A 288,358-nucleotide genomic window follows, 5' to 3' on the forward strand; every position below is an offset into this window, starting at 1 on the left:
TATTTGTGATTTAGGTCATAATAATGAATCCTTCTTAATTTCCTGATTTGATAATGTTACTGTGGTTATACAGAAAACTACTTATTTGTATAAAATACTTACTAAGGTATTTGAAGTTGTGGGGCTTCCTATTAACAGCTTAGCTCAAATAGTTCAGAATCAAAAAGCTCTCAACTCTAGCTTTGCTAATTCTTTGTAGGTTTTTTATTATTTTAAAATAAAAGGAAAAAAGAAACACATGACGAATGTGAAAATTACAGCGCTCATTTGGCAGAGAACATAAAGGCGGAGAACACAAAGACACATAATGCTAAATAGAAAAAATACACAGAAAAGGCATGCATAGCAGACATCATATACCCATAAAGTGCCAACAACAACAGCAACAATAAAAGACAAAGTAGGAACATGGAGAGTAGATCCAAACAGAGACATCCACTGAATTACCATCCCAAGAGAAAACAGATGGTGTAGTTCAAAATAGAATAATTTCATGAGGGTTTATTTACAAGGAGACTATTTGCAAATATGTGGATTATGGGAACCATACATCTAAGGATTAGTAATGGCCTAATAGCTAAGCTATTAAGAGGGGCAGACATGGTACGGGAATCCACAGTCATGCGTGCTGTCTTACGGGAATCAATATTCTTTTGGAGAGACACAGCCAGCAGGAAGAGACCTTGCAGCAGGGGTGCCAGGGCCTCACTCCCCTTCCCTCCAATCTACTGCCAGGGCTCCCCACTGGCAAACTGGCCAAACTCAGTAGGAAAGAAAAGGGTGTGGGAACCTGTGATGTGGTCCATGTGAGTCAGCCTGTCTGGCAGAAAACAAGATATAGAAGAATTGAGAATGATTGAGGAGGCAAAAGAAGTGATCTGACCTATCCGCCTTGAATTATATGAAATTAAGAACAGCAATGCTTAGTTCTTTAAAAATAACCATACACAAGAACTCTATTTAACATGTTTGAGAAAATTTTGTAAAGACCGAAAATTCCTTGAAATTGCCAAAAAAAAAAAAAAAAAAAAAAAAGAAAGAAAAGCAAACCAAATCAAAACAACAAAAACCCATTTGGTACACTGGTGGGTCATCAACAGCAAGGATCACAAAACTCATTGGATGATTCAAAATGGTACAACAAAAGAGAAGAGAACCAGGAAAGCAATAAGAAGTAACTATTAGTCACAGTTCTTTCAAGCACACCTGTCTATAAGTTTTGCCAGTTCCCTAGTCAGAAGAATTGAAAGTAAATATCAAAATTATTGGTAAACATGATTTTGCTTGTTATCTGTTTAAACGGATTCAATCCTTTCCATTTTATCTTTTTGTTGCTCTATAAAGTTCAAAAGCTGAAATCTCTCTGGATTGAGTAAATTCTATATTTAAATTTCAGTCAATATGTTTTTTACCCCAAATTGGCAGGTAAAAGTCTGTTCTTAAAAAATGTTGCCTTAATCAACCGTCTTCCTAGATGATTGTGCTTAAACTCCTGTACAGAGCAGACAAGTGTAGAGAACCAACGCAGTTTGAAATCAGATAAGTCTGTCTCATGGGTTTCCTCAAATTCAAAAGCACTTAATAAAAACAAGCAGAAATTATAGAAAAAAAAAGTGTTCTATCGAACAGTACCTCTGGTGTTTATGGTGATATTAAAAGAGCCATTACAACCATCATATTTTATCTTCACTATATTTTTATTTTCATAACAACACTGTGAAAGATCCAGCATCTATTAGCCCCATTTTGCAGATGAATAAATTAACTAAATTTCCACAGCTAGTAAGTAGCAGAGATAGAATTTAAACCTAGATTTCCTGAATTCAAGCCTAGTGAATTTTCCATTATAATTCTATCTATAATTAAATCCAAATGTACAATCAAGCCACTTCATATTTCCTAAGAATAATATGCATTGTGCTGTTATCATAATGAAGAAATAATTTTCCTTCCAAAAAAATGAAGGAAGGATAATATTGAGGGAAGAAGGAGAGGAGATAGAAAATGAGAAAGAAAGAGAAGTAATGAATGGGTTTGTATTTGAAGGACATTCTGCTAAAATTCACTTGCAGACAGAAATGATGCTTTGAAAGTAAGGTTAAGAGGAGCCATGGGTGGCCCTGCTCATATTCTTCATTATAGCTCCAGGTTGTGCATGGCTACTGCCTTGAATTCTATCCAGGGAACTATTCGAAAATTTGTTTATATTGCTTGGGAACATCGTTGCTAATAAGAGATACCAAGGTACACAAGAGAAATAGTAAAGCAAGTAGAGGAGTCACTTAAAAATCCCTTCAACAGTCATTTGTTGAGTCCCTAGTATTAAAGAAACAAAGATGAAAACATGTAATATCAGTGACAGTGGAATTAAATCTATTTTGCTGATAAACAGCCATGTACATGCCAGAGACTTGAAACTGGAATTTATTTCACATTCTCACTACATGTCTGTGTGATTTGGCTGAGTTTCTGCTTCCTGTCATGCTCACTTATGTCCCCAGGCTAATGCAGCAACCTCTATGTGGAACACCACTGGTCATTGAGGCAGATGGAAAGATAGTACTCAACAAATTGCTTAGGGAGTCCACCTGGAAGAAATACATTTCATTCTGTTCACATTTCATTGCCCAAAGTAATGAATGACCTAAGCACACAACCAATCCATCTCCAGAAAATAGAGAAGTACAACATGCTGGGGAAAAGAGCTGGAAATGTTTGTTGAACATAACTAATTACTACCTGATACTTTTCTTCCAGGATATTCCTGGCTAATGCCTAGTCTTCCTCTTACATCTTTGTATTCCCACAGTAGGTTCCAGGGACAGAGACAGGACTTACCCACTATTTCATATGCTCCCTGTGTTTCCCAACCTCTCTAGTTAAGGCAAATAGTCCATGAATAGAAAAGATATTTATTTATAACTCCAGGAGTTGGAAATTAACGTGTAACCTCATCCTTCCCTTCCTGTGCCAGGGAGACCTCAAATGCCAAGTGTTCCCAGTGGTGTAGCTCCATTAGCCTGGTTTCCTGAGTAACTGCGTGGATCATCATGTCCACCAACTCCTCTGAGCATGCAATGTGAACGAGATCAAAGCTTTGTTGTATAAGCACTCAGATTTCAGAATGTCTGTTGTGGCAGATAGCATTAATTATCCTAATAAGAAAACTAGTACCTGAATGTGAGGTGTTGGTATAAAAACAACATAAAACATAAGAATTTGCTTAGTGGTTAACGAGCAGCAAGGAAACTGATATCAGCAGCTGAAATGACAATGAGATGTGTTTTGCAGGGGTGAAATATTTGACAAAACCATCACATGCAGTGACTTGGAAGTCAGCTCATATGGGTATTGAGCCAGGAGTTTAGAGACAAGGGTAGAAAATAGAACTTTAGTACTGTGCATTGGTGGCTCTTAAATAAACTCAGAAAGAACTGACCGTGGGAAAGCAGACTGGAAGAGAATTTGTAGGGAAAGACCAGAAATTCAGGGACTTTCAAGTTGGAAAGTCAACTGCTTTTATACCTCAAAAGTAAGAAACAGGACTAAAAAGGCTTTGAGTGACAAATACCCAAGAAAAACTTTTAGTTCATTCAAGTGCTTCTAGGCAAATTCAGATTAAGGGTATAATCCCGTTTAAGCTCAGTAGCCCCAAGATAGCCTCAAGAAAGCAAGGCACGTGTATGAAGAAGCACAGAAAAAGCAGATCTGAAAATCCTATTTTCAAAGGAGCTTTAGAGCTTTTACTGGTACATAAAATTTATTTGAGATATACAGATCAGAAAGCCTACTCTTGATAGATTGCATTGCCAAAGATACGGAACGTTGACCAGAAAAGCATTTGATTGAAAATAAGACTTGAACCTCCAAGCTGTTTTCATGTGAATGGTCCAAGAAAGTTATTCAGCACCCAAGGAAGGCATATACTTCCAATATCCACTTCAGATTCACTGAAGGAGAAAGAGAAAAATGATATATCCTGTAAATATCTATAGAAAAAGAGATGCCTACTATAAACAGAATCACAGCCTAAAGAATTAAGGAAGCTGTCTCATTCCAGAGTCTACTGCCAATGTCTACTCAGTTGGATTTCAAAACTTCCACAACCTAATGACCACTGGCTGTCTCCCTTCTCCCTCTCCCCCTCCCCAAATCAGAGTGGGTACTGCTGTTATCCTGTCCTTTTTGTTCATCATTGTCTATTGGGGAGTGGGGATACTGGGAGAAAACCTGTCTGGTTAAGTGTCTCAATAAGGGAAGCCACATCTGGACCTAATGGACAGACTACATTAGGATGTATGCACACTCTGGGTCACAGATGAGGTAATATAAAGGAAGAGAAAAAGTCTCTTCATATTTTAGATGATTTGAACTCTTTTGCTATTAGAATTTAAAGCTTTCATTTTTAGATTTTTAATAATTTTGCTGGATTTTGAGAGGAAATTTAGAGATGGTAGAGAACCAACGTGAATTATTCCTAACTTTGCATCACCAATGACTAGTGAGGGAAATTTTTGCATAGCATAAAAGCTGATATTTCAGATCCCAGACTACTGCTAGATGCCTGCTCCCCTGCATTATTATACCCTTAGGTAAGGAGTAATTCTATTAGTTAAGATTCCTTTGGTTGCATATGACCACAACCCAACAAAAATTAACGGAAAGGAAAAGAGAAATGAGTTGACTCATACGGTTAGGAAGCACACTGAGATAGATCATAAACTTGCAAGAGAAGCTGTCAGGGGCCTCAGGGATAACACAATGCTGTCATTCTCTGCTTCTCTTTGTATTTGGCTTCTTCATTTTCTACTCCATACAGTCTCACTCCATGCATGAAATGATGGCCACTGACAGTTCACATCCACATTCTTACAGGTTGCATGCTAAGCATGAGAAAGTCATTCCTATCTACCTCCCACTGTAAAGTTTGGGGGAATAATTCTGATTGGCCTTGTTTAGTTGATATGTACACCTCTGTCAATAATAACTATTCTAGTGGATGTGGTACCGCGATTGGCTCTGCCTGATTCATGTGTTCAACTATGTGCCTGGAAAGGTAGAGGATAGGAATGCAGTGATCAATATGTATACCAGGACCATGTAAAGAAGAGAGGAATCTGCCAAAGGGAAGGAAATATTGCAGCTATGAAAAGGAAGATGGCAAAGTTGAGTGGGGAGAAACAAGAGCTACCAGATTCTTCTAAGATAACCTAGATACAAATACAAATAGCAATGCCCACCATGGAAAGTACCAAAAAAAATGCATACCTGGGAGCAGAGGCACATACTCTTCAATCTAGGGCAGCCTGACTTTAATCAGTTCTAATGATTATCCAGACTCTTTGTCAGGGTTTCCCCATTTCTCCATTTTGAACTACTCCCACTCTTCAGTAGAATACATGGATCCCCTGGGACAAGTAGTATGATTATAATGATATTCTACTGCCTCCTTCTCATTCTCTTCCAGGCTTGGGAGTGACCCCAGACTGAGTTCACATGCTCTCTTCAGCACTAAAAACCACAATATTTATATAAGCCCATATACATTTTTATTAAATGACTAAATGCTTTGTAATTACCAAATACTTTCTAATACCTTCACCAGATTAATATTTCTACCATGTCACTTTATGTCACCTCTTAATAGGAAAGCACATTCTGTTTTCTCTAAATCCTCCTAAATAAACTACTAAGTCCAGGCTTTGAAAGCATTCAATAATCTAACTCACAAATATCTTTGCAGTCTGATCTTTTACTATTCTTTTATTCATGCCTTCTTTTTCATCCAAAACAGACTATTCCCTGTCTCTAGGATACATATCATTTTTTCATCCCTCCCCATTTATTTAATAAGTCAACATATATTGGTTGCTTATTTATGTGCCAGATACTATGATAATTAGTGGGGATGCAAAGATGAAAACATGAACCCTTTCTTCAAAGAGTTTGCTCTAACTATAGAAGAAACATACATCATAGATAATTACAATCCTGTGAATTATATTGTAGGTGAGGTATTAAGAAATGGTTAGACCAAGTGATTGCATAAACATTGGAGCAGGTTTCCCCTTGAATGTGATATTTAAACTGAGGCTTGAAAGATAAGCATAAGTTTGCCAGGTAGAAGAACAGCAAAAGGATATGCAAACGTCCAACAAATAGAAAGATAGGTAGTTTGTTCAGGAAAATACAAGTTTAGTAAAAGCTGCCTTAATTAACACCCACTAAAACAACACTCAAGGTTAAACAGGGCACTACATGCCTGTATAAATATATTAGCTAACATGTAGGACATGCTAAATGCTTATAGCTAATAGATTATTCTCCTGCCTACCCATGGGATTATATAGACACTAGTTAAATTTTATGTTTGTTAAGAATCAGTGATCTCTTCCAAAATCTGTTGTATTTGTTGTTATAATTACACAATTGAATTGTTATATAAACCAAGGTTTCTTAACCTTAGCACTATTGACATTTGGGCCAGATAATTCCTTGTTGTGAGGGGAGGCTATTCTGTGCTTTACAGAATATTTAACAGCATCCCTGACCTCTCCTGTTGGATTCAGGGAGCACCCTCCCCTGAGTTGTGACGATTGAAAATGTCTCCAGATGTTGCATTGTTAATGTTCTCTAGGGTACAAAATCACCACTGGTAGAATTGGGCCAAATTATGGAGGACCTTGTAAATGAACTTGATCAATACAATGAGAAGCTATTGAATGTGTTTTAGTAGTAGAATAACATTTGTGGCAATATATTTCCAAGGATAAATTAGAAGAGGCAAGACAATGAGACTTGTTAAGGAAGCAGTTGCCATAGAAGAGGTAAGAAGTAACTAGGGTATTGATGAATACAGTGGCAGTGATAGTCAAAAGCAAATCAAAGAGAGATTTTAGATGCAAACAAGTGTCATTCACTCTATTGAGATTTTCCCCCACTTTGTCTTCCTTTCTGTGTTCGCCTATTAAATCCAAACCAACCTCAAGGCACAACCAAAATCTCACGTCCCCAGATCAAGTCACTGGAAATGGCATGTTTTCCTGTGAATCTTGTAGCTCATTATTTGAGCTTCTCTTAGGGCACTTCGTGATATTATTAATTTAATGCCTACATTATAAACTAGATTTTGAGTCTAGATTATAATTTGAGTCTAGATTATTTACAGGGCCATATTTTGCTCATATTTGCTTTTAAACTCAGTGCCTAATAATATGCTTTTTACATAGCAGATGATGAATATTAGTTATTGAGCGTATTGTAGAATTCTAAGCCAAATTGCTTCAATACATTTATGTGTCCCTTGAATTCTTGTAGCTCTAAGCATTGGGGGTGGAGGAGAGTCTGGGCTCAATTTAACCAGCACTGCATTCTTTATAGGTCTGTTTCCCACAGTTTCTATCTGCTCACATCACTGGAGGAAGTTTATATTCATTAGTCTTATAGCTTTTCTTATAAACTGTTCCTTGGAGAAATTCACAAAACAACATCCAAATGCCCCCCACAAAAAAAAAAAAAAAAAAGTAACCGAGGCCTAGATGGTATCAAAGTAGTAAATGATGATATCAAACAATATTAACCACTATGTGAATTAATGTTAAGCAAAAACACCCATCTGGATTTTTCTCAAAGTCAGTGTTTTTCCTGCCCATATAAACCACCTATACCATCATTTGCTGTATTCTCTCAACTATATTTTTATTCATTTGCTCATAGCTATCCTATTAGTTTCTGCCAACCAGTGACAGGAAATACTAATTGTGAACAAAGCTTTAATTGCATACTTGAGATATATCTCTTGTGATAGAGGTTGGGACAAATATGTAAAATCAAACTGAACCTCTGTCACATTGTATACCTGAATTGTTTTTATCCATGAAAATGGCTAATTCTATTATGTGTTTCATAATTTATTGACAAAGCAGGAAGTGCAAAAAATGCCAAAGTCTCTGCTAATAAAGATCTTACAGGGGGAGACAAATGAAACAAATGTCACTCTTATCAGTGGCAGCAGGGGGAGATGGGTGGCAGGCTTTTCAGTTACATCTGGTTCCAGCTCCTTGTTCCATTTTAAATTATGGACCATCTTGAGGTTTTATGTATGCTGTCCGTATTCCACACCAGATAACTCAGACATAGTATCTGCGAGATTTTCACAAAATTAACCCCACACATTCAATGCCTTTGTGCATATTGCACAGTGTACCAATGGGTTAAGGTGACAGCAATGCTAAAAACAATTACAAATGAATACTAGATACACAGATTTAAGAGTCTCTTAGCCATTTCCATCAACTTAGCTCACATCTCCAACCTCTAGCATTCCCTTCAATCACCTGGGAGAAACTCTTATTAGAGTCAACCCTACCATGGGTAGGGAATCTATCTATTATTATTATTCATACTTAAGAAATAAGAGAAAGTGTGGCCAAGGAAGTTAAATGACTTGTCTGAGGTCACAATTGTGACAGACTAGCCTCAAACTCAGGAATTCTGACACCCTATACACCTCTCTCTACCACAACTTCATGTTCTCTAGTTTCATTACATGGTCCTAATGTCAGTTGATCCTCTGGTAAGATCTGCCACTTCTCAACAAAATCTCTTTTTCTTTTCTTGATTTTCTCTGAATGTTCCCAATACCACTGATTCTTCAAATGTCTGGTTTTTACATCTATTACACTAATAAACAGTTCTTCTACAGGCAGTAACTGTTCATCTTGTCAATGTAAATGATCAAATTGGAAATTTCAAAATAAAAATAAAACTTCTAACAAAATAAAATTAACTGGCAAGCTAATATGACTGTCTTCAAAACACCCCACAATTGATGTATTGAGTATGTAAGATCTTCTGGCAAAACAGCGCTCAAGCCAAAGGCTATTAAAGGACCAGGTCTGCGTAGCACTATACAGTATCGCTTATCTGAGCCCCACTCTGTTTACCTATGGAGAGAGAAGGCTCTGCATGGTACAAATTGTATCAGGAAAAAGCCTTCCCAGCATTTATGTGAACAACATGAAATGCTTCTTCATATTTTTGCAACATCCCTCTGATGGGAAGGACCCCAGATATCAACCCTAAGGAGGCTGTTGTATTCCCCAAAGTTACAATGATTATCTCTTCCAAGGGGTCTAAGCAAAAGCATTTTTGCTTTTCAAACTTTTAAGTCAAAAGTCTTTCAAAGACATAACACTAGGCAACTTTTGATAAGAAACCTACATACTTTGACTACAAATAGTATTTTGCAAACAACATAAGTAAAAGCAAGCTGGTCAACATTATAATCTAATCTTATTAACAAAAAATGAATATTTTCAGTATTTGACATCTTATTCATTATAAATTTTGGTGAGTTTGCCCTCTTACTCATTTTGGTCTGCTTTTTCAGAATTTGGCAAGAGTAGAGAAAACAAAAGCATGTTTTACTTTTAATTGACTTTCAAAAAGTATTTCTGCTTTGAACTGTCTTTAATGTGGAAAGTTAAAACATTAATATCAAAATAGTCATATTGTATAAACACAGTAATTATTTGTTTAGTGTAGGGATGAGCCATGCATTCCACCTGACCAAAGACATCCAGTGTTACCCACTCTGGTGTACTGTGGGTCTTTCCCAAACTTTTTCTATGCATTTATTTTAATTTACTTGTACAAAATAATATAAGAGTACACATACTGTTTGTCAATTTTTCATAATTAGTTTAATATTATCTGATTGCTCCCATTAATACCTCCTAGTTTATCAAATTAGCCCTCTAATTGCTAGATTAATTTTTTTTCATGATTTTACAGATGAAGAAATTGGAGGCTCAGAGAAGTTAAGCTATTTACTGCTTGTTTGACTTCTGGCAGCTTAACTTCTATAATTTGTTTCCAAGTTATGCTACCTTTTTATATGACTTGTTTCTTGTTGCAATGATGGTATTCACTACACTGTTCCAATCTTGTATCTGTGTTCCATTTAGGTCCTTGTGTGGTGTCCAGCTAAATTTAAACTAATTCCTACTTTGAAACAACATTTTTTTCCAATCGATAAGGTCAACTAGGACATATAAAAATTGATCAATAAGAAACACGTTCTCATTGTCAGAATAGTTCAAAAATGGAACTGACAGAACCAACAGGGAGAAATTTTCCTTTATGGGAAATAATCACTAGATGGGAACATTGTAAGAATTCAAACTTTAGAAAAATATTCACCTAAATGACTCTTGAACTCAAGAATGTTTAATGTTGATGAGGATAATGTCATGAGTGTGAGGAAGAGAAGAAGGAGGAAGGGAAGAAGGAAAGAGGTGCAATAAATGATTTTATTTATTTGTGTTTGTCGCCCAGGCTGGAGTGCAGTGGTACGATCACAGCTCACTGCAGCCCCCACCTACTGGGCTAAAGCAATCCTCCTGGTTCAAGCAATCCTCTTACCTCAGCCTCCCAAGTAGCTGGGACTGCAGGTGCAAGCCACCATGTCTGGCTAATTATTTTTTTCAATTTTTTGTAGAGATGGGGTCTCCCTATGTTGCACAGATTCCTCTCAAACTTCTGGGCTCAAGCAATCCTCCCACCTTGGCCTCCCAAAGTGTTGGGATTACAGGTGTGAGCCACTGTACCCAGCCATAATTCTTTTCTGTTTGTTTGTTTGTTTGTTTGAGACGGAGTCTCGCTCTGTCACCAGTCTGGAGTGCAGTGGTGTGATCTCCGCTCACTCCAGGGTTCAGGCGATTCTCCTGTCTCAGCCTCATGAGTAGCTGGGACTACACGCATGCACCACCACGTCCAGCTAATTTTTGTATTTTCAGTAGAGACGGGGTTTCCCCATGTTGGCCAGGATGGTCTCAACCTCCTGACCTCGTTATCCACCCATCTCGGCCTCCCAAAGTGCTGGAATTACAGGCGTGAGCCACCACACCCAGCCCATAATCCTTATAAATAACTAACTATATTCTGTGTTGAATGCGATTCCCAAAAATAGTGATGTTGAGCAGTGATACAGCAGCCTTGAACTGGAATCAAACTTTGCTTAGTTTGAATAAATTTTCTTAAAATATTTGTTTGCTTTAATAAATGAGGGATTTTATTGCTCCAATTTCTATAACATTGCATTATGCACATGCTTTGGAGCTAGTCACGTATAGTTGTAAATAATTACTGTATGACCTTGGGTAAGTCACTCTAACTTTTATAGTCTCAGTTTACTCACCTACAAAATGGGCATAGTAATAACTGCACCTACCTCATGATATCACTGTGATAATTAAATGAGCAGCATTTCCCACAGTGCCTGGTACATGGTATGTGGAATATTAGCACCATGTTTGTTACATAGAAAACACTTTATAAATGAGGTATATTATTACAATTTGTTACATTAATTAAAAGCTATCTGCCATACCTTGATTTCCCCCATGAGGCCATTTCTTTCTGATATTCTCTAACAATGAAATTATGCTTCATATAGAACTATTTTACTGTAATATTTCTACTGCAGGATATATTATTTATTCAGTGTTCTGTAGATCCATTAAGCGATGCCTGTCTTCCAGAGTTAGCTTCTGATCATTGATCCATTTTCAGATGGTTTATTAACTTTTTTATTTTAAAAAATACAGAATCATATTTCCCTCTAAGAAATCACCACATGATATTAGATCTAAAACAGAATTTTCATAAACTCCAAACTTTTGCATTTCTAGATAGTCTTTCACAGTTCATTATATGACTTAAACTATGGGCAATGCAGTATGATTTCCAGAACATTTACATTTGTAATTTAAAAGATTTTAGAAAAAATAATCACTGGAGAAAGTGCCATTGATTCTGATTTATATAGAAGTGTTTCAACTTTCCTTTTCCTTTTTCTCAATAATTTAAGTTGATATGTTTGTATTTCAGGCACCCATTCTCTCATTTTAGTTATTAAAATAAGATGGATGCACACGAGTTCAAAAATTTACTCCTGGGCAAGTGTGTGCACTACTGATGCCAACTAATTCACTCAGTCTTGTTGGAAGTGGGGAATAACTGATTTTCCAGCTTAATATATTTTCCTCATAGAGGTTGGATTTATGCTGGAGGCAACTAGTAACTTCCCTCTACCAGTTTTAAAAAGCACAAAGACAAGAAGACCAAATATCTCCCGTGGGCCTCTCATTCACCAGCAGACACCCTCCCTTGCATATTCCTTGATTCTCCACTAATTTTTTGCCTAGGTCATTTTTTCTCATTCCTATAAATCCAAATGGTCTACAGACACTTCCTATGAGATCTCATCTTGACTAATCACTATATATGACTCACCCCCAGGAGTCCAACACAAGCCTGGGTGTGTAGCTAAATTGTTCAATAAATAAGAATTTCTAACAAAGAAACTTTGTAGAGGCAAATGTTGCATTATAACTTGCAGCTCTCACTCTGGGCCAGCAAGGCACAAGTGTTTTCATTCATCCCATATAAAATCAGCCCTGAATGTTTGCAAGACTAGTGGGGCAAGCTCCACTTTTGTAGAAATTATTCACATACTTCTGTCATCTTGGACATGCATGTTACTCATCTGGCTTTCTTGGAGCCATTCCCGTAAATAGCTAATCCATCAAGAAAGGCACATCCAGATCAGGAGTTTTTTGTTTTGTTTTTTAAGAAAATTTCTTACACCAGCTTCACACCTTACTAACAAGTTGGTCAGTGAAATTAGCACAATTGAAATGTGTCATGCTGCTTTGCACACTGAGCAGACAATTCATAAATTTAATTTCATATTTTTATGTAAAACAAAGAATTCTATAAATTTATAACATATGAGGGTTTATGCTGAAAACTGATGTACATTTGAATGTACTCAAGAGTTCTAAAAGAGGACACAAATAATGACTTAATGGCATTAACGTTATAGTGGGATACCTCAAAGAAACCACAAGAATTAGGCTTTAAACAAGGAATGACAAACTGACATTTACTGCAGTGTGCTCCAAAGCTGTTTAGTATGAGGACAGGGTATACTGGCATATAACATTCTTTTCACAGTTCATTATATGACTTAAATTATAAGAAGAACAAGATGGAATGTATGGCTATTTTGTAAGCAGAAAATTTATCCTCCAGAGAAAACAGACTGGTTAGGATGTATTGATATTGTTTTGATCTTTTTTACATAGAGGAAAAAAGTATGATTTGATTTTACATTATATTTCTGTGATTGACTCTAAAATGGTTTTTAAAATATCCCTTGTGCTCAAATTAGTGAGAAAAAACAGAGATGCAAATGACTCAGGGGCTGCTCAACTTGCTGAAGTAAAGCCTGCTAACAATCCAATAGCTTTAACTCATAATCTCACATCTCTCAAAGTGTTAAAAGAATACTAAGATTATAATTTTATTAATTTATAAACATAAATACATATATCACAGACTAAAAATAATGTTGAATGTGTTTCCTTAGTCCTGATGTTAATGCCACTTCCTTGGTAGAGATTTGATTAAAAAGCTTAACCAAGTGTTGCTAAAGAAAATATTCTGATCCCTTATGGATCTCTTCATTTTATCATCTTAGTTTTTATGGTCATTCATTTACTCATGGTAAACTAAAAAAATCTAATAGCAGATTATCCCTCTCCTTCTCCTCACATGATCAATATTCAGCTTTGAAGGAAAAATTTTCTGAGGGGGAAGAAGATGGTGGATAGGTGACAGGGCTAATGTGTAGCTCCCACTTGGGAGGATGGAACAGCATGTGGAGACGCACATGTGAAATTTTGCTTCAAGAACCACCTCAGGAACATTCCAGGTATATTAGTCAGGGCTCTTTTAGAAGGACAGAACTAATAGGAGATAGATAGATAGATAGATAGATAGATAGATAGATAGATAGATAGATAGATAGATAGATAGATAGACAACATAGTGTAAGTTACACATGTAAAGGGGAGTTTATTAAGTATTAATTTACACAATCACAAGGTCACACAATAGGCTGTCTGCAAGCTGAAGAGCAAGGAGAGTCGGTCTGAGTCCCAAAACTGAAGAACTTGGAGTCTGATATTCAAGGGTAGGAAGCATTCAGCACAGGAGAAAGATGTAGGCTGGGAGGCTAGATCTGTCTCTCCTTTTCACTTTTTTCTGCCTGCTTTATATTCAATGGAAGCTGATTAGATTGTGCCCACCAGATTAAGGATGGAGCTGCCTTCCCTAGCCCACTGACTCAAATGTTAATCTCTTTTGGCAACACTCACACAGACACAGCCAGGATTAATACTTTGTATCCCTCAATCCAATCAAGTTGACATTTAGTATTAACCATTATACCAGGAAAACTGAAAAAAATTCACAAATCCTTGGAAGAAGTGGCACACTACAGCAAATTCTGCAAAACAGACCAAAAAAATTATAAGATCCCAAAGTCTGAGAGTTGGGAAGCTGCCTCCAAACACACATCGTCATTGGGGAATCTGAAAATCCAGATCATGGGAGAAGGATTTAACCTTACCTAGAGCTGAAACAGATCTAGAGAGCTGCATGAAATATAAAAGTAGAAGCACAATGGGAGGAGCCTCCAGACACTCCCAGTCTCCAGCTCCAGCCCAGGGAAGCCATCCCTGATGGTATCTCACAGGGGCCCTCAGGGAAGGCAGCCAGCAGAATTAGGGAGGGGTCACAGGGTGAAAGAAGCTTCTAACTGAACTTTGCAATAATTTCAACTGGGCACAAACTTTCTTGAGCAGAATCTGAGGAGTGAATGAGAACTGCTACAGATATGAGCAGAAGAGCCACCACCAACATTGTGGGCAGATGGGGAGCGGTGAGGCCTGAAAGCCATGCTTGCTTTCTCAGCAGGGAAGCCCACAGCCTGGGGTAGGCTGTCTGGATCTAAACTTGATGCTATTAGCACTATGGGAGTGAAACAAGCCTTGCCAACTGCATGGGAGCTGGGTAAGGCCTTTCACTACCAGCTATCCCCAACTTCCCTGGAAAACTATATGGCACAGCAGAGGTAGCCATGATCCCTTCTGGAACATAACCCCATTGACCTGAGAAACACCCTCGCATCCACAACAGTGGCTGCGGCAAGCCCTGCCCAAGGAGACTCTGAACTCAGACCCACCTAACCCTGCCCCACCTGAGGGTATTTCTCTACTCACCCTAATAGCTGAACACAAAAGACATAAACTCTTGGAAGCTTATGGCCTCACTCATCACCTGAGAAACCAGACGATTCACCCTGGCCAACACAGGGCAAGCTTATATCCCCCTACTATTACTGCGCTGGTGCTCTCTTGAAAGCACTAACTCCTGGCTGGAGGAAACCAACTCAAGCCACTATAACAACTCATTACAGAGTAACCTTGCTCCCAGAAAGGAGAAAAACAATAGGTAATATCACTGACTCCAGCATCCTGGCTAACCAGAGGTCCTGAGTCTGTCAATGTGACAAATTCACTGCTAGCATAACAAGAATTCAAGAAAGCCAGCACACTAAACGAATGTATAACCAAGGATTCTCACAGAGTCTGCTTCACTCCCCTGCTACCTCCACCAGAGCAGGTGCTAGTTTACACAGCTGGGAGACCTGAAGATGGATTACATCACAGGACTCTGCAGACATTCCCTAGCACCAGCTCAGATCCTGGTAGCCCCACTGGGTGGCTAGACCCAGAGGAGCATTAACAATCATTGCAGTCGGCTCTCAGGAAGCCCCATCTCTAGGGAAAGGAGGAGATACCACACTGAGGGATCACCCCATGGGACAAAAGAATCTGAACAGTAGGTCTTGAGTTCCAGACCTTTCCACTGAAATAGTCTACCCAAATGAGAAGGAACTAGAAAAGTAATTCTGGTAATAATGACAAAATAGGGTTCTGTAATACTCCCAAAAGATCAGGCTAGCTCCTCAGCAATGAATTCAAACTAAGAACAAATATCTGAATTGCCAAGTAAAGAATTCAGAAGGTTGATTATTAATCTACTCAAGGTGATACCAGAGAAAAGTGAAAAGCAACTTAAAGAAGTTTTTTAAATTATAGGTTATGGATGAAAAATTCTCCAGAAAAGTAGATATCTTTAAAAAAAACTCACAACTTCTGGAAATGAAAGACACACTTAGAAAAATACAAAATGCATTGGAAAGTTTCAACAATAGATGAGAACAAGTAGAAAGAAGTTCAGAGTTTGAAGACAAGGCTTTTATTATTATTATTATTACACTTTAAGTTCTGGGATATATGTGCAGAATGTGCAGGTTTGTTACATAGGTATACATGTGCCATGGTAGTTTGCTGAACACATCAACCCGTCATCTACGTCAGGTATTTCTCCTAATGCTATCCCTTTCCCTACCCCCAACCCCTGACAGGTGCTGGTGTGTAATGGTCCCCTCCCTGTGTCCATGTGTTCTCATTGTTCAACTCCCACTTATGAGTGAGAACATGTGGTGTTTAGTTTTCTGTTCCTGTGTTAGTGTGCTGAGAATGATCGTTTCTAGGTTTATCCATGTCCCTGCAAAGGTCATGAACTCATTATTTTTTTATGGCTGCATAGTATTTCATGGTGTGTATGTGCCACATTTTCTTTATCCAGTCTATCATTGATGGGCATTTGGGTTGGTTCCAGTTCTTTGCTATTATGAATAGTGCTGCAATAAACATACATGTGCATGTGTCTTTATAGGAGAATGATTCATAATCCTTTGGGTGTATACCCAGTAGGGGGATTGCTAGGTCAAATGGTATTTCTAGTTCTAGATCCTTGAGGAATTGCCACACTGTCTTTGACAATGGTTGACCTAATTTATACTCCCACCAACCGTGTAAAAGCATTCCTATTTCTCCACATCCTCCCCAGCATCTGTTGTTTCCTGACTTTTTAATGATTGTCATTCTAACTGGTGTGAGATGGTATCTCATTGTGGTTTTGATTTGCATTTCTCTAATGACCAGTGATGATAAGGTTTTTTTTCATATGTTTTTTGGCCGCATAAATGGAAGACAAGGGTTTTGAATTAATACAATCAGACAACGACAAAGAAAAAAAGAAAAAAAAAGAACAAAGCCTCCAAGAAATTTGGAATTATGTTAAATGGCCACAACTAAGAATAATTGATGTTCCTGAGAAAGAAGAGAAATCTAAAAGTTTGGAAAGCTTATTTGAGGGAATAATTGAGAAAAACTGCCCTGGCCTTTCTGGAGATCTAGATATCCAAATACAAGAAGCTCAAAGAACAACTGGAAAATTCATTGCAAAAATACCATCACCTAGGCACACAGTCATTGGGTTATCTAAAGTCAACATGAAGGAAAGAATCTTCAGAGCTGTGAGACAAAAGCATCAGGTAACCTACTAAGGAAAACCTATCAGGTTAACAGCGGGTTTCTCAGCACAAACCCTGCAAGCCAGAAGGAATTGAGGTCCTATCTTCAGCCTCCTGAAATAAAAAAAAAAAAAGTGTCAGCCAATAGTTTTGTATACAGCAAAACTAAACTTCATAAATGGAAGAGAGATAAAGTCTTTTTTCAGAAAAACAAATGCTGAGATAATTTGGCACTTAATATAATTCCAATTAAAATTCTGGCAGGATATTTGTAGATTTAGACAAGCTGATTTTAAAACTTACATGGAAAGGCAAAAGAACTGGAATGCTTCAAACAGTGACAAAGAAGAATAAAGTAGAAGACTCACACTACCCAATTTTAATCTCACTATAAAGTTACGGTAATCAGGAGACTGTTAGATTAACAAATAAATAAACACATAGATCAATGGAAAAGAATAGAGAGTCCAGGAATTTACTCACACAAATATGGCTTGACTTTTTACAAAGTTGTAAAGGCAGCCTCAATGGAGCAAGCAAAACCCTTTTAACAATTAGTGTTAAAACAATTGGACAACTATAGGCAAAGAATTGAACCTTGGCCTAAATCTCATACCTTATAAAAACAATTAACTCAAAATAGATCATATATATATGAATATAAAACAAAAACTATAAAACTTCTAGAATAAAACAGGAAAAACATCTTTATGGCTTTGACTTAGCCTAAGAATTCTTAGTTATGACACCAAAAGCATGATTTCAGCCACCCAGCACATGGTCCTGTGTTCACTGCTAGTTTCCTATGATCTGAGAAACCCCAAGATGCTTTGCCAGCCCTGTATCATAAAGGTAAGTGGGAGATCCACAGGGAGGATGTCCAGATACCCCAGAGTCTGGGAAATGGTGCCTACATATTAGGAATTTAAGATCAGGGGACAAGATGTCCCACTAGACACAGCCAAGAAAACTCCCACTGAGACAGACCAGAATATTGAGTAGATTAGCATAATCTGAACAGATCTTCTGAGAGAATGCACTGAACGCTGATAGATAACCCAGTTGCCAGAGTTAAAGGGGGTGGAAGCTAGGAACGCCACACCAGGTCCAGGAATGGCTGCAGTGGAACAAAGCCATAGAGCACATCATCCAAGGTTCTCCATATTCCTCTAGGTAGCTCTGACCTGAACAGTCAGCCAGACCTGGAGAGAGCAGGGCTATCTTTCTCATAGAACCACAGCTAGTCTGATCTGCTTGCTTCTGTCTGCCAGCATCTCCTATAGTCTCTGCTTGGCTGTGACAGCACACAGAGCCTACCTCTCGAATGAGCCTACCTCAGGTACCCTACTCGAATGCTTTTGCCAGCAGCCACTGCCATACTGCTTTCTCTAGAGGCCCCTGCCACTCTGTTGGAGCACCTTCTGCCTTCAGCTCTCCCGCCACCCCTGCGGGAGCACTTCGCACGTGTGCCCCCCATCCCACACTGCACCTGATGGAGCACTGTTGCCAGTGGTTTGGGAGCAGCCTGGCCCCTCCAGCTCAGCCAGGGCTTGACCTCAAGGGATCAGAGGACAAAGCCATGGGCCTGGTTCCAGCCACTCAAGGTTAGGGCACACAAACCAGGAATGTGGAACTGAGTCCTGACCCTCAGAAAGCATACAAAAATGAGGCCATTCAACTATACCCAACTTGCACCACACAGTCAAACTCTCAAGGGCAATAAAGAACACAAAAATAAAAAGGCCCATTCAAAGGACAGCAACTTCAAAGGATAAAGGAACATTAGCCCTCAAAGATGAGAAAGAACCAGCACAGGAACTGTGGTAAGTCAAAAAGCCAGAGTGTTTTCTTACTGCCAAACAATCACACTAGCTTCTGCTCCACAGTGGTGATTTTTAACCTCCCCAGTGGTGGTTCTTAACCTGATTGAAGTGGGTGAAATGTCAGACATAGAATTCAGAATCTGGATAGCAAGGAAGCTCATCAAAATACAGGAGAAAGTTGAACAAGTAACAAGTTCAAGGAAAACAGTAAAATTCTCCACGATTTGAAAGGTAATATAACCATTTTAAGAAAAAAATCAAACTGAACTTCTGAAAGTGAAAAATTTGCTACAAGAATTTCAAAATACAATTAGAAGCATTAACAACAGACCAAGCTGAAGAAAGAATTTCAGCATGTGAAGACTGCTTCTTTGAAACAACACAGGCAGATGAAAATAGAGAAAAAAAAAAAGAATAAAAAAAAAGAGAACAAAATATCTGAGGAACATGGGGTTATATAAAAAAAATCAAATCTATGACTCATTGGCATTCCTGAAAGAGGAGAAAGAGCGGGCAATATGGAAAACATACTTGAGGATATGAAAATTTTTTAATGAAAAAAATTTTTTTAATGAAAAATTTTTCATATTTTACTGGAGACATTGGCATGAAAATTTAAGAAATTCAGAACCCCTGTGAGATACTATACAAGACAGCCATCTCCAAGACACATAGTCATCAGATTCTCCAAGGTCACCATGAAAGAAAAAAATCTTGAAGGCAACTATGAAGAAGGGGCAGGTCACTTACAAAGGGAACCCCATCAGGTTAACAGTGGACCTTAGAAATTCCAACCAAGAATTTCATACCTGGCCAAACTAAGCTTCATAAGTAAAGGAGAAATGAAATCCTTTTCAGACAAGCAAATGTTAAGGGAATTCATTACCACTAGACCTGCCTGATAAGAAGTCCTAAAGGGAGTGCGAAACAGAAATTAAAGAACAACACCTGCCACCACAAAACACCCTTAAGTACATAGCCCATTGACACTACAAAGGAATTCGGCAATCAAGTCTACATAACAACCAGCTAACAGCATGATGACAGAATCAAATCCTCACGTATCAATATTGACCTTGACTGTAAAGTGGCTAAATATCTAATTTAAAAGGCATAGAGTGGCAAGTTGAGTAAAGAAGTAAGACCCAACTGTCTGCTGTATTCAAGAGGCTCATCTCACAAGTAATAACACCCATAGGCTCAAAGAAAAGGGATGGAGAAAGATCTATCAGGCAAACTGAAAACAAAATAGAGCAGGCCAAGCATTGCTATTCTTATATCAGATAAAACAGGTTTTAAACCAATAATGATCAAAAAGGACAAAGAAGAATATTGCAAAAATATAAAGGGTTCAATACAACAAGAAGATTTTACTAGCCTAAATATATAAACACCCAATATTAGAGCAATCAGATTTATAAAACAAGTTCTTAAAGATATACAAAAGGATTTAGACAAACACACAATAATAGTGGGGAATTTCAACACCCCACTGACAGTGTCAGATCATTGAGGCAGAAAACTAACAAAGATATTTGGAACTTAAACTCAACATTGACCAGTTGGACCTGGAAATTTACAGAATACTCCATCCAAAAAAAACAGAATATACATTATTCTCATCTGCACATGGCACATTACTTTAAGATTGACCATATGGTCAGCCATAAAGCAAGTGTCAACAAATTTTTAAAAAGCACTGAAATCATACCAACTACAGTCCTGGATCACAGCTGAAAAAAAAACAGAGATCAATACTAAGAAAATCTATTAAAACTATACAATTATTTGGAAGTTAAGCAACCTGCTTCTAAATGACTTTTGGGTAACAAACAAAATTAAGGAAGAAATCAAAACATTTCTGGAAACTAATGAAAATAGACACAATATATCAGACTATTTGAGACACAGCTGACACAAATAACACAGTGTTAAGAAGAAAGTTCATAGCTCTAAACATCTACATTAAGAAGTTACAAAGATCTCAGGAAAAGAAAACAAGAGCAAACCAACCCCAAAGTGAGCAGAATATATGAAATAACAAAAGTCAGAGCTGAACTCAATAAAACTGAAATGCAAAAATTTATATAAAAGATCAATACAACCAAAAGTTGGTTCTTCTAAACATTAAACACGATTGATAGACGGTTAGTTTGATTAATGAAGACAAAAAGAGAGAAGATCCCTTAGCAAAAACTCTACAAGCCAGAAGAGATTGGGGGCCAATATTCAACATTCTTAAAGAAAAGAATTTTCAACCAAGAATTTCATATCCCACCAAACTAAGCTTCATAAGTGAAGGAGAAATAAAATCCTTTACAGACAAGCAAATGCTGAGAGATTTCATCACCACCAGGCCTGCCCTACAAGAGCTCCTGAAGGAAGCACTAAACATGAAAAGGAACAACTGGTACCAGCCACTGCAAAAACATGCTGAATTGTAAAGACCACTGATTCTAGGAGGAAACTGCATCAACTAATGAGCAAAATAACCAGCTAACATAACAATGACAGTATCAAATTCACACATAACAATATTAACCTTAAATGTAAATGGGTTAAATGCTCCAATTAAAAGACAGACTGGCAAATTGGATAAAGAGTCAAGACCCATCAGTGTGCTGTATTCAGGAGAACCATCTCATGTGCGGAGACATATATAGGCTCAAAATAAAGGGACAGAGGAAGATCTACCAAGCAAATGGAAAACAAAAAAAGGCAGGGTTTGCAATCTTAGTCTCTGATAAAACAGACTTTAAACCAATAAAGATCAAAAGAGACAAAGAAGGCCATTACATAATGGTAAAGTGATCAATTCAACAAGAAGAGCTAACTATCCTAAATATATATGCACCCAATATGGGAGCACCCAGATTCATAAAGCAAGTCCTTAGAGACCTACAAAGAGACTTAGACTCCCACGCAATAATAATGAGAGACTTTAACACCCCACTGTCAACATTAGACAGATCAACGAGACAGAAAGTTAACAAGGATATCCAGGAATTGAACTCAGCTCTGCACCAAGTGGACTTAATAGACATCTACAGAACTCTCCACCCCAAATCAACAGAATATACATTCTTCCCAGCACCACATCGCACTTATTCTAAAATTGACCACATAGTTGGAAGTAAAGCACTCCTCAGCAAATATAAAAGAACAGAAATTATAACAAACTGTCTCTCAGACCACAGTGCAATCAAACTAGAACTCAGGACTAAGAAACTCACTCAAAACCACTCAACTACGTGGAAACCGAACAACCTGCTCCTGAATGACTACTGGGTACATAATGAAATGAAGGCAGAAATAAAGATGTTCTTTGAAACTAATGAGAACAAAGACACAACATACCAGAATCTCTGGGACACATTCAAAGCAATGTGTAGAGGGAAATTTATAGCACTAAATGCCCACAAGAGAAAGTAGGAAAGATCTAAAATTGGCACCCTAACATCACAATTAAAAGAACTAGAGAAGCAAGAGCAAACACATTCTAAAGCTAGCAGAAGGCAAGAAATAACTAAGATCACAGCAGAACTGATGGAGATAGAGACACAAAAAACCCTTCAAAAAATCAGTGAATCCAGGAGCTGGTTTTTTGAAAAGATCAACAAAATTGATAGACCACTAGCAAGACTAATAAAGAAGAAAAGAGAGAAGAATCAAAGAGACATGATAGAAAAAAATGATAAAGGGGATATCACCACCAATCCCACAGAAATACAAACTACCATCAGAGAATACTATAAACACCTCTATGCAAATAAACTCGAAAATCTAGAAGAAATGGATAAATCCCTGGACACATACACCCTCCCAAGACTAAACCAGGAAGAAGTTGAATCCCCGAATAGACCAATGACAGGCTCTGAAATTGAGGCAAAAACGAATAGCCTACCAACCAAAAAAAGTCCAGGACCAGACGAATTCACAGCTGAATTCTACCAGAGGTACAAGGAGGAGCATTCTTACACACTAATAACAGACAAACAGAGAGCCAAATCATGAGTAAACTCCCATTCACAATTGCTTCAAAGAGAATAAAATACCTAGGAATCCAACTTACAAGGGATGTGAAGGACTTTTTCAAGGAGAACTACAAATTACTGCTCAACGAAATAAAAGAGGACACAAACAAATGGAAGAACATTCCATGCTCATGGATAGGAAGAATCAATATCGTGAAAATGGCCATACTGCCCAAGGTAGTTTATAGATTCAATGCCATCCCCATCAAGCTACCAATGACTTTCTTCACAGAATTGGAAAAAACTACTTTAAAGTTCATATGGAACCAAAAAAGATCCTGCGTTGCCAAGACAATCGTAAGTCAAAAGAACAAAGCTGGATGCATCACGCTACCTGACTTCAAACTATACTACAAGGCTACAGTAACCAAAACAGCATGGTACTGGTACCAAAACAGATATACAGACCAATGGAACAGAACAGAGCCCTCAGAAATAATACCACACATCTAATACCACACATCTACAACCATCTGATCTTTGACAAACCTGAGAAAAACAAGAAATGGGGAAAGGATTCCCTATTTAATAAATGATGCTGGGAAAACTGGCTAGCAATACGTAGAAAGTTGAAACTGGATCCCTTCCTTACACCTTATACAAAAATTAATTCAAGATGGATTAAAGACTTAAATGTTAGACCTAAAACCATAAAAACCCTAGAAGAAAACCTAGGCAATACCATTTAGGACATAGGCATGGGCAAGGACTTCATGACTAAAACACCAAAAGCAATGGCAACAAAAGCCAAAGCTGACAAATAGGCTCTAATTAAACCAAAGAGCTTCTGCACAGCAAAAGAAACTACCATCAGAGTGAACAGGCAACCTACAGAACGGGAGAAAATTTTTGCAATCTACTCATCTGACAAAGGGTTAATATCCAGAATCTACAAATAACTTAAACAAATTTACAAGAAAAAAACAAACAACCCCATCAAAAAGTGGGCAAAGGATATGAACAGAAGCTTCTCAAAAGAAGACATTTATGCAGCCAACAGATACATAAAAAAATGCTTATCATCACTGGCCATCAGAGAAATGCAAATCAAAACCACAATGAGATACCATCTCACACCAGTTAGAATGACAATCATTAAAAAGTCAGGAAACAACAGGTCCTGGAGAGGATGTGGAGAAACAGGAACACTTCTATACTGTTGGTGGGACTGTAAACATGTTCTTACTTTTTTTTTCTGGAAAGCATTTCATCTTTCACAATTAAATATTAAATTAAGTTTGCCATTTTTATAGTCGCCTTTTATCAGGTTAAGTATATTCCCTTATAGTCTGAGTTTGCTGAGTTTTTATAAAACTCATAAATATTGAAAATTAATTTTTTAAAGTATAAAACTCATGAATGTGAATATTAAATTTTTCAAATGCTTTTGCTGTGTCAATTGTTATGATCATGTGGTTTTCCTTTTTAATCTCTAACATAATGAATTAAATTGATTTATTTTCAAACATTAAATCAACTTGGCACTCATGTAATTAACCTCACTCAGTAATTAACCTCACTCATGAAATTAACCTCACTATTTTACATATGGCTGAATTCAATTTACTAATATTTTATTGAGCATTGTGTATATGTTCATGTGGAATATTGCTCAATAGTTTACTTTCTTTCTTGTAATGTCTTTACCAGATTTTGGCATCAAATTAGTGCTGATCACATAAAATGAATTGGAAAGTGTTCTCTCTTCTATTTTCTGGAAGAGGTTTTATAGAATTAGTATTAGTTATCCTTTAAAAGCCTGGAAGAATTCACCAGTGCAGCTGTCTGTGCCTGGAGGTTTTTTTTGGGGGGGAAGGAGAAGGTTAAATTATAAGTACAAATTCTTTAATAGTTATGAAGCTATTCAGATTATATATTTCATATTGAGTGAGTTGTGGTAGTTTGTGCTTTTTGAGGTATTTATTCATTCCAACAAACTGTCAAGTTTACGTGTAGAATTGTTTGTAATATTTACTTACTACTCTTATGATGTCTGAAAGGTCTATAATCACATGCCCTGTTTCATTCCTAATGTGAGTAATTTAAATTTTTTTTTAAATGTTTTTAGTCGTTTAGAGGTATATTAATTTTGTTGACCTTTACAAATAACCAGTTCTTTGCTTCACTGATTTTCTCTATTGTTTTTCTGTTTTCTTTTTCTTTTCTTTTTTTTTTTTTGAGACAGAGTCTTGCTCTGTCACCCATGCTGGAGTGCAGTGGCCGGATCTCAGCTCACTGCAAGCTCCTCCTCTCGGGTTCACGCCATTCTCCTGCCTCAGCCTCCCGAGTAGCTGGGACTACAGGCGCCCACCACCTCACCCGGCTAGTTTTTTGTATTTTTTAGTAGAGACGGGGTTTCACCATGTTAGCCAGGATAGTCTCCATCTCCTGACCTCGTGATCCGCCCGTCTTGGCTTCCCAAAGTGCTGGGATTACAGGCTTGAGCCACCGTGCCCGGCCTGTTTTTCTGTTTACAAGATTGTTGATTCTGTTTTATTACTTCCATCTTCTGCTTGTCTGGGGAGTATCTCGCTATTGTTTTTCCAGTTTCTTTAGATAGAAAGTTCAGTTATTAATTTGAGACTTTTTATTTTCTAAAGTAAGCATTTAGTACTATAAATTTCCCTCTCAGCACTGATTTCACGCATTCCATAGATTTAGATATATTATAATTTTATTTTCATGGAACTCATTGTATTTTTTAAGTTTCCTTTACGATGTAGCAGCATGGCAGACACTAGCTGCCAGGGCTGTTTGATTCACACTTATGACTTATATAAGAAATAAAATTATGTAAAACATCCTGGTAATTTTTCCTTGATATTAAGATTATGTTTACCTTAAAAAGTTTATTCTCTATAATTATTTTTACATAAGTTGTGGAAATAAAAATGAGTATAAAACTTAAATGATGTTAACCCATATGAAATTATACTGTTTTACTTATTTAATATACAAAAGCATTAGTCTTCTGTGGTTCAATCTAATAATTCTTAGAATTTGATACATATGGTTCTCCTTTAATTATTGCTTCTCAATATCTCATTTTAGGAATTAGGGTAACAAAGAAAGACAAAAATTTGTGGTGTATATCAGAGTCAGGGCTAGATGAGGCCTTGTGACTCTTCTAAGACTTCTAGATTTAAAAAAAAAAAATTGAATTATTGGCTTAGCACAGTAGCTCACACCTACAATCTCAGCACTTTGGGAGGCCAAAGTGTGAGAATTGCTAGAGCTCAGGAGTTCAAGACCAGCCCGGCCAACATAGGGAGATGCCCAAATCTACGAAAAATATAAAAATTATCCAGGTATGGTGGTACACACCTGTAGCCCCAGCTACATGGGAGGCTGAGGTAGGAGGGTAGCTTGATCTTAGGAGGTCGAGGCTGCAGTGAGCCATGATCATACCAGTCCACTTCAGCCTAGATGATAGAATGAGATCCTGACTCACATAAATAAATAAATAAATAAATAAATAAATAAATCTTTTTTCTCTCTCTCTCTCTTTTTTTTTTTTTTTTTTTTTTGAGATGGAGTCTTGCCATGTTGCCCACATTTGTGCGATCTCCGCTCACTGTGACCTCTGCCTCCTGGGTTCAAGCAGTTCTGCCTCAGCCTCCAAAGTAACTGAGATTATAGATGTGCACCACCATTCCCAGCTAATTTTTGTATTTTTAATAGAGATGGGGTTTCCCCATGTTGGCCAGGCTGGTCTCAAACTCCTGACATTAGATGATCCGCCCACCTTGGCCTCCCAAAGTGCTGGCATTACCGGCATGAACCACCTTGGCCAGTCAATAAATTCTTAAGACCAGGTTAAAGGAGACAGATGCAGCCTCGACTAGCTAGTTCAAGTTTTCTAGAGTGTCCAAGAAGTTATTTAGACACAAATATCAGAATGAGCATGAAGACAATGCCAAAGATGAGGCCTCAGGCAAAGGCTACTTGTTGCATCTCTAGTTACAGGCCATACTCTAGTATGTTCTAAAGAGGGTAACTTACAGAATCAGCTACATGAAAATCTGTTTTTGTGGCTCACAGTTAAAAACATTGGACAATGTTTTTAACTGTGTTTGTAAAGCAGAGATAATAGTGCCTAACTTGTAGTATTGTTGCAGAGATCTAGCAATATAACACCTGGGAAGGCCTGGGGCAAATTAGGGAACCAGTATATGTTAATTTCTTTCTTCCTTAGTCTCTAAGGAAATTGCTGCTCTGGAAGACCCTAGAGTTAGAGGAGTGGTGCATATTAATGGTTCAGGCATGGACTTTCAATCACAGTGCTATGTTCAGACCTTGTATTAGTCCGTTCTCATGCTGCTATGAAGAAATACCTGAGACTGGGTAATTTATAAAGGAAAGAAGTTGAATTAACTCGCAGTGGCGCATGGCTGGGGAGGACTCAGGAAACTTACAATTATGGCAGAAGGCACCTCTTCACAAGGCAGCAGCAGAGAGAATGAGAGTGTAATGGAGGGGAAAGCCCCTTTTAAATCCATCAGATCTCATGAGAACTCACTCAGTATCATGAGAACAGCCTGGGGAAAACTGCCCCCATGATTCAATTGTCTCCAACTGATCCCACCCTTAAAACATGGAGATTATTACAATTCAAGGTGAGATTTGGGTAGGGACACGGAGCCAAATCATATCAGACCTCATTAGCCATGTGACCAATGGCAAATTATGTAACTACTTGATATTTCAGTTTTTCTTCTATGAAAGGATTTATCAGTACTGTGTATCTCCTAGGTTGTTGAGAAGATTAAATGAGTCAATATATGTAATGCGCTTAGAACACTGCTCTGCAAATAGCAAGCACTAGTGTACGTGCTATTTTATTAGTGGCATCGCAAAACTGATTCGGATCAAAAATTTCATTTTGAAGGTAATCATGGAGTTGGGAGAGGAAGGAGAAGGTGGATGAGAAAGAGAAGGAGGAGGGAAAAGGAGAAAGAAGAGGAGGGGCAAGTAGGAAGAGAAGAAGAAGAAAAGGAGAAGAGAAAAGAAGGAGGAAGAGGAGAGAGGCATGAGGAGAAGAGGAGGAGGAAGGGGGAGAGAGGAGATGTAAAAGAGAAGAGAGAGAAGATAAAATAAATACATATTTAAAACAGCCCCTTTCTTTGTCTAAGAAGCTGGGAAGAATAGTACTAACACTGTGGCAGACAGGACACTTGCTACATCAAATATTTCTAGTAATGAAATCTTAAAGCTTCTTTTTTGTTTGTTTTGTTTTTTGAGACAGGATCTTGCTCTGTCACCCAGACTGGAGTGCAGTGGTGCAATCTCAGCTCACTGCAGCCTCCACCTGCCAGACCTGGGTTATCCTCCCACCTCAGCTTCCTGAGTAGCTGGGACCACAGGCACATGCCACCACGCCCAGCTAATTTTTGTATTGTTTGCAGAGACAGGGTTTGGCCATGTTTCCCAGGCCGGTCTCAAACTCCTGGGCTCAAATCATCCTCTCACCGTGGCCTCCCAAAGTGCTAGGATTACAGGCATGAATCACACCTGGCCTCTGAGAATATTTTTATTGTTTGCTTTTGAAGAATAAAAGCAGGTAATAAGGAACATCCAGAGAAATTAACCAATGAGAATACAGGTAAAATGGTGAGAAAAAAGAGAGAGGGAAGTTGCTATGCAGCAATGCCACGGCCATTGTGGATTTCATTTCAGGGAGGATAAACTATGAGTGACAGATAATCACTTCATTTACTTTAGGTCTCTGAAGATAAGATAATCCTTCATGCAAAAGTATCTTTGAGGAGCTTAGTGATTTTTCCCCTTAATGGATTAATGTCTGCATAGTACACATTGTAATAATTGGTTTTGCTTTGTCTCCTAAATGTATGACCTTATGACTTTCTTTTTAATAATTGTTGGCAGCTAGCTCTGCATGACAGCATTGAACACAAATACCACTGATGATGATGAATGGATTGAGGAATGCGGAATGCATTGTACCAAAAGGGTAAGACATTATGTCTATGTAATTGCTTCATCTCCGTTAGGATATACAAAGTTCAAAGAAATGTGAACACAGATGACTCACAAGACATGTTCTTTAGGGTGACCCAGAATGCATTTCTCTGATTACATTAACCTTTTCTCCCTTCTGCACTTATCACAGGTGCACTTGCTGTACAGGGCATCTTGACAGGGTGCTCAGCCACTTAACTTTCCCACTTTTATTTATTACAATATTTTCCCAAAGACAGCACTCAAAAACACTAAAGTGGCAGGAAAACATTCATTCGAAATTGAGTTTCCAACATTTTTTCAAAATACATATTAAGCAGTTTATATGTTTCATCATAAATATTATTCTTTCATATTTTGTTTGCAATATTGCCCATCAGTTTGTACTAATAAGAGTTTTGAAAAGCCTATGCTAATTTGGTATTTTCTAGTTAACAACTGTGTGAGAGACATTTTGCGGGGCGGGGAGGGGGGTGGCTAACCTGTCTTTGTAAAGCCAGATTCTTAAAACGGTCTTGTTGGAATGGTATTCTAATTGATATAATTTTCCAACAAAAAGAGTGTTCAACAAATAGTGATTCAAATACTTGAAACTTCTATTGCCTGAGAGCTCACTACTTAATGACGTAGCCCTGACTATTGTCTTTGAACATTTTGAAGACTTTGAATATTTAGATGATTCTCTCTGGTCTTAAGATATTAACTCTGTAATCTCACAATCTATGCCTCTTCCTTGTGATGATTCTTGGAATATCTGAAAGCTGGCATTACAAGCCCTCTTTGCCAAGCTTTTGTCTCCCCTCATGAGAAGTGGTCACTGGACTGAAGAAAATGTTGGCAAATGTCCTAGACATCTTGAGCCTGACAAAATTCGTCATGAACTCTGACACCAGACTTAAAGTATTCCAGCATAGTCCTATGGGTCAAAGTAATTAGAATATGAAAAAATATTCATTTTCTGTCTCCTGAACCATAGGTTTTTTTTTTGTCAGAAGACTGCTTCCTTTTTAGAAGCAGCTTACTTATCTGCTGTTCAAATCCAGATTACGACCAACTAAAATGCCTTGTTCTTTTTTATATAGACCATTATATAGTCACAGCCTTCCCGCTGTCATTTTCTATCCCTTGTTTTAGCAAACTAAAGAATCCATTCTATTATATCATGCTAAAGGCCTTCAATACATAATGATTAAGAGCAAGTACTTTAGATCCAGTCTACTCAGGCTCAAAACTTAACTCTATCATTTCCTTGCTATGTGGCCTTTGGCAAGTGACTTGATGTCTCGATGCACCACTCCTCATCTGTGAAATAAGAATCAAATGAACTAATTTATGTAAATCACATAGAAGAGTGGATATAGTGAGCACTAGATAAGTGTTTCCGGCTATTATTTTGTGTTCCGCTATTTCCCCCAGCATTGTGTCTTCTGCAGACTAGAATACTATGCTCTCTATGCAGTAACCCAAGTGATTGATAAAAAGGCAAACAGTATAGTAGCAAGGACAGACTCACAGAATTCCTCTCAGGTTTCTCTTTGAGTTCCAAGAGTAGACATTTTCCTATCTTTCTGTCTGAAATGTTGGAAGAAGCACCTTCACATAGTCATAGCGGGGTCTATAGAGATAGCAGCACAGCAGATCTCGCCATGAGAGGGCTACAGATTATCCTCCTCATCCTCCCAAGTTGTTCATAACCTAAAGTGGTATAGAGAGCATTTGAAAGTACCTGTGGGTTCTGAGTGGGGTTTCAGGAGAGTCCTCTGGAGAGAAAGCAAGATGATATGCCTATTTAGGGCTGTGCAGTCTGGACAAAGAATGCATGTCAGTAAGAGCCAGGGTACATAGTGCACCACTAAAGTTTGGACTTGGATTTATTTGTGTCTTTGCAGGTTGTAGAGGCAGGGGTGGAGCATGAGTTGGGTTGTTGTCCACACACCGTACCATTGCCAATGCAGCTGGAGCACTATAGTCACCAATGCAAACACCAAAACAGAACGATCACTTCTAGATCAAAAGGCTAGCCAGTGGCACCATAGATCAAGACCTAAAAGCAGACATCTCCCTCCCTAGTGATGTCTTGAGACAGCTGCATTACAGACCTTCTCAATTACATTTTTTGTATGCTTCAGCTTTTCTGAACTATTGTGATTCCATAAAATGTATACACTGCGTAACTAAACACCTCACACATACACACTCTAGCTTTCCCACCCCTCCTTCTTTTTATATTGTAGTGCTCTTTTATTCTCTTACCACTATGGAAGGGTTTGGGGCACTCCTACAACTACCTCAAAGAGAAAAAGCTAGTTACTTAAGCACTATAGATGAGGTAAAGTACACAAATACATCATATTATCTAGTTATGCTGAAATACTTTTTAAACCCTAATTAGGTCATTAAGTATTCGCTAAGATGTCTCTTTTTTAATGCAGTGTAAACCACTGGCTTCCAAACTTTTGGAGCTATTTGGATATGTTTGGCTGCAAGTGACATAAAACCTTATTCAAGCTTATTTAAATAAGAACATTTATTAGCTCGCAGGAGAGGACGCCCAGACATAGTTCAGGCTTCAGAACATTGTTGAACCAGTGGTTCAACAATGTCATGAAGATTCTAGTTATTTTCCTCTCTTTGCTTTTCCATCTATAGTGTCAGATTCCTCACCTCATATTGTAGGTTGGTTTCCAGGCTGGGCTACATGCTTCCTCAGACACACGCATTTGGAGGAAGGGCAGCTTTTCTCTCTCAAGGGTGAGGGGGAAAAGCTGGGTGATGGGTACGTCAGGTTTATTCTTCTATTCTTTCTGAATTTGAAGCAATTTTTGCAAAAGAGCATGGAGTTACCCTTAGATCAAGTATGCTCCCCCAAAACTGATATCAATTCTCAAAACTATATTGCTGACATACGATGGGCAAGCCATGAAATGAGTACTGGAAAGTTAACTACCAGAACCAGAAGAATCAGACACTCTTGTTGAATCTGAAAAAATCAATGGAATCTGCTCCCAGAAAATACAAATATGTACCAAATTTTGCACTCAACTTCAGGAGGTTCACAAAGCCTCCTAAAGCACACTTAGAGCTCCCCCCAGAGTCTATGAACTTCAAGGCTATAAACCCAACAAGGCTATAAACTGACCCACGGGGCACAATAATTCTAACAGTATGCCTTTCTTTTCACTCTAGGTCCAGACATTGCCACAAGTCTCACTTTGAGTCTCAGAGGAGCAAGGCCATCATGTAGAAGCCAGGTTGCTCTTTGATCTCAACCTGATCAATGAAATCAGCTGCTGATATCTCTTCGCAGGCCCCAGCTTTATTCTTTCTGCTTCCTATATTGTGTACTCTTCTTTCAGCTCTCCACACACTCCACAGACCTCAACATATACAGACCCATCCAGTTTTCAGGTCACACTGACCCTTCCTTTCTCTTTGCCTTAGCTTACTTCTTAGTTTCTGCAGCTTGCATCAAAATATTCTAGATTCTAAAGTACAGATTTATTAAGTGTTTACTATGGAGTAGGGTTGCTAGTAGGTATTTTGCCTATATTAAATTGCTAAATGTTGACGACAACTTCATAGGGAAAGGAATATTTACATTGTTCTAAGATGAGGAAGTCATTCTACACAGACAGTAGTTACCAAAAGATAGAATTGGGATTTGAACCCAGGCCCTCCTGACTCTAGATTATAATGCTCTTTCCACAGTTTCACCACATCCCTAGACTTTCTGTCTTTCCCTTAGTTACTTCTGTGCATTACAAAAAAGATACCAACTTTCCAAAGAAGTTTTTGTCAACTGCCTCTTAGCATTTTAAAAATTTCAGATCTCACATTTATATAAAGCCATGAAAATATCAACTTTTGATATAGAGCTCATCCTTCAATTCACACTTGCCCTATGGGAGGGGAGTATTTCATACTTTTTTTAAATTAATGCTCCTAAAAACGGGAGTTTTTTGTTTCATCTCATTTTTTTTTCTTTTCCTCTCTTGCTTCTGGGAAGATCTTAATTTGACCCAATAACTGAAAATATTTTGGTATATGATTTTTAAGCAAAAGACACAATAGTTTTCTTTCTTCTTTTTAGTTATCTAAACATTATCTGTTTTAGTGCCTCTTTGAAACACTCCTCTAGTTTTTCTAATCTTATTTATATAACTAGTCATCTTCTCCACATTCCAGTCAGGGGAGTAGAATCACAGACAGAAACAATCTTCTACAATGCTGTGATTGTGACAAGAGACAGAGCTCTTTTTTCAAGGCTGCTAGCTTAAAGTAAATTTAATCATACTGCAGTTCTGTGATGTTGATAACAAAATCAAATACCTTCTCCTTGCATCAAAAAATAGCTTGGTATTTATTACATGTATACAAACAACACCTAGAAAATTGGATATGGCACACATGTGTGTAGGAATGAAACAGCAAACTAAAGCTTGAGTGTCTTCACAGTCCTGGGACTAGACCTTAATAGAATGACAAAGTTACAGAGAAAAGTGGGGCTTTGTAGACATATAGAAAATGGCTAGGGTAATATCAAAATTAGTTAGTAACTGGTATAGCACAGGTCCTTATCAGATGCCAACCTCAGTCCCTGTGCAGAGGCCTAGAATCCTCCAACCATGCTATAGGTTGCCAGATTAGATGCTAGACAGTAAGGAGATCTGTAGAGGAAGAGCCACAGTGGTGAGGGCACACTTGGGGAAAACAGAACAATGACTATTTACTTACTGAATGAAAATATTCCAAAACTCTAGTATCTGCCCTTTATGGTATAAATCTACTGCATATCAGTTGTAAGAAAAAGGGTCAGAGATTAGATGCCCCAAAGTCCCCAGAAAAGTCTCAGTTTATACTTGATATTCCAGTGTTATTAGCAAAAGCTCCTTTTTAGACAATCACGTTTGCTTTTTGTGCCTTTATATTAGGATGACCATATATCTCAAAGTGTCTCTGATTGGACAATATATTATATAGTCACCCTAATACAAGGACAAAAAGACAAAATATGATTCTCCCTGAATAAAAACACATAGACAGGGGAAGACCTTGACATCCAGAAGAATAAAAAAATGGCAACACAGGGAAACTTTCCCTACTAATTCTTAACAAAGACTGTGGGTATATGAATGCCAGTGTTCAGTGTAATCTAGGGAGTCAAGGACACAGTTGAAGACAGCCCAAGATAACAGAGCTGCCAAGGAACCCCACTGCCATGCTCCAGGAAAAGTAAGAGCCAGAGGAAAGACAGAAGACAAACACAGGGAAACTTGGCAAAGAGACTCTTCAGCCACAATAAGCAAAACAAAAGACAACCCAAAGAACGGACAGGACTGCCTTGTATGGCCATGGAAGTTGTGCACTACCCAGCAACAGAAATTTTATTTCCTCCATTAGACTATGACACGAATGCCATTCCCTAGAACTGAACAGTGCATTAGCATATGTGGCAGTCTCAAAACTAGCATTGTCTCAGCTCCCATGTGCCTGCACATTGACCTAATTTTTTATACAAATTTTCCATTAACTAAATTTCTTTTCTGAAACCCATCTATACAATAATTCAGATGATATATTCCGGATTGTTATTCAGAGTTATGTGCAAACAATTCCATGGTATTAATTACTTGGTAATTTTGAAGAAGAGTAATCCCTTTATCCCACAGTCAAAGAAAAAAGTAAGTCATAGACGGCATTTTCAAAATAAGGCAGATAAAGCAGTGAACAAAGATTCATTAAGGATTCTTCCACACTGTGGAGCTATTCACAAAGTTCCTACACTTACCAGTTCACTCTATCTCTATCACTACCTTTGTATAATACTTTTTTGCTTGACCAGGAGTGCAATTAAGGACCATTACATGTTATATGGTGGGCAAAGATAATCAAAGAGATTGCAGTTATTATGATCTTTATATCATTAAAACAGAGATCTTTTAAGTCACTATGGGAAATAAAGATGTCTTAGTATATTCCAAACTCTTTCACAGAAAGTAAGTACAAATAAAAAATTCACATTTACATTATACTCCCAAATTGCAATGTCTTCAAGTTTTACCTTCCTTGCTGGAACTAAATGGAGAAATAAAATGTTTCTCTGACAGAAAGGTCAGAGGTGGTTGAATTAAAATGCAAATGAGGAATCAAAGCAACCTCAATAATATTTTGACAGCTGTTGGAAGTTGAAAAAATTAATATAGTTTTCATGGTAGCTAGTGACTCCTAAGACAATACTTTGTATGTGTCTACCTTCATGCCTTTGTCCATGCCATTTGCTTCTTTGATAGTGTCCTAAACTTTCAACTTGCTAAAATCCTGTCCATTCTTCATGGCCTCCTCTGTGAAGATTTCCAGATCCTTCCAATAAAATGCAATTATCTCCATCCATTACATCTATACCTATTTCATGGTATGCACTGGACTCTACTTTGTATTATATATATTTGGATGCTTATCTAATCATCTCTAATAAGTTTCTTCAGGGAAGAGTCATTACTTATTCATGTTTATTTTCTACTACAGTATTGAAGACAATATGTTAGACATTTTAAAAATTGCTTAACATTTATTTAATTAAATTAGGGAATAGGGAATAACAGTCATACCATAACTCCATACTCAGTATCCATGAAAGAGACTATTGTACCAACTCATAACAAAGTCTTTTCAATAAAAAGTTCTTTTAAAGTCTCCTACCATCTTCCACAAGATGTTCTGGACCCTTGTGGTTTTCTCTGTGGCTCTGAGGGGTCTGGGGTTGGATTTTGTGTCCCTGAAGATGATGGTGTGCTGCCAGAGGGTAGTTGTGTGCTTCCAGAGCAGAGACAGTAGATTCACAAAAAGGTGAAGATGTTAGCTTGCCATATCCAAAGCAATCATCGAGCCTACTGCCTAGAGTGAACAAGATTTGGGTGATACTGTCTCCTCTAGAAGCTATCAATTACTGGGTGCTGTTGGAAGGTTTGGTCCAATTTTCATGGGGCGGCAGGGGAGGGAGAGCTGTAATTCCAGAGTCATCTATGTGGCTCCAAAAGCAAGGAAAATTAATACATCTCTGATCTTCGGAATTTAGCAACTGTCATGAAGTAAAAACTATGCTGCAGCCCCTAAAGTTGCCAGTAGTGAAAGGTTATACTAAGATCCACCAGTGGTTGAGAAGAAATGCCATCAGGACCCAGTTCACTTTGTTGTAACATTCTAGTATTATTACTCAGAAAACTGCATGTTTTTATGTGGACAAACTGGCTTAGTAAAAATGAGCCTGCTGTTTCTTGACTAGCTTGGCACCAAGTCAGTACATGCTCTTGCCCCACCAAGAAGGTAGCTGTTAAAAGGCAAATGGGGTCTTCAGACTACAGGGATGCAGGATGGAAGCATCCACTGATCAAGTCAGGCTCACTGAGACTCATGGCAGGCTCAAGACCAAAATTAAGCAGTGTGAATAGTATGGCATGCAGGATGTTCCAGAATCTCAGTGAAATTTCAGAACAGCCTATTATTTTTTAAGTACACACTATGCCCTGGTCTTTGAAATTGTGAAAGCAGGATGGAAAAAGTTTAATATATAGACATTCATTTATTTGCTTCCCAGTCTCATTTTCAGCTCTGATTCTCAAATTCTAGCTCTTCTGCCCGATGTTCCCTCAACTTATAAAACTGTAGCCCTTGTCCTTATTGACAGATACCATTTTAATTCTTCTAATGTCACTTTAACATCATTTTTAGGGAAGGAAGAGGGAATAAACATTTGTGGTTAATCCCCCATAATTAGCTAGAAATTAATGTCTCAGATTCTTTGAAGCTTGGGAGTCTACATTAGGCAAATTTGAGGAATGCTGATACATTCTCTACATATAAAATTCAACCCCAGCTAAACTCCGGGACCTGGGCTTGTATGTCTTTCAAAATATTCAGGACATTAATTTTTAAATGAAATATTAGAAAATACAAGAGATAAAATGAGTATTCACTAACATCGTTTTGAAAACAGCCATTTGTACCAAATGACAATTTTATGACCACAAAAATGCACTTGTATTAGGTATTTACCTTGTTACCTGTTGGTAGCAAGCTTTGGAAAGAACCTTGATTGATGCAAGCAAAATTTCCAAAACAACCCAGTTGAGACCCAGCCTAATCACTGAACCAGTGCCCATAGTTGTGAGTAATTATACTCGCCTCACTGAGATGCCATGAGACATCAATAATACATGTCGGGGAAATGTCCAGCAGAGGTTGATGCTCACTAATCATGAAGCCCCTTCTCCTTCTCTTCTGGCCAAGGTTGCTGAGCTTGGGAAGTGACCCAGTATTAGAGTATATGATTCTTCATTTGCTACAAGAGAATACCTCATCTAGGTCACCAACAGCCTTCTGAGGAATCCTGAGGAAACTGTGTGCAACTAATTCCTGCAACAAGAATCCCATACCCACTGTGACAGGCGATCTTTTTGCCCAAGACAGAGGAGCCCATTAAGCAAGCATCACGTTTGACCTGTTCCCGGGGTTTAGACACTATCTGCAGCCTGGCTTGCTGCCCGTTGCTCCTTCTGGCTGTGAATCAACATTGTGGCAGAGAGGGCACTGGGTCAGCTACATTCCATTAATGGATCAAAGTGTTTCATTTAGATTCCTACAGCAAAGGAGAAGGAATATGGATGATATGCAGCCTGGGATGGACAAAAGCTTTGTTGGTCAAAACAGACATATAGAATTTTTAAATGTAAATCTGACAAAGCCAAAGCCCCTGATGAATTTACACAATATGGTTGCCATAATTAAATCTTCCAACCAATTGGTTCTCAATATTTTTCCCCCCACTATTCAAGGAGGCCACAGGGGCTATCAGGGGCTATCAGGACTTATAAAATCCCCATCAGGTGATTCTGTTGGTACTTACCATCTCAGTAGAGCAGCTCATTTTACTCTACAGGCCAAAAACTTTACCATAATAATTTTAATGCAGCTTGTTTTTAATCAGTTTGGAAACCTGATTTTTAAAATTAACATTCATTGTTCAGGATGTAGAATTTTCAGCTGCTTTGCTTTTTTTCCAAAGACATTTTACATTATCAACATATCCATAGTGACATAGTGACAATTCATATTATATTCTCCAAAATACAGTTTCTTATTGTTTATTAACTACATCAAGTCCATAAAGGCAATTTTTAATAGAAGATATTTAGCAGCTACTCACTCTACCTTTCATTAATGTTATCTACCTCTGGTATCATCTGGGTTGGAAAAATAAAGGTGGGGTTTATTTTACACAATAGAATGAAATTAGACCCACAATTATGAAAATATAATTATAAGACCAGGAAAAAAATCTTGATAAAGAACAACTTACATTTTTTACATGCATAATATACATAATATATAAAAGTTGAGAAATAACTTTTAGAAGAGAAAATTTGATCACAGATGGGATTTGAGTGTAATATTTTAGCATATATTCAAACATGGCTTGTTCATTTCATTTTTTCTCCATTAGGCCACAGATGGTGATAAACGTTTCATTCTGGGCCATGTATAACTATAATTTGTCTAAATTGATGGCTGCCATAAGAATGCATGAATGATTGTTTGTTCACTTGGAGAGAATTTCAATTATATATAGTGTTGTAGTTATTATTAAAATAAAATCTGAGGGCTGATTCAGCATGGCTTTCTGGTGAGCATACTGTTTTGTAGGTGATTTAATTAATTGCATGCATATATGATTAACAGTATCTAGAATGAATATATTTATGGGTGAATATATGGATGTGGTGATAATGATGTACTTTCTTAATGTTAGTTATTAATATGAGAATAATAGTAAATGAAAAAAGACTAAAGTGAATCCTGAATTAACTTTTGTCTGGTAATTGATCTTAGGGGGGAAAAAATCTTAATATTTCAAATCAAACAGCTAAACAAATAGATTTTGTCATTAGATGGGGCTGTTAATAACTGAGTACCTTCCAAATAAGTCCCAAATAAGACGGAAATCCATGAATTTTGTTACTACATGCCTTTTTGTGACTCAGTAATTTATGATTTTTATGAAGGCCATGTTCTTACCCTCCACTTAGGTCAACTCAGTAGGATAAGCAATGAGCATCAAATATACTGATTATGTTCACAAAATGAATCTACATATCTTTGGAACCAAGCATTGATTTAGAGAGATTACCAATAAATAATGCCAGATATGTAGTTTAAAAAGCGTTCTTTTTAATTCAGAATTGTATAAGCACTAGACATGTACAGTTCTTTACAACTAAAAGAAAAAATAGCTAAGTCAGGGAAATTATATTCTCCTTTGTTTCTCTTCTAGGAATTATTTTGGTCTGCAATCAATCCTTCTGAAGAATCTCTCACATCTTCACTTTTGTGCAGTATGTTAAGTATGAATAAAATGATAGTGTATGTCAGTCAAATGTAATCCTTATATTAAAACCTGATTATTAATGCAGAAGCTCATGGGAAGTCAGGTTAATCTGAATAATATATTATTTATCTTAGTCCACAATCTATCATTTCACAAACCATGGTTAATAGAATGACAAAAATAAAAAGCTTTGTTTAAATGAAAATGCATAATATATTCTTCATCTGATTTATATCTTATTGTGTTAGTGGGCTAACATAGCTAGTCTGTGAATGTGATACAAAGAAGATGATACATTTCTTTGTTTTAAAAATCTTAAGTATTCCTGCTAAACAGTGAGTTTCCAAAGGCTTGCTATTATTTAAAATATTGCTTCCTATTCTATTAACTTATTAAACAAATATTTTAAAGTTTAAAGGATTCAAAAAAGGTGGTTAAAAAATCCCAATTTCTATTTTTTAATATTAAAAACATTCCTTTTAAATATTTTTTTTCCAATTTTTATTTTAAGTTCAGGGGTACCTGTGCAGGATATGCAGGTTTGTTACATAGGTAAATGTGTGCCACGGTGGTTTGCTGCACAGATAGTCTCATCACCTAGGTGTTAAGTGCAGCATCCATTAGCTGTTCTTCCTGACCCTCTCCCTCCTCCCACCGCCCACCCTCCGACAGGCCCCCAGTATGTGTTGTTCCCCACTATGTGTCCATGTGTTCTCATCATTCAGTTCCCACTTATAAGTGAGAACATGTGGTATTTGATTTTCTGTTCCTGCGTTAGTTTGCTGAGGATAATGGCTTCCAGCTCCATCCACGTCCCTGCAAAGAACATGATCTCATTCCTTTTTATGGCTGCACAGTATTCCATGGTATATATGTAACCACATTTTCTTTATCTAGTCTATCATTGATGAACATTTAGGTTGATTACAAGTCTTTGCTATTACGAATAAAGCTGCAATGAACATATACACACATGTATCTTTATAACAGAATGATCTATTCCTTTGGGTATATATACGCAGTAATGAGATTGCTGGGTGAAGTGATATTTCTGCCTCTAGGTCTTTGAGGAATCACCACACTGTCTTCCACAACAGTTGAACTAATTTACACTCCCACCAACAGTGTAAAAGTATTCCTTTTTCTCCACAACCTCGCCAGTATCTGTTGTTTCTTGACTTTTTAATGATAACCATTCAGACATGCATAAGATGGTATCTCATTATGGTTTTGATTTGCATTTCTCTAATGATCAGTAATGTTGAGCTTTTTTACATATGTTTATTGGGCACATGCATGTCTTTTTTTTTTTCTTTTCTTTTCTTTTCTTTTTGAGACGGAGTCTTGCTGTGTCGCCCAGGCTGGAGTGCAGTGGCGTGATCTCGGCTCACTGTAAGCTCCGCCTCCTGGGTTCACGCCATTCTCCTGCCTCAGCCTCCTGAGTAGCTGGGACTACAGGTGCCCACCCCCACACCAGCTAATTTTTTGTATTGTTAGTAGAGACAGGGTTTCACTGTGTTAGCCGGGATGGTCTCTATCTCCTGACCTCGTGATCCGCCTGCCACGGCCTCCCAAAGTGCTGGGAGTGAGCCATCGCACCCAGCTGCATGTCTTCTTTTGAGAAGGGTCTGTTCATGTCTTTTGCCCACTTTTTAATGAGCTTGTTTGTTTTTTTCTTGTAAATTTATTTAAGTACTTTGTCAATGCTGGATGTTAGATCTTTGTCAGATAGGTAGTTTGCAAAAATTTTCTCCCATTCTATAGGTTGTCTGTTCACTCTGATGATAGTTTTTTTTGCTGTGCATAAGCTCTTTAGTTTAATTAGATCCCATTTGTCAATCTTTGCTTTTGTTGCAATTGCTTTTGGCGTTTTCTTTATGAAATCTTTGCCCATGCCTATGTCCTAAATGGTATTGTCTAGTTTTTCTTCTAGGGTTTTTATAAATTTGGGTTTTACAATTAAGTCTTGAATCCATCTTGAGTTGATTCTTGTATATGGTGTAAGAAAAGGGTCCAGTTCCAATTTTCTCCATATGGTTAGCCAGTTAGTTCTCCTAGCATCATTTGTTAAACAGGAAATCCTTTCCCTATTGCTTGTTTTTGTCAAGTTTGTTGAAGATCGGCTGGTAGTAGGTCTGCAGTCTTATTTCTGGGTTCTCTATTCTCTTCCATTGGTCTGTGTGTCTGTTCTTGTACCAGTACCATGCTGTTTTGTTACTGTAGTCTTGTAGCATATTTTGCAGCCAGGTAGCATGATGCCTCCAGCATTGTTCTTTTTGTTTAGGATTGTCTTGGCTATTTGGTCTCTTTTTGGGTTCCATATGACCTTTAAAACATTTTTTTTTCTAATTCTGTGACAAATGTCAATGATAGTTTAATCGGAATAGCATTGAATCTATAAATTTCTTTGGGCAGTGTGGCCATTTTCATACTGATTCTTCCTATCCATAAGCATGAAATGTTTTTCCATTTGTTTGCGTCATTTCTGATTTCTTTGAGCAGTGGTGTGTAATTCTCCTTGAAGAGGTCTTTTGCATCCATTGTTAGCTGCATTCCTAGGTATTTTATTCTTTTTGTGGCAATTTTCAATGGGAATTCACTCATGATTTGGCTCTCTGCTTGCCTGCTGGTGCCTAAGAATGCTTGATTTTTGCACATTGATTTTGTATCCTGAGACTTTGCTGAAGTTGTTTATTAGCTTAAGAAGCTTTTGGGCTGAGACAATGGGGTTTTCTAAATATAGGATCATGTAACCTGCAAACAGAGAGAGTGTGACTTCCTCTCTTCCAATCGAATACCCTTTATTTTTTTCTCTTGTCTGATTGCCTGGTCAGAACTTCCAACACTATGTTGAACAGGCGTGGTGAAAGAGGGCATCCTTGTCTTACACTAGTTTTCAAGGGTAATGCTTCCAACTTTTACCCATTCGATAAACTGTGGGTTTGTCATACAAGGCTCTTATTATTTTGAGACATGTTCCTTCAATACCTAGTTTATTGAGATTTTTTTAACATGAGAGGAGGTTGAATTTTATTGAAGCTATTTTATGCATCTCTTGAGATGATCATGTAGTTTATGTGATGAATCACATTTACTGATTTGCATATGTTGAACCAACCTTGAATCCCTGGGATGAAGCCTGTTATTTGTTCTCAGAAAATAAAAATTTGATTTATTATATTATTATTTGCTTATCCTAGTGTGAAAGATGTCACTTGCCTAGACGATTCCAAATCTCTAGCTTGCTATGGTTCAAACATCCTGTTATATAGGGATGGGAACCTAGTTTCTTGTCAAGAGAGTGGGGAGTGGTGTGAAGATTTAAGTTTCTCAAAACCTCTGGTTTTTGATGTCTCCAGCTTTGTTCTTTTTGCTTAGGATTGTCTTGGCTATTTGGTCTCTTTTTGGGTTCCATATTTGATCATGGTGGATAAGCTTTTTTATGTGCTTCTGTATTCAGTTTGCCAGTATTTTATTGAGGGTTTTTGCATTGATGTTTATCAAGGATATTGGCCTGAAGATTTCTCTTTTTGTTGTATCACTGCCAGGTTTTGGTATCAGGATAATGCTGATGTCATAGAATGAGTTAGGGAGGAGTCCCTCCTTTTCAATTCTTTGGAATAGTTTCAGTACAAATGGTACCAATTCTTCTTTGTGCCTCTGGTAGAATTTGGTTGTGAATCCATCTGGTTCTGGACTTTTTTTTGGTTAGTAAGCTATTTATTACTGCCTCAATTTCAGGACTTATTATTGGTCTATTCAGGGATTCAAATTCTTCCTGGTTCAGTTATCAGGTTGGGGGTATGTGTTCAGAAGTTCATCAGTTTCTTCTAGATTTTCTAGTTTATGCGCATAGAGGTGTTGATAGTATTCTCTGATGGTTGTTTGTATTTCTGTGGGGCCATTGATGATAGCCCTCTTATCACTTCTGATTGTGTTTCTTTGAATCTTCTCTCTTTTTTCATTAGTCTTGCAGCAGTCTATTTTAATTTTTTCACAAAACCAGCTCCTGGATTTGATTTTTTTATGTGTTTTTCATGTCTCTAGCTCCTTCAGTTCAGTTCTGATCTTGTTTATTTCTTGTCTTCTGCTAGCTTTGGGGTTTGTTTGCTCTTGGTTCTCTAGTTCCTTCAGTTGAAATGTTAGGTTGTTAACTTGACATCTTTCTAGCTTTTTGATGTGGGCATTTAGTGCTGTAAATTTTCCTCTTAACACTGCTTTCACTGTATCTCAGAGATTCTGGTTCATTTTTCTTCATTCTCATTAGTTTCAAAGAACTTCTTGTTTTCTGCCTTAATTTCATTATTTACTGAAGAATCATTCAGGAGCAGGTTGTTCAATTTCCATGTAGATGTGTGGTTTTGAGTGAATTTCTTAATCTTGAGTTCCAATTTGATTGCATGGTGGTCTGAGAGACTGTTTATGATTTCAGTTCTTTTGCATTTGCTGAGGAGTGCTTTATTTCTGATTATGTGGTCAACTTTAGCATAAGTTCCATGTGGCAATGAGAAGAATACATATTCTGTTGTTTTTAGGTAAAGAGTTCTGTAGATATCTCTCAGGTCCACTTGACCCAGAACTGAATTCAGGTCCAGAATATCTGTTAATTTTCTATCTGAATGATCTAATATTGTCAGTGGGGTGGTAAAGTCTCCCACTATCATTGTGTGGGAGTCTAAGTCTCTTTGAAGGTCTCTAAGAACTTGCTTTATGAATCTGGGTGCTCCTGTATTGGGTACATACTCACGATAGTTAGCTCTTCTTGCTGAATTGAACACTTTACCATTATGTAACATCTTTATCTTTTTTTTAATCTTTGTTGGTTTAAAGTCTATCTTCTCAGAATCTAGGATTGCAACTCCTGCTTTTTTCTGTTTTCCATTTGCTTGGTAAATTTTCCTCCATCCCTTTATTTTGAGCCTATATGTATCTTTGCATGTGAGATGGGTCTCTTGAAGACAACATACCGATGGGTCTTGGTTCTTTATCCAGCTTGCCATTCTGTCTTTTAATTGGGGCATTTAGCCCATTTACATTTATGGTTGGTGTTTTTATGTGTGGATTTGATCTTGTCATCATGATGCTAGCTGGTTATTTTGCAGACTTGAAAAATATGAAATGCTTACAAATTTGTGTGTCATCCTTGTGCAGGGGCCATGTGAATCATCTCTACGTTGTTCCAATTTTAGTATATGTGCCACCAAAGTGAGCACCCAATTTCAATTCTATTCTCTTCATTCTTAGAAAATAAAAAGTTGAATTATTATATTATCATTTGCTTATCCTAGTGTGAAAGATGTCACTTGCCTGGATGATTCCAAATCCTCTAGCTTGCTATGGTTCAAACATCCTGCCTTATATAGGGATGGGAACCTAATTTCTTGTCAAGAGAGTAGGGAGTGGTGTGAAGACTTAAGTTTCTCAAAACCTCTAGTTACAGTAGTCTTCTGTTTCCTCTGAATCCTTGATCCATGCTTTCATTTCACCACCTGCTGATTCTTCCCTTGCTTATGTGGAAATAGGCATGTCCTCCACTCACAGTGCCGAAAGTCTCCCCCAGTCAAGGCTGTGACCTCAATGGAGTTCACAATTGTAGTAAACTCAATGGAGAGTTTGGGAGGAAGGCAAGGGGAATATTACAACATAGCATATATAGCAAACAGCTATTTATTAGATATCACTATTTTTAAAGAATCTTTGCATTGAAATGACTGGGAAATTCTATTTCTCATTTCTCTGAAGCTCCAGCTTCCTGCCAAGTTGCTAACTAGCTTTATTTCGTCTGACCTGGCCCCATCTCCTCTCTGAGAAGGTTACCTTGCCTGTCTAAGGTTCTGTTTGCTTCTTTCACAGAATAAAACTGGGGCTATTCACATAGCCTCCATTCATAAAGACATTGCTGTGATGCAGTTGGGGGACCTGGGGATTATTTTCCAAATCAAACACACCCTTTAAGGTATATTGATGTTCAGCAAAGACAATTATTTCCCAGAGACCAATTCTGCAGTTATCAGCTTTTGGTTCTTTTCCCTCCTCATTAGGTAGAAATGTGGGAACTGAAGATTTAGAATTTGGCGTGAGGTGAAAGGGAGATGTGAATAAAGAAAATTTGGAAATATTATCAAACTTCAGATTTAGAATAGGATCCAATCATTTTCTGTTACAGGCAAGGAAACTGAGGCCTAGAGAGATTAGGAGCCTTGCTGGAGGTTACAAAGCACTTTCAAGCAGAAATTCTATACAAGAGTCTTATCTAGGGCTGTTTCCATGATCTCACAAAATGTAATTTCTCAGAATCCAAAGAGTATTTCAACTCTGTACATTTAATTCTCAACCGTGTTGCCAGCAAAAGTCCCACAGGAAAGGATACAGGCATACAGCAGGGGAGGCCTGCAGGACACCTAAATCATATTATCTCAGATATGCTATCATGGTCACTATCCACATTTTACTGCTATGTTAACCATCCATGTATATTAACTTCCTAATTTCTAGGCATGATAATAATGTTATGGAAGGCAGTTTTCACATGCTTTTACTAAAATTCTTTGAAATTTCCATCCGAGATAAAATACTAAACTGAAGCCTTCTTGTCATGACCCATAAGAAAATGAATTGGTTAATTTCCTAATGTTCCTAGGAAAACCAAGAGTGTGGGAGAGACTGGGGCAAGAGATGGAGAGAGAGAAAGAGAGTAAGATGGTTGCAGTAGATGAAGATGCAAATGGAAAATGCTAAAAGTGAGTCATGTTGCTGATATATACAAATGTTAATCTTTTAAGAGAAGCATTTAACATTATCATCCACTGGTAGAAATTAAATACCTCCTATAATAAATTAGATTTCTGACACTTTTGCCTTAAATTTGCTATAACAAATATCTTTTACAAAGTTTACAAATGTTAAGAAAATATGAGTAATAAACTTAGGAGAGTTGACTGAAATAAGTAACTGAAAAAAGCATGCAAGATAAAGAGAAAAATATATCCAAACTACTTCTGTTCACAGAAAGAAAGAGTCTTCAGCGGAATTCAGACATTTAGCAGCAAAGTTGGCTGTAAACATTTTCCCAAACAGTCAACAGGACAAAGAAAATGCTCCTGTGAGAACAGTAACCAGATCTTAAGGCTCTGGTCTTTGATGTTTGAAGTATTTCCCCAGAACTGCCACAATCTTCTTTCTCTCCTACCCCACTGGAAGATCACAAAAGTACATTCTTATTCATTCCCTCTTTCTGTTATCCTGCCAAAAATACACAGTCACTGATAAAGCTCACCAATGATTCATTACATACCATCATCCTAAGGTTTCCAGCATAAATGCCATTTTTAATGAGCCTCTTTTGTTTCATCAATGCTAACAGACATTTAATAGCAATGATGGGTGCCAAATGATTCTTACCGTATCATTCTATTGAAATCCAGATGTTTCTGTACAGACAGAAACAAAGGCACCAGCCCCCAGGTTCTTTTCCTACATTCTCATTTCCTCAGCAGTTGGCTGAGCTTGGATTCATTTGAAAGTAGGAATAGTGGAATGTAACTATTCTTTTTATATTTCCCCTTTTCTCTATAGATTAATTTGATTTTCTTTATTCTTCCATTCTTTACTGATTAAGAAACATGAAATAAAGAATGAGAAAAAGAAGAAGAGAGAGAAAAGATAAAAAGAGGAGAAAGGTCTGGTAAATTAAAATTTAGGTTGAGAATCTATTTTTATTTTTAAATATCTTAATGTAGAATAAACAACCATAAATACATTAAAATAACACACACTTTTGAAACCCTGTAGAAGAAGCCGGAACCTGGGCTTGTCTTGTGGAGGAACTTTAAGCTTCTGGGAGCCTCTATCTGCTACAATGATGGCCCTTTCCAAACCTATCCACTCTGAGACCTGATTAGAATCCCCAGATCTGCCCCTGGGTTATGCATCTGGGTTGCATGGGTAAAATGGTCCCGGACAAGTATTGCTCCCACTGCCTCATAAGATGTCAATTCCCAAATAAACCAAGTACCCAGAAGCAAAGATCATGACAAAGTTGTCTAGAGCAGCACGCAGAGAGTAAGACAGGTACTATAAACTAGAATTCCACTTTACCCAGGCATTGTCTTAGAAATGAACACCTGTTATATTTCTTTGGTGTGAGGTCCCAGGAGAAAATTTTGGTCATTTCAGAGCAGCCTTCTGTCATTGTTTGGCAACTCAGTAGAGAGACAACAATCAGAGTAAAGAGAGAATAAGGGTGCAACAGCATCAATCCTCTCCCACATCTGTGCTATATTTGTAATTTCCTATATACATTAAAGCAATAGGGGGCACCACAAATGTTCTCTAGCCAGACTTCCAGACCCTGTCTTCCAAAGCAAACCTCCGGGAGCTGAGGCATAAAATAACACAGAAATAGTCAAATGGCATCAGTCATAAGACCTTTTGATTTTGCCGCTTTAAATATAACTCCAACTTGCTCTCACCTCCCTCTCTTTTTCCCTGCCAGTGACCCAATTCAGAACCTCTTCACTTCTCTAGTCTCTACTTCTAACAACCCTTTAAAACACTAGGCAGTAAGACAGTGATAAGAAATGTAAGTGCTCCTTCCTCTTGCTTTAGAGGTATGTAGTCTGGATCTTTTCATGCTGTATTAAAGGGTAGGGGTTGCTAGAGACCAAATTTTGCCTCTTCCAGAAATGCTCCATAACTATGCTAGTTCTTAGGTGAATTCTCTGCCTCTGCCACAGTTCTATGTAGTCAATAGAATGCCAGGCTAAGATTCATAATACCTTGCTCTGCCACCACGTCTGTGACCTCATGCTTCTCTTTCAATGGTCCTATGAAAAGAGTGATTCAACATGAAATAGGTTGTCTCAGGCACTGTTACTAGAAATCTTATTTCATGACTGACTGCTTGCCACATTAGTACATCATGTTTGATAGGTTCAATTCTGAATTTATGATTTTTATCTTCTACTTCTTTATTCAACCAAACCAATTCTCCTTCTTGTACTCCTTACTGTGGGAAAGACATAACCTTCCATCAGAAACCTGAGGACTTCCTCAACTCCTTACACTCCACATGTAATCAGTCACTAAGTTTAAAAATATTCCGCTAGTTGGTCCCCCCTTCCCAAGCCCACTTCTAATGCAGTAAAAACTCACCATCACTCCCTTTAACTGCAGACTGGCTCTCCCTGGCTTCCAGTCTTGCTCTTACACCAATGTATTCCTCACCCTACTGGCTGATTGCGGTTTTTACAATAAAAACCTGATCATGACTGGGCGCAGTGGTTCATGCCTGTAATCCCAGCACTTTGGGAGGCCGAGGCGGGTGGATCACCTGAGGTCGGGAGTTCGAGACCAGCCTGACCAACATGGAGATACCCCAGCTCTAGTAAAAATACAAAATTAGCCGGGCACAGTGGCACATGCCTTTAATCCCAGCTACTAGGGAGGATGAGGCAGGAGAATTGCTTGAACCCAGGAGGCGGAGGTTGCAGTGAGCCGAGACTGGGCCTTTGCACTCCAGCCTGGGCAACAAGAGCAAAACTCCGTCTAAAAACAAACAAACCAAAAAAAAAAAAAAAAAAAAAAAAAAAAAAAAAAAACCTGACAATTCATTCTTAGAACCCTTTAGTTACTTTTCAGTGATACAAAATAAAATCTTCACTCTTAGCTTGCTTTAGATCTTGCGGCTCCTAACTTTTCCAGACTAGTCTCCAGTTCCTCCCATTAAGGCAGCAGTAGTCAATCCTGCTCCATCAACACCATTCCCTATTGAGCCTGTGACCCAGCCTATTTTGCCTCTGGCCTGAGATCACCTTTTTCACTTTAGTTTCTTATTCAAGACACTGGAGTTTCAAACTGTGTCGGGGTTTTTTGAACTTCTTTCACTGTGTTATTGCGGCACCAGTGCACACCTCTAACACGGCACTAATAACAATAGGTTTGTTGACATGTCACCTCCTCCTCCAGAACGTAAGCTCTTCTCAGTAAACTTTTTATGCCCAATGCCCACAATGGCTTAGAGCATAATAGGGTTTCTTAGGCATTTAATAAGTGCTAATTGAATAAATTTGGTTAAAGAGGTTATTGTATGAGAAATATCCAGGGGAGTTGAAAAATACGACCTCCAAAGTCCTTTCCAACTTAGATTTTCATTTGAGGATATCAGTCCCTTTCATGTTTTTGAATATCACATCTATGTATGACTATGTATACATATGTATATATATACATGTATGACTACGTATGATTCCCAGAGCCATAATTTCAAAGCAATCTGAGCTTTCGACTAAAATATCCATCTGCCTGTTACGTAGCTTCACTTACTAAGTTGGCATCTCAAATTCAATACGTCCAAAATTAACTTAGTTTCCCACACAACTTGTTCTACCTTAGCAGTTTTTTGTATTTGTTAATGACACCACTGTCCTTTTAGGGGCTGCTGTTAAAAACATCCTAGATGGCCACTCTCTTCTCTCTAAAATAAATAACTGCGTAGACCTCTGCATTCCTCTTTTTGTCGTTCCACAGGCTTACAGTCTTCATCAAACTGCTTGTGACTCTAATTAGCACTTACTTCATTCTGACTTGCATGCTATATTTCCATCTCTGTTCTACATCTCAAGATTTCTGTAGCAACGTGTGCAAATAGATACCAGGTGCTCAACAACTCCTTGTAGAATGTTTGAATGAAGGTTAGGATGTTAGGTTTAAATTGCCTTTGAGGCACGGATCCTGTTTTACACTTTTTTGTTCCTCACCCCCCGCCATAAAAAGGGCAGAGAAAACAGGGAACACATATTAAAAACTGAATACTGCATCTATTATTGTAACTCGGAGCTGTTGCAACAACTGGCGGCAATTTTAACAAAACAAACCACGCTCTGCCATTAAGAAAAAATAAATAAAATAAAATAAAGTCCCCTTAGACTCAGTTCCCAGCTAAAACAATCCAGGATCCAGGTTTCCCACACCCTTCCAGTGGTCTGATGTGCGGCGGAGGAGCGAAGAGCAAGGAGCAAGCTGGGCCTGAGGAGCAGAGAGCGCGGGATGGGGGACGTCCCGGAAGTCACTGACTAGCTAGCTGCCGCCTCTGCGGGATCAGTTTGGGCTGCGATCCCAACAATAACTGGCGCCCGGGCCGGGCGGGGGCCGCGGGGATCCGAAGCTTGAGGGCGGGACCCGGATTGGAGGAGGCGGGTGGGACGCCTCCAAAGGCCGAAGGGGATTGGAAGAGGGAGATAAGGGGCGGTGGAGCTCGAGGGGTGGGCCGGAGAACTAGCGGGTCGACCGAGGAGCGAGCATGCTGATTGGGTTTCGCGGAAGGCGACGGACCAGAGCTGGCCGAGGATTGGCCGTGGGGCCGAGGGGGCGTGGCCGGCGCGAGTGAGAGGGAGCGCGAGGGAGCGGGTGGCGGGCCTGCCTGCCAGCTAGCCAGAGCCGCGGGCGAGCGCGGCGAGCGGGGATCCTGGTGAGGAGCGCTGCGCGGGAGGCGCGTCCCCCAGCTCCGCCGCGGCCGCCCTCCGCCGCTCGAGCACTCCGCTTCCTTCCCTCCCCTCCCCTGCGCTCCGGCCTGGGGTCTCGGCGCGGGGAGCGGAGGGAAGGGACGAAGGAGGAGGAGGTGAAAGCGGGGTGAGGGGCGGAAGGGTCCCGGCGCGGGGTGAGGCGAGGGCTGCCTCTCGTTCTCCCGCCGCTGCCGCCGTCTCCTGGTCGGGTGCCGCGGCCCGAGGCGCGCGGGGCTCCCGGGGCGCCCGCACTATGCAGGCGGACTGCCGGCTGCCGCGATGGCGAGCCGGGCGGTGGTGAGAGCCAGGCGCTGCCCGCAGTGTCCCCAAGTCCGGGCCGCGGCCGCCGCCCCCGCCTGGGCCGCGCTCCCCCTCTCCCGCTCCCTCCCTCCCTGCTCCAACTCCTCCTCCTCCTCCTCCTCCATGCCTCTGTTCCTCCTGCTCTTACTTGTCCTGCTCCTGCTGCTCGACGACGCTGGAGCCCAGCAAGGTGAGTGGTCCCAGGGGAGTGAGCGGCGGGGCAGCCTCCGTCGGGGCGCCGGGTCTCTTGGCCCCTGAACGAATCTGCAGACGTTGCAGGGAGGCGCGGTGCGCTTTAGTGCGTGGCCAGACCTGGCTGGGTACTCACAGGGTTGAGTTGCAAAGGCAGGCTCTTGTCCCTCTGTCCCCCAAGTTGGCGCGGCTTTACTTTTTGGCAAGGCCATTTATTTCTCTGAAAGGGGGACGTGAGACCCTGCTATGAAAGCCTCGTTGATATTAGATCCTTCTGTGGAAAATTTTGGGGAGGAAAAAGAACCTTTGAAGATAATGACCCCTAAAGTTAAGCTGCACGGATGGATGGACACTGTAGGAAGGCAGGTTAATTAAACAGCATCTTAAACCTATTAAAGGTAAGTGGTGGTAATTATCTTTGTGAAAGAGCTCGGGTTCTGAAGCAAATGGAATAGTTTCTGCTTATCTCTGAGTCTTGGATTCAGAACATGTTCTTTACAATCCGTTATTGAGGCTGGTGGTCTAGACTGCCTTGGTCAAACACTGGGTCTGACCCAACGCTATGCTAATTTGCCCAAGTGAAGCTTTCCGCATTAAAAAGGTAAGCCTTCCCAGAAAGTGACAAAACTTTTTTTTTCCCACCTACAATCCTTGAAAAACCTGTTCCAGAAACAAGCGAAACTGTTTATTAAATAATTATCATAATGGAAAGAGAATGCGGGATGATTTCGTTTCCCCTTGAGTACTATTTTCCGGTAGTGTAGCACAGTTTTTTGAATCAGTTTGGCATCAGTTTTTGAACAGATTTTTCCATTGCATTTTCCATTTTATTGCAGTGGGAAGGATAAGGATTGGATTGTTACTTATTGCTAGGAAGAGAGTTTTTTAAAAAGAAAATTGTTCTCTACCTTTAAGCCCAGCTTTATGTTGCTTTCATGGTTTTGAGTAAAGTATGGAATCATGGCCTGTCATTGAGAAGATGCCTAACCTTGACGGGCATGTGGAAATATAATCTCTCTAACTATAAGGAAAAAATGTATTTGGCGTACCGACCCCTTAGATCGAGACACATTTCTGTAGAGAGTAACTCAAAACTAAATGTTTAGCATTTAGGTTTTAGTTAGATCGTCTTCTAAATTGAACATCATCAGCATTTAATATATTGAAGTATGAAATCCTTCTCTCCATTGTAGCGATGTATTTCCCTCCTGGTAGCGGGGAAAACAGGCTTATATATGGCTGACACTTAGGGCTTACTTTGTGGCGGGCACGACTAGACTAAGTAGTTTGTGTTTATTAACTCCTTGAATCTTCACTACAGCCAGCTGAGATAGTTACTGTTATCCCAGTTCAAACGTAAGGAAATTGAGACACAAAGAATATAAGGTACTTTGATGCAGGAAGACACATTACTCCATAGGCAGAGTACTCTGTTTTGCTTGTTTCTGGATCTGATAGTGTTTGTATCATGTTATTAAAAAAATCTTGGGACAGTATAGAATCAGTTACATATCTCCCTTCCAAATGAGGGATTGCCTTGTTTTTAGAAAAGGCCACTCTACCGGCCTAATCCCAGCACTTTGGTAGGCTGAGGCGGGCGGATCATGAGGTCAGGAGATCGAGACCATCCTACCCCGTCTCTACTAAAATACAAAAAATTAGCTGGGCGTGGTGGTGCACGCCTGTAGTCCCAGCTACTCAGGAGGCTGAGGCAGGGGAATCGCTTGAACCCGGGAGGCAGAGGTTGCAGTGAGCCGAGATGATGCCACTGCACTCCAGCTTGGTGACAGAGCGAGACTCCGTCTCAAAAAAAAAAAAAAAATCAGACATGCAACATTAATTCATTTTTTAAGGTTTAGTTTATTTTACCAGAACATTTTAACAAATACATTTCTCTTTAACAATTTAACAATGTCATCTTATATAAACATCAACATAAATAGAAATGATTCTGATAATTATAAGACTTTATTTCCTTTTTAGTTCTGTTCTCCTAAATTGCTTGGGTAAATTTTGTTAGATCATTTAATATTTAATCTCTTTGTACCTCAGTTTTCTGCATCATTAAGATGAGAATGCGTAACTATCTCATAGCTTGATATAAATGAAATGATAGTATGCAGGAATTTTGCAAAGAGAAAAGCTTAAAATAGCTATAAATGATTATCATTAATCTTGATCTTACTAAATTGATAAATTAAGCGTTAATTAGGTATACATCATCTGAAAATTCAGGAATTATTTGAGATTTGAATTTCCTCATTTTTAAAAATTAAATTTTTTACCCAAAGGACCCTAAAGCAGCCTGTGGTGGAATTCCTTTTAAGCCAGTCTTCCCTGTCTAACAGATGTTCTTTTGGGTCTACGGATACTCCCTCACATAACCTGAAAAGATGTCTGTTTAAAACACCTTTAGAATTTTTCATAATGGGGATTTGTACAAGTAGTAATGTTCAGCTACAAGATAGAGTTTTTACTCCTCATAAGAAGTCTTAAGACTGGAAGGAAATAAACTGTTGACAGTTGTTGTCTTTTGGTGGTAAAATTGGGGGACATTTCTTTATATTTTTCTACATTTTCTGTAATTTGCATATAGTCAGAATAAAAACTAAACTGCAAAAAAGGTTTCTTTGATAGATTTTTTTTCTTCATTTAACAACAGAAGGTAGAAATACATCTAGTATGTATGTTGAGGTAGAAATGTGCTTCAATGTCTTTTTTCTTTCTGACATCATTTTGAATAGCAGAATATATCACCTTCATTCCAATTAATGTCATACATAGCTATTCCTCAATAGATTTTCTTTTCACAATGACCTTTCTTTTTATTTGGCTCCGAATAAAATGTATCCCTAGTTTGAAAACTTGCCGACTTTTCACAGCAGATGTATTTTAACCAGTCCTGTTTCAGTCATAGATTTATAAATATATTGTGTTTGTTTACCTCTATTTATTATGTTGATGTTTCAGATACGGCTCGTATTTGTGTAGAGTTCTAAGTTAGATATCAAGAAGTTGGTCTTCGAAATCTTTTTTATTGAAAACTTTTTTTTTGTAAAATGTACATCTCTAAAAAATTTAAATGGGTGAAACTTATGCTGGTAGCATATTTACTACTGTATTAAATTTATAGGAAGTTGATGATCTACTATGATTTTATGTCTCCGGTTTCCATTATGACTGTAGGAATTTGGGTTACTTCATCTCAGGGGCTCAGCTTATTTGTGTCCTGGAAGGCTTGCCTACTGTCTCGGTTAGAATGTAATTTGAACTTGGTAAAATATCAGAGAATTAATTTTTAAGATCCATTAAGCCTGATTTGTTTAGGCCTATTAATATATAACATGTTGTGAAGATACTAGTTTTTCTTTTCTAATTTAATCTGTGAAACAAATCAGGTTCATTCTTAAAAAGGATGTTTGAGTTATTTGATCATATTTGGAACCAATATGTGAAAAAGTTTATATTCTGTCAAGGAATGCCCTTATTTGCTTGTGATGCAGGGAAATATTTTTGAACAATATTTGTGAGTTGTCAGAAAATAAAAACTTACTTCTCTCTGCAAATAAACATTAGTAATTATTTTTCACATTGACATTAGGTTAATTTAGAAATTTCCGTTGCCTTTTCTTTGATAAACATCAGGGCTCTTATGCAGTTTTGTTCAGAAGCAAATAAATCAAAGCATCCTTTTCTGCTATATTTATAATTAGTTTTACAAAATGAAAGTTAGAAACAGCACACATTCCACACATGTGAATGATCAGATTTAAACACCACGTTTTTGAAACTTGTAAATGAAAAAGTGATTGTAAGATTGCAGGTAAATTATAGGTAGATTTCTCAGTGTCAGAAACAAAAAGAACACATTATTTTCCCTGGGGATAGTTGATAATTCCATTTGAACATCTGAGCTTCATTTTAAAGACGAACATGAAAAAATATCTTAAAATGGTGGAATTGGCATAAGTAAAATACCAGTACTAGAATTAAAATGACAAATGAATTAATTTCCAAAATTTAATCAGATCATGTATGTGAGAAAGGGCTAGATTTACATAGGAGTAGAATTTAAATTTAGGACTACACTTCTCAAAGTGACACTGGGAGGTGAAACTTAGGTAGTAATGTTGGACATTAATTGAATTCATACAAGTAGACAGTTTCTGCTTCCAGTTCTTGATTAGTTGGAAGGATATGGAATGATGACCTAACAGTAGAAGGATTGGGAAAAGCTTCATAAAGATAGTGATATTTGCTAAGTATGATTGTGGAAATATGAATTGAGACAATTTGGCAATTTTTCTGATAATGGCTCCTGGATTCAGTTTTCTTTATAACAACCTTATGGCCGTAGCACTTTGTGTTTATTTTAAAATATTGTATAGATAACGATTATCATTCACAACTAAAAACGTAGATGATTATCCACAGTTCCATCTTCTAATCCATCAACTTGTAATTTTTCATTTTCCTTTCTATTATTTATTCACATACCTGCATAATCTTATGTAGTTGTAATTTTAATAGTGTGTTTATGTAAAATTAATTTATAGGCTAATTTAGCACATGTAAGCATACCTACGGAATACAGTAAGACAAAAATTTCAAAATGCAAAATCTTATAAGACATTCAGTATTTATGAAGTAATTACTGTATTGTTCAGAGCTGTTATTGTATTTAATTGAATTCTTCATTCTGGAGAAAAATCTCTGAGAAAGTATTTCAGTTCAAAATGTTGTTTAGAAACAAATATCATGCTAATTTTTCAGTTCATTATTTGAGTTAAATTAGTATAACCTATGAGGACAGAAAATACAGATATTCAGATAAACTAGTATCCAATGAGTGCCAGTGCAATACCCACTGAAGCTGATGAGATACTGGATGATTTCCAAGGGCTACTAAAACATCGCTTACCAGCTCAACCTGCACCCTGACGGGTGTGTAGTTGAAAGAAAAACTTTGATTCGCTACTTGCATTATGGGAGAATCCCAAGATGCAAGTTCCCTCAACTGCTTTTTAAGGAGAGTGGCCCAGAATTCCCTGCAAGGCTTTTGTTGAGTAGGATGCTTGCAACCTTGCCTTCAAAACTGAATTGCCTGGGATCAAAGAGAAGATATTAGCACTCTTTATTAAGATATTGGCACTCTCATTCAGAACTATCAGTATGAAGGGGTACCAACTGTGAACTCTCAAGAGAGTGTGCACGTACCTCAGTACAGTCCTGAGACATTCAGAGAAGAGTAAAACATTGTTACTGTCTTCAGAGAACCTACAGTCTATTTGAGAAAGTAATTAACTTCAGGTTGGAATATATATAATAATAACCAAGGAATTCTATCAGAAGATTATGTAAGACAGAGAGACCTCACCACTCCTGGAGAAGCAGGAGATGCCTACTATAATAATAATCAAGGAAGGTTATAAGAAGGTTATATAAGGCAGAAAGAGCTCAGCATTCCTGGAGAAGTAGGAGACGCCTCACTGATAAAGTGGTTTTAGATTGGTAAGCTTTGAAGGGTTGGCAGGTTTCTTGCCCACAAGGAACTGCAGATATTTGAAGAGTAAGATCATAAAATTAGAACATGGGGGCCGGGTGCGGTGGCTCAAGCCTGTAATCCCAGCACTTTGGGAGGCCGAGGCGGGTGGATCACGAGGTCAGGAGATCGAGACCATCCTGGCTAACATGGTGAAACCCCGTCTCTACTAAAAATACAAAAAACTAGCCGGGCGTGGTGGCGGGCGCCTGTAGTCCCAGCTACTCGGAGGCTGGGGCAGGAGAATGGCATGAACCTGGGAGGCGGAGCTTGCAGTGAGCCGAGATCGCGCCACTGCACTCCAGCCTGGGTGACACAGCGCGAGACTCCGTCTCAAAAAAAAAAAAAAAAAAAATTGGGGAGTCAGTGAAGTGGGAGTGTGAAAGTCCACCTTTTTAGAATGAGTAGCAAAACTCATTCTGGTCCTGCTCCACTGTTTGCTTCTTGAACCCATGCCCTGTGTCTGCCCAGTTATTGGAAAAACACTTGTTGGTTAATTCCTGTGGGCCAGTCATGGTACCACATGCTGGGACATTTTCCTCTTGGAGCTGTGTTAATGACTTCCATAGTGTTGCCAGCAGCCCCTTTATAATCTGTAAGATACCATCCAAACTCCTTTGCATATTTTGTATGTAATTTTTTTCACAGTCCGGTCCCTCCCTTTCTCTCTGACTCAATCTAATGCCAGCACTTATCACACTGTATAGTTCAAATATGAGACTGAGCTAATTTTGGTCTTCTAAGATATAGTTTCATGTCGTTTTGCCTTGTTCCCTATACCAGCCTCTTTATATGTGCAGTTTCTTCTACTTGAAATGTCCTTATTTTCCTTATCTTCTCGGTAAACTCTTGATCAGCCTTCAAAACCCTTCTTGGGTATTCTCCCTTTATGAAGAGTTCTCTAACAGTCCCCACACACTCATCTCCAGATAATACATTCCACACTGTACTCTTAAGTATTTATTCCTGCCAGTGGAGAGAATTTTATTCATTTTCTTATTTCTAATACTTATCATCTTGTCTGTCATTTAAATTATGTGAATTAACCCCATTTCTAGAGTTAATCTGCTACCCTGAGCACATTATTTGGTTCCTCCCTGGGCGCCGGCATGCACTTCATGCTGTTGTCTTTTGCCTAATCCCCATAATTAGTGGTCAGTTCAAGAGCTAGGAACAGAGCCATGTCTTGACCCTTACTACTTGTTTGCTACCTGGGAAGCCTAACAGTCTTCCCAGCCTTTCCCAGCCCCACCTCTTCCCAGGAGGAAGACCCCTTTGCTGCACACCCTTGACTATGAGAGGAGTCCTTCAAGCTGAAATTCTGAAAATAGACATGGCAACTTCTTAGAAAGCTCTGCTTCCCTCGGATGGGTCATCCTTTAGAACGGTGACAGCTTAAATCAGTGCCAGCAATTTGGGCAAACTTTCTCCTTTGCACGCTTTTTCAGCTTCTGACTTCAATAGGCATCTCCAATATTATAAAAGTTCCCCTAGTTTTTGTTCTAGTGGTTGGCCTGTCCCCTTTTTCTTGCCAGTGGATATTCCTGGGGAGCATTCAGGTAGCTTCACTAATCTGGTGTAATAGAAAAGTAATGAGAAATGGAAGCTGGAAAGATTGGTGGGGACCGTATTGTGGAGGACTTGCCATGGAGGGGCAGACTGAGGAGTTTATAGCTGCGATGTTAGGCCTGACATTAGCCTCAGGTGCTTCCTCTTTCACCTGGTTCACTTGTCTGTCACCAGGTTTGGTTATCTCTTCCCAGCTCAGGCACCCCAGATCCATCATCTCAGCAATGCTCTTTCTCTGGTCTTGGACAGTTCCCAAACTTGGGCCCATGTGATAATCCCCACTGTCTGCTTTCTCTGGTTCTGGATAGCTCATAGTTACAAGAGTAAGTCATGTGGTCATCATGATTAGATCTGCCACAAATTAGGACTGGCTAATCAAGTCGAAAGTGGGGATTACAGACTTCATGACTTTGTGCAGCTGATTTGTACGGCCGAACTCCTGCCCTGCTTCTAATCCTTGCACAGTATGACTCCCTCCTGCCTGAAACCTTGTCCTCTTCCTCTTTATCAGAGCACTGCTTCGTTGCGGAATGTGAGTTTTGTTTTGGTATGCTTTACACTTTTATGGCACTTTCACTTTATATCTGGAAACATGCTCAAAATGCCACTGGCTTTTACATATCTCTTTTTTCAGTTGTTTATGGTACCTTGTATCTCTGCTTTTTTCAGGGACAAACTTTCTAAACGGTAGACTACATCTGTGCTGTATATTTTCTTAGTGACTGGCATACAGCAGATATTTGTTATATTATTAATATATTTTTGTAATAAAAAAGTAAATTTTTTATTAAAAATTAAAAAATAAAAAAATTTATTTTTTAATAAAAAAGCAAAGGTTTTGTTTCTGCTTTACTGAAACTGTCATTTAAACTGTCAGATTTTTGTTTGTTTGTTTTGGTTTTTGTTTTAGTTTGAAAACCAAGCAGCTTTGTCTATCTTTATTATTAGTTTTAGTTGTTTTTTTTTTTTCTTACTACAGTGGTCTTTGAAAATCTGGAGGCTTCGGACTTGGACATACCTGGATTTAAATAATAGCCTTGTTGAATTTGACATCCAGTTACCACTCTAAATGTTTTAAAATATGTAACTCATCTTTCTTTTTAGACTGTAACGAGGGCTGGGATTGAATCTGGGTAGCAAGTAAATTTTTTTTTTTTTTTTTTTTTTTTGAGACGGAGTCTCGCTCTGTCACCCAGGCTGGAGTGCAGTGGCCAGATCTCAGCTCACTGCAAGCTCCGCCTCCCGGGTTTACGCCATTCTCCTGCCTCAGCCTCCCAAGTAGCTGGGACTACAGGCGCCTGCCACCTCGCCCCGCTAAGTTTTTGTATTTTTAGTAGAGATGGGGTTTCACCGTGTTAGCCAGGATGGTCTCGATCTCCTGACCTCGTGATCCGCCCGTCTCGGCCTCCCAAAGTGCTGGGATTACAGGCTTGAGCCACCGCGCCCGGCCTGCAAGTAAATTTTTGTCCAATGAATGAATCAATATGTGAAAGAAAATTTTGCTTCAGTTTACTCTGCAGTTAAAATTTCCATTTTTAAATGTTTCCTTTCCACTAAGACTCACTTTTCCATCCCTCTTCCCCTTATCCCCAATTATTGTTCCACCCCTAGCTCAGTGAGAGGAGTCAGAGCATGCAGTAGAGGAATGTGACAGAAAGGCATGACTGTTCACAATGATTTGTCCATTCAGGGGCTCCAGCCCACCCAAACCTTAATATGAGTTTTGTACTGTCCTTTATGACCTTTCCTCTGCCTTTTCAGCCTGCTGCCTATTGATGCGTTTCAATGTTTTTTGATCCCCACCATCTCAGATAATTTTATGTCTTCTCTCCTGACATGCCTTTGTTTCTGCCTACTCTTGGCATCCTAAAAGCCAACTTTATAGGTCTGGATGTGAGGTGGATATTCTGTTGCTTGCATGAAGGAAGAGTGTTTTAGTTAGGACTTTTGAGGTTATAGAGAACAGAAATCTGTATCTGATTCAGGTAGAAGGAGAAAGTATTGGGAGGATTGTGAAGTAACTTACAGAGTTTTGTTAAAGCTGAACCTACCTAAGCCAAGGGGAAAGCAGGAATGCAGCTAGACTTCAGGAACCGAGGACTCAGCTTAATTCTTCTCTCTTGCTTCAGTCTGGCTTTCTCTTTGTGGGAGGAATCATGGCTGCTGGCAATCCCGAAGGCTTGCAGTTTTAACACGGAGAGATTCTGTATTTTCCCTATTGTACAAGGTCGAGTAATTGGAGGAAAGGGTGAGTTGGCCTCACGTTGGCCCAGTGTGATTCAGTACCCACCCTTGGACCAGTCAAATAACCAGGGGGAATGAGGTCATATTAAAACTGTTGGGAAACTGCGGAGCACGTCCCAGAGAAGGATAAGGCGGAGTACTAGATAAACAGAGGCATCCTCTTCTAGGAGAAAGTGTTACATTTATAGAAAGTCCACTGTATTTTGAAGAAGTTCTTATTGAAGCTTTACATTTATCTTGGGAGATGGGTGGTGGTATCCTCATCTGTGAGGTAGTCGCGTCCTCACCAGTGTACTGGTTAGGGTATGTAAGCTTATGGAGGTTAAGTGTCCAGGATCTTGAAAACTGGCATGTCTAGAATTTTGACTCTCAGTCTGTTGGACTCCAAAGCCTATGTACTTTCTAATGTGTTAGTTGTCTACCATAACATTAGTTTAGGGTTATTTCTCATTCAACAGCATATGCTAGGAGCGTTGTATGTTTTATTTCTGTGTATATGCTTATAAAGGTGAATAGAATGCATTGCCTTTCTAACCAAATTTTACAGCTTGGTATGGTAAACTGACATAAATTTGCATAATTAAGCATATTAAGTACAGAAAGATATTATTATTATGGAAATAGGGAGAAACACCAGGAGCTTTAGAAAGGTTTCACAAAGAAAATAACATTGAGTAGGTATTTGCTAGGTGGGTGAAAGGACGAGGGACATTATTCTTGGCAGAGTGCAATGTCAAGTGCGGTGGCACAGAGGTGAGAGCATGCAGCATGTGGGGAGTCACCTGTAGTTCAGGACTGTGGAACAAAGAGGTTGTGGGAAAAATGAACAGATGAGACCAGAAAGGGAATCGGGCCAGATTATGATAGACTTTGTATCCTGGCCGAAGTGTTTGAACTTTGTCGTATCATCAATGGAAAACAGTTAAAGGATTTCGAAATAAGGGACCTACGTGACCCAGATAGTGTTTAAGAAACTCTGACTGGTGTGTGGACAGTGGATTAGAGGGAGGAAAGATAGAAAGTGGGAAACCTGTTAAAGAACTTTGCAAGGGCCTGCACTTGTTCAGAGGGACTAAATTTAGAACTGCTAAGGAGAGAGAAGTATAAAATACAATGACTAGTTAAATTTGAGAGAGCCAAGAGTCAGTTTAATGTTGAGATTTTTCCTTCTGGAATCTTCTTCCTCTTCCTGCTTTCCACTTCTCTCATTCACCAGGATTTCTGCCTAGGTAACTACTATTCCTCTCTCTCTCTCTCCCCCCACCCGCCCCGCCCCCGTCTCTCTCTCTCCCCCCCCCGCCCCGCCCCCGTCTCTCTCTCTCTCTCTCCCCCTCTCCATGTCTCCTTCCATCTCCCTCTCCCTCTCCTTCCTTCTCCCTCTCCCTCTCTGACACACACGCACACACACACACAAACACACACATATACACACGCACACACTGAAGCACTCATTACTTCCCTTTAGACCTCATCATCCCTGGAATGACTCTCTGTGTCTTACTCCCTATATTGTAAACTCTGTAAGGACAGGGGCCTTACCTGACGTTTTTACTCTTGTTCCTAATACCTAATAGCACACTGCCAGGCGTGTGGAGGTCGTTCATTGAATGCGTAGGACATGTGGAGTTTCAAATGCTTCTGAGCAAAAGTGCTTAATATGTATATAGATAAGATTGAAGACTTTGGAGCTTTCTCCATTTGGAGGTAACTGAAGTCAAAGAGTAGGTGAGATTGCCCACGTAGAATACAGAGTGGGGAAAGAACTCTGAAGAACAGCAACATCAACAGCCTGTAGTAACAGGGTTATATACAGTTAAGGTGTCTCCCAGATGCAGTTGGAGGGTTAAAGGAACTCAGACATGGGAGGAGAGATTTAAGAAGGAGGGAGGGGAGATGTGAAGGAAGGGAGAAGGAAGCGAGAGAAGGAAGTGCCAGCAATCCCAGATGCTGTAGAAGGTAACAAAAGATAAGGATGGAAAATTCTCCGTTGGCTTTTGGCAGCTCAGAAACTGACTGCTTTAGTGAAGAGTTTCACTGGATATGTGGATCTGTGTGTTTCCTAGGGCAGCTGTAACAAAGTACCACAAACTTAGATGACTTAAACTTACTGTCTCACAGTTAGGGAGGCTAGAATTCTGACATTAGGGGGTGCAGAGGGCCATTCTCTTTCCTAAGACTCTAGGGTAGGATCCTTCCTTATCTCTTTCTAGCTTTTTGGTAATTGCAACCCTTAGTGTTCTTTGGCTTGTAATGCATCACTCCAGTCTCTGCCTCTGTGGTTACATGTGGTTCTCCCTGCATCTGTGTCTAAAGTTTCCCCCTCTTAGAAAACACCAGTTGTTGGATTAGGGCCTACCCTAAATCCAGAATGACCTCATTTTAACTTCATTACATTTGCAAAATCCAGTTTCCAGATAAGGTCACATTTGCAGGTACCAAAAATTAGGACTTGAACACAATTCAACCCGCAACAGTCTTGAACGTGAATTGCAGTGCACTGACATTAGAAAAGGAGGCAGAGAAGACATCAAGCATAGGCAACTAAAGAAATCTATGTACAAGAAGGAAAAAGTGAGAAAAACGATGGTAGATGTGGGGTGATGAGGGGATACCACGTGGAAGGAGGTTTTTTGAATTTTTAGTTGTTACCCTTAGTGTTTTAAAGTTTGTAAAACTGCAGATCCAAGGCCCCAGCGAAGAGCTACAGTTACAGGTTATAATTTGCAAAAAGAAAGGCAAAATCCATTTCATGCAAATGTAAGATGAACACACCAAATATTTTGTTCAACTCATTCATTAGTGAGGGAATCAGTAAAATGTTAAAACTGTCCATAGAGTATTTGAGAAGCTAGGTGTTGATAGGCAATGTTAGGATATGATTGCTGCATTAGATGGTCAAAACTGATTAATGGCCAACAAGGCCTTAAACTTTTAGGTTATTTTTTTTTCAACTATACAGAAATTATATTCATCTTTACCAAACAGCAATCTGTAAGTTAACACGTAACCAAGACTGCAGCCTTTAATCAGCATTAAGTAGCAGGTGGTAATTATTTTGCCCTGTAACTTTGAGTGGCTTTTTCTTTTTATGACATTTAAAGGATGTGCTGCACACTTTTTTTTTTTACCCTGTTTCCAAGTTTCAGGTCATCTTTCTGATGTAATTGTTAGAATCCATGGAGGTGGAAATAGGAGCCTGAGAACCTTTAATTAGCCTGTAAATGATTCTAACATTGACTTGACTTTGAGTACCACCAAATAAGAGAAAACTGAGAGACTTTTAGTGCCCATCTGAGGCTGGAACCCATTACTATCTAATGACATTCATCCCCTGGATTTTGTGAGTTTTTTCTCTTTCTATAGCGCTCAACCTAGGGTGGAGCTTTTGCCAGGCAGTTAGATGCTCAAGAAGAATACAGTGGCTAGGAAGCAAAGGTACCAGAAAGAGTGTAGTTAATATATTGGACATGAGGCTCAGACTAGGTAGAGAAAGAAATGAGGACAGAATCAGCTTGATAGATGGAGAGAAAAGAGAGAAATCCAGTTCACACAAAGTATGCAGTGGGTGTAAGAGAGCTGAGAGGTCAGGAGACTATAACCAGAAGAGTGAGATGTTAAAGTTTTTAAGATTTCAGAGTTGGGAGTAGTTTCCAATAATGGCAAAAATAAAGTCCAGGTTGTGATCCTGAGGGTGAGTTACTGAACTGCAGTAGAGGTCATTGGGGAGATTAGTAAGCAATACTTTCTCATAAATTTATACTTTCTACAAGACACTAGAAGCTTTAAAGCTGCTATACATTTAAATTTCCTAAAATAATGTGCCATTGTTCTCTTAACTTTAGCTAGATTGTAGCCAAGTGTACTGGGTCAATAAACAATGGGCAAAAGCTGTTCTGGTCTTTTATGATAATAGTACTCACAGATATTTATTGAGCACATTGTTATGGCTTAGGACCTTGACACCGGTTGTTTTCATATGGTATGTCGTTTAAATCTTAACCTTGGTAGCTCAAATTGTTAATATTCCCATTTTACCCCTGGCAAAACTTTGATTTAGCAGCAATAAGTAACCTTTTCAAGGTCATAGTGAGTGGTAGATAGGACATTTAAATTCATTGTATGACTCCAGTGTGTTTAACCATTGCATTCTAGGTAGAGTGTGTGCATGGTGGAGTTGAAGAGGATTTATATATAGCTCACATTCCTTCATGTTATTCAGTTTTGTAGATTATCACACATGCAGAGATGAGTTTGAGCTTAAAAAAGAATAAAGCTGGGGGCCATGTCTTTTAAAAAAAAATTGTCACAATGACCCTCTTTGGACTCTCAATGCATGTGCATCTTATGCAGTATTTTAAAAATTAAATAAATGATTTATCAAGCCACGAAAAACCATGGAGGAAACTTAAATACATTCTACTAAGTGAAAGCAGCCAATCCGAAAAGGCTACAAACTATATGATTCCAACTGTAAGATGCTCTGGAAAAGGCAAAACTAGGGAGACCCTGAAAAGATCAGTGGTTACCAGGGTTTTGAGGGAGGTAGAGATGAGCAGGTGGAACATGGGATTTTTAGGGCAGTGAAACTACTCTGTATGATACTATAGTGGTGGGTACATGTCACATATTTGTCCAGACCTGTAGAATATACACGGGGAGTGAACCCTAACATGAACTGTGGACTCAGGGTGATAACGATTTGTCAGTGTAGGTTCATCAATTGTAACAAATGTATCAGTTTAGTCAGGAATGTTAATAATGAAGGAGGCTATGCAAGTGTAGGGGCAAGGGATATATGACAAATATCTGTTCTTTCTATTCAGTTTTATTATGAACCTAAAACTGCTTTAAAAAGTGAAATGTATTTAAAATACTAAGTTTATGTTATATATGTTTTACCACAATTTAAAAACTGTAGGGATGGAGAAAGATATATCTTGTGAACACTAAAGACAACTGGAGTCGCTGTATTAGTTTCAGACAAAACTTCAGAACAAGAAAATTACCAGGGTTAAAGAGGACAAAAAATTAAGTGAAATTAGAGTAGTATTTGAATTATCTGAGATTTATAGTGATGCACCTTAACAAACCTCACAATTACAAGGTTGATATGGTACTTCTGGTCTAAAAATTCACGGTACCAAATAATATATTAAAAACTTTATTGTAACCGAATGAAATCAGATGTATTAGTTAACAGTTGCTACTTGCTCTTAACACTTTTATGTTCCGTAAAAGCTCCATGCTTTCTCATTTTAAGATCTCACAGATGTATTACGTGACCAAAGTGACACTTATTTAGAGCTAGTATAGTCAGACTCACCAGTTCACCAAAAGAAAAACCTTGAAAACTCACTGGAAAAGTTTAAACCTTTGCTCTCCATTTTTGGCATATTTGTGCAAGCATATCTTGCTTTTGTATTTGCTGTTAAAGGAAATAATTTTGGAAATCACAATGTTCATATTATTAAAATTCAGTTTTTTATATATATATATAAAAGAACGTAATTAATACAATTTATCAGTAGTGATATGGCTAAAATCTGGAGGGGGCTGGAAAGTCATATGGAATCAGCATCACAAGCACATACTTAAACAAAAAACACACTTGATTTGGAGTTTAATTAGAGTAGCCTTAAAAAGCATGCATTCTTTGTTGCAATAATTCATTGTCATTTAAATATATTGAATTTTCTTCCTATTTTTTCTAGGGATAAGTAGTTAAAAAAAAAAAAAAGTTTTTTTTTCCTGGAATAATACCAAAATTTGTATCTGGCTTAACACATCTGACCTTACACTCTTCAGAGGAAGTGAACACATGTTCTATGAGTAATTCCCTAAATAAATGTGCAGCCAAACAAAGAAGCAGTAAGATCAAATTCCAGTGTTTTTTCTTAGCTGGAATAAAATTAAAATTCAAAAATTAGGTTAATAGGCTTCTACCCTTTTTGATCAGTTATAGTCTGGTGGAGACGATGTCGGGGAGGAGGAGGGGAAAGAACCTGTCAGTGATAGTGCTGATGGAGTTTGGAGAAGGAGAAAGTTAGTGAAGTTGGAGTTGGTGAGAATGTATGGATTGGTGCTTTGAACATTGTTTTTTCCAGTAGTAGTTATACTCTTTTTGTCAATTCTGCCTTGTGAGAAGGAGAAATAGTAGGTGGTGTAGCCTGGTCACAGATCATTGTTCTTCCTAGTGTACAAAGCAACTCAGAATTAAGAGCAGTCAGGGATGATTACTGTTAGCTCCCTTTCCTCCTAATGTTAAGAGCTCCGACCCAGAAAAAAATATCATTTGAGGCCTATAGACTAATAAAAATAATCATTTTCTTTAATGTAAAGAAAAATAAAACATTCCGTTTACTTTTTTAAAAATTGGAAAGTCGGAACATAAAACTCTTTAGTATAACTGCTGATCTTTGGGGGGAAAACAGTCTCTTAGTGAAGAGAACAGCATTACCATTTGGGCCAAGTGGAACCCAGCCAAGAACTAAACCAGATCTTTTTTCTGAGATTTTCTAGCTTTGACTCTAAGTCAGCACTTAACCTCAGCACTCTTCGCTATTCAGGGTGATCATTCTTTGTTCTGAGGGACCCTCCTGTGCATGATAAGATGTTTTAGCAGCTTTTCTGGCCTCTACCTACTAGATGCCAATAACACCCCTCCCCCTCCAGTTGTGACAACCAAAATGGTCTCAAGACACTGCCAAATAGGAGGTAAAATTGCTCCTGTGGGGGTCCTCTTCCCCTCTGCCCTGCAACCCACCTTTTGAGAATCACTGCTCTAAGTGTATTACAGAATTGTTGATCAAGAATGTTTTCCCAATTTTAGTTCTACTTTTAAATATTTTGTCGTATTTTAAGTATCTTGGTGGAATAAGCTTTACTTTTAAGAACTGTAAAAATAAACTGGAAACGCATTTCTAATTTAGGGGTGAAAATGAGAACGAAGTCTTTCCTTGATTTGCAAATTCAATGTTAAGACCTTTGCATGCCTAGCACAGTGTTTTTCAGATTGCAGTTGGGGACACATTAGGGGGTCATGAAATACTTTAGTGGCTCATGTGCATGCATGCAAGAATGTATAGGGTCACAATGTAAAAGGTATTTCTTTTGGAATAAACAAAAAACATATGTGTATGCCTAGCCTTCCCTTTCAGACTGGAATATTCTGAACATATGCTTCATAGCAGTAGGTGCTTAGTTAAGCTGTTTATCCAGTCAGGTTAAACTTGTCAAATATTTTTTGAGATACAAAACATTCAAATGTGTTCGTTGCTGAAGATTGGAGACCTGTTGTTAACTTTAGTTTCTGGTGCATATCATCTTGCTTGCAAGAGGAGGGAGCTCGCAACTCCATCACATAGTTTAGAACATTCTTGGCACGTTACGTGTGGACTGTTCCTGCCCTCCCCCTACACAAAGTGATGAAAAAAGACAACTCTGTAATTATTGTCTTCATCAGCATGCATGCAAAAGTCTTGTTTTTCATCAGTTAGTATTTGTTAACTTTTGTAGAAATTATCCTTCATGTTGGAAAGGGCAATAAATGTTTTGTGTATTTATTGAGAATCAAACATGAGTATAAGACATCTAAAAATTACTCCTAACACTCTGCTTGTACTCTTTGTAAAAATCATTTTTAAATGACAACCTGGAGTTGAATAATAGCCTACGGGGAATGCCTTAAGTGTGATAGTCTGCCACTACAAAGTCGTAGATTCAGCTGTTAATAGAAAATTCCTGCGTTTCTGAAATTCATCTACACTTTCAATCACCTAAAAAGCTGCCTTTGTTTCTATTTACTAAAAACCATACGTTTATATTTGGAGTTATTTCGTTTATTCGGTGGTTATTTTTTGAAGATTGAACCACCTACAGGAAGAGTGTTTTCGTCTTTTCAGTAGTAAGGACATTTCAGACTAGTTTTATAATGTTAGAAACTCTGTCTTAGGTGGTAGTGTTTTCCTCTGAGGAAAAATGTTAATGATTGTTTAAGAGTAATTTATCTTACAATTCATTTATTTTCACAGTAGATTTTTTTTTTATATCCCTATGTTTTTAATTTAGCTGATATCCAGCAGAGATATTCGAGGTATTTTCATGCCAGTTTCAGGGGAAATTTGTGTTGGGGTTTTGTTTTGTTTTGTTTTGTTTTGTTTTTTGTGGACTGTATAACATCCTACATTTTATATTTGCAAGAGACCAGTGAATATATTGCACAAAAATCCACATGTTTGTTACATTCTGCACTTATATATTTTTGTATTACTGAGTTGCTAAGCCTCGTTCTTGTGTGTGAAATGAAAGCAAGTATAGAAGATAGCTAAAATTTAATGTTGATTAAAAACTAAGCTTTGTGTGAGAGATAATTGTTTCGAAAGCCAGGTTTCTAGTACTGACCTTTAAAAGTAGACTAAGGAGCAATACTAATATGGATTCAACAATAAAATTTCTTTATCAGCCAAGGATATGATTTTTAAGTATTGTCATAAGAATTTAGGTACAAAGTTGTTCCATCATTAAAGTTAGTTTTGAGACTGGTTTGAAATTACTTTTTCATAGATTAATGTACAGTTTCCTTATTCAATTAATAAACATTTATTTAGCATCCACGACTTACTAAATACTATATGAAGTTCTTATTCATAGGCTTTTAAAAGCTTTTGTCTTTTCTAGCAAATATTAGCACTGCATTGTTCTTAAAAATAATCAACATAGTAGAAAGTTCTGTTACAGCCCTCTGTGTCCGTATTGAGTTGGGAACTCAGCAGTGTCACTTTTAACATAGTTCTTGTGTAAGTGCTCTACTATTCCTAAAGGTGATTATAAATAACTCTCTTGAAGGACAAAATGCTATTATTTTAAAAGGATATATTCATCCTCCTACTAGAAAGAGATTTATTTGAATCTCGTTGTTACGGAATGCTGAACAGTACAATCAGAGCAGCTGCTGAAACTCCTAAATGAGCATTAATTTTTTCTTCTGGGTACTCAGTGAAAACAAAGCACAAACTTTATGATAAAGAATGAAAATATTTCATTTTTACAAACATGTTGTTATCTAAGTTTCTGTGTTTAGCTGCTGAATAAATTTCTGGAGCAAATAATGCTGCTGCCAAGATATAAAGGTCATTTTTTTCTAATCCTTAATTTTACTTCTCCTTATTCTGTAGGGAAAAAAATAAGGTGTGTGAGAGGGACTACTAAAAGGTTAAATTTCAGTAAATATAGAATTAAACTTCGTTATATATTGCTTTAATAATTTCAAGAAAGAGTGCCTTGTAGTCTGTTATCCAGTCAGTAATCTGCATAATCTTTAGTACATAGTGTTTTTTAGAAGTCATTCAGCTTCTCACATTTATGCAGCCAACAGACATGTGAAAGAAATGCTCATCATCACTGGTCATTAGAGAAATGCAAATCAAAACCATAATGAGATACCATCTTATGCCAGTTAGAATGATCATTGAAAAGTCAGGAAACAGATGCTGGAGAGGATGTGGAGAAATAGGAATGCTATTACACTATTGGTGAGAGTGTAAATTAGTTCAACCATTGTGGAAGACAGTGTGGCAATTCCTCAAGGATCTAGAACTAGAAATACCATTTGACCCTCCAATCCCATTACTGGGCATATACCCAAAGGATAATGAATCATGCTACTAGAAAGAAATACTCACATGTATGTTTATTGCAGCACTATTCACAATAGCAAAGACTTGGAACTAACCCAAGTGTTCATCAGTAATAGACTGGATAAAGAACACGTGGCACATACACACCATGGAATACTGTGCAGCCAAAAAAAAGGATGAGTTCATGTCCTTTGCAGGGACATGGATGAAGCTGGAAACCATCATTCTCAGCAAACTAACACAGGAACAGAAAACCAAACACTGCATGTTCTCACGCATAAGTGGGAGGTGAACAATGAGAACACATGTACACAGGGAGGGGAACATCACACACTGGAGGGGCCTGTCAGGATGGGGGGCTGAGGAAGGGATAGCCTTAGGAGAAAGACCTAATGTAGATGACGGATTGATGGGTGCAGCAAACCAACATGGCACATGTATACCTATGTAACCTGCACATTGTGCACGTGTACCCCAGAACTTGTATAATTTTTTAAAAGTAAAGAAAAAGAGATTATCATTCAGCTTCTCACAGATATTTTAGTTCATGATTTGTAAATCGATGAAACTGATCACATATTTTTATATTTTACGTTCACTTTTTGAACAATTACTCTTAAGTTGCTCTTCTTTTGAAGATTGGATTTATTATAATATGTATATGTATATTTAATAACTACTAATTTATATTTACTTTTATTTGTTTAGAATTGAAATCTCCTTGAACTTATAGATTATATAGGTAACCATTGATTATTTTGACCTAACTTGGCTTCTCTTGGCTCCTGTGAATAGATAGATACTAATAACAATGTTAAGTCTTGTGATTTGTTAAAGGATACAAAGTTACAGCTAGATAGGAGGAATCTACCACTGCAGGATGGCTATAGTTAACAAAATTACGTAGTTTCAGGTAGTTTCAGGTAACACAAATGATAAATGTTTGAGATGATGCATTTGCTAATTGCCTTGATCTGATCACTATACATTGTATGTATCAGAACAACACTATGAGCCCCATGAGTATGTACAATGATTTGTCTGTTAAAAAAATTAAATAGAAAGTATGGGTGGTATAAAATGTTTGATGTCATACATATTTTTAAATCTTCACAAAAAATCATTATAGAGGAAGTAAAATATGTGAGAATAATTTATCATTCTTTTCACTTTTTTTTTTAAAGGTGATGGATGTGGACACACTGTACTAGGCCCTGAGAGTGGAACCCTTACATCCATAAACTACCCACAGACCTATCCCAACAGCACTGTTTGTGAATGGGAGATCCGTGTAAAGATGGGAGAGAGAGTTCGCATCAAATTTGGTGACTTTGACATTGAAGATTCTGATTCTTGTCACTTTAATTACTTGAGAATTTATAATGGAATTGGAGTCAGCAGAACTGAAATAGGTAGGACATTTTTTTGTAAATGTGCCTGTAAATACATCATTGTCTCTATGATATATTTTTTTGATATTAACATGAAATAACCATGCTGCATAAAGTGCTATGTGGGAAATTATTGAATATGTGTAAAAATCTCGAATTTGAGTCTTTTGGGAAGAGAAGATTCTTGTCTACTTATTTATTTTCCTAATAAACACATATTGGTACCCTTACCCAAGATGCCACTGTACTACTGAGAAGGAGGAAGTTAATTCTCTCTCTCTCTCTCTTTTTTTTTTTTCTTTTTTGATATGAAGTCTCGTTCTTGTTGCCCAGGCTAGAGAGCAGTGGCGCAATTTTGGCTCACTGCAACCTCCACCTCCTGGGTTCAAGTGATCCTCCTGCCTCAGCCTCTTGAATAGCTGATTACAGGTGCCTGCCACCATACCCAGCTAATTTTTTTTGGATTTTTAGTACAGCTGGGGTTTCACCATGGTGGCCAGGCTGTTGGCCAGGCTGGTCTCGAACTCCTGACCTCAGATGATCCACCCACCTCTGCCTCCCAAAGTGCTGAGATTACAGGCGTAAGCCACTGCACCTGGCCAGTTATCTCATTTTTAAAAATGTTTTCGTCTCATAATTTTATTTGCAGTTGAAGAATACATGTATAATTCATGCTTAGGAGACAGTATAGCATGGTGATTATAAGCAAGAGTTTTGGATCCAGACTTCCTGGGATTAAAGCATAACTCTCATCAGCTTGCTGTGTGACTTTGGCCAGATTACCTGACCTCTCCATTTTTTATCTTGTGAAAAACACAGGGAATGAACTAGTATGTGTAATGTGCTTAGAAAAGTGAACAGCACCTAAGACATAATATATGCTGAGTAAATGGTAGTTGCCATTGTTGTTCTTGATTAAGAGCAGTGGTTCTCAATTATAGCTGCGTATTAGAGCCACCTAAGTAGTAAACAATACCATAAACCCAGTTACCATCCTAGACCAGTTGAATCCGAATTGATTAGGTGGAACCCAGTCCTCAGTATCTTAAACGCTTCCTGGGAAAATCTCTTTTGCAGTCAAGGTTAAAAACCTTTGATTTAGGCATCAGTACATTTCTTAAGCAAGAAAGGTGGAAAAATTTGTAAGGCTTTTTTAGGTGAACTACCATTATACAATTAAGAATTCTCTGTGAGTTTATTTAGAAACATTTTTTGGTTCCAGTGTGTAAAATATCCTTCAGAACTATAATAGGAATCCAGTATACTGTTCTTTAAATACCGTACTGTGTTCATCCTCTGGCCTCCTCTCCATCTCTAGTGAAGTCCTTCATTTCTTCTTTACTTTTTGGCCTCTTACCTACCAGAGGAAAAATTCCTGCCCTATCTCCCAGGTTGCTGATTGATAAACTCTGTTGCTTCTCAGTCAGCTCTTGATTAACCTGGTGGTTTGAGCACCACGTGCATATTGCATGAATATATGGTGTTGAACAAAGTTTTAGGAACACAAATCGCCTGAGGATGTAGAAAAACTTACTGTAATATTAACACTAATAGAAGATAACTGGATAGTAAATGTCTCCTGCAGATGCAGTAGAGAGCACACAGTACCACCTGGGCATTCTTTAAACAACAGTGAGAAAAAGTGAACCACAGTTTGGTCACCCCTCTAACACTTTACAGGAAATAAGGGAGATAGAGAAATACATTCTACTGACTGTAAGGTCTAAATTAAGGATATGTGAAATTCTGGAGAACAAACGACCTAGTTTCTTCGACATATAAATAGCATTTAAAAAAATAGGAGGAGGGGGAAGGGAACTGTTCTACATTGTGACGTATCTTCCTAAAGTAATATGTAGACTTTGGTTGGATCTTGATTCAAGCTAACCACTGAAAGAAAATATTTTTAAGATTATTATAGAAATTTGAAGCTTTGGGCATTCAGTGATAGTAAAGAATTACTGTTTTAGATGTAATAATGTTAAAATTATTGTTAAGTTCTAATTTGTTAGAGACATTCTGAAGTTCAAATGTCTAGGATTTATGTTTAAGTATATCAGAAATAGGGAGAAGGATAGGAGAAACAAGGGCGCCTTGGTGAGGCTGAGTAATGGGCAGATGGGAATTGTTACACCTTCTTTCTACTTTTGTGTAATTTTGAAAATTCCAATAAAGAAAAGTGGTTTTGTTAAAATAAGGCAAGAGAATTATATCTTTAGACAATAAATAGCGGCACTGTTGCTAGAGAGGAGGAGTGGCATGGGGAAGATTCTGAGCACAGGTTTTAAATGGCTCGCTGAGTTCTCAAAGCTCCCGGAGTTACTTGCTGAGAGTCCTTTTTCTACAAAGTGTTGAACCTGCCCAGACTTAACATAGTCACTTTCTGTACAGTCTGAAGATTAAAAGAAGTAATACTTTGCAGTGTTTGGTGTGTAGTAGGTATTTAATAAATCTCGGCTTACCCTTATTTCCATTGCTTTTTCCTGTTCTCCTCATAGGTGAATGGAAAGCTACAGAAAGGTCAAGGGGCCTGAGTAATGATGGTCCCTGTTGGGCTTCAGTGTGTACCCACGCTTCCCCCATCACACCTACCGTATACCCACTGGTCCTCCATTTGGTAGCAGCCCATGGTTAGTGGTAGAAAAGTTTCTTAACATATTGCAGAGAAATAAAGATAATTCAAGAATAGTCATTTAACATTCTGGTTAAGATAGGTCTGCAGACAACTACAGGATAGAAACAAATACATTGTGGGCATCAAGATTTCAGTGATAATGACACTGAATCTTTTTTTTCCCCCTATATCATGTTTTCTCAGTGCCCGTTTAGAAAACAAGTATTAAAGGAGAAGAGAGTTCGTTGGTCTCTCTGTGTTTCTGATGTTTACATTTGAAGTATATGGGCTAATTATTTTGTGGGATGTTTGTCTTCTGCTTCCTCATGATAAGATTCCAGTGTCAGACTTTTGGCAAGAATACCATAGAAGTGATGTTCTCAGTGTATCATATCATGGCACATGAGATTGATTCGTCCCATTTCTGGGGCTGTTAACTTTGATATTTTGGCTAAGGTGATGTCTACCAGTTTTCTACACTGTAACTATGCCGCTCTTCAAAACCAATATATGTCTGATTGGGAGATTCTTTGAAATGGTGGAAATATACTGTTACTCATCAAACTTACACCCACTAGATTTGGGATGTATTAATCTTGTATGAATCAATGATTTTCTAATTTCATTATTCCATCTATATTTATTATGGTTTTTTTTTTTTTCCTACCTGAAAACAGGATCTTTCCCTTCTCTCCCATTTGTTTGTTTATCTCAGTGTGAAGTCAGTGGATTCGTATGTTAGGCCATCACTTATCACCCTTTCCTGTCATTATTTTGGTGCTCAGATTGTCCCAAATCTCCAGTGGGAGCCTCTTCATGCTAGCTCCTGTGTCCTTTGGTGATGTCTTTATCATTCTTTGAGTACTTCTTTATATTCCGGCATGGGATATTCTAGATTTATCTTGTGCTTGCCCTACTCCAGCCCTGGAATCAGCCATTTCTTCAAGGAACCCTGGTTCTTTTTAGTGGAGAATGGTATTAGAAATCAATGTCTGGTTGCTAGGTTTAGACCAATGAGCTACCATATGCCCTATCAACAGACAGATTTAGTAAATAGACATTTGTTTATACATATGCATGTACATGTACCTGTGTTATATCTTTTTATATTCATCTGTCTGTATTAAAGAGCATGAGTTTATGCTGATACCTTTAGTACTAATGCAACATTATAGGGTTCATTCTGTCTTTTTCCTCTCTCTCTTTCTAACTCACTTCTCTGACAGTGAGAAATCTTGCTCCCATTACCTATATTTACTTACTTGTTCAGTGCTATAACCAGAAAATAGTTTTAGAATTGCTAACCCATGACTAGAACTGAAAGAAGCCTGCTACCTAGAATTCATACCTCAGGACTTACAGTCTAAATACTACATTAAAAAATTATTTGGGCTGGTTCTTACTCTATCACCACCTGCCCTTCAATGTGGTTATGTTACTCATTTGAAACATGGTTTGGTTTATTTATTTCTGTTCATCTTCCATTATAGGTTTTTTTCTTCATCCTTATTGGTTTTCTTTCTCTTTTGTTGAATATGTTAAACATTAACATGATTCTCAAAGTTAAAACTGTATAAAAAGATAGATAAATGACGTTCCTCCCCTTTACAGTGCATTTCTTCTATCCTTTTAACCCCATCTCCACCCACTCCCTATAGCTAACCAATTGCATTAGTCTTTATCTTTTCTGTACTCTTTTATACAAATGACATTTATATTTTCTGTTTTCTCCTTTCTTACACAAAATTTAACATTCTTTCAATATTCTTCTGTACTTTGCTTTCCCCCCACTTATCAGTGTTTTCTGGAAATCACTGTGCATCACTTTGTAGAGATAGTCCTCATTCTTTTTACAGCAGTATAGGACTCCATCATGTGGATGTATCATAGTTTATTTAATCACTCTTTTATGAATTATTCTATCGGTTGCTTTCGATGTTTTACAGTTATAAACTATTTTTGTATTCTTTGAGGTGTCTTTGGTGTAGATTCCTGAAGTACAATTGCTGAGTCAAAAGGTAAATTATATACTTTGTTAGACATTGCCAAATTGGAAGTTATACCAGCTTGCATTTCCATAGAATAAAAATGCTTGTCTTCCACAGCCTTCCCAACAAAGTGAGTTGTCATGTCTTTTAAGTTTTGCCGATTGATAATGATAAATAGTATTCGGTATAGTTGTAATTTGCATTTCTCTTACTATGAGTGAAGTTGAACTGTTTTTTTCCATATGTTGACGGCCCTTTTTTTTTCTTTTTTTACGTTTTAGCTCTTCCTGTCTTTTGCCCATTTTTCTGTCAAGTTTTTTTTTTTTTATTTTTAAAGACAGGTCTTCCTGTATTGCCCAGGCTGGCCTCGAACGCTAGGCTCAAGTAATTCGCTCACGTCAGCTCCCTGAGTAGCTGGGACAACAGGCACACACCATTTGCCCATCTGTCAGGTTTTCTTGTTCTTTGTTTCTCTCAGGTTTTAGGAGTTCTTATTATCTTTTAGGGATATTAGTCTATAAACATAATGGTGGTATATGCTACAAATAATTTCTCCTAATTTGCCAGTTGTCTTTTGACTTTGTTTATGGTACTTTTTTTCAACCACGCAAACTTTTAAAAATGTATTAACAGTTAGATTCATTAGTCTTTTTTTAAATTGCATCTAGATTCTAAGTCATAGTTAGAAAGCCTCTTCCTGTATCCCAACTAAAGATAAATTTACCCATTTTTTTTGTAGCGGAATTATATTATTTCATTTTTTATATTTAGATCCCTGGTACATCGGGGTTTTTTTCTTTTGTACGGCATGAGGTATAGATCTCATTGTGTTTTCCATATGACTAACCACTTGCCCCATCACCGTGCATTTAAAAGTTTATCTTTGTCCCAGTGGTTTGAAATACTGCCTTTATCATATACTGCAGTTCTCTATGTGCTCGGGTCTATTTCTGGACTTTGGATTGCACTCCACAGATGTATCTATCCACATACCAGAATGTGACTGTTTTGTAAAGGCTTTCAGAGGCTTTATAGTGTGTGTTAATGCCTGATAGGGCTTAGCCTCCTTTCAGAAATGTTCATTTTTAGTGTTTTCCTAGCTCTTCCTACCTGTTCGTTTATCCATGTGAAATTTAGTATCAGCTTATCTAACTCCATAAAAAAGCTCGTTGGTGTTTTTATTGAGATCGTGCTATTTATAAATTAACTTTATGATGTTGAGTTATCATGTTCAAGACCAAGAGCTCTTTTTTTTTCTCCTTTCATCACATCTACTTTTGTTGTCTTTAAGGATTGTTTTAAACTTTTTCTCATGTAGGGTTTACACATTGTTTGTTAACACTTAATCCTTAACATTTTGTCTTCTTTGTTGCAATGGAGATGGAGGTGTTTTTGTTTTGCTATTATGTCCTGTAATGGGTTCCTAATTATGTGAAGACTATATTTCTATATGTTGATTTTTTTCTGCTATTTTACTGAGTTTTTAAAATTATTTCAGTTAGTTTTATCATTCACTTTCTAGGGATTTTCAGATATACAATCACATCTGCAAATAGAGATAGTTTTACTTCTTTTTTTTCCAATTCTTATGCCTATGGTTGATTCTTTTATCTAATTGTACTGGCTAATACCTCCAGTCCAGGACTATGTTAAATAGTAGTGGAGATAGCGAGCATCCTTTCCAGGTTCCTTATCTTAGTGGAAATTTAAAGTGTCTGAGCTCAGGTTGCCATAACAAAATCTATAGACTGAGTGGCTTAAAAAACAGCAATTTACTTTCTCAGAGTTCTGGAGGCTAGAAGTCCCACATCAAGATACCAAGCAATTCAGTTTCTGGCGAGGGCTCTCTTCCTGACTTGTGGATGGCCACCACCTTCCTGTGTCCTCACATGACGGGGTTGGAGGGATGAGGAGAGAGAAACAGCAGGTTCTCTCATGTCTCTTTTTATAAGGACACTAATCCTGTGGATCAGTGCCCCACCTTAGGAAAATTAAAGCCATTTAATTTTAATTACCTCCCCAAAGAGCCTACTTCCAACTATAGTCATATTAAGAGTTGGGACTTCAACAGCAATTAATTTTGGGGGCATACCAGTATCGGGTCCATAATAGGAAGTATCCACTGATTTCTGTTAAGTGTTGTTATCAAGAAAGAATATTGAATTTTGTTGAAAAGCTTTTTTAGCATCTATGGAGGTAATGATATGGTTTTTCTATCTAAATCTATTGGTATAGTGTATTATATTAATGGGTTCCCTAATATTGAACCAACTGTGCATTGTTGGAATAAATATCTCTTGGTTATGGTGTAGCATTCTTTTAATGTGGCATTGGATTATGTTTCCTAATATTTTGTTAGTATTTTTGCATAAATATTGATAAGTGATATTAATTTGTAATTTACTTTGCATTTTCTTTATCGGGCTTAGGTATTGATATTATACATATAAATAAAAAGAAATATGAAGTTTTCCTTTTTACTTCTCTGGAAAAATTTACAGAGAATATGAACAATCTAGTATTTGAAGGTTTCACTCTGTGAAACTATCTTAGCCTGGTGAGTTTTTGGTAGGATGCTTCCTTAATGACGTTCTCTGTTTCTTCTCAGGAAATTGGTCTGTTTGAGCTTTCTACCTCTAATGGGTCCAATTGTAATAAACTATACTTGCCTGGTAATTACCCATTCACCTAGGTGATCTAATATACTTGTCGTGATGTCTGTAAAATAGAATCTTACATTTATTAAAATGGTTATTTCAGTGTTTTTCCAATAGTTGTTTCCCTCCTGTCATTTCTTGTTTTACATATTTATGCTTCCCACCCTCTTTTTTCATTAAATTAGCTAGGGTCATGCCTATTGTGTTAAATTTTTCCAAAAAATTCGTTTTGATTTATTAGAGCTATTGTTTTTCTGTTGTCTACATTATTAATCTCTATTTTCATGATTTTAAAATTTTGGGGGTTTTTTTTTTTACTTTTTTTTTTTTTGTTGTTGTTGTTTTGGGTTTTTTTTGTTTTTGAGACGGAGTCTCACTCGGTAGCCCAGGCTGGAGTGCAGTGGCCGGATTTCAGCTCACTGCAAGCTCCACCTTCCGGGTTTACGCCATTCTCCTGCCTCAGCCTCCCGAGTAGCTGGGACTACAGGCGCCCGCCACCTCGCCCGGCTAGTTTTTTGTATTTTTTAGTAGAGACGGGGTTTCACTGGTTTAGCCTGGATGGTCTCGATCTCCTGACCTCGTGATCCGCCCATCTTGGCCTCCCAAAGTGCTGGGATTACAGGCTTGAGCCACCGCGCCCGGCCTACTTTGTTAACTACTAGTTTTTTTTTTTTTTTGAGACGGAGTCTCGCTGTGTCTCCCAGGCTGGAGTGCAGTGGCGTGATCTCGGCTCACTGCAAGCTCCGCCTCCCGGGTTCACGCCATTCTCCCGCCTCAGCCTCCCAAGTAGCTGAGACTACAGGCGCCCGCCACCACGCCCGGCTAGTTTTTTGTATTTTTAGTAGAGACGGGGTTTCACCATGTTAGCCAGGATAGTCTCGATCTCCTGACCTCGTGATCCACCCGCCTCGGCCTCCCAAAGTGCTGGGATTACAGGCTTGAGCCACCGCGCCCGGCCTCTAACTACTAGTTTTAGCTAGCAATTTAATTCACTTTTTCTTTCATTTTTATTGATAAAAATATCTAAGCCTATGAATTTTACTTTGATCACATCCTTAAGAATGATATCACTGATTAATATTGGTCAATTACATAATTTATTAGGAATTTTGTGATTTTGGTTTATGTTTTTCTTTTACCCAATAATTGTTTAATAGGTTTATTTCTAATTGGAAGGACCTTTCTTTGTTATTGCTAATAATGTATAATTTTATTGCATTATAGTCAGAGAACATTGTAAAATTTCTGCTTTATGGAACTTTCTAATGACTTCTTTATAAGCTAATGTATGACCAGTTTTTTTGTGAATATTCTATATATAGTTGAGAAGGTTTACTCTCTACTGTAAAAAGTTTGATGTGCATTTAAAGTATCTGTCTTTATTTTGCTGTTTTGGTCTTCTATATTCTTATTTTATCTACTTGATCTCCTGTTTGGTGTGGTTCTTTCTCTTTCTTTGCTGTGTCTCCTGGAGGTTTTGCTTTTATAAAGTTGCTGTGTTGTGTTGACTAGATATTCATAATTCTAATATCTCCATTTTAAATTATGACTTCTCACATTTAAAGGTTTCCTACCCATCATATAGTACTTTTTAGTTTGAATTCTCCTTTGTTTGGCACCAGTAGCACACACATACCCTCCTATTTATTCCTTACTGTTTTCATTATCCTGCTGTGTCTGTCTGTGCCCATCACTTTTATTTTTAGCCTTTCTGAATCACTTTGTTTTGGGTGTGTTTCTTGTATATTGCATATTTTTGGGTCTTCATGAGCCAAATTGCAAATTTTTTTAATGTCTAAGTTAAATCCATTTTCATTTATTTATAACTGATACATTTTAACTCTTCCATATCTTTTAAAGTTATGTGTATTATATTTGTTGGGTTTATTTTTCTACATTGTTTTCTGTCCTTCTGGGTTTTTTTTAAGTGTCTTTTCGTGTTTGGTAAGGTTTATAGTTTTGTTCTAGGTGCTGCTTTTCTAGGTTATACTTTTTTAAATGGCTGTGGTCCCTATTGTCTTAATCATTTACTATCCAGTTTGTCCATTTTTAATGGTATTCTTTATTTTCTACCTATTGCCTATATAACATTCAATGAACTAGACTTCTTTCCACTTCCTTCTGTACCCAGTTTCCTCTGATTTATTCTGTTTAGTGTGGCTACAACAGAATAACTGAAGCTGGATGTTTTATAAAGAAAACAATTTTATTTGGCTCGTAATTCTGGTGACTGGAAAGTACAAGAGTGGACAGCTCATTGTATAAAGGTTTTGTGCTGCTTCAACTCATGGAAGAAACTGGAAGGGGAAGGGGCTTGTGCAGAGAGAGGGGACTGAGGAGGCCTACTCGCTTTATAACAACCCCATATCATGGTAACTAATCGAGTCCTGTTCGAGTTAGAACTGATTCCCATGAGATGGCATTAATCAATTTATGAGACATCTGACTCCATGACCCAAACAACTCCCATTAGGCCCCACTTTCCAATACTGTCATGCTGGCAGTTAAACTTCAACATGAAGACTACGCTTTCAGAGATCATTTCTGTAGTTTATGATTAGAAAGTTTCTCTGAATGTGTAGAACACTGGAAAAGATGATCTAAGACTACTGTGAATATGTCTATGCACACAAACTAGAAAGTCTAGAGGAAATGGATACATTCCTAGAAACACACAACCCCACAAGTTTGAATCAGGAAGAAACAGAAATCCTGAATGGACCAAGTAATAAGTAGTGAGGTTGAATCAGTAATAAAAAATCTCCCAACAACAACAACAACAACAAATGCCCAGGACCAGATGGATTCACAGCTGAATTTTACCAGACATTCAAAGAAGAACTGATACTAATTCTACTGAAACTATTCCAGAAGATTGAGAAAGAGGGAATCCTCCCTAATTATTTCTGTGAAACCAGTATCACCCTGATACCAAAGCCAGGAAAAGACACAACAAACAAGGAAAACTGCAGACCAATATTCCTAATGAACATAGGTGCAAAAATCCTCAACAAAATTCTAGCAAACCAGATTCAGCAGTATATCAACAAGATAATTCAGCATCAAGTGGGTTTCATACCAAGAATGCAAGGATGGTTCAACATATGCAAATCAATAAATGTGATTCACCACATAAATATAATTAAAACAAAAAAAAATTTCCATAGATGAAGAAAAAGCATTTGATAAAATTCAGTATCCCTTCATGATAAAGGTTCTCAACAGGCTGGGCGCGGCGGCTCAAGCCTGTAATCCCAGCACTTTGGGAGGCCGAGACGGGTGGATCATGAGGTCAGGAGATCAAGACCATCCTGGCTAACACGGTGAAACCCCGTCTCTACTAAAAAAATACAAAAAACTAGCCGGGCGAGGTGGCGGGCATCTGTAGTCCCAGCTACTCGGGAGGCTGAGGCAGGAGAATGGCGTAAACCTGGAAGGCGGAGCTTGCAGTGAGCTGAGATCCGGCCACTGCACTCCAGCCTGGGCAACAGAGCAAGACTGTGTCTCCAAAAAAAAAAAAAAAAAAAAGTTCTCAACAAACTAGGCACAGAAAGAACATACCTTAAAATAATAAAAGCCATATATGACAGACTCACAGCCAACACACTGAATGGGGAAAAACTGAAAGCATTCTTCCTAAGAACTGGAACAGAGAAGAATGCCCACTTCTACCACTTTTATTCAGCGTAGTACTAGAAGTTCTATCTAGAACAGTCAGGCAAGAGAAAGAAATAAAGGGCATCTAAGTTAGAAAAGAGAAATCAAACTATCTCTGTTTGCTGATGATGTGATCTTACACCTTCAAAATTCTAAAGACTCCTCCAAAATCTCCTAGATTGGATAAATGAATCAGTAAAGTGTCAGGTTACAAAATCGTCATACACACATCAGTACTACTGCTATGTACCAGTAATGTACCAAACTGAGAATCAAATCAAGAACTCAGTCCCATTTACAATTACTGCAAAAAAAGAAAGAAAAAAAAAAAAAAAAACCCTAGGAATATACTTAACCAAAGAGGTGAAAGATCTCTACACATAGAACTGCAAAACACTGATGAAAGAAATCATAGATGATACAAACAAATAGAAAAACCTCCTATGCTCATGAATTGAAAGAATCAGTATTGTGAAGATGACCATACTGCCCAAAACAATCTACACATTCAATACAGTTTCTACCAAAATACCACCAATGCCTTTTTTTTTTCTTTCTTTCTTTTAGAGAGAATTTTACTCTTTCACCCAGTGTGGAGTGCAGTTGTGCAATCTTGGCTCACTTCAACCTCAGCCTCCTGGCTTAGCCTCCCAAGCAGCTGGAATTACAGGCGTGTGCCATCATATCCTGCCAAAAACACCACTTTTCTCAGAATTAGAAAAGAAAATCCTAAATTCAAATAAACCAAAAATCCTGAATAGCAAAAGCAGTCCTGAGCAAACAAAAGAACTCTGGGGTTATCACTTTAACTATCTTTAAATTATACTGCAAGGCTACAGTAATCAACACAGAATGATAACTGGTATAAAAATAGACACATGTACCAATAACACAGAATAGAGAACTCAGCTATAAAGCCAAATACCTACAACCAACTGATCTTTGACAGAGCAGACTGAAACATAAAATGGGGGAAAGGACACCCTGTTCATTCGGTGGTGCTGGAAAATTGGATAGCCATACACAGAAGAATGAAACTGGATCCCTATCTCTCACTGTCTACAAAACTTTACTCAAGATGGATTAAAGACTTAACCCTTTCCCCATTTGCTCTGAGAATACTCACCAGTGGTGCTTGCGGCTGCATCATTTACCCCAAAGTAAATTTTCCACAAAATAGCACCCTGTTATTATTATTTTTGCATTGCTCTAGTATATCAACTTTGGAAACAAAAGACATTATCCTATTTATAGCACTCCGTTTTTAGTAGCGGTATTTCCACTTACAAAATATAATCTCAATCATTGAAAATGTCAAATCCTAGAAAACAGCGTTCCTACATATGATGTTAATATTGTTCTTGAAAAGTTGGTCAAAGATTCGTTTGATGAATTCAGTTTTTCTGAAATAGGCGATTCTGATGATTCAGACAATTCTGATGTTAGTTCTGTTTAGAAATAACTCGAAAAACAGTTTTTATATTTTATTTTCACATTGACTATCACTCAGATTTGCTTCAGCCTCAAAGAGCGTGTTTATGTAAAATTAAATGAGCGCCGGCAGCAAGCCGCACCTTTGTTTTGAAAACAGGAAAAGGGTCAAATATAAGACCTGAAACCATAACAATTTTAGAAGAAACCCTAGGAAAAGTTCTGGATATTGGCATAGGCAGAGAATTTATGAGTACGAGACAGAGCAAATGCAACAAAAATAAATAAAGGGGACTCTATTAAACTAAAAAGCTTTGTACAGCAAAAGAGATAATCAGCATTGTAAACAGAGAGTAAATAGAGAACCTACAGAATGGGAGAAAATATTTGTAAACTATATATCTGACAAAGAACGAATGTCCATAATCTACAAGGAACTCAAATCAGCAAGAAAATAAATAATTCCATTAAAAAGTAGAAAAACAACATGAACAGACGTTTCTCAAAAGAAGATACACAAAAGACTAACAAACATATGAAAAATGCTCAATATCACTAGTCATCACAGAAATGCAAATTAAAACTGCAACAAGATACCAATTTGCCCTAGTCAGAATGGCCATTAAGAAGTCAAAAAACTTCTTTTTTTGTTGTGTGCGGACAGGGAACACTTATACACTGTTGGCGAGAATGTAAATTAGTTCAACCTCTATGGAAAACACTATGGAAATTTATCAAAGAACTAAAAGTTAGACCTACCATTCAGTTTAGCAGTCTCACTACTGATACCTGCCCAAAGGAAAATATGTCATTATATGAAAAAGATACCTGCACTAGTATGTTTGTCACAGTAGAATTCACAATGGAGAAGATACGGAATCAACCTAAGAGTCCATCAAATCAATGAGTGGATAAAGAAAATGTTTTATATATATATATGTGTGTGTGTGTGTGTGTGTGTGTGTGTGTTGCACACACACACACACAGTGGAATACTACTCAGCCTTTAAAAAGGATATATATATATATATATGATGTACACATACACACACACAGTGGAATACTACTTAGCCTTTAAAAAGAATATATATATATGATGTACACATACACAGTGGAATACTACTCAGCCTTGAAAAAGAACATATATATATATATATATATGTATATATATATATGATGTACACACACACAGTGGAATACTACTCAGCCTTGAAAAAGAATATATATATATATATGATGTACACACACACACACAGTGGAATACTAAGCCTTGAAAAAGAATATGTATATATATGATGCATACATACACACACAGTGGAATACTACTCAGCCTTTAAAAAGAATATATATATATGATGCACACATACACACACAGTGGAATACTACTCAGCCTTTAAAAAGAAAAAAAAATATATATATATATGATGTACACATACACAGACAGTGGAATACTACTCACCCTTTAAAAGAATATATATATATATATGATGTACACATACACACACAGTGGAATACTACTCAGCCTTTAAAAAGGATATATATATATATATATATATATATTTATATGATGTATACATACACACACAGTGGAATACTACTCAGCCTTTAAAAAGAATGAAATAATGTCTTTGCAGCACCTTGGATAGACCTGAGGGTCATTATTCTAAGTAAAGTAACCCAGGAACAGAAAACCAAGTACTACATGTTCTCACTTCTAAGGGGGGACTAACCTTCTGGATAAATGACAGCATACAGAATGCTGTAATGGACATTGGAGACTCAGAAAGGGGGAAGGTGGTAAGGGATTAAAAAATCACCTGTTGGGTACAATGTACACTATTTGGGTGATGGGTACACTAAAAGCCCAGATTTCATCACTATAAAATTTATCTGTGTAACCAAAACTACTTGTACCCCTAAAGCTATTGAAAAATTTTAAAAATAATATAAATAAATTTCAACATGAGATTTGATGGGGACAAACGTCCAAATCGTAGCACTTTCAGAATATACATTCATAACACACAGCATGTATCATATCTTCTTATTCTTCAACCCCATCTCTAACTGTTCTAGATCTATAAGTAAATATGATAAATGATCACTGTCAGTCTTTTTCCTCAAGTCCAACCACTAGTCTATTGTTGGGATGAAGTTCATCTTTGAATAGCTTGATTCCTTAAGAAGGGCTTATGGTGCAGATTTCGCATGTTGAAAACTGCTTACTTTGTAAATTTTTTATGGCCTTTAGGCTTGAAGGGGCTGCTTGATAATATCTAAATCTTGGATTCAAATGTTACTTCTTCGAGTTAAAAAAAAGTGCTTTTCCATGATTCCCTTACTTCATATTGTTTTTTGAGAAGTCTGATGGCAATTGAACTCTCTCGCCATTACAAGGCATTTGGTTTTTGTACAGTGACCATGATGATTTTTTTCTTTACCTTTAAAGTCTATTCGTTTTCTAAGGATATGTTTTGAAGTTGATCATTACAGGTTAGTTTTCACTGGTATCCAGTGGACTCTTTCAGTATGTAAATTCAAGTCTTCCTTTATTTCTAGAAAATTTTCTTGGATTATAGTTTTAATACTTCCTATTTAATGATTTTTAAATGACATGAAAATTGTATGTATTTATGATGTACATTATGTTTTGATATGTGTATACATTGTAGAATGGATCAATCAGACTAATAAATGCATTACTTCACGTACTTAACGTTTTTGTGGTGAGAACACTTAAAAATCTCTTAGCAATTTTTAAGTAAATACACTGTTATACAGTGGTTCTTTTTAACTTATCACTCCTGTATAACTGAGATTTTTGTGTCCCTTTACCAACATCTCTCCAACTCATCCCTCCAACTCCCGCTTCAATCCGTTCTACTCTCTGCTTCTGTGAGTTTGTCTTTTTTAGATTCTACATGTGAGTGAGATCATGTAGCATTTGTCTTTCTATGCCTTGCTTATTTCACTTAACATCATGTCCTCCAGTTTCATCCATATTGTTGCAAATGGCAGGGTTTCTTTTGTTTTTTTAGTATAGGTTGAATAGTACTCTGCTGTGTTCATATACCACATTTCCTTTATCCATTTATCTACTGATGGATATTTCGATTGATTCCATATCTTAGCTATTGTGAATAATGCAGCCGTGAACATGGGAGTGTAGATGTCTTTTCAACATATTGATTTCATTTTCTTTGGATATGTACACCCAGTAGTAGAATTACTGGACCATTTGGTAGTTCTATTTTTAATTTTTTTGAGGAACTTTCATCCTGGTTTTCATGAACAGCTATACTAATTTAGATTCCCACCAATAGTGTAGAAGGGTACCATTTTCTCCACATTCTTGTCAACACTTATCTTTTGTCTTTTTGATAATAGCCATTCTAGCAAGTGTGAGGTGATATCTCATTGTGGTTTTATTTTCATTTCCTTGGTGTTTAATGGTGCAGAACATTTTTTCATATATCTGTTGGCTATTTGTATAATAGGGGAGGGGATTGTTTTCATAAACTTTTTCTGAAAAGTACCTACTTAGGTCTTTGTTCATTTTTAAAGTTATTTGTTTTCTTGCTTTTGAGTTGTTTGACCTCCTCATACGCTTTTGGTATTAACCCCTTACCAGATACATAGTTTGCAGGTGTTTTCTCTTTCTCTGTCTCTTCACTCTGTTGATTGTTTTCTTTGCTATGCAAAAGCATTTTAGTTTGAGGTAATCCTATATGCCTATTTTTTAATATTAATATTTGTTCCATTGCTTTGTGTATTTATTTTTAATACTTATACATCAGTTGAAACTTTTGCCATTATATCCCCTTTCATTTCAGCCACATTCTCACCTTTTTACTTTCTAAATATTCTTTTTAGTCTGTTTTTTTTTCTTCTTTTCAACATTCCTTATGTTTTCATTAGAATCTGTAATTCCTTGTGCACTTTATAATGTGGTCTTAATTCTTCATTTTTGGTATACTTTTGTCTTTTCTTGTATTTCTTTCCTGAGGTCAACCAACTCTCATTTCTTTCTGCTTTTTTGTCCATTTCTGCCCCTAGTTTCTGAATTTATGGTTCAAGATATTTTATCATATCCCAAATGTTTGAGGACATTTAATTAAGTTTGGAGTGCTGTGCTGTAGTTTCCTTCTGTCGCTGTTTTTGTAGGGGGTGAGGGTTTTCATAAACTAAATTTTAGGGACTCACATTTTTTGTTTTCTTTTTATACTGTGTATTTTTAAGTAGATTAACATTGTACCTCTGTATTTCTGTGGATAGGGTTGGCAGTTTGCAGCGGTTTATAAGCTTTGTAGCTCATAATAGGCCTCTTCGTTAATGTATTTTTTTTTCTTCTGAGAGAGACCGTAGTTCGGGAGAGATTGCCTATATATTTGTTGTTTTATTTTGTTCTTTCAGTATCCTAAATGTTTCCTCTGAGATTTTGAGGCAGATTATTGAGGAATTGACAACTGTCCATTTCTCAACAACATTTAACTGGAGGGAACGTACTCTCCTGTGAGATCCTGGCCCCATCTAAGAATTCCAATTTGTGAGCCTTTTAAGTGGATATTAAAAGATTTTGACATCTCCTAAGTAGTGAAGAGTATATTTTTTCAGAAAAGCTTTAAAGAAATTTCTTGATATTCTATGAATGTCTCATCTGTGATGCTTGGCACCACATCTGGTTTTGCTGAAGTCTTCACATTATTATGACTCATTGCTTTTTGTATTAGCATACTTGGCATGAGAAACTGCCAGCTATACTGAAAGAATCTGTCAACTTAGAGCTAGGACCTTGAATCACTACCTTTTCAAGATGTTTTATTAAGAAATAGAATGTGAAGCTCTCTTCTTTACAGAAGTTGGCTTGTTTTCCAAAAGATAACTCTTAAAGTCTTTACTAAAATAGAAGTTTCATAAGAGAGAAGGAAAGCCCACTTGGAAAATTTCGATGGAGAATTTTGATATTACCTTATTTTTAGCACATCTGAATGCTATAAATTTTTCTGTCAAGACTGTTTGGTTACCATTGTAGATAGTGGTAAAAACCTATATGCTCTTTTGTCTGAGCTACAGTTCTGAAAGGATTTTAGAGGAGGCAGCTATGCTTATAATCAAAGAAATGCAAAGTTTTAAAACTAAGTACATTTTTTTCTGACTTTTGGATTCATAAAAAAATTAAAATTTTAATGTTATGTTGGTGTGAGTGTAGTAAAACTGACCCTTTTTTATGTTGAAGATGTACGTAAGTACACATTTCTATATGTAGAAGAGGAATCGCTGGGTCGCTGGGTTGCATATTTTCAGCTATAGCAGTTATTGCCAAATGTTTTTGTGGCTGTACTATTTTACACCCTCTACCAGTGTATAAGAGTTCCAGTTACCATTCTCTGCTTTTCTCCACGTTAACTGTTCTGGTGTGTGTGTACTGATGGCATGTTATACATAGTTTGCTTTGTATTTCCTTGAGAGCTGATGATGTTGTGTTCTTTTCATACATTTATTATCCATTTGAATATCTTCATTTATAAAGAATCTGTTTACGTTTTCATGCATATTCTCTGTTGGGAGATCCTTTTCTTATTCATTTGTTGGAGTTCTGTATATATTCTGGTAATGGGTTCTTTTTAGGTGTAGTACACATATCTTCTCCACTGCTATGGATTGCCATTTTGCTCCATTATTGTTATCTTGTGATAAATAGACATTAATTTTATGTAGTTTGTGCTTAGTAATTATTTTATGGTTAGTACTTTTTGTGTTCTGTTTAAGGAAGTTTTGCCCATTTCTAGGTCATGAAGCTGTTCTCAAAGTTTTCCACTTAAAGCCTTATTGGATTTGTTTCTACATATATTATCGTCAATCCGTCCAGAATTGATTTTTAGTTGTGTTGTGTGAGGTAGGAGTCAAAGTATCAAGGTACATTTTCCCATGCAGCATTTATTCACTTTAAAATGTGCAGATATCAGATCTGCTGCTTAAGATGAAAAACACCAAAGTAGCTACTTTTCTAAAATCAAGATGTACAATAACTATGATATGTTGTAGAAAAATATAATTTAAAATACTTTTCTAAAACCACTATATTTTAGAAGGAGAGGCAAATTCATTTTTAGTAATATTGCTAAATCCCTTTTAAACCTAGTAAATATCCGTTATGTCCCATTTTAAATATATGCCCAATAGTCTAATTGTTTAAAAAGAAATTAGAGCTATACCTTCCTATCATTATCTTCTGCAGGCAAGTCTTTGCTGAAGCAGCTAAAACTAAGGCTAAATCCAGCCAGAAAGAACAGCTTATTCACAGTATAAGAGAAATGATTATGGGAAGACATTTTAGACATTCAAAAAGAGGACACTCAACAACTCCAAGTCAGGGAGTTAATTTGTACATCTCCACCTCACTCTGGCCCACCAAGCATAAGACAATGGTCCTCAAAGCCAGACTTTTTAAAGAAACTTTACTGACGGGAGTTATTTAATGATAGCATCTATGGTAAACATTGTCCAGGCACTATAATGGCCTCTTCTGTACCTTAGAGGATTCAACTGTGCATTTGATTTGTCCCACTACACTAAGCTTTCTGAGAGCATTACTGCCTCATTCCATCACCGAATCCCCAGTCTACCTGGCTTAGTGCCTGGATATTCAGGGTTTCAATAAATGAGTTCCTTTGAGAATTCCAAATTTTGTTTTTTGAGACCGGAGATGCTCCTATACTAGTAAAAAAAAAAAAAAAAAAAAAAAAAACCTGTTTGTAAAGAAGTTTGTAAATTAGAATCTATGCTCTTTAAGCAAGCTTCATTTCCCCCTACTGAAAGTGGACAGAGCTGATGTGCTTTTGTTCTAGCAAGTAACTCTCTGCCCTCTGGTCCATCCTTCTGAGTTGCAGATTCCTAAGGAAAGCATTGTTCCATGGCACACCTCAGCAAGTTGAATGAGCTTCCATTTAATTGAGAACATAAATAAGATTTCTGCAGAAGATTTTATAGTAACAGTATTAACTATACTTCTGGTTTATCAGAGTCAGATGCACTATCTCACCTGTCTTTTGAATACAGAATGTTTCCATTTAACATCTTCTAGAGCTTAATTTATTGCTGTTCATCTACTGTGGTTAATGTGGACATCAGAAGAGGCATGGTGACCATGAGCTCTCTACACTCTATACAAGTGGCTACAAACTCACTGCCAACAGGGTCTAGACAGATGAAATAAAGAAGTGAAATGGTCTAGGCATATGAAGAATAACAGCATAGCTATGATGATAAATGATAGCTGAGCTTCAGGACTGGGGGGCATTGTGGAGTGGTAGGGCTGTGGCAAACTGGAGTGTGACTTTCTTTTTCAAAGGGGATAGCTGCTACTTAAGGACAATCACTTAGAAAACTGGCCTAGATTTCCTTTTTTCCTTGTGATTTTTCAAGAGAAGTTGGAAATTCAGAATGTATGTAAGGTTTCCAGATTTTGAAAACTTTAACACCTAATTTAAACATTTTTGAAGGAGAGTATAGCCCAGAACTGTACAGACCAAGAGGCCTGTGGGCTGATTCGGGTCCTGAGCCATCAATTCTAACTTCTCCTCCATACCTCTATCAGATTCAATTATCCAAAAGCATGATATTCTTGGACTGTACACTAAATTCCTGGTTGTGTTCCGTTTTATTTTGCTTCATAACAAATTATCACAAGCTTAGCAGCTTAAACGAGCACAGTTTTATCATCCCAGTTTCCATGGATCTGAAGTCTGGGCATTGCATGGCATGACTGAATTCTCTGCTCAGGTTCCTACCAGGCTGAAGTTAAGGTGTTAGCTGGGAATATGTTTCTCACCTGGGGCTCACAGTTCTCTTCCAAGTGTACTAGTTGTTGGTAGAATTCAGTTCATTGCAGTTGTAAAACTGAGGTCCCCATTTTCCTGGTTACTGTTGGCCAGGGACTGCTCTAAGTTTCTAGAGGCCACTTGCAATGACCCTGATAGGCAAGTTGCTACATAGATGTTTGCTTTCTTCCAGGACACCTGGCATGTGTCTCTCTTATTTCCAATTCTGCAACCTGAGAAAACAATGTGCTTTTAATGGGCCTACCTGATTAGTTCAGGCTTACTCAGAAAAATCTTCCTTTTGCCATATATGTAACATAAAAGAAGTTAAAAATAAAACTGACAGGGAATCCTGGTAAGAAATACCCTAGAAGGCCGGGTGCAGTGACTCACGCCTGTAATCCCATCACTTTGAGAGGCTGAGGTAGCCTCTCAAATTAGCCAGGTGTGGTGGTGTGCATCTGTAATCCCAGCTACTTGGGAGGCTGAAACAGGAGAATTACTTGAACCCGGGAGGCAGAGGTTGCAATGAGCCAAGATCACGCCACTGTACTCCAGCCTGGGTGACAGAGCGAGACTCCGTTTGAAAGAGAGAGAGAGAAAGAAAGAGAGAAGGAGAGAAGGAAGTAGGAAAGGAATATCCTAGAAGCATTAAAAGATCACATACTACAGGAAATTTTACAAGTAAACACAGGTTGGAAAAGTTAATCAAGAAAACAACAAGTTACCAGTTTCTTTATCTCCAATATTGCTGGGGAGAAGGGAATAAATTGGTGCAGCCTTTTTGTTGAATTAGATTCCATTTGTCAGTTTTGGCTTTTGTTGCCATTGCTTTTGGTGTTTCGTCATGAAGTCTTTGCCCATGCCTATGTTCTGAATGGTATTGCCTATGTTTTCTTCTAGGGTTTTTATGGTGTTAGGTGTTATACATTAAGTCTTTGATTCATCTTGAGTTAATTTTTTATAAGGTGTAAGGAACGGGCCCAGTTTCAGTTTTCTGCATATGGCCAGCTAGCCAGTTTTCCCAACAGCATTTATTAAATAGGGAACCCTTTCCCCATTGCTTTTGTCAGGTTTGTCAAAGATCAAATGGTTGTAGATATGTGGTGTTATTTCTGAGGCCTCTGTTCTGTTCCAGTGGTCCACATACCCGTTTTGGTACCAGTACCATGCTGTTTTGATTACTGTAGCCTTGTGGTATAATTTGAAGTCAGGTAGCGTCATGCCTCCAGCTTTGTTCTTTTTGCTTAGGATTGTCTTGGCTATGTGGACTCTTTTTTGGTTCCATACGAAATTTAAAGTAGTTTTTTCTAATTCTGTGAAGAAAGTCAATGGTAGCTTGATGTGGATAGCATTGAATCTATATATTTGGGCATTATGGCCATTTTCACAATATTGATTCTTTCTATCCATGAGCATGGAATGTTTTTCCATTTGTTTATATCCTCTCTTATTTCCTTGAGCAGTGGTTTGTCTTTGAAGAGGTCCTTCGTGTCCCTTTAAGTTGTATTCCTAGGTATTTTATTCTCTTTGCAGCAGTTGTGAATGGGAGTTCACTCATGATTTGGCTGTCTGTCTGTTATTGGTGTATAGGAATGCTTGTGGTTTTTTCACATTGATTTTGTATCCTGAGACTTTGCTGAAGTTGTCTATCAGCTTAAGGAGATTTTGGGCTGAGATAGTGGGATTTTCTAAATATACAGTCATGTCGTCTGCAAACAGAGACAATTTTACTTCCTCTCTTCTTGTTTGAATACCCTTTATTTCTTTCTCTTGACTGATTGCCAGGGCCAGAACTTCCAATACCATGTTAATAGGAGTGGTGAGAGAGGGCATCCTTGTCTTGTGCCAGTTTTCAAAGCGAATGCGTCCAGTTTTTGCCCATTCAGTATGATATTGGCTGTGGGTTTGTCATATATAGCTCTTATTGTTTTGAGGTATGCTGATTTTGAACTTTTTACAGCAATTTTATTCCTAAGTTTTTTGACTTTTGTGATGCTATTATGGATGGAGTTTTAAAAATTTCATTTCAGATTGCACTAGCATATATGGAAATGCAGTTGATATTTGTATATGGATCCTGTGACTTAGCTAAGTTTCTTTACTAGTTCTAGTGAGGTTTTGTTTTGTTTTCTTTGTCAATTCCTTAGAATTCTCTACTCATAAAATCAAGTATCATCCTTGAAAATGATTCTTGGAAGTCCACATGACTCTTATTCAAGTGATGTTGCCATAGTTTAAAACATTTTTGAAAGTCCTTATTCAGAATTTCTTACACAAGTTACCAAGCACATAAGAAAATCAGTTTTTATTATTTATTAGTGTATGTCTTGCTTTAATGTCTCTCCTTCTTCTTCCTTTTTATCTTAGTATCTTAGATCTGTACTGAGGATATGTTATTTTTTATAGCCTGTCCAACCTGTGGCCTGCAGGCCACATGTGGCCCAGGACAGCTTTGAATGCGGCCCAACAGAAATTCGTAAACTTTCTTAAAACATTATGAGATTTTTTTGTGATTTATTTTTTGTGTTTGTTTATTGGTTGATTGATTGATTGATTGTGCCCAGCAGCTGTCGTTAGTATTAATGTATTTTATTTGTGGTCCAAGACAATTCTTTTTCCAGTGTGGCCCAGGGAAGCCAAAAGATTGGACACCCTTGTGATAGACATTAAAGGATGGAAGTTAGGCACACAGTTATATATATGCATCTGACATTTAAGGAAAAAGCTGTGGATGGACGGTTAAGCTTGTGCGTTGTCAGATCATAGTTAAAGCCATGGGATGAAATGTGATCACCTAAAGAGATTAACTAGAAATCCAACAACCCTCAGAAGTAAAATTGAGTAGGTCCACAAAAAGGCTTGAGGTGTGACCTGAGGTCAGAATCTAAGGGGGTTTGAGGGAAGCATGTTAAGAATACTGCTAATTAACCATCAGTTCATTTGTGAACCACCTGCCTGGATGAAATATTTTGTTAATTTTTTTTAGTCCCTTATTATTGTTTTTAAAGAGTATATATGTCTTTCACAGGAAATTAATCTCTATAAGTTCACTGATGCATGTACTGCTTTTCCTTTTGAATCATTTGAATAGACATTACTTGTCATTTTTTTCCTCCAGAGTAATATGATTTATAATCATTAAACATTTTAGTCCTTGTTTTATACTAATTTAATAGCCAGCTTGGTATATTATTCTGATTCTGTTATCTACATTGCAAATATTATTGACTTAAAGAGAGTCACAGCAAATAATCTGCTTTTCTTTCATTCCTAGGCAAATACTGTGGTCTGGGGTTGCAAATGAACCATTCAATTGAATCAAAAGGCAATGAAATCACATTGCTGTTCATGAGTGGAATCCATGTTTCTGGACGCGGATTTTTGGCCTCATACTCTGTTATAGATAAACAAGGTAATTTTCACCTTATGCAGTGGCTCCTACAGTTTGTAATTTCTAATAACAAAAATAAAATGCTTTTTTTCAGTAGCTGTTTTCTGAAATTGGAATAGAGCAGAAAGACTGAACAGTTAATAGCATATATATAAATTTGACAAATAAGGTGAGATCAGTTTCAAAGTTCCAAAAATAAAAGTACATGAATGTTACTTTCCTTTCCTTAGTAGAGGAAATACTGCTGAAATACTGATTTTTTTTATTTTTATAAGGTTGGAACACAAACTGTATAACTTTTTTTTTTTTTTTTTTTTGAGACAGAGTTTCTCTCTTATCGCCCAGGCTGGAGTGCAGTGGTGCGATCTCAGCTCAGCGCAACTTCCGCCTCCCGGGTTCAAGTGATTCTCCTGTCCCAGCCTCCCAAGTAGCTGGGATTATAGGCATGCGCCACCATGCCTGGCTAATTTTGTATTTTTAGTAGAGGTGGGGTTTCTCCATGTTGGCCAGGCTGGTCTCGAACTCCTGACCTCAGGTGATCTGCTTGGCTCGGCCTCCCAAAGTGCTGGAATTACAGGTGTGAGCTACTGCACCCAGCCTATAATAACATTTTTAAAATTTATAAATTATTGAAATGTTTTATATCAATTTAAAACGTTATTATTCACAGTTTACTGCTTCATAGTGCTGTGTTAAAGACCATACTACCATTATTTTCAAAGAATAAGATCTCACATCCCCAGGGGTACCTGAGGAGTGCTCAGACAGCATGAAATAAACATGGTGTATTTCTAAATTGCTAATGTTTAGGAGGAAAATGTGGTGTAAAGGGGGAAAATGAAAAACAAGGTTATTCAGGTGCTGGTGAGGTTGTGCGGAAAAAGGAACAGTATACAGTGTTCGTGGGAGTGTCAGTCAGTTCAGCCATTGTGGAAGACAATGTGGTAATTCCTCAAAGACCTAAAGACAGAAATACCATTCAACCCAGCAATCCCATGACTGGATATATACCCAAAGGAATATCAATTATTCTGTCATAAAGACACATGCACGTGTATGTTCATTGCACCACTATTTAATAGCAGAGACTTAGAATCACCTTAAATGCCCATCAGTGATAGACTGGATAAAGAAAGTTTTGTACATACACATCATGGAATACTATTCAGCTATGAAAAAGAACGAGATGTTCTTTACAGGGACATGGATGGAGCTGGAAGCCCTTGTCTTTAGCAGACTAATTAATGCAGGAACAGAAAACCAAATACTGCAGGTGCATGTTCTGACTTATAAGTGGGAGCTAAATTATGAAAACACATGAGGGGAACAACACACACTGGGGATTTTTGGAGGGTGGGAGGTGGGAGAGGATCAGGAAAAATAAATAATGGATACCAGGCTTAATACCTGGATGATAAAATAATCTGTAAAACAAGCCCCCATGACCCAAGCTTACTTGTGTAACAAACCCGCACATGTACCCCAAACTTAAAAGTTTAAAAACAAAAGATTATTAAATAGAATAGAATCCAAAATTTACCTGAATCTCTAAGATAAAATGCAAGACCTGCGTGAAATCTCTCGTATGTTTTAGCTGCTGTGGGATGTGTTCATTTCCACCTGCTATGTAGGGGTACCATGATGAGAAAGTTTAAGAAGTGTTGCTAGTATAAGAATATATCAAAACAATCATTTAAATTTTTAAAAGTTGATATTTTGATAGTCAGCATTGAATTAAGTTACCATTTAAAAGTTTAAATTGGCTTTTACTTCATATTGTATGAAATGAGGACATTATCAAGAACCTCCTAATTGTGAGAGTGCTGGGCACTGGGAATTATAGGGGAAAGCAAGTGATTCCTACTCAGCTATGGTGGGTTTTAGATAAACACGATATGTCTTATTGAAAGTTTCATTTAGAAAGTGATAGAGGAGAGAGCTGTTTTGTATGGAGGAACCTGCCTTTCTTTAGTTTATAAGCAATAGGGCAAGGTGTGAAGGCTAACAAAATCTGTCATGGAAAATGAGAAGGAAAATTCATTTGGATGAAATAGTAGAAAAGAACTAGAAACATTATGCCAAATGAACAATTAATATTTTTGACAGAACCAGGAAAACATATACAGTGTGATGTTGTGGAAAGGACTCTAGGTGTCTGTTCCTGGAATCAAAGCTTGCCTCTACCACGTGCTAGCTGGCTAACCTCTGGCCAGTCATTTCACTGCTGTGAGTTGTGAGGACTGAATCTAATAAAAACGTGTACCATTTGTAGGCTCATGACATAGCAGACACATACAATGTTAGTTTCCCCCCTTCTACCACTGTACACATGCATACACATGTTCCCCACCCCTACCACTGAAAGAGTAATGTAGAGAACACAAGTGAGATGATAATGGATTACCATCCTTTAAGTTTTACTTAAAGTCTTGGGGTTGATAGGTGAGAGGATAGATAATAAAGTTAATTTGCTTGTCATTTTCATTAAGTTTCTTAACCTTAATATCAGGTTAAATTATTTATTTTGATTCGTATTTTTGCTTTTCTCTGTTACTTATCAAGTTGAAAGTTTCTGGAAAATAAGTATCCTCTTTTTAAAAAAAAAAAAAAGTTTCTCACGTTAGATATTTAAATTATGAGGCTTTTTGACCCACAGAAACCTTAATATCCTGCATTAAGTTTACTTAAGAATTGGCTATGACCTCAGATAAAAGAATCAGAATGTTGCGTAGCTTACAAACCTCTGCCAAATTTCAAGTGGCTATATTCTATTTTGGATGAATCTTAGCTTCCAAAGATTTTTGAAACAACCACCTTAATCAGGAATTTCTTTATACTAAAACTTTCAAAGTCATAATCATCTTGGGAAATCCTCATTTAACAGCTCTCTCCTGAAATCTTACTATGTTTTGCATGTCTTTATCCCATCCATCAAGCGTGTGTTTTATCTGAACTAGAATGAATTGGCTGAACTATATTCAGGAGAACACTGGTTGAATTTCTTATTACTTCTTCTTGGGTGGCTTTTTTATCACAATTTCTTATAATGACTCATTCATTTGAAGGTTGCTTGGCTTTGGTTGAGGTCCTCAGTGTATTTTTATCCAGGAAACTTAACTGCCACAATGAATTCCATAAATGTTTTCAAGGAACCTAACTACATGTCTCTAGCCTAGAAGTCTAGTTGAAGATTTAGAGTATTTGGGAATGAAAAGATTGTGAAAAATCTTACTTCATCAGCTACTTCATTTGTTAGGCTCTCAAGATGACTTGTGTTATAGTATGTATTGTTGATAGAGTCATGATTTTGCGTGAGATAGACTAATTCTCATTACCTTGTGCAAGAGCCCATTGTAAAAATCTATTCCTTTTGATTGCTTATTTCCTGCCCTATATTTGGCACCAAGGAAGCAGCAGTAGATAAGACACAATCATACCTTCATGGGACTTGCAGTATAGGGTTGGAAAAAGACATTAAACGAATACTTAATTGCAATTATAAAAAAAAGTATAGTGAAAGAATCAGCAAATGATAGGGGCCAGAGGTGTGTGAGGAGTGGAAGATTGATAAAAAGGCAGAGTTTTCCTGAGGAAGTCACTTTTAAGCTGAGAAGTGAAGGATTGGAGTTTCCAGGCAGACAAGGAAGGAAAAACATTGTACAGAAGGAACAGCAGGTGCAAAAACCTGATGGTGGAGAAGAGCTTTGGGAGAATGGGAAAAGAAAGCCAGAGTAGCTAGAGTAGATTGGGTTGTGGGGTGAGTAGGTTTCATTATTCTGAACCTTATAGAAAAGGTAAGAGTTGGAGTTTCTTCCTAAGAGTAAATGGAAGCTGTTAAGAACAGAGAAGTGGCCGGGCGCGGTGGCTCAAGCCTGTAATCCCAGCACTTTGGGAGGCCGAGACGGGCGGATCACAAGGTCAGGAGATCGAGACCATCCTGGCTAACACGGTGAAACCCCGTCTCTACTAAAAAATACAAAAAACTAGCCGGGCGAGGTGGCGGGTGCCTGTGGTCCCAGCTACTCTGGAGGCTGAGGCAGGAGAATGGCGTAAACCCGGGAGGCGGAGCTCCTGGGCGACAGAGCCAGACTCAGTCTCAAAAAAAAAAAAAAAAAAAAGAACAGAGAAGTGGTATGACTGGATTTATGTTTTTGTTTATGCAATCTTCCCTGCTCTGTGAAGAGTGGGTCAAATAAAAGTAAGAATAAATGTAGAGAGGCCCATTAAGAGGCTGTCTCAGAAGCCAAAGCAGAGATGATTGAATTAAGAGGTCTCGTTATAAATGTAACTAGAATTATGCCAGTTTGTAAAGACTGTAGAAGTCAGACATATCTTCTACAGGGAACACTTCAATGAATTAGAGTTTATCCTGGTGGAATTTAAGCTCTAGGAAGAGTCTTTGAGCATTAGGAAGCCTCTTGGATGAAGCTCTGAACTACAGTAATGCCCGGGTTGTATCTTGGGCTCTCTATCTGGAGTCCTCTTCCAGTTTCGTTTCTAGTTTTCATTAAATTTTTAATAAAGCTTTTTTTCTCCCTCTCTGCTATTTTTAATGATCTTTGAGCGGTAGTTTTCAGCTGTTTTCATTACCAGTTATCTCTTTCCATTTTCACCTATAAACCTCATTTTTGAAAGATATAGTGAAAGGAAAAGTTCCCATTTCCTCAAGCAATTTGATATGTGGAAATATGAATCAAGACTTCCAACAACTGTGAGAGGACTAATATTTCTACTCTAAAGTAGCATAATCTCAACCAATTTCAACCGTTCCACAGAAGCAGCCACTAAATACTTGCTTATACAAACAGCCACATCTATGTCCTCATAATAGGTATTCTCTCTAATAATCTATTCTCCAGTGAACTATCATAAGTACTGTTAATCAGTTTTCATCTACTGCGGCCAGACTTTCTGAAAATTTGAAGATGTATGTGGACCTTTGTGGTATCTTGGACATTTATATTGGCAATCCCTGTTTAGAAGTTCTATAAAAACTCCTGAGTTACTGCTGGTGTTACTGAGTGAGGCAGAACCTACCACATTAAGGTCCAGACTCAGGTAACTTGGATCTGTTAATTTAGTATAATAATAAATGTGGCCAGGTGTGGTGACTCATGCTTTTATCCCAGCACTTTGGGAGGCTGAGGCAGGTGGATCACCTGAGGTCAGTAGTTTGAGACCAGCCTGGCCAACATGATGAAAACCTGTCTTTACTAAAAATATAAAAAATTAGCCGAGCATGGTGGTGGGTTCCTGTAATCCCAGCTACTCAGGAGGCTGAGGCAGGAGAATCGGTTGTACCTGGGAGGCGGAGGTTGCAGTGAGCCGAGATTGCATTACTGCACTCCGACCTGGGCAGCAAGAATGAAACTCTGCCCCAAAATAAAAATAATGATAAATGCTCCTGACATTTTATTCTGAAAAGTAGATTTAAAAACAGCAGTTGTCACTGGAATTGAAAAAATAAAATGAATTTTATAGATGATCTAAATTTCTATTTTTGAATCTGTTCAACAATGACCAGTTTCTAGGAGGAACTGGACATTTCTAGAATGGTTCTGGGTGATGATTTTTTTAAGTTGTAGTTATAAAACAGTGAATTCAGAAGAAATATATACATTTGCATTGAAAGCTTCAAGTCCTTCAAGACAGCATTTGTTCATATGTACCATAATTGGGGTGTGTGTGTGTGTGTGTGTGTGTGTGTGTTTACATGCATGATTGGAAAGTGGTGATCCTGGTATTCTTTTTGGAGAACATGAAATTGTCACTTAAAACATAATACTAAATCTGACTACTTTAGATTTCACCAACTCAGAATTTTGTAGTGGTCAGTCTAAAGTTTGCCTTTATTTTGGAGGGGAGACATAGTAAATGGTTTAAAATTTCATGTGAAATAATGTTGATATTAACATACTTCCTAATTGGAACTCATAAACACATGTTCATTCATTGTCTGCCACCCCTTAGAATCTGATGACAGTGCACTTAAGACTTGTGAACCACTGAGCCTGGAAAATATTCCCATTTAACAAGATTATCGTTGCTATATGATGGATTATTTTTAAAATTAACACCAATAGTATAAAAAATATTTGCTGCATTTTTTAACCACATCATTTTTGCAAATATTTGCCATTTTTTCATTCTTACATCAGATTATATCAGTTTGCAAATGAAACATAGGGCTGACTAGATAATTCCTTTCTAGCAGAGTCCAAATTTCTGTAACTGGTTTTTTTTTTCCTGCATGGAATGTTTTTGGCTTTGAAAATAGAGTGTGAATTCCTTAGATTGTTTGCCTTCTTAACTGTACAGTAATTTTATAGAATCTGTTTTGTTTCCAGTACTACAGTTGGCTAGGTTCCTATTTGTTATTTTTATATTGGTTTCCAAATTTCGGTTCCTGTATGTGGCAAACATTTTAAAACTCTGATACTGTTAAACTTAGTAAGATTTTATTAATGAAGTTTCAGTTTACATTCCTATCTTTAGATAATGCTTTTGTTTCCACACAAATGAGTATGTATAATGTTTGTGTGTATAATATAATTAACATGCAGAAGAATATTTGTAGTTTGGTGTGAATTTGTAGAACAAAGGTGCTGATGAACAAAGTGTTACCAATTTTGCAGAGAAAGAAAATTTAACAATCTGTTAAGATGGTGTTAACCCAAAGAGGCAATTCATATTACAGGATAGAGTTTATTCCAAGCTGATAGGTAAACCTGAAGAGCATCTTAATGATTTTAATGTTTTCTATATGTTTAATTTTTTTGGCATATTAGGAGTGCTGAGAACAGACTACATATATGTTTGTGCTGTCTTGTGCTATACAGTGGCTCTATCCTTCACTGTTGGTAAATACAAATGAATTTATTAGCTTCCTAGATACTATGTAGGTCACAAAATAATTATGCTACATTTTAATGTTTTGTATTCATTTTTTAGTGTATGGAGATTTAGATAAGGAGTTTGATTTGATCCAATTAACCATATGTAGCTTATAGCCTGTTTGACTATGTAGTTTATTGCTTAGGCAACTGAGCTATGCTTTATATTATCCATAAGAAAGCATTAATTATTTTCGTCTGAGAAAATTTTTTCCAGGCTTCTACTGTGGACTCTGCTTTCATAGATGACACTGTTATATTCCTAAAAGAAACATGAGGTTTAGTCTCCACTCTCAGTACATAAAAGGAGAGAAGAGGTAAAATACCTAGTATAGTGTCTGTTACTTAGTAAATGTTAATTGGCTCTGAATCACTGTCAATTATGTTGTACTATACTATATATGTGAATTCCTCTTAACAGAATTGCAGATGCTAAAAACCAGTGCAGTAGTTCTATTGCATTCCTTGCAATAGAAGCAAGGAATTAGTCTTAGGACCACACAATAATATTGTCAGGAGAATTTAGCCAAAGAACAGGCTTATCCTATATCGTTTAGCACCCGAACAGAGTAGCTGTTCATATATCTACGATGCAAGGCTGTTGACAAGATGAGAACTATGAAAGCAAGACTACATATTGTTTAAGGCTCTGGGAAATTGATTATTTCAAGAATTTTAGATCACATAAGAGAGAAGAATGTATAGGTGTACATTTTCTTGTTTCTGCCTGTATTTTCTTATTTCTAGTAAATAATACAGTAACTTAGGAATAGTACTTCTAAGCTTTCTTTTTTGAGACAGTCTTGCTCTGTCACCTGGGCTGGAGTGCATTGGTGCTATCTCAGCTCACTGCAACCTCCGCCTCCTGGGTTCAAGCGATTCTCCTGCCCCAGCCTCCCAAGTAGCTGGGACTACAGGCACACGCCACCACACCTGGCTAATTTTTTGTATTTTTTTTTTTTTTTTTTTTTGGTAGAGACAGGGTTTCAACATGTTAGCCAGGATGGTTTCGATCTCCTGACCTCGTGATCCGCCTGCCTCGGCCTCCCAAAGTGCTGGGATTACAGACATGAGCCACCGTGCCTGGCCACTTACTTGAGTTAGAATAAATATAGGCACTTGAGTTCAACTGTGCGAACATGTTTACAGCAAATATAGTTGGTTACATACCAACTATATTGTGGTAAGTGATGGCTACTGACACTACTGAGGGTCTTTTTCCAATTCAGTCAAGAACACAAAATAGTATTAATTGAAGGAAAATCTAAGTAAATATATTTTGCAACCCTACAATCTCAGAAATAGCCAACACTGTCAATCAAAAATATTTCTATGATAGTAACCAATGTGCTGATATTTTTTGATTCATTTGTTAAAATATATTTTCATGGTATTATATATGGGGCAACATAAGATTTCAGGTTTAAATATTTCATGCAACAGTTAAAAAGTTCTCTACCCTTTGCAGTTATTATGTGTTGAAATTGTTTTTAATTGTACTTGATTTTTTTAAAAAAATGTATGTAAGTAACAGTTATGGCAGATAATATAGCTAAGTTTGCGGTTGTCTTAGAAAATCTGATATTGGTGTCTTCAGAAAACCCGACGTTCCTCAGACTGTTCTTGATGATTGGCTTGCCGTCACTTTTGTATTCTCTCCTGCTCTTTCTCACAATCACATTATCCTGCCTTCAGAGCCCCATCTGAGATCTGCCTCCTGGACAGCCCTCTAGGATTAGGGAAGGCAGGTAATGGGGAAGGATAGAAACTCTTCTTATAGATACTATGGTTACACTTCCTTTGGGTTAAACTCTACTGTGAAGACTAGCGTATATTCAACACTGAAGATGCTCTTTTGGGGGCTACACAGAAAAAGAGGGAATGCCAGTTTGCTTCAGCAGAATCCCTGAGGGCATTCTATTTACTACTGCCATCACTGTTATCCACAACACCCAAATGAAGTGTACCATATATGTGATACTTTGTGCAGTAATGTTTTACTGTCATTTGTATGTATTGGTTGATTAAAATTACCAGAATAAAATTCTATGCAGAAGCTGTCAGTTTAAAATTTAGCACATACCAGGCACAGTGGCTCACACATGTCTCCTCAACACTTTGGGAGGGTGAGGTGGGAGGATTGCTTGAGGCTGGGAGTTCCAGACCAGCCACGTAGTGAGACCCCCATCTTTACCAACAATTTAAATAATTAGTTGGGTGTGGTGGCACACGCCTGTAGTTTTAGCTACTTGGGAGGCTGAGGTGGGAGGATTGCTTGAGACCAGGAACTTGAGGCTGCAGTGAGCTAGGATCTTGCCACTGCACTCTAGCCTGGGTGACAGAGCGAGGAAAAAGAAATGTAAATTATATACTGCCCTGTACTTTGAACATATTTGATTTTTCTAGTATTATAGGACACATTAAAGTGGATCCAGCAAGATAAGTGTTTTCTCAGTATTTATTATAATCTAAGCACTTCACATGTAAGTTAAAAGTTCATCTTTTAAGTTGCTCAGTCCAGAAAGTTTAGTGTATCTTTGACTCCTCTTTTTTTCTCAAACTTCATATTCACCTGCCAGTTCTTCTAATATGTATGTACATATACCAGAATCTGACTACATCTTAACGGCTCTACTACTACCACTCTATTTCAGGTTCCAACTTTTACATCAATTATGGCAATAAATTTCTTACCTTTGTTTTTGCCCTTTCTCCCCTTCAGTCTACTCTGAATTCAGTAATCAGTGTGATCTTACTAAATTGAGTTTCATCTCACTCTACCAACTATCCTTATCTCCAAGATGCTCTAGCATTCAGCTTCCCATTACTCACCTGACTTCATCTTTTACTTGTCTACTGTGGCCTCAAACATGCTGAGCACATTTCCACACAGGGCCTTTGATTCCCACTGCCTATTCTCAGATTCAAATACGTTACACCTTACTCCTTCACCTATGTTAGAATTTTACTTAAATGTCATCTTCACAATGATGCCTGATCTGACCACTGTACTTAAAATTGTAACTCCCTAACTTTTTAAAACTTCCTTGTTCTCATTATTTTTCTAAAGTACAATACACATTGTAACACAGTATTTTTTTCTTATTAACATTATCTATTTTCTTCTACCTCCCCCCACTCTACCCAGAGGGTATATTCCCTATAAGAAGGAATTTTTATCTGATTGTTGTTTGTTTTATCTCTGGTGCCTAGAATAACAACTGGTCGTAATACATGCTTATTAAATATATGCTGAATGAATAAATGAACAAACTGCCAGCCCGGGCTCTTTTACTAGGCTTTATTTCACCCATCAATGCAGATATGCTACATATGAAAGGACGTTGTTACTCTATGATAGCTTCTTTTTATTTTATAACAGTCTTATTAAGTTATAATTCACACACCATACAATTCCCCTATTTAAAATACACAATTCAGGGGGGCTGGCCAAGATGAACAACTGGAAACAGCTAGTGTGTGCCGCCTTCATGGAAAGAAATAGAAGGGGCAAGTAAATGTAGCACTTCAACTGGAACACCCAGGTACACACACTAGGATTCATCAAGAAAATAACTCTACTCACAGAGAATGGAAAAAAACAAAGCAGGACAACCACCCACTCAGGAACTGGTGACTGGGGACCAGAGCAGGCCCCTAGTTTGCTGCAGCAGTCATGGAAAAGTGGTCAGACTTTCTTACATGGGTCCCCACTCCCGTATCTCCTCACTGAGCAAGTCCTCCAGGCCTGGGTTTCCAGCCTCCCCTCACTGGGGCTTTGGAGCCAGTAGCAGTTCTACAGCAACCTGGGACAAGAGCTCAGCTGGGGTTTCCATCTTTCCTGTCTTGCAACCCTCACCTTTGCTGTTTCCAGGCTCTGGAGAGTACATGGGACTGAAGGCTGGTCTGAAACCCCCAGCACAGCACTCATCTCACAGAAAAGTGGTCGGACAGTTCTCTATGTAGATCCCGGTCCTCACTTCTCCTCACTGGACAGGGCTACCTGACCTGGGACTCCAGCACAATCACTGTGCCCCACCTGACCAGTTCGATTAGATACAGCCCAGCAGTTAAAGGAACACCCACACAGAGAGATGAGAAAGAGCTAACACAAGAACTTCAGTAATTCAAATGGCCATAGTGTCTTATGTCCTCCTAACAGTTGCACTAGTTCACCAACGAGGGTTCTAGTGAACCTCGGGTTGGCTGAAATGACAGAAATAGAATTTAGAATATGCATAGAAATGAAGAGCATCGAGATTCAGGAGAATGGCAAAACCCAATTCAAGGAAACTAAGAATTAACAATAAAACAATACAGGAGCCGACAGATAAAATAGCCAGTACATAAAAGAATCTGACTGACCTGATAGAGCTGAAAAACACAAGAATTTCACCACCCAATTGTAAGTTTTAACAGCAGAATAGACCAAGCTGAGGAAAGAATCTTGGAACTTGAAGACTGGCTCTCTGAAATAAGAGAGTCAGACAAAAGAAAGAATGAAAAAGAATGAATAAAACCTCCAAGAAATAAGGGATTATATAAAGAGGCCAAATCTGCAAATCATTGATATCCCTGAATTGGATGGGGAGAAAGCAAATAACTTGGATAACATATTTCAGGATATCATCCATGAAAGCTTCCCCAGCCTCAATAGAGAGGCCAACAGTCAAATTCAGGAAATACAGAGAACCCCTGCATGATTTTACACAAGATCTCCCCAAGACACATAATCAGATTTTCCAACGTCAAAATAAAAGAATGTTAAAGGCAGCTAGAGAGAAAAGGCAGGTAACCAACAAAGGGAACCCCATCAGGCTAGCAGCAGACCTCTCAGCTGAAACCCTGCAAACTGGAAGAGATTGGGGACCTATATTTGACATTCTTAAAGAAAAAAATCTTCAAGAATTTCATAACCAGCCAAACTAAGCTTCCTCAGCAAAAGAGAAAGAAAATCCTTTTCAGATAAGCAAATGCTGAGCAAGTTCATTACCACCAGACCCACCTTCCAAGACATCTTGAAGCTAGCACTAAATATGGAAAAGCAAAACCATTAAAACACCACTAGGAAAATACACTCAAGTACACATACCAGTGACACTATAAAGCAACCACACAAACAAGCCAGCATGATAACCAGCTAACAACACAATGACAGGATCATATGCACACATATCAATACTAACCTTGAATGTAAATAGCCTAAATGCCCCATTTAAAAAGGCATAGAGTGGCATGCTGAATAAAAAAGCAAGACCCAATGATATGCCATCTTCAAGAGACCCATCTCACATGCAGTGACATCCATAGGCTCAAAATAAAGGGATGGAGGGAAATCTAACAAGCAAATGGAAATCAGAAAAATGCAGGCATTGCAACCCTAATTTCAGAAAAAACAGACTTTAAACCAACAAAGCTCAAAAAAGACAAAGAGAAGGGCATTACATAAGGTAAGGGGTTCAATTCAACAAGAAGACCTAACTATTCTCGATATATATGCAGTCAACACAGGAGCACCCAGATTCATAAAGCAAGTTCTTAGAAACCTAAAAAGAGACTTAAGCTCCCACACAGTAACAGTGAGAGACTTTAACACTCTACTGACAGTATTAGACAGATCATCTAAGCAGAAAATTAACAAAGATTCAGGACCTAAACTCAACATTGGACCAAATGTATCTGATAGACCTCTACAGAACTCTCCACCCAAAAACACTAGAATATACATTCTTCTGATTGCCACATGACACATACTCTAAAAATGACCACATAATCGGACATAAAACAATCAGCAGATGCAAATAAACCAAAACCTACCAGACACACTCTCAGACCACAGTGTAATTAAAATAAAAATCAAAACTAAAAAAAATCCCTCAAAAACCATGCAATTACATGGAAATTAACCTGCTCCAGAATAACTTTGGAGTAAATAATGAAATTAAGGCAAAAATCAAGAAGTTCTTTGAAACTAACGAGAACAAAGATACAACATTCCAGAATCTCTGGGACACAGCTAAGGCATTGTTATGAGGGAAATTTATAGAACTGAATGCCGACATCAAAAAGTTAGATCTCAAATTAACCCAACATCACAACTAAAAGAACTAGAGAAGTAAGAGCAAACCAACCCTAAAGCTGGCAGAATACATACAACCAAAATCAGAGCTCAACCTGAAGGAGAGTGCGATGCAGAAAAGCATTCAAAAGATCAGCGAATCAGGGAATTGTGTTTTTGAAAAAAATTAATGATAGGCCAGCTAGATTAATAAAGAGAGAAGGGCCAAGAGCAGTGGCTCATGCCTGTAATCCCAGCACTTTGGAGGCCAAGGTGGGTGGATCACTTGAGGTCAGGAGTTCGTGAGGAGCCTGGCCAACATGGTGAAACCCCGTCTCTACTAAAAATACCAAAAAAAAAAAAAAAAATTAGCTGGGCGTAGTGGCATGGGCCTGTAATCCCAGCTCCCCGGGAGGCGGAGGTTGCAGTGAGTCAAGATCACACCACTGCACTGCACTGCAGCCTGGGAAACAGAGAAAGATTCCATCTCAAAAAAAAAAAAAAAATTTAACATTTGTATACACCAAAAACAGTCAAGCTGAGAGCCAAATCAAGAACACAATCCCATTCACGATTGCCACAAAAAGAATAAAATACCTAGGAATGCAGCTAGCCAGGGAGGTGCATGCTCTCTACAACAAGAATTACAAAACACTGCTCAAAGAAATCGGAGATGACACTAACAAATGGAAAAACATGCCATGCTCATGAATTGGAGAAATCATTATCATAAAAATGGCCACCCTGCCCAAAGCGATTTACAGATTCAGTGAAATTCTTACCAAACTTCCAATGACGTTCTTAACAGAACTAGAAAAAAACTACTTTAGAATGCATATGGAAACAAAAAGGAGCCCAAATAGCCAAGGCAATCTTAAGCAAAAAGAAAAAAGCTTGGAGGGATCACATAACCTGACTTCAAGCTGTATTTCAGGGCTACGGTAACCAAAACAGCATGGTACTGGTACAAAAACAGGTACATAAACCAATAGAACAGAATAGAGGGTACAGAAATAAGGCCACATATCTACGACCACCTGATCGTTGACAAAGCTGACAAAAACAAAGAATGGAGAAAGGACTGCCTATTTAATAAATGGTGCTGGGATAACTGGCTAGCCATATGCAAAAGATTGAAGCTGGACCCCTTCCTTACACCATATACAAAAATCAACTCACGACAGATTAAACACTTAAATGTAAATCTCAAAACTATAAAAACCCTGGAAGACAATCTAGGCAATAGCATTCTGGTCATAGGAACTGGCAAAGATTTCATGATGAAGACACCAAAAGCAATCACAGCAAAAGCAAAAATTGGCAAATAGGATCTAATTAAGAGCTTCTGTACAGCAAAAGAAACTATCAACAGAATAAACAGACAACCTACAGAATGGGGAGAAGATATTTGCAAAGTGTGAATCTGGCAAAGGTCTGATATCCAACATCGATAAGGAACGTAAACAAATTTACAAGAAAAAAGAAGCATTAAAAAGTGGGCAAAGAACATCAACAGACACTTTTCCAAAGAAGACACACATGTGGCCAATAAGCATAAGAAAAAAAGCTCAGTATCATTGATCTTTAGAGAAATACAAATCAAAACCACAATGAGATACCATCTCATACCAATCAGAATGGCTATTATTAAAAAGTAACACAATAACATGCTAATGAGGTCGTGGAGAAAAGGGAACACTTATACGCTGTTGGTAGGAGTGTAAATTCAACCATTGTGGAAATGAGTGGTGATTGCTGAGAGAGCTAAAAGCAGAGCTGCCATTTGACCTAGTAATCCCATTACTGGGTATATACCCAAAGGTATATAGCACTCATTATGTTCATTGCAGCAGTATTTACAATAGGAAAGACATGGAGTCAACCTAAATGTCCATTAATGGTAAACTGGATAAAGAAAATGTGGTACATATACACTATGGAATACTATGCAGTCATAAAAAAGAATGAGATTATGCCCTTTGCAGGGACATGGATGGAGCTGGAGGCCATTAACCTCACAGGAAGAGAAAACCAAATACCACATGTTCTTTTAAGTGGCAGCTAAATGTAACACATGGACACATAGAGGAGAACAATTGGCACTGGGGCCTACTGGAGGGTAGGAGGAGGGAGAGGAACAGAAAAAATAACTGTGGGATGCTAACTAGGCTTAGTACCTAGATGACAAAAGATACAGCAAACCCCCATGACACAAGTTTACCTATATAACAATCCTGTGCATGTACTCCTGAACCCAAAATAAAATTAAAAGGAAAAATACCTGTTGGGTACTGTGCTCACGCCCTTAGTGGTGGGGTCTGTACCTCAAACCTCAGCACCATGCAGTATGCCTATGTAACCTGCACTTGTACCCCTGTGTCTAAAATAAAAGTTGAAATTAAATAATAAAATATCTGTATATAGAATTCATTAATTTTTCAGTGTATTCAGAGTTGTACAGTCATCACCATAGTCAATTTTAAAACATATTTATCACCCTAAAGGAAATTCCTTAGTAGCAGTTATTCCCCATTTCTCTCCTCTTAACCCCTTACGGTCCTAGGAAACCACGAGTCTACTTTTTATTGCTGTAGATTTGCCTATTCGAGACATTTCATATAAATATATAGTATGTGGTCTTTTGTGACTAGCTTCTTTCACTTAGCATATCTTCAAAGTGTATCCATGTTGTAGCATGAATCAAACTTCATTTCTTTTTATGGCCAAATAATATCCCATTGTATGTATATACACCCCATTTTGTTTATCCATCTATTCATCAGTTGATGAACTTTTGTATACAAATATTGGTGGGGACGTAGGTTTTTAATTCTCTTGGGCATATACCTAATAGTGAGATTTCTGGGTCATATGCTAACTCTTGGTTTAGTATTTTAAGGAACTGCCAAACCATTTTCCAAAACAGCTGCACCATTTTACAATTTTACTAGTACTGCGTAAAGACTCCAGTTTCTCCACATTTTTGCCAGTGCTTGTTATGTCTTTTTTATTTTCGCCATCTAATGGGTGTATGGTGGTGTCTCACTGTGATTTTAATTTGCATTTCCTTGATGACTAATGATGTTGAGCATATTTTTATGTGCCTGTTGGCCATTTGTATATCTTCTTTGGAGAAATGTCTGTTCATATCCATTGTCTGTTTTTAAATTGGTTCCTTTGTCTTTTTAATGCCACATGATGTTATGTATTCTGGATATTAGATACATCTATTTTCATTGACATATCATTTGCAAATGTTTTCTCCCATTCTGTGTGCTATCTTTCTCTTTCTTAATGGTGTCTTGTGAAGTACAAAAGTTTTTGTTCTTGATGAACTTCCATTTATTTTTATTTGTTCTCTTGTGCTTTTGGTGTTTTATCTAAGAAATCACTGCTTCATCCAGAGTTGTGATATTCTCATATATTTTTTTCTAAAAGTTTTATAGTTTCAGCTCGAGTTTAGATCCACTTTATTTTGTATGTGGTGTGAGGTATGGGTCCAATTCATTTGTTTGCTTGGTGGATATCCAGTTGTCTCAGCATCATTTGTCTAAAAGATTATTCTTCCCCCCATTGAATTGTCTTGGCACCCTTGTTGAAACTCAGTTGACTATAAATTTGAGGGTTTATTTCTAGACTTTCAGTTCTGTTCCTTTGATTATGATAACATACATTGCTATTGAGAGGTGACAATGTGCTAGCAGCCCTCACTCTCAGCGCCTCCTCGGCCTCCAGCCTCGGCGTCCACTCTGGGGGCGCTGGAGGAACCCTTCAGCCCGCCACGGCACCGTGGGAGCCCCTCTCTGAGCTGGCCGAGGCCGGAGCCTCCTCCCTCTGCTTGCCAGGAGAGGTGTGGAGGTAGAGGCGCGGGTGGGAACCTGGGCTGCATGAGTTCTAGCAGGTGCGGGCGCAGGCTTGGTGGGCCCCGCACACGGAGCGGCCGGCCGGCGGGCGGGCAGTGAGAGGCTTAGCACCCGGGCCAGCAGCTGCGGAGGTTGCACCAGGTCCCCCAGCAGTGCCGGCCGCTGGCGCCACACTCAAATTCTCCTCCGGCCTTAGCTGCTTCCCCAGGGCGCAGAGCCCGGGACCTGCAGCCCGCCATGTCTGAGCTCCTCCCCCTGCGGTGGGCTCTCCCAGTGGCCTGAGCTTCCCCGACAGGCACCGCCCCCTGCTCCATGGCGCCCAGTCCCATCAACAGCCCAAAGGCTGAGGAGTGCAGGTGCCGATCGGGACTGGCGGGCAGCTCCACCTGCAGCCCAGGTGCAGGATCCACTGGGTGAAGTCAACTGGGCTCCTGAACCAGATGGGGACTTGGAGAACTTTTATATCTAGCTGGAGGATTGTACCTGCACCAATCATTACTCTGTGTCTAGTTCAGGGTTTGTGAATACACCAATTGGTACTCTGTATCTAGCTAACCTAGTGGAGACTTGGGGACTAGCACTCTGTGACTCTGTGTCTAGCACAACCATTGTAAATGCACCAGTCACCACTCTGTGTCTAGCTCAGGGGGTTGTAGATACACCAATTGGTACTCTGTATGTAGCTAACCTAGTGGAGACTTGGAGGACTAGCACTCTGTGACTGTGTCTAGCTCAAGGATTGTAAATACACCAATCAGCACTCTGTGTCTAGCTCAAAGTTGGTGAATACACCAATTGGTACTCTGTATCTAGCTAACTCTGTGTCTAGTTAGCTAGCACTCTGTGACTCTGTCTAGCTCAAGGATTGTAAAAGTACCAATCAGCACTCTGTCAAAACGGACCAATCAGCTCTCTGTAAAATGGACCAATCAGCAGGATGTGGGTGGGGCCAGATAAGAATAAAAGCAGGCTGCCCCAGCCAGCTGCAACGCCCTCGGGTCCCCTTCCCCATTGTGGAAGCTTTGTTCTTTTGCTCTTTGCAGTAAATCTTGCTGCCGCTCACTCTTTGGGTCCACGCTGCCATTAAGAGCTGTAACGCTCACCACGAAGATCTGCAGCTTCACTCTTGAAGCCACTGAGACAAGGAACCCATCGGGAAGAACGAACAACTCCAGACGCGCTGCCTTTAAAAGCTGTAACACTCACCACGAAGGTCTGCAGCTGCACTCCTGACAGCGAGACCACCAACCCACCAGAAGGAAGAAGCTCGAGACACATCGGAACGTCTGAAGGAACAAACTCCGAACACACCATCTTTAAGAACTGTAACACTCACAGCGAGGGTCTGCGCCTTCATTATTGAAGTCAGTGAGGCCAAGAACCCACCAATTCCGGACGCACTATCAGAAATCTCTGGGGCAGATGGATTTTTTTGGAGCTAGGCTGTGTTTTTATTAGCTGGGAGCATTGCAGTAATGACAGGTTTCTGGAAGGCTGTTTACTTGGGAAAAGCTTTTAAGAAAGACATTTTAAAGCTTCTTAATTGCCTGCTTTATTTGATGTTGTTTTCTTTGCCTTTGTAAAGTCATAAACGTCAAAGTGTATACTTAAGGTTTTCTTTATCTTCAGTCTTCTTGGCTCTCCTTGTAGCTATCCCTTTTGAATTCTTATTTTTCTCCTTTAGAACTCTTTTGAGCTTCCGCGAAATTTGAGAGCAAGTTTAGTGAGTTGCACATTTGCATGGCATAGTTTTGGAGTCTCAGTACTGCATGGACTTACAACCAAAGCCTTGTGCTGATCAAATAATTCATAGTTGACCAGATTTCTGGCATGTGGCTGGAAGGTGATGGGGCCAGCTGGCAATCTTCTTGTGGTTTAAGTGCCATTTTGGACCACACAGTACCTTTCATCCCAGGATATTAATCTTAGAAATTCAACTTCTAATCTTAGAAGTTGGAAATTTTTTTGGTGGAGCAGAAAGTGGAAAATTGATTCTTGTTGATGCTGGGCAAAGATTGACAGGAATAACTAGAGTACCGGTAATTCAATTTGCCTGCTCTTCTGGTTGGTCAACTAGGTGGTAGTGAACCCCTGTTTAGACATCTATCCTCTTAAATTCCTAAAGCACAGATTAGCTTAACTGTCATTCAAATGCCTGGTTTATTAATATTAATTTATACAGTTGCCTTGAAAATACCCCTTTCCTACTGGTACAACAGTTATTAAGCTCTAGTTCAAGACACATTTTAGTTGAATAGTAAACACAAAATTTCTTCAGAATTGTAGCATAAAATGATCTGTGCTTGCTGTGGTAACCATTAATTTAACAAATATTTACATACTGTTTAGTGTGCTAGGAGCTATCTCCATCAGTATATTGGCCACCCTTGACACAGTTCTTTAATGAAGCATTTCTATGTAAAATCTTTTGTGATTGCCTTGGGGTCTTCCTCCAGGTTTACCTCCCTGCGGGTTAGTAAATAACTGGATTTAGCCAAACACGCTAATGATCAAAAACTTTTATTCATCCATTGATTCAATAAATAAGCCTCCTGTATACCATATGCTGTTATTGCTCCTGGAAATACAAAGTTGAGGACAAACAGCCTCAGGCTCTGTCCAGGGATTAAGCTTTTATAGAGTGATTTTGCTTATAACTCTATAATTACATCAACAAGTCAGGCTTATGTATTAACATAACCTTTGACAACCCAGAATAGTCATCCGTTTATTAAACAAAACTTAAGTGCCTACCTCCTATGTGCTAAAGGAATTTGACTTGTGAAGGTGAGGGACAGCTTCTGTGAGGAAGTGGCAGTGAAGCTGAGCTCTTAGAGAGGAACCAGCTAGACTAAGGAGTAGTGGGAAAGCCTTCCAAGTCAAGAGAGCAACTTGTGCCCTTGGTACTAAAACAAGGTTGGAGTGGCAAGAAGCCAAGGCAGGTACACACAAAACTGCAGAGTAAGACAAGGCCAGCACTTGAAGACTGTGTACGCTGTGTTGAAGGCTTTGCTCTCTATCCTAAGAGCAGAAGGAAGCCATTGAAATGGTGGGGTTTTTTTGTTTTGTGTTTTGTTTTTTGTTTTTTGTTTTTTAACCAAAACCACTTTTTACATAGCCTATGAACTTGGTCTTAATTAGAGGCAGATTAGCTCTTGCTCAGATATATTGATTTCTAGGCAGAAAATGTTAAATTTAAGAAGTTTTGTTTCTTTAGAGCAATGCTACTCCAACTTCACTGTGCTTAAGAAATTACCGAGAGGACTTGTTAAAACAGATTTTTGGGCCCCACCTCCAGAGATTCTGTAAGTCTGGATGGAGTTCAAGAATTTGAATTTCTACTAAATTTCCAGAAGATGCTAATGCACCAGTCCTGTCTCTGGACCAGATTTTAATTAGCAGTTATTAATAGTTAGAGCCATAAAATTAACTCACTTTCTTTGTCATTGTTTTCCTTGTGTGTAAACAGCAGAGGATCATTTTTAGTTATATAATAACCAAGAAATATTTGTGTGTGTGTGTGTGTGTGTATGTAGCTGTATTTTACAGAAACCACTTTAAAGCTACAAATTTTACTTATCTATGCATGTTCTAAATATATATATAAATCACATATACATATACATGTGTATATGGTATATGACTTTCTGAGGTGATGTAATAAACAGTATAGAAGAGACATTGCTCCAAAACTCAAGAAACTTAATATCAGAAAGAAATTGTGATTAACAAAAGGTGGTAAAGTTTTTAGGACCCCCTTGACAGTGCCATTGAGATTTTTGAAAATTAGAGCAGTACAGTTTGGAATTCTGAGACACTTGGAGTTTCAGCAAGGGAATCCTGTATATTAATACAATCAGTTTTTTATTTTTGTTTTTCTAGATCTAATTACTTGTTTGGACACTGCATCCAATTTTTTGGAACCTGAGTTCAGGTATGATCATATTTGTGACTTTTTTTTTTTTTTTTTTTTTGCTTAAATGTTACTCTTCATTCACTTCTTCATTTTCATTCTGTATACTCTTAGGGTTAATGTATATTATGTGATACGTATCATTGTTCCGAGACTTCAATAAATTAGAGCTTATTTAAAGCTTATTTAAAGCATAAAGCCATTTAGTTGCATGTTTACATTTTGCTTTTATTGTAGCATTTAGATCTGCAAAATGAAAGTATTTTAATATGCTTTGAAAGTAGAACTAGTTGCTTTTCAAAATCTGGCAAAACTGCTAATAAAAGTTGAAATGGTATTTATATTTTTTCAAAAAATTGAAAGAGCATGGTTTTGGCTGTTTAGAATTCTCCGGTGTTGTTACTCAAGTACCATTTCTACTATTTTTCTTCTTTATGCCTTTATGCCTCTAATCGAGTTCCTATTTCTGTTTGCTGGCTGCCATTCACACTGCTGCCAGGCTGTTTTCCAAATATATATCTGACCATTTCCCTGCTGAAAAATCTTGAGAAACTACTTGTTATGAGAAAAAACAGTTGTCCCAATTTCCTTAACCTGGTCTTCTGGGTCTTTCACAAGCAGTCCTCAGGCCGTTTTTCCAGTCTCATCTTATGTTCTCCATATTGAAATGACTCTGAGTTATTTACACTGCTCTGAGCTCACAGAACTTTTACCAGAAAACACTTGCCTCCTCTCTGGTTGGCAGGTCATTCTCATCTTTCAAGAGCCATCTTACTAACTTCCTCCAAACTTACTACCACTTCCCCGAAGAACCTTAATTTTGTCTTCAAGAATGGTTCTGTGTGGGAAGGGAGCCCTCTTCAGCATTTGAGGGGGACCCTGGTTAGCTGGGGTAACCCTGGCATCAGTGTATGGTAGACAGCTCTGGCAGAGGGTCAGCTGCACTCGTGCCACTCTCCAGCTCCATGATCTGCCACAAATCCGAGCTCCCATTGTCCCTCTCCGGGGCTGCTGTACTGTCACCTAATGGCGTCCCAGCCTCCACTCATGATTCCTTGCTATCTCTTTTCTTCCCAGGAGCCAGAATCATATTTTTTAAAAATACTAATCAGATTATGTATGTAAGCTGCCAAAATCCTTTACTGGCTTCCTATTTTTACTTAGAAATATATTCCAGGCTCCTCACTATAGCCCACAAGGCTCCTGCATTACCTGCCCATCTGTCCAATCTTCTCTCTGACTAACCTTAGTTTTGCTCTCTGCCACCTACTTGCACTGCTGTCCTCACTTCCAGACACGCCCCAGGCCGTCCTGCCTCATGCTGTTCTCTTCCCTCTGACAAGTGTGCATTTCCCACCACTTGTTCTAGTGACATCCCTTAACTCACTGCTGAGGCTTCAGTTTCTAAGAGAGCCACTCTGCCACCCCCATTCCCTGACTGAGGGCGGTACAGAGTCCTGCGTAAGAGCACGGACTCCAGAGCCCATTTGCTGCCTGCTAGCTGTGTGAATCGGCATACAGTTCCTTAATTTCCCAGTTCCCTAAAATGAGGACAACACTAGCATCTCCTCCATAGGAGTCTTATATGGATTACCTAAAGCACTTAGGGTGCTACCTGGCAGTTCATTCAGTTTACTGAATTATTTTGTTACTTGTATTAAGTTAGATTTCTTCCGGTTATTTCAGCGTGACTTTTCTTCATAGCAGAATCAAAATCAATTCTTTGTGTAAGTATTGGTTTAATGTCTTCTGCCACTGGACTATAAACTCAGTGAGGACAGGGGCAATATTTGTTTGACTTTTGTAAACCCAGTACCTTGTACCGCCCTACACCCAACAGACAGCATAATAGACATTCAAATAAATGTGTTGGGTGGATGGGTAGCAGCGGGAGTGAATGTACTTCTTTTAATACAGCTTAAATTGGATCAATAGAGGGTTGGTAAAACATATTATGGCATATCCACAGAATAGAATATCATGTAGCTCTTAAATTTGATGAATAGGTCTTATAGTAAAAACGTGTCTACCATTCATTATCAAATAAAATAATCAAGGCAGTATGTAATAAGAAAAAAAAAGTTGCAAATATGTGAGTAAAGACACATTATATATGTATGGATGGAAGAAAGTCTGAAAGGGCTTTTTAGAACTGGTGGTCCTGGCCGGACACGGTCATTCACGCCTGAAATCCCAGCACTTTGGGAGGCTGAGATGGGTGGATCACCTGACGTCAGGAGTTTGAGACCAGCCTGGCCAACATGGTGAAACCCCATCTCTACTAAAAATACAAAAATTAGCCGGGGGTAGTGGTAGGCACCTGTAATCCCAGCTACTCGGAAGGCTGAAGCAGGAAAATCTCTGAGACCCGGGAGGCGGAGGTTGCAGTGAGCCAAGAAGGTGCCATTGCACTCCAGCCTGGGCAACAGGAGTGAAACTCCGTGTCAAAAAAAAGAACTGGTGAGTCTTTCAGGGTAGTGAAATTATGGTATTCACCTTGAACTGAAAAATGTGTCTGTGATATTTTTGGGGGGTTGCTTTTTTCCCTGTAAAATGCAGCATTATGTAACCTTTTGCTTGTTTTCATTTCTCAGTAAGTACTGCCCAGCTGGTTGTCTGCTTCCTTTTGCTGAGATATCTGGAACAATTCCTCATGGATATAGAGATGTAAGCTGGATATAAACTTATTTGAAAATTGTGATATAACTTTATTTTTTTAGAACTCCAGAGTAGTTAGAGGTGTGTTAATTATATATCCTTACCTTTTACTTTTTTAAGACATTTTTTAGTAATATGCATTTTCTTTTTTTCTGCTAAAACTGTTGTGTTCCAGTACCAATAATCTATGTTTATGAAGAAACTGCCTAGATTGATTTCTCGAGGAAGTAGAGTGTCTTGTTTATGAATTATTAAGAGAAAATTAAAAACGAATCTTTTCTTTTTCCCTTCCTTAAGTCCTCACCATTGTGCATGGCTGGTGTGCATGCAGGAGTAGTGTCAAACACGTTGGGTGGCCAAATCAGTGTTGTAATTAGTAAAGGTATCCCATATTATGAAAGTTCTTTGGCTAACAACGTCACATCTGTGGTGTAAGTATATATGCAATTTAAAAAATATATGCTATCTATAATTAGCATTCTGGGTAGCAGTGGGCTAAGAACTAGCTAGATCTCAGCAATATCACTGTTAATGGTGTTCATGAAAGAACGTTTAGGCAGTAAGCACTCAAGTTAGCGTGCTCAGTGTCTGTTTTTTGTTTTGTTTTGTTTTGAGACCGTTTCGCTCTTGTTGCCCAGGCTGGAGTGCAGTGGCGTGATCTTGGCTCACTGCAATCTCTGCCTTCCGGTTTCAAGCGATTCTCCTTCCTCAGCCTCCCAAGTAACTGGGATTACAGGTGTGTGCCACCATGCCTGTACGAAATAACTTTGTATTTTTAGTAGAGACGTGGTTTCACCGTGTTGGCCAGGCTGGTCTCGAACTCCTGACTCATGGTCCACCCGCCTCAGCCACCCAAAGTGCTGGGATTACAGGCGTGACCCGCCATGCCGGGCCAGTGTCTGCATATTTTGAAGAGTATAGGTGGTGGTGTACTACCTTAGCTTATTGTTCTTCAAAAAATGTAGTCCTTTGGAAGAGTAATGTGTTTCTTCTGTCTTTTCTAAGTGTTAAAGTCTACATACGAGTCTAGAAGTTTGTTGCGAGATCCTTATTTATTTTACAGATTGAAAGGCTTAACTACTGTGTTCCTTATAGCACATGGGGAGTCAAGATAATTGAAATACTTTAAATATAAATTTAAATTTGACATAAAGTATTACATCATACGCATTATTGTGAATCTTCTTTTCATTCTAAGAGAATATTTTAAGGATGTATTTTCATGGTATGTATAGTGTTCTACTGTTTTACAAAACGTAGAGTAGGCATCAAAAGCAGAAGTTGAAACATTAAATAGAAATGCAGTGTTAGGCCGGGCGCGGTGGCTCAAGCCTGTAATCCCAGCACTTTGGGAGGCCGAAGCGGGCGGATCACAAGGTCAGGAGATCGAGACCACAGTGAAACCCCGTCTCTACTAAAAATACAAAAAATTAGCCGGGCGCGGTGGCAGGCGCCTGTAGTCCTAGCTACTCAGGAGGCTGAGGCAGGAGAATGGCGTGAACCCAGGAGGCGGAGCTTGCAGTGAGCCGAGGTCGCGCCACTGCACTCCAGCTCCAGCCTGGGCAACAGCGTGAGACTCCGTCTCAAAAACAAAAAAAACAAAAAAACAAACAAACAAAAAAAAAAGAAATGCAGTGTTAGCAATCTGTTTTTATAAATCTTGTCTCTTAGATATGCTCAGTCTTTCAGACAACACTAAGCCTAATTGAAACCAGCTTTTCTTCAGAGGTCCTAGGGCAATTTTCATTCAGAAGACTCGAGTATCATCCATATCCAGATTGGTATACAACAGGATTCAGCAAACTTGTTCTGTAAAGATCCAGCTAATAAATATTTTAGGCTTTACAGGCCACATGTCTCTGCATCTTATTCTTTTTTTGTTTTATTTACAGCTCTTTAACTATTCTTAGCTCATTGCCCATACAAAACAGGCCATGCATGGGCAGTCATTTGCCCATCCCCGGTATAGACTCAACTACCTTCCCTTTTTTTTTTTTTCTAGATTATTTTGTGCAGACCCTTTCATTCCTTTACCATGTTATACTTTTAGAAAGATTTAGTGTGTGTGAATTCTCTCTTTCATGCTTTAAAAAAGAAAACAGGGAAAAATTGCATCCTCTGTAATGGTTTGCATGTCGGACACTGAGACTTCTTCCATGAGATGTTGATTTCTTCTTAAAAAAAAAAAAAAAGAAAAGAAAAAGAAATCTATTAGTACCCAACTTTTCTTACATTTATCCCAAAAAACTTGAGCCTCATTCTCTGAGAATTAGACCTTTTAGTGTAACATTTGCCACAGAAAAGTGTTAAGAATCCGTTTATTTCATGAAATAAAGTAGTGAGAGATTGATAGTAAACAATGAGTAAATAAATTATGAAAAAGAAGTACATATTAAAGATTACATAGAGAACATTTGCACAATCACATGTGAAACTGGGCGCTAGATACTGGTAGAGAAGTTGTTTATGCTGATTTCAGAAGTTGTCCTGCTTAGAAATGAGACTTTTTCCCTAGGAACAATATTAGTTGTCTAATTTTTAGCCATACAGTCTTCTTGGTTCTTTTGTTGGGTGGGGAGAACCAAATCAAGAGAAAATGTTTCACTAAATATGCGGCAATCATGTGTTATGTGAGTATCACCAAAAAAAAAACCCTTCTGTCTTTCAGGGGACACTTATCTACAAGTCTTTTTACATTTAAGACAAGTGGTAAGCCTTTTATGGACTTTATAATTTTTTATTTACATAATTAATATTTTTGAACACTGTCAGGCACTGTGTCACTTGCTGATTTATTGTACTTTCTCACTTAGTTGTCATAATAACACCGTAAGGTAAGATGGTTATCTAATAATATAATGAATAGAACAAATTGGAAGTTTTATATTTATAGAGAAATGGTCATGTAAGCAAGGAAGGTTCCTTAAGAAAGATGACTTTTGAACTTGTCTGAAGAAGTAATCAATTCGTTCAACAGAAAATATTTACTGAGTGCCTTCTTTATGTGCCAGGCATTGCTCTGGTTTGAGTGATAGAGCAGCATTAAAGTGAACAAGATCCTGCCGCCCTGGAGATTACATTCTAGTAGTGAGAGATTGATGATAAGCAATGAATAAATTATTGTTTATAAATAATATACTGTTTACAATATGATAAAGATGTAGGAAAATAAAGAAGTAGAACTGAACCGAAGTTGGGAAGGGTCTTCCTCCCAGGGAAGGCCTCAGGGAGAAGGTAACATAGGCCAAAAACCTGAAGGAGGTAAAGGAATGAATTATTCAGTTATTTGGGAAGAGTGTCCCAGGGAGAAGATAATGTATCTCCATTAAACTAACAGTCATGCTTGTAAATGAGCATGTTTGTAGGTTTCCTAATGATACACAAAGACATATGCCCAAGAAACACTTGCCTAGTTTTGAAATTTCTCTGTTACAGTGTATTATCAGCATAGTGTATGTTAATTAAAGATGGAATAGAAAGTTTTCAGTGAGCAGGTCTACATGCATTTTGAAATTTACCTGGAAACCAAATTTAGTCTTTTCTTTGTTTCAGGTTGTTATGGAACACTGGGGATGGAGTCTGGTGTGATCGCGGATCCTCAAATAACAGCATCATCTGTGCTGGAGTGGACTGACCACACAGGGCAAGAGAACAGTTGGAAACCCGAAAAAGCCAGGCTGAAAAAACCTGGACCGCCTTGGGCTGCTTTTGCCACTGATGAATACCAGTGGTTACAAATAGATTTGAATAAGGAAAAGAAAATAACAGGTTAAGAGATAAAATTTTCTAGAGCAATTTGTAACACTTATTTTATTTGAAAAACTGGTGATTTTCAGAGAAAATTAAGACATTAAAAATTTAATTATATGGTTTTATGTGTTCTTCACTGATGTTAATATTACTGGAGACACAGTTAATGAAACATGGCAGAGAAAAGGAGTTATTTGTGTTGGTCAGGGTTCTCTAAAGGGACACAACGGATAGGAAAGATGTATATATAAAAGGGAGTTCATTAAGGTGTATTGACTCACATGATCACAAAGTAAAGTCCCACAATAGGCCATCTGCAAGCTGAGAAGCAAGGAAGCCATTCCGAGTCCCAAAACCTCAAAAGTAGGGAAGCCGACAGTGCAGCTTTCAGTCTATAGTCAAAGGTCCAAAAGTCCCAAAGCTGAGAACTTGGGAGGGTGATGTTCAAGGGCAGGAAGCATCCAGCATGGGAGAAAGATGCAGGCCGGGAGACTTAAGCCAGTTTAGTCTTTTCACATTCTTCTGCCTGTTTTTATCCTGGCAGTGCTGATGCTGATTAAATGGTGCCGACCCAGATTGAGGGTGGGTTTGCCTTTCTCGGTTGACTGACTCAAATGTTAATCTCCTCTAGCAACACCCTCACAGACATACCCGGGAACAATACTTTTCATCCTTCAATCAAGTGACACTCAGTATTAACCATCACGGTATTTAATTCGTAACAGCTTTTTGTTTCCATTGTACTGAAACTCTTTTTTAAGGTAGTGTTTCAGTAAAGTGGTCTTGAGACATCTAAAATAACAGTCGCTTACAGTCATTAAGAAAAATTTGTTAAAGGAGTCCATTTTAAATGATGAGATCATCAATTTTCCACATGTGCAGAGTATAAATTTAATTTAGGGGAACTTAGCAAATGGTCAGAATAATTGGTTGGGATTGGTTTAATTTTGTTAAAATATTTATTTTGTTTTGGTACTGTAAATAATACCAATAATCATCTTTAATCTGTTCATTCCCAGGAATCATCTTACCCAGTAGTCAAAATCTGTTTTATGACATTATAAACACAAGACACCAAAATAGAACAGTTCTTTACTTAATGCACACCCATAATTCTTCCTATCTCTCCAAGGGAATAAGGCCAAGGATTTAGTAATTGTTATGATGAAAACGTGCACTTGGATATGGAAATGAGCCATAATTAGAAATGTTTGAGCTGTGCATTTCAAGTGTTTATACTTTGATGCTGAACAAACTTAGAGAATCAGACCATGTGCATTAATGAAAGCAACTCTTCATTCCCCAGGCATTATAACCACTGGATCCACCATGGTGGAACACAATTACTATGTGTCTGCCTACAGAATCCTGTACAGTGATGATGGGCAGAAATGGACTGTGTACAGAGAGCCTGGTGTGGAGCAAGATAAGGTAAAATGATTACCAAGGTATTTTTAAAAAACATTTTTTAAATGGGCGGCTGCCAAAAGTCACAGAGCTCTCCTGTATAAGAGAGATGTAGAAGTTAAGAACATCTTACACTACCCTCTTGCGGTTATTTTAGGTAGTGTTATTGGCCTTACTCTTCTGACTTTAGAAAATTCTCAGTGGTTCTAGGTTCCTTTTGGTGATTGTAACGGTGAGTACTTTTTTGATTTTTGTCATTGCATTTTTAATTGAATTGTTCAGACACTTTATTAAGAAAATCTAAAAGGGACCTCGTAATTTCTTATTTTTATGAAGCTTTTTCCAATTCACCGGATGATGGAGAGCCTTTGTTCCCAGATTTCTACTCTGTAGGCAAGAGGTAAAAAAAGAATAAAGCTGAAAACCAACATGCATTAAATTATGGGATATTATAGACTTGAAAATTCATCTGAAGATTATCTCACCAACTTTTATCTGGGAAACTTCTGTTTTTTTCTTACATGAAGAATTGCTCTAGCATCTAATTATAATTATGGAATCTTTGTTTTAGTTAGCAACAAATTATGAAGATGCTGGAATGAGCCAGAGGAAATGATAAGGGGTGGGGAGCAGGCAGAGATGGATCTTATTCAGATGTGTATCCCTTTGATCTTTAAATGGAGGAGTCCTCGTGCCTAAGGAAGATAGATGTCTCCCATCAGTACCAAAACTATGGGGCTGGGCATGATGGCTCACTCCTGTAATCCCAGCACTTTGGGATTGCTTGAGCTCAGGAGTTTGAGACCAGCCTGGGCAACATGGCAACACCCTGTCTCCACTAAAAATACAGGAAATTAGCCAGGCATGGTGGCGCATGCCTGTAGTCCCAGCTTCTTGGGAGGCTGAGGTGGGAGAATCACCTGAACCCAGGAGGTTGAGACTGCAGTGAGCTGTGATCGATCACTCCATTGCAATCCAGTCTGGGTGACAGAGGGAGACTCTGTCTCAAAGTGGAAAAAAAGAACTGAAACGATGACATTTTTTCAAACTTTCCTGAGTTTGATTTTGATTATATATTTTTATTTTTTATCATGTATGATTTGCTAAAAAGTCTTCCATTACTGCTTTTCTCATCTCTCTGTTCAAAAACCTCCAGGGGCTCATTATCTTTCATATGCATCTTAACTCCTTGCTTTTATTCAAGGCCTCTTTCTTCTTCTCTTCTCCTTGGCTTCACATGAACTTCATCTTTGGTGAGCCTCTCCCTGTTACAATAACAATACCATCTCCATACATATCTTCTACTTCATGCCTCTGAACTTGACTGCTGTTTATTCCTACCATGTCCATATTTATTTGTATCACATTTATTGTGCTTGTGGAATATAGCTAAATTTGTGGAATTTTAAGAATTGTTCAGGCTTATACTATAAAAACTTCTAACAACATTAAATGGTATTTCTGAAAAATATTCTTTGTTGCATTCATTTTTGAAAGGTAATTTCTCTAAATGTAGAAATCTGGGTTGGCCAGTGGTTTTTTTGTTTTTGTTTTTTCCTTTCAATAATTGAAATACGTTGTCTGCTGTTTGCTGGCTTGCATTGTTTTTGACAAGAATTCTGCTATTATCTCTGTTCCTCAAAATGTGATACATCTTTTTTTCTGTGGCTCCTTTTAAGGTTTTCTTTTCATCATTTGTTTTAAGCAGTTTGATTGATGAGTCACTGAGTTGCGGAGACAGAGCTGAGAGTGGGAGGCCAACAAGGTAGCTAGAATTTGTAGGCAGAGATTAGGAGAGAAGAGAACTATAAAGATAGAGTGTGTGTGTGAGAGAGAGGCACTTCTAGGATGTATAAGGAGTTTTCCCTTAAATCTTCAGCTGCATGTAAAGAAATGACCTATGGCCAGTAAAAGAAACACTGGAAGGAGTCAGCAGGACAAGTCTCAGAGCTCCCCAGGTCTGGGAATTCCTTACACTGCCAACAGGTAGAACGAGAAACCTCATAATACATGGGACACGGCAGTGAGTACTTAGAACAGTATTGTCTCAGTGGTGGAGAAAAATGAGAAAACTAAAGGCTGTCCAGGTCCTGCCTAATGAAGTGTAAAAGCAAGCCTTGAAAAGATCACATTGTTTCCAGTAGCTTAACTACATCCCAGAATAAAGCTCAAAGATCCGCAGGCTCTATTAGGGATCTCTCTCCCTGCATTGTGGCCTGGAAACTCTACAGACAGTACTGGGACAGTAAATAGCAGGCCTCACCTTATTTGTTTCCCTTCTCTCAGTCATTATTGCCCGAGGCAGCCTGTTGGCCAGAAGTCTGAGAACCATTGTTTCATATATATTATCCACTTTCTCAGGTATGTTTAGGGCGGAACGATAAGTCTAGTCCGTTACTCCCACGGTCAGAAATGCAAGTCCTCACATTGAATTGTATGAATTAACAGACTTTTCCCGCTCATCTAAGTCCATCTGCTCCCTCATCACCTCCAACTCAAGGGTAATTGGTGTATTCATTGTACCCTTTTCTGAGCCTGCACATGTGCATGAGCAGACAGAGACTGCATTTGGTTTTGTTTTCAGAAAATGGGATTAGTATATATACAATTTGTTTTCATAATATGTCACTTTCTAACATGATACCATATTTATGTGTGGTAATCAATGCAATTTCAGTTTCTTGAGGGTGGGAACTGTAGCGTCCATATCCATTTTCTCTTCATGACACCTCACATACTTCCGTGTACATGCGGATTCTCAGTAAATGCTCATAGGCTGACGATAGCAAATCTTTTTTTACTCAGTTTTTATAAAACCGAGACAGCAATATAGGGGAAGATCTTAAAGATAATTTTTATGTGTTAAAGTAATGATTTGTTATCATCCCTGTTCCACCAATATAGTAAGAATGAAAATAATGACCTTTATTTCAGAGTAATATCTGAGGAAATCACGGGAGCTCACTAGCATGGAAGCTATTGTAACTGCAAAACAAACTTTTTAGGAAATGAAGGATATTAACACATTTTTCAAGATGTATAGTCTAATGCCAAGTGAATTAGCCCAGAAGAGATAGAGCCACAATACTTGGAAATAACTTGATTGAGAAGTTAAACATTTACTTAATCTCACCTTAGCTGATTAAAAAAAAAATCACTTAGATTTTAGGCAATATATTTATTAATTATTAATTAGACTTATTAATTAATGGTCTTTAGAAACTACCTAGTTGATCTGACCTAGAGAACAAACAGGGCTCTTTTTAGCTTATTGGAGGCTATACTTAAGTCAGAAGACCCAGAGTCAAGTTGCTGCCCTGTCACTGACTAGCTGTGCAATCCACTTACAGATTCCTGTGCCCTCCTATTTCACAGCGTTGTCTGAATTAGTTGCATTTAAATGTTTTATAAATAATTAAGTGCTGGTCCATTATAAGATACTATCATAATTTGCTTGAAGTAGAATGAGACTCACCTAGACTCATATTTTTACCTAGGGATTATTTTTATAATGCATTTGTTGCTGTTTAGTTACAATCATTAAATTAGTCACAGGTCAAGCGTGGTAGCTCACACCTGTACTTCCAGCACTTTGGGGGAGGTCTAGGCATGAGTATTGCTTGAGGACAGGAGTTTGAGACCAGCCTGAGCAACATAGCAAGACCCCTTTCTACAAAAATAAAAAGTCACCAGGTACAGTGGCTCACTCCTATAATCCCAGCACTTTGGGAGGCTGAGGCAGGTGGATCCCTTGAGGTCAACATGGTGAAACCCTGTCTCTACTAAAAATACAAAAATTAGCTGGGTGTGTTGGTGCACACCTGTAACCCCAGCTACTCAGGAGACTGAGGCAGGAGAGTTGCTTGAACTTGAGAGGAAGAGGTTGCAGTGAGCCAGGATCGCGCCACTGCACTGTAGCCTGGGCAACAAAGCGAGACCTCTTCTCTAAATAAATAAATAAATATTGCCACACATGTTGGCATATGCCTGTGTAGTCCTGGCTACTCAAGAGGCTGAGGTGGGAGGATCGTTTGAGCCCAGGAGTTCTAGGCTGTATTGCACTATGATCCTGCCAATGCATTCCTTGGATGACAGAGCAAGACTCTATCTCTAAAAAAATTAATAATTTAAGCATAAAATAGCATTTCAAAGTCACTTCTAGTTTAAATAGCAGCATGGAACGAAAACCAGGATTATAATAGGAGAGCTGTCTTATGCAGTTTATCCAGTAGGTGGAGGTATGTACCTGTTATATGTTTGTTAGTATATGTCCCTTAGTATATGTTCACCTTCAGCCTGTTGAGAGAAAAATTATGAAAAGTACACAAGCAAAATATTTCCCCTAAGACCTGGCATGATCAATTTTGTTTTACTTTAAAAATTAATATATTTAAATAGTTGCTAATTCCACAGGACCAGAGTTACTAATTTATTAATAGGATAAATTGTCTCACTGGATTTGAAAGCTTTTACCCAAATGCCAAGTTAGCCCTGTTGTTAAGTTCTTAAATCATCTTAAAATCATTTCTATATTACTTTCTTTTATAAACTTTTGATAAAAGTGTGCAGCATCTTAATAGTTTTCCAAATTGTGATTATTTTCTTAAAAATTAATCCTTATTGTCATACTTTACAGATATAATTTAAGGCCTAGAGCAAAGAACAAAAACATGTTTAAGTGGAGAAATTTAGCCCTAACCGCTGTTGATTTAAAGTACCAATTTTTTTGTTGCTTTTTTTAAAGGTATTTCAAGGAAACAAAGATTATCACCAGGATGTGCGTAATAACTTTTTGCCACCAATTATTGCACGTTTTATTAGAGTGAATCCTACCCAATGGCAGCAGAAAATTGCCATGAAAATGGAGCTGCTCGGATGTCAGTTTATTCCGAAAGGTAAAGAGATGGTGTGTTTAAGATATGTTACTTTTACTGGATTGCCAATTTAAAATGATTTTGCTGTTCTCAGAGAGAAGAATTAATAATGTGAGTGTTTTTCTGGTTAAACTCTAATTACAATATCTTCTTAAAGGGATTTTTAAAAAATAAATGGTTACCATATTAAAAAGTTACTTATCAGAATGGTTTCCAAAATTATAAGTGGAAGAAGAAATAGCATCGTTCATGAGATAATGTAAATGAGATCACTTTCCAAATTTAGTCTCAATTGTAATAATTTTAAATCAGGTCTCATGTACTATAATATTTGTTTAACATAAGCATGAAAGATTGTAACAATACATTTAAAGCAAGAATAATTTATCTCAATATTACACATTTTAATATACTGTTTACTGTTGTACCCCCAAAGGCTACCACAGTGCCTGACACATCATTGACCCTCCATAAATAATTATTAAATGAATTGAATAAAGTGGATGACTCCTTTATAGCTTTAGCATTCAACATCACTTTCCACCCCATTATTCTCCTTCCTAAGATTATTTTCAGATGATTTAGTTATTTAAAAACTGAGAAATCCTGGCATATTTGTGCATTTATTGCAGAGTATAATGTTTATCCTTCCAATATATTTCTCTCTGAGAGTTAAAATTATTCTGCAGAATTAAATAGAAAATATTGAAGACATTTAACATTACTATTTTTAACTATGATTTTTAAAAACAAAATGTTTAAATTTTTCTAAACCATTTTTCAAGGTCGTCCTCCAAAACTTACTCAACCTCCACCTCCTTGGAACAGCAATGACCTCAAAAACACTACAACCCCTCCAAAAATAGCCAAAGGTATGCCTGTTTTTAATGTGAGAATTTGATATTCCTTGGATTTATGGTGCAACTTTCCAAAAATATATTAAAAGCATTATCAAATAAGTTTATGTTAATCAAGTTGGTACAGATTAAAAAGAGCTTTTAAAACTTTTTTAAAGGTCGTGCCCCAAAATTTACGCAACCACTACAACCTCGCAGTAGCAATGAATTTCCTGCACAGACGGAACAAACAACTGCCAGTCCTGATATCAAAAATACTACCGTAACTCCAAATGTAACCAAAGGTATGCAAACATGAAAATGAACGCCTAGTACATAGGGTATTGTTTTGTTTTTAACTCAAGTTTTCACAGGCATTTTTAAACCCTCAGTGTCTTTTCTTCCAACTATAGTTTTTAAGTATAGCAAAAAAAAATGATTTTCTTTCATTGGAAAAGACTGCATTGATCTAAGTTCTAGTCTCTGCTGCCGTGTAGAATTGCTCTTTAAATATTTAGAGAAGGCCACTGTGTTGCAGGCCTCCTCTTGTGATCTATTTTTCCTTACAGCTAAACATGTTGACTCTCAGGCTTAGAAATACAGTATTTTCTAGAAATAACTGAAATCATAGCAGGAAACAAACGTGTTTCCCTTGATAATATATTAATTTGATGGATAAGGAACTTGATGGCAAAAAGGGGAAAATAAAAACAGAATTTTAGTGGAAACTAATTGTTAAAAAATACTCTTGAGTTAACATATTCATTAAAAAAAAAAACTTTGGTCTCTTTTTAAGTGTTTGCAATTATATTTTTTAAGATTATAAACACAAATTTATTAGAATTTACTTTCAAGTTTTGTTATCAGTGATAAATAAGGTCTCAAAGCATATAAAACATAGTCTTACTAGTTGTTGAAAAACAAAATTTCAATTGAATTCAAAAAGGTGTCAGTGTCATAGTAGACTAAGTATTAGGGTTTCAGCTTACTCGGTTTCAGGAAAGTGCAGAGAGAGAAAGCAATTCATTCAAAGTAATTTGTGCCACCTAGAATTTCAGTCATTCTCATTTTTTGAAAGTTTGCCTGGATTCAGATAACTGTCTCTGACTTGCCCAAAGAGAGCATCAAGATTTCCCAGAGGCAGGAGATCCTCGGCATCTTTTAGCTGCTTACCAGTTGTCAGAAGGCGTGTACTTAGGCAGAATCCCAGACCACATGCCTGAATGGAGATCAGTCACTGAAAAGTGTTGCTCATCTTAAAATCTGATTGCATCTTAGAACCTCAAGGCTAAAAGAGTCCTTAAATAATTTCCTTCCGGAATTAGGATCCCTGTATGCCCAAAAAGAATAACAAAGAATGAGTTGGTCTTCTCAGAGACCTCCTGTCTCTTTTTTGGGGGGATGGTAGTATATGAACTTATTTTTTGAACCTAAGAAGATGTTTTAAGGCCTCTGATTAAATCATACAGCATCCATCTAAACTTGAGTATCCTCTCTAGTCTCACAAATCTTATGGAAAAAACACATTTACTGTTGTGAATTCTGAGTACTTTCTAGTCTAAGTCATTATTTCTGTTTACACACTTCTCCATTTTTACAGCCAGGCTGAGAGTGATTTCATGGAAAAGATTATGTCATGGTCAGATTTGTGCCTCTGTAGTTTCCAGGTCCTCCCTCAGTGGGGCCTGTGGCACCAGCTGGCTGTCCTTCTAAAAGGCTGTAGTAGCTCTTCTGTCTTTTCTCAACTGTAGCTATTTTAAATATTCCCCTTATTTTCAAACCCTTCACCCAGATATCTTCACCCACTCTCAGTTACTGCTCCAACTTCACAGAGAAAGTAGGGAGTTTCCTTCCAGTGAAACTCCCTTTTTGTGGTGCCTACAAACCTATCTGTAGCCTCTGTTCACTGCAGTGAAAAGGGGGCTTCTTTGTGTTGCACAAGGCTGATTATATCACCCGTGCCCTGGTTCGCCTCCATCCACCTCTCAGGGACCCAATCTTACTGATTATCCTCTCCCTCTCCTATATCTTCAGCCTCTTTCTCTCTTTTGAATATAGTTGTTTTAAGGAATAAAGAAGATGCTGCAGATTAGACTCATTGCAGTGTCCGGCTCTGAGCCCCCAGTAAATATCAGCAGGTGCTGCTATTGTCATCTTCATGGCAAGTAGGGGGTTGAGGGACAGAGGAAGAAACTATCCCAAATGACCTTAGGCAGATCATTTTCTATATCTGGGCCCAGAATTCCTTATCTCTGGAGTGAAATTAGGGGATTAAATTATCCCGAAATCTCTCCCAGTTCCAGCATGTGCTGGCTTCTGACCTGTTCACACACACATTTCCAATTGACTTTCTTAACACCATGTTGTTACCTTCCCATATATATGTGAATGCTTTGCCATTATGATTTAACATCATTTCAATTGCTGGATTATTTTCTCTTGTAAGGAGGATACCATGATTTATTCCCTCTCATTTTTGGGCATTTGGATTATTTCCAATTTTTCACTCTTATGCAGAAACAGGGAGCACATCTTTAAGGATGCATCTTTTTTTAGTTTCTGAGAGTAAATTCTAGGCATGGAATCGCCAATAGATTTTTGCACATATTGCCCAAAAATGCCAATCAGTGAGATAGTATCAGTTTATATTTCCATTAAAAAATACCTGTTTCCCAGTAGCCTCTTCATCAATTCGTTGTTGTTTTAAATATTTGCCACTTTGATTAGCAAAAGTAGTATTTTGTTCTTGTTTTAACTTTTTTTGTGTTGGGTGTTTAACTTATATTTCTTTGAATTCTAGTGAGGCTAACATATTTAATGGTTACTTGTATTTTTTAATGTACTGCTAGTTAATCTCTACTGATTTTTCTCTTAAATGTTTGGATTTGACTTGTAATGCCCTACATTATAATAATTATTTACAGTAACTCTTCACATATGTAGAAAATATATTTTCCCAATTTTTCATTTGTCTTTCAATTTTATTTTAGTGATTTAAAAACTTAGGAAAATTTCAAATCTATACACAGATGGAATGAATAGTGTAACAAGCTTTTGTGTATCTGCAAAAACTGTATTCTGCAGTTACCACCACATGCCATAGTCTTGACAAATAATGTTTATGGTATTTCTGTGAGGTAGAAAAATGTTGAAAGATGATGTGGTTAATTTTCCCTAGTGATTTCTGCCTTTGGTGTTAATATGGCTTTTGTTTGTCTGTTTTTGTCTTTTTAACTTCAGATGTAGCACTGGCTGCAGTTCTTGTCCCTGTGCTGGTCATGGTCCTCACTACTCTCATTCTCATATTAGTATGTGCCTGGCACTGGAGAAACAGGTTTGTACATAACTAGTTCACCTGAGCCCAAAACCACCAAATGTGAAGTAGAAGCTAAATATAGAATGTGAACTACATACAGTGTTTACCTGTTTGAGAGTAAGAGTTAAGCTAATTATTAGAATGAAAATTTCATGCTTCTCCTTTATTCCCATTAAAAATAAGTCAGTTCAGTTCCACAATCAGTTACTAAGTACCTTTTTTGTATCAAGTTCTGCATTATACACTGGGATATGTACATTAATAGGAACAATTTCTGACACATGATAGTTACATTTACTTAAAGAATGAGACACAATTCCTTTCTCTGAAGTGTTTAGCAGGGTTGACTAACAAGAAACTATGTCATGTGGTTTGATGAGTTATTTATGTTTTACTAAGGAGAACCATGAGAATTAACTGAAATTTTTTCTTCAGGAAAGGGGAATCCTTAAGTTTAGCTTGCTTTGCCTTAAAGGAATTGCAGTTGGCTAGGCAGAGGAAGGTAGATGTCTTTGTTTGGGCTGCTATAAGAAAATACCATAACCTGGGTGACTTATAAATAATAGAATTGATTTCTCACAATTCTGGAGGCTGAGAAGTCCAAGATCAAAGCACTGCAGATGTGATGACCAGGGAGGGCCTGCCTTCTGGCTCATTCATCGACAGTGCCTTCTTGCCCGATCCTCACGTGGTAGAAGGGATCAACAGGCTCTCTCAGGCCTCTCCTGTAAGGGCACTAATCCCATTCGTGAGGACTCTGCCTTCATGACCTAATCACTTACCAAAGCCCCACTTTCTAATAGCATCACTTTGAGGATTAGGATTTCAACATACGAATTTTGGGGAGATGCAAATATTCAGACCATAGCAGTACAGAATGTCCCAACCTGAGCGAATTGTTTGAGTGAAGGCACAGAGATACGGAATGTAGGCAAAATAGTGAGTCATCACATGTACATTTGGCATGGGAGAGTCCTAAGAAGTAACCATAGAGGTGCAGTCTGGGCCTGGATCAGGAAAGGCTTTTCTGGAAGAGAGAAATTTAGATTTTATTCTATAGATGGAAAGTCATTGAGTGTTAAGCAAAGAGGTGATATTGTCAGCTGATCGTACAAAGATGGTGGCAGTTTTGAAGGTAGATTGAAGAGGAGGGAGGCTGAGAGACTTAGCAAGATAAGTTAGGAAACCACTTAGGGCGGGCAGGCACATAACACGCTGATTCCAGGAAAGGGAGAAGAGTTGAAGAGGAGACGTTTCCCAGTAGCATCGACAGGTTGCATGACTAGTTGTCTAGTAAGGAAGAAGTGATACAGGAGGAATCAGGTTTCTGGCTTGTGCAGTTAGACCAGTCATGAGTTGAGATAACAGAGCAGGAGGGACAGGTTTGGTGGAGAATGAGAGTGACTTCATGTGTTCAGCCATTCAACAAATATTTGAATACTTGACTCTTACCCTGTCCCAAGTATTGAGCCATGTGCTGGGGATTCCAGTGATGAACCCCAAAGCTTACAGATTAGGAACAGATGCAACGCAAAAAAAAAAACTCCCAGCTGTAACACCAGCCATAGAATATATGCCATGGGAGGAAGCTGGCGGATCCCACCTTCATGAGCAGGCTGTCTGAGCAGAGACACAGTGAGTGAGTATGAGAACAGTAGGGAAAGGAAAGAGCTTTAGGAAATGCCAAAGAGGAGAGAGCATGATGCATTTAAGGAACTTAGCAACAGCAGTGGTAATAGTGATGAGGCCCGCAGCAGCAGTAGCTAATTTTTATAGAAAATTGAATGCTAGGCCGGGCGCGGTGGCTCACGCCTGTAATCCCAGCACTTTGGGAGACCAAGGCGGGCGGATCACGAGGTCAGGAGATCGGGACCATCCTGGCTACCACGGTGAAACCCCGTCTCTACTAAAAAATACAAAAAACTAGCCGGGCGAGGTGGCGGGCGCCTGTAGTCCCAGCTACTCGGGAGGCTGAGGCAGGAGAATGGCGTGAACCCGGGAGGCGGAGCTTGCAGTGAGCCGAGATCCGGCCACTGCACTCCAGCCTGGGCAACAGAGCAAGACTCCGTCTCAAAAAAAAAAAAAAAAAAAGAAAATTGAATGCTAATCTTAGACACTATTCTACATAATTATTCTAAATACATGTATTAATTCATTTAATCCTCAAAACAATCTATGAAGTAGGTACTATAATCCCCATTTTACAGGAGAAAATGAGACACAACATAAAGAACTTGCCCAAGGTCCCTCGGCTGTTACATAGCAGAGTGTATGTAATACACTCTGTATTGTTTCTGCCATATTTGTGGTGTGTATAGGAGGGCATCCAGAATGAATTTCCACATACTGAAAACAACAGAGAAACATAGCAGAGTTTTGGACCAGGCTTGAGAGATCATGCTCTTACCCACTGCTGCTCTGAACACATAATAAATAAAGTATAACCTACTGTTACTAAAGCACGGGGTGAAGGGGACTGAGGAGTGCTGCTGTTGAGGGGGCAGTAGGCAGGCAGAGCCTGAGGTCAGTTTGGGATAGTGGGGAGGACTGAGGAGTGCTGCTGTTGAGGGGGCAGTAGGCAGGCAGAGCCTGAGGTCAGTTTGGCATAGAGTTGAAAGGACCCTGTGGACATCCAGACTCCTGAGGCAATTCGACCACACGCCTGGCGTTAAGGACACAAGATCTGAGCTGGAGAATTGAAGTTACTGTTAGGAATGTAGTCGAAATCACTGATAAGTGGCTTTATGACAAGGAGTAAAGGAGCAGATGCCATTAATGTGCTGTGGAAAATAGGGAGGAGGAGAATGATAATAAAAACAGCTGCAGTTTATTGAATCCAGAGCTCATTCTAAGCACTTTATATGTAATGAATACGTAACCCGAAGCTTTGTCACTTGAGATTATAAAAAGTATATAAAATCCTTTATAGTACAACCTATGGCTAATATTCATGCCCTAAATGTGTTGTCGTAGCCATATAGGGTGTCTAACTTCTATTTAGAAAAGATGATTTATTTATTTTTTTGTTTCTAAATCATATGATGATTAGAGCATTTTCAGGGAGAAAGGTGTTTAATCAGTATATTTTATTTTCCATTCAAGTTTTTCATTAACATCTTCAACACTTACTATCTTTTCTACAAATTTTATACTGCACTTTGAAATAATGAAGTAAGTATAGCTACACTTTAAAATGAGGATGCATTTAGTATCAAAAATAGTCTTATACTGGAGAATGTTTCCTAGTAGGAAAAGCACATGGCTTGGGCTTTTTATGAAAACCGCATTTGTGACCTTGAGCAGTTCGCATAGCCATCTTGTCCTCATCTGTAGACTAGAATAATATCTGCTTTCTCCTTAGCTTGCAAAGACTAATTTGAATTAGATTTACACCCTTGAATCAGAAAATGTTATTTCATTTGCTTGGTTTTTCTTTCTAAAGGGCACTCGGTAAATACTAGTTCTTAATGGAGGGAAATTTTTCCTGGGGAGGAGAAGTTACAATTCTGAGAGGTGGACTGAGGAGGATCTTCTTTGATGCATACGTGACTCTCGCTTCCCCCAAGAGAATTTCAGTGCCTCCCAGGCCTGGAGAGTCATGTTCTCTTCCCTCTCCACTTATCACTGTTAGTGGGAGCATTGACTTATCCTGGGATGGTTGGAGGAATCAGATCTATGCAATTAAGGGTATGAGACCCTTTAAACTTCTCTAGGGAAAAAGACTGTAGAAGAAAAGCAAGAAGTTGGAGAAAAAAAATGCAGAATAGAAAATCAGAAGAAGATGGGTTTTTTAGATCTGTGAATTTTATGACTCAGTTGATTTTTGGTATCTTTATTTGAAACCAAAACAGACTTAGCGTAATTTACCTATAATAACTCACATATCAGAGGTGATTCTTTGATTTGATTCAGTCTTTTCATCGACAGACTTTGCATTTTTACATTTCTTTTATCCCTTTTGAGTGGGTAATAGGTAGGTAACAAGGTAGCTATGGCAAAAGATGGTTGTTTACTGAGAGTCCAGGATTTATAAACCTCAGCATAGCAACTTTGAAAGTCAGATGAAATGGAGGACTCCCTTGGGTAGATCAGCAAATAGAGAAATGTACTCTAGACTAATTATTAACTTTGGTGTTTGTTCTGTAGTTTCATAAATGTCTTACCAGTGAATTTACTCTATTTGCTAACTTCTGTATTTTTCCAGAAAGAAAAAAACTGAAGGCACCTATGACTTACCTTACTGGGACCGGGCAGGTAACTCACATGGTCTTTGCATCTCATTTCCATCAGAGGGACGTCTCTCCCCTACAGGGGGCAGTAGTGAGAAAAGAGTCGTTCTCAGGCCCAGGTGACCTCCCCGACACTGTTAGAACAATGGCATTACTCTTCAGTTCTCACCGTTTTTACTCTTCTGCAAAATCTCTTGTAGTTCGTAAGTAAGGAAGTGAAAAGTACACATTTCTTATAACAAGCTCTGTTCTTTTTCTTCTGAAAAACTTGTATAGTTTTTCCTGCGTATCTGTTTCTCATGAGGGAGACTGGCTTTCTGTGGCCCATGTGAACCCTGAGTAAGAAACAAAAGACTGTGGTCTTCAGGACCCAGTGTGTGTTTGTCCTCTGCCATGGTTATTCACCAAGTGGAGTCCAGCAGTTGAGGAATTGGTAGGTCTCCCATGATGAGTTGTCATCTTCTGAATTGCTGCAAGTGACACCAAAGGGGCCCCCCTACCAGTCTCTCACTTCCCAATCTCACTACTGGATCAGCTCTTAGGAGCCAGGAGAGTTCACCGCTGTGGCTAGGGTGGAAAAGGGCAGCTAGTGCCCCAGGGTAGATCTTGGAAAATATTTTTTGGGAAAAACGTAATTAAAGCCACCCCTAAAATAGATACTCTATCCGGCTGTACTTCACTAACAGTGATTTGCCTGTGTGTTTGGTAGAGATTTCTACCATGTACTGCTTGGTGCTGGATAGTCTATCACAGCAAAAAAAAAAAAAGTTTGATTATAAAGGCAAGTTTATAGAGATATTTGTTATAGAAATGGCTTAAATGCAACAGGATTCCTCTCTTGATATTACTGTTTGAGATACAGGTTTTTATTTAATGGTCTGTTTGGCTTACCGTCACAATGAAGGTTGGTGGAAAGGAATGAAGCAGTTTCTTCCTGCAAAAGCAGTGGACCATGAGGAAACCCCAGTTCGCTATAGCAGCAGCGAAGTTAATCACCTGAGTCCAAGAGAAGTCACCACAGTGCTGCAGGCTGGCTCTGCAGGTAGCTATGTTGCAGCCTTCTGGCACCAGGCACAGGGAGAAACTGCTTAGGCTTGCTATAAAGTGCTTTGGGATTTACAGTATCTTCGTTCCCCTTCATGTTTAAGAAGCTAATTGTTTCCTAAAGGTAGAACCACTTTTTAAAAGGTGACTCTTAGAGAGTGATTTCTGTGTCTTGGATGTTGTGTGTGTAAAGTTGGGACACTCATTTCTAAAGACGCTGGGCGTTATGTACATTAACTGAGGCTTTGCTTGTTCGGTTTGTGGGGAGACCTGAGATGTTAAGAGGAGAAGAGGAAAGACAGAGGAAGCTTTACAGTATTTATCCTGTTAGCCTAGTTTGTATTCATTTTAAATATTTCCTAATGTTTGAAAAAAATCTCTGAAATTATTTTTCAAGATTTTTATTCCAGTAATTGAATGTTTCTTTTCCAAGGAAATATTCTGAAAATAATTCAGAAAGGAAATATTCAGTAAAGAAATATTCTGTCTGTAAATCTAAAGAACATATGTGAAAACTATGCAGCATTACATGAATGAGACTTTCTGGTATATTGTTACTATGAGAAGTACTAGACAGTATGTTTAATTTTAATTTTTGAAGTTCTTGCAGATTAAGTATTGATGGCAACAAAAGTACCCTAAAGAATGTTTGCTTTTGGTGTAGTCTGCAGCCGCCACCCTAAATTATGCAATCCCTTTACTAGTAAAATGACTTCTCTGTTGTTTTGTGATACCCACAGAGTATGCTCAGCCACTCGTAGGAGGAATTGTTGGTACACTTCATCAGAGATCTACCTTTAAACCAGAAGAAGGAAAAGAAGCAGGCTATGCAGACCTAGATCCTTACAACTCACCAGGGCAGGAAGTTTATCATGCCTATGCTGAACCACTCCCAATTACGGGGCCTGAGTATGCAACCCCAATCATCATGGACATGTCAGGGCACCCCTCAGCTTCAGCTGGTCTGCCCTCCACATCCACTTTCAAAGCTACGGGGAACCAGCCGCCCCCGCTAGTGGGAACTTACAATACACTTCTCTCCAGGACTGACAGCTGCTCCTCAGCCCAGGCCCAGTATGATACCCCGAAAGGTGGGAAGCCAGGTCCACCTGCCCCAGACGAATTGGTGTACCAGGTGCCACAGAGCACACAGGAAGTATCAGGAGCAGGAAGGGATGGGGAATGTGATGTTTTTAAAGAAACCCTTTGAAGGTGATGCTGCTTTTTACAAAGCATCGTTTTAAAGCACATGGCCTTTTTTTTTTTTTTTTTTTTAATTATTAGTGGTAGTAATATATAGAATGTATTACATATCTGTCACTGAAGTGGTTGGGGAAAATGTGGTGACTGAGGTACAGGAAACTACTAATCTTGCCATCTTGCTTTAAAGGTGTTATGGTGGCACAGTTACTGCTCGCCTGTTAAATTTCAAATGTCCTGTTTGATACTACTGTAGAACACTATTTTTAATACAGAAAAAGCTCCCTATAATGCACTTCAGAGAAATGAAAAATCACTGAGAGTATTTATTACCAATGCTGCAGGTACATTAATGAACTCGAGATGGCTCTGTAAGCCTGACTGGCAATAACGCACGGTACTGTTCTTGAAATACCTAATGGCTTGAAATTCTAGTCTTGTTTGTGAAAGATGGGTACTATCATGATTTCCTCTTTTATTCCTATATTCTTTTCTGGATTATGTTTTTTTAAATAATTACTGATATAAGCATTGTTTTGATTGCAGCCGTATCCACTTATCCATCTTAAGATCTCTAGCTGGGATTCTCTGACTTGTAATGAGCAGGGGGATTGCTTTTTCACTTTGTGACACTCTTTAGAGCTTTAATGCTTCACAGTATATGGCCTGGTCTCGTCCTTGCGTGTTCCACTTGAGGCCCTTGGTGGCTTGCCCCATTCTTGTGTTTGTAAAATGTTTATTTCTGATGAGTGATGCTTGCCTTAGTCTCATGAATTCAGATCCCTTCATGTCTTTAAGTATGCTCCTCTATGTGTAAACAGGAACAACTTGACGATTTGAAAGCTTTAAAGGAGATTCTTCTCCCACCTCCAACTTTATTTACAATGGGATTTTTCCTAGGAGAGTTATGAAAAGTTGAAGGCTTCTAAGGGAGTGCTGTAAACATGATCCACTTACATTTATCACAGTGAAAGGCAAAATTATTCACTCAGAAGTAATATAAATTACCTCTTTAAAAAGTAACCAGAATTTGTCCTTTTGGGTTTTATACATTCACAAAATATACTTTTTTCTTGAGTCTCAAGGTATTTTATATTTTTAGTCAGAAAAAATTTTTCATTTCAGTTTTCCATAAACTATTACACACAATATAAACCTAACGTGTATTTTTCAGGACTGCATGATCATGCACTTTGTCTATGTGGTAAGAGGTTTGAGTAATCCTGTATGTCACCTAGGAACAGACATTATAGCTTCCTAGCAAATGAATATTCATGCCTTGTTTTTGATACCTCCTGGCAGCTTCCATGTCACCACTTGTTCATACCTGCCCAGAGCTAGTTTTAGACACAGCAAAATTGAAACCCTCTGTAATTTATTAGCCAACAATGTAAAACCATCTTTAAAAGCCTTCAGACTGGCAACATGACATGAGCAGTTCACCATATGATAAAAATATATAAATCTGACATTCCCTCTTCCATAAACCTTTGTCTGTAGATTTAATGTAGAACAGTACTTTTCCATAAAGTTCAAGTCACTTCTGTTGGCCTGAGCCACCAGATTATGTTGTTGCCAGAATTCACTCAATTTGAATAAAGATGAACAGTGTTTGTTTTCTTGCTTCCATGAATTATATCAGTATTCGAAAACATGGCTTCAGAAAGAGCACTGTTTATTTCTGCAGGCTTCCTGCCCTTTTGTGGTATGGTTTTGTTGGCCTTATTTTCACTGGTTTTTCCTTCTCCAGACTTTGAGGCGCAATTTCATTCATTGAAAAATCAATACATATTTTGTTTCAAAATGTTTGAAACAAAAGACATACATGTTAGACTTTTATGAAAACATACATGGATGTGTAAAGCACATGTATTATTAACGCAGTCATCCCTTTTCATGTGGGAAGAGAGCAAACCAGTTGATTTTTTTAATTCATCCTTAACACAGAGAATATACTTTTCCTCAAGTAATATACCTGTTTGAAGCTTTAAGAGAGATGTTTTTGGTAACTATTTCATTTTCCCAAAGAAGTTTGCTATTCTTATGTTAATTGTGTATACCTGATTGATTGTTTTTTCCTGGAGGTTTTTGTTGTTGTTTAGTTTTGGTTTTTTTTTTTTTTTAAGAGGCAAGTGTTTCTGAAATGATGCATATTTTAAAACTCAATTCATATTGCCACTGTGCTGTCCTTGAACTACCAATAATTTTTATAAAATATCTAGTTTTTACTACTTTTATATAAACTTTACTTTCCAGATGAAGAGCTGAGCCTGATTCAAATGGTTTTTCTGCTTTGTACTTCTTTTTAGTTTATTGGTTTTTATAGTAGAGGTTTTCTATTTTTTTTTTTTTTTACTACATTTATATCTGATACATATATAGCTTTGGAGACAATCAAGTAACAACTGAAAATGTGAAAGTAACTGTATCTGACAAAATTCCCTTGTATTTTTATCCTTTGCTTGCAACATTTAAGACTTAAAGTCACTGGTGTATTGGATTAAGTTTTTTCTTATTAATACAGTTATAGAAATACATCAGAGACACAACAAATGTGGCCATTACAGGTTTCATAAAATTACACTGACTTGGCTGTTACTTGATCTTAGGAAACAGCACAGTTTAAGATATTGTGAATTCTGACTTATACTTTATTAAATGCTGTAAATCTAAATAGATCCTGTTGTATGTGCTGGGTCTAGTCCAGTTTATTTAAGTCCACGTTTCACTGTTTGCACTTTGCATTGAACAATGGGTTTATTCACTGATGTAAATGGTTCGAGTGAAGAATTAATGCAGTAATTACGACAACACATACACTTGCCTCTCCCCATCCCCAGAAGAGGGGAGCAGAATCCGAGCTTATCTAAATATGAATGTGGCCACAAAGCTGTGGAAAGTGACAAAGCTTGAACACCTTTGCCCTGGCTCAGCATTGTCACCTAGAGAGCAAGAGGTCTATAGAAACATCATGTCAGATGAGACGATTCTCTGCTTTTTGGTTCTGAACTTGAAGTCCCTAAACTGCAAAATCTAAGAGTTGGATGGTTATTAAAATGCTTTTAAAGTCCACTGTGGCACCAATTCTCATGTAATCCAACTTGATTTTTTTTTTTTTTTTTTTTTTTTTTTGGTGGCACTGGGCAAAGTGGAAACAAACATGTATTGAAATACATATTGGAAATAAAAATGGTTTGAGCGTCAGTGATATTCTCCCAGAATGTACTTTTCTTACCTCGGCATGTACTGTAGTCACTCAGTATTTGTATATGTTGCCAGAATTTAGATTGTAAAATAGTGAAATTTTAATGTGTTCATTTGTTTTTAATAAATTGTATATATGTCTTGCTCAGATTATTTGGTTTAAATAAAACAACCTTGAGGTTTGTAGCTTTTCCTTATACTATAAAATGCCAGATTCTTCGATTTTAACATCACTCATTTATGGCCAATATTGTGCTTCCAGCAACATTTGAAAATGCCACTATTGGTTTTTACTTTGACTTTTTCTATGACCAGCACCATCCTTTTTTTAAAAAAGTAATTTCACCTTTTATTTTAGATTCTAAGGGTACATGTGCAGGTTTGTTAGATGGGTATATTGTGTGATACTGAGGTTTGTGGTATGAATGATCCTGTCATCCAGGTTGTCAGCATAGTACCCAATACATAGTCATTCAGCCCTTGCCCTTCCTCCTCCCCTCACTCCCCCCACCCCAGTCCTCAGTGTCTATCGTTCCCATCTTGATGTCCTTGTGTACCCACAGCACCATCCTTTTTGAAGCCTGATTCACTTTATATCAACTGAACTTCAGCAGCCACACTGCAGCCTGTAGCTGTTGGTATGAGGGGAAAATCACACTGATTGATTACATGTGAGTCCAGTTCTGGTACCTTCCTTTTGCACCTCAAAGTTAGAAGAATCAAACTGTGGCACTCTGCAAACATATGCTGGTATTCATAGACATAGTCCATAATTAATGTCTGATCTGGGTTAAATCAGCTACTACTATTCTCCCCTTTATCCTGCTTTATAAGTACTGCATTCTGTTTCTGAGCCCGATCTAATGTATTTCACCCTTTATACACCCTCTTTAGAGAGGCAGGTTGGTTGTCAGTAATCAAGCCATGGTTTTCCAGTGTTTTCCATTTGTATTTATTGTTCAAAAGAGAGTAATTCTTTCTTCAGCTCATACCTCTTCTGACAACTTTTAGTTCCATCCTTATAACCTCTATTCTGTTCCTTCACCTCTCATTCCCCCACCTCCAGATGGCCTTTGGTTACATTTATTAAAATACAGGAAGGGAGACTACCTCACCACATTTGTAGGCTTGACTGGCTTGCATTGGATCAGATTCTCTGGTGCACCCTAGGTAGCCAGGCAAGCTTTCCATCTGAAGATTAGCTTTAATCATGGGAAAATGAGATTTTCTTTTTTTACCATTTAAATCCAAAAATGCCAACTTCACTATTTTTTTTGGAAGACAGTCTCACTGTCACCGAGGCTGGAGTGTAGTGGCGCAGTCTCGGCTCACTGCAACCTCTGCCTACCAGGCTCAAGCAATTCTCATGCCTCAGCCTCCCAAGTAGCTGGGACTATAGTGCGTACCATGACGCCCAGCTAATTTTTTTGTATTTTAGTAGAGATGAGGTTTCACACCATGTTGGCCAGGCTGGTCTTGAACTCCTGAGTTCAGGCAATCCAGCTCAGCCTCCCAAAGTGTTAGGATTACAGGTGTGAGCCACCATGCCCGGCCTCAGCTTGACTTTTCTTAAGCGTTTACTTGTTCTGTTATCTTACGTACCTTTCCTAATTTACTTCAAGTGGAAAACCTTCAAAATTTAATAAGTCAGGCAAAAAAAAATAATGTTCAAGATTTTTTTTTCCTTCTTGAGCTTGCCTAGCTTAGCTTCATTGTATAAAGTTAAACTTCATTTCTTTAAAATAATACAAAGCCATCAGACTTTAGTAATTGTATTCTTTAGTTATTTACTTAGCTAGAACTTTATGTTTAGCCTATTTCCTTTAACTTAAAAACACTGCCTTCATTGTACCAAATTACTCTTCACAATCATGGTTCATTTAATTCTGGGGTTGTCAGGGGAGAGCTTAAACCAGTATGAACTTAGATTTCCAGAGCCGAGCGGTTTCAGCTTGCCACATCAAGCCACATCATGTGATTTTCCACGAGCCATGTTTACAGTAGCCAAATATACTTCTCAAAATGTCTTACTACGGTCAGAATTGTTGTGGTAAACTAAATCCTTAGTAGGAAGTCATATCCCTTCAAAAATCTAAGATGAAGTTACTATAAAAAGACGTGTAAAAACACCTCAGAAAACTAGCTTATTTTAAAAACAATGCAATCAAAACTTATTTTCCCGATATCTTAACCTTTCTTGGTTTTCATAAGTTAAATATACAGTATTCACAGAAATTAAGCTGGTGGTTATGAATCACCAGGCAGCAACAGACAATAAACATAATTATTTGACGAGTGCATCCAACATATTTTAAACTAAAAATTGCAGTACAAAAATAAAACTAACACTGTTAGCATCATCTTCCGAGTCTGTAGAGTCAGTCTTGAGTCAAGTTGATTACCAGGTTTTTTTCTATAATGTCCTTCAAAAAGAGCTGCTCTGCAGTCACATTGTGATACGCGTTCTAAAGAAGAAAAATGCAGTTACCATCTTTCCCAGTCTCAACGTTGTTAGCAGTACCAATGGAATACTTCATATTTTAAAAGTTCTGAATGAAGAACTCGAATGTTAAGTAACGAGTTGCATGGACTTTTAACTTTTGATAGCCTTTTAAATTACTTTCCTTGCTGGTTCTTGTGCAAAAGCTTTCCCTACAGCCCACTCTTTCCACTTCAACTCTCACATAAGTAAGACTCCTTCATATCAAACCCTGGTAGACCGAATCATGGTACAATACAAATCTGGAGACCAAAATTTTGAGTTGTTCACTTTAATGGAAGAAGCCCCTAGAACTCAGTTTAAGAACAAACAAAAAAATCAGCCTGGAGATAAGAAACTTATAATGCCTAGTTCAGTTTAAGATGTGTTAAAAATTACTGTTCTATACATGAATATCTAAGTTTTCTTCCTGAGGAAGTTGTTTTAATATTCTGCTTTTTAGGTGACACTTGAAATACCACAAGTGCTATAGGAAAGTTTAGGGCCGAGGAGAAATGAGCCTAATCCAAAGTCTGTTGGGGCACCTAATTCTTGAAATACTTAAGTGCTTGTCTTACGTGGTGGGGACAGAGGATGAGGATGAGGTACAAAAGACAATACTAAAATCTAACTTGATTTATGCCACTTCCTCAGCTTATAGTGGGATGATTCAAGGGGACTCATTTCATGAGATATATCCCTATACTTTATATCAAGTAATATTTCAATATTAAAAGTATACAGATAACATTTTAATCCTATCACTTGTGATGCACTACTAATTTACATTAGAATTAGAAAACTAGGAAACTCCTTCCCAGTCAAGTAAAATACAAATCCTTAGTCAGGCACAGCAGCTCATGCCTGTAATCCCAGCACATTGGGAAGCTAAGGCGGGCAGATCACATGAGGCCAGGAGTTCGAGACCAGCCGGGCCAACATGGCAAAAACTCGTCTCTACAAAAATACAAAAAAAGAAAAAAAAATTAGCCGGGCATGGTGGAGGGGGTGCCTGTTATCCCAGCAACTAGGGAGACTGAAGCAGGAGAATCACTTGAACCTGCAGGCAAAGGTTGCAGTGAGCTGAGATTGTGCCACTGCACTCCAGCCTGGGCGAAACAGTGAGACTGTCTCAAAAAAAAAGAAAAAAAATTAAAGCAAAATTGTTAAAAAACAAAATACAAATCCTCACTATTAATCCCTATTCAAGAGAAGTGTGATCCAGTATGAAGGTTTGTAACCTTTTTGACCATGAAGATTCTCTTGTAGGGTTAAAATATTCTAGATCATCTTGTCTACTTATAAACAACTGAGAATAATTAAGCATAGCAATACAAGGTGAATTTGTAATATCTCAAACACAGCAGGTTGGCTGAATTTCCATAGTGCAAATATGATAGAATATCTAAAGTAAGGTTCTGTACTTATATGGATTTGATGACACTTGGCAATAACCATGAGGCCCATAAATTGGGATTTGATGCTGTAGTAAAATGATCCTGTACATGAGTTCTAGTTGCAGCCCTTGGTAGCCCTGTAATCCCCATCAAGCCCTCAACCACTCAAAACCTGGTCCCTCAGTAATGAGTGTGAGAAGAGAAAATATGGGATTTCCATCCCTCAAGGATTAGTCCAAAGCATATGTATATTACCTAAAGTATATTACCTTATTCATCAAAGACATGGTGGCATTCCCATAGTAGTGCAAAGGACTCTTGAGGTCAGAAAAGTTGTATTTAAAACCAGCTAGGTGAACTTCGTGACATATGTAAAATGCCAATGTGATAGCAATAATTCCTGTTGTTGGGTGTTTAGGTTTCTGGGGGAGAGAACGAAAAAAAAAATTTTAAGCAAAAGGAGCTACTTGTTTGCAAAGCATATTTAGTTGGCCGAATCATATAAAACAGGGATTTCTAAACATTTAATAAGGAGAAAAATAATTAAGCTCTCATATAAGGCTCAAGCCCCAAAGAGTATGCATATATACCTTAACTCTAAAAAATATATAAACTGTGACTGAAATCTTAGGAAGTCTTTAAAATAAAATATAGCTGCGGTATTAGCCCAGAGGACAACTATCAAATGAAAGAATACTGTGAGGCTTAAGGAAGAGAATGTTGCTGTATTGTTTTAAAAAATACAAAAACATGATGAGTCAGGCCTCTTACAGCAAAAGCAAAGCCTGGGAATTTTGAACATGTATGAATTTTAAGGACAGCTTAATTTGCAAATGGATGGAATCATGATAAAAGACTTCATATAAATTCGCCTTTGAATAGCTATATTTTATACTCACCATTTAACTCTAGGGAAAGGCTAATCAAGCACTTCAATGACAAATTGTAATAGTATCTGACTAGAAAATAAATATTCCAAATGCATACATAGCAATATCACAATCTCAACTGCACCATTAGTTTTTTAGAAAGAAAAACCAAGCATCCTCTTTTCCTTGTCTTACATATATCTTGAAAACCAGTCTGACAGATATTTGACAAGAGGGTCTTGGCTTCCAGAAATTGTAATTTTCACTGAGATGGGCTTCAAAGCAAAAAATAAGATATATCGTAAGCTTTTTATATAACGCTTTCAATAAAGTGTTTCTTATAGTTCCCATTGAAATTACATATGACTTAGTATGATTTTGAGGAAAAGAAAAAAAAATCGAAGAAGCACAATCAAATCAAATCAACTCCAGGAGGCAAACTTGTCTGAAAGTGTTAACTGCCTTCAGCATAAACTTTTCTTTATCCTGTGTACCACTGTAACCTAGAAGTCATTCAGCCTCAGTGATCCCATTACTTTTTCCTTCTCCTTGCCCCTTTTAATGTCTTCTACTTCCCTTCTTCACATCTTAAGAGTCCTTCGGCCGGGCGCGGTGACTCACGCCTGTAATCCCAGCACTTTGGGAGGCGGGCGGATCACAGGGCCAGGAGATCGAGACCATCCTGGCTAACACGGTGAAACCCCGTCTCTACTAAGAATACAAAAAATCAGCCGGGCGAGGTGGCGGCGCCTATAGTCCCAGCTACTCGGGAGACTGAGGCAGGAGAATGGCGTAAACCCGGGAGACGGAGCTTGCAGTGATCCGAGATTGCGCCACCGCACTCCAGCCTGGGCGACAGAGTGAGACTCCGTCTCAGAAAAAAAAAAAAAAAAAAAAAAAAGAGTCCTTCATCCGTCTTTATAACCACTCCTTTATGTAGACCAGCTCTTCTGCAGCCATCACTCACAGAACCTATATTACCGCCTGACAAAACTCTCAGAAGAGGAATAAGCACTGCAGTCAACCTGTACCCACACCCCAGCAACAGAATAGGGCAGCAGAAAAATATGCTTATGACCCAACTCTCAAACAGGCATTAAGTATGCCCAGCAATCCAGTTACGTTTGACTAGTAAATTTCCATTCCTACTCTCCAAGATGAGAATGTATAACTTTGTATCCTCCAACAGCCCTACTCTCCTTCCTAATTTGACTATTTAATCTCTATTTTTTAAGGAAACAAAAGCAGTCAAAAGAATGACTTCATCATCCGAACTCCAAATCTACCATCTTACCTGTATCTTTACTCACATTTGCAGTGCTTATTCTCCTATAATGGATGAGATGTAACTTCAGCAACTTTTCACTAGTCTATATTTTATCCCATATCACTTCTCAACAATTTTACTTCTGTACTTATTTACTTTCTCCCCTCATCATCAGTGTTTCTTTCTGCTGAACCGCTCCCTTCAGCATATACACAGACCAAAAAAGAACAAAACACGCTTCTTCAATCCTGTATCATCTTCCAACTACTGCTTCATTTCTCTGATCCTTGTTCTAGCAAAAAGTCCACTAAAGATTTGTTGCTGCTTGCTCATGTCCCAGGTTCTCTTCAACCTAATTTAAGCAGGCTTTTTCCTTCTTTCTTGTTGTCAATATATATCACCAATATGACCTCCACGTTTCTGAAACCAGGGTTTATTATTTACGTTCAACCTCTGGACAGCATCCGATATGGCTGACTTCTCTTGAAATACTGCATTTGGTTTCTGGGACACCATGTCCTACTGGGACTTTGATGTAGCTACAGTTTGTTCTAATGTTATCACTAAGTATGTTCAGGGTCTTCCTGTGCTTTTGGAATTAAAGATATTACCTAAAATGAAGAAGCAAGAGATGTACCTGATCATACTTCACTTAGAAAGATAGGAACTGAAAAGTCACAAAACACACATTCAGAAGCTGTCCTTTACCCTCAAAATTACTAGGAAGTCAGCTTTAAAATCAAAACACAGATGCTTTTTGACTTGAGCATTCCACTTCCAGCAGTCTATCCTACAGAAATGCGACAAATGGTCAGAAAACCCCTATAAACACATGTACTACTACATTATTTAAAGAGAAGAAAATGTTGGATATATCTGAGTGTCTATAAATAGGGGAAGAGTTAAATAAAGGGAAAAAAGAAAATAACAATACCCATGGTATAATCATAATTATACTGAACAAACAAAAAAGGTGTGTGTTTATGAATGCATAGCAAATAGTCTGGAAGCACATAAAAGGTAGAAAAGCTTCAGAGATTACATGGGTTACAGAGGGAAGAGAAAAGAATGGTGACTTCCTTTTTGATTTTTAATATTATTTTCAGTATGCAACACTAACTTACTTGTTTTCAGCATATAACACTTTTGAATTTCTTAATCACGATTTTTATCATGCTAAATATACATCATGAAAATACATGATATATATTTATTTCTTTGGATTTTTCCCTACTTTAAAAAGGGGGAAAAAACTCATTTCAACCAAGGTATCATGTTATACAGTTACTCAAGCTTCCAGGGAAAAATATATCTGCCACCGTATGGGTCTAGAGTATTGTTTTCTAGGTAAAGTAGGCAAACAGGAGTGAAAGTCAACGAGATTTCAATTTGAAGTTTCAAGAACTCTTTCAATACGGCTGTAACTGCCATTTCTTGAGAATTCAGTGCCAACATTTCCTCTGACCACAGAAATGTTTCTGGACTACTTTATTGTCCTTCCTCACCTTTCCTCTGGCTTTCCTGTGATATTTTTATCAGAGCATCTCAGACAGTTCTTTTCAGCTTGCAAAGCCATGCACTTGTCCTGAAGCCAGGCCAGCTACTCTGAGCACAAGCCTGCCCGTCAGCCCACCCAGTCAGACTCTCCTCACTGCAGAACACTGAAGACAGAGTTATGAAAGAAAAACTGTTTGAGCATGCGCAAAGAGACCCCAGGAAGGCCCTACAAGGGCAGGAAAAAACCCAACTTAAAATTATATTTCCTTGCAACATAAATGAAAAACATAAAGATAATATCCACAGATAACTACTTTCACTAATTCAGAGATGACCCTCAGAAATCATCTCATGAGATGATTTTTTTTTTTTTTTTTTTGAGAGTTCCCAGGACCCTCTATCCTACCTCAGCCAGATCTGTAGTTTGAAACCATGCAGAGATAAATACATACCTGATTTTTGGGAAACACTTTTGGAAAATGAAGCAGTTCATAAGCTGCTGTTCTGATAATGAAAGGATCTAATATTCGGATTTGATAAGGTTTATAAATCAGGTTTAAGGCTGGTTTCTTCCAAAAACCATTAGTGTTCTGAAAGTAAGAATATAGAGAATAGAACAGTGTGGCTGTCTGTTTTTTAAGGAAAAAAAGCACTACAGGTAATCTGAAGGCAGAACAATTTTGCCTACTTACTATTTTGTCACCCATCAACAATTCCAACAGCCACCTTAAATCATGTGGCTTAAAAGCAGTGAGAATCACTGTCGTATTAGGGTCATTGTGAATGGGATCTGAAAAAACAGATTCTGGATAAAAAAGTCGGAAGGTTGTCCTTCTCCCAACTTCTTCTTCGTGTCCTAAAACAGGACCATTATTCATTCTGTGGATAGTAAAACATACAAGATATGTAGACCAAGTGCAGTATGTGCCATTTCCATCACAGTTCTCAGAGGTTTCAGAGTTGGACAAACATCAGCCTTTCTCCTGCACTCTGAAGCCACAAAGCAACAGATCAATCTTTCACACATAATGGCCAAGAAGATCATTCCTTTTCATTAAATCATTGGTTGATCAAAGGCAGAAATACTCATTTGTATTTGAAAATTAATTGTGGAGCCAATGATAATTCAGTCTTCCCTCCAGGGGAACTGAAGACTAAATTAAAAAAATGGGAACACAGAGCCCCAGGATACCAGAGTTGAAAGAGACCTTGGAGGACAAACCCCTGGAGAGAAAATTACTTGCTCAAAGCCACACAGTCATATAGCACATGGATGTGTGTGACTAACAGGTAAGAAGAATCACATTTCAGTTGGTTTAAAGACCCATCAAAATTGTTGTACTCTGAAATAAAGTTAACAATATAAATTTGCTATATTATATTCAAGCACAACCAAATGAATGTCTATTGCTAGAGTAAACTAAAGAACCACAAAGGATCTACTGTTGAGTTTGTGTATGCTGAAAGCCAAGGTTGGACATGCACTATTTATGTACACATTATGAAGGAATGCTATAAAAAAAGAAATGCTGTTTCCAAAACAGTGTCCCCAAGGTGGATAAATACTGTTTTGCCCTTTGCCACTGACTCTATGTAATATAAGACGAACAGACTTAATAACACTTGAGATGACTTTCAAAATATTGTACCCATGGCATTTTCCTGTAAGGGCTTCCTGTGGCTCTAAATTATCAGATTTAGACAATTATGGGTAGAGAAACCTGTGATTGCTCTAAAATTGTTTTGTAGGTAAATTATCACAGCTTCCTCAAAATGGAGAGTAAACAGAAAATAAGATGACTTCACCATGCAGAAACCCCAGGCAGCTTGTAAGCCCACAAAACCCCCAATACTGCCAAACCATCCTAATGGATTGCCTCAGTATGCTAACTTTGCCATTCTTTAAACTATTCACAGCTACTCCTAACACACACACACACACACACACACACACACACACACACACCCCCAGATGATGACCTTATCTCAACCTTTCACTAAAAAAATAGAGATAGAAAGGGCCGTATTTTCCCCTCACTACATCAGAGGGACTCTTGGTAGTTGTAACCACAATTCTGGCTCTCCTTTCCATTAGAAAACATTGTATTCTGAACCCCCTCCCCTCTCTTTTACCAGACCGATCTCTTTCTCATTTCCACCAGTTAACCAATATGCTATAGAGCCTCCAATCTTTTCAAAAGAAGAAAGCAAAAAAAATCTCCCCTGACTGCATAACCATCTCTAACTGCCATCTGATTTCTCAACTCCTCTTTGAAGCAAAATTTTTGGACTACATTGGTTTCTCTACATTTTCATCTGTACATTCAGGTGTGCATTCTCTGCATTCCCTCTTCAACCTATTCCAGCCGAACTTCTTGCCACATCATGCCTCAAAGCCTGCTTTTTTCAGGAGTGTCAATGAGCTTCAGGTCACCAGTCCAATGGTCACCACTGTCCTTATCTTGCATGACCTCTCACCAGCACTGGGACACAGTTGGTCCAGTTGGTCACTCCTGTCCTGAAACACTTTGCTCTCTTGGCTTCTGTGATCACTTTCTCCTGATTTTCTTCTTACCTCACTGGTGGATCCTCTTCATCTCCTTGACACATTCCTTTTTCTTTGCTCAACTTCTATACTTTGAGTTCTCCAAGGCTCAGTCCTCACTCTCTTCTCTCTCTCAGTCTCTCCTTGAGAAATCTCACCCAGTCCGTGGTTTAAATACAGCTTATAGGCCACACGCCATCAAGATTTTAACCTGTTTATCCAACTGCCTACTCAACTTACCCACTGCAAATCTAATAAGCATCTCAAATCTAACATGTTCATATCATGGTTTTCCTCTAAACCTGCTCCTATACCAGTCTTCCCCAACTTAATGATACCACTCTCCAGTCAATCTCCTAAGCTGAAAACAGAGTAGGAAGTATCCTTGATTTCTTTATTCTCATTACTCTTCACATCTAATACCACAACAAATCCTGAAAACTCTATGTCTAAAACACATCTGCAGTCAGTCCACATCTCTTCCTCTCCTATGACAACCCTGCCCCAAGCCACCATCATATTATACCCGAATGCAACAACCGAATTGGCCTCTTCATTTCCACCCTTGTCCCTCACCTTCCATTGTCCATGCCACAGCCAGAATATTTAAGAGATGACCAGATTGCATTGTTCCCTTGCTTAAAACCCTTAAAAAGCTTCCTGTCGTACTTAAAATCCAAGTTTCGAATCCTAGCTTACAAAGTCCTCTGCAGCCTGATCTTTGCTCACCGCTTCAGCTTCCGATTGCACCACTCTCCGCATGCCTGCTACTTTCCAGCCTCCCTGGGTTTTTGTGCTGCTCCTCTCAAACTCAGGATCATCTCCCCCTGAGGCCCTGCAGCAAACATCCTTTCTGCCTGGACTGCTCTACCATCATCTTCGTATGGCTATTGCTCCGTGGTCACTTGGGCCCTGCTTAGACGTCTCTTTCTCAAAGTGGTCACTCATTACAAAGGAGCCATTCAAAGATTCTCTATTATATCCTTTTTAAATTATGTATGGCATTTATAATTTTTATATATTTAATTACTCGTTTTCTTCCCTCCACAGGGAGCACAAACATTGCTCTTATCCACTGCTATCTCTCCTGTGGCTAGAAGCATGCTGGCATACTAAGAAACTTAACAAATATTTGCTAAATGAGTAGCCTGAAATCTAGGCCTAACTCTAGCCAACAACCAAGAGAGAAGGTTGTGCAATAAAATACACTAACAAATGGAAACATCTCCCCTTCCTTTTAAAACACAGCTGTATTAAGGTAAGAAACCATATTCTTTTGAAATAATTCTAGGGTAGCAAATAGAAAATATATTTACCTTATTATTACATCATAGGAGTCGATTTTTTCTCCTAATGTCTTATTCTTCAAAACTCCTCCATTACCAACCACCACACACTTTTTACAGGGTATGCTGTTGGACAGATGGACAAGAGAGATTGAGCCATCTTTTACAAAACTGGTTCCAAGAATCCACGCGTACTGTCAGAAACCCAGTGCCACATTCCACTTGTTGCGCAAGTAGAAAAAGAACCAACCGCGACTTAGAAGTCTAGAGCTATATTAAAAAGATACAAGATTCAATGAGTAACATTCTACAGGAAGAGCATATCATTGTACGCAACTAGTATCAGCCCATACACGTTCTCTCATTTGATTCTCATAGCCACCTACTGAGATAAGTAAGCCTGATATTCCCATTATACAAATGAAGAAGGAGGTTCAGAAATCTATTATGTAATATTTTAAAGTCATACTCCAAAGTGGAACTAGCATGTGGATCCAGAACTTGAGACTGAAACACCCCTCCATATAGGACTCTGCATGTGTGTTTTACATTATGTAGGTCTACATTTTTTGCCAGCATCACCCACTCCTCGAATATACTACCTCTGGCTCTCTGCTGCATAAATGTGGATGGACAGTTTGGGATCTGGTGAGAAAAGTGCAGTTTTGGGTACCCTGCCCATGCTCACTTCAATTTCCCCAACATGGACTGGTCCTTGGAGCTTAACTAATACAAACTAAAAGTTCATGCAGGGTTCCTGGCAAAGAGCTTTAAAGTAGAACACAAAGGGGAACTCCATGTTGCTGGTCCATCTGTCTCCCAGCTCTTACCCCCACCCAGGCAGGCCTGGAGAAATGACAAAATAGACTGTGTCCTTGCCCTCTAGGAATAAAACTACAGAAGGGAAAGTTGTTGAGGCTGTCCTTCCAGGGCCCTCATGGCATGGAAAGTCTAAAGAGAACACGGTTTCCCTAAGACCCATGAAATCGGCAGACCAGATGAACTCAAGACCTTAAGGCTTTTAGGAAATAATGAGTAGCAAAACTGTACAAACACTGTGCAACACGGAAACATGGAGAATGCAAGAATTCAGAAACTGTTTAAAAGAGCCAAGCATTGGCTTTATCAGGTAAACAGGAAATGGTGTACACACTCCTATATTCATTAAATTTGCCTTTTTTTGAGTAGTACAGTTTATCTGATTATAAGGTTGAACACTGTAACATTTAAAAAATACTTTTAGCATATTTTAATTGGAAGCTCTAGGCTCTCAAATATTAAAGAGTCATGCGTAAATCAGTGTCTACCTAATCAGTCAGAAAAATAAGCACCAGTGGCACAGGTTGGTAAGGACTTGGGGGCGGGGAGGACTATCCAGCGGATGCTCTTTCAGTGTGTGCCAGAAACCTTGCACTGTGGACACATCTCATGTCACAGTGGGTTCCAGAAGGGTCTGTTTGTTCATTTAAATTCTCTTTGTTTTCATTTTTTTATTTCTTTTTTCTGGGAGTCTACAGATTGAGCAAAAATGAAATCAATGTCAGACATATTATATTTGATTTGGTTCAAATGTGGCTGATGTCCATTTGCAGCAGAGAAGAACTGAGGGGAGGAAGGTACATAGTGTTGCCAGCAAGGGGACGCCGAACAAAAACAGTTTGCCATTCATTGTAAAAGTGGGCGAGCACCACATAGTCAGGGTGAGTCAGTTAACCAAGACAGGGGACTCAAGGTTCAATAAGCAGGGATAAAACCAAGGTAAGGGGGAAAAAAAAGGTAAGTACAGAACTTTCAAGAGACAAGGCCAGAACATTTAGAGAACAAGCTGCAGCAGAGGCTGGCTGGAGAACAGTGGTCAGTGCGGGTCTGCTGAATCACTTGGGGAACATGATGACCACATCATACCCTTAGGTGGTGTGACTTGCTCCTGGGCATGCTCTTCCCAGTAGATTCGATGGAGAAAAGAAAAAAAAAAAAGCCCTTCTCTTTTGGGTGAATGCCACAATCAGTGCACACGTAACTTTCAGGGAGGGGATGATGGTCTCCACAGCTTTACAAACACGCCTACAATGCCAGGACCGCATTTGTCACACACGGGCACGTTCTGAGCATTTCCAATTGACGCAGCCACTTCGGGGTCGGGAATCTTAACACTTCTGAATCATGAGGGTTGCTGAGATGCCTTTTTATCTCAGACTCCAGGATTTCCTGCAAAATCAGGAAAGAGGTGGACTGTTTCAGGGGTTCGTTCAACTCCTGTTTCTCCTGAAGCATCTTGTAAATTTCAGATTCTTCGTTGATGATGAGGCCACTTGGAGGCTGAACATGAGCTCTGGGCACGCCATTGGCCTCCTCCCTGCTGGCAGCAGTTTTTGAAATACCAGCAGTATGTTATCTCAAGGTGTTGTTAAAGTTGGAGATGTTTTCAGAAGAAGAGAGGCCAGCCGGGTTGCTGTACTGGTTTGGATGACCCCAGGGAAAGTGCTGGAAGCAGGAGAGGCAGTAAAGAGCACAGTATTTGGATTGCAGGCACTTCCTATGTGCAGGACCTCCTGCGGTTCAGAGTGTAAATTCATCTTGTATGGATGACACTTCCTTTCCTCCGTCACCAGAAGAGACTAGATTTTATATTCAGATCTGGCTACTGTGACAGTCATGTTGTCTGTGTAGCCTTTGATTTTTTTCTGAGCTTCCAAGTGCATCATATTGCTGATATTTTCCCTATCAATGGCTGCAATTACATCTTTCATACATCAATTAGCTATAGCAGCCTTGCTTCTGAAAGTGACTGGGAAACAGCTGAGAGGCTGCTGGAGGTCCTTGCTGTCCAGCAGGCGGAAGCCTCATGGTCCTGGGCTCTCTGTTTCTAAATAAGAAAGTAACATAACTCTAGATGCTTTTACAAGCAAGTTTGACCTCAATCCCTACTCTAGAAAGCCAACTTTATCAAAGGCTCTCTGCTGTGGGGCCATGTAGTATGGCTGAGATGGGAGCTGCTGAATATTCAAAACCCTTTCCTCTCAGGGTATTATTGCCATTATCCTCCCCAAATCATCCCATGAATGCGCCATAGCAGGGGGCAATTCTCACGCTCTCAGCTTGCTTGCCCTTTCCGTAACCTCAGGGTCAGTTCAATTCAGATCAGAGGCTACACCTCCTAAAGCTGGCTCCATCTCCACTAGGAATGCTAAGCAAGGCTGGGCACTGGGGAAGGCATGGCTAAGAACAGACAGGATCGAAATAACAACTGTTCCCATGAGATAACCTGCGTAGGAGTAGAGGGTGAGTATCTATAGATGGTATCTAGTCTAATCCTCTCCCTCCGATGAAGGCTGTAGGCCAATCTTCTGTCAAGACAAGGGGCTGCCTTGCCATGGGCCCAGGTGCCTCCCTGCATCCATGCTGGCCTGGAGTTCCCAGTCTGACACTGGGCTACCTGACTCCAACTACACAGAATATGCAGGGGCAAAGGTCAACAAGCCACCAGCATACCACCAGGGCTCCTATCCTTACAAAAGACTCCTGATCCACAAGCCAAATCTCTAAAGTTGACCCCGGAAAGGTTACTCAGCTCAGTCTATTTATTTTTATATATATACTTTAAGTTCGGGGATACATGTGCAGAACGTGTAGGTTTGTTACATTAGTATACACGTGCCATGGTGGTTTGCTGCCCCCATCAACACGTCATCTACATTAGGTATTTCTCCTAATGCTATCCCTCCCCTAGTCCCCAACCCCGCGACAGGCCCCACTGTGTGCTGTTCCCCTCCCTGTGTCCATGTGTTCTCATTGTTCACCTCCCACTTATGAGTGAGAACAGGCAGTGTTTGGTTTTCTGTTCTTGTGTTAGTTGGCTGAGAATGATGGTTTCCAGCTTCATCCATGTCCCTGCAAAGGACATGAACTCATTCTTTTTTATGGCTGCATAACATTCCATGTTGTCTATGTGCCGCATTTTCTTTATTCAGTCTGTCATTGATGGGCATTTGGGTTGGTTCCAAGTCTTTGCTATTGTGAATAGTGCTGTAATAAACATATGCGTGCATGTGTCTTTATAGTATAATGATTTATAATCTTTTGGGTACATACCCAGTAATGGGATTGTCACAGCTCAGTCTTAGACGTGGTCAGTTCTATAACATTGCTCAACAATGAACTGATAGCTTAGATCTTAGTGCTCACAGAAGTTCCACTCTATCACACTGAGATACAGATGGTCATCAAGCCCTAGATAATGCATGGCCCAAAGAGCATCACGGTAAGAGTAGCCACCATCTGTCATATACATGTGCCATGTCACTGGTCATCACTCAGACTCAAGGTCCTGGACTGCCTCCCACATACCCTACAAGCCAAGAAAAAAGAGGAGTCTAGGGGTTTCGGGCAGATCTCTTCTGCAGGGCAATTCCTCACACTCAGCCTCTCCTACTTATGGTCCCAGCACTTCAAGGACTTTTAAAAAACAGGAAGAAATAACATAGACATTGCCTCATTCAGAACGCCCATTCCAAAGATTCTTTACAGCTCTACTTCACCATATATTTAGGAGTTTCACTTTCTATTTTTTTTTTCCTCTCAGCTTATAGGGGACAAGCAGAAAGAGAGAAGGGCCTTTACTACAGGAAATCATACCAATGCTTTTGAAAGGAAACCTTATCAATGAAAGTCCACCTTTCCTCCTGGTCAAGGATACTGCAAAGATTTACGCATTTTTCTGAGAATCATGTAGAAACTCTTTTGAGGGCATCTCTAGGACTAGTCTTTGGCAATAACATCTTATCTACAGCTAGTGTTCATAGCACCACCACGGCTCTGGGAAGTATGGAATGGTACAGATCAGCTGTCTGAATCACACTCCTCATTACTCACTGCTTCCCTCGCTCCCTAGCAAGTACCCCACACTCTGAAAGGACTGATTCATTCTCTCCTTGACTTCATTCATTTGGCTTGTGATCCTGGCTTCCTCTGCCTTTTTATATGTGGAACAATGACTTTCAGTGTCCTTTGGGTGACTGTAAAACTTCACATATTTAATTAACATAACTTTCATGTAGAAATAGCTGCAGTAAATTGTGAGTCCCTAGAGGAAAGAATAGTATCATTTATATCTCTGTATGGTCCCATCTAAAACACTTCCTGATCCACAGGCTGTGCATGTTACAATTCAGTTTGGTTGTTACATTAAGTATACGGAGGTTATTTCCCTACTTTGTGTCTGGAGAAGCAATTACCTTTAACTCCTCCAACCACCCTGGAAACAAGCAGGGAAATGCATATGCTCTAAACTGCTTACCCAGAAAACAAAATAATTCCAGCGTTCCTGAACCTGTTAATGGAAAATCTGGAAAGCTGCTAAAGCAGTGGTAGTAAGAGATTACACTTCCCCCAGGTGAAAGGCGTGTTTCTCATAAAGTCAGGCAAAAGCCGGAAGAGTCATTACCTTATGCAGAGGGGAACATCAAACACAATCAATATAGAGCAAGCAAACGTGAGTTGCCCATTTCAAATGATCTATGATGTGTTTTCTTTTACAAATGCTTTTTGACATGCATTTTTCGTTCAATACCATCATGTACATTAAAACACATGACTCTACCTTCAGTGTAACAGTCTATGGCAAATCATGCTGGTCACATTCCCAACACCCATTACCCCATGTGCCTTGCTAGCAGATCCCTGCTTCCCTAAGCCTACAATAGTGAGCTCATTGCCTCTGCCAATGTTTCGTCTAGACATAGCCATGTGACCCATCCCTGGGCAATAAGATATTAGGGAAGTCTATTAGGTGCTTTTGGAAGAGATTCTGCTGCTGCCAAAAGAATCATGTGAACAGGATACTGCGTTACTCACTTCTTCCTTTCTGCTTAGACACTGACATGTGATAACAAAAAGAGCAGCTACACATCAGAGAAAAAGACAGCCACAGAAAAACTACCCCAGAGCCTTGACATTACTGAGCTACTAATTCAATCCCCCAACCAGGGCCACTCCAAACATATGTGCAAGTTGTACACAGTCCAATGTCAGCACCATTCAGATAACTATATGAATGAATCGGTCCTCCCTGGAGTTGTGCAATCCACAGTCTGTACAGCCATAAGCAGCCCACACCGCAAGCTGGAACCACAAATATGCAGACCTGAATCCACATGTCTATGCAATACAGGAGATAATAAATGTCCACTTAGTTTAAATCACTCCTAGTGAAGACTATTACTTGCAGCCAGAAGATCCTCAAACTACACAAGGAACTGTAGTTGGAGACCTGGTTGCTAGTTCTGGCTCCTGCGCTTAGCACCTCTTAGGACCTTGGTCTAGTAACCTGACCTCTCTGATCTCAGTTTGCTGTTATGTGAAGTAAGGAAATCACTTACATCTTGTATGTTACTCTCTGATGGAAGTGACCACTTTCTTCGACAAAAGTACTGAGACTTCTGTATCTTTACCCAACATCTGACCACAGAAGATGCTAGAAAGCAGGCAGGGGCTGCTTCTGCATATTCACCACATATGATTCACTCTGTTGATGCAGAATCACAACTTCCCCTCATCCTCAACTGGCTAAAACTCCTGCAATGTAAAGAAACTGCAAAACGGCAGAATGTCTAAAGCAGGGATGCAGATATTGATATTCCTTATAGAGTGAGGACTCTTTTTAATAAATACACCACTCATGTCTAATTGTTTTTTCAGTTTTCTAAGGGCATGCTCCCAGCCTGGCTGGTGGCCAGTCTACCCCCGCTTTGCTGATGCTGACAGAATGGCTGCTGCTTGAGAGAGCAACCAAGCAGCTTTTACAAGTCCTTGTCCATGTAGCAGGCAACTGACTTGACACAGGTGCTGTTGTTAGGTAAGATATTTATGTGTAGTTACTATATAACCACCTGTGCTGCAGGACTCAAGCATTCTTCACAAAACTTGGCATGCTTTCAGAAGGCAATGGTGGTGGTTGGGGAGGGGGAGCTTGCCTGTGCATTTTAAGTGGGAGCTGAGATGTGATAATTTAGGGTTGCTGCTGTTTCTAGCTGTGTGAGGATGCACTTCCACTGGGGAGAAAGCAATAATCCTTAGGGCTAGGGGCAGACTGGTGCTAAGGAGCTACATGGCCAGTCAGGAAGGATTCGGGTCTTGGAATATGGGCACATTTTTAGTATTCCTTTTCTGTGTTGCAGTTCTCTTTAAAAATCCTCAGTCTTCAGTGAAGTTTGTTAAACTTAAGTCGTCTTATGTTGGCTGTGCTTTGGAGAATAAAGAGAAGAGCCTGTGTCCATGAGAAATCAGCAGGAGTAGCAGATAAAAAAGATGCACTGAGATTGGTTGTTAGACAGCAGGGTCATATATTTGACTTCAGAATCCTGAAAGTGACCAGGCACAAAAACAGATGGGGACGAGGGAAATGATGCAGAATATTGGTAAAGACAGCTATTTGTTCCCCAATAATCTTGTTTCCTTCATCTGTTAAAATCATGTTTGTTTTTGAAGGTGAGCACACACTCACCTGGAATACACACTACATTTTCCGGTCCACATCCCAGCTAGGGGTGGCCTTGTGATGGAGTCCTATCCAATGGGATGCAAACGGTGGTTGCTAGTCAATGTTTAACAATCAGTTCTGGGGGAGGGGGAGGAGTATGAATGGGTAAAGCCCTGATTTGTAATGTTTGCCAATTCCCATGGTACGAATACTCTCACCTTGGGTATTTCAAGCTTTCACCTTGATGGCACTAAACATGGAGCTGAATAGGAAGAGATACAGCTCTCACAAGTTGGCACCAACTGGTTCCAGCACATCGTTGGACGTAAGGAAGTGTTATATATGATTTCTGGGAGATGTCCTTAAAGAAGAAGGCATGTCTCAAAGGGTTGGGGTATGCCCTTCGCCCTTTCCTCCTGCTGGCTGGCAGGGAGGTCGGCGTGATTGGTGGAACTCCAGCCATCATACCGGACCAGAAGGAACAAGTCACATATTTAGGAATGGTGGCGTCAAGGCAGAGAAGCAGCCTTGGTCCCTGATGCTCACCGAACCAGCCCCGGAAAGTTCACCTGCAGAGTTCATTTACACGAAAACTGAACAAAAGGAACACTTCCTTCTTACAATCACAACTGATTATTTTGAGTTTTCCCTTTCACAGTGGAATCTATCCCGACTGAGGGCATCATACATGCTGGACAAGATATCTGACAAAACTACAACTTATATCTGGTAGAATCTTAAAGGATTCAGATTTGAAACAACAACAACAAAAACAACATCTGAGCCTTTCTAGAAGGGACAGAGAGGATGGAAGGAGAATAAAAAGTAAGGAAAAAAAAAAAGTGCTTATTAGCTGTTACAACTCAAAATATATCAAGCACCTCCCAGAGCACAGGTAGGAAAAAAATAAGCACAGAGCAAGGTCAGCAATTATATAAATATCAATAAAGAAAGCAGAAAAAGGAGGAAAGTAACTGGAAAGTAATCCGTCTCTACCTCAGCTCCTCCTCTCTGACCTACAGACCCATGATGAAGGACAAGCCAGCCTAAATATTAATACCTTCCTCCTGGGACGTGTGGACCCAGCTCACCAATCCACAAGCCAGGGGCTCAGGGAGGACTCTCCTGCCAAGGGCAGTCTAAATTCTCTGCCTGAGAAAGAAAGACTGTTCTCAGACATCTTCCATCTAGAGCGTTATTCCCAGGCTGAGAAGACAAATGAGGAACTTAAGGTCACTTGGGAACGAAGTTGACTCAGAGGCAGCATTCAGGCAATTCAGTCCATTCTGCTTTTCTGGAGTTTAAATGTATGGCTCAGGCACAGCCTGGCTTGTTTTCTTCTATGTGTTGTACACTGGGCACATGATAAAGGCAGAATGACTCACTTAAAATATAGGCAAAATGTAACAGGTGAACCCCTCTGAAAAGCGCTATGCAAATAGAAGATAATAGTGTCATAAATATATTCCTATCTATTTTCGAAATACTCTAAGGTTTGCCCAGGTCAAACACGCAACTCAGCAATGCTAACTGAACATCTGTGATGTTACAAAACATGTGTGACTGTGCTCCCTCTGTGGGGATCCTACGGGGATATTTGTCATTCACTCTTTATCTAGAGTCTTTGACTATACATTTACTTCCCTTCAGACTCTTGGCAACTTCAGACTATTAGGACTTCTGCAGTCAGCATGATTTTCAATCCCTCCTCACCAACTACACCCTACTTCTCTCCCAACAAAGGTAATGCTAAGAAATGAACTTAGCATGATGGTGGGGAGTGGGGAGATTCTGGTTACAGGAGACAAGCGGCAGGAAACAGCAAGACCAAGTCAGCAAGAAGAGAAAAATTAGCCTGATGGAGGCATACACAAACAGATGAACACCTGTGGGACAAGGGGCTGTAAAAGCAGCTAAACAAAGCACAGTCCAGTTCTTAGATAAAAACTAGTCAAGAACAAAACTTCTAGTCATATATCCTCCAGAATCCTGACAGTAGCTTGCATTTAGAGTCAAGCATCTTTACAAATATTTGCAGATAATTGCTGCAAACATTTAAGGACTCACAATTATCGCTCTGTTTTTTGTTTTTTGTTTTTTGTTTTTTTGAGACAAAGTCTCACTCTGCCACCCAAGCTGGAGTACAGTGGTGGATCTCAGCTCACTGCAACCTCCACCTCCCCGGTTCAAGCGATTCTCCTGCCTCAGCCTCCCAGGTGGCTGAGACCACAGGCATGCGCCACCATGCCCAGCTAATTTTTGTATTTTTAGTTGAGACTGGGTTTCACTGTGTTGGCCAGGCTGGTCTTGAACTCCTGACCTCATGATCTGCCCGCCTCAGCCTCCCAAAGTGCTGGGGAATTTCAGGCATCAGCCACAACATCGAGCCACCTTTATTACTCTTAACTCAGACATCCAGGCACTGGAGTTAGAACTATCTAGGTTTACATCCTGGGCCTGGCATTTACCAAGTGTAACAAACTGTGTGCCTAGCCTCAGTTTCTCCAGAAACTTACAGAATTAGAGAGAATCAACATAAAGCACATATATGAAAGGTCTGCAAAAAACAATATTCTACAAATCAGAGCTATACAAATTTGGGGGTTGAAAAAATTTATGGTTGCTGTTGATATGCAATCAAAATTAAAATTGATTAGGTTGATGGCATAGTTTGAAATTATAAAAAACTGAAATGAACCAAAACATATTACACAAATACACACTTCAAACATCTTGGTCTCCAAATGAGATAATGAGATAAACCTGGACAAAATCTAATGCTGCTCTTACAGTAAACTCTATCTCCACTTTCAGACCTCCATCCACTACCCCCACTCTCTGCCTATTCTCTTGGGCAAGAGGGTAATTTCTGTCATTTTCCTTTTTAACGGAGGCCTGACATCTGTAGATTACCCATATTATCACACTGGCACCCTGGCCAAATTCTAAAGTGTGGCTTGAAACTTTGTGAAATAAACCTACCTCTGTGAAATAAGCCCAACAGTGAAGAAGCCTATTTTTGGCAATTCAATTTATATGGGGTTAATTTAATGACAAAATTGTCTAAAAGCTAAATTACTTTTGTAGTCAGAAAACATCAAAGCAAGTATATTTGTCCTTCAAATATAATTCTGATTTAAAAAGCAGAGAGCTGCTTCCAAAATCTAATAATCTCCTTAACAAGTGAAACAGAAAGAATCTCATCAGTAGTTTGGAGGATACATGGCAAAGTATGGGAAACAGCCTGTAAAGGGAGGCCATGAGCTGATTAGCAGGGGGTGAACTAATTCTTAAGTAGGAACAACTTAGAAAAAAATGAATGTAGGTTGAAAATGTCCTGATTTAGGACCAGTGTCGATCATCATCAAGACTCTGCAAACTTTTGAGCCAACCAGTTACGCAGCATCTAAATTAATTTTGTAGCTTTTAAAGTGTCAAGTTACTACTAGAAATTTTGGTTATACACAAAAGCTATGAAATTTTCCTGAGTAAATACACCTTACATTTCTGGGGTATATATTTTGAACCAGTTTAGCTGAAGCTAAAAGCCAGACTAGAAGCAAGGAAATAAACTCACTTGTCAAACTCATCAAAGAGATCACAACTCTGCAGTTTTGAAAGAGCAAGTCGAAAATATTCCGCTAGAAAACAAATGGAGTGTTATGAATAAAAGGATAATTGTGTCTTTTTAGTACTTAGTAAACCACCTTACTCCCTCCCCCACAAACCCATTTCCAACCAGCATAGCCTCATTGATTTATTCTGTGAAAAATTAATGACACAACTGCAATTAGCCAGCACTACTCCCATTCAAAATGGTAAATGTTCTAAAGACACTTTCCAAAACCTCCCCAAACACAACACATTTAATCTGAAAAACAATCATGTAATTTTAAAATAGCACATGATTCTGAAATTGAGGTTAGAATAGAAATAGTAAGTTTAGCCCAATTAAATTCTCAAATTCTCTGCAAAATAGTTTTAAAATACAAAATAAAACAAAAAATACAACCCCCACCCTCACAGGATCAGCTGAATAAGCAAAATCTGACTCACAATGTTGTAGGCTTATCACCTTGGGCTTTTATGATCCCTCAAAAATCTAGAACTTAATGCTATATAGGGCCAATCACTTATCAACAAGCAGAAGGGGAAGTGTTTTATCATTAGAAGATGGAATCATTATCTCTTAACAAAAATAAAACATCCACTGGTTAAATTAAAAGACTGCTTAAGGAGAGAAGAAATGCCGATGAAATAAAACTCACAGGTAAAAAGAAGCCATGGGAAGCTAGGAAGGAAGCTAACCCTCAGGTTTTCCTGCTAATTCTAAATCAGAATAAAGTTAAGGCACCAGAACTCACATGGATACATGCTGGCAGAGCAAATGTAAAAAGTCGTTTCTCAACAACAACAACAACAAATCCACCCCTGTTATCCTTTGGTTCTCTACTGCCTCAAAAGGAGTGGGAATTTATATTTTAAAATATAATTCATTTCATTTCATCCCAAAATCATATCCCTTGGAAATCATTAGGAAGCAGAAAGAATAAAATTATATTAACATGCCATTCTCATCAAACACCAGTCAAATTTAACAGAACCAGGTAAGAATACTACTGACCTGATGTTCTCATCCCATAGGGCAAATCAAACTGATCGCTGCCATACAAGGAAGCAATCTTTCTAAAATCAGCTGCACACAAAAAAGGGTGAAACTGATGAAACCTGGAAGGAAAAGATAAAGAATGATTTTGCCAAATACCTACTATATTTGCAAGCTTTTAAAATCAAAACTAAAAATAACTCTAGCATAGAATTCATATCGTTATACTGGCTATATGAAAAATGTATAGAATGGGGTATTCAATGGAACTACACAACTGAAATGAAAACACTTGGCCGGGCGCGGTGGCTCAAGCCTGTAATCCCAGCACTTTGGGAGGCCGAGACGGGCGGATCACGAGGTCAGGAGATCGAGACCATCCTGGCTAACACGGTGAAACCCCGTCTCTACTAAAAAATACAAAAAAAACTAGCCGGGCGAGGTGGCGGGCGCCTGTAGTCCCAGCTACTCGGGAGGCTGAGGCAGGAGAATGGCGTGAACCCGGGAGGCGGAGCTTGCAGTGAGCTGAGATCCGGCCACTGCACTCCAGCCTGGGCGACAGAGCGAGACTCCGTGTCAAAAAAAAAAAAAAAAAAAAGAAAACACTTTGCAGCTACTAAGATGAAAATGATGTTACAACTCAGGAAGTAAAAATAAAACTTCAAAACAAACCAACAGCAAGTGATAAAATAACAGCCATACATAGGAAAAAGCAAAGTAATATTATAAAAGTACTGATGCTAAGCTATTTCTAAATTTAAAAGTACCATATATGTGAAGTTGTGTCAGCTGTGACAAGTCTGGGGTCACTAACCCATAAATGACAAAGCTGAAATCCACACCCAAGCCTAATTATAAAGAAAGATGTTCTCTTTATAACACTGAAGATAAAAGGTCCAGGTTTCCCAGAAGAGCTTCTCCAAATTGCTGCTGGCCTTTCTGTTTCCCCTCAAGTACACTCTAGGGGACTGCTGTCAAAGAATACTGTCCACATGACAAACACAAATCTACTTGTCACTTACACTGTAGGCTTATATACCTGCTGGATAATCTTGCATAAATACCTTAAACCTTTTGGGTTTTCTCAGAAAGGAAAAGATTATCTTTTTTGACTAAAGTTAGGGAGTACCTTAATTCTAGAGTAGCATTTTAACCTGTGGTCTGCAACCCATATGTGGCTCATCAAATCAATTTTGTGAGTCATGATCAGCATCTTTTTAAAAAGTGAATGGGACAGAACACAGTATATCTGGAGTAGTAAAGGTAAAAATTCTTTTTTTTCTTATTATAAATATGTGTTTGCACTATGTCCCAAGTAAAATGTATTTCTTCCTGTGAGTCATGTTCAAAAAAGTTTTAAAACACTATTCCAGTTTTGTAGTGGTCCTCACTGGACGCACACCTAGAAAGACTACAAGCAGCCATAGCACACTTGGAATCATATACAAAAAAGTCTTATGTATTTGCAGTTTCCCGGAGAGTTGATTGATTGTAAAGGGATCTGTAGCCCCAAAGAGTTAAAAATCAGTAATAAAAGACAATAGGGAAAAAATGAATTCTTAATGCTTCATAGAAAAAATGCTGAACAGATTGTGCCTGTTTTACCCAATTAAACATGCCTAGAACAGACTTTTATTTCTTGTTATCTAGAGCATTTTGACCAGCAATCTGTCAAAGTCAAGGTGACAGAGGAAAAAAACATTTGTGAATAGAAAAGTAAATTCTTTACAAAGCCCAAGAGCCACAATCAACAATCATTATTTGCACTCTATGTAGTTCATTAAAAGTTAATAAAAGGGAAAATTTCTACTCAAAAAGTTTAACCTAGAGGCAAGGAAGGAGAAGCCACAAAATAATAAGGGTGGAAAATAACATGGGAGCAACCAGGGGGAAAAATGAAACCCTAAAGAACAATTCGCTTTTTTATAGTCAAACACAAACAGACCTCTCTAGCCTCACCTGTGTGAAAAGAATACTGGTTTGATTGAGTTCCTCAATGCCTTTTCTTAAAATATATGCAGAGTTCTGACTAAAAGCACAAAAAGAGACAGGATATTCAAGCTCTTCCTAAATATGGGCTGTCCACTTTATACTGCTAAGATTTGCATTAAAAAAAAAAAAACAAGTGTGGAAAATGATTACACATTTGGAATATTTTGTATGCCACAGGTTTTTTTTGGTATATTTTTACCTCAGCAGAGAGGCAAAAGCTGGCTTTGATAAACAAGGCTGGATCTTATTTCTCCGTTTCATTTCCACAGGTGCCACCCTATGAGACAAAAATAACATCAATCAGAAACCAGAACCAGGCACCCTGCCCAAAAGGAAGCAAATAACCTGGGAACTCATTCATGCCACCACTGAGAGGTTCTCTGGCAGCAAACAAAAATACTCCCTGCACCCCTTGAGGTGTGCCAGTACCTTCTCCAAGCCCTACGAACACCTGAGATTCATGGAGGTAAGGCAAGGGAGGGTGGAAAGGCTGAGGTGATTAGCAACCCATAAGTGATTCCAAGAGCAATGATTCAAAGGACCTTCAGAGAAGGGCCAGGATTACTGCATTGTAGAAGCTGCAACCAGGCTCACTTTTTAGAAGTCCCTGAAAGCTGGAGAAACCCAAACTCACCCCAACGGCACGTGGCTATTTACTCCTCCTGCCACATCTGCTGGTGCACACCGGCAGCAAACACCACAGGAACACCTGACCTGAGCAGGTTCCACAGACCCTTGCCTTGGGATCCGGGGGACTCTACAAATAACACTATCGAGAGTCATTTCTAACTGTCCTCTATTCTTGGCATAGGTTAGCCCTTGTGTGCTCCTGAATGGAGTACTTGTCTCCACAGTTTAAAAGGGTATTGTGAAACATGATGGAGCAAAACAAGGAAAACAAATGAAAGGGGTGGTGGATGGCAGGATCCAGACTTAGCCGGGAAAGAGGAAAACAGCTTAATACAAAAACTTATTAATGATCATCAATTATGTGAAGAATTAGTATTTAAAAACTAATCAATTTTCTTCTATAATCAGCAGAATTCAAAATGAAGGAAATACCCTAAACCCTTCATGGACAGACACAATTTTCCATTTTTGTGGGTACCAAAATCCCTATAGTTAGAACTGCTCGGTTTCTGAACTATGAGGCTAGTAAACTCTTTACGCAGGAAAACATCTTTTGTGAATACCACAACGGCAAGGGCTCCTTGATTTAAACATAAGGAAGATACATAAATATGGTAGACTAGCATACTAGACCAAGAAATCTCAATTATATTTGGAGGATAACATGAAGATATTGATTTCTAAAGTCATTAAAACATAGAAAACAATTTTAGGATATCGTGAAGACAACCTTTGGGTGACCTTTTTTTTTTTTTTTTTTTTTTTGAGAAAGAATCTCACTCTGTCGCCCAGGCTGGAGTGCAGTGGCACGGTCTTGGCTCACTGCAACCTCCGCCTCCTGGGTTCAAGCAATTCTCTGCCTCAGCCTCCCAAGTAGCTGAGATTACAGGCATCCGCCACCACGCCCAGCTAATTTTTTGTATTTTTAGTAGAGACGGGGTTTCACCATCTTGGCCAGGCTGGTCTTGAACTCCTGACCCACCTCGGCCTCCCAAAGTGCTGGGATTACAGGTGTGAGCCACCGCGCCCAGCCTTGGGTGACTTTTTAAAAGAAAAACACAATTGTCTGTCTTAAATCATTTTTAAGGAAGCAAGTTCATTGACAAACAACTGAGCTAATATCCCAAGGTACTTCCTGTGACTATAGTAATGTGTTAGCTGAGGAGTGACATGGTCACTTCAACCCTGATGACAAAGACTGCTGATTGAGATCCTTTTCATCACCTTCTTTATCATTTTCCCCGTGACCAACAATAGGATTTGTAGGAAAGTAGCAATCTAGTAAGCTTTTTGCTTTCTCTTCTATTTTTGTCTTCCACTACTAAGGGTAGGACAGAGAATGTGGCAAAGATGTAGGGAAGATCCCCTTGATGTAGTCCTCATTTAGTACATAATCAGACTTCACAATTCTCTAGCCTGATATTTGGGTCCAAAGCCTAAAACTTTAGGGCCAAAACTACCCACCTGGCATTGGGTTTTTTCCAGTGGCCATTTGCCTAACGTCCTTCCGTGAAAAGCATTACAATTATTTTTCAATCAACCAGTAATGAAATCAAATGCAGAAGCATCAGCTTTTTTTCATCAAGTAAGCACAAGTTAGAAACATGCTCTAAGATCTACTATGACACACTGGCAAAAAGTACTGATTCTTTGTCTAAGACAGGAAGTTATGTGATTTATTTTAGCATAATTATATACTGCCACCCATTTGGGATTTAAAGGTCATCAAAACATTTTTCCTAGCCAAAGGACTGACAATGAGAAGGTTAAAATCCCTATTACAAAGGCTTTCTCTTCAGTAGAACTATCTGTGCCTCTTCAAAATTTTATATGTGGTATTTCAAGTCAAAGCTATTTCAAAAGATACATATATCATCATTCACCAAATATTTTTAAACAAAGGAAACCATATGTAGTATCTGTAGTTTATCAATAATCTATTATGCAAGCATTTTAGGTTCTAAAAGTTAAGTACCACTGAGCCCAGTGATTACTCCATTAACTCAAGGAGATGATCTATGGCATAAAGAATGTTATAACCCAAAGATGGTTAACACCATGCCTTCAGTGGGAAGTCACTAGAAAGTAGGTGTTGCTTGTCAACTTTTTCTTTTTTTTTTTTTTATTATTATTATACTTTAAGTTCTAGGGTACATGTGCATAACGTGCAGGTTTGTTACATATGTATACTTGTGCCATGTTGGTGTGCTGCACCCATCAACTCGTCAGCACCCATCAACTCGTCATTTACATCAGGTATAACTCCCAATGCAATCCCTCCCCCCTCCCCCCTCCCCATGATAGGCCCCAGTGTATGATGTCCCCCTTCCCGAGTCCAAGTGATCTCATTGTTCAGTTCCCACCTATGAGTGAGAACATGCGGTGTTTGGTTTTCTGCTCTTGCGATAGTTTGCTGAGAATGATGGTTTCTAGCTGCATCCATGTCCCTGCTTGTCAACTTTTAAATTGTTCTAGATACAATCTATAGGACACTGGAATGGTAAAACCCCAATTTACAATGAAAAGCAAGAAAATATTCAAAATGTTACAATAGTACAAGTTTTTTTTTAATAGGACCCTCTATTATAATTTGTGGATTTGTGTGAAAGACTAGGTTGAGAGTTATTTTTAAATAACAAAATGAAACTTACCAGTAGACATTCGTTCCCCATAATATACAATGCAGTACATAATAGAGGAAGACAGCACTCAGGAATATGGCCACGAGATACCCTCTCATGGCTGGCTCACCTGAAACACAAGGAATGAAGTCCAAAGTGAAGGTCAGGTTGTTATACAAATGGATTTTCACAATGGCTCAAATATAAGCATTATTGGAAAAAAAAATATAGAAAAGGAACTATAGAAAAATATGATGTGGGCCTGTAATTTTGGAAATACTCAATGTGCAGAAAGATAATGTTTTTTCTGTCTCTCCTCTTATCAATAAGCACAACATAATGTATGTTTAGGCCAATAAACAGTTCCATGGTCTCAAAGCTAGGGGCCTCCCTACTACTTTCTCATGTTAGGTAAGAAAGAATTCTTCCAGAATAAAATTTTATACATCTGTTCCATTTCCAAAACTTTTTTCAGAAACATTAAAACCTATCTCTCAGTAGAAAGTGAATAGATGCCTTAAGCTGTGAATAAACATTTCATTTCTTTAGTGCTTGAAATGATGTTAAAATGTTATACATTATAATTTTTACAAGTCATTTTTCTAATTTTTAAAAACTGAGGGAAAAAGCTACTGAAAAAACATTTCCCTCATCCTCAATTTGTATATACTTTTAGATCCACCTATTTGATTTTTTCAACATCATAGTTCAGGTATATTCAGCTACTTGCTTGTTTTGTATTAAATTGACAATATTGTTCATTACACATTTCCAGACAGACAAAAACCTTGACACAATCCTCTCTAAAATGTAAATGCAAAAAAAAAGCCTTTATAGAATATATTTTAAAAACCTGTAAAACATGTTTGTTTAGTTTTCTCTTTTGCTTCAAAGGAAAAAAGGAGAAGTTTCCACTGTCTTATGTAATTAAATGTAAAAGGCAAATTTAATACATGGTTCCATAACAGACCTATTTCAATGCATGTGACTTTAAACAGGTATACTGCTTCTCTGTCTCCCTATCAAGTTTCTAGTTCATCTGAACAATTGCATGTGCCACTCCTTTCACTCCTATCCATGCCTATTAACCTTAATCATGGCAATGCAGTATAGAACCTGGGAGTCTGGTTGAATAAATTTCCAAATAATGTGGCATTGCCTTCTTTTCAGTGGTAAATATGCTCATATGGAAATCTTAAACCACTCCCTTGCCTTCATAAGTAGAATATAATACTAAACATAATTTAAACTTTCCTTGATAATATGGGGTCAGCTCAACAAGTATAATTGTTCTGGGCTTTCTTACAGTAGAAACCCTCTGCAGCTAATGGGTGTGTGGGGCTATTTGCTAAGCAGTCCTAAACTGGCATGATTATCTGGTTGAGTTGTTTTTCACTCCTCCCTTGCTGTCAGCTGTTGTTTCTGGCTGCTATTAATGCAGTCACCACTCCCACATGCCACTATTCTAAATTAGTTAGAAATGAAAACTATGTCAGGAGAAAGCAAATAAATAAGCAAGTTAATGAGCAAACTTTAGTTTACACATACTTCTAATTAGGTATACATAATCCCTGTGAAGAGTCAACACTGGTTGGAAACCAGAAGACAAGATTCACAGCTAACTCTACATATGGTGTGGGGAGCCTAAGGTCAATCAGTCTACCTCTTCTCACCTGAGGGTCCTCACATGTTTACAAGTGAGAACACACCATCTACCTCTTTGGGTTATTAGACTGTCCTGGAAGGCAGTTTACCATGGGCCAAAATAGTGATGAACATCTTCTTAAATGCTCAAATTAAACATTTAAGGCTCCACTAAGAATAACATCATTTGGCCAGGCGCGGTGGCTCATGCCTATAATCCCAGCACTTTGGGAGGCCGAGGTGGGTGGATCACGAGGTCAGGAGCTCAGTACCAACCTGGCCAAGACAGTGAAACCCCATCTCTACAAAAAATACCAAAAAAATTAGCCGGGCGTGGTGGTGGGTGCCTGCAATCCCAGCTATTCAGGAGGCTGAGGCTGAGAATTGCTTGAACCCAAGAGGCGGAGGTTGCAGTGGGCGACTCCAGCCTGGGCGACGGAGTGAGATTCTGTCTCAAAAAAAAAAAAAAAAAAAAAAAAGAGTAACATTTATGCAAAGATCCAACGAGGATAAAACTTACCAGTATCAGCAATTTTTTTTAATGTATTTACATCTAAGACAGTATATGAAGGTCTAGGGAAAGTCAGTATTTACGAGTCAAAATTCCTATGTATTCTCCAAAACATACTCTTTGGGCAATTTATGTATTATTCAACAGAACATGGAGGTATGGGTAAGCGAGACTTGTGTTACTGTTTTGTTGTTTTTCATTCACTATTATGTGGTCTAACTAAAAACAAAGAAGTGTGACAGAATACTCTTCTTTCAAACAATAAAATGAACCCACTCTTGAACAGCTACTGCATAGACGACCTGAAAAACATTTAGGAAGTTTAGGCACTCTCATATTTCATGTACAATTCACAGCTTCGGTATTCAAGTTGCAAAGCTTTGAGACGGGCCAGTCAGGATATCCTTGTGATAAACACGGTTCCCCTGCTTGCTCACAGGAAAAAGCTTCCACAAATAAACCAATTCTCTAATTATATTCTATAAATGGAAAGGCCATTTTGCTTTGAGCAAAAGCTTTCAAAGAAAAAACAGAATTTAAGAGATTATCTGCTTTTAAAAAGACATATGCCTTTTAATATAGCTTTGATTACCAAAACAAACAGTTTTCAAGATCTTGACATTAAACAGGACCAATGCCAGCTTTGTGGCTGGCTGCAGATGCTCCTAAAATCAGGGTCCCTAAAACATCCTTTACAAAAATGTGGGTAGAGGATGGTAAGGGAGAGAACTCACCAGTAGAAGACAAACGTTCACACATTCTCCAACTAAGATATGTAACCCAAGGTACAAGTAACCTACATATGCCAAATTAAACTCCATCTTGACAAGTTTCACTTTTCTTTAATAGTAAGAGCATATTTTGTGTGGAGCATTAAAGTTCACAAAAAATCTTTTATATGTCCATCCCTCCATTTAAAGCTCAAAACAAGCTTGTTAGATGGGTGTGCAGGTATTGTCTTCTTGATGAATGAGGAAAACTGAAGGCTTATAAGGTTGAGTTGTCTGAGGTCACACAGTTTAAGGAAGACAGAAATAGATTTATAGTTCAATCATTTCTTTCTCAGAGTTCCATTCCTGGAGTCATCGTGTCTCTCAAGATAAAAAGCACAAGGCAAATCTAAATGAGATCATTCTAATCTGAAAATTCCTGATGGTGTTCCACTGGTATCTTGAAGTCTAGAAGGGTAAATTCAGATATTGGTGAAAGGAAGTGACTCTAGGGCAGGCTCAAAAGTCTGCTCCAGGAGGGGACTTGTTAACATGCACACTCCTGAGCCTCTACTCAATCTGAATCTCTGGGGCTCAGGAATGTGCATTTAAACAGCATCCACCAATTTGATTCTTAGGCACACTAAATTTTGAGAATCACTGCTCTAAGACACACAATAGAACCATGGAAGAATTTCTGAAATACAGAGACTGTAAAACAGATATAGATCCCATAACTAGATGCTTTGTATTTTTTTTTTTTTTTTACACCCTAAATGGTAGATGCTCAATGAATAACAACTGATTAGAAGCACTAAGATGTGTGAGTGCTAAGCCTGTGCCAAGGCATGTGGTAATTCCTTTTGGTATATTGCCTCATGACATCCTGACAACCACCTTGCAAAAGAAGTAGCAAACTTACAATTCCCATTTTATAGAGGAGGAAACTAAAACTCTGAGAGAAGCAATGACTTTGTTCAGCTGACAAGTAGCAGAATGAGGACTCAAATCTGTCTCTATCAGGCCACAGCCCATGTGTTATACTACCTCCCCCTAGATGTCAGCTTTCACAAATGAGCACAGGCCCCTCCTTTTGCTACCAGACTAAACATTACTCAACATTTCTCCAACTTGTCAATCCTGCAAGCTCCTTAAGCAATATCAGTTCTAGTAACTGATGAAATTGAGATAAAGCTTATAGTACTTTTGATTCAAACTCAGCTGAAATAAAAGCCTGTTACTCCCAACCCTGTTCCCAGTTCTGCTCCTCCCAACCATGCTAGCATTGTTTATAAAAACAAAACAAACTCTATGGAGAAACACTTGAATAAATGTCAGGTTTTTTTCAGACTCTCCTAATGCTTTCTCAAACCAAAGGGAGCTTGCTTTTCCAACCAGCTAGAACAAAGCATGTTCGGCAACAATTCTAGAAACATTGTTCTACTCCATACCTTTACTAGGTGGCCCTGCTGACACCTGAGTCCATTCAGCCCCTGGACAGGCCTTCATCCATCCTGGTCTCTGCTGGTCCTTAGCTCACACTGACATACACTCCAGACCAGACTGTGTGGAACATGGCCAACAGATTTCACATCCTGCCTTCCTTCCTCTTTGCACTTATTACTCAGGGTTGTGATTATAATCTGCAGTCATACGCCCACATGAGCAAACCTACAACAGAACCTCCAGCTCTAGCCCTGATTAATGTCTAGATTTTTTTTGGTCCAGCCTCATAGGTCCCCTAAGCCTAAGCCTCACAGACCCAGCCATCTCCATATAACCTAAGCCTTAATGGAGACCCACAGGACTCCACAGTGACAAATGGAAAGGCCCCAGTCCGCCTCAACTCATTTACTACCTCTCTTTTAGGTTTGGTCCTTATTACTAATCAGATAGTCCAAATGTGTGAGGGCAGCTTCATTCATATCCCAAGGATCTCCAACCTCTGGCAGCAATGATCAGGTAAATGACAGCACAGCTTATTAACCACTTACTAAATGGCCAGCACAGTACTAAGCCCTTTTCCACATAAGGATGAAATCACAGATATTTTCATCCCCATGCTAGATATGTTGAATACCTAGAGCACTGGCCAGAATTCAAACTGAAATCTGATTTCAAAGCCCACATTTTTAAATTGTGGCTTATAGAAAACTATAATAACCATATTTTTAAGAGTATGAACTGTTAAATAATCATTTAATAGTATCTTTTAAAAATAAAACAAGGGGATGATACACATTAAATTATGCATTTATCAAACACACTTCTTTAGAAACACTATAATATGAAAAGCTATTAATCTCATAATTAAAGAGAGAAATCTTAAGGGATCAGTAGTCTGGTTGATGGGATTTTCTGCTGGAAGGATGAAGAAATTCTCAACAGGCCATAATTACAGAAATAGGCCAGGCGCGGTGGCTCACGCCTGTAATCCCAGCACTTTGGGAGGCCGAGGTGGGTGGATCACGAGGTCAGGAATCAAGGCCATCCTGGCTAACACAGTGAAACCCCGTCTCTACGAAAAAATACAAAACAAAATTAGCCGGGCGAGGTGGCGGCGCCTGTAGTCCCAGCTACTCCGGAGGCTGAGGCAGGAGAATGGCGGGAACCCGGGAGGCGGAGCTTGCAGTGAGCCGAGATCCGGCCACTGCACTCCAGCCTGGGCAACAGAGCAAGACTCCGTCTCAAAAAAAAGAAATAACAAACAGCACATACAGATTTTTTAAACATACAATATTACAATGAAAAGGCTAAATTTAATCTGAAGTTATAAACTAATGCTATTTAATACAAATTAAGAGAAGACGCTGACATTGCTGAGTAAATTAATAGAAAATCTGATTTATGCCCCCCTCTAAAAATATTGTGTAGTAGCAACAAATTAGATCAACTTGTATACATTCTGACTGATTTCTAAGTACATAACTGTTTCCTTTCTGCACTGCAGAAAGGGAACATGTATAATTAACTTTCTTTCCCTCTCCTCCCCTAGCTCTTCGGCTAATACAATGATACAAAGCTGGTTCCTACACGCATATGCACACACACCCTTCTCTGTGAGCTTTTCAACAAAGCCAGTGCTTTCACCAGATATCACCCTTAGCATATGTAGACAGATCTTTTCACTTAAAGATAAGCCCTCTGCCAAAGCAGATGACCAGATCCTCTCCTGAAAGTGGGGTGTGCTCACTGCAAAGAATATAAAAAGGAGAGAAATGACTTCTCAGCAGAATTTTCTTCTTTAATAGCACAGCAGGACACACTAAAATTATTCGGCTAATAGCAACTATATGGGATGCTAAAAATAAATGAACCGGAGTTCCTGTTTTCAAGATCTCTCTTCAGACTTAGGTTCATTGCAAATACACAAGTAACATTTTAGGGAACTTCTTTTGTTCCTCCTGTTTATTCAAATTTTCTTTCCACGCCCATTTATTCTCTTAAAGTAAAAATTGTCCCTGTATTCTCATATTAACATCCTGCTAATAAGATATCAGCTTCCAAGAAGCATTAGATGTTGTTAACAGGTTGATGACTGTGGCTACTGTTTTTTTTTTTTTTTTTTTTTTTTTTTTTGAGATGGAGTCTTGCTCTGTTGCCCAGGCTGAAGTGCAGTGATGAGCTCTTGGCTCACTTCAACCTCTACCACCCGGATTCAAGCAATTCTCCTGCCTCAGTCTCCCAAGTAGCCGGGATTACAGGCATGTGCCACCATGCCCGGCTAATTCTTTGTATTTTTAATAGAGATGGGGTTTTGCCATGTTGGCAAGGCTGGTGTTGAACTCCTAACCTCAAGTGACCCACCCACCTCGGCCTCCCAAAGTGCTAGGATTACAGGCATGAGCCACCATGTCCAATCTGTGTCTAATTTTTAAAATTGGCTTTATTCATTTTTTTTCCTTTTCTTGAGACAGGGTCTCACTCTACTGTCCAGCCTGGTCTCTAACTTCTGGGCTCAAGTAATCCTCCTGCCTCAACCTCCTGAGTAGCTGGGGATAAAACTTTTACACACTAAAATTTACCACTTTTAGGTGTATCAGGTAACAACCACTGAAGTCATGATTCTAAACATTGTCATCAACCCCAAAAGTTCCTTTGTTCTCTTTGTAGTCACTTCCTTCTTCCCACTTCCTGGCCCCTAGCAGCCTGATCTGCTATCACTGTAGTTTTGCTTTTCTAAAATTTCATATAAATTGAATCATATTATATATATCTTATTTCTGACTTCTTTCAATTAACATAATACTTCTTTTTTAAAAATGCTCAAGTTGTTGCTTGTACCAGGAGTTCATTCCTTTTCATTGCTAAATAGCATCCTATTGTATGGTCATACCACAATTTATTTATCAGTTCAACGGGCAAATACACATTTGGTTTCTTTGCAATTTTTGGTTATTGTAAATAAAGCTGCATTAAACATTCCGGTACAACTTCTTGGGTGGATATATGTTTTCATGGGCCATGTAATAAACACGTTTATGTATGTTTTCATGGGCCATATAGTAAACATTTTATATGAAAACTTGATATTGCATGCTGGTGCCTATCTCAGTTTTTAAAAAAAGCCCTACCTATAGCAATTCAAATTACTATTGCTATTGAATAATACAAATCACTGACCAAGGTAAGAATCTCTTAATCTATCTCTAAATTAAGTACTCGACTTTAGGATATGGAGAATAGAGCTCACAGTCTAGTGAAAAGAGCTGTTATACTGTTTCAAGATGATTTCCATTATCTGCTAAGAGAATTAAAGCAAACTATTTTACACCTCTGTTATTCAAAGTGTGCTCCATGGACCAGCAGTACTGGCATCACCTGGGAAGTTGGCAGAACTGCAGTCTCAGCTGCAACCTTTGATCCACTGAGTCAAGTGGATTTGGCAAACCCCATAGGATCTGTGTGTTTGGGAAGCACTGCTAGAGAAGGTCAGAGAAAAAGGGAATTGTATCCAACCGAGAAGATCAGGGCTTCACAGAAAATAGTTTTTGAGGGGAACTGGCAGCTCATTCTAAGTTTTATGCTACATCTTTTAAGAGTCTTTAGAGCTTGACCTTTTAAAGTTTTCAATCAACAGAAGTTTCTCTGAAGAAACTAGTCAGATTTCCTTTGAAAATAAGTGGCTTTGAGAAAAATTTCCCTCACCACTCTAGGGAATGTTTGTGGGCTGTTTTGTTTTTTTTTTTTTTTCAATTCCCTGGACACTGTCTTTCCTATATTATTTTCAGTCTTACCCTTCCATCCATTATTAGTGTCAGTATGATACTACCGGTAATATGTAGTATTCCTCCATTCACATTACACCTATAGGACACACACCTTATTTTGCATCTTCTGATTCACCTAAGTGCCAACTGAATCACTGGCCACATATTTACAATATTTCCAATTATTGCAATTTACAACTGGAACCCAAGAATTACAGATCTTAGAGCTGGGAAGACCGCAAGAGCTGGGGGCATTTAGACACAGTAATGACTTATGTATACTACAGAAGAGGCAACCAGGATTTTGAAAAGTTTAAAGAAAAAAAAAAAATTGTCAAAGGCTATCTTGCTAATAGTAGCAAAGTTGGTAATAATGAAGAACATTTTACATGAGTTCCCCTCCAGCACAATTCCTGTCCCATTATGGGTGCACAATATTTACCTATTTGATGAGTAAATAAGTCAATAAATGAAGAAATAAATTACTATCCCCAAACCCACTCATCTGTTTTTGTTCCAGTCCTCTCTGATCTCTGTGGTTTTCAGTTCCAGAATCTCCCCTTGGGTGGCACTACACGGCCTCCCTCCTCTACTTCTCTGCCTGTGTTTCTAGATTTCCTCTTCTTCCGCCGGCCTCCTAAATACAGGTGTTCTCAAGCTGTTATCTTAATCCTGTTTCCTAAACCCATGTTCTCATTACTTCTCACCTTAGCTACTAGCAATGATCTCTAATCTTTCTTCCCTTTAAACCAGCCCACATGCTGTACTCAGCATAAAATCCTCAAAGTGCAGCTCTCACCTTGTCACTCTGCCTGGTATTTATGACTTCCATGATTTGGTCTTAATAATTCGTTGGTAATTTATTCTTTGTAGGTAGTAGCTTAAGATTGTTTGCTTGGCAATCAGACCCCCTGAGTTTGAGTCTCAGCTCTTCCTCTGATGAGTTGTATCACCCTGAGAATTTGCCTAATCTTTTTATACTGCAGCTTCCTTGGCTGTAAAATAAGACTACTACTACTTCCTAATAGAGCTATTACAAGTAGTAAATATAAAATACTTAGCTAAGTATCTGGCACATGGTAAAGACTCTCCTAATCTTGTTTTAATTCTTCTTTTAACATTAGTGAAGTATTAGCTTCCCATACACCAAGCGCTCCCTAAAAAATTAGCTTCCTAATGTCCTGGTAGAGATCCTGAAGAACTCATGCCTTTGTGCTAATAATAGCCTCAAAAAATTAAGTTTCCATTACTGTGCTATTATTGCTGCACAATCATTTTAACATCTTAAAGTATCTGTGACAGGAAGCTTTACTCATCTGCTTTTGAATATGAAGTGAAAGGCATTCAAAATAGTATTAATTAATTGGCAAAACTCATCTTAGAATTAGACCCTATTTCTGGCTATAGAAACCATATCTTTTTTATGCTTTTCATAATAAAGCTGCTCTGAAATTTAGTAAAAACAAAAAACTCAGATTTGTAAACGGCATTTCAAATTTATGTTTTGAAGCAAAAAAAAATAAAAATCAAGAACTCTACAAATAATCTGAGTTGGCAAATAGGTTTCATGAAATAGGTGTCATTCCATTTGGATCCATTACAATGTTGAGAAGAATTCAGATATTGTGTCCTAGGTGTTGAAGTAAATACCATGGTGACTTAAGCAATGTTTAACAAGGTAAGGATAAAGACTGGAATTGTGCTCACCCTAGGCAGAGATTAAGGACAGAAGAATAAACACTGTGCAACAGGTGCCAATAAAAACAGTTAAAATTAGGGCTGGGCATGGTGCCTCACACCTGTAATCCCAGCACTTTGGGAGGCCAAGGCAGGTGGATCACTTGAGGTCAGGAGTTCGAGACCAGCCTGTCCAACATATAGTGAAACCCCGTCTCTACTAAAAACCACAAAAATTAGGTGGACATGGTGGTGCGCACCTGTAATCCCACCTACTTGGGAAGCTGAGGCAGGAGAATGGCTTGAACCTGGTGGCAGAGGTTGCAGTGAGCCACAGTCGCACCACTGCACTCCAGCCTGGGCAACAGAACAAGACTCTGTCTCGGGGGGGAAAAAAAAAAGTTAAAATTAACTAGACACTTATGTAACTGTTCTAAATGCTTCAGACATAGACTTATTTTAATCCTCAAAACCAAACTTTATGAAAGGCTTTATCGTCATCCCTATCATACAGATAAAGACACTAAAGCACACAGAAGTTATAACTTCCCCCAGGATACCCAAGTAGTAAGTGACAGTGCTGAGACTTGAACCCAAGCACACACTAGAGTCCAGGAGCATCATAAAGACTCTCAAAATACTTCCATCTTTTTGATGCCAGAAATTGTAAAGAATGACAGGAGAAACAGCTTTACAAATCACCAAGATGATTACAGTCCAGATTCCACTAAATGGAGATGTTGCTGGCAGTAAAACCTGAGGACCCAGCCCTACCTCCAGCCTTGATTCAGGTCCTCAAGAGTTCTGCAAGTCCAATGGCTCAGGACCATGCTGGGGAAGGACTTTGAAACCCTCATGAGCAATCTCAGTGGGAACAAGCAAGAGCTTAAGGGGTTCCCTAGGACTAAATCACAAGACCATTGTGAGTGTCCATATTGGCCAGCACTACTAAAGCATAATGTTATCAGTCAATAAGTGTCTTTCCCAAAACGATCTCCAAACAAATTTGCTAGAAGAATCATTCTCTGATGAACTTTAATAAATCATTGAGTGCCTGCATATATTCATGGGTAAAACATGTAGCTCATTCCTGGTGGACATTTGAACTCTAGATCTCTTTTCAGAATAGTGTTATACATTGATGTCTGAAATCTGTGCAAAGGATTCCAAAACAGTACAAAAAATCAGCCTAAACAATTAAAAGGTACTTTAATGAAACTATCATTAATTGTTGCACGTAAAGACAGAGAGAGAGAACTAGAACTAATTCTATTGAGAAAACAAGGCCCAAAGAGGGAAAGCCTCTTGCCCAAGGTTATAAAGCTGGTTAACAGCAGAATTTCTATAATATTTGTGACACATATAATGTTCTAATTTTAAGAGTTTTCTTACTCCTAAGTATCGGCTAAGAAGAGTCCCAAAGAAGGTCCATTCAATTGAGAATAAAAACAATATTTAAGACTCTCGTAGCTCAACCGTGGGATATGCCGAAGGGTCATGGGTTACATTAGCAGTCTTATAGGCCCCCAGCCTGCAAAACTAGTATGAGAAAAAATAGTAGGCACCTGTCTTCATAGAAGAGGGGATTTTAACATCACCCACAAGAGAAACATTGTATAAGAACATTACAAGTGCTCAAGTTTACATTTAAGGAATTTGAGACAATGGTGGTGTTGCCTTTGCTTACCTGCACTTTTAAGAATCTGTGTCCTAAAGGCCCTCCGTTCGCAAAGGTGGAGAATTTGCTAAAGAGGGACCAGGCTGCCAAAGACTCAGGACGCTGCCTGCTGAATTGCTGGGGCCTCTGTTAGAAATTATCTAAGACCCGGGATGTGCTGCTTCCTCACTTGCAAATGCTGAAATAAAACATAAAGATAGTATGTTTCTAAGAATGGTTTAGCTGCCCCAGAAAAATGTAAAGTCATTTTTAAAAATTTAAGGAAAATGCCGCCGGGCGCGGTGGCTCAAGCCTGTAATCCCAGCACTTTGGGAGGCCGAGACGGGCGGATCACGAGGTCAGGAGATCGAGACCATCCTGGCTAACATGGTGAAACCCTGTCTCTACTAAAAAATACAAAAAACTAGCCGGACGAGGTGGCGGGCGCCTGTAGTCCCAGCTACTCGGGAGGCTAAGCCAGGAGAATGGCGTGAACCCGGGAGGCGGAGCTTGCAGTGAGCTGAGATCCGGCCACTGCACTCCAGCCTGGGCGACAGAGCGAGACTCTGTTTCAAAAAAAAAAAAAAGAAGGAAAATGCCATTTTAGTAAACTCACTTCTGATCTCCTTAAAAATGCTTTACAGGATGATGAAATTACCAAACACCAAAAACAAAACAAAGAAATCCAACAGTACATATTACATTACTGTCTGCCTTTCAGAACTGGCTTTCCGAAGGACCCAGCTCAGTCTCCTTAAAAATAATAACATATCCAGCTCAATTAATCCCAAGTAACCTGGTAATGAAAGAACCATCTGTCTTATTTTCCAGCTTCTCTCCACACGTACACACAGCTTTCCTTTGAAATGCAGAGGTGAGGTGAGAGAAGTAGCTATTTCTCTGAAAATCATTAGAAGAGGAAGGGACAGAGGGAGAGTGGAGAATGAGGAGGAGATCAAGAGGAATAAAAATATCTAGAAGAAAGTGAGGGAAAAAGAAGTGTGGGTGAAGTATTAGAACAACTAGTTTAAAAATGTGCCGTGGGCTACTTTCTTTAAAAAAAAAAAAAAAAAAAAAAAATTGAAAAAAATCTCAAACCTCTCTTGCTACAGTTATTTTTACACAAAACACACACACACACACACACACACACACAAAATGCATGCTCTTTAAGAGGTTAAAAACAATTATGCTAAATCGACTCTGCCTGTGTGCTATAAAAGGCCAGCATGGTTTATGGGGTATTTCAAGTCCATTATTATGGTATTAATATTCCGGTATTTTGCCTATTTAAATTAAAGGCACTTGGAAAATAGCAGGTGCATGAATATCTCATTAACCCTGTGCTGTTTCTTAGAAGCAGAAAATGAAATTCCCACACGGAAGATACCCTCCCTATACTAGAAAAAACGGCAACATCCTTATTTTCAAAGATAAGATGTTGCGACAGATCTTGTTGAAATAACTCTTATCTTTTAAGCCTCCCCACACAATTTAGCTGCATTTTCACAGTCTATTATGCTTTCTTCAGTCTACTGTATAAGTCAAAGCCAGGCACAGTGGCTCATGCCTGTAATCCCAGCACTTTGGGAGGCTGAGGCGGGCAGATCACGAGGTCGGATCACGAGGTCAGGAGATCGAGATCATCCTGGCCAACATGCTGAAACCCCGTCTCTATTAAAAATACACAAAATCAGCCAGGCGCGGTGGCAGCCGCCTGTAGTCCCAGCTACTCGGGAAGCTGAGGCAGGAGAATCACTTGAATTGGGAGGCAGAGGTTGCAGTGAGCTGAGATCGCACCACTGCACTCCAGCCTGAGCGACAGAGCGAGACTCTGTCTCAAAATAAATAAATAAATAAATAAATAAGTTCAGACACGCCGAAGAGATATTGCATGTTCAGTTCCAGACCACTGCAATAAAGCAAATATCACAATAAAGCAAGTTACAAATTCTTCAGTTTCCTAATGGATATGTTATGTTTACATAACACTCTCTATTAAGTGTGCAGTAATAGCATTATGTCTAAAAAACAATGTGCATATCTTAATTTTAAAATATTTTACTGCTAAAAATGCTAATGCTTGATCATATGAGCCTTCACTGAGTTGCAATCTTTTTGCTAGTGGACGATCTTGCCTCAGTGCTTATGGCTGCTAACTTACCAGGCTGCTGGTTGCTAAAGGCTGGGGTGGCTGTGACAATGTCTTAAAATAAAACAATGACGTTTGCCGCGTCAACTGTCATTTCCCTTTACGAAAGATTTCTCTGTACCATGCAATGCTCTTTGACAGCATTTCAGCCACAGTAGAACTTTCAAAATTACAGTCAATCCTTTCAAACCCTGCCACTGTTTTATCAACTAAATTTATCTACTATTCCTAACCCTTTGTTGTCATTTCAACAAAGTTCAGAGCATTCTCACTAGGAGTTGATTTCATCTCAAGGAATCACTTTCTTTGCTCCTGCATAAGAAGTAATCCTCATTCATTAAAGTTTTATTATGAGTTTGTAACAATTCAGTCACTTCTTCAGGCTCCACTGCTAATTCTAGTTCTCTTGCTATTCCCATCACATCTGCAGTTTCCTCCTCCACTACAATCTAGAAGCCCTCAAAGTCATCCATGAGAGTTGTAATCGACTTCTTCCAAACTGCTGTTAAAGTGGATATTTTGACCTCCCATGAATCACAAATGTTCTTAATAACATATAGAATGGTGAATTCTTTCCAGAAGGCTTTGAATTTACCCACATCCATCAATCAGAAGGGTCACTATCTATGGCACCTATAGCTTTACAAACTATATTTCTTAAATAATAAGACTTGAATGTTGAAATTATTCCTTGATTCATAGACTGCGGAATAGACGTTGTTTTAGCAGGCATGAAAACAACATTAAACTCTTCATACAACACCACCAGAGCTCTTGGGTAACACTGTAGAGCAATAATATTTTGAAAACAATCTTTTTCTTCTAAGCCGCAGGTCTCAATAACTGGCTTAAACCATTCAGTAAACCATGCTGTTCCTTTATAGCACACAGGCAGAGTAGATTGAGGATAATTATTTTTTAATAGATGGGGTCTCCCTATGTTTCCCAGGCTGGTCTCGAACTCCTGTGTTCAAGTGATCCCTCTGCCTTGGCTTCCCAAATGCTGGGATCACAGGCGTGAGCTACCACACTTGGTTGATTTAGCATAATTTGTAAGGGTTGTAGGATTTTCGGCATGGTAAATGAGCACTGGCTTCAACTTAAAAGTCACCAGCTGCATTAGCTTCTAACAAGAGGGTCGGCCAGCCCTTTGAAGCTTTGAAGCCAGGCATTGACTTCTCTCTAGCTATAAAAGTCCTAGAAGGCATCTTCTTCCACTTCTACAGAAGACTGTTTTGTCTACAATGAAAATCTATTGTTTAGTGTAGCCACTTTCATCAATTATCTTAGCTAGATCTGGATAACTTGTTGCAGCCTCTTCTTTAACACTTGCTGCTTCACCTTGCACTTCTGTGTTATGGAAACTGTTTCTTTCCTTAAACCTCTTGACTTCCAACTTTTCTTCCGCAGGTTCCCTTAGTCTTCATGGAAAAGAGAGCCTTGTTTGGGATCAGGCTTTGGCTTAAGAAAATTCTGTGGCTTGTTTGATGTTCTATTCAGACCACTAACACTCTCTATATATCAGCAACAAGGCTTTCACTTTATCATTTGCGTGTTGACTGGAGTAGCACTTGTCATTTCCTTCAAGAACTTTTCCTATGCATTCACAACTTGGTTAACTATCTCAAGAGGCATAGTTTCTGGTCTGTATTGGCTTTCAACATGCTTTCCTCACTAAGCTTAATAATCATTTCTAGCTTTTGATTTAAAGGGAGAGATGTGCAACTCCTTTCACTTGAACACTTAGAGGCTATTGGAGGATTATTAATTGGACTAATTTCAATGTTGTTGTATCTCAGGGAACACGGAAGCCCAAGGGGAGCAAGAAAAACAGGGAAAAAACTGGTCGGTGGTCCATTCAGAACACATAAACATTTATAGATTAAGTTGACTGTCTTATAGGGGTGTAGTTTGTGGTGTCCCAAAACAATGACAACAGTAACATCAAAGATCAGTGATCACAGATCACCATAACAGATATAATAATAATGAAAAAATTTGAAGTATTAAGATTACCAAGATGTAACACAATGGTAAGAAGTGAGCACATACTGTTGGGAAAATGGTACCAATAGGCTTATTGGACAAATGGTGGCCACAAACCTTCAATGTGTAAAAAGCAAAATAAAATAAGCCATGCCTGTAACTGGCTCTAACTGCTTCTTTGCATCTTTACTTCTTTATGAGGGCTCCCATGACAAACAAAACTTGTAAAATAAATGTGCATGCTTTTCTCCTGTTAATCTAACTTATGTCAATTTAATTATTGGACCCAGTTGGGACCTTAAGAGGATGAAGGTGGGGTTTTTCTACCACTACGTTCTCTGTTAGAATATACTTATTTTTAAAAATTCTTAGAAAACAAATACCTTAAAAATGGCAAATATTTTATTTCAGAGGCCATTTATGAACTCTAATGTCCTTCAACAGGGAAATAATTATGCTTGGCTATTATGAAAATCATATAGTAACATAAAAAATAGATTTTACCAAATAAAGTTTTTAAAAGTTTACTACATGAAGATTATTTTTATGTGTTAGATATATGTGTATGTAACACCTTATAGTTAATCCTCACTTATTATTCATAAATTCTTGGAAACTATGACTTCGAGCAAAGTAAGGTATACGAAAACCAATTTTTTTCATCAACAATAAAATAACATTGAACAAAAATGTTTTGCTTACGGTTGTAGTTTCCAAAAACCTATTAATGACATTAAATGAGAATGTACTGTACCGAAAGGCATTAAAGAGAAACAAAATCAACTGATGTGCTGAGTTGTAGATTACAGAGGATTTTTTTAAGTACATAAATGTTTCAATTTTCAAAGAAACTAAAAGTGCTTATTTTCATATATCTCTATATACATTTCACTTTTGAAGTGCTAAGTAGCAAACCCATTTAGAAATCAGGAGAAAAGCAAAGGAGTGCTGTTTAATGCCTACTACTAGAGAAGTCTTCACCATAAGACAGAAGTTTGAACCTAAAGAAATTATGGATCATGATATATTTGTGCCTCAGGATTATTCTCTCCTTAAATGCACAGAAAGTACAGTTCCTGAGTTTCTACCATCTTCTATCCACTATTACTAATTACTAACTATAGAATCCATCACAATTTTAAACTTGGAAGGGTCCTTCAAGATTATTTAGTCTGAGCCGGGCGCAGTGGCTCATGCCTGTAATCCCAGCACTTTGGGAGGCCAAGGAGGGAGGATGGCCTGAGGTCAGGAGTTGGAGATCAGCCTGGCCAACATGGCAAAACCCCATCTCTACAAAAAATAGAAAAATTAGCCGGGTGTAGTGGCAGGCACCTGTAATCCCTGCTACTCCGGAGGCTGAGGCTGGGAGAATTCTTTGAACCCGGGAGGCAGAGGCTCCAGTGAGCCAAGATCTTGCCACTAAACTTCAGCCTGGGCAACAGAACAAGACTCCGTCTCAAAAAAAACAAAAACAAAAAAAAAAAGTTGTAAGGCAGTTTAAAGTCAATCTTTTGCTAGTATGCTCTGCATAGTTCCCTATTACTAACCAAAGTCTAATTGTTGGGCTGCTTTTTAAACTGAGGGCTCTTCTATTTTATCAAAGAAGAAGGAATCTTCGATATGCCAAAGTTCAGCATAATGAAGCCTTTATTTACAACATGCCACACTATTTGGAAAATCAGGATTTCATTTAAAAAATAAAGTGAACTGATTTTTTTTTTTCCTATCAAAGATGTTTTTGGGGCCAGGGGAACTGGGAAAAACTGGACACCAGAGGTGTGGCCCCAATCTGGGTCTGGGAGGATGAATAAGAACACTTCAGGCCGGGCGCGGTGGCTCAAGCCTGTAATCCCAGCACTTTGGGAGGCCGAGACGGGCGGATCACAAGGTCAGGAGATCGAGACCATCCTGGCTAACACGGCGAAACCCCGTCTCTACTAAAAACACAAAAAATTAGCCGGGCGAGGTGGCGGCGCCTGTGGTCCCAGCTACTCGGGAGGCTGAGGCAGGAGAATGGCGGGAACCCGGGAGGCGGAGCTTGCAGTGAGCTGAGATCCGGCCACTGCACTCCAGCCTGGGCGACAGAGCGAGACTCCGTCTCAAAAAAAAAAAAAAAAAAAAAGAACACTTCAGCAGAGACCCAGGCAAGGTGCAGACGGGCAGCCCTGCAAGGTTCAACCTGGAGCATGTCAGGAAGCAAACTGGCTCAATCTCAAAGTGTAGTAAAGAGCAGACTCAAGAAATGAAGAAAAACCAATATAATCGTAATGAAACTTCTGTTTGCCCCTGGGGCACATCACAGACAGGGAGTAACCAGAAGCAAGAGAGGCAGTTTGTGAGTCAGTTTAGAGAGCCACAGCTTGGACAGGATGTAGCACTACTCAGTTGGGCCATCTTCAGGACCAAGAACCAAGCATACTCAGGGGATGCAGAGAAGAGGGATCAGAGCACCAGTCCCACAACAGAACCTCTGTATTAGTGCCTAGGACTGCTGAAACAAAGTGCCACATACTGGGTAGCTTAAAACAACAGATATTTACTGTCTCACAGTTCTGGAGGGTAGAAGTCTGAAATCAAGGTGTTATCAGAGTCATGCTCCCTCTGAAAACTGTAGAGAGGAATCTTTCTTTGCCTCTTCCTAGCTTTGGTTCTGCCACCAATCTCGGGCATTCCTTGGCTTGTGGATGCATCACTCCAATTCTGTCTTCACGTGGCGTTCTCCCTGTGTTTCTGTCTTCACCTGGACACTAATCATATTGCATTAGGGACCCACCCTACTCCAGTGTAACCTCATCTTAACTAATTACATCTGCCATGACCCTATTTTCAAATAAGGTCACAGTCTGAGGTACTGGGGATTAGGACTTCTAAACATCTCTTGGGGTGGTGGTGGGGCGGGGGAAAACTGAACCAATTACACCCTCGTTGAGGTGCCCAAGGCTCACCCTCAGCCAGAGGGATCCTAATGTTCTAGGTCATTCTGAATACCGGGTGCTAATTAATGTGAAAGAAAAACAGGAAAGAATTTATCTATGGTGTCAAAAGTCAGAATAGTGGTTAACATGTGAGGAGTAATAGTGACTGGGTGGGAACACATGGTACCCTTCTAGAGGGCCAGTACTGTCCTATTTCTTCATCTGGAGGCAGCCTGCCTGGGTGCATTCACTGTAAGGAAATTTACTGAACTGTACTTACATGCTTTGTGTACTCCTCTGTATGTCTGATGTATTTCCATAAAAACTTTACAAAACGTTAGAGAAGATGGAGCTATCCAAGAAACAGGGGTCTTGGAAGCCCAGCTAGGACCTCAGGGAGGGGCATTATCTGGGAGGAGTTACACAGCCAGGAGCTGGCAGCTCAGCCCTGCTGGTTCAGACACTTGAGTTGTCTGTTCACCTGAGAAGCAGAATTCTTAAGAGGCTGCTTTGTAACTGGAAATGAAGTAATTCATTTAAATTAAGAAAAAAAATGGGCCAGGCATAGTGGCTTATGCCTGTAATCCTAGCACTTTGTGAGGCTGAGGTGGATAGATCGCCCTGAGGTCAGGAGGTGGAGAACAGCCTGGGTAACATGGCAAAACCCCATCTCCACGAAAAATACCAAAAAAAAAAAAAAAAAGCGCTAGGCTTAATGGCTCTCATCTATGTTCCTAGCTACTCTAGAGGCTGAGGCTTGAGCTAGGAAGGGAGGTTGCAGTGAGCCAAGATTGTGCCCCTATACTCCAGCCTGGGTGACAGAGCAAGACCCTGTCTCAGAAAAAAAAAAAAGCGTGGCATGGTTGCTGATGCCTGTAATCCCAGCACTTTGGGAGGCAGATCACCTGAGGTCAGGAGTTTGAGACCAGCCTGACTGACATGGGCAAACCCCGTCTCTACTAAAAATACAAAACAAAATTAGCCAGGCGTGGTGGCACATGCCTGTAATCCCAGCTACTCAAGAGGCTGAGGGAGCAGAACCGCTTAACCCAGGAGGCAGAGGTTGTGGTGAGCTCAGATCACGCCATTGCACTCCAGCCTGGGCAACAAGAGCAAAACTCCATCACAAAAAGAAAAAGAAAGAAAAAAGAAAGAAAGAAAAACAAAAGAAAAAGAAAACTATAAAGGCCAAGAAGTTTGTATATTTGAACCGGTAGATTGACAACTTCTACAGGAAAATCCATGAGTGATAATTAAAAAGTTGTTTAGTAAGCATGGACCCCACAATAAGGGTATGATCTCCCCTGCACAGTGCTGGAAATATGCTGATATTCTGCTTCGCACTGTTTTCCTAGCCTCCTTGCAGATCTCTCCCCGACATTCCACTTTCAGGCTAATTAAAGTTCAAGTAAGTTATAGAGTTGTTTCTTTCACATCTAATTCTTCTCTGGGAATTTTGAGCTCTTGTGGTTAGGGTGTTTGGGGTCCTAATGCTTAATTTCCAAGGAAGAGGAAACACCACAGAAAGACAGAGTTAAAATCTACTGGACAACACTCAAACTTAGAAAACATATTTTTGGAGTAAAAATGTAAAATTTTTTAGAGCTAAATATTAACATCAGATACTGTATAAGCTATGAATAACACATTGATATATCAAATCAAAGGAGTGGAGAGGGGAAGGAAGCCAAAACTTAATTGCAGTGCCAACAAAGAAATACAAATCAAATATTGATGAAAATGTGTATGTACATTATGATACACATAATTGTGGAAAATGAAACAGTGAATAGAAAGCACTTGGCTTTCTACTGTGGAAAATATATGAAGAAGGTACTGAAAGGTTCAAGGCCACACATTTGTAGTGATCCTCTTGACTTCTCATTGGATGTCTCCATCCCGTCAAAGCCCATCTCTACTATCAAACTTCATACAGAATTCCCTGCCTCAAAACTCACCAATGACACTTCACATTTCTATCCTTCAAACACTCAAGTTATTAAAAGTGAGAGTGCTAAGTATCAATTATGTATTACCTTACTAATGTTTTCATCATATTCTGGTAAAAACTGCAATTGGAAGGAATGTATTACATGCTATATTATAAGCCCCAAGTCCAAGTTTAGAAGCAACTGCAGAATTTACCTGTTATAAATTGTTTATATAGACCTACTTCCCTAAGTGCCTTATAGAGAGGTATAAATACATAAGCCATAGGCCTCTAAGTCTGTTCAAGTTGGCTCCTATGGCCTGTCCTGCCTCATCTCCTGAAATGCTTGACTCTTGACAATGTGCTCTAGTAACACCAAATTTTGTGCACTTCTCAATCCTTCTTGGCACTGTTTCATGTCTTAGCACCTCTGGTCATACTGTTCCTGCTGCCCGGAATGTTCTCCCTCTCCTCTCACCCTGCCCCCCAATTCCCCTCCCACAACATTCCCACTCCCTGATATAAATTGGAATCATCTGTTGGGATTCCGTTCTTCAAGGAGGACTTCCCTTTCTATCTCTACCCTGCATTTGGATGATGACACACAGGAGTCCAAGCAAGCACATGTAAAGCTGTTTCAAGGACAGAGATAACTACGAGCTCCTGCGTTTTGAATCACAAAACAACCACATCTCAGATTTTAAAATGTTAAGTTTTTCAAGGACATTTGGAGAGAATGGTTTTTGCTCCTTAAGCCTAGTTTATTCTGAAACATTCACAGCTCTATTCGACCTACAGATTTTCTTCCCCCAACTCCACTCAAAAACATATGTGCATACATGCATGCTCACACACACACACACACACACACACTGAATCCCTCTACTATATGTCCATGGATCCCTTTATAATAGCAGAGTACTTGGCACATGACAGACGTCAAGTATTTGTTGCTATTCACTAAAGAATGATGAAATATAATAACATAGGTAGTTTAACATAGTCCAAAGGGAAGCCAGGTGCTAAGAGGAAACAGACCTGAGAAAAAATTAGAGGTATATAAGACCAATCAGAAAGACTTTCTGGAGAAAGTCAATTTTTAACTGAGGAAGAATAGAATTGTCATAATAGCTATAAAAACAGAGTTATAATAGTAATAGTGGCAGATAACACTGATTAAATATTTGACATTTGGCAGAAACTATGCTCAAATATTTGTATGTGTTTTTTCCATTGTCGTAATTACTGTGATGTGCATATTATTTCAAATTTATAGATAAGGAAAGTAAGGCTCAGAAAAGTTAGGCAAATTGTTCAGAATCATGCAGTGATAAGCCATGAAGCTGGAAACTGAACACATGTTCTAATCTGGCTTAGATGGTAGAGTGTGACGGGGAAGAATGGCACTGAGTGTCAAAGAACAGCCTTAGCTAAAGCACTAGGAGGCCTGCGTGGCTACAGGGTCAAACAGGACAATAAAGTTAGCAACATGAGATGACAGAAAACCTCAAAAATCAGTGGGAGAAATTCTCTGGATTTTTGAGCAGAAGAAAAATAACGAAAATCATGCTTGAGGAAGGTTATTATGAAAGGTGTATGTCCAGGAATATTGATGGTCATAATTAGAGAGCTTGAATATAAGACTTTTGTAAGGATATAATCTTTTATTCTATGACTAAAGCAGAAGAGCCATGCACAGCAAATTTGTAAAAAAAAAAAAAAAGTTTTTTGCAATAAGAGAGTCAGACTTGTCCTCCAGAAAATTCAGTACCTGCAAAATACTTATAGTTACTTGATGATCAGAAAACATACATATCTCCTTACATCCTGTTTATCAAAAAAATCAAATTATTTATCATTTAATTGTAGCATAGCTGGGATAAAACAAGAATAATTAGCTAAATCACTTTGACATCTACCTGAAATATCAGCTTTAAATATTAAAAATATTTTGGGCCGGGCGCAGTGGCTCACGCCTGTAATCCCAGCACTTTGGGAGGCCGAGACGGGCGGATCACGAGGTCAGGAGATCGAGACCATCCTGGCTAACACGGTGAAACCCCGTCTCTACTAAAAAATACAAAAAACTAGCCGGGCGAGGTGGCGGGCGCCTATAGTCCCAGCTACTCGGGAGGCTGAGGCAGGAGAATGGCGTGAACCTGGGAGGCTGAGCTTGCAGTGAGCCGAGATCCGGCCACTGCACTCCAGCCTGGGTGACAGAGCGAGACTCCGTCTCAAAAAAAAAAAAAAAAAAAAAAATTTTGACAGCAATGTCCTTTATCTCACAAGATCATTTACAACAGAAAGCTCCTTTAACTATCACAATCTATCAAGTAACTAAGATTATAAATTATATTTAATCGCTGCTCTAAAATGTAGTTGAAAAATGCATTTGTACCCTACTTGAATGCCTGTATTATCACCTCACTGCTCTCCTCTAAATTCAACTGGATAACCCATCTTACAGCTTTTAAATGCAATGAGTTATCCACAAAAAAAGAGGGAATTAAAAAAATAAAATCTATGATCTCCTTTTATTCTTTGGCCCTATGCGAACCATAGACAATGTACACATTCCCTATATCTGCTTTCTCCACCCCTTAATACATTAAGGACTCTTACATATTAGAGTTGCATAAGATTTTAATAAAAGGATTTGAGACTTCCTTCTAGGTTTCCTGCCTAAATATTTGCAATGGAACATTTCCTAAGCTGAAAACTCCATTAAGAGGTCAGAAGCAACAGGCTGATACCTCTTAAGACTACAATCTAACGGTATGAGAAAGGGGATTTCATAGAATCAGCTCAAAGACAAGAGGTCTGTGTTTATATGGCATTTTGCATGGGGGTTTTGTTTTTTTGTTTGTTTGTTTTGTCTTGGTTTTTGTTTGTTTTCTGTCTCAATTTCCATCCGTTCAAGTCTGCTACTGGTTATTTCTTGTGTTCTGCTAGCTTTAGGCTTGGTTAGCTCTTGTTCCTCTAGTTCCTCTAGATGTGAAGTTAGGCTGCTAATTTGGGATCTTTTTGAATTTTTGATGTAGGCATTTAGCACTATAAACTTCCCTCTTAGCAGTGCTTTAGCTGTGTCCCAGAGGTCTGGTATGCTGTATCTTTGTTCTCATTCGTTTCAAAGAACATTTTGGTTTCTGCCTTCATTTCACTGTTTTCCGAAAAGTCATTCAGGAGCAAGTTCTTTAATGTTCATATAATTGTATGGTTTTGAGTTATTTTCTTAGTATTGATTTATATTTTTATTGTGTTGTGGTCAGAGTGTGGTTGGTATGATTTTCGTTTTTTTGAATTTGCTGAGGATTGTTTTATATCCATTTGTGTGGTTGATTTTAGAGTATGTGCCATGTGCAGATGAGAAGAACGTATATTCTGTCATTTTTTGGTGGAGAGTTCTGTAGATGTCTATTAGGTACATTCTGTCAAGTTCAGGTCCTGAATATCTTTGCTAGTTTTTGGCCTTGATTATCTGTCTAATACTGCCAGTGGGGTGTTAAAGTCTCCCACTGTGATAGTGTGGAAATCTAAGTCTCTTCATAGGTCTTACCTTGTGAATCCGGGTGCTCCTGTGTTGACGGCATATATATTTTGGACAGTTAGGTCTTCCTGTTGAATTGAACCCCTTACCATCATATAATGCCCATCTGTATTAGTTCATTCTCACACTGCTATAAAGAAATACCTGCATTTGGGCACAGAGGCTTATGCCTGTAATCCCGACACTTTGGGAGGCCGAGGCAGGAGGATTGCTTGAGCCCAGAAGTTCAAGACTAGCCTGGGCAACTCAGTGAGACCCCATCTCTACAAATAACTTTTTAAAAAATTAGCTGGGTGTGGCGGTGTGTACTGCAGTCCCAGCTACCTAGGAGGCTGATATGGTAAGATTGCCTGTGCCCATGAGGTTGAGGCTTCAGTGAATAATGATTGTGCCACTGCACTCCAGCTGGTTCAACAGAGACCCTATTTAAAAAAAAAGAAGAAAGAAATACCTGAAACTAGGTAATATACAAAGAAAAGAGGTTTAATTGGCTCATGGTTCTTCAGGCTGTACAGAAAGCACGGCCGGGAGACCTCAGGAAACTTACAGAAGCCTCCTGGCAAAAGGTGAAGGGGAAGCAGGCACATCTTACACAATTGGAGTAGGAGGAAAGGTGGGGCTGGGTGGAGGTGCGGCAGCTAAACAACCAGATCTTGTGAGAACTCACTCAATATTACAAGAACAGCACCCACGAGGATGGTGTTAAACCATTAGAAACTGCCCCCCATGATCCAATTACCTCCCACCAGGCCCCACCTCCAACACTGATGATTACAATTGAATATGAGATTTGGGTGGGGACACAGATTCAAACCATATCACTATCTTTGTCTTTTTTCGTCTTTGTGGGTTTAAAATCTGTTTTGTCTAAAATTAGAATAGCAATCTCTGCTTTTTTCTGTTTTCCATTTGCTTGCCAGACTTTTCTCCATCCTTTTACTTTAAGCCCTTGGATATCAATGAATGTGGGATCAGGCTCCTGAGGTTTCAGGTTTTATGCCACTGTGTTAATCAGAAAAGCCAAAAGTTAGTTGTTTTGTATGCTAGTTAAGTATGTAAGTTAACAATAGGCCAAAGAATCTCAAAAATAATTTTCTCTCTAAAAATTGTGCCAAGCCTCCCTAGATACTAATGGAGTGGTGATGATGAGACATCCTGAAATCAAAGGACAAGAGGATAAAAGGAATACTGTACAGGTTTCTCTGAGCCCTGCCTGTCTTTGTGATATTCCTGTGCTCTGCCCTAGGGAAAAGAGAGGGGAAATCAGTTATGGCCAATTAGTGGGAAGAAAAAAAGGCAACTATGAGTAGAAATTTGTGTGTTTGTGTGTGTGTGAGAGAGAGAAACAGAGACAGAGACAGGAAAGGGCCGCGTGTGGTGGCTCACACCTGTAATCACAACACTTTAGGAGGCCGAAGTGGATGGATCACCTGAGTTCAGGAGTTCAAGACCAGCCTGGCCAACATGGCAAAACCCCATCTCTACTAAAAAATATACAAAAAAATAGCCAGGTATGGTGGCGCGTGCCTGTAATCCCAGCTACTTGGGAGGCTGAGACAGGAGAATCACTGAAACTCAGGAGGCAGAGGTTTCAGTGAGCAGAGATAGAGCCACTGCACTCCAGCCTAGGCGACAGAGCAAGACTCCATCTCAAAAACAAAGAAAAAGAAGAGACAGGAAAGCCCATCACCACTGGGTGAAGACTGAATTAGGCTCTCATCAAAAATCTCCAGGCATCCCATTCTAATTAGAATACAATTCAAATTTCACAAAATCTGCCTTCCTATCTTACTGACGGCATCTCCTCCCACTCCCTCTTTTGCACTCTTTTTTCACTACCTGTTGTCTTAACTACTCTCTTCTCACACTGCACCTTCTGTTTCTCAAACAACCCAAATTCACTCATGCCTCAGGGCCTTTGCAGGTGCTGGTACCTCTATCTGCTATGCCCTTAACCTTCTGTGCTCCACTTGCCTGGCTCCTTCTCATCATTCACATCTCAGCTCAAATATCCCCTCCTCGGATAAGCTCTCTGACTGCTCTAAAGTAGCTTCCTCTATACCCCTCTCGATCACACCTCCATAATGTACTGTCTGTGTGACACTCATTCTATCTGAAATAGTTTCATGTACTTGTATCTTATTTATTGACTCTGTCCCCATAAAACGTATGCTCTGTAAGAGCCCCCCCGCCCCCCGCCACAAGAACACTTCTTGTTACATGGCGGACACTCAGTAAATGTAGGCTGACCATTAGGGAAGTCCCACCTCAATGATCACATGGAATAACACCCAAAGTCCTCTGAAAAAAAACACTTTCTGCTCCCTTGTTGCCCCCATCTTTCAGCATAGTGACTCTGACCCACAGCCATAAGAACTCCAGGCATGTTTCCACAACGTGTGGAAGGTGGGAATAACCCTGCCGCCTCTAGAGGAATCTCCAGCTTCCTTGCCATCTCCTCATGTGGGGGCCTTGTTCTTATCATATCCTAAAGATCTTTCCATTCCCAACCAAATAAAAAGTAAATCAATGTTTAAAACATCTTTCAAAGCCCAGCACTAAATACATTGGAAAGTATGCAATGATGCTATCTGTATACTTTGTCTAAGGCCAAGCATATAAGAAGGGGAAAAAGAAAATGGGGGAGAAGGTAACTTTTCACTCAGCTTTTCAATGTTTTTAAGAAAATCTCCTATGGGCTAGGTGCTTTCCTTTCCCTCTTTCTCAGTGGTCCAGAAAGAGGAAAGCCCCTGGTCAGATACGAAAGTTTTTGGCAGTAAAAAGGTAAACTGGACAATCCCCCCAGATGACCAAAATCTCTCCAAGAAAAAGAAACATGGGCACAAGGAAGAAAACCAGGTCTTACTGATCCTGTTATCTTGTTTTTTTGTTTTTTGTTTTTGTTTTTGTTTTTTTTTTTGAGACGGAGTCTCGCTCTGTCGCCCAGGCTGGAGTGCAGTGGCGCGATCTCGGCTCACTGCAAGCTCCGCCTCCCGGGTTCACGCCATTCTCCTGCCTCAGCCTCCTGAGTAGCTGGGACTACAGGCGCCCGCCACCGCGCCCGGCTAATTTTTTGTATTTTTAGTAGAGACGGGGTTTCACCGTGGTCTCGATCTCCTGACCTTGTGATCCGCCCGCCTCGGCCTCCCAAAGTGCTGGGATTACAGGCGTGAGCCACCGCGCCCGGCCGATCCTGTTATCTTTTACTTTCACAACCTCACTGCCAGAATCTCAGCACTTCTTAGCCTGATTATGGGACAGTGAAGTTCCTGACCAAGTCTGAGACACTGCAGCTAATTCAGTACTGAGGTGTCACCATCAGGGGAAAGAACTCCAGCTACCCCACAATGGTGTGGGTAACCCCTAAGGGTTAAATTGGAAACTGTGATGTGTGACGTGTGCCATTATCCATCACAGTTGGGACAGACAGGAGAGAATGTTTCATTTCAACTATGAGGGTGGGGGTGTAACCCTGGGAAAATGTCTTCCAGGTAACATGTAGCTTGAGGTGTATTCAGAAAGGAAAGGACTTTTGGAATATGCCCATTGAAGACAGCATAAACTCCTAGATTTCGCCAGACCCTGCTCACCTAAGTGGCACATCAGAGATGTGCAGAAGATAGAAGGTACCTGGCTGGTGAAAGTCTAAAGTTGTCACAAGGAAGGCAAAATACACAGACCACCCATTCAAGAAGCCCAGCCTGGGGATAACTAGAAAGGTATATTCAGACTAAGGTATATATAAATTGAGGATATGCCAGGCAAAGGAGAAAGATATGCACAGGAAATGGAAGAATGTGTGCATAATGTATACTACAGAGGATGCCTGCGATGGTGTAGGCAGAGGTAGAGTCAGACCTTTATGTGAGCCACTGCAACTCAACCTAAGGCAATCTTGGTTTTTTAAGCTATAAATGTGGCTAAAAATTCCTTTCTTGCAGGAGTTTTGTCAGGAAGATTAAATAAAATAGCATATGAAAACACACCGAAAATCAGAGTGGGTGCCAAATAGGAGTTCCATGCTTCCTTCACCTTCTCAATAAGCATCACCTAAAATGCAGGCTAAACAGATCTCTGGTCCCCAAACCTGGATGGAAGCACAATTTCCATGGAAGCCATCTGGCAGTTTGCGTGGTTAGCAGATGATGCTTATCAGGGAAATGTGGGAAACATGGCAGTACTCACTTCTTCTCCCATAAGGTTCCACATGATGTGGAACACAGAAATGTCTCCAACAGAAGAAAACAGCTGTGAAATCCAGTCCTCTGCCACTGAATAAGAACACCTACAATTTACAATTTCACAGGAGACAGACTGAGGTTTTTAAACGGTATGTCTCTTAATGGTATTCTTCTGTCAATGCTGTCTATTCTTGAGCCTCAAAGGTTTTTATTTTTTTTTAATTGATTTAGGGCATAAGAACAAACTATCTCCAACAAATCTGCTGAAATGTAGTCAAAATTGCAGTCCCATTTTACCGCACCATGTAAACAACATATGGTGCTATCTGGGACTTGAGGAACTATAGTAAAAATACAGTTCACATCACAAGGAATGAAGATCTCCCCTCCCGGTCTACATGACCACGAGAACAACTTAGGAAACCAGACCAAGGCAACACTTTCTAGAAAAATTCTCTTCTTATAAGCAAAGTTGCCATTATCTAAAAAGCCTCTGGAATTTGGCGTTACTCAGAGACAATAAACTAAATAACATCTTTTTTCGCAGATCTTGGTATGAAAAGCGTTCTTAGTGAAACAACAAAGAAGCAACAACCAACTTGCAAAAGTCAAATCGGCATGCTTTCAAACGGAAAATGACCTGGCAGCCTGAGCAGATTTTCCCAAATATTTAACATCTCCCTGTAAATAAAAAGACAGCTTTATGGTCTGCAGCTAGGCGAGGAAGATTGAGGACCCGAAAGTCAAACATTCGGGCTAGCCTAAAAGAGGTGGCCCCTGGAGACCCGAAGAGTTATGAGGCTCAAAGGTCAGCGTGGACACCAGACCACAGAGCACGAGGAGCTTCCAGCAGAGCTGCAGTTTCCTTAACTATCCACCCACTCATAGCACCCAGCTGGTCCTCGTAAGGCAAATGGGACTTGCGAGTTTAGAATCGGTGTGATTTCGGATACACTAGCAGTCACCATGTTATTTTCATCCCTACCCCCACACAGTGTTTTTAAACATCATCTTTCAACGGCAACCTCTTCTCCCCCGCCTGCTCCTCCCCAGCGCCCCCGCCAACCCCCGCTACTGAAAATCCCAAAGAAGGTGCTTTGGGTTTGTTTTTGGTTTCTGGGCTGTCGCTTTTCATAGGTTTTCTTTTAAGCCAAAATAACAGCACACAAGAAAGACGCTTGAGATTGCTGGGATCTCCGGAACCGGCGGCCGCAAAATGACAAGTTGCTTCGCCCTTATCTTGAAAATTAACAGCAGCCCAAACACTGCAATTTACTCACCGCCCTCCTTTCTCCTAAGCTGCCTCGCTGCTTGTTTTGTTAGGTCTAGTTCTACTGTGGAGGGAAGAAGGGTTTCTCGAAAAACTTTATACGGTAAGAGACCAGAACCTTCCAGACCCCTCAACCCTCCTCGCGTACAGACCCTTTTACAAGAAAACAATAGTGAACGAGGAGCTGGACACTCCTCTTGGCTTCCCAGTTGCACAACCCCGCCGGCGATTGGACAAAAGAGGGTCCCAGAGCAGATTATCTCGGCCCCCAAGGCTCCTGGGCTTACCCGCGAGGCTGCGCGCCCCTCCCGCCCTTCACTGGGGCTCCAGGATTCCCGGGAGCCCTCTCGGCGGTGGCTGCGGCGCACCTCGGGTGGCTCGCGGGTCCCAGCGCTCATGGCCCCTTTACGCCTCCGCACGCCACCTCCTTGGTGCTGGCAGGGTATGTGCAGGGGTAAACAGCGCTCCGTGTCCCCACCCCCAACCCTGAGCCTCAGAGGCTGCAAAGCCGGAGGGTCCAGGCAGCACAGACCCCAGGCCGCCCGGACCCCGGCCCAGGACGCGGTCTCCCCGCACCCCAAATCTCCCTCACCCGGGCAATGCAAACCCGCAGCGAAGCCGGCCGGCGAAAGTGACCCGCCGAGGCCCAGGAGCGGCGACCACAGAGGCGCGCCGGGCTCCGCGACCTGGGGGGCCGCTGCTCTCAGCCCGTCCGCGCCGCTCACTCCAGCCGGCTGCTGCCTCTCTCGCGGCGCCTGCCGCATCGGGCCGCAGAAGCCCGAGGCCGGCGGAAACCAGAGGAAGGTGGCGCGGGCCAGGGGCGGCGCGGGCACGATTCCTTCCCCCCGGATCCGGCGGGGGAGCAGAGGAGGGAGCAGCGCTGCCGGGACTCTCAGGCTCCCGCCAGCCAGGATCCCGGGCGACTGCGCTGAGCGCCTCCGGAGTCGCGGGAAGCTCCTCCTGCTCCGCGGCTGGCGCCAGTTGCACGGTGGCCGCGGCCGCCCCCAAATTCGAGGAGGAAGGTGCAAAGTGGTGGGAGGTTGCGGGCCTCGCTATTCCAGGGGAGGTAGGGGGGCGAGGCGGGAGCGCAGCCAAATCCCTACCTTTCGGGCGGGGCGGACACCAGCCGCGCGCCCTCGCCGGGCGCCGGGACCGGAAAATCACCGCGAAGGGAGGGACGAGGAAAGGCGGCGGGTGGCTTCAGGACAAGGTAGGAGGATCGATTTCCACAGCCAAGAAGACACTCCCATCCCGCCCTGGTTTGTTTGGAAAGCTGCAGGAGCTAAAGTGAGGGGTGGCCGGGTACTCCCCTTCCCCGCCGGGCTGGCAGGCGGCAAAAGTAAATACTGAGGCGTGTCGCGCCGCGGACTGACTGTGACACAAGGCTCAGCAGAAGGTTTGGTCCCTATCAGAAGGGGCGGAGTGTTCAGAGAGCTCCTTAATTCCGTGGCTCTGCCCTTCAAGGGCAAATGTGTTCGTACTTTTTATCTTTTGAAGGAGATAATTAGGGAGAACGAAGGTGGAACGTGCTTTTTGCCTTTTCTTTTCTCTCCATAGGAAAAACCCTACGTTATTTACGTCCTCTTACTTGGATGGCTCTGACTACTTTTTATAATGTGTTTGTCAATAATTCCTTGTCTAGAAACATTCAGGTCATAGCTCCAACCTTTGGGCCCTAAGCAGTGTAATCACGTGTGATCAAATGACCCCAGAGAGAAGACCCACGGACTTGGATGTAATTCAAAGTTGGCAACGTGTCACGAACTGGAACAAAGTCCTTCATCTGTGATGAATTTTCTGGTATTTGTCTTTTTTTTTTTTTGAGACAGAATCTCGCTTTGTCACCCAGGCTGGGGTACAGTAGCATGATGTTGGCTCACTGCAAACTCCGCCTTCCGAGCTCAAGCGATTCTCCTGCCTCAGCCTCCCGAGAAGCTGGGATTACAGGCGCGCCCCATCACGCCCAGCTAGTTTTTGTATTTTTAGTAGAGATGAGGTTTCACTGTGTTGGCCAGGCTGATTTCAAACTCCTGACCTCAAATGATCCACTCGCCTCCACCTCCCAAAGTGCTCTGGTATTTGTCTTCATTGTAACAACAGCCCTAGGAGGAACCATTTGTTATTTTCCCAATCTTACTTAAAAAAAAAAAAAAAAAAAAACCGGCGGGGCGTGGTGGCTCGCACCTGTAATCCCAGCACTTTGGGAGGCTGAGGCGGGTGGATCACGAGGTCAGGAGTTCCAGATCAGCCTGACCAACATGGAGAAACCCCGTCTCTCCTTAAAATACAAAAATTAGCCAGGCGTGGTGCTGCGCACCTGTAATCTCAGCTACTCAGGAAGCTGAGGCAGAAGAATCACTTGAACTCAGGGAGGCGGCAGTCGTAGTGCGCTGAGATGGCGCCATTGCGCTCCAGCTTGGGCAACAGAGCGAGATTCTGTCTAAAAAAAAATCTCAGCAGGTTCAGATTATTCATATTCTTTGCCCTTTCTACAGATTGCCTTTGACATAACCCACACAGATTTTGTAATTTTCAACGTGGCTCTTGAGACATCAGGATAGTGAAAGAGTTTGGGGGAATTTATCTGAACTGACTGGTATTGAGGTTTACTTTGCTCTTTTAATTTCTCCTGGATTCTTCATTGACCTCTTCTTCATGATCTTAAAAACCAAAACTGGGCCAGGCGCGGTGGCTCACGCCTGTAATCTCAGCACTTTAGGAGGCCAAGGCGGTCGGATCATGAGGTCAGGAGATCGAGACCATCCTGGCTAACGTGGTGAAACCCCGTCTCTACTAAAAAATGCAAAAAAAAAAATTAGCCGGGCGAGGTGGCGGGCGCCTGTAGTCCCAGCTACTCAGGAGGCTGAGGCAGGAGAATGGCGTGAACCTGGGAGGCGGAGCATGCAGTGAGCCGAGATCGTGCCACTGCACTCCAGCCTGGGTGACAGAGCGAGACTCCATCTCAAAAAAAACCCAAAACTGTATTTCACCACATCCACCCTGGCCTTCCGGACTTTTTGAATCTGCAAAGTAACGTGCAAAGGAGAGAGGCTATCTGCTGTTCCGAGGTGATGTTTGTGTTTCCTATGTGGTAGTGGCCAGTAGTGACTACTGTTGACCCCAACCTAGTTCAAAAGCTGCCTCTTCTGCTGACCTGCTGTGTGACTTTGAGCAAGTGGCATCACCACAGTGGGCTTCTTTTGTGTCAGGTGTAAAGCGAGATAATACAGCTTTTCTTGAAGGGTGATTAGGATTAAAGCAGTATCTGTTGTAAAGAAGGTTTGGCACGGTGCTTGCCCCAAAAACCATCAATTCAGGAAGTAAAATGTTAACTTTAAAAATAACACTAAAAATATTAACTACCAGTCATTGCCCACCATGAGTCAGCCACCCACCATGAGTCAGCCACCCACCATGCATTGTACCTTTTCCTCTCACTCACCCTGCAAGCCAGTCATGGTAGAAAGGAAGGAACAGAGTCAGGTGGTCTAGGGCTGTACTGCCTACATGGGAGCTGTGACTCAAAGGAAAGCACCCGAGGCCAAAATCATTGTTCTTTCTGAGATATCACTGCTATGTAACTCTCTGTGATGGGAGGGGCTTTTGATCTGTGTAACATTAATTTTTAAAAATTCAAGATATATTATTGTATGGGCACATGATTGCTATTATGTAAATATTTTATATTCCTGTGGAAACTGACAAAGGCTTAAGTAGGGCGATGTAATTAAAAGTCTTTAGTCCTCTCTGGGTTAGTGTTTTTGGTCATTGTTTTGGAGAAATGCTTTCCCAATATATGTATATTTAATTCAGCCTTTTGGTAGAAGATTTCTTCTACTAAGCTGGGAGGGGAAAAGCCACAAAGGAGGGGAGGACTCTTGGGACATGCAAGGTCTTTGAAAGGTCCCTAAAATTATAATTTTCAGGCAGTGTACATATAGGGCTGGCCCTGTTTTGCTGGGTTTGTTTTTTTATTATAGTGGTACAGTCTCTTTGAAATAAATGCTGTTGTTTCATAGACTGTGGCCTCTGCACACCAGTGACAGGTGAAGGCCAGGTTCCCCCACATTACCATGGGAGGCCATTCAGCACTAAATGTGTACTCTAGAATACACCAAAGTATTTCTTCCTCATCCCCATCGTAGGGCCTGCCTTCTAAATTCTCCTGTTCTGTGCCAAGTACAGCCTTTTCTACCATGATTGATGGCAAGAATGTCTACTCCTTGTAGGAGAGACCTACTCATAAGGGTGTTCTCTCAGCAAGACAATCAGATCACAGTAGGTAAACCCCAGGACTGGAGCTACCTATAAAGTGACACAAGGCCACTTTCTGATAACATCCTCTTAGAATAATTTTTAAAACTTTAAAAAAAATTTTTTTTCCTTTACAGTACATGATGTTCAAAGGTTTCTTTTTAAAAATAGTTTTCAAGGTCGAGTTCAATTTTTTTTTTTTAATTTGACACATTGGTCAGAGAACATCGAGTTCAATTTTAAACACTATCTGACTCATGACCGAGCTTGACCAAGCTAATGGTTTTTAGATACAATCCTTGCTCCAACTCAAGGAGAAAATCCTGCCAGTGCAATCTTCTGGCTGTCTTGGAGTTTTATCTCCTATAAGCAATTATTTAAAGAACATGTGCATCTCAAAGAGAATAAGCCACAGTGGACCAGGCGCAGTGGCTCAAGCCTGTAATCCCAGCACTTTGGGAGGCTGAGGTGGGTGGATCACGAGGTCACGAGTTCGAGACCAGCCTGACCAACATGGTGAAACCCTGGCTCTACTAAAAATACAAAAAATTAGCCGGGCGTGGTGGCGCACACCTCTAATCCCAGCTACTCAGGAGGCTGAGACAGAAGAATCGCTTGAGGATGGGAGGCAGAGGCTAGAGTGAGCTGAGATCGTGCCCCTGCACTCCAGCCTGAGCTACAAGCGAGATTATGTCTCAAAACAAAAGAATAAGCCACAGTGTCTAAGCAGTCTAAATCCTGACTTAGAGCTATGACTGTCCACGGCGTAGAAAATGTATCACATTAGCAAAAAGCAGTTTAGTTGCGGTAAGCAGAGTCATACTTCTCCAAAATCTCTATTTCAGACTAGAGTCTCAGCTACATTTTTGCATATGTAAATATCCATAGTGATGATTTTCCCACTATTGTGATTGTACAAAAAAGGAAGTCAAGTCTACCAGAAAGCTTATTTGCAACTTCATAAATGATGATGTCCTTATGTTCTGCCAGTTTTGCCAAAGTTTCAGGGGTCTTAGTTGCTCAGTCTCTTTTACCACAGGCTGGAGGGTGAGGGGAGGTGGGATGGTGGAACTGGGCACAGGTTCATCACAGACTCCTGAACATGTAGAGCCTCTGTATGGTGGAAACCGTAAATAGGGCAACGGACAGAAAATAAGTGCAACGTATTATTTTTTTAAAGGGAGACTATCCAGAATACGTTACAAAAAATGCCTATGGATCAGTACCCAAAAAAACCTATTTTAAAATAGAACACAAGCCATAAACAAGCAATTCATACAATAAATACAAGGGCCAGGTATGGTAGCTTACGCCTGTAATCCCAGCACTTTGGGAGGCCGAGGCGGGCAGATCACCTGAGGTCAGGAGTTTGAGACCAGCCTGGCCAACATGGTGAAACCCCGTCTCTACTAAAAATACAAAAATTAGCCAGGCACGATGGCAGGCACCTGTAATCCCAGGTACTAGGAAGGCTGAGGCAAGAGAATTGTTTGAATCTGGGAGGCAGGGGTTGCAGTGAGCCAAGATCGTGCCACTGTACTCCAGCCTGGGCGACAGTGAGATTCTGCCTCAAAAAAAAAAAAAGAAGAAAAGAAAAATACAAATAGTTTACAAGCATGTGCAAAACTTTATGTCCTTTTATAATAACACTACTTTTAAAAATAAAAAATATTGAGAAATAAGATTGGCTGAAATGCCGGGCGCGGTGGCTCAAGCCTGTAATCCCAGCACTTTGGGAGGCCCAGACGGGCAGATCACAAGGTCAGGAGATCGAGACCATCCTGGCTAACATGGGGAAACCCCGTCTCTACTAAAAATACAAAAAAACTAGCGGGGCGAGGTGGCAGGCGCCTGTAGTCCCAGCTACTTGGGAGACTGAGGCAGGAGAATGGCGTAAACCCGGGAGGCGGAGATCCGGCCACTGCACTCCAGCCTGGGCGACAGAGTGAGACTCTGTCTCAAAAAAAAAAAAAAAAAAAAGATTGGCTGAAATTAAAAAATGAATGAGATATAATTTTGTCAAAAGACGTCAGAAAACTTTATGGAATTATAAAGTGCTACTTACTTCCTTTTCAGAGGGCAATTTGGTGATTGCTATCAAATTTACAAGGTTCTTTAGGGTTTGTTTTTGTTTTTTTTTTTTTTTTGAGACGGAGTCTCACGCTGTCGCCCAGGCTGGAGTGCAGTGGCGCGATCTCGGCTCACTGCAAGCTCCGCCTCCCGGGTTCCCGCCATTCTCCTGCCTCAGCCTCCTGAGTAGCTGGGACTACAGGCGCCCGCCACCGCGCCCGGCTAATTTTTTTTTTTGTATTTTTTAGTAGAGACGGGGTTTCACTGTGGTCTCGATCTCCTGACCTTGTGATCCGCCCGCCTCGGCCTCCCAAAGTGCTGGGATTACAGGCTTGAGCCACCGCCCCGGCCGGTTCTTTAGGGTTTGAATTTCAAAACCCTGATTAAACTTCCTTAACTTTTCTCCTTAGAAAGCATTTTGGCCTCAAGTCAACAAGCAATGTAGCAATGTAGGGGGTGGAAAAGCTACCTTGGTCAACACAGGAGGAAAGCTTCCAGTTGCTGAGCAGTTGCCAACACAGATTCAGAGATGGTGGGAGCTCTCCCTGGAGTTGTGTGGGGGCAGTCTACAAAACAATGGCAATTTAGGGCAAGGCAGCTTCCTCAGAGCTCTTACTCCATTATGGGAAGAACTAGAAGCCTGAACTACTGTATGAGTTGATGGGCCCCCGTTTCAGGAGAGGAGGGAGGTATCCCACCCTTCCCACATGTCTGTGGAGCTTTTCTCCTCATTTCTGCTTCAGAGTCTCATAACTAATCATTCTGTCAAAGTATTACAAATAGCTTTACTTTAGGTATACACTTAATTCATTAGTTATGCTTAACCGTTTTAGCTTACACCTTTGTCTCCTTTTGGGGGGGGTTACAGAGCTGGACTTAAAGCAACTTCATGTGAATGTTTGTAAAATTATTTCCAAATGCTTGATTTTCACAATAAGCCCCTGTTGACTTTGTAGCTGAAAATTTTGTGTTTTTCAAAACATTTTACAGTTAGAAAGTTTTACATGCAATTGCTTAGAGACATCAAATTGACTTTTACTTGTTGAGGAAAGGAGATAAATTACTTTTCTGAGAAGCTGTGACAACAGCTGATATTGTAAAGGGGTGTGTGCGAGATTATCATTAGGATCTTGATAGTTACAGTACTTTGGCTATTTATTCTCATCCTCGGAATTAAAAGAACTCATCTACCCCCAAACTTAAAGGAAATTCTCTCATCATTGTAGCGATACTTAGAGTGGCTGGTCAAGCTGAGACACTAATAGGATACAAACTTAGTGCTGGGGAATACACAAGGAATTGCCACCCGTTCACACTGGGGGCCCTCTCTCAGCTTTTGGTCATTACACCTGGAGGTAAATGGAGTGGCAGCAAGAGAATAGGAAGAAAAAAAAAAACCTCACATGTGAGTTCATATTTATTATATCCCTCTAGATGCTAGGAGATTTTCTATATATTGCTTATCACACACATCAACCCTGAGGGCTACCATTATCCCCATTTTCCAGATGAGGAATTGAAGACTCAGAGAAGTTTCATAATTTGTTCAAGGATCTAGAGCTAATATGTGTCAAAACTGGGACACAGTGCTTTCCTGTTCAAGAAATGAATGATATGAGAAAAATTAATAGCTATTATTCTACAACGTGACATTGCAGGAAAACATTTACAGCCATAGTAAATTTAATATGAATCCTGTGAAGCCTTAATTAGCCTTTCGTGAATGGGTATCAAGCTGTCAGCTGAAATGGAATTGCAGTCATTTCCAGTGTCCATTGTTTCAGTTCTGGTTCTCAAACACCATCGTGTTTTCTTCGGGGGTATGTAGAATGTAGATTACTGAAAACTTTCTTCAGGACCACAGGCATCATTCCTCCTAGCCGAGTCAATGATCTCTTTCACTCACTCTCGGGGATGGATCCAATTTTTAAGGTAACTGTAGCGGCATCAGGCTCATGATAGAGAAAATACGTTTAGCAGCTCCCTGGGAGCATGCAAAGCCAGTACTTCAATTCTTCATTTATGCTTCTTATGGGGAACTGTTTATTATACTACAGAACATTATGAATACAAGAGAAACAGCATTAATAATTAAACAGCCATACATACAGGGAACATCTTGCAATGAACTGAATGTGTGCCCCCAAAATTCATACATTGGAACAGCTTTCATTCGTCCCTAAAGGAAGTGAGCCCTTTGGGAGGTAATTAGGTCATGAGGGGGAGCACTCATGATTGAGAATACTGCCCTTATAAAAAGGGCCCCAAAGATCTCTCTCACACTCCTTCTATCATGTGAGCATGCGACAAGAGGATGGCAGTCTGCAGCCTGGAAGAGGATCCTCAGCCGAGCTCAACCGTGATCTCAGACTTCCAGCCTCTGGAACTAAGAAATAAATATTCACAGTTTCCAAGCCACCCAAAGTCTATGGTACTTTGCTGTAGCGACCCAAACTAAGACTTGTGAACATCTGAAATAGAAGTATAAAGAAAGATTTAAATTGGCTATTTTTTTCGAGTGATTTTGACTACTAATCTGTTTTACTACAGTTTTTGTTTACTTGTAAACCTTTTAATTTACTTTTTGTACTCAAAAGTGCCATGTTGGCAAAAGTTTTCTAAATCCTGTTCATTAATGGCAGTGGCTGTTACTTGTGACGAGTATGTTAACCATATAGTGACATATACTGACCATCCAAACAGCTATCTGCAATGCTTCAAAAGTGATAAATACTGATAACTTCAATCATCATTATAATATTTTTCCTATCCCAAAAAATGAAGGGTCTTATGAATCCTTGCCTAAGGACTAACAAAGAACACATATAATTTGTGCTCTTTGGAGAAAGGGAAGGATGTAAGCAGAATTTAATTGTATGTCTGTGCTTATCCCATAATAAATTAATGCATTTTAACCAAATCAAATGGGTCCTGGACTTTGGACCCACAATATTTTGTATAACTGAGAAAAGATTTTACTGGCTGTAGATTACAAAGTTGAATATTTTGAATCTTCCTGGGACCTTTGTAGTGAAGAGTCCTGCTTACTGACAATGTCTCAGATAGATAAAACTCTAATCCACAGGCTGGAAAACAGTAACACACCAGTACTAAAGATTTGGAAGTTGTTCCTAAATTTTACTTAACCCCAGGATTATTCACAGGTTCATTTGAACATCACTTCAGAAAAGGTGCATGTCTCTTCCAGTTCAGTACCGCCCACCTCCAACATTTATTCTGTATCTGAGATCTCTCAAGGATTCATTAACCAACTTCCATTGAGGGACTAGCGAGTCTTCTATTCCTAGCCCTGACTACTTTCTGTTTTGTTTTGTTTTTTGAGACGGAGTCTTGCTCTGTTGCCCAGGCTGGAGTGAGTGGTGCAATCTGGGCTCACTGCAACCTCTGCCTCCTGGGTTCATGCCGTTCTCTTGCCTCAGCCTCCCGAGTAGCTGGGACTATAGGCGCTTGCCACTACGCCCGGCTAATTTTTTGTATTCTTTAGTAGAGAGGGGCTTTCACTGTGTTAGCCAGGATGATCTCGATCTCCTGACCTCGTCATCCGCCCGCCTCGGGCTCCTGAAGTGCTGGGATTACAGGCATGAGCCGCGCCCGGCTGCTCTGACTACTTTCTTAACTCTTTGTCTTGTATCTCCAATTGCCTGCTGAACATTCAATTCAACATGTGTTTATCAGTTCCCAATGTAAAGCTAACCTCTTTAGGCTTCCAGCTCAGCCAGCCGTTTAACTTAACATTTTTATTGGTGATAATGATTTTTCTTCCATTTCCCCACTTATGAAACCTCAGTCATCCTGACCTCTCCTTTTTCCCATCTTACTTGATCTTTCTTCCTTCATGTCATTAACACACTTCACATTCAATTATTAAATACATCTTTACTTAGTGCCTTTACTTTGCCAGGCACTATAGTTCTAGGTGCTAGGAGTACAGTTTACCAGCAGAAAAATAAAAATAAATTATTACTTGCTGTCTCTCTCTAGAGGCTCTCTCTGTCTCTCTCTCTCTCCCTCCCCACCCTCAAGAGAGAGCAAATTTTTTATTTTTTATTTTTAACAATGTTTAGAGACTGGGTGCTCTGTCACCCAGGCTGGAATATAATGAATAACACAATCATAGCTGACTGTAGCCTCCAATTCCTGGGCTCAAGTGATCCACCTCAGCCTCCTGAATAGCTGGGACTACAGGCGCCCACCACCACACGGGCTATTTATTTTTTGTAGAGACAAAGTCTCACCATATAGCCCAGGCTTGTCTCCAACTCCTGGCTTCAAGTGATCCTCTGCTTGGCCTCCCAACGTAATGGGATCACAGGTGTGAGCCACCATGCCTGGCCCCTTGAAAGAGTCTTCAAAGGTCATCTTGTTGATCCCTTTATCTCTGTTTCACTTGTGCTTCCCCTCCCATAGTGTTCATTCCCTTTCCCTGTGTGAGGTCTCCTCACCTAGAGCTGGGATCTGTGTGATGCTATCCCAGGGATCCACAACTCACCATTCTACTTCTCAGTGTTGGGCTAGTCGCCCAAACTCTTTCTCTGCTTAGGCTTCTTTTCTGTATCTCCCTAGAATAACCTGCCTCTTCCACCTCACCACACTCATTCCCCAAAAACAAAGCACAACAGTGGACTCTGGCTTCTCTGACTCAATCAGTGTAAGATTTTTTTTTTTTTTTTTTTTGAGACAGAGTCTCGCTCTGTCGCCCAGGCTGGAGTGCAGTCGCCGGATCTCAGTTCACTGCAAGCTCCACCTCCCGGGTTCCCGCCATTCTCCTGCCTCAGCCTCCCAAGTAGCTGGGACTACAGGTGCCGCCACCACGCCCGGCTAATTTTTTGTTGGTTTTTTTAGTAGAGACGGGGTTTCACCGTGTTAGCCAGGATGGTCTGGATCTCCTGACCGCGTGATCCGCCCCCCTTGGCCTCCCAAAGCGCTGGGATTATAGGTGTGAGCCACCACGCCTGGCCTCAGTCTAAGATTTTTAAACAAAAGAAACACGAGTTGTCTTCTGGATATCTGGTGACTTTTAGTTTTTATTCTGTAACCAAAAAGTCACTGAGCCAACAGAACACCAAAGCTCTGTTACCTTCTTGAGATGGAGGAGTGATAAATGTTTACAGCAGGGATATATATGGGAACATAAAGAGATTTAAGACAAATTCCTGTTTAACATCATCTATCAACACAAGACAAAAAATGGCCGCCCCAAGTATATGAAAGTCCTCAACAGTCAGATGAAGCAGGAAAAAAAAAAAAAAATATTTGTTGAGCATTAAAGAGGGGCTTTGGGCCAGGCACAGTGGTTCACATCTGTTATCCAAGCACTTTGGGATGCAGAAGAATGACTTGAGCCCAAGAATTCTAGACCAGCCTGGGCAACATAGTGAGACTCCTTCTCTAAAATATTAGCTGGGTGTGTTGGTGCATGGCTGTAACCCCATCTACTCACAAGGCTGAGGCAGGAAAATCTATTAGTCCAGGAATTCAAGGCTGTAGTGAGCTGTGATCGCACCACTGCACTTCAGCCTGGGCAACACTGCAAGACCCTGTGTCAAAAAAAAAAAAAAAAAAGCCAGGCACTGTGGCTCATGCCTGTAATCCCAGCAATTTGGGAGGCTGAGGCAGGCATATCATGAGGTCAGGAGTTTGAGACCATCCTGACCAACATGGTGAAACCCTGTCTGTACTAAAAATACAAAAATTATCTGGGCGTGGTGGCACGTGCCTGTAGTCCCAGCTCCTTGGGAGGCTGAGGCAGGAGAATCTCTTGAACCAGGGAGTGGGAGGCTGCAGTGAGCTGAGATTGCACCACAGCACTCCAGCCTGGCGACAGAACAAGACTCCATCTCAAAAAAAAAGAGGGATTTTGCGTTGATTATCATATCTAATAGCAACAAATCTGGCAGTTAGATATTACCGAGGTAATATGATGAGAGCAGAAACAGTCAAGGACAGAACGAGAGGCAAACCTAGGTCTCTGTGGGTCCAAAGCAAAGACACACAAATTCACCTGATGGAAGGGAGGGATCCAGTGCTCTTTTAGGAACCCTCTCAACTGACTGTGACATAAAAAGAAAAATTTTAACTGAGGAGAACAAATATAACTTAACTCCCAACTTTCTGAGGTTTGATGAAATATTGATAACAAGTAACTAATTCATGTCATTACTTTTCCTTTTTACTTTAAGACTAAATTTCACGTTTGTCATTACATTAACATTTCCATTTTTTTTTTTTTTTTTTTTTTTTTTGAGATGGAGTCTCGCTGTGTCTCCCAGGCTGGAGTGCAGTGGCCGGATCTCGGCTCACTGCAAGCTCCGCCTCCCGGGTTTAGACCATTCTCCTGCCTCAGCCTCCCGAGTAGCTGGGACTACAGGCGCCCGCCACCTCGCCCGGCTAGTTTTTTTTTGTATTTTTTAGTAGAGACGGGGTTTCGCCGTGTTAGCCAGGATGGTCTCGATCTCCTGACCTCGTGATCCGCCCGTCTCGGACTCCCAAAGTGCTGGGATTACAGGCTTGAGCCACCGCGCCCGGCCTTTTTTTAAATTTTTCTTTTTTTTTTTTTTTTTTGAGACGGAGTGTTGCTCTGTCACCCAGGCTGGAGTGCAGTGGCGCGATCTCGGCTCACTGCAAGCTCCGCCTCCCGGGTTCCCGCCATTCTCCTGCCTCAGCCTCCCGAGTAGCTGGGACTACAGGCGCCGCCACCTCGCCCGGCTAATGTTTTGTATTTTTAGTAGAGACGGGGTTTCACTGTGTTAGTGTTGGAACCGAATTGTCGATTCCCTCCTGGGCAGGGGTCGCCGCGAAGGACCACCGACACAAGATTCACAGCAGAGAGTTATTTATTACTAGCGCGCTAGGGTCCCAAGCTCTAAGTTGGCCCTGGGACCCAGAGTGCTTGTTTCAGGTTGTTTATATAGGCAAACACAAGTTCAAACACAGCTTAAGGCGCGAAATTCAAACAAAGCTTTAGGCGCGTGGTAATTGGGTCTAGCTATGGCCTGAGCAAGGTGTTTTGTTCTAATTGGTTAGAGCAGGACCTTATGAGGTTTTTTCTTGGAGTTGCTGATTCCGGGAACTTCGAGGCAGGGTGGGACCCCTGGAATTGGCAGGGTGGGACCCCATGGGGTTGTTTCCCGGAATTGGCAGGGTGGGACCCTATCAGGGTGGGACCCTATCGAGGCAGGGTGGGACCCTATCCAGAGCCACCTGGTGTTAACTTTTTTCTATGTGAGGCCTAGTTTCTAAGTTTTATGAGGCCTAGTTTCATTCCCTCCTCTTTTTGTGTCAGAGGCTCAATCTTGAGCCTCTTCTTCAGTCCTGAGGGTCTGGTATTGTTGGGTCAGAACCATAGCATGTACTATGTTTAATCTATTTTTAATAAGGGTGAGTAAGCGGTTGAGTATGCATGGCCCGAAAGTCAGGATGAGCATAAGCAGGATGAGGGGTCCTAAGATGGTGGAGATTAGGGTGCTAAGCCAAGGGGATTGGTTGTACCAATTTTCAAACCAATTTTGCTGAGATTCTCTCTCTTTTTTTCTCTTGTCTAATCTTTCTCTCAGTTTTGCCATAGAATCTTTAACTACTCCTGAATGATCTGCATAAAAACAACATTGCTCTTTCAGGGCTGCACAGAGCCCACCCTCTTTCAGAAAGACAATTTCTAGTCCTCGTCGGTTTTGTAATACAACTTCAGACAGAGAAGTCAAGGACTCTTCAAGTTTTGTGATAGATTGTTCTATGGCTCTAAGGTCTTCATCTATGGCTACTCTAAGTTGTTGCAGATGATGGTTACCATGCACTAGGGCTGCTGTCCCGGTCCCAACTCCAGCCGCTACCCCAATTCCTAACATTACGGCGAGGGTGAGGGAGATAGGTTCTCTCTTTGGTCTAGTATGAGTTTTTTGCTCATATCGGAGATCAAAGGAGTCTCCAGAGTGATAGTATACTCGGGGAACAACTTGTACCAACACGCAATAGTGGGTGCCACTGTTAAAAACGGCTGTGGATATACAGGGGGTGAGCCCAGTGTTGCAAGCCCACCAGTCCGTCTCGGAGGGGACCAGATAGTGATTGGAGCTGGGTACTGTCAAGGTTACATTACAAAGATGCTGATGACTAGGGGGCACCTGGCCTATGCAGGTTCCTGACCCAGAAACTTCAGCCAGGGTTAGTTTTCTTTGTTGTTCCCATGCGCATCCAGTAGGATTGGCGGAGTTAGTGAAATTATTAGTGGAGGCAATGCCTTCATAGTAAGGGGGGCCTGTTGCCAGACATAGCCAGCAAGAGGATGTAAATTCTGGCTTTGTCTGGTTTAAAGCGAAGTAGGAGCCCTTTATGAGATTTAGGAGCCTGTCACCTATTCCCAGGTTAAGGGGCCCGCGGGTGACGGTTTGGGCTGAAGGTGTGTATTTAGAGGAGGTGGAGATTAGAGGCGGGGAAGTGCTTTTAGGAGCTCTTGGTTGGGGCTCTCTTGGTGCAGGAACCAGGGGCTTCCTTGTTTCTGATAAAACTTGGTTTGGTCCTACTGCGACAGGGGCTGTGATAGGGTTGACTATTAATTTGATTTGGATAGGGATTCCATACAGTGGCTTTTGGTATAAATATAGGCCCCATATTAACCCGGATATCCAACGGTTATCAGATTTTGCTGCATCTTCAAACTTGATGCGGACCAGATTGCAAGTTTTTGAATATCGGGTTCTGGTGCAGCGCTGGACAAAGGACATGGTTATGTACCAGGGTTTCGTGGCCCATTTCCATTCTCCATCATTAGTAGTTATACAGGACCAACTAGCGCAAAACAGGGCATCTATTTCTCCACAAGTTTTTTTCATTTCTCCTGTCCTGAATCCGGGACAGGCATAGAACCCGTTCCGGCTTACGGACACCCTTCTAGCCTGTTTTCTCCATTCTCCCCCTTCCATGTCATCTATCTTTGCTATTTTGTCTAGGTTGAAATAGAGGTCAGGGAACCAAGTCCCCATAGGAGCAATTTTTGAGGTTTTATCTAAGACTTCATGAGTACTAAAATCAATCACCTGCCAGGTCAGGTTATATGGCCGGTGGGGGTTATTACTGCCAGCGACGCAGGGAAGGAGGGCTAGTAACAAGCAAGGGGCTAGATACGAGAGAGTCTTATCTTGAGCGGGTCTTCGGAGCGTCGGAGTTTCCATGTCTCAGGTGGTGTTGGTCCGGGCGTCCCTGGAGCAGCCTTGGCGTGGGATGCGTGGATCCAAGTGGAGATTCCGTCCACCTTTATGGCTGGAAGGGGTGACTGGTCTGTGGATGTCCTGGTTGGTACAGTTCTGCCAAGGGGGCCCAGATTTGGGCCTGTACTGCTTGGAGTCCTTTTAGCCGGGCCTGTAGGTCAGTCTTAGGATCGGAGGGGGAGAAGGAATTAAGCAAGGTTGACAAAGGGGGAGGTCCTCCGTAGAGGATTTCATATGGAGTGAGCCCAAAACGGTTAGGTGTATTCCGGGCCCTTAACAGAGCTAAGGATAGGAGGCGTCTCCAATCTTTTAAACCAGTCTCTAAGGTCAATTTAGTAAGGGTCTCTTTTATTGTTCTATTCATTCTTTCTACCTGTCCTGAGCTCTGGGGTCTATAGGCACAATGTAATTTCCAATTAATCCCCAATATCCTGGCGAGCCCCTGACTTACCTGAGAAACGAAGGCCGGCCCGTTATCTGACCCAATTACCTTGGGAAGTCCGAATCTAGGAAAGATTTCTTCCAAAATTTTCTTGGCTACTATGTGTGCCGTTTCTTGCCGGGTGGGGTAGGCTTCTACCCATCCTGAAAAGGTATCTACAAACACTAGTAAGTACTTATATCCAGCATAGTGAGGTTTTACTTCAGTGAAGTCTATTTCCCAATAGACTCCTGGGCGGTTACCACGAGTTCGTTTTCCTTCTGACACTCGGGTAGCCCCAGCGTTTACCTGCTGACAGACCTTACAGGCAGATGTCACTTGTTCTACGAGGGTACTTGCCTTTGGGATTAGAAAGTCAGTTTTTTCAATCAGTAATCTTAGCTTTCGATTACTCAAGTGTGTCCAGGCATGCATCTGCTGGATCATTGCCAGGGCCTCCTTTTGGGGAAGGACTATTTTCCCTCCTTTTTCCCAGTTTTTAGTGTCTTTGTTTTCTATAGCCCCTATGGCCTTTGCTTCTTCCTGGTCTTCTGGGGTATAAGTATGTTCAATAGTTATGTGGCTGGTTTCGTCAGGTTCTGTGGCTAGGGTCAGTACTTCCGCCATGGCGGCTTGCCTGGCTACTTGGTCAGCCTGTCTGTTTCCTACTGCGACTGGATCCTGTCCTTTCTGATGCCCGGGGCAGTGAATTATAGCCACTTCTTGAGGAAGAAAAAGGGCTTTCAATAAGGCAATTATTTCAGCTTTGTTCTTGATTTCCTTTCCTTCTGAGGTTAGGAGACCTCTTTTTTCATAGATACTTCCATGAGTATGAGCCGTTGCAAAGGCATACCGGCTATCAGTATAAATGTTAGCTTTCTTTCCCTTGGACAGCTCTAGGGCCTTGGTTAGTGCTATTAACTCAGCCTTCTGTGCAGACGTGCCAGGAGGTAGTGATTGTGCCCAAATGGTGTTGTGGCCATCTACTACCGCCGCTCCCGCCCTCCGGGTACCTGAGTCAAGGTAACTGCTGCCGTCTGTGTACCAGGTGTGATCCGCGTCTGGGAGTTCTTGGTCTTTAAGGTCTTCCCGTGTTCCATGGGTCTCAGCCAGTACTTGCCGACAATCGTGTGGGCTTGGTTGGTCTTCCGGTACCGGCAGCAGCGTAGCAGGGTTTAGGGTGACCGGAGGGCCAAACTGGACGCGGTCCGTGTCCAGTAGGAGGGCCTGGTAGTGGGTTAGGCGTGCGTTGGTTATCCACCGGTCCGGGGGCTGCCGCACTATGGCCTCTAGAGCATGTGGGGTAATAATAGTCAGTCGCTGCCCAAGGGTTAACTTAGCAGAGTCCTTGACCAGCATAGCGGTGGCTGCCATGATACGGAGACACGGGGGCCAGCCAGCCGCTACAGGGTCTAGCTTCTTAGACAGGTATGCTACCGGTCTTTTCCAAGGCCCTAATTTTTGGGTCAAGACCCCTTTGGCAATTCCTTGCCTCTCGTCCAGGAAGAGGGTAAAGGGCTTTGAGGTGTCCGGTAACCCAAGGGCCGGGGCAGACAAGAGTGCTTGTTTTAGTGCCTCAAAAGCCAATTGATGCTCTGTCTGCCAGGTGAAAGGGGTGCTCTCCTTGGTGAGTGCATAAAGGGGGGCGGCCAGTTCAGCAAAACCGGGTATCCACAAGCGACAGAACCCAGCAGTTCCCAAGAATTCACGTACCTCCCTGGGATTTCGTGGTGGTGGAAGGCGAGCCACTGTCTCTATGCGCCCAGGGGTGAGCCACCTTTTCCCTTCACTCAGGATATACCCCAGATATGTTACCTTGGTCTGACAGAGCTGTGCCTTCTTGGCGGATGCCCGGTATCCTTTTTCACCCAGTGCCTGGAGTAGATGCCTGGTACCTTGTATACAGATTTCCTTTGTAGGAGCAGCCAAGAGGAGGTCATCCACATACTGGAGTAGAGTCACGTCTGGATTTTGGGTCCGGAAGTCAGTCAGGTCTCGATGAAGAGCCTCATCGAAGAGAGTGGGAGAGTTCTTGAATCCTTGGGGAAGCCGGGTCCAGGTCAATTGGCCTGAAATTCCTTTCTCAGGATCCTTCCACTCAAAGGCAAAGAGTTCTTGGCTTTGGGGGGCCAGAGGTAAACAGAAGAAAGCATCTTTTAAATCTAATACTGTATACCAGTCATAGCCTGGTTTTAAGGTGCTGAGTAAGTTGTAAGGATTAGGGACCGTGGGATGGATGTCTATGGTTCTTTTGTTGATTTCTCTCAAGTCTTGGACAGGCCTGTAATCCTGAGTACCAGGCTTTTTTACTGGCAAAAGAGGAGTGTTCCAGGGCGAGTGACAAGGTCGCAACACTCCGAGTTCTAGAAATTTGTTGATGTGCTGCCGAATTCCTATATGAGCCTCTCGGCTCATGGGATATTGCTTGATAGACACGGGCACCGCCGTGGGCTTTAGATCAATTATGATTGGGGCTTGATACTTAGCTAGCCCGAGTCCTCCCGTTTCCGCCCAAGCTTGGGGAAAATCTTGCAACCAAATATCAGGGAGGCTAGTGATAACCGGAGCGTCGAAAAGCCGATGCTCATCTTGCAAAGACACAGTTAAGATTTGGATGGGCTGACCGTCCCGATTTAATACCTGGGCCCCTGTCTCGGAGAAATGGATTTGGGCTCCGAGCTTGGTCAGAAGATCTCGCCCTAGGAGGGGGTAGGGGCATTCAGGTACCACCAAGAAGGAATGTGTCACCATTCCTTGTCCAAGATTAACTGTCCGGTGGTTAGTCCACTTGTGCAATTTTCCCCCTGTTGCCCCCTGGACCCAGGATGTGCGGGAAGACAGGGGCCCGTCTGCCTTTGTCAAAACTGAATGTTGGGCGCCTGTGTCCACCAAGAAGGTGGTGGGTTGCCCCCCTACAGAGAGAGTTAGCCGGGGCTCGGGGGGGGCTCCAGAGCCTTGACACCCCTATTCGCTATCTTCACCTAGGGTGAGGACAGCGGCAGGTTTCTTTTGGTCTTTAGGACGCTTGGGGCAATCTTTAATCCAATGTCCCCGTTCTTTGCAGTAGGCACACTGGTCTTTTTCCACTTTTGGCCGCCTTCGCTTTTCTCCCTCTCTCCCTGGTCCTTTCTCTTTTACAACTGCCGCCAGGATTTTTGTTAAATGCTTATTTCTCACTCGGTCCCTACGATCCTCTCGCTCCATCTGTTCCTTTGCTAACCTGGCTTCCCTTTCCTCAGGGGTTTCTCTCTTATTATATACTTTTTCTGCCTCCCTAACCAATTCCTGTAATCCATAGGTTTGGATTCCATCTAGCCTTTGGAGTTTTCCTTTTATATCTAATGCAGCTTGGTCTATGAATGCCATAGCTACGGTAGCCTTATGTTCTAGGGCCTCTGGATCGAATGGAGTATACATTCGGAATCCTTCCAGAAGCCTTTCCATGAAAGCTGCCGGGCTTTCATCCCTTTCCTGAGTTATGGTCCTTACCTTGGCCAAATTTGTGGGGCGCTTTCCTGCCCCTTTGAGACCCGCCAACAGAGCCTGGCGATAGATTCGGAGACTCTCCCTACCTGGTGCCGTTTCATAGTCCCAGTCTGGGCGGGTGAGGGGAAATCCCTCGTCTATTTCATTGGGAAGTTGGGTTGGGAGGCCTCCTGGTCCTGGCACATTTTTCCGGGCCTCCAGGAGGACTCGCTGCCTTTCTTCAGTGGTTAGGAGGACCTGCAAAAGTTGCTGGCAATCATCCCAAGTGGGCTGGTGAGTGAGGAGAATGGATTCTATTAACGAGGTTAGGGCCTGGGGGTCTTGGAAAAAGGAAGGGTTATGGGTTTTCCAGTTGTAGAGGTCAGAGGCAGAGAAGGGCCAGTACTGGACCGTGCGATTGACAGTACGGAGGGGAAAAAGGGAGGATTGCCAAGTAGAAGGGCCCTCTGGGTCCTCAGTCCGCCGCAAGCGGAGACGAGGAGGTGTCGGCGGCGGCGTCCGAGGAGTGAGTTTGGGCGGGGCTGGAGAAGGAGACGGGGTGGAGGGAGGGGCCGAGGGAGAAGTTGGAGAAAGGGTAGGGGCCGAGGTGGTAGAGGAAAGAGCTGGGGACAAGACAGGGGGCAAGGGTGAAGCGTAAGGTGGAGGTCCCAGAAGGGGGTTCTGAGGTGGAGGAGGCAGGGGGTCAAGAAGGAGGAGATCCCTCTGGGGTTCATCTGGGAGGACTGGCTTAGGCGGGTCTGGATTCCGATTCTTTGGGGCTTCTAAGGCAAGGAGGGTAGATTGGGATGGGGAAGGGGGATGGAGGAAGGGTTTCACCCAAGAGGGAGGATTTCGGACCAGATCCTCCCAAATAATTATGTAGGCCACCTGGTCCGGGTGTCCGAGTGGCCCAGGATCCATCACTTTTGCTTTAACCTGCAAGATAATTGAGAGGTTAAATGTTCCGTCCCGGGGCCATTCCCCATGGAGGGTTGGCCATTCGGACGAGCAGAATGTTTTCCATCGTCCCTTACGGACTTCTACAGAGAGGTGGTGGGCTCGAGCCCGGACGTCAGGGAAGTGAGTCAGGGTTAGAGACAAAGGAGTCGTCAACGTCTGTCCCATTTCGTCCACGGATAACAAGGACAAAACAAAAGAAACAAAAACAAAGACCAGACAAGTAAGGAGAAGCCGCGCGGCCAGAGAGTGGCGCCACAAGATCACAAAATATTCAGACGGCAGGGGCGACCTGCCTACAGATTTGAAGAGGCTAACTGAGTCGTTAGCCTTCTCCCAGACTACCGCCAGGGCGTCCCCCAGGGTGCAAGTGGGAAGGTGCGGGACACGTCTGTCCCCCTTCCCCACTTAATTCAGAAGGAGTACTCCCCAGAGTTCAGAGTTAGCCGGCAAGACAGACAGAACAAAACGAAAGTACCTGGTAGGTCCGTTCAGTCAGCAGTCCGTGGCCCGGGCCAGATGGGTCTCCGCCGGATGGGTCGGGGGTCCTCGGACGACCCCACTTCCCGGCCAATGCACCAAATGTTGGAACCGAATTGTCGATTCCCTCCTGGGCAGGGGTCGCCGCGAAGGACCACCGACACAAGATTCACAGCAGAGAGTTATTTATTACTAGCGCGCTAGGGTCCCAAGCTCTAAGTTGGCCCTGGGACCCAGAGTGCTTGTTTCAGGTTGTTTATATAGGCAAACACAAGTTCAAACACAGCTTAAGGCGCGAAATTCAAACAAAGCTTTAGGCGCGTGGTAATTGGGTCTAGCTATGGCCTGAGCAAGGTGTTTTGTTCTAATTGGTTAGAGCAGGACCTTATGAGGTTTTTTCTTGGAGTTGCTGATTCCGGGAACTTCGAGGCAGGGTGGGACCCCTGGAATTGGCAGGGTGGGACCCCATGGGGTTGTTTCCCGGAATTGGCAGGGTGGGACCCTATCAGGGTGGGACCCTATCGAGGCAGGGTGGGACCCTATCCAGAGCCACCTGGTGTTAACTTTTTTCTATGTGAGGCCTAGTTTCTAAGTTTTATGAGGCCTAGTTTCATTAGCCAGTATGGTCTCGATCTCCTGACCTCGTGATCCGCCCGCCTCGGCCTCCCAAAGTGCTGGGATTACAGGCTTGAGCCACCGCGCCCGGCAACATTTCCATTTTTTTCCTAGTAAAAATTGTGCTTTTCTTACTATCCTTAAAAAGAAAGATCTGGGAATGGCCTATTAAGTAAAAAACTGTCTGAGTGTAGCAGCCTGGCCCTTACAGTTTCTTTTCTTTGTAAATGTTATTTCGGAAAAGATTCAGTACTTTAGGAATTGAGTTGCCTTTTCCAAATTGTGTGGTGCTGGGAGATGCTAATCTGAGTTCCAAGAACAAAGGATATCTGGCAAACAAGATTGAGTGCTAACCTCCCCTCCGACACCCCACCTCCAGGCCATATTCAGTACATATTAGCATATTAAATAATCAGGTAAAAACAGCAAAAAGGAAAGATGTTTTAACTTTCCTTAAATGTTAAACAGATCTAAGCAAGCTTGTTTTTGTGTCAAAGACTTTTTTATTCAGTATTCTATCATAATTTCCTATCTCTATCTCCCAAAGCAAATTAAAACAACAATAAAAAACCAACTGCTGTAGATTTGGGTCTGTATATATCCAGTTAGAGAACCAAGGGCTGGGATCTTTGATAAAATCAACTGTGACTATAAAGGGTTAAAGATGAAAGTCACTTTATTTCATTAGGAATGTATTTGTCAATCTATTAATTTATTTTAGAGACGGGGCTGGAGTCAATGGCACAGTTATTCACTGCGACCTCAACTCCTGGGCTCAAACAATCCTCCTGTCTCAGCCACCTGACTATCTCGGACTAAGAGATAACACTACCACACATGGCATATCTATCTTTCTATCTGTCTATCTATCTATCTATCTATCTTTATTTATTTTATTTATTATTATTATTATTATTTTGTAGAGAGGGAGTCTTGCTATGTTGCTCAAGCTGGTCTTAAATATCTGGCTTCAAGCAATCTTCCCGAGCTGGCTTTACAAAGTACTGGGATTATGGGTGTGAACCACCGCACCCAGCTCTAGAAATATATTTAGAAGAAAATTGCATGGCAAACTTGCAGTGACAGGTATAATATAAAATCATCTCTGTATTTTCGAAACCATACATCTATCAGCATTTTCTTCTTCTTTTTTTTTTTTTTGAGACAGAGTCTGTTTCTGTTGCCCAGGTTTGAATGCAGTGGCGTGATCTCAGCTCACTGGAATCTCCACCTCCTGGGTTCTAGACATTCTCCTGCCTCAGCCTCCTGAATTCCTGAATAGCTGGGATTACAGATGCATGCCACCACGCCTGGCTAATTTTTGTATTTTTAGTAGAGATGGGGTTTCACCATATTGGCCAAGCTGGTCTTGAACTCCTGACTTCAAGTGATCCACCCACCTCGGCCTCCCAAAGTGCTGGGATTACAGGCATGAGCCACCGCACCTGGCCAGCATTTTCTAATATTTTATTACGTAAGTATTTATGTTTTAGTTCATACATAATAAAATAGATTCTGGTCCAAATTCGGATAAATGTCTGAAATAATTTTCTATTATTTTGCCTGCTGGCTTTTCTCATTTCTGTAGAAGCAGCTTGTGCAATGTAAATTATCTAGCATTAAATACTTTTACAATCAAAGTCTTAGTGCAACATAAATTCCTTTGGCATCAACCTATGTCTACTTATTTCCAGCACAACTTTATAGCACATCAGAATGTGAACTGAATATTGGAATGATATTTGATATGTGTGTCATGCCTTCATTAATTTATTGCTTTACATGTTTCATGAGAACCTGTATGTCCAGCACAGTGGCATTGTAGGCACTGGACATACAGAGTTCTAGATGGAGTTTCTGCCTTGGGAGGTGATACGAGAAAAATAGGCAGTCAGACTAAAAATACTTACTGAGATTAATACGTGTCATGCATTGAGCTAGGTTCAGAGAATACAGTGGTGAACAGACAGGTTCCCTGTCTTGATGATGCTTGCAGACATTGTTCATTCAAGCTGCTATAACAAAATACCATAAACTGGGTAGCTTGTAAACAAAAAACATTGATTTCTTATAGTTCTGGAAGCCGATAAGTCCAAGATCAGGGTGCTGGCAGATTTAGTGTCTAGAGAAGGTTTACTTTCTCATAGATGGCAACTTCTTTGTCCTCACCTGGTGCAAGGGGCCAACCAGCTCTCTGAGGCCTTTTTGATAAGGGAATTAATCTCTTATAAGGCTCTTCCTTCATGACCTAATCACCTCCTAACCCCACCTCTTAATACTATTGCATTGAGGACTAGGTACAACATATGTTTGGGGGAAACACAAACGTTCAGGCCATAGCAAATATGTAGACTAATACTATTTCAGCATATTGCAACTATTAGACATAAACAGAATTAATAGAAACAAAAGGAAACAACTTCCTAGGTACATCAGGAAAGATGGCACTGGTGATTTACTTTATGTAGAATATAATTGTCTCTTTTTTTTCTTAATTTTTCTTTACTAGTACTTCCTTATCTTTGCTGTAAATAAAGCATGCATGTACCCAAGATTTGCCAGAAGAACGATTCTATCTGAGGATTCTCAGCCACTGAGATGTGAAATGGCTTTCCAAAAAAATCTTTAGTGCTTGGACACTCTGATTCATACCACTTAACATAGCTCAAAGCCATAGCATGGATTATTGATGCCTCCCCAGGGGTTCTCATTCTGTAAGATTAGAGTGTGATATCAGACTTTGTACTATTAACAGGCTCCCGGAAGTTGCTCATGCTGCCTGTCCAGGGGCCACACTTCAAAAGGCATAGTTTAGAGGATTAAATATACCAACTTAAAAGTTAAAATAATTATTGGAAGACTAAGGCAGATAATATCTCTGTTTCACAAGATGAATAACAAGCCTAGGTTATTTAGAAAATGCAAAGTTATAAGGAGGTAGACAAAACTCAATACAGTAATCAATATTTCATGTCCTCCGTGTAACACTATTAACTTGAAGCCCAAAGCCTCCATCTATCACTGATTGTCAGAATCTAAAATACTTTGAGGTTGAAATGCTTTGTTATTTGACTTGAAATCACCCTTTTTTTTTTAATCTCATAGACAGATCTTTTTGAAATTTAGATATTAAAAAGTTATGACCACATCTGTGACCAGTAGTATAATGCTGGACTTCATTATGAGGCCTCAAGGCCACTGCTTTAATGTAGGGAGGCAAACTCCTTTTTTCTTTCTGCATTCTCAACCTCCTAGGCTCAAGTGATCCTCTTGCCTCAGCAATCTGAGTAGCTGGGGCTACAGGCATGTGCCACTATGCCCAGCTAATTAAAAAAAAAAAAAAAAATGTAGAGATGAGGTCTCACTATGTTGCCCAGGCTGTTCTTGAATTCCTCAGCTCAAGCAATCATTCTTCCTCAGCCTTCCAAAGTGCTAGGATAGTAGACGTGAGCCAGCGTGTGTGATTGCAAACTCCTTTTAAGACAGCATCAGGCTGGGCGTGGTGGCTCATGCCTGTAATGCCTGCACTTTGGGAGGCCGAGGTGGGTGAATCACCTGAGTTCAGGAGTTGGAGACCAGCCTGGCCAACATAATGAAACCTCGTCTCTACAAAAAAATACGAAAGATTAGCCAGGCATGGTGGCAGGCTAATGGGACTACAGGCGCCCGCCACCTCGCCCGGCTAGGTTTTTTTGTATTTTTTAGTAGAGACGGGGTTTCACCGTGTTGGCCAGGATGGTCTCGATCTCCTGACCTCGTGATCCGCCCGTCTCGGCCTCCCAAAGTGCTGGGATTACAGGCTTGAGCCACCGCGCCCGGCCTTCCCTGCCTTTTTCAGCTTCTAAAGGCTACCTGCATCCCTTGGCTCTTGGCCCCTTTGTCCACCCTCAAGGTCGGCAGCACTGTGTCTTTAGAGAAAGAGTTCTCTGACTACCTCCCCTGCTTCCCTCATCAGATCTCCTTCTCTGACTGTCTGTCCTGCTTCCTTTTTGTCATCAGATCTCCTTCTCTGTCTGTCCTGCTTCCTTTTTGTTATCAGATCTCCTTCTCTGTCCTGCTTCCTTTTTCTCAGGACTTTGTGATTACCCTGGACCCATCCAGATCATCCAGGATCATCTTCCCATCTCAAGATTCTCCACTTAATCACATCTGCAAACTTCTTTTTGCTGTGTAAGCTGACATATTCACAGTTTCTGGGTATTAGGATGTAGACATCTTTGTGGGTGGAAGGAGGAATTATTTTTCTGCATATGCTGTTTATTTTGTTCTATCAAAAAACTCTTGGGGGTGCCAAGCACACTGGCTCATGCCTGTAATCCTAGCACTTTGGAAGGCTGAGGCGGGTGGATCATTTGAAGTCAGTAGTTTGAGACCAACTTGTCCAACATAGTAAGACCCCAGTCTCTACTAAAATACAAAAGTTAGCAGGGCATGGTGGTGCATGACCACAATCCCAGCTACTCAGGAGGCTGAGATAGGAGAATCACTTGAACCCGGGAGGCAGAGGTTGCAGTGGGCCAAGATCCCACCACTGCACTCCAGCCTGGGCAACATAGCAAGACCCTATCTCAAAATATCTATATATCTTTAGATAGATATAGATATAGACATATAGTGCTGGGATATTGACACAACAATAAAAAATTAGACTTATTTTACTTCTATCCAGAAAAATACCCAAGCCTAAGTGGAAATGACAGAAATAACTTTTATCTCCATATTTAAAAGAAATTGTGATTAATAAGGATTTCCTTAATTTTTTGAGGACAATATAAACCCTTCTCTGTGCGCCACTCACTGTGAAAACACACTGCCTTCTTTGTGGGGTATCTACGTCCATTTTCCTCTTCACTGTTGTTAATAGGAGCCCACGTATTTTCATGATCAGTGGACTGTAAACTTTAAAGGAGGCTGGGCTTTTCTCCCGCCCCAAGGGTGTAAATCAGGATTGGTTTGAGCCAATCACGACAACCATTGCCTTTGTCATTGGTTAGGACAATGGGCATTGGTTAGGATGGATGTGTGGCACAATTCTTGCTGATGACATAGGGGAGGAAAGGCTTTGGAAAAGCTTTTCTTATCCCTTAAAAAGATAAATGAAGCTGGGTGCAGTGGCTCACACCTATAATCCAGCACTTTGGGAGGCCAAGGCTGGCAGATCACTCGAGCCCAGGTGTCTGAGACCAGCCTGGGCAACATGGCGGAACCCCATCTCTACAAAAAATACAAAAATTAGCTAGGCATGTTGACATGCACCTGTAGTCCCAGCTACTTGGGAGGCTGAGATGGGAGGATCACCTGAGCCTGGGAGGTCGAGGCTGCAGGGAGCCAAGATTGCACCACTGCATTCCAGCCTGGGCAACACAGACTGTGTCTCAAAAAAATAAAAAATAAATATATAAATACAAAATAATAAAAAGAAAAAAGATAAATGAGGGATGTGGCTGCACTCTCTTCTCTTCCAGCTGTGAGATATCAGTGGGCAAGGATGTGATGCCTGAAGATGTGGCATCTACCTGGAAACAGTCAAGGACCTGAGGACAAAGCCAGCATCTGAGGAAGACAGACAGAAAGGATCTGGATACATGATGAGGCAAATGAGCTGCTAAATTATCCAAACCTGGAATAATAATATGTCATTTAGTATGTTTATATGTAGTATATTCAAGTACATTCAATGTTAAAGTCAATTATGATATTCTTCCCTTTCTTACAGCCTGAAAAGTATCTTGCATACACCACTGGCAGCACAGAATCCTGACAAACCGCTCATCAAAAATCAACCACAGACTCTCTATGCTCTTACCAAAACGCTGGCTTTGAGAACTAATTTTTTTTTTTTTTTTTTTTTTTTTTTTTTGAGACAGTCTTGCTCTTGAGTAAAACATGGGGAAAAAAATCTTTCTCAATTTTATCTTTGAATCAGACTATATCATGAAAGGGCTATGTTTTTATCCATTACTATTAATACCATGAAGGGTCCAGCAATAGATACATCACCTATATTAACTATATAACTATCTTTCAGAATTAATTCCTGCATAGGTAAATGAGTAATTCTCTAATTCCTACAATTTCTACAACTCTAAGATTCTGTGATATCAAAATTTTCAAGTATTATACTAAACTCTCAATATATATTGATAAACTGGTTCTTTTGCTATTGCAAAAATTCAACCAAGAGATAGGAAAATAGGTCAACGGCAACAACAAATTCATGGAGACTGCAGCAAAAGATTATTTGACAGACTTTCTTCCCTTATATGGAAAAGAGAGCTGTTCTCCTTTTTGACCCATATTCCCCTAAATACCCTCACAATCTTCTTAGGCCTCTCACTCCTTCATTTTCTTTACTAGCCCCTCCATCTCATCCTTATTTTGAATTCAGATGAGTTAATATAGTTTCATGGGCTAGTTCAGATTCTAGAAAGGGACAGCTATTCAGAGATGATAGTGACATGCTTTTCTCTTCTCACACTGCTTCTCTTTAAAGAATTTACGGGACCTCTGCCTACATTTACATCTCAAGAGAATAGTTTCATTTGGTGTCACATCCTTGCCAAAATTCATTGAGAATATTGGTAAAGGACAACATATTTACAAGGATTTCTTTAGTAAAAACTGGGGAGATTGGCAAGTGACACTGTCACTAAATAAATAAAAATAAAAACGGAGAAGAGCAATAACATTTGATTTGTTCTTTCCCAGTCTAGGGAAGAATATCAAGTCATATGAAGTCCGAGACAATGGGAAAAGAAGAGGTATTCCTGTGCAGGCCCTCTTCCGGTTAGAAGGTGATGGTTTCCAGAAGTCTGCACCTGTGTTTCAATTACCTATATGGAGTTTGTAGGACTAAACTATATTCACTATATTTTCTTATTTTTGTGTGTGTGTTGGATGCTCTGGCAACTGGGGCCTTGGTAATTGGGGAGGGATAAGTCTTCTTAGGAAGAGCTAATTCTTAGAGAGAGAGGGAGCATGCTTTTCATATGCAAACTGCTCAAACTGGAGTCCACACTCCCCCAGCCTCCTCTATAGGACTCTTACTCTCCAGCCCTGCTCTGATCATCTTGGGACCAGGAACCAGGCAACTCAGGATGGCCTCTACACCCCCAGAGCCCACCGACATTATTCAAACTAGACAATTCTAAGCTGCTTGCCCTACCTTGACCTTATTCCTTTCCTTGCAAAACGCAACAAAGGCTCTTGCCACATTTACCTTCTGCTTCCTCTGCCTCCTGACTGACCCTGGTGCTTTCCTTTGTGGGCCTTCGTGGCTTACCTCCTGTTTCTAGGAACCTGCAAGTGTAAAAACTTCTTTCTTGGCCGGGCGCGGTGGCTTAAGCCTGTAATCCCAGCACTTTGGGAAGCCGACACGGGCGGATCACGAGGTCAGGAGATCGAGACCATCCTGGCCAACATAGTGAAACCCCGTCTCTACTAAAAATATAAAAAAACTAGCCGGGCGAGGTGGCGGGCGCCTGTAGTCCCAGCTACTCGGGAGGCTGAGGCAGGAGAATGGCGTGAACCCGGGAGACGGAGCTTGCAGTGAGCTGAGATCTGGCCACTGCACTCCAGCCTGGGCGACAGAGAGACTCCGTCTCAAAAACAAACAAACAAACAAAAAAAACCAACTTTCTTCGTGACAGTCATTTCCGTCATTTCCATGTCTGCGTGTCTTACTATACCTGTTTTAAACAAATCCAGAGCACATTTTAAAACATAAATTCAACTGCTGAACCTGCTATGTAGAGCAATTCAGGCAGAGGGAATGGCTCATGCACACTCTCCAGGTACTATTAGATATGAGTTCTGAATTTCTCTCCAAAGAATCAATATGTCAGTATGTTCAGTTCTTTGCCTTCTACTTTTAAGCTTAACTTCCTCATAAAGCAACCTTTTTCTATTACCTGCTCCACCCTGACTCATTCCGATTATCTGCTCCACCCCGACTCATTCCGATTACCTGCTCATTCTCCACCCTGACTCATTCTGACTTTCTGCTCTGCCATAACCATTTTTCCCGCCAAACCACTCATCCCATCACTCTCTTTAAATTAGCAAATTGGAATTAGTTTAGCCTGTGTGGTCTAACCCAAGCCAATAGGGGAACAACACAGCAGCAAGGGCCACGGGCGTCAGGGATAAGGACCTCTTCCCCTCCCTTATCCAAGTGTGTGCTCACCATTGCTCCATCTGTAAGGGCACACCCTTCTATAGAAGTATGTTGCCTTGCTGAGGATTAAAAAGAAAATTTTATATCCGAGTACTATTTCTTTTGCAGCACTGAAACTTTATTTATAATAGTACGAATGAGCCTGGTATGTGCAGGGAAGAACCAGCAGATCGGTCTGGCTGGAGCACATCATACAAGGGGAGCGTAATGGGCAAGGAAGCCAAAGAGGAGGTAGGAGCTAGATCGTTCATCACGCAGGGTCTTGAAGGCAAGGGTAAGGAATTTGGATTTGATTCTAAATGTGAAAGGAAGTAACTAAAATATTTTAAGCAAGGAGTGATTGAATCTGACATATATTTTTTTTTTTAAATCACTCTGGGGTCTACATGGAGAAAGAATTACACTGATGCAAGAGTGGAAGCAGAAAAGCCAGTCCGGAGACCACTGCAGGACCTGAGGCAAGAGACGACAGTGGCTTGGACCATGCTAGTGGCTATGGATATGGAACCCAGTGCCATCTAAATTTATCCTAAGGAATGCAGAAAATCAAAGGCTAGTCTTATATGAGACAAACTCAAGCCCCAGTAGAATAACAAATGGGACCCTAAGAAGTATAAATAATGCCAGATCATTTCTTTCTTTGATAGAATGATGAGTCCCTTTAATCAGGGGAAGAAGAGTTTCTGGTAAAAAATCTTGAGTCAGGCACGTTTTCTTTTACGTCTCAAGATAGAATTGTCTAATGCTTAGGTGGCCCACATCCTACAGGTTATCTAGTTTGGTCCCCACGTTTCATGAGTAAGAAAAATGACGTGAGCTCATCCTGGTGAGGGTTTTGCCCAAATTAAACCTCTGGAGAGTAGATTCTTTAATGCTCAAGAGGCTTTTTGCAAGGAAAGGACGTCCTCTTTGGGCTGTGTTTAATGCTCAATTTATTAGTCTAATATTCTATTCCCAGTAAAATGCTCAAATTCAGGAAGGATTCTAAAAAAATCAGTTCAACGTTTTTTCTCTTCTTTTTTGTGCCTCTGTTTTTTAACCTCTTCAAGATAAGACTGGATGATGATACCCATCCAACTTATTTTCAAAATGTTTTGGAAAACAAAGATATTGATAAGCAGGTACTATGCAGAGTGCCAGATTAAAACCTTTAGAGACTCAAAAAAAGTTCAAAAATGTTATAGAGTCCATACCCGATACGTAATTCTATATACAAATAATAGTAGTCCATAATGTAAGTGGGAGACCAGCAAGAGCCTGGTAATTTTCAGATGACTTTTTCCGTAGTTTAAAAATAACCACTTTTTAACTTAAAAAAAGTTCTTTTGATGCCTCTGTTTTTGGTGCCCTAAGAATGTATCTAATCTGCATTTGGGTAATCCAGTTGTCGTTGAGCATCTGCCATGCTAAGCACTGTGCTTCACACTGGATGAGGAAATGGGATGTGACAGAGAATGACTGGAGGGCTTCTTGATTGTGTTATCAGAAAAGACCTCCCTGAGGAGGGAACTGTCAAGTTGAGTCTAAATGATGAGGAGAACCCAGCTACGTAAAGATCAATGGAATGAGCAACCCAGGAAAAAGAAAGAGAAAGAGAAAGGAAAGGAAAAAGAAAAGAAAAGAAAGAAGAAACAGGATCCTGCACATCAAGTAGCTCACCATCTAGTCAGGGAGACAGACATAAAAAGCACTCAGTTTGTCCGGGCATGGTGATTCACACCTTTAATCCCAACACTTTAGGAGGCTGAGGTGGCTGGATTGCTTGAGGTCAGGTGTTTGAGACCAGCCTGACCAACATGGTGAAACCCTGTCTCTACTAAAAATACAAAAATTAGCTGGGCATGGTGGCAGATGCCTGTAGTTCCAGCTTTTTGGGAGGCTGAGGCATGAGAGTCACTTGAACCTAGAGATGGGGCTTGCAGTGAGCAGAGATCGTTTCACTGCACTCCAGCCTGGGCAACATGGAGAGACCCTGTCTAAAAAAAAAAAAAAAGGGAAAAAAAGCTGATTTTAACACAATGCAGTTCCTGCTGCACTAGGCGTGAGAACAGGAACCCAATAGAAGGAGTGATTAATTAGAACTGAGAATTGAGAAAGGGCTGTGACAAGCAGAATGTACAAAATTATAGAGTAGCATTGTAAAGATTTAAACTCTTGCTTCAACGGAGACATTTGTTAAAAAACAGATTACTGGGCTTCCCTCCACATTTACTCAGTCAGAATCTCTGAGTTGGCTGCCTGGGAATCTATGTTTTTGACCAAGCACCTTCTGATGCGAAGACATTTTGTGATCCTCTGATTTATGGAATAGGTTTTGAAGTTAGGTGACTCGGACATAGGACCTACATCTCACTTTTGTCACCTGCGAAATGAGGATAATAATACAATCTTCCTCACTGGGTAACTTTGAGGATTAAACGAGGTTGTATTTATAAAGCGTTATCTATTATGGCTATTATGTGAAAAGTATAGCTTTGATCATAGCCGAGTGAAGAACTGAACAAGCTGTCTCTGAGCTCACTTGACATATCTCAGAATCTTACATGTAGGTGAAATGATAGAGGCAAGGTCACAGCCATTGGGATAAGCTAGGGAGACTAGAAAAGCAACATTCAGGGTTGGGGAGGAAGCCATTTCTACTGGAGCAGGAGAAGAGTGCACAGCTGTTGTGTCAAAGATTTGCAGAAAACAGCTGACTTTTCCTCTTTCTTGTTGTTGTTGTTTTTTTTTTTTTAACTTCCTCCTTTAATTAAAGTACAAATTATTTAAAGACTTCCTTCCCCACACCTGAGCCTTGCCCTTGGCTAAATCAAAAGAGAGGTATCTCCTTAAGAAAGGAAAGCCCCCCCACGGAAGTGAGGAAGTTAGCTGGGCCAAGTTTGGCAGAGGAGAGTCAGGACTAGGAAACACTGGATTGATTCAAACCCTTTCTACAGTCCACAGGGCCTGAAAATTGCTTCCAGCAACTGACAAGTTCATCCCCTTCCAACTGGTCTGACAAGCCCTGAGGAAGGAAGACAGTGATATCCACCCTCCCACTGCGCCCCCACCTCCTTAACTGTAAAATTGTCCATCTCATCTTGGACTATCCGGAAACCAACATGGGACTACACGAAACCGCTACTTGAAGATCAGCACCAAAAGAGTTGTTTGTGGAAAATGGTTGACCAGGATCAATGTTATGTGTAGATGTGCAAGAAACTGCCTACCTTCTAGTCTCCAATTATCTACATGTGTATAGGAGATGTTGGAAATTTCTTTTTGGACTGATTCTTTGAAGCCTTACCTCCTTGCATAGTCCTGATAGAATAACAAATTAGGTTCCCAGGGTTGAGTGAGAAGAGTGGGTTTCAGGAGTCATTCACACACTGCATTCTGCCTTCCAGAGGCAGTGAGGGGCAAGAATAAGAGAAGGATCATGGGCTTTGGGGTTAGCCAGGACTACACCCAAATTTCTGCTGGGCTTGGTACTAGTTGGGTCCTGGAGCATGATGCGTTCCCTGTTTTTTTTTTTTTTTTTTTTTTGTCTGATCTGGTAGCCTGCAGTAAATGGTTGTTCCTTTGGCTTTAGGATTTATAGCCTGTGACCAGTTACCAGATTATCTCACCACTGAAGGCCTAGATAGTACTGTGTATAATGAAAGCAAGTACCGTTATTAACACTTGAAGCTTTTTAACCATAGTATTTCTCAGTTCAAAGCAAAGAAACTAGATCCACCTATTTAGTTTTGCATGACTGGTATAGATATCTATAATATTGAGAGGAGGGGCCAGCTGGGCTTCCTGGGTCGACTAGGGGCTCAGAAAGCTGTGAAACTCACTCATTTCCTGCATCAGGACTGACTTTGGTCCCGGATGAATAATATTGAAGATATATGCTTAAAATATTCCTAACACCAGGATGTGTGCATGTGTTTTCTTGCCCAAGAAAGGTATAAACAGCGAAAATTTTGCTGTAAGTTTCCCTGTGTCCTCTCTCCCTCTCTCCCTTCCCCCTCCCCTAAACTAAAAGGAATGTTAAATGCCCATTTTCTGTGACCAGCGGACCTTATCTATGCTCCTAATTCCAATTCCTTGTAAACATACTTTGTAAAGTCCTGTGAGATCCTGTCTCCTTTGCCATGCCACTACAAGGTCATAAAGTAGATAAAACCTAAGTTGCAATTCTGGTTTTCCTCAAAACCTAAAACATGTCACACAATAATTTACTGCCTTTGTTTCTCGCTCTGGTAACATCTTCCCTCTGCAGGCACGTGTTTCCCGCCTTAAAGAGTTTAAAAGGCAACTGCATAATCTAACTCTGGCTACCCGCTGGGGACCCCTTCCACGCTCTGAAAGCTTTGTACTGTCACTCTGCTCAATAAAGCCTACAGCTTTTTTTCTCTTGGTCCATGTCTCCATCACTCGCCGCAGGCAGCCGCCACACTAATTCTTTGGTGTGGCTAAGGCAAGAGCCTTTGGCATTACAATATGTGCTACCATATGTTGTTTGTTTCTTTGTTTAGTAATTTTTTCTTTTTTTACTTTTTATACGATTTTTTTCTTCTTTTAGAGATGGGGTTGTGTTGCCCAGGCTGGTCTTGAATTCCTGGACTCAAGGGAGCCCTCCCACCTCAGCCACCCAAAGTGCTGAGATTACAGGCATGAGCCACCGTGCCTAGCCCCATATGTTTTTTAATGATAAGAAAAATGTAAGTTTTATTATTTAATCAGTGTTTAATGGCTAGTTCTGAAAAGATGATATTACTTATATTTTGCAAGTTGATTCTGTTATACATGTACAGAATAACTACAGTACAAAACAGCAATCAAGTCTGAACAGGAAATCTCTGCACAAAGAGAAAAATACTACCTTTATAGACTGTGACTATCATTGAAATACAGGACAAGGGATTATGGCAATATTAGTGGCACTGATTAGTGAACTGATTCTAGGGGGAAATGTCAGAAGATTTTCTAAAGAACATGTACTGAGCAGATGACCAGTGACTGAATAATTGCCCTTTCTGGGTAGGTGCGTAACACACACACACATGTTTAGGGGAATTGTGACCATTGGGTTCCATAGTAACAAGATAAGTTATAATAACCACTTTTCATCGAGCACCTACAATATGTCACAAACTGTGATAGGGACTTTAGGTATTTTCAATACACTATCTGTTATCTATTTTCTTTTCTTTTTTTGAGACTGAGTTTCACTCTTGTTGCCCAGGCTGGAGTGTGATGGTGCGATCTCAGCTCACGACAACCTCTGCCTCCCGGGTTCAAGCGATACTCTTGTCTCAGCCTCCTGAGTATCTGGGATTACAGGCATGCAACACCATGACTAGCTAATTTTGTATTTTTAGTAGAGATGGGGTTTCTCCATGTTGGTCAGGCTGGTCTTGAACTCCTGACCTCAGGTGATCTGCCAGCCTCTGCCTCCCAAAGTCCTGGGATTACAGGCGTGATCCATCTCGCCTGGCCTTGTTACCTATTTTCTATTGGTAACTGAGGTAAAATCTACTGGAGGCTTAGCCAATAGGTTCATGTGATCATACATTTTGGAGAATGTAAGAGAGAATCAGGGCAATTGATTATTGCCTTTATGGGTTGAAAGCAGAAACACAGGAATAGTTTGCTGATTTGAAGAGTGAGATGACCTGTAGAGTAAGAAGCAATCTAACCATTAACATCAACTCAACTTGGGCAATAACATTTGATATTTTATTTATGGGACAAATATTTATTGAGTGTCTAGTTTGTGCCAGGTACTAAATACGTAAGCTTTACTAATCCTACTTCTACAAGAATGATTTCTTTTTCTTCCTGAAATAACACTTTAGCAGAGCACCAGATTGTTTCAGACTTAAGTTTCCTTTTCCATTTCGTTGACAGCAACAGTGTTCTTATCATAGTAATTCACTAATGTTTATTCTGTATAGATGATTGCCAGGGATGTGGCAATATGTCCTTGGGAGCTTCAAGCCATATATATCTGGTTCATCTTTTAGAAAGTTCATGGCATAGATGGGCAAGGATACAATTTATACTCAGGAGATGCAGCCACCCTAACAGAGTTACAAATGAATGTTAAATGGTATAAACTATGCGTAGCACAAGCACAGAAGCATCTCTTTGGTCTGAGGGATATTTGCAGGGACCGTGAATAGGCAGAGAGAGGGGGACATGTGGTCTAAGCCTCTGAGTTGGGAGAGGACAATGATGGGCATGGGGGAGAATGTATATGCTGTTTGACTTGAGAGGATGACATGTAGGCATTCTGGTAGTCTTTTTCTTGACATCTGATACACAATCACTTCTTTCTTTTCTCCATGAAATCTAGCCGCAAAGATGAGTTGCTGCACCGGGCGCGGTGGCTCATGCCTGTAATCCCAGCACTTTGGGAGGCTGAGGCGGGCGGATCATGAGGTCAAGAGATCGAGACCATTCTGGCCAACATGGTGAAATCCCATCTCTACTAAAAGCACAAAAATTAGCTGGGCCTGGTGGCGTGCACCTGTAGTCCCAGCTACTCAGGAGGCTGAGACAGAAGAATTGCTGAGATCGCATCACTGCACTCCAGCTTGGCCACAGACTGAGACTCCATCTGAAAAAAAAAAAAAAGAAAAAGAAAAAAAAAATGATGAGTTGCTCGAATGTCAAGGTCTACCCCTCTTTAAAGCCCCCATGATTTGCACTCACTGCAGCCTTGGCCTGGATTATCCTTATCTTGCCCTTTCACTGGTGGGTTATTTACTACTTATCATTCAAGGGCCAGGTAGAATTTTACCTATTCTGAGACACCTTTTTCAAGAATGAGTCTTTCCTTTGCTGTGCTCCCATGACACAAAGCTCACCTTCAATAAATAATTACATTTTTCGAGCCGGGCACGGTGGCTCACGCCTGTAATCCCAGCACTTTGGGAGGCTGATGTGGATGGATCATGAGGTCAGGAGTTTGAGACCAGCCTGGCCAAGGTGCTGAAACCTGTCTCTACTAAAAATACAAAAATTAGATGGGCATGGTGGCAGGCACCTGTAATCCCAGCTACTGGGGAGGCTGAGGGAGGAGAATCACTTGAACCGGGGAGGCGGAGGTTGCAGTGAGCCAAGATGGTGCCACTGCACTCCAGCCTAGGCAACAACAACAAAAAAATTTATATAATTTTTTGTACCTTCAGTGTATCATGTTCATCTTTGCATCCCCAGTTTCCTCAAGAATCCTGGCATGACAGAATATGCTTGTTGAGTGAACAAATTGGCTGATTCTAATGTTCATAAGTCAAAGTTCACCTCTCCTAATTGCTGATTCAATTCCAATTTGACAGTGTCTTTTACAGATTCTGAGTGAGTTGGGATACTTCCCTTTGTCCTAACATTGGAAAACCTTGGAGAAAAGTACTGTTATTTTCTCCATCAAGTACTTTATCTGAGACATGGGCAGCTAAATAAAAAATTGACACCTATTTCCTGCTTTTTGCTCATGTTCTTTTAGTGTTCTATTTATATGCCAACACTACCATTTTAGACCCTTGAAAATCATTTTTTTAGCATCACTCTATATATGGTGTGATTTAAGGACAGATAGGGAGGCTGTGTCCTCAGTCCTCATCCTATACATTTTTCTGATGTATATTAGTCCATTATTAATGACACATTCTTTAGGTCAGGATTTCTCAACCTTGGCACTATTGACACTTTGGGCTAGATCTTTGTTGTGAAGGGCTGTCCTGTGCATTGTAGGATGTTTAGCAGCATTCTTGCCCTATAGCCACTAGACCCACTAGATGCCAGTAGTGCCCTCCTTCCAGTTGTCACAACCAAAAATATCTCCAGACATTGTTAAATATCCCATGGAGGATAGAATCATCTCCAACTGAGAACTTTTTTAAAGAAGAGAGTTTCTCCCTTATAGACACACATATACTTAATTTCATTCTTCTTTGAGCCCTTTCTCTTCCCTTTCACCTCTTCCTCTTCTTCTACCTCTGTCTTTTCCATTGAATTTCCCCTGAGATTGTCTCTTTTTCTGAGTACTATATTTGTCTTCTCTTGCAAGCAGGAGAAACAGAAATTCAGACTCTAGAATTAGAATCCCAAGAACCACTTGTGGGTATGTAAAATATATCATAAGTGATTGTTTTTCAACTGAAGATAATATTTCTATGGACATTGCTGAAAGTCAAATGCCATAATAGTTTCTTCATCCTCTAAGCCTTTCTTAGGAAAACCAAGAGCTTACTATTCTCCCAGAAAATGTAACACATGGAGCCATTATTAGTCACTAACAACTTAGCGTAAACAACCATCCCAGTTTGACAAAGACTGAAGGAGTTCCCTGGATGTAAAAATTTCAGTGTTAACGTTGGGGAAGTCCTAGGAAAACTGATACAAGTTGGTCACCCTAAACTTATTGTGTAACCCTTTTAGCCTCTGACCTATATGGTCTAGTCCATGCATACAGTCTCATCCATAGAAGCTCAGACCAAATATCTATTTAGTAAGAAAAATAGAATTATGTTCTAATTTTTGTGCTTTTGAAAATGTATTAAAGTTGATTCTTTACCAAACCCCTGGCAACAACCCGTTTAGCTTTTTCCCTCTTCCCCAATTATGTTACCTCCACATTATTCTAGCACCTTTCATTTGCCCTCAATTTCCAAAATCCTCTTATCTGCTTATTTTGAAGGTTAGCTTAACTTCGTTCCTTTCTCCTCCACCTCCCAGGTTTCACCTTCATTGCTAACATTCAACATGAATGTATGAAACTGATTTGACAGGGACAGGAGAAAACACTTCTTGGGTCAATGGATGGACTTTTTTTTTTTTTTTTTTTTTGAGACAAAGTCTCATTCTTGTCCCCCAGGCTGGAGTGCAATGGCACAATCTCAGCTCACTGCAACCTCCACCTCCTGGCTTCAAGCAATTCTCCTGTCTCAGCCTCCAGAGTAGCTGGGATTAGAGGCACCTGCCACCATGTCCGACTAATTTTTGTATTTTTAGTAAAGTTGGGGTTTCACCATGTTGGCCAGGCTGGTCTCGAACTCCTGACATCAGGTGATCCACCCACCTCAGCCTCCCAAAGTCCTGGGATTACAGGGGTGAGCCACTGTGCCCAGCCAATGGATGTACATTTTGAGGAGAAAAACAAAGTCATCGGATCATCATTCTCTTCTGCGAGAGAAGGAAAATTCCAGAATCGTAGAATATTACATATGTGATGAGCTCCTTCCCAATAAGAATAGCTGGAAGTGAGGCCAGGTGCAGTGGCTCACACCTGTAGTCCCAGCACTTTGGGAGGCCGAGGTGGGCAGATCACCTGAGGTCGGGAGTTCAAGACCAGTCTGGCCAACATAGTGAAACACAGTCTCTACTAAAAAAAAAAAGAGAGAGAAAAAAAAAAAAAAGAAAATTAGCTGGGTGTGGTGGCGCTTGTCTGTAATTCCAGCTACTGGGGAAGCTGAGGTAGGAGAATCGCTTGAACCCAGGAGGCGGAGATTGCAGTGAGCCGAGATCATGCCATTGCACTCCAGCCTGGGTGACAAGAGAGAAACTCCATCTCAAAAACAAACAAACAAACAAAAAACCGGAAATGGAAGCAGGGAAATTAGAACATCATAACAGTTGAGATTTGATGAGATGCAAGGACGGGAAATAAGATATCCACAGACAAGGTACTGCTTGGAGTAGTTGTGGAGGATACAAGGCTGGCAGTACTCAGTTCCTGAGTCTTTGGCGAGGGGCAGAGGTAAAGAGTAAGAGCACTAAGGCCGGGTGTGGGGGCTCATGCCTGTAACCCCAGCACTTTGGGAGATGGAGGCAGGCAGATCACGAGGTCAGCCTGACCAACAAGGTGAAACCCCGTCTCTACTAAAAATCCAAAAATTAGCCATGCATGGTGGCGCGTGCCCATGATCCCAGCTACTCAGGAGGCTGAGGCAGGATAATCGCTTGAACCCGCGAGGCGGCGGAGGTTTCAGTGAGGTGAGATCGCGCCACTGCACTCCAGCCTGGGTGACAGAGCGAGACGCCATCTCAAAAAGAAAGAAAAGAAAAGAAAAGAAAGAAGAAAGAGTAAGAACAGTAAAAAGGGAAGAAAATTTGCTGTCTCACAGTCCTAGATTAAGCCAATGTTGTGGTCCTTTGGTAACACTCTTTTCTTCAGCTCCTTTCCTCACTCAACATTGAGCCATTTCAAACATAGCTACCATTTTGCCAACTAAATTGCCTTTTCTTCAGTGATTTGAGGTCAGTACATCTCCCACCACAAAATATTTCCTTTAGCAAACGTTTTCTGAAACACAGGGCATAGACACTCTTAAACTTTGAAAGAAAAATATTAAACTATAAAGTCACTACTGTGATATCAAAGGTCCATGGACTTAAAAGAAGATCTAAGGAGGCCAGGCGTGGTGGCTCATGCCTTTAATTTCAGCACTTTGGGAGGCCGAGGCAGGTGGATCACCTGAGGTCAAGAGTTCAAGACCAGCCTGGCCAACATGGTTGAAATCCCGTCTCTACTAAAAATACAAAATATTAGCCAGGTGTGGTGGTGGGTGCCTGTAATCTCAGCTACTCAGGAGGCTGAAGCAGAAGAATTGCTTGAACCCAGGAGGTAGTGGTTGACTGAGCCAAGATGGTGCCATTGCACTCTAGCCTGGACAACAAGAGTGAAACTCCGTCTTAAAAAAAAAAAAGAAGAAGATGTAACGCTTCTCATATGTAGAAGCAGTAGCACTTTTTTAAAAAGACCCAGAAGAAGGAGTCCTGGAATTTATTTATTTATTTTTTTTGAGACGGAGTTTCACTCTTGTTGCCCAGGCTGGAGTCCCATGGCGCAGTCTTGGCTCACTGCATCCTCTGCCTCCCGGGTTCAAACGATTCTCCTGCCTCAGCCTCCCAAATAGCTGGGATTACAGGAACCCGCCACCATGCCCAGATAATTTTTGTATTTTTAGTAGAGGTGGGGTTTCACTATGTTGGCCAGGCTGGTCACAAACTCCTGACCTCAGGTGATCCACCCACCTCAGCTTCCCAAAGTGCTGGGATTATAGGTGTGAGCCACTGCTCCTGGCCTGGATTTTTTTTACTCTGTGAACTTCAGTGCTCTGTTCCCCAAATAACCCTCATAATTCATATTTTGAATGTCAAAAAATTGAAATTATTTCCTTAACTTACAAAAACTATTTCTTCCATTTGGGACGCATGATCAAAGCATCTCGAAGATAGGAAGGAACTCATTGCTGGGAGGGGCATCTATTTCTGTTTATAAGATCCTGAATTCTGCAGAATGAAGGTATTTTCATGCTTCAGGCATAGTGACTCAGCTCTTCCTTTTCCAGTAAATTTAATTGTTAATGAATCTTGCCCTGCCTTTCCCAGAGGCAGATGACACTTTTAATTTCATTAAATCAAATTCAATTAGTAAGAGTGCTTTGAACTCCTGTGTAGGTTGGATATATTTTGTGTGTTCCATCTTAACTTTTTTTTTTTTTCCGAGACAGCGTCTTGCTCTGTCGCCTAGGCTGGAGGGCAATAGCACAATCTTGGCTCAGTGCAACCTCTGCCTCCCAGGTTCAAGTGATTCTTCTGCCTCAGCCTCCCGAGTAGCTGGGATTACAGTCACGCACCACCATGCCCAGCTAATTTTTGTATTTTTAGTAGAGACATGGTTTTGCCATGTTGGCCAGGCTGGTCCGGAACTCTTGACCTCATGATCCACCCACCTCAGCCTCCCAAAGTGCCGGGATTACAGGCGTGAACCACCACACCTGGCCCCATCTTAACACGTATTATAAAAATTATTCTATTTTCTTCGTAACCATAATTTCCCCCAACATTTCTGTATTGAAGACGTATTATCCCTTTGGGCTCTGTATTACTTTTGTATTGCTGTTGTAATAAATTATCACCAATTTAGTGGTTAGTAACAATGCAAATTTATAATCTTATGGTTGTAAAAGTTAGAAGTCTGGGCTGAAATCAGTGTCAGCAAGTCTGCATTGCTTCCGGAGGCTGTGCTGGGGAATCTGTTTCCTTGCCTTCCCCAGTTTCTAAAGGCCACATGCATTCCTTGGCTCATAGTCTTTTCTTCCATCTTCAAAGTCAGCAGCATAGCATCTTCAAATATCTCTGACTCTTGACCTTCTTCCTCCCTTTTGCACACTTAAAGAGCCCTTGTGCTTACACTGAGTCCACTGGGTAATCCGGGATAATCTGTTTATCTTAAAGTCAGCTGATTAGCAACCTTAATTTCATCTGCAAACTTAATTCTCCCTCTCTATGTAACCACATATTTGCAGGTTCTGGGAATTAAGACATGGCCATTTTTGAAGACCATTATTCATCTACCAGCTTTAAGCAGAAAGTGATCCAACTAGACTTCCAATGTTGATGGAAGCTTTATGTCACTAGAACTGGGCTTTATGTCACCAGAATTGAGCATTCATGAAAGCAGAAACTCAGAGTCATTGGGCGTGGGTGGGGGTTGGAGGAGGTCTGAATGTGTCCTCAGGGAAACACCGGCTTTGTTTTTTGGTTACTTATTAGATTTCCCACTTTTACTTTGATTTTTTTGGCTTTTGTGGCTACCTCAGTTTGCTTGCCATGCCAGAGCAACATTAAATATGTGTTATACTTCTTTTTTTAAAGCTTAAGTTATTTTTATTGATTGAAACATTTAAGAGAGTAATGTTCCATTGTGCCAGAGATTTTACAATTGTTCTTAGAAAATACAAGTTCAGTCTTATCTAATATAATTTACCTCTATTCCCTGCAGTTGTAATATCAAAACTGAAACTCTTACCCAAGTAGCTACTCATTTTCCCTTCCTCAGTCTGCTTCAGACTTGCAAATTTGTAGGGGAAGAAAAGGGCACTTTGGCTTCATTTCTTTTCTTTCCCTTCTGCTTCCTCTTGTACTTGCAGCTGTTACTTTGGACTCACCCATTATCCAGTGTAATGGGAAGAGAGAGAAAGCTATTTTCTTTTTTTTTTTTTTCTCTCTCTGAGACGGAGTCTCGCTCTGTCTCCCAGGCTGGAGTGCAGTGGCGCGATCTCAGCTCACTGCAAGCTCCGCCTCCCGGGTTCACGCCATTCTCCTGCCTCAGCCTCCGGAGTAGCTGGGACTACAGGCGCCCGCCACCGCGCCGGCTAATTTTTTGTATTTTTAGTAGAGACGGGGTTTCACCCTGTTGACCAGGATGGTCTCGATCTCCTGACCTCGTGATCCTCCCACCTCGGCCTCCCAAAGTGCTGGGATTACAGGCGTGAGCCACAGCGCCCGGCCGAGAAAGCTATTTTCTCTAGATTATTGTCTACATAGAAAATTTTGGCAGGGGCATGGTGTCTCATGCCTGTAATCCCAGCACTGTAGGAGGCTGAGGCAGACCTCAGCCTATTGGGTCCAGGAAACCAGCCGGGGCAACATAGTGAGACCCTGTCTCACAATTTACAAAAAGTGGAAAAAAAAAAAAAAGAAAGAAAAAAAAAGAAAGACGGCCAGGCACAGTGGCTCACGCCTGTAATCTCAGCACTTTGGGAGGCTGAGGCGGGCAGATCACAAGGTCAGGAGATCGAGACCATCCTGGCTAACACAGTGAAACCCTGTCTCTACTAAAAACACAAAAACTTAGCCGGGCATGGCGGCGGGCGCCTGTAGTCCCAGCTACCTGGGAGCCTGAGGCAGGAGAATCTCTTGAACCTGGGAGGCAGAGGTTGCAATGAGCCAAGATCACGCCACTGCACTCCAGCCTGGGAGACAGAGTGAGACTCCATCTAAAAAAAAAAAAAAAAAACACAAGAAAAAGAAAAAATCCAGGCATGATGGTGCTATTCTGTAGTCTCAGCTACTCAAGAGGCTGAGGCAGGAGAATAGCTTGAGCCTGGGAGGTTGAGGCTGCAGTGTGCTGGGATCCTACCACCACTGCACTCCAGCTTGGGTTGAGCTTGTGTTGTGACAGAGTGAGACAGTGTCTCAAAAAAAAAAAAAAAAAAAAAAAGGAAGGAAGGAAGAGGGAGTGGAAAAATTTCAAATACCCCACAGACAAATTATTACAATTAATAAAAGTCATTTGCACTTTGATACACTGGCCACAATCATTTGGAAGAGTAGAATTTTTAGAATTTTTAAAATCTGGCCGGGCGCGGTGGCTCAAGCCTGTAATCCCAGCACTCTGGGAGGCCGAGGCGGGCGGATCACGAGTTCAGGAGATCGAGACCATCCTGGCTAACACGGTGAAACCCCGTCTCTACTAAAAAAAAATACAAAAAACTAGCCGGGCGAGGTGGCGGGCGCCTGTAGTTCCAGCTCTTCGGGAGGCTGAGGCAGGAGAATGGCATAAACCCGGGAGGCGGAGCTTGCAGTGAGCTGAGATCCGGCCACTGCACTCCAGCCCAGGAGACAGAGCGAGACTCCGTCTCAAAAAAAAAAAAAAAAAAGAATTTTTAAAATCTAATTTATATTAGCAACAAAATAATATAGTTATAAATAAATCTAAAAGAGATGTATGAAATGTTTGTGTAGTACATTATAAAAGTTTATTAGAAGAAACCAAAGAATGCTTAAATAATGGAGACATATTTATGGATAGAAAGAGTCAACATTAAAAATATGCCAGTTCCTCGAAATGTATGTATAGATTTAACACAGTTCCAGTGAAAATTTCAACAGGGTATTTTTTGGTTCCATTGTACTTGATAAGCTCGTTCAAAATGTATAGAGCTGAAAGAAAAGCCAAGAATAGCCCCATGACTCTTCTGAAGGAAAAGGTGTGTATGGTGGGGAGAGATTTGCCTCCGCAGATATCAAGCTACATTGAATTTTTGTATCCAACTGGTGTAGATACAGACAAGTAGACAAGCCACCCTCCAGCCAACTCATTTGCCTGGAATAACAGTTATGTTTATTTTATAATTTTTAAGTCAACTATTTTGGCTGGGATCTATTGGATGCTTTTCTCAACTGGCTCAGTTAGTTCAGAGTGCCTCTGAGCAGGTAAAACTTGCTCTGACAGCTCTGCTCCTGAGGGTTGATCAGCTGTTGGCTGGGTGACAGGGGTGGCTGGGACACACATCTCTTGTCATCCAGCAGGTGCTCCCTGTGGGTTTGCAAAGGGGAGGCTGTTATGTTTACAGCCAAAGTGATCTAGGCCTGAAACTATTCCTTCTGCAGATGAGATCCTCGCACCACAGTCTCATCTAATAATGGCAGTAGGTTAGTTTGGGATCTTGTAATCTAAATCAGATCAGATGAGTCTCTTCAGCTATTGCTCTTCTAGTTGTAGAAGCCAATCAACTAAAAAGACAAATTATCTGCCCCCAACGCACGTGATATATAATGATGAAGCAGGGACAGGATTATTTCAATAAACATATTGAAATATCTGTTCTATTCTTCTTGTATAATTTTTACAAGTATGTCTTTGTCCACCTGGTCCAACTCAGATTCAAGGAATAGAACAGAATTTACCTCTTCATGGGAGTAGTTGCAGTCACATTGTGAATGGATAAGCATACAGGGACAGATAGAATTTGTGGCCGCTTTTGCAATTTATCAATAACATGGAATTTTTTTGTGGGGGGCGGGGGATGGAGTCTCACTCTGTTGCCCAGGATGGAGTGCAGTGGCACCGTCTCAGCTCACTGCAACCTCCACCTCCCGGGTTCAAGAGATTCTCCTGCCCCAGCCTCCCAAGTAGCTGGGATTACAGGCACCCAGCACCACGCCCAGCGAATTTTTGTATTTTTAGTAGAGACAGGGTTTCACCATGTTGATCAGGCTGGTCTTGAACTCCTGACCTCATGATCCTCCCGCCTTGGCCTCCCAAAGCCTGGGATTACAAGCCTGAGCCACCACGCCCATTCAATAACATGAAATATTTTAAAGTAGTAGTTTTAAAATTCATCTTGTGGCCAGGTACAGTGGCTCACACCTGTAATCCCAGCATTTTGGAAGGCCGAGGCAGGTGGTCACGAGGTCAGGAGTTCGAGACCAGCCTGGTCAACATGGTGAGACCCTGTCTCTACTAGAAATACAAAAATTAGCCAGGCTTGGTGGCAGGTGCCTGTAATCCCAGCTACTCAGGAGGCTGAGGAGAACTGCTTGAATCCAGGAGGTGGATGTTGCAGTGAACCGAGACCATGCCACCGCACTCCACCCTGGGCAACAGAATGAGACTCTGTCTCAAAAAAAAAATTATTTTGTATATTAATCACCTATCATAATGATAATGTATATAAATAGATATTTCAAATAATATTCTTGATAATTTTAGTTTTTCTGGCAACAGCTTGTGGCAGGAATAAAAGTGTCAACGCCGCAGTTTTCTAATTGTTCTCTCATACATGCATTATTAACACCTTCAATTCTTTGCTGGAATAGATTTTTAGTCACCTACCCATTTTGTGGGGACTAGTTAGGTTAAAATCAGAGCCAGAATATGTATATTCACTTAACAAGGCACCTGTGTTCTGCAATATATAGCAAACCAATGATCAATGGTGCTGTTGTCAATCCGTTGTCATTGTGTATCTTCTACTTGCCCCTTAGGCTCTTTTCACATTGTACATGACAGGTGATTGGCTGACAATCATAACAGAAGTGTCAATATAATTTTTTAAAATATTTTAAACTAAAACTATTTACAAAGAGAATGCATATATCCTAATACAGCATATTCTACTTGCACCCGAATGGATTGTCTGGTGTACTCTCCAGAGATAGTTTGCACCAGCATTTAGATAATTTCCTCATCATCAAGGCTACCCACAACATTTTGGGGAAAATTGCATCGCTTTAACTAAGTCATTTGTACATAATTTTTAAGCAGGGTAGTGGGAGGTCTGGTCATTCTCTTTTTGGAAGGCAAAGAAGCCAGCATGTATTATCCAGTCTGCCCTATTTTCAGTTCTGGCTGAGGTAGAATGTAGACCTACTTCTAAGTCTCAACAGATAGGTGAGCCAACAGACAAATAAATAAATTAGATTATTCATAGGCAGAAATGTATCATTTTATTTGATTAATCTGATTTTTGTTTTATCTGTCCTCAAGCTTTAGGAGAAGGAAATGAATCACAAGAAAAGCTAATAGTCAGAAGTTATTCATGAATCTAAATTCCTGGTTATGTCTGGTGGTCAGTACAGAATTTGACCCAATGCTTTCTATATCTTTAGCCCTTCGACAGTGATTTCAAATATTCTTATTCATAATTCCTAAGGTACTACAAAAATATCACCTTTCCTTTATGAAAAGTTTATACAGAGATTATATATGAGATACGTGTGTGTGTACCTATATATACACACACACATATATATACACATATGTGTAAATATATATATGATAGTTAATTTTATGTGTTAACTTGATTGGGTTACACTGCTCAGATATGTGATCAAACATTATTCTGGATATTTCTGGGTAGGGGGTTATGGATGAAAATAGCATTTAAATTAGTGGACTTTGAGTGCAACAGCTTGCTCTCCATAATGTGAGTAGATCTTATCCAATTACTTCGATAGAACAAAACAATAGTTTCCCCAGAGAAGTGAGAATTTTCCAGAAGATGGCCTTCAGTAGTGAACTGCAGCATTAACTCTCCCCTGGGCTCCAGCCTGCTGGCCCAACCTGCAGATTTTGGATTTGCCAGCCTCCATATTCTTGTGAGTCATTTCCTCTATCTATCTTTCTATCTACATACATATACATGCACATACAAATCATGTTGCTTCTGTTTATATATAATTTGTGTATAAATATACACATGAAATTTATGAGAAAAGGAAGTAGACGAGTTTAAAGAGAGGTTTACAGCAATGCATTGTCATAGAAAGGAATTTCTGGCCTAATAGAATATGCCATTCTTTAATTATACTAAATAAAGATTCTCCTGTGCTTGCTCAGAATTCACCAGTGCTTGTGAAATTCTGGTTTGGGGACACTCATTTAGGTTTTGAGTCCTTCTGCCTGTTAGAATCCTGGTTCTGCCATTTTCTGTCACTGTGACCTTGGGTAAATGACTTCACCCATTTACCAATGACTCTCCCATTCACCAATGACTCTCTCACCCATTTTTCTCATCTACAAAATGAGGCCATTTATACCTACCCTATGGCTAGGACAGTTGTGAGGACTGAATGAGTTAATTATGAGATGTTTTGAGCAGTATCTGGCACATAGTAAGCTAAGTACATGAAAGTTCTTTTACTTTCTTCTTTAATTTTGAGTGAGCTTATTTGGTTTCTATCCAGAGGATACTTGTCTTTTTGCCACACTTAGTACTTTGATTCCTGAAAGGAAAAGTATCATAACCCCTTAGGTTGTGGCAAAAAAATTATCCAGAGATATATGGAAAAAATAGTTTTTATAGAGATGATAAATAACATCCTGAATTTGTATTAGGCGGCCAAAGAGGAAGATGACTCATGAGTCATATTAAAATTCTTTCAGAAATGCAAATATTTCTCATCAACTGTTTTAAAGGTCTGGTATGTTCTCTTTTTCCCCTCATCGAATTTAAATTTCCTGAGGGTCAAAGGGTTTCAAAGAGGAATTTGCATTAAAAAAATTATTCCTGATATTTGATAGAATTTCTGCTTCTTTGGTAAGTGGTAGTAGAAGGGAGCTGGGAAATTCTTATTTCATAAATTTCTGATGGAATCTTATTATTGACTGTATGAGTAATCAGGGGAAAATTTTTATATAAAATACTTTTATAATCATCATGATAGGCACAAGGTAGGAGCAAAATGTTATAGATTTATAAGAGGATTGGAAGGAGAGATTAATGTAACGTGGATTTTTTTTTTTTTTTTTCATTCTGTCACCCAGGCTGGAGTGTAGTGGCGACATCTTGGCTCACTGCAACCTCTGCCTCCGGGTTCAAGTGATTCTCCCTCCTCATCCTCCTGAGTAACTGGGATTACAGAATTACAGGCCTGCGCCACCACATCCGGCTAATTTTTGTTTTTTTAGTAGAGATGGGGTTTCGCCATGTTGTCCAGGCTGGTCTTGAACTCCTGACCTCAGGTGATCCACCCCCCGTGTCCTCCCAGAGTTCTGGGATTACAGGCATGAGCCACAGTGCCCAGCCTCTAACATGGATTTTTAGAGTATTTTTTTGAGAGAGTTTGGGGATTCGTGGGATTTTGTCACCGAGTATACCTGTCAGTCTATGTTTAATAAGGAAAAATATAAATTAATATGTTCATATAATTACCTCAACCTAAATTTATTTCTCACTTCACAGAATGCCTAGAAGATCCTGTAAGAGGAAAGTCTACTTGACAGAAAACTTCAATCTTTTCTTTTCTTATTTAATTTTAGTTAAATAATCTAAATCACACATTACATAATTGATTGCTTAATAAGCACTCTTGAATTGGTCTCTTACTGTTCCAGTGACTGGGCATTATACCCACAACTAAATTATCAGCTCTTTAAGAGTAGTGATAATGTTTTAATACTTCAAAGCATTTGTCCACTTTGTGAAAGGAAAATATCTTGGGCCCCCAAAATCTCTAAGGAAAAGTCAAGCTGGGAACTGCTTAGGGCAAAGCTGCCTCGCATTCTATTCAAAGTCACTCCTCTGCTCACTGAGATAGATGCATATTTCCTTTGGATCAGAAACTCGAAAGACTGTAACCATTTGTCTATCACTTACCTGTGACCTGGAAGCTCCCTTCTGGCTTCCAGTCTTTCTGCCTTTGCTTCCAGTTGCCCCGCCTTTCCAGATGGAACCAATGTACTTCTTACATATATTGATTGATGTTTCCTGTCTCCCTGAATGTATAAAACCAACCTGCGCCCTGACCACCTTGGGCACATGTCATTAGGACTTCCTGAGGCTGTGTTAACGCGCATGTCCTCAACTTGGCAAAATCAACTTTCTAAATAAACTGAGACCTCTCAGATTTTCTGGGTTCACAACTTGTTAAAAAAAAACAAACGAAAAATGCTATGTTCTTTTGGTCTGATGGGTTAAAGAGAGGGGAAAGGGAAGGGATATTTCTACTCAGTCACTCCTTGCCTTTCACGTGATGGACATCCTTTCTCTTAAATCTTAAAGCCCTCTTAGGTAGACATCATAACCTTTATTTCGGTGATGAAACAATTGAGTGATATTTAAAGAAGTTGACCAGCTTGTCCAATGTCACTCTGCTAAAACACGTGGGAGCCAGTATGAAAACCAGATTTGTAGGTCTTCAAAATCTGTTCTTTTAAAATAAACTGTGTAATTTTATATGCTCTAAGCGTGGGGTTTATTTAAGACAGGAGAAAGATGGTGAGTAAATGAAGATGGGGTAAATAAATCTTACGTATTATTAACAAGATGCTAAGAGTGAGCACATTGGCAACCTAGAATGAAAAGAAGGGTAAAACAACACTTTCTTGTTAGTCACAAAAATCAAACTGAAGTAAATGTATGAATTCCCCTCTCCCTCCCAGAGGGCTGTATCAGGATGGGACAAAGAAATGAAGCTTAATCCAAAACATTATTTTGGTCTGGCCAGAGACAGGGGAGAACTTTCTTGTTCCCTGACCCTAGGACAGCTTCAGATAGCTATAGCAGAGGGCAAAAAAAAAAAAAAAAAAAAAAAAAAAGAGGCTGAGAAGCTGGGTGAGTGTTTCCTGCTCTCAGGGACTCTGATTTCCCATCTGACAGACTGTCAGCACTTCTCAGTGACTGACCTCACGAGGAAAGCTGCCAACCTCATTTCCTATTTGGCTCTGCTGTGTTGAGTCCGGAGGGAACCTGTTCATGTCACCTTTCTCCCAGAACCACCCACGCCATGGGCAGGAATGACATGGGGACAAGAGAAAGCCAGAGGTGGGGCTGGTCTTTGACATGAGGGGTATGTTGGTAAAGCCCTTTGGAGCACGTCCTGGAAGTGGGTAGGCAAATAAGTGAGACTGGGCCTAAAGAGCCTGAAACTGTTGGGAGAATTTGAAATCAAATGTCCAAGTCCCTGGGTGGAGAGGAGAGAAAAAAGTGTCCTCAGAGAAGAGAAACTGTAGTGATGCAATCCGTGACAACGTGTAGTGATGCAATCAGTGACAGCAGTTTGGCTTAGTCTCTGCTAGTCCTGTTGGCAGGACAGGAACATTTGCCCTGTGCTGTTTCCCAGTCTGTTCTAGAATGTATTCTGTCACAGCAGAATTGACAATAGTGACAGCACTGTCTGTCCTGTTCCCTTGCCCTGTATATACAGGTCTTTCTTCCTTCTTTCACTGCTTCCCTCCTTCTTATTTTTCCTCTTTCATCCATGTATTCCATTTAACTGCTAACACCTATAGACGCTGTATAAACTTTTTGTTTGTTTGTTTTGAGACAGAGTCTTGCTCTGTTGCCCAGGCTGGAGTGCAGTGGCGCGATCTCGGCTCACTGCAACCTTTGTCTCCAGGGTTCAAGTGAATCTCCTGCTTCAGCCCCCCCGGTTGTGGGGTCTATAGGGATGCACCACCACGCCCAATTTTTGTATTTTTATGGAGACAGGGTTTTGCCATGTTGGCCAGGGTGGTGTTGAATTCTTAACCTCAAGTGATCCACCCACCATGGCCTCCCAAAGTGACGGGATTACAGGTGTGAGCCGCCACGCCGGCCTCTGTATATAGCCTTCTTGATGCCTTTAGAACAAAAAAAAATTGTTTGATTGTCACCTATTTGAGGATACAGACCAAACCTACCACAAGAAGTACCACACGCACATATATATACACACACATATATGCGCATTTACATATATTTCACAGAATTTTCTATTGGCTAGTGAAATTTATTGTGCTATAGGAGAGTCAAATCAGGAGCTTTTTATATGGGTGCCATGAGAAATTGAACTTAATCTAACCTTACTGAGGAATGTTGACAAATGTGACTAATTGTATGTGCTAGATAGTGTTAGACAACTGTAGGAAGTGCTGACAAAGAATTATGAAGAAGAAAATGCCAGTCAGCCTGATCAAGAGGTACGGTAAACAGGATGTCAGAGTAAGCTCCACATTATCTACTGATGCAAATTGAGTAATTGCTTACTTTCTACTAAAAGTGCAATGATGAACTGTAGGTTATGAATAGATCTGAATAGCCATCATAGCTTTGTAGCCATTTGATGATTTCTTATAAGAATTCAGTTTTTTTGTGGGTTTTTTCAATAATAAGCTTAGCTAATTCTATGTTTATGAGTTAGAAATTTGCCTGTTCCTTTGGGCTTTGATTTCTCCCTACACAGCCCACCCACCCCCGGTGTTAAATAAATATCATTATGACTGCTGGTTTGGGAATCAGATATATCTGGGCTCAAATTCCCTGTTTTGCAACTTACTAGCAGAAATATCAGATAAGTTTTAAGCTGAGTTTCAGTTTTCTCATTTGTAAAATCAGAATGATAATAGCTACCTTGCAAGATTGTTTTAAGGATTAGAGGTGCTTGTGTAAAGCCTCTAGCATATATTTCTTTTTTCTTTTTTCTTTTTTTTTTTTGTTTTTTTTGAGACAGTCTCGCTCTGTTGCCCAGGCTGGAGTGAGTGGCGCGATCTCGGCTCACTGCAAGCTCCGCCCCCCGGATTCCAGCCATTCTCCTGCCTCAGCCTCCCGAGCAGCTTGGACTACACGCGCCCGCCACCAAGCCGGGCTAATATATATATATATATATATATATATATATTTTTTTTTTTTTTGGATTTTTAGTAGAGACGGGGTTTCACCATGTTAGCCAGGATCTTCGCAATCTCCTGACCTCGTGATCAGCCCTCTTCGGCCTCCCAAAGTGCTGGGATTACAGACTTGAGCCACCGCGCCCGGCCACTAGTATATATTTCTTAATACCCAGGTATTCCATAAACGAAAGGAATGCTGTTTATTACATTAAGTCAATTACAGTTTTTGGTTTTTTAAGACAGAGTCTCACTCTGTTGCCCAGGCCGGAGTGCAATGATGTGATCATAGCTCATTGAAACCTCAAACTCCTGGGCTCAAACTATTCTCCTGTGCCTCAGCCTCCCAGATAGCTGGGACTACAGGCATGCGTCACCATGCTAGCCTAATTTTATTTTTAGTAGAAACCAGGTCTCTCTATATTGCTCAAGCTGGTAACTCCTGGACTTAAGTGATCCTCCTGCCTTGACCACCGAAATGCTGGGATTATGGGCATGAGCCACTGGGCCTGTCCAACTACAGGGTGTGTGGTTTGTTTTTTCTTTATTTTTCGTTTCCTTTTTTTCTTTTTTCTTTTTTTTTTTGTCGTTGTTGTTTTGGGTTTTTTGAAATGGAGTCTTACTCTGTCGCCCAGGCTGAAATGCAGTGGCATGATACTGGCTTACTGCAACCTCCGCCTCCTGGGTTCTAGCGATTGTCATGCCTCAGCCTCCTAAGTAGCTGGGATTACAGGCACCTGCCATCATGCCCAGCTAATTTTTGTATTTTTTAGTAGAGACGGGGTTTTGCCATGTTGGTCAGGCTGGGCTTGGACTCGTGACCTCAGGTGATCCAACCGCCTCGGACTCCCAAAGTGCTGGGATTACTGGCATGAGCCACCGTACCCGACCTTTCTTTCTTTCTGGTATGGCATACGTATCACCATTGAAGATGAAGGTTGAGTCCGGGCGCAGTGGCTCATGCCAATAAATAAATAAATAAATAAATAAATATTAAAAAACAAAAACAAAAACAAAAAAACCTGGGCATGTGGCACACACCTGTAATCCCAGCTACTCAGAAGGCTGAGGCAGGAGAATCGCTTGAACCTGGGAGGTGGAGGTTGCAGTGAGCCGAGATCATGCCACTGCACTCCAGCCTGGGCGACAAGAGCCAAACTGTGTCTCAAAAATAAATAAATAGCCAGGCGCGGTTGCTCATGCCTGTAATCCCAGCACTTTGGGAGGCCGAGGTGGGCGGATCACAAGGTTAGGAGATTGAGACTATCCTGGCTAACACAGTGAAACCCCGTCTCTACTAAAAATACAAAAATATTACCTAAGCGTGATGGCGGGCGCCTGTAGTCCCAGCTACCTGGGAGGCTGAGGCAGGAGAATCGCTTGATCCTGTGAGGCGGAGGTTGCAATGAGCCGAGATCGTGCCCCTGCACTCCAGCCTGGTGACAGAGCAAGAGTCCGTCTCAATAAATAAATAAATTAATTAATTAATTAAAAAAATAAATAAAAGTTCAGAAGACTTACTATGGAATAAATGCTTCTGGTACAATATGTATAAATGCAGGTTATAAAATCTGATAGATTTTGGGGGCTCAAATACTGTCGTATTTATATGTCTCATCTTGGAGGCGAGAGCCATCTTGCAAGCATGAAGGTACCGAGCCAATGTACCAAAGAGGGTGGGAGGAGGGTCCCACCTACTAACGAAATTGCTGAACCGCTCTAACAAACTTGGAAATATTTTTCTCCATACTTCCTGGTTCCAGACTTCTCCTGTTTTTAAAGCTACTTTTAGCAGTGTATTGTTACTTGAAGCTGAGTGCACACTACCTGACAAGAAAATTCAGTCTTTTTTAAGACTGAATTTTTTTAAAATTAATTTTTATATTTTTCTTAAGTTTTCCACTACATATTAATGGAAAAGAAAAAAAAAAACTCTGCTATATATATATGTGTGTGTACATATATTTCCATATATATAACATATATTATATATCCGCTATATATGTATATATGTATTTGTATATATATTGTGTGTATATATACACATATCTGTATATATACACACACATATATACATATGGATATACATATATAGCAGATATATATACACATATATACAGCAGATATACATACATATATATATTATAATTTAAGTTCTGGGATACATGTGCAGAATGTGCAGGCTTGTTACATAGGTATACACATGCCATAGTGGTTTGCTGCACCCATCAACCCATCATCTACATTAGGTATTTCTCCTAATGCTATCCCTACCCTAGACCCCCACCCCCCGACAGGCCCCGGTGTATGATGTTCTCCTCCCTGTATTCATGTGTTCTCATTGTTCAACTCTCACTTATGAGTGAGAACATGTGGTGTTTGGTTTTCTGTTCTTGTGTTAGTTTGCTGAGAATGATGATTTCCAGCTTCATCCATGTCCCCGCAAAGGACATGAACTCATCCTTTTTTATGGCTGCATAGTATTCCATGGTGTATATACACAATATTTTCTTTATCCAGTCTATCATTGATGGGCATTTGCGTTAGTTCCAAGTCTTTGCTATTGTGAATAGTGCTGCAGCAAACATACGTGTGCATGTGTCTTTATAGTAGAATGATTTATAAGCCTTTGGATATATACCTAGTAATAGGATTGCTAGATCAAATGGTATTTCTGGTTCTAGATCTTTGAGGAATTGCCACACTATATTCCACAAAGGTTGAACTAATTTACACTCCCACGAACAGTGTAAAAGCGTTCCTATTTCTCCACATCCTCTCCAACATCTGTTGCTTCCTGACTTTTTCATAATCACCATTCTAACTGGCATGAGATGGTATCTCATTGTGGTTTTGATTTGCATTTCTCTAATGACCAGTGATGATGAGCTTTTTTAATATGGTTGTTGGCAACATAAATGTCTTCTTTTGAGAAGTTTCTGTTCATATCCTTTGCCCACTTTTTGATGGGGTTGTTTGTTTTTTTCTTGTAAATTTGTTTAAGTTCTTTGTAGATTCTGGATATTAGCCCTTTGTCAGATGGATAGGTTGCAAAAATTTTTCTCCCATTCTGTAGGTTGCCTCTTCACTCTGATGATAGTTTCTTTTGCTGTGCAGAAGCTCTTTAGTTTAATTAGATCTCATTTGTCAATTTTGGCTTTTGTTGTCATTGCTTTTGGTGTTTTAGTCATGAAGTCATTGCCCATGCCTATGTCCTGAATGGTATTTTCTAGGTTTTCTTGTAGAGTTTTTATGGTTTTGGGTTTTACATTTAAGTTTTTAATCCATCTTGAGTTAATTTTTGTGTAAGGTGTATGTAAGGGACCCAGTCTCAGTTTTCTGCATATGGCTAGCCAGTTTCTCCAACACCATTTATTAAACAGGGAATCCTTTCCCCGTTGCTTGTTTTTGTCAGGTTTGTCAAAGATCAGATGGTTGTAGATGTGTGGTGTTATTTCTGAGGCCTCTATTCTGTTCCTTTGGTCTTTATGTCTGTTTTGGTAACAGTACCATGCTTTTTTGGTTACTGTAAACTTGTAGTGTAGTTTGAAGTCAGGTAGCGTGATGCCTCCAGCTTTGTTCTTTTTGCTTCGGATTGTCTTGGCTATGCCAGCTCTTTTTTGGTTCCATATGAAGTTTAAAGTTTTTTCCAATTCTGTGAAGAAAGTCAATGGTAGCTTGATGGGGATCACACTGAATCTACCAATTACTTCGGGCAGTATGGCCATTTTCATGATATTGATTCTTCCTATCCATTAGCATGGAAAATTTTTTCATTTGTTTCTGTCCTCTCTTATTTCCTTGAGCAGTGGTTTGTAGTTCTCCTTGAAGAGGTCCTTCACACACCTTGTAAGTTGTATTGCTAGGTATTTTATTCTCTTAGTAGCAATTGTGAATGGGAGTTCACTGAAGACTTAGCTCTCTGTCTGTTATTGCTTGTGATTTTTGCACATTGATTTTGTATACTAAGACTTTGCTGAAGTTGCTTATCAGCTTAAGGAGATTTTGGGTGGAGATGATGGGGTTTTCTAAATATAAAATCATGTCATCTGCAAACAGAAAATTTGACTTCCTCTTTTTCTATTTAAATACTCTTCATTTCTTTCTCTTGCCTGATTGCCCCGGACAGAAGTTTCAATACTATGTTGAATAGGAGTGGTGAGAGATAAAATCATTGTCTTGTGCCATTTTCGAAGGGAATGCTTCCAGTTTTTGCCCATTCAGTATGATATTGGCTGTGGGTTTGTCATAAATAGCTCTTATTTTGAGATACATTCCATTGATACGTAGTTTATTGAGAGTTTTTAGCATGAAGGGGTGTTCAATTTTGTCAAAGGCCTTTTCTGCATCTATTGAGATAATCCTGTATTTTTTGTCATTGGTTCTGTTTATGTGATGGATTACGTTTACTGATTTGCATATGTTGAACCAGCTTTGCACCCCATGATCATGGTGGATAAGCTTTTTGATGTGCTGCTGGATTAGGTTTGCCAGTATTTTATTGAGTATTTTCGCATGAATCAGGGATATTGGCCTGAAATTTTCTTTTTTTGTTGTTTCTTTGCCAGATTTTGGTATCAGGATGATGCTGGCCTCATAAAATGAATTAGTGAGGAATCCCTCTTTTTCTATTGTTTGGAATAGTTTTAGAAGGAATGGTACCAGCTCCTCTTTGTACCTCTGGTAGAATTTGGCTGTGAATCCGTCTGGTCCTGAGCTTTTTTTGGTTCATAGGCTATTAATTACTGCCTCAATTTCAGAGCTTGTTATTGGTCTATTCAAGGATTCAACTTCTTCTTGGTTTAGTCTTGCGAGGGTGTATGTGTCCAGGAATTTATTCATTTCTTCTAAATTTTCTAGTTTATTTGCGTAGAGGTGTTTATAGCATTCTCTGATGGTAGTTTGTATATCTGTGGGATCAATGGTGATCTTCCCCTTTATCATTTTTTTATTGTGTCTATTTGACTCTTCACTCTTTTCTTCTTTATCAGTCTGGCTAGTGGTCTATTTTGTTAATCTTCTCAAAAAACCAGCTCTTGGATTCATTGATTTTTTGAAGGGTTTTTCGTGTTTCTTATCTCCTTCAGTTCTGCTCTGATCTTAGTTATTTCTTGTCTTCTGCTAGCTTTTGAATTTGTTTGCTCTTGCTTCTCTAGTTCTTTCATGATGTTAGGGTTTTCATTTTAAACCTTTCCTGCTTTCTCCTGCGGACATTTGGTGTTATAAATTTTTCTCTAAACCCTGCTTTAGCTGTGTCCCAGAGATTGTGGTATGTTGTGTCTTTGTTCTCATTGGTTTCAAAGAACTTACTTATTTCTGCTTTAGTTTTGTTATTTACCCAGTAGTCATTCAGAAGCAGGTTGTTTAAGTTCCATGTAGTTGTGCAGTTTTGTGTGAGTTTCTTAATCCTGAGTTCTAATTTGTTTGGACTGTGATCTGAGGGACTGTTTGTTATGATTTCCGTTCTTTTGCATTTGCTGAGGAGTGTTTTACTTTCAATTATATGATCAGTTTTACAATAAGTGTGATGTGGTGCTGAGAAGAATGCATAGTCTGTTGACTTGGGGTGGAGAGTTCTGTAGATGTCTGTTAGGTCCGCTTGGTCCAGAGCTGAGTTCAAGTCCTGAATATCCTTGTTAATTTTTTTTTTTTTTTTTTGAGACGGAGTCTCGCTCTGTCTCCCAGGCTGGAGTGCAGTGGCCGGATCTCAGCTCACTGCAAGCTCCGCCTCCCGGGTTCGGGCCATTCTCCTGTCTCAGCCTCCTGAGTAGCTGGGACTACAGGCGCCCGCCACCTCGCCCGGCTAGTTTTTTGTATTTTTTAGTAGAGACGGGGTTTCACCGTGTTAGCCAGGATGGTCTCGATCTCCTGACCTAGTGATCCGCCCGTCTCGGTCTCCCAAAGTGCTGGGATTACAGGCTTGAGCCACCGCGCCCGGCCCCTTGTTAATTTTTTGTCTCATTGATCTGTCTAATATTGACAGTGGGGTGAAAGTCTCCCAGTATTATTGTGTGGAGTCTAAGTCTCTTTGTAGGGCTCTAAGAACTTCCTTTATGAATCTGGGTGCCCCCACAGCTGCCCCTTCCCCTAGGTGCTCTGTGCCAGGGCGATGGGAGTTTTATCTATAAGCCCCTGACTGGGGCTCCCGCCTTTCTTTCAGAGGTGCCCTGCCCAGAGAAGAGGAATCTGGAGGGGCAGTCTGGCTATAGCAGGTTTGCCAAGCTGTGGTGTGCTCCACCCAGTTCGAACTTCCCACTGGCTTTGTTTACACTGTAAGGGGGAATCCTCCTACTTAAGCCTCAGTAATGGTGGACACCCCTCCCCTCACCAAGCTTGAGCATCCCAGGTCAACTTCAGACTGCTGTGCTGACAGCGAGAATTTCAAGTCAGTAGATCTTAGCTTGCTGGGTTCCAAGGGGGTGGGATCTGCTGAGCTAGACCACTTGGCTCCCTAGCTTCAGCCCACCTTCCGGGTGAGTGAAAGGTTCTATCTTGCTAGCATTCCAGATGCCAGAGGCAACGCCCCACCCTGCTTTGGCTCACCCTCTGCGGGGTGCACCCACAGTCTAACCAGTCCCAGTGAGATGAGCCAGGTACCTCAGTTGGAAACGCAGAAATCACCCACCTTTTGCGTTGATCTTGCTGGGAGCTGCAGACCGGAGCTGTTCCTATTCCACTGTCTTGTCAGCCACACCAACTCTTCTCTCTCTCTCTCTATATATATATACTTTTTTTTTTTTCTGAGATGGAGTTTCGTTCTTATTGCCCAGGTTGGAGTATAATGGCATGATCTCGGCTCGCTGTAACCTTCGCCTCCCAGGTTCAAATGATTCTCCTGCCTCAGCCTCCCGAGTAGCTGAGATTATAGGTGTGCACCACCATGCCCAGCTAATTTGGCATGTTTAGTAGAGACGGGGTTTCTCCGCGTTGGTCAACCTCAGGTGATCCGTCCATCTCAACTCCCAAAGTGCTGGGATTACAGGCATTAGTCACTGCGCCCGGGAACTCCACTGTATTTTAAGGAAGAGATTAATCACCTTTTTTATGGCTTACCTATGATTAATACTTTAGTCATAATGGGAATTTCTGTAAGATGAATGATACAGTTAGTGATTAATCTGAATACATTACATGCAATTAGACATTGAAAACATCTACTGAACTTATGTGAAGAGTCAGTATATAGATATGAGTCAATTTATTGCTGTAAGTGAGAAACTGACCTGTTGGTGACCCATTAGTTGTACTGTGAGGATAATGTCAACTCGTTTTTAGCTATGTTTGATGTTAGTGGCATGTGGGGTTATTATATTACTTTAATAAGATCTTTGAAAGACAGCAGAGATTTTTTTTCCCCTATAATGTGTAGTAGTTTTTAGTTGTAACTCCAGAAACAACTAAATTGCTGGTCAAGTTAAAATTAATGTTCCTTTTACCTAACTTTTGAACAAAAGTGAATTATCTCTGGAAGATAATATTATCTAGATTGTTAAAATATCTGTACAATTTATCATACACACTGTCAAGTTGTCAATAAAAAATTACCAGGCATATCAAGAGATGAGACCACAGAACTGAAAATCAAGAATACAAATAGGTTATAAAAATATACCCATTGAAGATTCAAATATGGAAATCATTGTACATGGACTTTAAAATAACTGATAGTAATATGTTCCAGAAATCAGATGACAAGATGGAAAGTCTCAGCATACAACTAAAAAATCTAAAAATTCTTCAAATGGTAATTCTAGAACTGAGAAAATGTATAATAACTAAAATCAAAAAGTTAATAAAAAGCAGATTAGAAGCAATCAATGAATGCATTAGTAAATTGGAATATAGATGGAAGAAAATATTCAGTACAAAGCACAGAGAGAAAAGAGAAAGAAAAATATAAAAAATATTTTTAAAAAGATAAAAGATGGGAAACAGTGAAAATATTTAATATATATGCAGTTTAAATCCTAAAAGAGGAGGAGAAGAAGGGGGAGGACGAGGAGAAGAAAGTAATGAACAAGAGATGTATGAAATAGAGACAACATTTGAAGAACAAAATGGCAGAATTTTATAAAACATCAAGGCATAAATTCAGGAAGTCATCAATTCCATGCAAATTCAATACAGAGAAAATAACATATAGGTATATCATACCAAAACTGCTAAAAATCAAAGGCAAAGAGGAAACGTTAATACAAACTGGAGGAAAAAGGAGTATAATCTTCAAAATAGCAGCAAGAAGTCTGACACTTGAATTCTCAACAAAAGAAAGTAAGCCATAAACATCAAAATTACATCTATTAATATAAGGTCAAAGCTAAAAGAAAATAACTGTATTAGGATTCTACACCTGTTAGAAATATTTTTCTAAAGTAAAAGTGAAATGAAGATTTTTGAGATTTAAAAAAATAATTATTTAGTAATAGATTCACACCAAAAAAATACTAATGGGAGTTCTTTAGTCAGAAGGTACACGTTTCCACATAAAAATCACAAAGCAACAGGATGAAATAAAGGACAAGAGAAAGGATAAGTACATGAGTAAATCTAAAATATGAAATATATAAACAATAATGATATGTGGGTTTAAAATATATGCAGGAGCAAAATCCACAACAATAGCACAAAAGTCACAAAAGATAGAAGGATAAATGGTCTTAATGTGCTTAATGAATGTTGCATTTTTTGGAAGTAATATAAAAGTACTTCTTTATATCAGATTTTAACAGGTTAGAATGCACATAGTAATCTCTAGAGTAACAACTAAGAGAATAGTTTTTAAAAAAAGTGTAACAAGCTAAAAGAGTTGAAAAATAAAATAATAAAGTGTCTAATTCAAAAGGCTGTGAGAGGGCCGGGCGCGGTGGCTCAAGCCTGTAATCTCAGCACTTTGGGAGGCTGAGACGGGTGGATCACGAGGTCAGGAGATTGAGACCATCCTGGCTAACACGGTGAAACCCCGTCTCTACTAAAAAATACAAAAAAAAAACTAGCCGGGCGAGGTGGCGGGCGCCTGTAGTCCCAGCTACTCGGGAGGCTGAGGCAGGAGAATGGCGTGAACCCGGGAGGCGGAGCTTGTAGTGAGCTGAGATCCGGCCACTGCACTTCAGCCTGGGCTACAGAGTGAGACTCCATCTCAAAAAACAAAACAAAACAAAACAAAAGGCTGTGAGAGAGGAATGGAAGAAGGAACAAAGGAAGAAAAAGAGAGAGAGCAAGAGAAAGACACACAGAGAATCAACACTAAATTTAAACCCCTAAATCTCAGAAATTGTATCAAATATTATCAGAGTAAATATTCCAATTAAAAAACAATCATTGTCAGACCTGACAATAACAGCACTATATGCTACTTATAAGAGACACATTTTAAATATAAGAATGCACGAAAGGCCAGGCTCAGGCCTGTAATCCCAGTATTTTGGGACGCCGAGACCAGCAGATTGCTTGAGCCCAGGAGTTCAAGAACAGCCTGGACAACGTGGTAAAATCTTGTTTCTACAGAAAATACAAAAAATTAGCAAGGCATGGTGGTGCATGCCTGTAGTCCCATCTACTTGGGAGGCTGAGGTAGGAGAGTTAACTCAGCCCAAGAGGTCAAGGCTGCAGTTAGCAGTGATAGCGCCGTTGCCTTCCAATTTGGGTGACAGAGTGAGATCCTGTCTCAAAAAAAAAAAAAAAAAAAAGCACAAAGATTAAAAGGATGGAAACATACAACCACGCAGACACTAAGTAAAACAGCGGTGGTACATTAGTATCAGATAATTATTGATAAAAACATTTACTTAGACATAAAGGACATTACAAATGATTAAAAAAAAAAAAGTTAAGTCACCAGAAGATACAATATTCTAAGTGACAGAATATTAACAAAAAAGCCTTCAAAATATTTAAAGCAAAACCATACTAAACTAAAAAATCCAATCAAGCATATCCACAATCATGGTAGAAAATCTTAACACAAATCTCTCAGTAACTGATGAAGCGATTAAAAAAAGTAGGCATTCAGAACATTTGAACATTATCGTAACCCATAGCTATGGAACAGACATTCTTTTCACGTGTACATAGAACATTTATCAAAATTGATAACATGATAGGTCACAAATGAAGTTTTAACAAATTCTAACAAATCGAAATTATACAGAAGATATTCTCTGAACACAAATTAATTCAGGAAAAAAAAAAAAAACAGTAACCAAAGATAAGCAGGGTTTAAAAAAGCCTCAACCCACACCTCACTTCATAGACAAAGATGAACTCAAAATGGACTATACACCTAAATGTAAAAGGAATATTTAGAAATTTTTAATAAAAAATATAGGACTTTTGTTACCTTTTGTAGGCTATGTTCCCTTATATGAGACACTAGGTATAAAAAATAAAAATTATAAACTGGACTTCATTAAAATTAAAAACATCTAGTCTTCAAAAGACATCATTAAGAAAATAAAAGAAGATAATATAAAAAGAACATTTGCAACTGAATAATAAGAGGGCAAACAACCTGAGTTTAAAATACGTGCACGCGATTTGAATAGACATTTCACAAAAAAAGATATAGAAATGACCAAGTACATGCAAAATGCTCATCATCATTAGTCATCACAAGAAATATAACTTAAAAACAATTATATACCACTGCAAAACAATTAGAATGATTAAAATTAAAAGGGTTGACAATACCAAGTATTAGGATGTAAAGCAGCTGGAACTCTTATGTAATGGGAATAAAAAATGGTACAATCAATTTGGAAAAGGGTTTCATAATTACTAAGTAATTAGTAAACACCATCTCACCCAGGGATTTCACATTAACCAACAGAAATGGAAGCGTATGTGCACAGAAATAAATATACTCATATATCTTCACAAATGCTCATATGAGCTTTATTCAAAAGCCCCCAAACAGAAAAATCCAAATACTTATCAACAGGTGAATGAATTAATAAATTGTGGCATATACATACATGAGAATATTTCTCAGCCATAAATGGTAACAAACTGCTAATAACCACAACAAAAGTAGATGAATCTCATAAACATATGTTGACAAAATAATTCAGACAACAAAACATAACATTCTGTATGATTCCATTTATATGAAATTCTAAAGCAGGCAAATCTTAATCTGTAGTGACAGAAACAACAATAGTGTTTGCCTGGGGTCAGAGGTATGGGAATTGACTGCAAAAGGTCATGAGGGAACATGTTAGGGTAGATGGCGAAGTACAATATCTTGGATTTGTTGGTGGCTAGATAGGTACATACATTTGTCTTATATACTTAAAATCAGTACACTTGTTACAGTTAAATTATGTCTCAATAAAGTTGAATTAGAAAAGAGAATTAAGGCCGGGCACTGTGGCTCAGCCTGACCGACAAGGTGAAACCCCGACTTTACTAAAAATAAAAAAATTAGCTAGGTGTGGTGATGGGCACCTGTAATCCCAGCTACTTGGGAGGCTGAGGCAGGACAACTGCTTGAACTCAGGAGGTGGAGGTTGCCGTGTGCCACTGCACTCCAGCCTGGGTGACAGAGTGAGATTCAGTCTCAAAAAAAAAAAAAAAAAAAAAAAAAGAAAGAAAGAAAAGAAAAGAAAAAGAAAAAAAAAAAGCATTATTGGGCATAATTAAAAAAGATATACATAGAAGAAAACCCATGTCCACAGATTAGAAGAATCAACATTTTCAATATGTAAAATACATCCTAAATAGTTCTATACATCTATAGACCTAATGCAATTTCAATGAAAGCCCAAACAGATTTTGTGAAAAAATTGACAAGCTAATACTAAAACGCATATAGCAATGCAAGAGACAAGTTACAATAGTTAAGAATAAACAACTGCCTACTGGAATGAAGTAGAGGATCTGAACAGACTCATACCTACAGAACTGAATTAGTGAGAAAGGTGGCTCTGCAGAGAAGTGAGGAAACAATATTCTTTACAAGTAGAAGGTGCTACATCTATTGGATCTCCATGTGGAGAAAGAAAGTGAATCCTGACCCCATTTTAATACCATGTTAAAAAATCAGTTCCAGGTGGATTTCCACCAAATATAAGGGTTAAAAGGCAAAGCTTTTCAAAGAAAGTACACAAGAATATTATCATGATCTTGGGGTAAGAATGATTTCTTAAGCATGTGATTTATTCCAGGCACTGAAAGTAAAGAAAATGTAATATTATTTTATTTTCCAAATAAAATCAATCTGACCTCCCTTCCCCAACAACACCCATCAAAGTTGGAAGAAAATCTAATTTTTCCGTGGTAGAAAATCTTAATTTTAACCGACAATTCTACAGGAATCCTATGACTTTTGGTAATTTAAGGATGAACTGCTGATCTTGACTCTATCTTTGTCACAGTGAAAATGTTCATTTTCCAAACTGAACAATGCATTCTACACTAAGCTTTACAATCAGGAACCTCAATGTGCTGTAACTATGCAGGCATCCCCTGTGTGCGAACTGGGAAACCCCACTGCCTGTTCTCACATAGGGGATGCCCGCATAGCTGCACCACATTGAGGTCATGCAAAAAGATTTCCACCACTCCCCTTCCTCAAGTCCAGGCCACTCCTTTCTGTCTCAACCCTGGGAACCCTGACCTTTTCAAACAACCCAGCTCCTCGACTCCATTCTAGTTTTTTGTCATTGTTGTTTATTTTTTGTTTATTTATTTATTGAGACAGGGTCTCATTCTGTTTGTTGCCCAGGCTGGAGTGCAGTGGCAGGATTTTGGCTCACTGCAACCTTGACCTTCTGAGTTCAGGTTATCCTCCCACCTCAGCCTCCCAAGGAGTTGGGACTACAGGCATGCACCACCACACCCAGTTATTATTATTATTATTATTTGTATTTTTTGAAGAGATGGAGTTTTGCCATGTTTACCAGGCTGGTCTCAAACTCCTGGGCTCAAGCATTCACCCACATCAGTTTCCCAAAGTGCTAGGATTACAGGTGTGAGCCACTGTGCCCGGCCCATTCTAGGTTTTTGAAAACAAAGTCCTCAACTTTTATCCTTTCCTTTTTTTTTTTTTTTTTTTTGCAAAATTGAAGCTCAGGCTGTCAATGCTCAAAACCTTGCCAAACCTCTTTAGAGCAGAAAAAAAAATGTTTGAGTTCACATCTAAGAAGAAAACACACACACTCACACACATATATATGCACACCTAGTTACAGGAATTCTGTCGAAAGAACCTGAGGGGTTTATAACCAAGATACTTTGGGAAAGTCTCAGAAATGTTTGGGGTATAGTTTAAGCAGATGTGTATGTGTGCAGGTGTGGAAATGTCCAGCAAGTAGGTTGGTGAGGCTCCTGCCAAGCCAGTAGAGAAGTTTAACTTTATTCTGTAATCACAGCTGGTGTGGCTGGGTTATTCCCCCAAGGAATAAGACCATCTTTTGAAGTTTTCCAAAAGTTATGAATGGGAAAAAGCAGAACCCTATGCTTGGGATGAGAATGGCACTTTGGTGAGACAGGTCATCAGTGCTAGAGGAAGATGAGTAGGGGCGGCTCTGTTGATGCAGGACAGCTCTGTGGACACGCACCGACAACCAAGGAGGAGGCGTGTGGAGCATCGCCTCTTTTCTGCAATGGTGTTTGCCGCAGTGAGAGTCCCAGGAAAATGGGAGGGATGCGGAAATAATTCTTTAATTGTAACTCATGCCTCTATTTGGTTTTCTCATGGTTGGTGTGGTCTGGGAAACAAAGCTTCAGTGTGTGTGGCTCTGGGGTAATTAATCAGGGATTTATCATCATAGTCGTTACTCTAGGGAGTGAGCCTCACCAACATTCCAGCTAATGTGCTAAGTGCTTAGTATTTATCAGGTCCATTACCACCCTGCAAATAAGTGACATTAGCCCTATTTTATAGATGAGGTAACTGGGGCAGATAAGCCTCAGAGTACATAACAAATAGCAGAGCTTGAGTTCAAATCCAAGTCTAAATCCAACGCCTGTGTGTTTATCATCATTCCACATTTTTTCTTCAGATAAAACCAACTGTATCATGTTGTTTCCTTCTTCCTACCAAAGCAGAATGTATGAGAGACTGTAGGCTCCAGAAGTGACATTAGATATAGTAGATTTAAACTTGCTGGGACCAGTTGGGAGAGAATACAAACCTTATGTGAGCTGGGAAATAAAGAGGAAATTTACTGCCAGTAATGTACTCAGATTAAAAAAAAAAAAAAAATCTTGTTGGACTGCCTTGATACCTATTTGGATATTAAGTCCAAACATATTATTTGGAATTATGTTCACTACATGGATACAGTAGCAATAATTTTTCAGTAGAGCTTAAACAAATTAAAATATGAGTCCTCTTTGTACCAGGCTATTAGATCTACTGATCTCTTCCCTCATCTTGAAAGAAAAGTCGGGGGCCGGGTGCCGTGGCTCTTTCCTGTAATCCCAGCACTTTGGGAGGCTGAGGTGGGCGGATCACGAGGTCAGGAATTCCAGAACAACATGGTGAAACCCCGTCTCTACTAAAAAAATAAAAACTTAGCCAGGTGTGGTGTCGCGCGCCTGTAATCCCAGCTATTCAGGAGGCTGAGGCAGGAGAATTGCTTGAACCCAGGAGGCAGAGGTTGCAGTGAACTGAGATCGCGCCACTGCACTCCCGCATTCGCAACAGAGGGAGAGTCTGTCTCAAAAAAAAAAAGAAAAGAAAAGAAAGAAAAAAAGAAAAAGAAAAGTTGGCTGGGCGCAGTGGCTCATGCCTGTAATCCCAGCACTGCAGCACTTTGGGTGGATCATTTGCCATCAGGGGTTGGAGACCAGCCTGGTCAACATGGTGAAACCCTGTCTCTACTAAAAATATGCAAATTAGCTGGGTTGTAGGGGCATACACCTGTAATCCCAGCTACTCGGGAGGCTGAGGCAGGAGAACCACTTGAGCCTGTGAGGCAGAGGTTGTGAAAAGCCAAGATCGCACCAATGCACTCCTGTCTGGGTGAGAGAGTGAGACCCTGTCTCACCAAAAAAATAAAAAAAATAAAAATTAAAAATAAGTAAATAAAAATAAAAAAGTTTAAGTCATTTTTAAAAATAAGCATTCCATATATGTACTTAAAACGATTGACTAGCATACTTCAACCAGATGAATTTTATGGCATGTAAATTATATCTCACTAAGCTGTTAAAAATAAACAAATGCTTTCATAGTAAAGAATTACTTATATCTCTACATGCCTTCTTCAGTTGTATACATGCATGCATTGGCTTTGCCTAGTCATAATCACTTTACAGTTGTTTGTACTTAAGATAGCTTTGCATTCACTCTTCTACAATCTTGTATTTGTGTTGTTAGTGGTTGCACAAATTTCCTCATGACACCTGTCATTTAATCAGCCATTGTGTAGCTGCTACACAATCAGATTGTTTCAAGGGCTTTGCTCTTACAAATGCCACTGTTTTACAAAGGTATATAAATAAAGCTTTTATTCTTTAAATTTCCAATATTGGGATTATAAAGTTGAAGCTATGAACTTTTTTAGGGTTCTTGCTATATATTGCTAGAAACAGTGCATCAATTTTTATGCCAGTAGCAACTCTTGAGTTCACACATATCTTATTGGTCTTTCCAGTTCCAACCTTGATTTAACATAAGTATTTGAGTGTCTAATATCCATGATATATTCTATAATTTTAGAAAAGCTCAATTAGTATTTCTTATTTCTCCCCTGTGTAATAGGGTGTTTCATAAAAGTTAATATTTTATTATTTTATCTTATTTATTTCTTATTGAGACGGAGTCTCATTCCGTTGCCAGGCTGGAGTGCAGTGGTGCAATCTCCTCTCACTGCAACCCCTGCCTCCCGGGTTCATGTGATTCTCCTTCCTCAGCCTCCCAAGTAGCTGGGACTACAGGAACACACCACCATGCCTAGCTAAGTTGTGTATTTTTAGTAGAGATGGGTTTTCACCATGTTGGCCAGGATGGTCTCGATCTCTTGACCTCATGATCTGCCCGCCTCAGCCTCCCGAAGTGCTGGGATTACAGGCGTAAGCCACCGCGCCTGGCCAAAAGTTAATATTTTCAAGATGAAATATTTCTGGATTGGTCTGGATTGGTTCCATTGGGTCTATGTGTCTGTTTTTATGCCAGCATCATGCTATTTTGATTCTTATAGCTTTATAGTAGAGTTTGAAATCACACAGTGTGTTGTTCTGACCTTGTTCTATTGGCGCAAGAATGGTTTGGCTATTCAGAGTCTTTTGTGGTTCCATATGACTTTTAGGATTGTTTTTATATTTCTGTGAAAAATGTCATTGGAATTTTCATAGGGATTGTATTGAATCTCTCTATTACTTTGAGTAGCATGGATATTTTCACATTATTAATTCTTCTAATCCATGGACAAGGGATACCATTTCAATTATTTGTGTCTTTTAAAATTTCTTTCATCACTGTTTTATAGGTTTCAATCTTTCACCTTCTTGTTAAATTTATTCCTAAGGGTTTTTTTTTTCTTTTGGTATTATGAAATTATTCTCTTTTTTCAAATAGTTTGTTAGTATCTAGAAGTGCTACTTTTTTATGTTAATCTTTGTATCCTGAAACTGTACTAAACTCCCTTATCAGCTCTAACAGTTTTTTTGGTGGAGATTTAAGGGTTTTCTATAAATAAAACCATGTCATCTACAGAGACAATTTAACTTTTTAAAATATTTATTTATTTATTTATTTATTTTTGAGATGGAGTCTCACTCTGTCACCCAGGCTGGAGTACAGTGGCATGATCTCAGTTCACTGCAACCTCTACCTCCCAGGTTCAGGTGATTCTCCTGTCTCAGCCTTCCCAATAGCGGGGACTACAGGCGTACACTACCATACCCAGCTAATTTTTGTATTTTTAGTAGAGATGAGATTTCACCATGTTGGCCAGGCTGGTCTCAAACTCTTGACTTCAAATGATCCACCTGTCTTGGCCCCCCAAAGTGCTGGGATTATATGTGTGAACCACCTCGCCTGGCTTCCACCATTCCTGGCTTGGATGCCACATATTTCTTTTTCTTACTTAATTGCTCTGCCTAGGATTTCCAGTATTATGTTGAATAAAAGTGGCAGGAGTGGACATCCTTGCTTGTTCCTGATCTTAGAAGCTTTCAATTCTTCATTATTGAGTACAGTAGTCCCTCCTTATCTGCTGCAGTTTTGCTTTCTATGGTTTAGTTACCTGCAGTCAATCATAGTCCAAAAATAGGTGAGTACATTTCAACAATGTATTTTGAGAGATTGAAAGATAATATATAAGGAACTCAAACAACTCAATAATAAAAAAACAACCTGATTAAAAAATGGGGAAAGGATTTGAATCCACATTTCTCAAAAGAATACATACAAACAACATATGACAAAATGCTCAACATCACTAATCATCAGGGAAATGCAAATCAAAACTGCAATGAGATATCATCTCATACCTGTTTGCATGTCTATTATCGAAAAGACAAATGATAACAAATGTTGGTGAGGATGTGGAGAAAAGGCAACCCTTCTGCACTGCTGATGGAAATGTTAATTAGTACAGCCATTATGAAAAACAATGTGAAGGTTGCTCAAAAAGTTAAAACTAGAACTACCATATGATCCAGCAATTCCACTAAATGAAATTAGTAGCTGCACTCTCATGTTCACTGTGGCATTATTCACCATAGCCAAGCTAAGGGATCAACTTAAGTATTAGAATGTATCTATCAGTGGATGAAAGGACAAAGAAAATGTGGTATATATACACAATGGGATATTATTTAGCTTTCAAAAATAATAAAATCCTGTCATTTGCAACAACAAGGATAAACCTAGAGAATATTATGACACAGAAAGACAAATACCACGTGGTCTCCCTTATATGTAGAATTGTCAGACTCATAGACCAGATACTAGAGACTAGAATGGTTTCAAGGGGCCTTGGAGGGGGTTTAGAGATGGTCAAAGGTGTAAAGTTTCAGTTAGACCCAAAGTTTGCTGTAAAACATGATGGCTATAGTTAACAATGTATTGTATAGTTGAAATTGCTAAGAGGGTAGATTTTAAGTATTTTCACCACAAAAAAGTAAAATAATATGTATGTTAATTAGCTTGAATTGGCCATTCCACAATGTATACATATATCAAAACTTTATGTTATACATCATAAACATACACAACTTTTGTTTGTCAAAATATATTAAAAAGATGAAATATTGCTAACTCTCAGTTAAACCAAAATGAAACATGCATTTACAACTTTTCTTTTTTTTTTTTTGGAGACGGAGTCTCCCTCTGTCGCCCAGGCTGGAGTGCAGTGGCCAGATCTCAGCTCACTGCAAGCTCCGCCTCCCGGGTTCAGGCCATTCTCCTGCCTCAGCCTCCCGAGTAGCTGGGACTACAGGCGCTGCCACCACGCCCGGCTAGTTTTTTGTATTTTTAGTAGAGACGGGGTTTCACCGTGTTAGCCAGGATGGTCTCGATCTCCTGACCTCGTGATCCGCCCACCTCGGCCTCCCAAAGTGCTGGGATTACAGGCGTGAGCCACCGCGCCCGGCCGCATTTACAACTTTTCTAAATAAAAACAATGAGCTGCTTCCCTTACTTTTCTTTCTTACATTTATTTTTTTCCTGTTTGCAGTACAATTTATTCTTTCCTTGTTGTTTTAAAGCTGATTATACTTCCCCCAAGTAATTAAGACGATACTGAAAACTTTAAAAGCATGCTTATCCCCTTTCCTAAATGAAGTTACAAATTCTGTAGAATGTTGGTGCAAATGCCCATCTATATTATTTAGCCATATCTTCATTGTATATATTTAAATAAGAATTCGCTAAAAAAAAGGTGGGGTGAAATTAATATAACTTTTGCATTAGCATTGAGGAGTTTAAATTAAGACTGCAGAGTAAATTGTGGCAATTGGATTGTAAGAAATTCAAAGGCTAAAATGATGTCTTATTCTGATATCATGTATTTCATAGTATAAAGGAAGTGGTTAATATGTGCTCATTAAATGGAATTAAAAATTTAGTACTGAAAACATTTTCATGATCCCAGATCAGTAGGAGGATATTTCAGATGTGGTATCAGGCTGGGTCTACTTATAGTAGAAATAAGAGTCTGTCTTTCTAGTGAAAACTAGTAAGAAAAGGTCCTAATGACAGCATTTATCATCCAACAACCATATGATAGTCATTAAGAAATTACTAGCTTCTTTTGTTTCACTACAATCCCTAGAGGTACAGTGTAATTATCAGTGATTACATATGATAAAGCTGAAACTTCAGAAGTCAGGTGATTGTGGAAGATCACACAGTGAGTGGCAGAATTAGGACCAAGTCACAGGTCTCTAGCTCCAAATCTCAGGTTCTTAGCACTGCACAAGCTTTTCCCAATCTGTTGTCTCAGGACGCTGATCCAGGGAGTACCTGCTGTGTGCTCCATTATCCTATTAGAAAGTCAGGGCCTTGGCCGGGCGTGGTGGGTGGCTCATGCCTGTAATACCGGCACTTTGGGAGGCCGAGGCAGGCAGATCACGAGGTCAGGAGATTGAGACCACCCTGGCTAACACGGTGAAACCCTGTCTCTACTAAAAATACAACAAAAATTAGCCAGGCATGGTGGCGGCGCCTGTAGTCCCAGCTACTCGGGAGGCTGAGGCAGGAGAATGGCGTGAACCCAGGAGGCGGAGCTTGCAGTGAGCCGAGGTCGCGCCACTGAACTCCAGCCTGGGCGACACAGCCAGACTCCGTCTCAAAAAAAAAAAAAAAGAAAGTCACGGCTTGTCTCAGTGGCTCAGGCCAGTAGTCCTAGCACTTTGAGAGACGGAGGCGGGTGGATCACTTGAGGTCAGCAGTTTGAGACCAGCCTGACCAACATGGTGAAACCCCATCTCTACTAAAAATACACAAATTAGCCAGGTGTGGTGGCGGGAGCCTGTAATCCCAGGCTGGGGCAGGAGAATCGCTTGAACCAGAGGTTGCAGTGAGCCGAGATTGCGCCACTGCACTCCAGCCTGGGCGACAGAGCAAGACTCCCTCTCTCAAAAAAAAAAAAAGAAAGAAAGAAAAAAAAAGAAAAGGGGCCAGGGGCGGTGGCTCACACCTGTAATCCCAGCACTTTGGGAGGCTGAGGCAGGTGGATCACGAGGTCAGGAGATCGAGGACAGCTTGACCAACATGGTGAAACCCCATTTCTACTAAAAATACAAAAATTAGCCGGGCGTGGTGGTGGACGCCTGTAGTCTCAGCTACTCGGGAGCGTGAGGCAGGAGAATGGCATGAACCCGGGAGGCGGAGCTTGTGGTGAGCCGAGATCCGGCCACTGCACTCCAGCCTGGGCAACAGAGTGGGACTCCGTCTCAAAAAAAAAAAAAAAAAGAAAAAGAAAAGAAAAAAGTCACACATATCACAATATTGAATATGCCAGCGCGTAAAGAAATCTGCTCAATTTAGTTTATCTTGGGGTAGAGAATATTAAAATATCAAAATTCATTTTTTTTAATTTAAGAATTTATTTACAATAACTTAAAGAGTACAGTTGAATTGTTTGTAACTCAAAGGGTAAACGCTTGAGGGGATGGACACCCTATTTTTCATGATGTGCTTATGTCACACTGCATGCATGTATCAAAACACCTCATGCACCCCATAAATATATACACCGTGTACCCAGAAAAATTTTAAAAATTAAGAAAAAATAAGAATTTAGTTAGGCCTATTTTTTTCCTTGTGAAATAAATAGCAATTTTATTTACTTATAACATCATAAACGCTTTTTGGAATGCCATGTCAAACCAAACTGGTCTACATAAACCATTATACTACTTTACTAGAAGGAAATGAAATTCATTTGCTGTTCTTTTATTTGGCTGTCAGTGAAATATTATATAACCCCTCACATTATGTTAAAACAAAACTGTCAAGAACATAAAAAAAGAAAAAATCTACTTGCGCTTCACTTTATATCTCCGGAAATGTTTTGGGTTTCCTCAGTGAGTGTTTTTTGTTCATAGATATGATCACCTGTTACGTGTGTTACAGGGGAAATGAGGTTTAGAACTGATGAGCCAGCCACCCTCCTCCCAATCTTAGAGGTGAGCACTCTGATCCTAGAAAGGTGATAGGACTTGCCAAAAGTAGTTGGTGGAACTGAGCTTCTCATCAGGACTTTTGTTCCATGTGATCTGCTATAGTATGAAGTTTTTTGCCTGACCCAACCTAGGATATCATTAACAATGAGTTCAAGTTCTTGTGGGAATTAAGGATATGAGCCTCTTTTAAGAAAATAAAATATGCTGGCCAAACACACTGACTCATGCCTGTAATCTCAGCACTTGGGGAGGATGAGGCAGGAGAATTTCTTGAGGCCAGGAGTTCAAGACCAGCCTAGGCAACATAGTGAGACCCTATCTCCACACACACACACGCACACACACACACACACACACAAAATGAAAAAGAAAAAGAAAATTAGCCGAATGTGATAGTGCATGCCTGTAGTCCCTGCCACTTGGGAGGCTGAGGCAGGAGGATCACTTGAGCCTGGGAGGTTGAAGATGCAGTGAGCTATGATTGTTCCACTGCAGTTCAGCCTAGGTGACAGTGACGAATGAATGAACAAATGAATGAAAGAAACAGAGAGAAAGAGAGACAGAGAAAGAAAGGAAGGAAGGAGGAAGGAAAGAAGGAGGAAGGAAAGAAGAAGGAAGGAAAGAAGAAGGAAGGAAATAAGGAAAGAGAGAGAGAAACAGAGAGAAAAGAAGGAAGGAAGGACAGAGAAAGAAAGAAAAGAGAAAAAAAGAAAGAAAAGAAAGAAGGAAAAGAAAAGGAAAGGAAAAGAAAAGAAAAGAAGGAAAGGAAAGAAAGGAGGAAGGGAGGAAGGAAGGAAGAAAAAAAGAAAGAGAGAAAGAAAAAGAGGAAAGAGAGAGAGAGCAAGCAAGCTAGCTGCTGAGAGGCACAGAAAGACAAATTTTATAAGGACCAGCCCTGAAGTGAAAATTTCTATTTATTTTTCTCCCCTTTCCAACCAGAACTGCAGGTCACCAGCGAAGGTCAGAGGTAGGCAGACAGGGCAGCTAATGAAAGAGTGGAGGAAAATGCTTTCCTTTTGTTTTGGGACTAATTTGAAAGAACACAGCCATATAATAATATCATGAAATCTTGTACTTTATTTCTGCTGGGTTTCTAATTCAGTTAAGTACTATAGACATGTATTAAGATTTGGTCTTTTTTCTTGAAACCATTTTGTAAATTTTAAAATAAGACAATTAGAAGTTGAAAATTTCATGAACAAAATTTACTACAAAAACTATCAGGCTTAGATCTCCTAATAGTTTTCCACTGAAATTGCTCTGTTTATATAAAATGATGAGATAGATTACTTATCAGTAACTGATACCATCTCAGGATCTTTGACTAGTCCCACTAGTAAATGCCTTATTAATTTCAACAAAATATGACTTCTAAAGCCAAGAAAAATAATTGAAAATACTACACAAATATGTGATAAAAAAGTTATTTCCAAAAACTATGGAATGTATTTAAAACACTGCCAGCATGATATACATGTGTCTATATCAGTGTAATTTCCCCTGCTTTGGTACTATTATTTGAAAAATTTAGCTATTATAGTTTGTTGTTGTTGTTCTGATCCAAAAGAGAAATGAGAATTCAGGTATGGACTAATTTTATTCCAATATGGAATTGATGAATTATGCTGAGTTATGTGAAGTATCTATCTGAAATATTAAGTAAGAAAAAGAAAGGAAGGCATAATCTTCCTCATTTTTGGAACAGAAGACACTACAATTTATTCCAGTTTTCAGTTCTTCCCATTTAGTCAATATTCTATGCATCCATAAGTACTTTGATTCTACCAAATGTATTGTTTTTATCCTTTTTACTGCTTTGTGATATCTACCTATGTTGTTTGTTGGCGGTTAATCTTTCCTGCAAGCCTCAAAGCACCATAAGATGTTATGGAATACCTACAGAATGGAAGCTTCAGCTCATCTATGCCTCGCAAAGATGTAAACGTAAGGAAAGAACAGCATTGAATTCCAGAGGCTGATAAATGTCATTTTTTATATGCTTATTCAATTCAGATAAATAGAACTGTTATGAATTTGAGAGGAATGAAGATGTTCAAACACTAACAGAAAATCATTAGCCTCATATTAGAGCATTCAAATGCTTATGTAACTCTTCAATCCATCTGGTTTCATAAAACCACAACTTTGAACACAAAAAAAGTGGCAGAGTTCACACTACCTTTTATATGTTCCTAAGTATGAAATTGTATCCATTTATTATGAATTCAATTTGAAAAAAATCACAGATTTAAAAACAAAGTACAACAGTGCCTGATTCTTTTTAATTCCACAAATACCTAGCATCTCAAAGTAACACGTAAACACACTTCTATGCTGCTCAATGAATCCTTCCAATTTCGATAATAAACTAAATAGGATTGGATCTAGTATATGACTTTCATGTATAAGTTATAGTTTTATACATTACTTTGACAATATTACTGATACAACAGAGAAAAACTTTCAACTATTGTATTTATTTAAAACAAACTGACAGGTTCAAGCAGCTGTCTTCAGAAAAGCCGGCAGCATTTTTTTTTTTTTTTTTTTTTTTTTTTGAGACGGAGTCTCGCTCTGTCACCCAGGCTGGAGTGCAGTGGCCGGATCTCAGCTCACTGCAAGCTCCGCCTCCCGGGTTCACGCCATTCTCCTGCCTCAGCCTCCCGAGTAGCTGGGACTACAGGCGCCTGCCACCTCGCCCGGCTAAGTTTTTATATTTTTAGTAGAGACGGGGTTTCACTGTGTTACCCAGGATGGTCTCGATCTCCTGACCTCGTGATCCGCCCGTCTCGGCCTCCCAAAGTGCTGGGATTACAGGCTTGAGCCACCGCGCCCGGCCATTTTTTTTAAAAACATACTTAAAGTAAGATTTGGTCTAAGCCCTTAATACCTTCCTGAACAGCCATGCAACTAAACACCCTCAGGAGATGTTACATAAGGGAGAGAAGAACATGGAGCGATTTGCACTTTTCCCGCTAGATAATATTAATAAGGTAAAGCAAATCCAGATGTTTATGAATGAACAGCTGTCATGTTTAATGCACTTGGAGCTCTGTAAAACTAGAGCCACTATCATATATGCTTATATAGCTATATATGTATTTTTAATAAAGTCTCTCACTTGCTTCAGAATTTGAGGATGATCTTTTTCCTGGTCAGTCATTTCACGAGAACAATAAATAAAGTAGAAAAGGATGAAATATGTTTTGCATATTTCTGTGGAAGAATGGAAAACATACTTTGAGAGGTTCAGAAAATTCACTGTACAGAATGAACAGCTGATATATGCTCTCTGTGTAATTTTTTTTGGCTGGGATATTTAAATGCAATAGCTCCTCCAAAACAAGAAGCCACATTCATTCTTGTCCAAATCCCTGTCTCTTCTATTGCAAAAAGAAGAAGTTTTTCCTTTCGTTGTTTATAAGTCTTACATGGTGGTAGATCCAAGCGATTAAAACACATATGGCTTCTTGGCAACCAAGTGTCTTTGCCAACTTTTTCAATGCAAAACTTTTGAGGCCCATGACTTCCTATGAGCTCAGCAAATCCTCCTAGAGATAAATGGCAGGTTCCAGTGATGAAGTAGCATTCTTACTCCATTGTCTGTCTCTTTCACGAACTGCCAAAACCAAATGATTTGCTGGCTGTTTCTTGTGTAATGTCGATAAACATTATTTCTCTGCCGATCTGCCAAGTCAGCGTCCTGCATGCCACACAACGTAACCTCTAATTCTTTTTCATCGAAGTACTATAGCCACTGATGAGGAAGAACTTCATGAAAACCATCAAGGAAAGTTTGGTTTGTTCTTGTACTCCTCGAGAAAAATGCCATTCTGTCATTAAACCAATATATTCATCTTTGTTCTCCTCAGTCACCAGAATATTGGAAACTCCCAACTTCAGGTCATGTGAAGTAACTGTTCCCCAAATCTCCATGTCAACAGAAAAGTACATTTCTAAGCCACATTCTTCAATGTTGCTACCTCTTATCCAGATAAGGGAGCTATAAAATTCAGTATCAATAGATTCCAAATCCTTAATAGTAAGTTTTTTACTTAACATACACTTGTAGAATGGTAAAGAGAAACCAGTATTGATAAACTTTCCATGAAATAGTGCCATGGCAATAAAACTACCAATGAAACAGAAGTACGAAGGATGGTCTGGATTAATGGCTGATGCTGGATTTATCTGCAGACAATAGTTGTTCTTCCCCGCACACTCAAATGAGCAATACATTGGGTTCAAAACTTCATGCGAAAGCAAGAAAAACTATTCTCTCACTAGACCACCATAATCAAGTCCTTCTTCTCCTCTAAATATTACATGTAAGCGCCTCCTCAAGTCATAGGGTTTTAATGCCATAAGCTGCTGGAAGGAATCTTCAAACAACGTCTGCTGGGACAGATTGATCTTTACATGACTGGGTAGTGCATTAGACTGGCATAAATAACAGAAGTGAGCAAGTTTCCATCTAAAGCTGCATTCAAAAGCAATTTGTGGACCACCTTTAGTTACAGATGACTTCCCATTGCGAGGATCTTTGAATGTTGTTGTTCTCGCATTATGATCAACAAAGTACCTCACACCTTCATGAGTATGTCTAATTTCCCAGCCTTCTGGCGGAGGTTCTTCATTCTGTAAGCCTTGAGTTCTTGGATCTTCCCACTGGGTTGTTTTTGTGTTATGAGTCACAAAGTAAACCCTGTCTGTTGAATCCACTCTTTTTTCCCAGCCTGGTGGCAAAGGTCCATAAGGGTCATTTTCTGCAGCTAACATTGAAGCTGAATAGAGGTATCGTTGGTTAAACTGTTGCATAGCTCCCTACAACTGGTTGCGCTGAGATTGCCACCGTTCAGAATTTCGGACGGATTCCATGGTAGCCCGCTGCCACGTTGTTCCGGTGCTATGATCCACATAATAAACTCTTCCATGATCATCAACTCTTCTTTCCCAGCCTGAAGGTAAAGGTTGTGGTCTCTCCCATGTGATAGTTCGAGTATTATGATCCACATAATAGGTTCTACCATGAGGATCTTTTCTTTGTTTCCACCCTGATGGCAACGTTTCTGTGTTGGCATTCCCAGATTCCTGTCACAAACGATCTATACACCCATCTGGCTGCCTTGATTTGGCTGCTTCAAAAGCAGAACTACTTCCAGAATTAGAGGTGTCAGGGTCTAATATACTTCTAGATTCAGATCCCAATTCTGCACTGGTAGAAGGAATACATTCATTGTTTTCTGAGGAAGTCAGTATTTCTTGAACTGGAGGATCTTCAACAGTAGTACTAGTGCAATTTGGAGACAAGGCATTTTCTTCAGACACTACTGGAATACCCGTGACAGAAGCATTATCAGTTGGTGCAAATGAGGATGATTCTCTATTAACAGTGTCATTGGCAGGCTCAGATGTGAGTGGTTTTGGAGGTGGTGTATTTTGGGGTCTGGCAGCAACCTGAGATGGAGATGAAGGTATATTGTCTCCATTAACTACATACGAGCAACATGAGTTTTGCACTAGAGTGCTTGTAGGTACATGATTATCTATTCCATTCGTGCCTTCGACAGCCAACCTGGCAGTTGTCCTTGCTGAAGGCTCTCCATGTTCACGTAAGGCATCACCATTTTGCTGTATTTCTATGGCTGGAGATGAGTTACAGTTTGTTATATTTTCTTGCTCAATCACCAGTCCATCAAGCACAACCATCAATTCACCAGTTTGTGCTGTGCCATTCTTGTTTTCCAAGGAAAGTTTCAATTATTCTTTGACTCTTTCCAATTTTCTGTTGTGTTTCAAATCTATCGTTGCATTTCCTAATAAAGCATCTGCTTTTAAAGCATGATGACCCCAAACTCGAAATTCCAACGTAGTCTGTGGCGTAACATTTACAGTTAGCTGTTCATCCCAGTTTGGATTAGAAGAACTACTGGATTTTGCTGTTTTCCTGATTTCTCCATCTACAACTACTTCTGTATATATTGCTGTTCCGAACCAGTTCTTTCTTCTTTTAGGTTTGGCGCTAGAAACAGTTACCCGTAACTAGAACCTTCCAGTGTGATTATTACTAGTATCAGACCTTGGTGAAGCAGTGGCCAAGTCCCAAAATTCAGCTAAAACTATGTATCAGGAACTGCTAGACACTGGGGATACAAAGATGAGTAAGACATGATTCCCTGTTTCAAGGAGCTGACAACGCCGGCGCGAAGCTGTCGGCTCCCGGCAGCCGGGCGGCCACGGCAGCGGCAACTCCTCCTGCAGAGGGCGCCCTCGCCCTTCCGCGCCCAAGATCACCGTCTCGTGGCAGGGGCGGCGGCTGCAGCCACTCAGAGCCCGCAAGCAGAGCTCGCAGACACCTGACTCTCCCCCCGCCCCCCAACCCCGGCCCTGATTTACATTTTTCTGATGATTAGCGATACTGTGTTTGTGGTCTACTTGTATGTCACACTATTCCATCTGTACTTAAATGAGCTCCTGACGCAAGGAATAGGCACAATTCCTCTTTTACTTGCAGAATATCAAAGGCTTTGGGATTCATGATGTTTTCCTATAAATTGTTACAGAAACAAGTTCTGCTCTGGGCAACATGGAAGACTAGCTTGTATATTTTTATACGAATGAAAATTTATATCAAATCATTATGCATTTAAATACCATTGGAAGCCAGGCGCGATGGTTCACACCTATAATCCCAGCACTTCAGGTGGCTGAGGCGGGAGGATTACTTGAGCCTCCCTAGTAGCTGGGATTACAGGCACCTGCCACCTCATCTGGCTAATTTTTGTATTTTTAGTAGAGACAGGATTTCACCATGTTGACTAGGCTTGTCTCAAACTCCTGACCTCAGGTGATCCGCCTGCCTTGGCCTCCCAACGTGCTGGGATTACAGGCGCGACCCACTGCACCCGGCCTATTTATTTATTTTTGAGACAGGGTCTTACTCTGTCACCCAAGCTGGAAGTGCAGTGGTGCAATTACCGTTCAGCGCAGCCTCAAACTCCGGGGCTCAAGTAATGCTCCCACCTCTGCCTTCTGAGTAGCTGGGACTATAGACTTGCACCCCTACACCTGGCTAATTTTTGTAGAGATGGGCTTTCGCTATGTTGCTGAGGCTGGTCTTGAAGTATATTACTAGGAATGAAAAGAGAGTGGGTTTTGATTTCATTTTCTCTGATCTAAGACGTGACCACTGAACCATTGGCATTGATCATCATATCCATTGCATAGCAGTTGATAAGTAAGTGGTGTGTGAGTCTAACTCACATTGATAAACACTTGCCTTATAATTTCCAAACAGAGTAGTGGGCCCTAAGAAATGCATTTTCCACTCTGCTCAGTGTTTTTCACAAAATATTATAATTAAAGCTTAACTATCAACATAGAGAAGGGGATCTATTGTGGTCACGTAAGAGCAGACGCAGGAAATATTTACTCACAGAATCAGAAGTTAAGACTGAGGTATCTGGAAATGAGACAAGGGCTGGGTGGAGTTAATCAGGCCATTTTATTTGTAGCTGTTGTCATGGTGTAAGTGTAAATTTGTGGCCCTATGTGCTACTAACAGTGAGCTATGCTTACAAATAAAAAAAAAATTAATAAGTTCAAATATGCAGTATACTTTCTATAAATCCTACCAGTGGTGTTCCAAGAAATAACAAGTGTAGCAAGAAAGTAAGTCCTTAGATTGGCATTTTCTGTGTGATTCTGTGTAGTGCTATTCATCTTGCTACAAGATTTGAATGTCATGTTGCTTAAATATAAATCATTAATGTTCATTGGTGTTTATCAGAGGTTGAATATTTGCTATAGGATTTACTTATTTGTAAGTGCTTTAAAATGTATTGCTTTTTATTTATTAAACCATTTTTAGCTATTTATAATAGGAAGAACAGAGTATGAATAATGTTGGAAGCATTTTACAAATCATTTGTCGTTTTGAGGAGTTTCAAGAAATCTTGAGTTCCAATGTCGTCGTCATTGTCGTCGTCTTCTTCTTCTTCTTCTTCTTCTTCTTCTTCTTCTTCTTCTTCTTCTTCTTCTTCTTCTTTTTTCAGACAGGGTCTCATTCTGTCACCCAGGCTGGAGTACAGTGGGGCCATCTCGGCTCACTGCAACCTCTGCCTCCCAGGTTCAAGTGATTCTCCTGCCTCAGCCTCCCGAGTAGCTGGGATTACAGGAACCTGCCACCACACCTGGCTAATTTTTGTAATTTTAGTAAAGACAGGGTTTTACCATGTTGGCCAGGAGGGTCTTGAGCCCCTGACCTCAGGTGATCCTGCCTGGGCCTCCAAAACTGTTGGGATTACAGGCGTGAGCTACCGTGCCCGGCCCAATGTCTTATTCTTGCATCCAGAAGAGTAACATTTTTCAGACATTTGGAAACGTTATTCTCAGTGTCTGCTAAACATAGAATATTCTGAATGCTAGTTTTTTTTTTTTAATAGGAAAAAGGGAGAACCATGTGACAATATTGGGTAAATTCTGTAATTGGGCTTAGTATTTATTGTAAGTGAACACAATGGAATTCCAATTTATAAGTCACTTGCACAGTCTACTGGATTCTGATTACCTCTTGGTGAACTGATAGAACTGAGTGGCCATGTGGTGTACAGTATGTGAAAATGGTGAAGCACTGCCTCCTATAAGGTACTGCATGAAGCAGTCCATTGCCTCCACATTTGAACTGAAGTTGTCTTGATTTTTCTACCAGAGGAAAACAAACTATTAAAAAAAAAAAAAAAAAAAGAGAGACTGAACACAAACTAAAACCATAGGACTGAAAAAGTCTTTAAGAAAGAAATAAAATGATCTTATACTCAAGGATCATTGACTTTTACTAAATCACAAGATCCTACTGACAAGGCCTAGAATATGTATTTTGAATCTGTCTTTTCCTACCACTCCACTGCCAGCACTATTTTTCCACTGAACCACTGGAGTTGAACCCTAGTCTCTCTCTTTTTTTTTTTTTTTGGAGGTGGGGTCTTTTTCTGTTGTGCAGGTTGGCGTACAGTGGCACAATTATGGCTCACTGCAACCTCTAAACTCCTAGGCTCAAGTGCTCCTCCCTCCTAGGCCCAGCAAAATGCTGGGATTACAAGTGTGAGCCACTGAGTCCAGCCCCTAGTGTCTATTCTCGACCTCCAACTCCAATCCATCAGCTACAGTGCTAGGACACATTGTGTCATCTAATAAGTGGCAAATCTGATCAAATCATGTCTATGTTTAAAACTCCTTGCGTTGCTGATCACGTCTATGTTTAAAACTTCTTGCGTTGCTGTGTCTTTTTTTTCTTTTTCTTTTTCTTTTTTGAGACAGGGTCTTTCTCTTGTCACCCAGGCTGGAGTGCAGTGGTACGACCTTGGCTCACCGCAACCTCTGCCTCCTCGGCTTAGGTGATCCTCCCAAGTAGCTGGGACTACAGGTGCACGCCACCACACTCGGCTAATTTTTCTACTTTTAGTAGAGACTGGGTTTTGCTATGTTGCCTAGGCTGGTCTTGAACTCTGGGCTCAAGTGATCCCACGACTCAGCCTCCCAAAGTACTGGGATTACAGGTGTGAGCCACGGTGCCCAGCCTTCTCATTTCTTATTTTATTTTGTTTTATTTTATTTTATTTTATTTTATTTTGAGACAGAGTCTTGCTCTGTCACCCAGGCTGGAGTGCAGTGGTGCGATCTCCACTCACCGCAACCTCCGCCTCCGAGGTTCAAGCAATTCTCCTGCCTCAGCCTCCTGAGTAGCTGGGACTACAGGCGCCTGCCAATACGCCTGGCTAATTTTTTGTAATTTTAGTGGAGACAGGGTTTCACCGTGTTAGCCAGGACTTCTCATTTCTTAAGGAATGAAACTCAAACATGTTAGGATGGCATGACAGGCACTTCCTGATCTGACTCAACACCATTGGCTAAGCCTGAAATGCTTGATCCCTTGATCCCATCCAACTGACCTCTGGGGTATTCATTTAATGCTACTCAGGAGCTTTTTTATGCTGCGCACCCCCCGCTAGCCGGGCACAATTGGTCACGCTGGTCTGTGTCCCTCTCTGCCTCACATAGGCTTTTACTATTGCATTTACCAAATAGAATTCTAGTTCTTTGCAAATATATATGTGTGTTCTCTATTATATTATGTATGTCTTGATGGCAAGGCCTATTTTAACTTTGCATTCTCATCTTCTAGACGAATAGAATCCCATGATGAATAGGAGGTGCTCAATAACTTGTTTAATTGAACTGATTTAGTATGACTGAAGAGGTACAAAATCTAACAATTTTGTTTCTGATGTGTAAGAAGCTGTCTGTCTGCAACGTTTTAAAGAAATCACTTTCTACTGCTAACATTATATTGCTAGAAGTTAACCAGAGGCACAGATAAATTATTTGCAAAGGCATAATTGCTCTTATTTCTCTTAGGATTAAAATGAACACCATGATAATGGTAATAAAAATATCTGCAAACACAAGCAAACCTCCAAGCTGCGGCCCAGTAATCTTTTGATAACAAGCGGTATGCTGGAGGGTCTTCAGTGTTTCATGTTGCCCTTCCAAGAGATTGCAGTGTGATTATTTTCTTCATAATCAGACTCAGTTCTGTTCCCACAGCATATATGCCAACACAATCTTTCTTTTCCTTTCCTTTCCTTTCCTTTCCTTTTCTTTTTCCTTCCTTCCTTCCTTCCTTCCTTCCTTCCTTCCTTCCTTCCTTCTCTCTCTCTCTTTTTTTCTTTCCTCTTTTTTTTCTCTTTCTTCTTTTTTTTTTTTTAATAGGGTCTCACTCTGTCACCCAGGCTGACATGCTCATGGCCTACTGCAACCTTGACCTCCTAGGCTCAAGCCATCTTCCCACCTCAGCCTCCCTAGTAGCCGGGACTACAGATGCCTGCCACCATACCCAGATAATTTTTGTATTTTTTGTAGAATTAGGGTTTCACCATGTTGCCCAGACTGATCTTGGACTCCTGAACTCAAGCAATCCACCTGCCTTGACTTCCCAAATGCCTGAGTTACAGGTGTGAGCCAACATGCTTGGCCTTGCCTATATAATTTTCTAAGAGTTTTAAATACTTTCTTTTCACAGTCATAGGGAAATGGAAATTAAACTACAATGGGATATACTACACACTCACCAAATGGCTAAAGTTAAAATATTTGTTTATAGTTTTCATCTGTTCCATGTTAAATTATTGCTTGTATGTTAATAAATTGTGCTTAATTTGTCTCCCTTTTTCTTAAATACTACCTATATAGATGTCATGCCATTTCTCCTCCTCCTCTTCCTTCTACTCCTCCTCTTCTCTTCTTCTTTTCCTCTTCCTCATCCTTTTCTTCCTCCTTCTTCTTCTCCTCCTTCTCTGCTTCTTTTCCTCTTCCTCTTCCTCCTCCTCCTGTCTTTGTTTGAGTTAGAGATTTCTGGATCATCTATTTGCAAGAATTTCCTGTAGGGGTCAGAATAATCTATGCTGAGAGATTTTTGTTTTTCTAATGCTTTATCTTTCTTTTCCACAGTCAGAAAATCAACCGGCCTTCTTCAATTTTATTTTCATGATTCTTTACGAGGCTTGTCTCTTTGCATTTATGTACTTAACTGGTTCCAGAGGGACCTTCTGTCACATCCAGTCCTGTTCATGGGCCCTCTTTGTTGGACAAAGGGTGTGGATTTTGCCCTCAAGAGGAATTGCTCACATGTAGAAAGTATATGTTTTAGTGTTTGTGTTTTATGACTAATGGGTTCTCTCTTCTGAACCTCCTTTCCTTTGTGTATCCCAGGTGATAACCGTTTTTGACATCTGAATTTAGCAGTTTGGGTATAAAAAGCCACAAGAGCATTGCAGGTGTGTTTAAGAACAGGATGTGCCAAAAAGTTTTAGAAGTGGAAGTTCTGAGAAATCAACAGTAACTATGCACTCCCAAAAGAATGTGGCCTCATCCTCAGTGAGACTGCTATAACTGAAGACAGCAGGTGCAAGGGGAGAGTTGAAGATAGAAGGATTAGAATGTGTTTGGGTGAGGAGACAACCAGAAGTGACAGATTCAAGAAAAGAGCACTTATAAGTTAGCGGAAGTTGGGAACAGGATCCGTTGATGAAGGTTGCTTCTTCACTGGAGGTGGTGTAGGAACTGTGGAAGTGTGGAACTAATCGCAGGAGCTTTTGTGAGGAAGTTAAGATCTGAAATTCAGGTGAGGCCTGTTACCTGAAGTGAGCTCTTGAGCTGAGAAACTGGAAAAGTTACTCCTTCCCTCACTTCAAGAGATCCTTCTTTTAGCTGAAAAAAATGTCAGCTCCTTCAGATATGATTGACAAAGTAATTGTGTAACTAGAACATCCAAAGAAAGATATTCTAGGAAATTAAAAGGACAAAAAAGGAACTAAAAATAGACACAAAACTTCCCTGAGGACTAAGAATACTTGCTAATAAAATATTGCTCCAAAGCAGAGAAAAATTGTAACATAATATTTCAACATGCATAAAGAAGAAAATATGATGTAATTGCAGTAAGGGAGGAAAACAAACACAAAAGATCTCAGGGAAAACATGTCCAAAAAAAAAAAAAAAAAAGTAAAAGAAAGGTGATGGCCAGTCAACAGAAGGTAATGGTCAGTCAATACAACGATATGAAATGGCAACTGGTAAAATTTAGGAAAGAAATTGGAGAAATAGATAGAATCATTTCATAAGGAAAGACTAAATTACAAGGGGCATATAGGAAAATAGACACCACAGAAAGCAAGCAAGACAGAGCATGCACATGGGAAAAGTGAAGGAAATGAAAGAGAAGCAAAAGTAATTTTTAAAGAGAGAAAGTGAAAGTTATAAAAGCCAATAAATGATCTAAAATATTAGTGATTGTAGTTTCTCCAGAGAAAAGCCAAAAGAATAGAAAACAAACATTAGAAAGTATTCTTGAAGTAAGATTTGAATTTTTATATTAGATGTTATATCCAAGATCTGACAAATCTGTCCCAGAATTATGAATATCAAAGCTAGTAACATTGGTTAGTAGATATATCCTACTAATATATATCTTACGAACACTAGACATGTCCTAATAATATTAGTAACAAACTTTGGGCATCTGGGCAAAAAACATTGTGTCTTTTTTAAAGGAATGAAGCCAGGATGGCACAGCTATAGTCAATGCTAATGGAAATGGAAAATTTGAGACAAGTATTTAAAATCCAACCAAGCTGTTCTTCAAGTGTCAAGGCTACAGGCAAACTTTTTTTTTTTCTTTTCTTTTTCTGAGACAGTGTCTTGCACTGTCTCCCAGGCTGGAGTGCAATGGCACAATCTTGGTTCACTGCAACCTCCACCTCCCTGGTTCAAGCAATTGCCTACCTCAGCCTCCAGAGTAGCTGGGATTACAGGCGTCCGCCACCATGTCTAGTTAATCTTTTTTTTTTTTTTTTTTTTAGTAGAGACAGAGTTTTACTATGTTGGCCAGGCTGGTCTCGAACTCTTGACCTCGTGATCTGCCCACCTTGGCTTTGCAAAGTTCTGGGATTACAGGCAGGAGCCAACGCACCCAGCCACAGAGCAACATTTCTACAAATTCAAGGACTGAGGAAATATTGTTCACATTAGATCTTACTGAATCATCTCCCAGAGTATAAGATTCACCCAACAATAAGATGATCAGAGTAACCTCAGCAAAAGGACTGAGATGAACATTGAATATATGAGGGGTCTTCAAAAAATTTATGGAAAACGCATATTACAAAAAACTATCCATGGATTTCAATATGATTTTGCACCGAAATAAACTTGCATTAACATCTCTGAACAGGATCTTAGTTTGAGGCACTAATATATCAATTTAATTTTTTTTTTTTTTTTTTTTTTTTTTGAGACGGAGTCTCGCTCTGTCGCCCAGGCTGGAGTGCAGTGGCCGGATCTCAGCTCACTGCAAGCTCCGCCTCCTGGGTTCACGCCATTCTCCTGCCTCAGCCTCCCGAGTAGCTGGGACTACAGGCGCCGCCACCTCACCCGGCTAGTTTTTTGTGTGTGTTTTCAGTAGAGACGGGGTTTCACCGTGTTAGCCAGGATGGTCTCGATCTCCTGACCTCGTGATCAGCCCGTCTCGGCCTCCCAAAGTGCTGGGATTACAGGCTTGAGCCACCGCGCCCGGCAATACATCAGTTTAAAAAGAACCCCTACCAGAGTAACATGGATTCTGCTACACTTGAAGCAAGAAAAAACATCAAATTTATGATCAGATTTGGTAAATAAT

At 39.8% G+C, this 288,358-nt stretch overlaps 3 protein-coding genes, 2 long non-coding RNA genes, 1 other non-coding gene and 2 pseudogenes across 19 annotated transcripts; 4 read left to right on the forward strand and 4 right to left on the reverse strand.

The window, feature by feature from the left end:
- Positions 1–44,620: 44,620 nt before the first annotated feature.
- Positions 44,621–44,726, reverse strand: LOC114676498 (U6 spliceosomal RNA). The gene has a single exon (XR_003727570.2). It is a non-coding gene; the product is annotated as a U6 spliceosomal RNA (small nuclear RNA).
- A 6,219-nt stretch (positions 44,727–50,945) lies between these two features.
- DCBLD2 (discoidin, CUB and LCCL domain containing 2) lies at positions 50,946–142,884 on the forward strand. 2 transcript variants are annotated; one of them, XM_015129372.3, is made up of 16 exons: positions 50,946–51,504; positions 71,681–71,908; positions 95,332–95,469; positions 116,145–116,196; positions 118,770–118,842; positions 119,131–119,264; positions 121,502–121,542; positions 122,386–122,601; positions 123,890–124,014; positions 128,735–128,885; positions 129,650–129,736; positions 129,880–130,005; positions 132,941–133,034; positions 137,221–137,270; positions 138,150–138,287; positions 139,030–142,884. In XM_015129372.3, exons 1-16 carry the CDS (start codon positions 51,294–51,296, stop codon positions 139,497–139,499), a joined length of 2,334 nt encoding a protein of 777 aa, XP_014984858.2. In that variant the 5' UTR covers positions 50,946–51,293; the 3' UTR covers positions 139,500–142,884. The 2 variants fall into 2 exon arrangements, with proteins under 2 accessions (XP_014984858.2, XP_002802730.3); XM_002802684.4 differs by having other exon boundaries at positions 138,108–138,287; positions 139,030–142,699.
- Positions 81,666–81,761, forward strand: LOC114676667 (small nucleolar RNA U3; annotated as a pseudogene).
- A 737-nt stretch (positions 142,885–143,621) lies between the features above and the next one.
- ST3GAL6 (ST3 beta-galactoside alpha-2,3-sialyltransferase 6) lies at positions 143,622–202,122 on the reverse strand. Of its 12 annotated transcripts, none has more exons than XM_015129399.3 (11): positions 201,853–202,122; positions 182,799–182,967; positions 171,390–171,489; positions 168,308–168,385; positions 166,135–166,238; positions 165,088–165,151; positions 154,064–154,159; positions 150,895–151,081; positions 150,655–150,792; positions 146,839–146,991; positions 143,622–145,158 (listed from the first exon to the last, which is right to left on the reverse strand). In XM_015129399.3, the coding sequence occupies exons 3-11, from the start codon at positions 171,476–171,478 to the stop codon at positions 145,072–145,074; spliced, it is 996 nt and encodes a 331-aa protein (XP_014984885.2). In that variant the 5' UTR covers positions 171,479–171,489; positions 182,799–182,967; positions 201,853–202,122; the 3' UTR covers positions 143,622–145,071. The 12 variants fall into 12 exon arrangements, with proteins under 12 accessions (XP_014984885.2, XP_014984881.2, XP_014984890.2 ...); XM_015129395.3 differs by lacking the exon at positions 201,853–202,122 and adding an exon at positions 201,342–201,676; XM_015129404.3 differs by lacking the exon at positions 182,799–182,967.
- On the forward strand, positions 151,345–155,220 carry LOC114676452 (uncharacterized). The gene is made up of 3 exons (XR_003727515.2): positions 151,345–151,492; positions 153,798–154,005; positions 154,154–155,220. It is a non-coding gene; the product is annotated as an uncharacterized LOC114676452 (long non-coding RNA).
- A 14,221-nt stretch (positions 202,123–216,343) lies between the features above and the next one.
- On the reverse strand, positions 216,344–219,469 carry LOC144339486 (uncharacterized). Its single transcript, XM_077994125.1, has 3 exons — positions 218,614–219,469; positions 216,749–218,007; positions 216,344–216,460 (listed from the first exon to the last, which is right to left on the reverse strand). Exons 1-3 carry the CDS (start codon positions 219,467–219,469, stop codon positions 216,344–216,346), a joined length of 2,232 nt encoding a protein of 743 aa, XP_077850251.1.
- Positions 219,470–228,890: 9,421 nt separating this feature from the next.
- LOC106996332 (uncharacterized) lies at positions 228,891–234,792 on the forward strand. Its single transcript, XR_003727514.2, has 4 exons — positions 228,891–229,029; positions 230,520–230,642; positions 230,808–230,869; positions 233,348–234,792. It is a non-coding gene; the product is annotated as an uncharacterized LOC106996332 (long non-coding RNA).
- A 42,689-nt stretch (positions 234,793–277,481) lies between these two features.
- Positions 277,482–282,864, reverse strand: LOC698970 (NEDD4-like E3 ubiquitin-protein ligase WWP1 pseudogene; annotated as a pseudogene). Its single transcript, XR_013414476.1, has one exon. The product of XR_013414476.1 is annotated as an NEDD4-like E3 ubiquitin-protein ligase WWP1 pseudogene (transcript).
- Between the last annotated feature and the right edge of the window lie 5,494 nt (positions 282,865–288,358).

The sequence above is a fragment of the Macaca mulatta genome, chromosome 2 (genome assembly GCF_049350105.2).
Source record: "Macaca mulatta isolate MMU2019108-1 chromosome 2, T2T-MMU8v2.0, whole genome shotgun sequence".
NCBI lineage: Eukaryota > Metazoa > Chordata > Mammalia > Primates > Cercopithecidae > Macaca > Macaca mulatta.

Excerpts from the sequence above, each read along its gene's own strand:
- DCBLD2 (XM_002802684.4), top strand. The coding sequence starts at position 51,294 with ATGGCGAGCCGGGCGGTGGTGAGAGCCAGGCGCTGCCCGCAGTGTCCC. Across the intron at positions 128,886-129,649 it reads ATGTCAGTTTATTCCGAAAG|GTCGTCCTCCAAAACTTACT; the intron begins GTAAAGAGATGG and ends CCATTTTTCAAG. Across the intron at positions 138,288-139,029 it reads GCTGCAGGCTGGCTCTGCAG|AGTATGCTCAGCCACTCGTA; the intron begins GTAGCTATGTTG and ends TGATACCCACAG.
- LOC144339486 (XM_077994125.1), bottom strand. The coding sequence starts at position 219,469 with ATGGTGACACATTCCTTCTTGGTGGTACCTGAATGCCCCTACCCCCTC. Across the intron at positions 218,008-218,613 it reads AAAGGAAATCTGTATACAAG|AGGCCATAGTGCGGCAGCCC; the intron begins GTACCAGGCATC and ends CACATGCTCTAG. Across the intron at positions 216,461-216,748 it reads GGCCGGCCTTCGTTTCTCAG|ACTGACCTACAGGCCCGGCT; the intron begins GTAAGTCAGGGG and ends TCCGATCCTAAG.
- ST3GAL6 (XM_001089053.5), bottom strand. The coding sequence starts at position 201,513 with ATGCGGCAGGCGCCGCGAGAGAGGCAGCAGCCGGCTGGAGTGAGCGGC. Across the intron at positions 168,386-171,389 it reads TGGGGAACGAATGTCTACTG|GGTGGCACCTGTGGAAATGA; the intron begins GTAAGTTTCATT and ends TTTGTCTCATAG. Across the intron at positions 165,152-166,134 it reads CTATGGGATGAGAACATCAG|CGGAATATTTTCGACTTGCT; the intron begins GTCAGTAGTATT and ends TTTGTTTTCTAG.